The 256,939-nt window shown below is 37.7% G+C and overlaps 1 protein-coding gene across 1 annotated transcript; it reads right to left on the reverse strand.

Moving 5' to 3' along the window:
- Window positions 1-17,003: 17,003 nt before the first annotated feature.
- LOC131055195 (UDP-glucose:glycoprotein glucosyltransferase) lies at window positions 17,004-238,813 on the reverse strand. Its single transcript, XM_057989792.2, has 37 exons — window positions 238,401-238,813; window positions 232,041-232,466; window positions 231,704-231,857; window positions 196,872-197,043; window positions 196,629-196,702; window positions 196,424-196,520; window positions 196,076-196,188; window positions 195,791-195,906; window positions 178,897-178,954; window positions 158,367-158,519; window positions 158,062-158,160; window positions 157,703-157,879; window positions 142,880-142,948; window positions 112,864-112,943; window positions 102,641-102,803; window positions 102,153-102,293; window positions 101,893-101,998; window positions 101,668-101,762; window positions 101,408-101,532; window positions 101,015-101,231; window positions 74,808-74,876; window positions 74,322-74,464; window positions 66,853-66,954; window positions 64,593-64,740; window positions 63,839-63,895; window positions 63,604-63,734; window positions 63,380-63,468; window positions 62,890-63,251; window positions 62,597-62,689; window positions 56,555-56,619; window positions 54,881-54,983; window positions 54,535-54,693; window positions 45,355-45,495; window positions 45,110-45,153; window positions 44,886-45,000; window positions 18,870-19,022; window positions 17,004-17,446 (listed from the first exon to the last, which is right to left on the reverse strand). Exons 1-37 carry the CDS (start codon window positions 238,571-238,573, stop codon window positions 17,285-17,287), a joined length of 4,944 nt encoding a protein of 1,647 aa, XP_057845775.2. The 5' UTR covers window positions 238,574-238,813; the 3' UTR covers window positions 17,004-17,284.
- Window positions 238,814-256,939: the final 18,126 nt, after the last annotated feature.

A 256,939-nucleotide genomic window follows, 5' to 3' on the forward strand; every position in this document is an offset into this window, starting at 1 on the left:
TAAGCTATTTGTGAATGCAAATATTTATATCTACTGATAAAATCAATCACTTTTTCTTTAACTCCTTTCTTACAATGAATCAGATCAATCAAAGTAATTTTAGGACCAATGTTATTTTGAAATTGTTGAATAAAAGCATTAGCCAATTGTTGAAAATAAGTAATAGAATATGGAGACAAAGAACAATACCATTTCAAGGCTTTTGTCTCTAAGGTTCTAGTAAATATTTTAGCCAGAAGTCATTGGTCATGAGAAAAATCATTACACAAATTTTGAAATGCCTTTGCATAAGTCAAAAGGTCACCTTTTACATTGTACAACTCCAATCGAGGAATTTCCATATGATTAAGAGGAATCACAAGAACAATGTCATCGGATAGCAGGATCGCTACATCAAATGTGGGAACATTGAACTGGGATTGAGTTTTGGAAGCCAATTGATGTTGTAAACGTGTAATAGTTTGAGCTAGGTTATTAATAGTTGTTTTGGTGAATAAATTGAAATTGGACCTACTAGATTGTGATGGAGGAGTAATCTTGTTGTAAGTACTTGTGGAGGTTCAAAATAAGGAGGGTGAACATTGTGGCATGTTGGTATGGGAGATGGTTGTGAAATAAATGGAAGACTCGCAAAAGAAGGTATGTAAGAATATTGATTAATAGGATTGTCCCTATGACTAACATGTGTAGGATTAACATTTTGTATGGAAGTAGTCATGATGGAAGATGTAAATGTAGCCATACTAGGCAAGGTTGTAGGTATAGGAATGGAATGGTTAACTTGGCTAGTGGGTTGAGGATAACCAAGGTCTTCAACACAAATTTCAATTGGCATAATATTATTATCAACAATATGAGAAAGACCACACAACAAATCCATTTTCCACCATTCTTTTCAATCCTTCAATCAAGGGGATTGCTTCACTATCTAGTTATTGTTGACCCATCCATTGTTGAATATTCTCAAATTCATTATCAGTCTTCTCCAATTGGTCAATAGTAACCTTAGTTAGTGCTACCTCCACATCATGAGAAGTATGAGGAGAATGGGGATAAGTGATGTCATTTATTGGATTAGAGAAAGCACCAACATTCACATGGGACAAGCTATCCAAATAAGACCCCATATCCTTAGTGTTTAAACCTTCGGAAGCCTTAAGTCTGCAACTTCTTCTCACTGGAATATGGTATGTAGGACTAAGGGTAACAAAACTTGTGCAGAAAGGAAGAAAAATTGGATGCAAAGATTGGAAACTATGATTAAGCAATGCATTTTTTTAGAAAAATGATTGATTAACCAAGAAATTAAACAATGTGAATTATGATATTGGATATTAGATGCATCTAAATTTAAAAATAATGTGTCATAATAATCATTTCAAAAAACACAACTGAAAAATTATGCAACCCACAAATCAATTTTAGAATAATAAATTAGGTTTTTATGAAATTAACCACTAAATTTATGTAATTAAATTGGAAATATAATTTATTAGAGAAAAAAATTAATTTTAAAGTGCATACAAATCATATCTGAGAGAATAAATCAAAAACTAGCATGAAATAAGTCAATATCACCAAAATGTAATGGTGTAAAAATTAGTGTTTCACAAGTTATGCTTTATAAAATAAGAACTAGCCTAACTTTCACATGCAACACATTAAAAGGAGGATAAATACAATAGATCCAACCTCAATTCTATTAGGAAGAGGGTTGAATTCTTATTGAAGTCATATTCCCCTTTTGTTTAAGTTGAAAACGCAATTGAACTTGTAAAGTTGAATTTTGTGCAAGTATTTGATAATTTGAAGTAAATTAACAAAAAAAGAATGTTGCAAATATCCAACAAAGCCACAGATAGAGATTTGGGTAGAAGAAGAGAATCAAAACCTACTCCCAAAAGTTCGGCCTGATTTTTCAAGACCGGGTAGTAGAGATTTTCCCTGGTCCTCTAAATTTCACTCTATCAAAAGTTGAACATGTTCATCATCGTCAACTCTATCAGAATCTTTGAGTAAATCTCCTAAGTCAATTCCCAACACACAGAAAGAGAGGAAACATGTTGTGAATAAGGGTTTGCCCTGGGTCGAACCCTGGTTTAAGAATTAACCTTGAAATTGGAATGATAATTGTAATGAAGATTTGTAACAAAATGTTTTCCTTTTGAGGGAAAGGTTGGATTTGAAATGAAATTCTTGTAATTGAAATATATACCTCGATAAAGCTTGTTTGGATCCTCAAGAGAGGGTTTTAAGATGTCTTGTAGAATGCCTTCATAGAAAGTTGAACATGGATACCATCTTGAATGCTTGAACTTGAATTCACTTCTTCTCTAATGCTTGATTAATGTCTAATTGCTTGCGCACTTGAATTGAGTTTTCTATAGTGTAATAGAGATCATAGAATTCATTAGGTTAGGTTTCAAATGAGAGGAGTAGACCTCCTTTTATTCTTGACTGCCCAAAAATTATTTGAATTTCCAGAGTAGGTTGACACGAGATCCAGTTTCTCACTCACTTGAAGTGACCATTGTGAGGACCAAATTTTGGTCTTGATTGAGAGGATCAAGGCATCGGTTGCCTTGGTCTTGAGATAGGACTAGGGGGGCCAAAATCCCAGTCTTGAGAATCAGGACTCAAATTCAAGGAGAAGGCAGGGAAGGAGGTGAAATTGTAGGTTTGTAGGTGGTGTTGATAGAATCAAAAATCATCAAGCATTGAAAGACAAAGCACCAAGGTAAGGTCTAGGTGAGGACAAAATTGTATCCAAATATAATTTATGACTCTACAAATCAAAATAAGGGTTCCCAATTTGGGGAGGATTAGGATTATATTGTAACCTTGAACAACACATGCTCATCACATCTTAACACAAAAGGATAATATATTTTAGTCCAAACTCGATGATGATAAAACCTAGGAATCTTACACATAGGAAAAATTGTTTGTTTTTTCATCCAAACCTCCTATTTATACTTGTTGAACAAATGACAAAGAAGGCCAACAAAAAGTTGGATTAATGACAGTTAAGGAAATTCAAAATGTGACAATAATAAACTACAAATGTAATAAAAGACCAAACACCATTACACAAAAAATTTATTTTATTTCAAATTCAAATTTCTTATTTATAATTGTGTGTTACTTATTTGTAAACATTGAAAAACTTATTGGAATTAATAACATGTAGTTTAGATTGGAATTTATTATATTTCTCCATTTTCTAAAAAATTTGTTCTATCACATGATGTTTCTCAAGCTCTAAATATGATTTCTCTATATTTACACTTACACATTTAGTTCAATAGATGTTGATGAAACCTTGAAACATTTTATACCACTAACATTTGGATGATTGTGAAGTTTCTTCTGTAGCTAATTCAACACATTTATGCTCAAACTAATTATCATTTATATAAATTTCCCATTATAGACTACACCATGTCACTTTGGAATTCTACCAACAAATCCGATGAAAAGTGGTTATTGCCAAGATCATACATGCATTAAAGGATATGCAGGTAGAATAGACATTGAGTTCTAATTTTATTATATTTTTCTTTTATCCCTTCTCTTTCCCATTCCTTATTTTACATTTTTTTTCAATTTAATGGTTGGATTAGTTCTAATTTCAATTTTGATGATAATTCTTAATCATGCAAGATAAAAAAAAAGAATTGACTTCCAAGAGAAAAACTATGCAAATCTCAATATGTTTTCTTATTTTATTTTTTCAAAATTTAATTGTTTAAAAAAAAAATGTTCCAATGCATCAACAAATCAAATTTCATAATTGGTTTCTATTTTTTTGTATAAATTAGTCATCATTCTAATTTCTTTTCCTTTAATTAGTGAAATTTTGAGTTTACATATGGATTAAACAAAAAAAAGTAATGTTTACATTCTTCATTTTCATGTAACAATCATCAATTTTCATGTAAAAATTTAGTCTAAGTAAAGGTGAATGTAATGAGTTCAGAAGGGGAATGAGGAGGAAAAGTTAACTGTAATCAAAATTTTGGGGACTGATTTTTGGGTTAAAGGGCACATGCATGACAGAGTCATTTACGAGAGCCTATTTGCACAAATTGTGTAGGTCCTTGACTATGCTCTAAAGGCCTTTGGTACAGTCAATCAAATAATTTGGGAGGAGAATGCTACTATTCTTGGATTTGCTTTGGATCAGTTGGAAATCACTTCTAATTCCAAACTAATAATGGGTTTTCTTGATCTGAATGCAAACGGAAATAAGACTAAGATGAACAAAGATTGGAGTCTATGCAAGAATGGGGTAGAGAATAAGTACAACTTGGATGAGTTTTCCATCTTCATGTTAAATGAGAATAAGAATCTACTGCCAGAAGAAATAGAAGATAGGCTAAAGGAGATTGAGGCAGGGATTGGATATTTATATTACTAATTCCCCCATAGACTATGTAACTTCTTTTTTAGATAGTTAATATAAAGGGAGTTGCCCCTATATGGAAATACTTGCCTTAAAAAAAAGGTGAATGTATTAGTTTATTATTGTTTAAAAAAAATCAAATTAGTTTTAAAGTAAAGCTAATATTGGAAATCAATTTTAGGAAGTTAAACATAGCTATCAATAATGAAGTTGAAGAACACTCAAATATATTGAGAGACGAGGAGGGGTGTTGAATTAGTATAATAAGGAATTTCAATTTCTTTCACAGCTTAACAAATATAGAGCTTATTCGATGTATATACAAGATAGACAAATAAGAACACCAAGACATAAATTTTACGTGGAATCTTCGATGGGAAAAACCACTGCAATAAATGCTTATGGAATGTATATCTATTTTACAAAGTTCATAGGCATTAAGTCACACATTGTCTCATGCAATAAAATGGTAAAATATTTATATATATTAAATGATAAAAACACATAAACATGAACAAATGCAAAGAAAATATCTAACAAGTGAATTGCATTCACTCAACAATATCACCATGACCACTATCATGGGTTCTCATCCAAGAGTAGGACCAATCCAAAGATCTTTATTGGAAAACTATGTATACTCCATAGTCACTTAACCTTTGCTTACAATGTATCAATCTTCATCTTCTTCTAGATGGTTTGTGGACTATCTAGTTCTCAAGTTAAATGTGTCACAACAGCATCATTAGAGAATGTAGGATTCACTCTTTAGTAATCAAATTGTGTTACCTCTCCCTCAAGACAACCTCTCTTTATATGTATTATAAAGAACTATATATCACCATATCTACTCGTACACTAATGGCTTGCAAGTTGTATGATGCAGAGTCCCGGTATAGGTATAGGATAGGTTCCCCTAATCCAAGAACACACCAAGGACCCTAGAAATCACACAACACTCCCAAGGGTTTAGGAATATCAGTTTGACAAGTCTCACATCCCTTTCTTCCAAACAAAAGACTACTGGTACAAGATCTCTTTCATTGACCAGTACAAGGACCCTATGGTCAACAATGGTTTGGTCCCTTCTCCAATGAAAAAATGGCTATTTAAGGTTTGATTTGAAGTCCCCTAGGTCAGGGATACCTCCTTCAATCATTGAATTCAGGTTTTCTCTACCGGTTTGGGTAACTGCTGTAACAAGGCCTACAAAACCTAGTAGCTCTGCCAGACCAGTTTTCCACACTTAACTCTTTATTTCTGCAAAATCCCAGCCAAAAAATCTTGGATTTGGATACCCTTTTTGGAGTTACAAAATATATCCTAACGGCTCTTACTGGTAGGGAACACAAGAATCCAACCCTACTTTGGTTAGGAGACTGGTATAGCCCAATTAGGCCTAATTTACAAAGGAGTGTGTAGACACGGACCTTAACTAACCAAAACAACTCAAGGAATACTCTTAAGCCATTGAAAATACTCAAATTCCTAATTCTTAGGCCATGATTAGACCTTTAACCCCTGATGTGAGACATGTTTGCTTACACTTGCACGATGGCCACATGGCGTTGCCCACCTTAATGCATCAAACCCTCGCCTCCGACTGGTCCTAACCTACAAAAGGCCTTCAAATTCCTAAAATAAATTGGCCATACTTTCATCCCCTTCAAATTTGTGAACCACCAATGAAGGATCAGGAAGGTAAGGTCATTTCTTTGTAAAACCCTAGACAAAACTGTCAAATCTAGAACACTTCCAGAAATTTGTCGATTTCTTCCTTGTCTTGGTGAATTAGGACCTCAGACTTGATGCATTTGAAAGGTGACTGGCCACTCTAACACATCCCACTGGTTTCCTAATTCCAAAATGATCCTACAATACGGTACACCGCATAGAATAATGGAATTGCAGGAAATTCTCATAAATATATTACTTCAATGATGCCAAAAATGTTCACAAAGTCATTCTCTCCTCCCAATGATGATTGGGGATGAAATTTTATACCTTCCTCAATGGTTATCAACCACCTTTTGAACTGATGTGACCGTTGGAAGGAAGTTTCTATTTGCAACCAAAAGTTGTCATTAAAAGTTGTCAACAAAGTTGTCAAGTTTGAGCAACTTTTGACATATGTTAAATCCGCCTACCTAGAGGTGCTTCAACATGTCCTAAACCTTCCTAAGACATCTCCAACCCATAAACACCTAGAAAAATACTCAACCAAATACCCCTAGGCCCATACACCCATGGTGGCTTATCAATTTGCCAAATCCATGTCATTGGGTAACAAGGTGGGGTTTATTACAAACAAGACTATCCTATTATATTGATTGAAAGGTCACATTCTCATGTGTGTCCTTTAACCTTTATTTCTCTTATCATCTTAGTCGGGAGGTGCTCCTGCACCATACTCTCGGGGTGAATGAATCTCAAGTCTACTTGAGATGAGGTCATGTAATGTAGTGCCATTCTTCTTGATCTAGTCTTCATCCAACCAAATGGCTTCAGAGTTTGGTTTTCCTTTCCATTTGACCAAGTATTGTTTGTACTCATTGTTCTTGGTCTTCTTTATAATCTTGGTGTCCAAAACTTTTTCAAGTTTAGGTGGCTCATGTTTGGGGAGATCTATATCTGCTACTTCATCTAGGACCTGCTGTGAGTTACCTGCATTAGAGTCACCTTTAAAAGGAGTTAGATCACAAACATTAAAAATAGGAGATATGCCAAGGTCTGATGGTAATTGAATTTCATAAGCATTGGTGCCAAACTTCTTCAAGATTTGACATGGTTCTACTTTCCTTTGCATGAGCTTTGTGTGTTTGCCCTTGGGTAACCTTTCCTTCTTCAAATTTTCCCAAACCAAATCTCCAACCTGAAATTGTACCTCTCTCCTTTTCTGAACTGTATGTTCTTTGTATTTTTCTAATGATTTTTGAAGTTGTATTTTGACTTGCTCATGGAATTCCTTTATGGCCTCAGCAAACTTCTCACCATCTGCACTTATGGGATCTGTATGGGGCGGTTTTCTCAACTCCAATGCCCCTCTTGGATGTAACCCATACACAATCTGAAATGGTGACTTCCATGTGCTTTTATTTACGGTGTCATTGTAGGCAAAATCAGCCTAAGGTAAGATTGAATCCCACATTTCACCATGATGCCTTGTAAGACATCTCAACAAATTCCCTAATGACTGGTTTACTACTTTTGTCTGCCCATCCGTTTGTGGATGATGGGTTGATGAGAAGGAAAGATTGGTGCCAATTTTCCTCCATAGAGTTCTCCAAAAATGGCCAACAAATTTGACATCCCTATCAGACACTATGTTCAATGGAAGTCCATGAATCCTTGCTACTTCTCAGAAAAACAAATCTGCTATATAAGATGCATCACTAGTGGACTTACATGGCAAGAAATGTGCCATTTTACTAAACCTATCCACTATCACAAATACACTGACAAACCCCTTTTGGGTCCTAGGTAAACCCATTACAAAGTCCATTGACACACTTTCCCAAGGTCTTGAGGGAATGGGTAAGTGTTGATAGAGACCAGCATTGGTACTTCTTCCTTTTTCCTTTTGGCAAATGGTGCATGCATCTACAAATTTCCTTACATCAACTTGCAATTTGGGCCAAAAGTAGTGTGTTCTTACCAATTCAAGTGTCTTGTCCAAGCCAAAATGACCCGCCATAGCCCCATTATGCTTTTCCTTTATGGTATTAGTCCTCATTGAGCACTTTGGTATGCACAATTGCCCACCTTTGAAAAGAAGTCCATCTTGGATCAGAAAAATCAGAAAACTCCACATGATACCTTTCACCAAATTTAGGACATGCCTTGTAAATCTCCTTAAAGTCCTCATCTATAGCATACATATCTTTCATTGCATCAATCCCAATTCTTTCTAATTGGATTTCAGATATGGTTAGTACTCTCCTACTTAGTGTATCAACCACTTTGTTGGCTACTCCTTTCTTGTGTTTTATGGAAAAGGTATAGGCTTGTAGGGATTCTACCCACTTCATATGCATATGGCTTAGCTTTTCTTGGCTATTAATGAAACTCAAGGCTTGGTTGTCAATATAGACCAAAAATTCCTTTGGTAGTAGATAGTGTCTCCATTTTTTCAATGCCTAAACTAGTGCATACATTTCTAGGTCATAAGAAGAATATGTTCTCTTTGCCTCATTGAGTTTTTCACTAAAGAATGTTATAGGTATGCCTTCTTCGCTTATGATTGCTCCTATGGCCACATGACTAGCATCACATTCAATCTAAAACACTTTGTTAAAATCGAATAAAGCAAGTACCGGTTGTTGAGCTACCTTTTTCTTGAGAGTTTCAAATGCCTCATCCGCATCCTTTGTCCAAGAAAACCTACACTTTTGACCACCTTTTATGGTTTCCAACATTGGAGCACATATCTGACTGAAACCTCTTATGAACTTTCTATAAAATATGGCTAATCCATGGAAACTTCTAAATTCACCAATAGTTTTAGGAGTAGGCCAAGAAAGAATTACATTTACCTTATCCTGATCCATCTTCAAGTGACCTTTGGAGATCACAAATCCTAGGTAGATGAGCTCTTCCTGCATGAACAAACACTTCTCCATATTGATCATCAATTCCTCTTCACTCAACCTTTTCAAAACCATGTCTAGATGCCTCAAGTGTTCTTCCTGTGTCCCGTTGAATACTAGAATGTCATACAAATACACTATTACAAACTTCCCTATGAATTCTTTCAAAACTTCATTCATGAGTCTCATGAATGTACTTGGGGCGTTAGACAAACCAAATGGCATAACCTTCCACTCATACAACCCTTCATTTGTTTTGAAGGTTGCTTTCCACTCATCACCAAGCCTAATCCTAATTTGGTGGTATCCACTCTTTAAATCAATTTTAGAAAAATATTTTGCACCCCCCAAACAATCAACCAAATCTTCTATCCTAGGCATTGGAAATCTATACCTTATGGTGATTTTATTGAGAGCTCTTGAGTCGGTGCAAAGCCTCCATGTTCCATCCTTTTTGGGTGCCAAAACTCCAGGTACTGCACATGGGCTAAGACTCTTTCCAATGAAATCAGAATCTAGCAACTTTGAATCTTCCTTGCCATCTCCTCATTTTGATGTGGTGTGAGTTTGTATGCAGCCTTGTTAGGCAATGTAGCCCCTGGGATTAAGTCAATACAGTGACTGATCTCTCTCATTGGCGGAAAATTCTTTGGCACTCCATCTACAACTATGCCTTGGTACCTACCAATGATCTCCTTCACTTTCGAACTAAGATCCTTGTCCTTTCCTTCTACTCTATCATCTGTAGTAGGATTTTCCTTTGAGGTTGGTATTGGAAGCAATGCAAAGCATATTCCTTCTTCCATCTTTATCTCCTTGAGGAATGGTTTGCCCTCCATCATCATCACTTTGGACTCAGTTTTTCTCTGCTCTTCATTGTTTTCAGTTAGGGGCAATAGCTCTTTCACCTTGTCATTCTTTGTGATGGAACAGGTATTCCTAAAGCCATCATGGTGTGCTTTGAGGTCATATTGCCATGGTCTTTCAAACAAGAGGTAACAAGCATCCATGTTAGCAACATCAAATAAAATCTTATCTTTATATGCTCCCATCTGGAATTCCACCCATGACTGCTCTTGTACAAGAGTTTGTTGCCCTTTTGTGAACCAAGACACCTTATAGGGGTATGGATGGGGTATCCTCCTCAATTTCAACTTCTCTACCATTTCTATTGACACAAAATTCTTAGTAGACCCTGAGTCAACTAGAACTTTACATACGTTTCCTTCTGATTGGCAAGTGGTGCGGAAGATAGTCTTCCTCTAAGGTGGCTCCATAGTTATTGGTACCTTCAAGAGGGTTCGTCTCATCATTAAGGCCTCTCCGGTCTCTAGATAACCATATGAATCAGGTTTACTACTGCCTTGGTAATCTGATTCTTGGGTTAGATTGTCTCTCCTTTCTCCTTGGGAACTAGAACCCATCTTCTCTGGGCATCTGCTGGCAATGTGTCCCTCTTGGTTGTAGTTAAAACATTTTATTGGTCCTGCTCCTCTTCCTGGTGATCTACCTCTGAAATTAGGCCTTCTCCCTCTGAAGTTGCCTTTCTTGTTGTTGTCATTTCTTGAGGATTCTTGACTGCTCTCTCCTTGAAACTCAAAATTTGATCCTCTTCCTCTGAAGTTGCTCCTTCCTCTTGGCTGCTTACCCCTTCCTCTACTGCTTTGCTCTTGTCTTCTTTTGAGCTTCTCCTCTACTTTTAATGCTAATTGATAGCATTTATGAACAGTGTCACGGCACAAGAGGTTCAACTCTTCTTGTATGTTCCACCTTAGGCCGTTTAGATACCTTGCCACTCTTTCACTTTCATCTTCAACCTTCTTAGACTTTATACTCAATTTCTAAAATTCTTCAGTATAGACACACACATCCATCTCTTTATGTTTGAGATTTTGCCTTCTCTTGTGTAATTGGACTTAATAGTCTTCAGGCACATATACTCCCTTGATCTTTGTAATCATCTTCTTCCAAGAGGTGATCATTCCTCTTCCCTCTTTTACTCTTTCTCCTTGCACAAAGTTCCACCATGTCGGGGCTGCTCCCTGCATTTTTGAGTTGGCAATCTTCATCTTTTGATTGTCAGCAATGTTTTCACATTCAAAAAAATTGTCCAATGACTCTATCCAGTCCATCACTCCACCGGCATCCATCTTCCCACTGAAAATAGGAAGGTTTGATTTCTGGTCCATGGTTCTCCTCTCCACAGACTTCAAGGCATTGACCAGGTACATATGCTCTGCGGGAACTTCCTCTTCTTCCTACCCTTGTGGGTCCTCCTCTCCCAAGTCTGCCTTCCAAGTTCTCAATCAACTTTCTAAGCCGATCATTCTCTTCGTTGTTCTCTTGCACCATCCTGGCAAGTTCCACATTTGTCATCTTTGGAGGCATCTTCTAGCCTCACCCTCTGATTCTTCTACTGACATGTACTATTCTTCTTCCCAAAAGGATTCCTCCTATGCTTTGATACCAAATCTGATGCAGAGTCCCGGTATAGGTATAGGATAGGTTCCCCTAATCCAAGAACACACCAAGGACCCTATAAATCACACAAAACTCCTAGAGGTTAAGTAATATCAGTTTGACAAGTCCCACATCCCTTTCTTCCAAACAAAAGACTACTAGTACAAGGTCTCCTTCATTGACCGGTACAAGGACCCTATGGTCAACAATGGTTTGGTCCCTTCTGCAATGCAACAATGGATATTTAAGGTTTGATTTGAAGTTCCCTAGGTCAAGGAGACCTCCTTCAATCATTGAATTCAAGTTCCCTCTACCGATTTGGGTAACTGCTGCAACAAGGCCTACAAAACCTAGCAGCCTTGCTAGAACGGTTTTCCACACTTAACTCTTTATTTCTCCAAAAGACCAGACAACAAATCCTGGATTTGGATACCCTTTTGGGAGTTACAAAACATATCCTTGGGGTTCTTACGGGTAGGGAATACAAGAATCCAAACCCTACTTTGGTTAGGAGACCAGTATAGCCCAATTAGGCCTATTTTACAAAGGAGTGTATAGACACGGACCTTAACTCACCAAAAAAACTCAAGGAATACTCTTAAGCCATTCCAAATACACCAATTCCTAAGTCTTAGGCCATGATCAGACCTTTAACCCCTGATGTGAGACCTGTTTGCTTACACTTGCATAGTGGCCACATGGAGTTGCCCACCTTAATGCATCAAACCCTCGCCTCCAATTGGTCCTAACCTGCAAAAGGCCTTCAGAGCCTTAAAATACATTGGCCATACTTGCATCCCCTTCAAATTCGTGAACCACTAATGAAGGATCAACAAGGTAAGGTCATTTCTTTGCAAAACCCTAGACAAAACTGTCAAATCTAGAACACTTCCAGAAATTTGTCGATTTCTTCCTTGTCTTGGCGAATTAGGACCTCAGACTTGATGCATTTGAAAGGTGACTGGCCACTCTAACACATCCCACTAGTTTCCTAATTCCAAAATGATCGTACAGTACGGTACACCGCATAGAATAACGAAATTGCAGGAAATTCTCATAAATATATTACTTCAATGATGCCAAAAAGTTTACAAAGTCATTCTCTCCTCCCAATGATGATTGGGGATGACATTTTATACCTTCCTCAATGGTTATCCACCACCTTTTGAACCGAGGTGACCGTTGGAAGGAAGTTTCTATTTGCAACCAAATGGTTTCATTAAAAGTTGTCAACAAAGTTGTCAAGTTTGAGCAACTTTTGACATATGTTAAATCCGCCTACCTAGAGGTGCTTCAACATGTCCTAAACCTTCCTAAGACATCTCCAACACATAAACACCTAGAAAAATACTCAACCAAATACCCTCAGGCCCATACGCCCATGGTGGCTTATCAATTTGCCAAATCCATGTCATTGGGTAACAAGGTGGGGTTTATTACAAACAAATCAAACAAACAAGACTATCCTATTACATTGATTGAAAGGTCACATTCTCATGTGTGTCCTTTGACCTTTATTGCTCTTATCATCTTAGTCAAGAGGTTCCCTTGCACCATTGTATATCTCTCTTACTCTAGGGTTACTACATATGTTATCATTGTCTGACTAACAAGGGAATTATCATGCAAACCCATCTAGAATGTGTATGCTTTGCACTATTTTCTCTATTGAGACAACTAGTAGCCCTTGAGATAGATGCTCATAGACTCAAAATTTGTGTCATCGATGAACATGTGTAGATGAGCATATACCTTAGCTAGGTGGCACCAACCTCATGCAAATATTGTATGCTATTTATCAACCTCTGTATAGATCTACATGACGCCATATGCAATATGGGAACCCTCACTACCAAGTTGAATGAAACAATAAATAATAAATAATATTCACTTTTGCACTCAAGATGTGTTCCCCGTTATGATCTTAATGAATGATAAATTACCTTGTCAATAGCCTGCTTTTCTAATGTGCCACCAATATAGTTACCAATCCTCTTGGACGGTTGTTGTTTGAACCACTACACTCATCCCTTTAATAAGAATGTGTATAATCATTGACACATCCTCAAGTATGATTGAAATCTCACATGTAGACATGTGGTTGTGATGGTAATTAAGTGTCATTGATCAACAAGTGTAGTGAATATGTGTATATCAAAATGTAGAATGGGTAGTGTGTGGCCATATTCTAAGGTCTACACCCTCCAATAGTGTCGATTCTCTATCATCACACAACAATGTGCATGGATTGGTTACCTAGAGGTTTCACAAATGCTCGCAATTATATAGCTCTAACTACATTGACACTAGAAAAGAAAAATATCATCAAAATACACCAACATAAAAAATTAAAACAAAGTTGATAAATTTATTGCAAGTTGGTGTCAAGTGTGTAGGTCAAGACAAGCCCAAGGACTAATCTTTAGGACAAGTCCACACCTAGCAATAGAAGTCAATTTATCTCTAAAATCAATGACAATTTTATTATTCTCAAAAAATATAAAAAATTCTAAAAATATAAATAAAAATGATAAATTAGGGTTTCAATGTGACTCGCTATCTACAACATCTTTGTGTTCAATTTCAACTTCAACTTAATCACCCGTAGTAAGCACACTACCCTTATAGACCACCATCATGAAAAACACAAGTGCGCTTTGGAGCACTAATTGTACTAGCTTACCAAGAGCGAAACTTCAAATGAATATAATAACTTACCCTATATGACAATTACTATATTTTAACCTATAACCTCCATTTTTAAACCAATATAATCATATTGACGAGGACATACACCATTCACATCGATATGGCCTTTCACACCTACTTGTGGTGATCACATTTTTGACATATGATAGACACAAATGATGATATCTACATGACATATTCACTACAAGACACTCTTACCACATGCTAATTTCCACTAATTATTTTATTTATGCCACATGTAAAATGTATTTTTAACTATATTCCTCTATGCTCCTTCTCACATGAGCTTTCACGAGTAAAACTACTTAAATTATTATACCTTTTTAATAATTCTTATTTGGTCATTCAAGGCTGTCTATTTCATTATTAACATTGTTTATGGACTTGATTGATGCATCTTTTAGGCCACATTGCAAGATATTATGTTTCTTTATATCTCTTTAACCATCATTGCCACATATTCACACATCGAGGCATCATGTCTTCCCCTTGTTACTTGGTTTCATACACATGTATTTATATCTAGGAACCTTATGCTTCCCCTTTATATATTGTGCTTATTATTACCTTATCTTATACATAGAACTTGCCCCATAGTACCAACTTTGTGCCATAGTTCTAGCTTGATCTCATCATGTTCATTTTTATCACTAAAAACTTATCCTCACGTGTACTCATCTATGTCCTACTCTTGAATGCCATCTTGAAAGCATATGCCACTCTAGTGTCTTAAACATTTACATAATTGTACCTTTTCATTGAAGGATGCATCATCATTCTTTGCCCATACTAAGGCAACATTAATTGCTCCTTATACCATATATAGCCCATGTGCCTACCACACTCATCTTTCACGACATTTACACAATCATTTCATGATGCACTTTTTACAATCATTGCTTTACATACATATTGTTATTGTGGCTTCATACAAATATCTTTATTCTTGGGAACTGCATGATTCCTATTTACATGTTGTGCTTATTATTCCAATATTTCATACATAGAGACGACACCAATTCTAGCTTGATGTAGTCATTTTCATTTTCATCACCACAAGAGACATTGTCTTACATGCACGTATATGTGGCATGCTCCTTGATGCCACTCTAGTGCCTTAACTATTTACATAGTTGTACCTGGCCACTAAGGGATGCATCATTATTCTTTGCCCATACTGAAGCAACATTATTTTCTCCTTATACCTATTCACCTATATATCACCTACACACATATTTCCTTACACACAATACCCACTTTGATTAAGTCCATTTTGCGTTACAAGACAAATTGGCAACCACAAGGACATCCTCATGGTTATGGTCTCATCCTTCGTAGATTTGAATTTCAAAATTAAAATTTGGCCCAAGTTTGACTAAAACAACTATGTGATGTGTTGTGTCCTTGTAATTAAAGGCATTCAATGTATTTATTTTACATTATTGAATAATCAAGGAATCAAATACATTATAAATTCAACTGGAGCACTAATAAGAATCTAGATCTCCTTGAGCATTGCTAGAGGCTCGTATAATTGAATATTGTTGTTTTCTATATGTATGTATATTTTCATGCTCTCTAGGTATTTAGAAGAATCAAAACTTATAGACATACATCAAGCAAATTGAACAAACAAAAGTCTACAAACTTCACAATACAAGTTCCCAAATATGGGACAAATGTTCCCAATTCTCAACCATGACCCAACACAATGAATAGAAATCTTGTTTTCAAGGCAAACGTCAAACTATTACCTATTGTTTCTAGTCTAATACATTATAAATTGTTAGAGAATTCATTTGAAATATTCTTTTATAAATTGTAAAACTAATTTTCATTATTTCTATATATCAATCCTTACTAGATTTATTAATTAGTCAATTCTAACACTTATTAAGTAGTCAGTAGCAATTTTACTTGTGCATGCAATTTTATAAAAATAACCTAGACTAATCTTAAGGAAACTTTACTTCCTTTTACAAACATACACGTTTTTAAAAAGTATTGTTAGGTTGTTTTAGATTCTTAAAGATTTTTTTTAAATAAAAAATAAAAATAAAAAGATTTTGAATTATTCAAGACTAAAACCCCAATCTTGCCACCCTAAATTCCAAATGCAAGTACATTGGGATTTTTTTGCACTCATTGTATTGAGATTCTAAACCTCAAGTTCCCCACATGCAAGCAAGATTATAGGCTACTTTTTATTTAAATTGGACACATTTTTTAATTCGACTACAAGAGAGGTAATGAGACTAGTTTCTTTCATTGAACAAAAGTTTTCCATGTGACATTACCTTATCTCAATCACAATGTGACACCCATTCATGCAAAATTTTCAAATATTGTATAACACCCTTGATAGTAGGGGCAAAGTTACAATTGAATCTGGTCATCATCCATAGCAACAAAAAAAAAGTTTGCTTTTTCTTGTGTTAATCTCAAGGAGTGTCTCTTTGAGCCAAGGCAGGCATAATATCTAGAGTACATTTAGATTGCATTTGTGTATAAAAAGGAAGCAAACATTCACTTTTATTATATGATATTGGAACGTAAAATTATAAATATATATGTTCGACCATATTGGTATGCTTTGAAAAAACTATCATGCTTAGCCAAACCCTAGTCTATCCATATCAAATATACTCCATTCTCAAAGAGAATTTGTTAACAAATGCTACCTTTGATCAAAATGATGTCAGGTTTTTCTCTTGCAAAGCATATGAAGGCTTGGAAGGCCAAAAACAAGGTGCAGATGACAAGATGCATGAGCAATGGATGGCTAGATTATAAGATGCATATTGTGGATAACTACACAAAATTAAACTAATTATGAAGGGCACTTGTGTTTAATAGGCATTGAAATGAAATTATATTAACCTCCACTAGTGACCACACTAGGTCAGTGAGATGTAACAGTACATGGCCAGGAAACACAGCCAATTGACGCATCCAGTAAAGAGGACAAATCCGTAATAAATCATTGCCTTTAAAGTAAACTAATAAATAAATAAATCAAAGGGTAAACATTACACTGCTCTCTTCTTATTTGCAGAAGAGATTTGTACTCAAATAGTTCGCTACAAAAATTTCTTCCATCTGTAATCACTCAAAGAACATAGTTTTACAATTCATCATGGTCATCATCGCTGCTGGAATCTTGAGGAGGGCTGGCTGGTTGTGGTTCTTCTATTTGGGAGCCAATCTCTTCACCCAGTATTTTTGCTGTGAACTTTCTTGCCTCTTCATCAAGCGATGGCCATTCAGCAACTATACGCCTAGCACCCTGCAAGGCCACATCCATGAGATTTTATAATCTTAAGATATCAAAATTCTTGTTAATCAAGGATTTCAACATCAATACTTGAAATTAGAATCAAATATTGAGAAACAAGGAATATGGTAAGACTATTAAGTTTAAAGAAAATGCACATTGCATACACAACTACTAGATTTCATTTATTAACTTCACAGTTACATATAAAGTGCATGTTGATTTGAGCCGTATAAATTATTCAGCACTAGAAAGTCCCAAGCTATGCAAGACTATGAACCAATCTGTACAAGGATAGTTCAGAAGCAGTAGCCCTAAATTCTGGGAAAGGCATTTTCTTAGCTTTCTAGATCAAAGATACTGAACATTGGTGTTTTGTAAAGTTGCAGGGAGCAAGATGTCATAACCTCCTTCAACCAATCAATAATGTCAAATCATTCATCATGAACTCATCTTCTTGAATTGTGTGACAGACATTCTCTTTCCTTATAATACTACAAAATGGGCATAGCTTATCAAATGAACAGAAATACTGGCAGAGATTTTGTGTCTCCTGTAGAATGTTGTCACCACTGGAAAAAGTTGATTTTTTTTAAAATTTAAAGAAAAAGCACATCATAAAATGACACCACCAATAACACTAATAATATCTCTTACAAGTTATGACATACGTCAACTTTGGAGGCAACCTGACAAAATTTTCAAATGTAAGACATACATTTTTACAATATTTAAAATGGGATTTAAGTATTTAATAGGCGGACACAGAATTTTACAATATTTAACATGGGATTTAAGTATTTAATAGGCGGATAATGTTTTTTAGTTTGTATAATGTGATGCCTGATTTATTATTGAATTCAGAAGCATATTAAACACTATTAATGTACCATTAATTCATCCATTTACTAACTAAATATTGCCTAAAGAGAAATGCAATGCAAGAATTTTAAATCATTACGCTCAAATCCATAGAAAGCTATTTCAGATATCAAAGTGTCTACCTATTTAAAGGTCTTTCGGACATATCAGAATGATTGCTTGTATGATCCAGGCAAAGAGTTCATTAGGACATAACAAGAAATCCATTTACAACACGAGTTCCCAAAACGAAGGGTTCCTTTATGTGTTAAAGGGTCTGTGAAGAAATATTACACTACGGTACGGTAATATAATATAATATCTTATGTAAATATAATTAGCATTGGATCCCAAATTCCCGATTAAAATCGCTTGTTTCACTTGAAGATAATTACTCCAAGTATGAAAATAAGTTATAATAGTTTTATTTTTCCTTCTCTCTCAAAAAGATTACTACAACATAGTTGTATAAAAAGGGGCATACTAATGAATACTCATTGTCAAACTAATCATAACAAGAAACTATATTCGACAGATTCCATAGACCAAGGAACACGTGGAAAAGGGATCATACCTGGAGCTTAGGCTCCTTCGTCATTGGATTATTGCACAGATCAATTGTCTTGGATTTGGATTTTGTAGCGTTTCCACACCAAGATTCACACCATAGCCATTCCTGAGGCAGAGAGAATATCGGTACTGTCTGTTGGGCATAATTCGGAAGATCCTGTAAAAGGCAATCTAGCTGTTATGAGTGTTCCAAGCCAAAGAATGTTAAGATTTGCTTCTCTCTTTACAGGAAGATCTCAAGAACCACAACAATTCAAAATTGTACAGTTTTAGACATGCAATGTTAATAATTGACATACAGAAAAAATAAATCAAAATTGTAACTAGACCTGGCTATAATTGACCAATAACTCAATAATAAAGCACATAACTTAATCCCAAAGCATATTCATTTCATATAAACATTCACATGAAATTTAACTACCATGTAGCAAAGTAGAACACAGGATATATACGTGAAAACCCTTAAAAGATAAAACCACAGTAAAATACCTTATATATAGAAAACTACTTTTAGGTACCAACCACTAATTCTGTTTGTGAGACACTTTCCCACTAGAAGCACCAACCCCTCATTCAATCAGAGGCACCAACGCCTTACTCACTTAGAGGTACCAGCCTCTCATTCAAATAGTCTTCACAAGAGCTATAAATCTCTTCTTCAAATCTGCTATAATCCTGATCACAATTTTGTCACAAAGAGATCACAACCTCTCCTTCAAAATCTGCACATCAAGTCCTCCTTCAATCTATTACAAAACTGATCATAAATCTGCTCCAAAGTGATCTCAGTCTCGTCTTTATAATCTGCTTATGGACTTCTTATATACCCCAGAATTATACCGCTCTCTCTCTTGGTGTATGCACTTTATCCATCTTTTAATTCCACATACACTACACAAACTCTTCTCAATATGTTCTTATTATACTTCTCCAAATATCTCTTGTAAAAGATATGCCTTTTCAAATAGTCACAACCTTTGTCTTCGAAAACTTAAATTGCTGCCTTTAAGTTCTTTTCAAACTTTTCTTACAAATCTGTGCATCAAATAACATTGATATTTTCTTCATATATTCAGAATTAAATCTAAATTATACTTTATATTCTCTGCTCTTTCTCTTCCTTTATATCTGCTCTTTTACTCAGAAAATTTTCATTTTATTGCTTGCTCACACTTAGCACTCAATAGACAATTCTCAACATACTATTGTCTCATAAAATAAACTCTCAAATCTTTCATATGCAGATCTGTGCATGTTTTATTGGTATATTCCTTTTCTACACTAACGCGTCTCCACGCCACTTCTAGTCTCTATATATACCCTTACATCTAAGGGTCAAAACCTTTTGGATAGGTGCTTTATTGAAGAGTCGTATCTTTTCAAAATATAATCACACCTGTTTATTTGTTATGTGTTTGCTTCTTAATCAAACCATTTTGATGAAGTGTTAATAACACAAATTTGTCTTATATACTTTTTGTCTTTATTCACAAAAACAAAGAGATTGCAGCCTTTGAGTCTTTCCTTGAATCGCTGTTCTTTTAATTGCTGATTAAGTTAATTTTTACATATGCTACGATTTGTATGAGACATTTTTCTCTTATTCAATTTTTGTTTCATTCTAGTTTTGTCTTATTCATTTTTTGTTGTTATTCTAATTTTGTCTTATATGCTTGACTTTCATTTTAATGGTTTTATTCATTGCCTTTTGTTTACAATAATTACTGCCTTAGAATATGTTAATATCATACAACCAATTAACATGCAGATCACCAGTTTGTCTTCCATCGATGTTTTGTATTATACTTCCATCATATACTTTTCTGATTGATATTACTATTGATCACATAGACTCTTCTTTAAATTGCTAAACAGATTTCCATATTGCTGTAGACGACTTGTGTTAGGGGTCAATAACACATGTTAGTTTATAGTGGGGTCGGGTGTTTATGTTTGCTTATGCTTGAGTCGCCAAAAGGTTCCCGTGGGGTAGTTGGTAGTTAGTGACGGTTGGCAACTTGGCCAACTGTCGAGTGTATATATGGTATGGATGGAACTTGGGCAAGGATGGTATTGTACTAGCATCTTTTGAGAATTCAATAAAGATATCATTATTCTGTCAGAGTTGTTCTGTTATTGTTGTTCATGCTTTGATATATATTAATTTCCTGTTACATGAATTGTTGGTACGTGTGGGATATCTTTGTTTTATCCGTGAGTTTACCAACCTCACCTTAAGGACTAAACATTTTGGCACCATTGCCTGAACGAACCTGGAGATAACTATGGCTGCAGACAAAAGGAATTAATGGGCCAGCCATTCAACCAGCAATTAACTGTCGTAGACAGTGACACACACGAAGAAAGTACCGCGGAAGACGCAAGAGAGGATCAATTGACGACAGACTTGGTAGAGTTGTGGGACGTGTCGGTCACGCAGTACGTGCAGAGGGAGGCTCAAGAGAGAGCCGTCTTTGAAGGCATGGTACGTGGTGAACTCACCGTCAGCACTCCCGCCTTTGATATGCTCGGAAGTATTCCAAGGTTACTCACTAGAAATCTGATTGCACTCCAAGACCGGAGGGAAGAAACTGCACGGGAACTCCGTCGGCAACAAGTACTCCAAAGGTATGAAGAGCGGAACAGTAGGGAGGAAGAGGAAAGGGAGACAAGTCGACGCCGTACCCCTGGCACTTAATGCCCCTACGGCCAAACAAAGACAAACGTACCACTACCACCGAAGGAGTGGACGAGGGAACTGTACGAAGATCTCTCTGCATAAAAGAACAGGCCAAGCAGAGACGACGGTTAAGGGATGCTGCTGACTCAAAGAGCCCTGAGGAACATAGCAGAAGTCTCAGTGTGAGTTGGAGTCATAGTCGGGAGAGACAAAGGTCGTGTACGTGGAAGGAGTTGGAGGAGGTCGCCAGGAACCTGTCACTTCCAGACATAGCAGAGGAAGATCTCGCCGACCAAGCCCCACACTCGATGTCAATAGAAGAAGACTCCAAAGCCGAGTCGTAGAGCAACCCGTCAGAGTATTTTGAACAAGGAGACAAGGCGGTATTGGATCTTCACGAAGAGATCGCCAATATTTTTGAAACAACATTATCCAGCATCAAGAATTTGTTCTTGTCAGAGGGAACCAAAATAGAAGGGTCAGATCCAGAAACCCCGGGAAGGAGGGACTATAGGAGCAAGGGTGACCAAAGCCCTGCGAACAGGGGTCCAACCAGGTCAAGAGCGTACAGTACCTTCCAGACACATAATACCTTCCGGGCATATAGTAACTTCCAAGTGCTACATAAAACCTTCCAAACAAAAACAATGGCACACACTCTAGAGAAACAAAAGCTTCCAAAATTCATGGGCGATGGGTCGGAGGATCATGTACAACATTGTAAGATATGCGTGACCATTTGGGAGGCAAATGGCTAGGACAGCCAGGATTACTAGTTGAAGGCATTTCTAGCCACCCTGTGAGGAATAGCAATTGATTGGTATACGCAAAGTTCAAAAACTCGGACTCGGAAAACCAAAAATTTGGACTCAGACTTGGACGCGTCAAAGACTCGTGAAAGACTCGGAAAGCACTCGGCAAAAAAAAAACCGTAGTTTTACCAAAAAACATAAAGAAATTAATGCACTTAGAGAACATAAGAGCCATAATTGAAACATTACACATGTCATATGATCAACAAACGCGCAATATTTGAAATTTCATCATTCATACTCATAGTTTCAAACTTTCAACTCTAAAATGTATAATACCAAGATTTCTTCAATGCTAATTATGTTGTTATATGGAGCCTAATCAAACTCGGAGGTTAAATTTTCCCTACTTCCATCAGCGCAGTTTCCCCCTATATTTTTCTATTGGCCCACGTCCAATTAGGGTTACCCCTTAACCCCCAAAAAAGTCAAAAAGGGGGGAAGTTATGCCAAATGAAGGCAAAAAAAACGAAAAAAAAATCATTGCCTGATGGTTTTTCTGGGTCACGTGAGTCCATCTGAAAGACTCGCAAATCTGTGCAAAAGACTCGCGAGTCTTTCAAATGGACTCGCCTCGCGAGTCCTTGGCGAGTCGACTCATGGCTCGCATAGACTTGCAAGTCCGTGGCGAGTCCACGAGTTTTTAAACTATGGGTATACGGACCTGGATGCCCAGTATAAAACATCATGGAACAATCTGAAGAAGGCTTTCCAAGAGGATTTCAAACTCCTACGGGATGACAATGAAATAGTGGCGGAAATTTACAATACCAAGCAGGGAAAAAGTGAAAGTGTGCGGGCCTATAATAGAAGGCTGAGGGAACTGTTCAACAAAATGGAGAACCAGCCGGCTGATGGCTTGAAGAAGAGATGGTTTGTTGAAGGACTGGTACCATCTCTCAGACGGAAGATGAAGGTGGTCCCTCCGCCCTCGTATGACGAAGCATACAACCACGCGATGGATATTGAGAGTGAAAATAAGACATCCCGAGGGAAGCGTTGGGTGAGTGATGGTGACAGTACGGATGAAGACAACGATGGGGAGTACAAGACCATACAAGCACTATGAAGGGATATGATGAGGATGATGAAAGAACTAAAGGCTGACAAAGAAAGTGGCAAGGAAGGAAAGGAACTATGGTGCACAGACTGTAAGACAGAAGGGCACACTAAGGGGAGTTGCCCTTGAAAAGCCTTATGTGACATTTGCCAAGTAATGGGACATTCCATTAAGGAACACCCATACAACTTGAAAGCATGGAGCACACAAGTGCTCTACGCCCAACCTGACCAAGTCACACCGCCAGCAACACCTCTGAAGCCGGCAGCAAACTCTGACGCCTCTCTTGGAGGGTACTAAAACAATCGGCCAGGTAACAATAGGTCCAATAATAACACGCCGAGGAGTAGAATTCAATGCGACACAAAAGGGCAACCCATGATCCAATGCCGGAAATGCAACGAATGGGGTCACTTTGCACAGGAGTGTCAAAATGGAGATGACGCGGGAAGTTTACTGTGCAAATGGTGCGGTTCGGGGAATCATGAGGACACAGAGTGTCCAAAGCAAAAAGGGGTGAATATGCTGGAGGTAGAAGAACCGGAGGAAGGTGTACTAGCAATCACAAGATTGCAAAACAAGAAAGCCATGTATCCTGACCCTCGCACTGAGAAGGAAAGACTCCAAGAAGCTAGGGCAGACATTGAACAGGGGATGGCAGAAGAACAGAGGGCCTCACACCCGGCTGCCAGTAACCCACTCCGGTCAGGACCGGAAAAAACTATCATTAAGCAGATGTTACAGACCACTATACCCGTATGGTTATTTGACCTTCTATAGACCATGCCACAGTTGAGGATGGCCCTGACAAATGCAACCGATGACATCATCGTCAACCAGGAACACCAGACGATGACAAAACCACCTAGTGCGGCTCCGGTGAAGCAACTCGGTATGGATGCCATAGACCCTATGTTGCTCGCCGTAAATATTGGGCGGAAACCTGTCGTGGTGGAGATGGAGATAATGGGACAGAAGCTCACAAACACCATTGTGGATGGCGGGTTTGGAGTCAATGTGCTACCGGAAGAAACTTGGAGAGGTCTTGGCAAGCCTATCCTCTGGCCACCAACATTCCACCTCGTCAGTGCGGATCAGCACGGTATCAAACCCCTCAAGACTCTCATGGCACAAAAGGTGGTGATCGGAACACAACAATTCCTTCTGGACTTTGTAGTCATTCCACTGGAGAGAAAAGCATACGACGCCCTCTTGGGAAGGGGATGGTTGATCATGGCTAGAGCCAATCATAAGTGGAAGAAGAATACACTCTCACTCGAAAGTGAAGGTCATAAGTATGTGATTGACCTGAGGAATCCGTCCGTCAGTGAAGAGCTTGCGTCGTCTGACTCCGACTCGGAGGACTCAAATAGATGGGAGTGGGGTTCCGAAGGAGACAGAGGAGGGAGGGAACCCAACAAAGGAGTGTTGGAACTGGACGGATGCTTTGAAGATGGAACTAGTTCATTGGCCGGACTCTTCCATTGGCAGATGGAGGATTATGAGGTCTTCCACCCGGAGTGCCACATGCTGCAAATATGTGAGATTGGGGAATCAAGTGGCGATACAGAAGAGCAGTCATTTCCTCCGGAGCACGGTAGGTACTAGGAAGGGATGGCATGATTGGATGACACACCAACCCAACAGTTCAAATGAGAGAAACCCATCAAGTACGAGGAAAGGGATGTGAGAAAAGTCAATCTAGGCAAAGACGAGGACCCGCAGGTGATAATTGTAGGGGATGACTGGAACCCCGTACTGAAGGCGGCGACCTTCGGGATATTTCTGGAATACAAGGACATCTTTGCCTGGACCTACAAGGACTTGAAGGGGGTACCACCGGAATTGTGCGTACATTGCATATCCCTCATACCGGTAGCCCAACCCGTACGAAGGAGACCCTACAGGATGAACAAGAACTATGCGGCCAAGGTGAATGAGCAAATCAACAAAATGTTGGAGGCTGGGATCATATTCAAAGTGGAAACAAGTGACTGGGTTTCCCCAATAGTCATTTCTCTCAAGGAGGCTAATCAGATAAGGATATGCGTAGACTTCAGGTACCTAAACGCAGTAACAATCAAAGATCCATTCCCAATCCCATTCACTGATAGCATTCTGAAAGAAGTAGCTGGGCACAAGATATACACATTTCTAGATGGGCTCTAGGGATACAATCAGATAAGTATTGCGGAAGAGGATAAGCTAAAGACCACATTCGTGGTGGAAGAGGGGGTGTGCGCCTACAATCGCATGCCCTTCACGTTATGTAATGCACCGGCAACCTTCCAAAGAATAATTTTACACATCTTTGACAAAATGACTGTAGGAAACTTCAGGGCATTCTTGGATGACTGGTCGATTTTCAGTGATCAGGACACCCATCTAAAGGCGCTCGGAGAATGTATAGAGAGGTGTCGGAAAGCTAGGCTAGCTCTTAACCCGAGGAAGTGTAGGTTTATGGTACCGCAAGGAAAGCTCCTTGGCCACATTGTTTGTAAAGAAGGTTTGAAGACAGACCTAGATAAGATAGGAGTAATCGTCAACATGGAGAATCCGACGAATGTAACAGGGGTGAAGTCATTCTTAGGCCACGTTGGCTACTACCAGAGATTTATCAAAGGCTTTGCACAAGTCTCCTGGCCCCTAGACAAGCTGACAAGAAGGGAAAGTCGTTCATATGGGGTATGGAGCAGGAAGGAGCCTTCAAGGAATTGAAAGATCGGCTGGTGAGTGCACCAATACTGGTGTACCCGGATTGGAATAAAGAGTTTCATGTATACGCTGATGCCTCCAACTTTGTGATTGGCGCTACCCTTGAACAAGTAGGGCTGCAAGGCCTGGATCACTCCATTTTTTTCGCCAACCGACTTTTGTCAAGGGCTTAACGAAACTATAGCACAACGGAGAGGGAGGCACTCGGGATGGTGTATGCGGTACAAAAGTTTCGCCACCATCTATTGGCTACTCCGTTCACGTTTTACATGGACCATCAGGCACTAATGTACTTGGTCAATAAACCAATTATCCAAGGCCGGGTAAGTAGATGGCTACTACTCTTGCAAGAATTCACCTTCACCATTATTGTGCGACCAGGTAAGTCCCATGTGATAGTCAACCAACTATCAAGGATCCGGTCAGAAGAACCGGTCGAAGGGGTGAACGAGGACTTCCTAGATGCACACTTGTTCTAGATTGCAGTACTACCATCGTGGTACGAAAAGATCGGCCAGTACCTCTCTACTTCCACATTCCCAAAGGAGATGTCCCCGGGGGAACGGCGAAAGCTGGCACTGAAGAGTAAGACTTTCCAACTGATCAATGGCCTGTTGTATAAAATGGGCCCCGATCAAATCCTCAGGAGATGTGTTATGAAGGAGGAAATCCCCAGTGTCTTGAAGGAAGCACACGACGGATTAGCAGGCGGACGCATGGGACCAAATGCAACGGCGAGTAAAGTACTTCTGGCCGGTCTGTGGTGGCCAACTGTACACACTAACGCCAGGGAGTGGGTGGTCGGGTGCGACACTTGCCAACGTGCAGGAAAGTAGCTCAAGCGGGACTTCATGCCCCTCTTTCCCTCTCAGCCACAGGAGCTATTTGAACGGTGGGGTTTAGACTTTGTAGGACCCTTGAAGCCGAGTAGCATGCATAGGTGCAAATATATTGTAGTGGCTACGAAATACCTCACTAAGTGGGCAGAAGCCAGAGCCTTGCTAGATAACATGGCTCTGAGTATGACACGGTTCTTGTATGAATAGATCGTCACGAAGTATGGGATTCCCCTTCAAATCACCAGTGACAGGGGAGAGCACTTTGTCAACCAAGTAATCCGTACCATGACTGTAGAGTTCAAAATCTTTCACAATCTCTCTAGTCCATACTACCCCCGAGCTAACGGACAGGCAGAAGCAACCAAAAAGGTATTGGTGTCAATAATTTATAAGTCATATGGGGTGGAGTAGGAGGACTGGCAGGAAAGGCTACCAGTTGTACTGTGGGCTTACCGCACAACCTACAAGGTCATTACTGGGCATACCCCGTTCCAGCTCATGTATGGACAGGAGGCAGTGGTACCTGCCGAGTACACCATACCAAGTCTACAAGTGGCGGTGGAAAATAGACTCGGTGATGAAGAAAGCTTGAGTGCAAGGCTTGACAGCCTAGTGAAACTGGACGAACGAAGGGTGATGGCACAATGGGCAATGGAGGTAGCACAACGAAGGCGGAAGTGTTGGCATGACAAGCACCTACGGCAAGTCAACTTTCGGTCGTGCCAATTGGTTTTGAAGTATAACGGCCGGAACGAGCTCTGACCGAGGAAGTTTAAAGTTCGTTGGCTTCGACCCTATAAGATCAAAGAGGTCAACAAGAATGGGGCGGTGAAGCTATCCACTCTGGATAACAATCCAATCAGGGACCCAGTGAATGGTTTGAAACTGAAAATCTACAAAGAACGAAACAAACCTGTGATTGGGATTAACATGTTGGGATACGCTACAAAAGGGAACTAGACCATTGGCCAGAGCAAGGAAGTCGACGAAGACCTGGTGGTAGAAGCAGAGCCCTATCGGAGAGATGAAGATTGGGCAAAGCCTATTGCAGCCATGGAAGAACGGTTTGTGCCAAAGCGGGTGGAAGGTGTTGCGGTTCCCACGACCCACAAGCACCTGACAAACCCGTATTTTGGGGATCCAGCTGTATGGGTACGAATTTCAGGACATTGGAAGAAGTGGGCCCCATATGAAGGTCTTCGAGAAGGGTATGTAGCATACGATATCGATGAAGAGGGCGAAGCCCGAAGGAAAGCCGAGAATGCAAATAAAGAGGAGGAAACTGTAGACCTGGCAGAAGAACTTGACTTAGAAGAGTACGGGGCAACTCTAGGTCCCTGCTTAAAGATGGTGTTGAAAACAGAAGACCTATTCATCATTGACTCCCAGCCAGGCAAATTGGAAGCTGGACCAAATTCATTGTACCGGGTGATCCCTAACCCCGCAGGACCTCCGGAGGTTGACGAAGAAAAAGTAAAATTGTATCAACAGTACGGAGACCGCTACATTGACGGGCGGTATAAGGGGATGGGACCAGCTTTGTTAGTTGACAAGATATGGGACCTGAAGTACGTGGGGACGTGTTGTGCACAAGAATGCTATAGGAGGATGTCGCACGTATGTATGTGGTTGCACAATTCGGAGATAAGGGTAAGGTCACAAGGTGGTTCCTCAGGTGTAAAGAGGAACATAGGAAGCGAAGATGCTGACAAAGAGCTAAATAAAAGATGGAAGGAAAACAGAATGCATGGCAAGGGAATAACAAAGAGAAAATCAGGTATCCGTACAGCAAAGAGGAAACTGAGGGGGCGAAAAAAATTTAGTGGCATCTAAGAAGGCAACAAGCTATCCTAAGGATCAGAAAGGGCCGAATGCAAGACAGAAACGGACCCTGGGATACCTTAGTATATTGAAGGTATGGTAGGTTGAATTTAAAAAATATTATTGCCTGAAGACTTTAAAATAATTGTTAAAGAAGGGGGTACTGAAAATCAGAAATGAAAAGTACGTGGAAGAAATAAAAAGGCCAGGGTTTATAAGCATAAAAAAATTAAAGTGTAAGGCAAAGGTTATGGAAATAAGTAAGGGAAAAATACAATTAATAAAAACAAGCAATTATTTTATAAAAAGAATAAAATATTTGGGCTTAACCCTAACCCTGAAAAGGTCAAAAGATTATATAAAGCCCTACAAAGCCCATTTGTACACAGCACATAGGCAAAGTCAAGACAGTGGAAGCAGAATCGGCAAAGGAGAAAAGAAGAGTGCAGGAAGGGCCGTATGGCCAACACGCATAGCAAGCAAGTGGAGTCTGTACGGCATACGGATTGCATGTACGAACGAGCAGAGGACGCAGTGCACACATTTTGATCTGTACGACGTACGGATTGTGCATACGAAAGAGAAAGCACAGAGCAAACACACCATACAGCGGCCACAAAGTAAAACATCATACGACGACCACAGAGCGAGATACCGAGCAAAACACCGTACGACGATCATAGAGCAAAACATCGTACGGTGTACGGTGCACACACCAAAGTCGTACGGTTTGTGTTGACCCCCACCATACGGCATACGGTATCCATATCACAGCATACGGCGAGCACAAGGCAATTCGTATGGCATACATTGCAATCCGTACGAGGAGATTGGAAGTCCGTACGATAGCGTACAATTGTCAACGCAGGGGGGAAGAATATCGTACGAGCAGAAGAAAGGGGACCGTATGGTTTGCCGACGCCGAGAGGAATTGCATAAAAAGTTTTAAGGCATTAGTACAAAAATTTGTGCCATTTGTGCAGAGTTGAGTGCAGAGTTGGTGCAGGTTGAAGAGACCATACGATCAAAGAAGGTAAGTCTACGAACTAATCCGTACGGTGTAGAGGTAGTAGTTGGTCCAATGGTCCGTACAAATTAGCGAGTCACACTTGCAAACCGTTATAATAACGGTCAAGGACTGGACAAAAACAGGGAAACGGGGCAAAGCAGTAACAATGCAACCATGACCGCTACAAACCCATCCAGCAGCAGCAAGAAGGCCAAAATCAAGCCAAAAGTGCAGAAAGATCTGGAGGGAATCACTGCCGAGAATGTAGCCTTCGAGAGCATGACTGGCAGTGAGTGTCATACTTGGTGGGAGGAAACCCCTTCCGACCATGTGATAAAGGATTCCCTCAAGAAAGCACAGGTAGACCATGTCATTCAAATGCCGACATTCAACATCAAGGATTTTGAGTCAGTGTTGCGGACCATGGTGTCTGGATACAACCGCTAGGAAAGGGCTTCCATCAGTCAGTTCCAAAGCTGCACGGTACGGGTTTCCTTCAAGACGGACGACTTCAGGAAGGTATTTGGTATACCCGAGAAGGGAGCATCTGCAGCGAAGCCAACCCAGAAGCTCACCAAGGAGAAAAAGAAGTGGCTGTTGGACTTGGTATGCAGAGATGACTTGACAGAAGAGCAATGGAAGAGCGCCTGGTCTGACAGTAGGGGATTGAAGCGTTCTTTTATCGCACCAGGAGAATGGAGAATGTTGATGGACTTGGTAAAAAGTCGGTTCACAGGGGCCAGTCGTGCATCCGACATAGCCATCTGGATGATAGGGTTGATGAATGGCATTAAGTGTGGCAAAGTCTACAACTGGGGGCAGCTTTTAGCTGAGAGGATTCATGATTTCCTCAAGCTGGAACACAAGACATTTTACATGTGCCACCACGCCATCAACCTATTCCTGGATGTCGTACGCCTGCAAGTACCGCTAGAGATGTGGGGGACTTTCAAACCGCATGGAAGGGTGGAACCTAATAAGTCGTCCATGTACTATTATGCCCATTTGGACACGCTTGGTGACATCACACAGCCGGCAAAGAGGAGGAAACTGGACGTGTCCGTTGAAGTTGAAGATGACAGCAGTATCGAGGATTCTAAGGAGGAGACCGAAGAAACTAAGGAGCAGGAGAGTGGAGATGAGGGATTCCGTATGGCACCACATGCAACAGGAGAGAATGAAGGGGAAGCGGAATCACAACAACAGGAAGGGGAGGAGGAGGAAGAGCAGCATGGAGGGCTGCGAGCACAGTGGAAAAGCACGCGGGTGAAATTTACACCCCCAAAATTGTTCTCTTCAGCACACTTGGTACCACAGGAAGCACTTACAATGGCCAATCCCATAGGGGACGTAAGACCACTAGGGTGTTGTTCTGGAGAATTGATGAAGGAGAACCACCGGCACAACAACGAGTGTCACTGCCGCAGATCAGTCTGGCTGTACTCGAGTCACAAGTTGTACCGGCCACAGAATGTACCAATAGGCCTAACCGTACGAGTAGTGACCTAGGTGGCGGGAGAATGGCAGACCATACGGTGGCAGAGGAGGTCGTACAACATAGTCCAAATGGAATGGTCCAGGAGACAACCGTATCAGAGGAAGTAGTCGTACAAGAGATCGGTACTGGTACGGCGGGTACTGGTATTGGCATGGCAGATACTAGTACAACAGGTACTAGTACGGTACCAACAGGGAGAGATGAGTCGAGGGATGTACCGATGATGGGAGATGGTCTGGAGGAGTTGGCAATACTAGACACATTGACGGATGAGGATATAGATGCATCTCTGGATGGGTGGCTAGGGCAGTTTGCACTCACACCTCACCCTCTCCCCTCGCCTTCACCACACGCCATGGTAGTTGGACGGAGCCAGACACAACATAGGACCACCCCTATCACAGATCAGGATGAGAGGATGTTTGCTGAGGAGCAAAATAGAGCAATAGGAAGTGGTGGACAGGACCCAAAGATCATCGATGTTGAGGAGAGCAGGTTCGGAGGACTACTGGCAGGTCTTCACATCACTCTGCCAAACCCTAGCAATCCAGCAGGCTCGCTCCAGCGGTCCTTTGGGGAGCTACAGGGGATTTCAGATATGGCACGCAGAATGGCACAGTTGACTGGACAGATGGATGCCGGCAACTCTGCTAACGCTGAGAAGCTGTGCCACTTCATGACTTCCGGATGCGCGGACGAGTTTGCACGCCACTTTGAGCAGCAAGGGTGACCAGACAGTAGTACGTCGGAGATGGTACAAGAGTGGATGCGCATGCGATTAGTGGAGGGAGTGGGCACCTTAGGCGCCACCATGAGCAGTATGGAAGGATCCTTCCGGGATGTCTACCTGCAGATGCGACAGAGTCAGATAGAGCAGCAGACCTAGCGACCGTATGCAGCAAAACTGGAGAAGGAAGGGGAGAAGCGTGCAAAGTTAGGTAGAGAAGAACCTGAAGATTGAGCTAGAAACGAAGGTGACAACTTATGAGGCTCGTTGCAGCATGCAGAAGGAGGTACAGGTACTAGCAGCACAGGTGGTTGAGCTTACTCTACAGATGGAGCAGAAGGACAAAAAACTGTTGGAGGCCGCACATATCGTCAAGAAGGCACGGGAACAGCAGCTGATAGCAGAGAAGAACCTCAGACTCCACACAGGGCAACAACCTTCTTTGAGTACCACAGGGACACCTCCTCCCCCTTCTCAGTCTTAGTCTTTTGTTCGTTATTCCAGCTCTTGTTGTCTTGGTCGTCTGGAAGACGACTACTTTTTTGGGGGGGCTGATGTTAGGGGTCAATAACACATGTTAGTTTATAGTGGGGTCGGGTGTTTATGTTTGCTTATGCTTGAGTCGCCAAAAGGTTCCCGTGGGGTAGTTGGTAGTTAGTGACAGTTGGCAACTTGGCCAACCGTCGAGTCTATATATGGTATGGATGGAACTTGGGCAAGGATGGTATTGTACTCAGATACCGGTTCTTGGGGAAAAAGGCTGGGTCTGGGTCCTGGTTCTTGTCCGGTCCTGGTTCGAGCCTGGTTCTCCCTAGGTTCCACCCAGGTCCTGCCCAGCCACCTGTGCAGGACTACCAGTTCTTGGGGAAAAAGGCTGGGTCTAGGTCCTGGTTATTGTCCGGTCCTGGTTCTTGTCCGGTCCAGGTATATATTAAGTCACAAGGTTCGAATTCGACAGCCATGAAATTCGGATGAAATTCGACAAGGGAAAAATTCGAAAAAAAATTCGGATAAAACTCGCCTTCTATAATTTTGTTTATTTTTAAATATATGTATACTTCTAATAAATTATCAGAATAGCGACCCTTGTTGGAGAAAATCCGAGGGCGACCCAGCAGTTGCAGACACCCATGACCCAATAGATACAAAGCATATACAAAGAATACCCACGACCAGCTGAGTTGTGTTTAGAGGCGGATAGCAGTGCTTTATAGAGGAAATTCGATTAAATTCGAACCTCATCCATGAAAATCGCCGTATCCTGTGACTTAGTCTATATATATATATATATATATATATATATCTATGTATGTATGTATGTATGTATGTATGTATGTATGTATGTATGTGTATGTATGTATGTATGTATGTATATATATGTATGTATGTATGTATGTATGTATGTATGTACGGACGAACCCGAACCCGTACCCAAGAAAGAATTTTTTTTTGCCAAATCCGCGAATCCATACCCGAATCTGAACCCGAAGACAAAGGATCAAATAGAGCATTGAGGCAACGAGGGCATAGAAGAAGTTGACAAAGAGGAAGACTGAACAGCTGAGCGTGATTAAGAAACTCTGCTAGCAAAGAACCACATATTAATGTAGTTTTATCTGAAACAACTTCCCATCTAAGCATCAAGTTAACATCATGTATAAGAAATTAATGATTATTCATGTCCCTATTTACAAATACCCATCATCACTCTCACTCACCCTCACCTCAGTTCTTTGCATCCTTAATAAGTTTGCTTCAAAGATAACAATCTCCTAGAGAGGAATGCAGATAGCAGAAGCACTGTGTAATCCTATTTATTTCTTAGACAGATGGATTACTAGAGCAATTGGTTAAATCAGAAAGTATGGATTGGATTACCTTGAATTTTCCTACATAAAGTTAATGTGCAAATTTTGACAAAGCCATTTTACATAGGAACCTGTAATGAAGTTGTAGAAGACCCCAGTGCTTTGTAAAACCTGCAGAGCTGGAGACAATCCCAGAAGACTGCAGAGATAATCAAGGACAAGACTGCATCATGATGATGACTGTTAGAATATTTATTAAAGCCATGTCCAATCTTCGTCTACAGATTAAAGCATGCAATGTTATTCAATAAAACCCCAAGGTTATAAATGAATATTCTTCCATTCTACTCTATTGGATTCTATCAACCTGATGGTAAATGCATGGATACACCATAATAGAGGCCATATGTTCTATCCCATGCTCCAAGTTTATAAATGAATTCTATTCTACTCTACTCTATGTTGCCAGTTTGCTAGTATTTGCCCCTGTATTCGTTCAAGTTCAAACAAGATTCGTGATCCAGGTTGATACGTCTGCAAGATCACACAAGGTGCAGCTTAAGTATTTTGGGTTCATCCCAAATGAACCCAGGCTAGCCTAGAAGGAACCACAATGAACTGATCCGATTTTACATGTTTTTTACTCTTTTCTTTTTTAGAAAATTTTCACGTTTGACTTTCTATGAAACACCAAAATCATTCCTAACACTAAAAGTGTCATCTAAACTATTTGAAAAACTAAAACAAACTCACTTCACCCCATTTTTGCAAAATAGAAACTACTGATTTTTGTTAAACTTGTATTCTTTTTTGTCGTTACACAAAGAGAGCTGAAGCTTGATCATTGAAGATTCCAAAGCAATTGCATTGCTAATCCTAACTGTGTGCAAGAGACCATTTACTGCCAAGGAAATCATGGGACAGTTTTTTTGGAAAAGAGGAATGTTTTTTTAACATACTTGCTTGTTTTCTTTTCTTTTCACTCTTCTATGAAATATATCACCATGCTTATAAAAAAAAAGAAGTTATAGGTTATATACATATAGTTTTTATTTGTTTCAAAAGTATTGTTTATCAAACTTGATGTCATAAGAATTACAGTAGTAGCAAGTACTGGCTCAATGGGCCAATTCCACTTCAAAACAAATCCAAAATCTCTTCCATGAAAGTACATTGATATAATAGAATTGGTTTGAGGTCATGGGAGGTATATTAGGATTTGCAAAGAGTGTAGTGTCAAGTATTTGAGCTTATACAATCAAGCGAAAACCCATATATGTGGCATTCCTTAACAAGACATCAAAACTTGCCTTAAAAAAGATGGTGTACCCATAGATGACACACTCGCCGAAAACTCGGCGAGTGACAAAAACTCGCAGAGTTTTTGGACCTAGTGAGTAGTAATGACTTCAACTCGCCAGGAAAACTCGCCGAGTTTTTGGCAAAAACTAGCCGAGTTTTTGGCCTAGTTTTTGCCAAGTTTTTGCCAAAAACTCGCCCGCGTTCCCTTATCAACTGAAAAACGGCATAAAATGCATTCATTTTTTGTTTCTCAATATGGTTTTGGGCTGAGAAGGGGGAAACTCACTTGGAAGGGCTTGCAAGGTGATTTGGAGTGATTATTGAGTGATTCCAAGTGGATTTGAAGGGGATTTCAAGGGAAAATCAGATTCCAGGTAAGTTTTTTTTTTTTTTTCCTATGCTTTTTTAAAACAATTTGTTTATTTTTTGTTGCATTTAGATTGATTACAAATGATTCCTAGGTAGTCTAAATCATTTTTAAGTTATTTACACAAGATTTAACACAAGTTTTGTTGAATTTTCACAATTTTTTTTAAGAATCTAGTTTTCAAAAAAAAATTCAAACCCTACTTTTTTGTAAAAAAACTTCGAATGATGTCTAAATTTATTTAAACTAATGTAGATAGTTTGCTTAGTGCTAAATTGTTTAACTAAAATGTTAATTTTTTTTTTCACTTTGTATGTGTAGGTTAAGTAAGCATTAATCATGGCAAGGGATCAATGGCCACTAGATCCATGCCCATCTGGATATATAGGCACCCGTCCTAGAAGTGCTAGAGATGGGGCATGGAGGTATGCCTATGAGGGACCCGATCCCGGGTCAATTATATGCATAAAGTGTGAGAGAATACTTCATGGAGGCATCAACCGCCTCAAATACCACCTTGCAGGAACAGATAGGCATGATGCTAGGGCATGCCCTGGGACCAGTGAAGAAATAAAAAGACAAATGAATGCCCTACTTGCAGCTGGGGAAGAGAAGAAATTGCAAAGGGAGAGGGCAAAGCTAGCCATGAGATCAGCCATAGCTCAATCTCAAGGTGTTTCTATTGACCTTGAAGAGGAAGAAGAAGCACTTGAGGGCATAGTGGGCTCTCGGCATGGCCCACGTATCCACAAACCCACCATCACCTCGCCCATTGCTTTTGCTTCCTCTAGTAGAGTACCTGGCACTGTTCCACTTCCATCACGACGATCAAGGTCAATAGGTGATTATTTTGTGCCCAGGAACACACCTGGAGCACAACCATCATTAGAGGCCAATGGATGGAATAAGGAGGTACATGAGAAAACTGACATTGCAGTTGCTGATTTTTGGTACGTCAACAACATTGCATTCAATGTGGTGGAGAATGTTTATTGGCTGAATTTGGTGACTACTATGACAGTTTCAGGAAAGGAGTACAAGGCCCCTTCTCGCAGGGATTTGAGTGGGAGGTTAGTAAATTACTACAAAGTCCACTTGATTTCATTTTTAATTATTTTTTAGATTTCTTGTTTCTTAAATCAAAATTGTGTACTAAGACCTAATTTCACTTTGCACTTACAGGTTGCTCACAAATGCAATTGCTAGGGCAAGAGAAGTGATGGAGGATCAAAAAATTGAATGGGCAAATTATGGTTGCACCATTCTTTCTGATGGGTGGACAGATGGCAAGAACCGCACCATCATCAATTTTTTGGTCGCTTGCAAGGACAATGTAGTGTTCTTGAAATCTGTTGATGCCTCCAACAAGGTGAAAAATGCAAAAACATTAGCTGGAATGTTGGAGCATGTCATCATGGAGGTGGGGGTAGAGAATGTGGTGCAAATCATCACAGATAATGCAGCAGCATGTGTCAACAGGTAGAATCCTCTTGAATTATCACCTTTAGGCATTAGCAATATTCTCATTTGTTGTGGGCTTTGTTTTACTTGGTTGCATATTTCTTAAGAAAAAATTCTTCTTTTGCAGGAAGAATCCTCCAAGAGAGGCACCCACTCTTTTTTGGACACCTTGTGCAGCACATGTCCTTGACCTTCTTTTGGAGGACATAGGAAAACTTGAGTGGGTGACTCCAGTTGTGGAAGATGCAAGGAGGATCACCAAATATATTTACAATCACCCTTGGGTCCTAAATTTGATGAGACAACACACGCAAGGGAAAGATTTGGTGAGAGCTGGTGTCACAAGGTTTGCAACGATTTTCTTGACATTGCAAAGCATTCTTGCTGCATTGACTTCTTTGAAACAAATGTTTGTGAGTGGAGAATGGCTTAACTCACCTTATTCAAAGAAGCCTGAAGGAGAGGTTGTCGCATGCATAGTCTTCGACAGCCAATTTGCACAAAGGGCTGCAAAGATTGTGAAGGTTGTTACTAACTTACTTCAAAACTTTAATTTTTAAATTTTAATTATTCTTGATTCAAGTCTCTCATTACTAATTTGTAACTTCATTATTTAAATTTTGATCTTTTTGTAATTTGTATTTTTCAATTGTAGGTGTTAGAGCCCTTGGTTCGAGTTCTTCGCTTGGTGGATGGGGATAAAACCCCAATGGGATATCTTTATGAGGCCATGGATAGGGCCAAGGAGTCTATCAAAAATTACTACAAGGGGGATAGGCTCAACTTTGATCCCATTTGGGAAATTGTTGATAGGAGGTGGAACAATCAGCTCCACCAACCCATTCATGCAGCAGGGTACTTCCTCAACCCTCGTTTTAGGTTTGGGGGTTCTTACTCAGATTCTAATGGAGAAGTCATGGAGGGCCTCAGTACATGCATTGAGAGGATGGTACCTGATGTTGAGGAGAGAGACCTCATTGTGAGTGAGCTCCAAAATTATGAGGGAGGAAGGGGTAAGCTATTCTCTTCAGAGCTGGCTAGGAGAGGAAGAACCACTCAAACCCCAAGTATAACATTTGCCATTTGGATTTTGGGATCTAAAGACTAAAATGATTGATAAATTATGTTTTCTCTTTTCCCTTTGCTTTCTAACTTTTCCATTTTATTTATTTTGCAGATGCTTGGTGGCAAAATTGGGGTGGAAACACCCCACATCTCAAAAAAATTGCCCTCAGAGTCTTATGTCAGCCTTGCAGTTCATCCAATTGTGAGCGCAATTGGAGCTTGTTTGAAGCAATCCACACGAAGAAGAGGAGCAAGTTAGCGCAGAAACGGCTCAATGACCTTGTCTACGTGCAATATAATATTAAATTGCACATAAAGAAGGTAGAGGAACTAGAAGGTGGTCCAATTGACTTGGATGATATAGATCCTTACAGTGATTGGACATCACAGGAGCATCCTCCACTGTTTTCCGACACTGACATCACTGATTTGGAGAGGCAGGCTATGGAGGAGGGGGGTGGATTTGGTTTCAGGCTGGATGACATTGAGGAGGATGAGGATGAGGATGAGGATGAGGATGAGGATGAGGATTCATTGCCAGTGCCAAAGGCAGGTGGAGACATAGCTTCATCTAGGATGGAGGATGAGTCTCAATCAACCATACCAAGCGAGGAGGCACAATCACGCCCAGTCCCACAGCAGACTTATACGACTAGACAGTCTAGACCCTCTAGTTCTACCTCTCCCCATGTTTTTGCTAGAGCTGGGAAGAGGAAGTTGTAATTGTAATATGTAATGATGTATTTACTTTTGTTTTAACAAAAACTATTTAGTAATTTACTATTTTGCTTCCAGGCTTCCAGCCATCAACATTCCTCATGAGGATGCGATTTTGTAGACACTTTGCATTTAAATATATCTAGAATCAGCTTGTTTCTTTTGTGTTATCATTTATTGACTCATTGGATGCATCTTCTCATTAAATTTTGCAAAAAAAAAATGCATTTTTTACTAAGTTTAAGTGTGTTTTTAAGTTGCCGAGTTGTCGAGCCGAGTCGCGAGTAGTTCAACTATGGGTGTACCTATGCCAGTGCCAGTGCTGTTGTTGACCGTACAGGGAGGTTGTATGGCCGGGGTGCCATTGGGGACATTACAGTGCCTAAAAAAAAAAAAAAAAAACGACAACGGATTGAAAAATGATTCGATGACATCTGGAGCCTGGACACTGAAAATATTGGAGTGTAGAAGAAGGGTTTTGACATCATAAAATAACACAGAAATGATGCGGGCCATGGACTTTCGTGGGGTTCTGAAGGTTGTAAATTGGTGTTGGCGGCGGGGGCGCTGCCCCTCGACCTGGGGCGCTGCCCCAGGACCCCGCGAGGGGCGCTGCCCCTCGACCCCGCTGGGGCGCTGCCCCTCGACCCCGCTGGGGGCGTTGCCCCCAGACCCCCAGTTTTTTTTTGAGCTACAGAAGACCACGGGAAGTGTTGTGGTTGTCCGTCTTGTGAGAAAGAAGTCTGCAGCTAAGCATTGGCGGGGAAGCCATAAGCCGTAGAGGGAGACGGATTTGGAGGTTGGGAACAAACAGAGTTTGAGGGAAGGCATTGCAGGTCCGCACAATTGTATGACACCAGGGAGTTATTCAGTTCAGTTTTTAGCCTTTGGGGAGTGTGATGGAGGATTTGAGGTGTCTCCTAGCATTTGTGCCAGTGGATTGTGGCCACCTCTAGGCATGACTGGTACGCTTTGAGGAACTCGGAGGATGTCTCGGCGGGACGTGAGGTTGCCGTGGTGGATGCACAGGGGGGCTCGGGAGGAGCTAACCACCAGGTTGGAGGCACTAGTCGCATGAGACTTAGTTCAGCGTACCCTGGAGTTGGATGCCGGGAGAGTAGCACGGGTGGCTATCGAGGACAAATTGGCTAGGGAGACAGTATCAATTGCGTAGCAGTTGGTGGAAGCTGAGACTGAAAAACGTGTTTTGTAGACAAGTTTGGGTTAGGCACAGGAGGACTGTGATGGCCAAGGCAGCCATATTGGTGAAATCCGCACTTGAGCATCGGATGGTAGCAGAAAGGGGTTTCCAGGTGAGGACGCAACAAGTGTATAAGATCCGAGCCCAACATATCCTAACTCCCTTTACTCCCCAACATACAACCTCCCTGTACGGTCAACAACAGCACTGGCACCCCTTATACCTCCAACTCCCTTTACTCCCCAACATATCCTAACTCCTTTCATTACCGCTTATACCTCCGACATCTTGCATCTAACTTACCCCACGGTATGTCCTACCCTTCCCTACATCCCCCACATCCATATCCCTTATGTCTCCCTTTCCCCCAACATCCTCTCCTTCCCTTTCTCACGTGGCACCTTTCCTTACCACACACCTTCATCAATCCTTGCCACACATTGCTTGGGCCCCACCAAACTCTAAAGATGGAAGAAAAAGTTTTTAAGACACCAAAAGAAAAGGGAGGAAAGGAGTATCCACCTCACCCTTCCCTTTGACCTCTAATTATGGCACATGCCTAAGCCCCTTTAATCCACGATGAGACATGAGGCGAGGTGTGTCTTTAAGTAATAAGGAAGCTGGCCTTGGAAATAAAAGATGTGTCACATAAATAAAACACTGGAGATTTAAATTCACTTAAGGTCAAATCAGACATTAAAAGGGGTCTTATCAAGCATTGAAGCCAGTATTGCAGGCCTAAACAAAAACAAATTTCTGCCCTTCAAATCATAAAAAGAGAGAGTAGAAAGCAAAGATAAAGATTTGAGCAAGCATTAAGGTTATTTTTCAAGCAATACCAACAAATTTGATCAGCCACTAAGAGCAATATCAACCATATCAAATTCAAGCAAACAGAATTAAGGTGAATTTAAACCACCTCTTAGATTAAATTTCTGAGCAATCTCAGACCTGGAAACATCATTTACTGTGTTGAAATTCACTCGGAAGGGATCTGGTTGTTTTGCAATTTCTAAGATATTTTCATTAAATCTCAGACCTGATTTAGGTTAACATCTTTTAGTGTAGGTTTGGATCAGACATATGTAGAGTTTTGAACATTGTAGAGTTTTGAACATTATGATTGCCTTAGGATGATTCATTTCTAGGCTTTCAATTATCAAATCCTGTTTCTATAATTGTAGAAATTGGAAGAGATAGATGGCAGCCCCAAATCAAGAAGGATTCAAAAGGTGAAGGCAAGCAAAATTTGAAAAATCACATCATTCCATGCAAATGGAGCTCTCGTGACCGATTTAGCAATGAAGATTCTTGTTCACACAAAGATAAAAAAAAATTTCATCAAAAGACTTTGTGCAAATGAAGCCCAATAGTCTGATTTGCCTTAGTGCAATGAGGTAACCCAAACTTGATCAATTCAACCAACTAATACAAATCAAGTCAAAAGCACCGATCTGCCCAGGATCAAGAAGGAAATCAAAATCTGATCAAACCAGTTTGCTAGTACGAATGGAAGCCAAAAGACCGATTCACTTTGATGAGGTAAAGCAATCAGAAGTTGATCGACTCGATCATCTGCTATGAATGAACATGGAAATACCGATTTGCTTATACAAATGAGGCTCACAAAGCTGAAAATGAGGATGTGCAAATGACATGAAAAAGGCCGATCAAGTTTCTAAATGCAATTAAGGACCAATGAAGCTCATAATGCCGACAAGTGAACACCTAAAAGCCACCACATCAGGCTTGATATAGGCAAGGTAATTTTATGCAAATGGATATGTAAAAGCCAACATGTGATTGAGCGAATGCAAGCAAAAGGGCCACCTAAAAGAGATAATTGAAACAGAAAGGAAAAAACCGAAATTCTTGAGCAAACAAGGGCTTAATTATTGCCAATTTTGTACAAATGAAGGCAAAATCACCAATTGTCAATGTGAGAATTGATGCTAGAGAAGATAAGTGATATGTTCGTCAGATCTTGTTTTGTACAAACAAGGCTTAAAAGTCTGATTGATCTTGATAAGGTAAGGCAAGTAAAATTCAATTGTTGATAAGGTAAGGCAAGTAAAATTCAAGTAAAATTCAATTGATATGGTAATAATTTGAAAATCTATGAGATATACCTTAGATGATTGCACTAAGCTCGTGTCAAAATCTGTTCGACTTGATGGTGAGACGTAGCCTAGTTTGATTCCACTAAATTTGTTCATCATTTCCTACATTCCTAGGCATAGAAAAGATTTCCTAAACCCTATTCCCTTTTGCCATTTTTTAGAAATCTCCGTTAGAACTGAGTCAAGAGCTTCAGTGCAAAATCCTAACTCATCGGCATACCCATCCTAATCCATGATAAGATTGAGCAGTCATGTACAACGTAAGTCCCCTTTGTGATTCCAGCATTATCACATCAAACCATTGAACTTATCCACACGTCAAGACCTGACATTTTGTAACCTTGGAGTTGTCTCATTTGATCGCGAAGCATAGCATTTGAGAGACTTTGTTCAAGAGAGGATAAGATACCTTGGTATTTTATTCCGTGTTCGCATGTGCATAAAAAACACATCAACAAGACCCCAATGCTCTATGTGCCCCCCTTTATGATAACACTTTTCAGTAGTCACTTTATGGAGACTTAGAAGCATTACTCACCATAAGGTTATAAAGTCATTTCCCTAAGTATTATTTCCCTTAGCCTATAGGAAATGGAAACCGGGCTTCCAAATCATCACTGAAACTTATTAGAAAAGGGGACATGATAAATTTCTACCAATAAGGAGCACCAAGGTATTGCATCAGATAATGGATTATATTAGCCATAAGTTCATTGCACTTGTACATACCATAGTTGGCAAATTTTGTGAGTTCTCACTGAACTTCAGAGCACTCATCATTCATTCTTGTTCGTAGCAATTCACTAAAGTCCCACATGTCAATAATTGCTGGAAAAACCATGAGATTCTCAACGAGGCTTTCCTGGAACTCAATTTTTTTGCAAGTTTTCACTACAACTTGGCAACTGGAAAAGTTTGCATATCCTTGATAGTTGATAAGTCCTGATTTTGTGTTTTTTGTCAATTTTTGTCTTCAGCAATTAGGATCTCAGCGGCATAAATTGATTGTTTTGTGATTGGAAGGATTTATCAATGGTTGGTTAAAACAGATTAAATTATTAAGATAGCAAATTCTGGTCTTGAAAAGCAATACACATAAATACTTTGGATTGTGCTGGATGCAAAATTAGAGGTTTTCATTTATTTTGATTGAAATAACAAAAATAGAATTTTTCTCATATTTTTATGAAATTTTCAGCAAGTTTTAATCTCCCGATTAATTGTAATACAACTATACTAATGGTTGGTTGAGTCAAAACTTAATTTAGAGTAATGCTACTATTATCAAAGTATACTTATGTGTTCTCTAAATTCATGTTTTAAGCATCTGATGCATTATTTTAGTGTATTTTGTGTATTTATGTAAGTTTTTATTTATGGAATTTGTTCCAAGTCTTGAGTCCTAGTCAAATTATTGAACTGCGAAGATTTTGTCAAGTTTGAGCTTTCAAACTATGCTTGTAATACTAACCTTGTATTGCAAAGTTGATGAAATCTTGAAATTGAATGTTATAATATTTGTTTTCACAATTTTGGTTCAATCAATTGTCAAATAGTTTACATGAATAATAAACTGCAAGTTCTTCTTCCATTTTTTATGATTATTTTTTTAATATTATACATTATTTTAGGTTTTACATATCATACCCCAACCATTTCTCAAAATATGGTGAAAAATTTGCCATCACAAAAGCTCGTCCTCATCCTGGAGGCTACATGGAACATTGATACAGAATGGCTTATGTTGATCTGTCATGTGTCATTACTGTATGTAATTCAATTGGTCCATTCTATCAATAATTTTTAATTGTATTCCAGACTTGGTGATACAGCTTCAATGAAACCTTGATGCTGCAGAATTCTTTTCGAGTTCCTAGATTGTTTATGCTCTGCCAAACACTTTGAATGTATTAGGTATTACTGTAATTGTCACTATTTAAAACAGAGAACACTAATATTACAACACTACAAAAGAAAAATATTAATCATTAAATGTTTCAAGTAAGCCTTATCTGAGCTAAAATAAAATACAATATAAACTACAAAAATTTAAAAATGTTAACTTTAATAAATAAAATAATATTTTAAATGAATTCTATGCATTTTATCTGAAGCAATCACTTCCACTTCTCTGACCACTATATGCCTCAGTAAAACATCGTTAAAAACTTAGGAAACTAAGTACACGTAACTCAAAAGTACTTGTAAGTATTTTAGTACAGTGTTTGTGTGACAGTTTCAAGCTATTACTCTACCAAACTCGATCAACCTGAGAACTGATATGGACCACTTGAGGTACTTCCCTTAAGGTATAGTTTCCCTGCTCTAGAGAGTTCCCAAGACTAGAGCCAAGCATCTGTTTTGCATTTATAAAAGAATTTTCTAAACTTGAAATTTTTCAATATTCTTGAGCATGTCAAGTACAATAATGTTGTGCATGCATAATGTCCAGTAGCCTAAGTTGTGTTCCCTCAATAAGCATGAATTGAGTACACACTATAAGTATTTCAACTTGGTTCATGTGCATCCAATATATATTATGCCAGATATCTTTGTTACAAAAGCCAAGTATAAAATAAGTATTGGATGCACATTAAGCAAGTTGATATATTTATAAATGAATGACGACTTTGATATCAAGTTGTGCATCCAATACATTTATAAATGAACAAGGTGGTCACATAACATTAATACTAAAACAAAGTATCAGCGTGAGAGATTTACAAAGTCCGTAGTCCAGAGTTAACTTTTCATTTTAACACATTTTTATTCCTATTGTAAGGAAAAGAATAAGAACTTGGGATATACAGTGTACCTGGTCAAGGTTTGAGAGACTGTTGGGATCCTTACTGAGTGTTTCATAGAATACCCGCAATGTATCTCCAGAAGCAGTTTGACGAAATTTGGCCAAATCTACCACATATAAAGCACTGCTAACCAAAAAGTGAGGTGTCTTCTTAACCTCTCAAAGTAGTATAATATGCATTATGCATATTTATTATTTTTATTTCAACTTAGATAAAAAGTAAATTTGCATACCTAATATGATATGGCCTACCACGCAAGTGATCCTTCCAAAAACCCTTAACCATAAAACAAAAAAAATCACTTTGTCAATAAACTAGCATCCCCATATATAAATGCACAAACTTAAGAAAAGTTTAGAAAATGTTTCTATCACAAGCTTCTAAAATTTTTGCAAATCTTTGCTATAGACTAACAAAATCCGATGTCATAAAAAATAGGAATACCATTGAATATGTTAAAATAGGAATGGAGATAACCTGTCTCCAAAATCGATAGCCATCCATTTCCTTGTTGTTGTCACAAAAAGGCGTGTATGCAAGAGGCCTTCCTTTAATATCCATATCATATAGTTCACCCATATCAGCTCTAACAATTTGATCAGCATCTACAAAAATAACCTGCATTCAATTCCATAGTGCTTTGTAAAATGAAAAATCGCATTATGGTCAACTATTATTAAGATACAGAAACTTGAAAATATAAATGATAAAAAATCTAAAAGCTTTTTTTTTCAAATGTTCATCAATTGGTATAGTATAAATCCAAAGGTGCTTCTTCAAATCACTTTTTTTTTTGGAGGAACAGTAACAATGTTAAGTTTTATGATCAGATTAGATAGACAGTAAATCAAACACAAATGCACAGAATATATCCTGGGAAAACCTTCCTCTTGAAGGTGAAAAACCCAGCAATTAATCTCTTGTAATGTATTAGCAACTGTCTTTACAAAGGCTTCACACTTTGAAGCTATACAATAAGCAGATTCAATCTAGAATCAGCCAATACAATATCAATTCTATTTGCCTTGTATGAAGATCACGACTTGCTGACTAAGTTGACAATCTGCTGAACATCAACCACGATATGCAGAAAGAGATTCCGAACTGCTGGAGATGGAACACAAACTGCTACAGATGATATATACAATCTGCTGGTATGTGAGAGAGAGATACCGATCTGTTATATAATAACACGAACTGCTGAATGATAATGATATGTGAATCAAGGAATGCAATCTGCTGAAGAATGTTTATTCAATCTGCTGGGTAATACACAATATGCTGAAGTATATATTCTTCGATCTGCTGAATGAGTGTATGAAGTCGTGTCTTTGGAGAGGAATACAAACAACATATATGTACCCGATCAAGTGTGCCTTCAATCAACGCAACTCCTCCAAGGGTCAGCTTCTTATTAACCAACACATCTCTCGAATAGGAATCGGTTATAGCATAACTAATAGGTCTTTCACAAAAATGGTTACATTAACACATCTCTTCTAGATCGGACATATTAAATGTGTAAGGCTGAAAGGCCCTTCACACATTTGATGGCAAAATGTAATGGACACCCCGGAATGCCCAAAAACCACACCAATTGCTGCTAGGAATTTTATCAAATAGTTTGCATCCAACTCCTTATTTCTCCATTTAATGTTTTAAATTCCCTTATGGCTCCGGAAATGAAATGTTGGTTTGTTTTACATGGAATTGAAATCACAGAATATGGACAAGAACGGAACTACAATAATATGCAAACTGAAAATTGAACTACTGCTGATAAGATGTTATTTTCAGATTTTAATAAAATCAAATACATGGCAGATTATCAACTCACTAATTATTCCAGCATTATTGACATAATACTCCAGCAATTATTTTCAATCTTGCTGCTACAGTGACATGAATAGTACCCGCGTGAATAGTACCCGCATGAATAGTGTTGCAGCAATATTAATTTGTCTTCAACAAGTCCGATATCTTCATAAAATCATCTCCTCAAAATGGCATAAGCATCGGACAAGTAGGGAAGAAGATGTGAACAAACATTAAATCTGCCTGTAGCTGGAAATGCACCCAATCTGCCTGATAATGAAGCTGATAGCAATGGATTCCAAAGGCCAAACCCCAGGGGAATGACGTCTAGAATGTCACAAGAGAGGATAGACGTCCTCTAATGCCAAGAACGGATCTGCAACTCACACATACCAATTCTTCTCATATTCAACATATCTAATGAAGCCACAAATACTTTCTTTTATTCTTTTTCCAAGGGTCGACTCAACTCTCCTGGGCAATGTGGGATAAAAGATGAGCAATATAAAACATATATTAAAATATTCACTTATGTCTCCCTTGGGTACAGATCCCCATAAAATAAATATTAGAGTAACACTTTAATTTTTTACAAATTAAATTAAATGTTACTTTAATAAAACTTCAGGCATTAAAATGTATTAGCAATCGGACTACGAATAATGCGAGTGATAGCTCGTCGGAAAGCTCTCACCGAGGAGTATCAAATCCAAACACCAAAACTGGCCTCCACTATGTCCTGCTGACTTACTAAAAATAGTAAGTATGCCTGAAACTAAGTAAATCAACTTCGTTTTGGCCCAAACTAGAAATGACTACGCCAAAACACTCCAGGATCCCCTTAAACCCTTCGTTAGCCCTCGGGACCATGTAGAACAAGGCTAACGCACACACACTTGGTCAACTGCTAAAGTGGGGACATTACACAAAATCGGCCCTGTAGGATCCAACCGAAGCTATCCATCAACACTCCCTCTTAGCTAGGGAGGAATCCTTCTCGATATCTGAGTCACATAGTGACATCTACCATGGCTACTCCCAAAGGGTGAATGAGCAAAAATGCCAAGTCATGGAATCTCTCACATGACATCCACCATACCTACTCGCAGAGGGTGTAACAAGGGCTGGAACCTCAAACTTCTCTCACAGAGAGGAATGCACAACAAGGGTTGATACCTCAAACTTCTCTCACAGAGAAGAATGCATAACAAGGGTTGATACCTCAAACTTCTCTCACAGAGAAGAATGCATAACAAGGGCTTGCACCTCAAACTTCTCTCACATAGAAGAATGCATTATAATACATATCACGTAATTGTTGATGCTAAGACTCCTTCTCAGCAAGGGCTTTATTCTCCACAACTCCAAGCTTGTCTCGAAAATGCACAAACTTCACTTTCGCAAGAGGCTTGGTGAGAATGTCAATCGTATGTTCCTCAGTACAAATGTATCTCAACTGAACAACATTCCTCTGTACCATATCTCTGATATAGTGGTACTGAATCTCAACATGCTTTGTTCTGTCATGGAATATTGGATCGACTGAAAGCTTCACACAACTTTGGTTATCACAAAGAATGGTAGTAGGCTCCAATGATTGTCCAAACAATACTGCAAGGAGCTTACGGAGCCACATTGCTTCGCAAGTTGCCACACATGCTGCAATGTATTTTGCCTCTGCAGTGCTCAGAGCTACTGAAGGTTGCTTCCTGCTACACAAGGAAATCATAGCAGATCCCAAGCTGAAGCAACAAATAGAGGTGCTCTTCCGATCAATAACACTCCCTGCCCAATCAGAATCAGAATATCCTTCAAGTATCAGGTCCACACTGGAAGAGTATTTCAAGCCATATCCAATTGTGCCACACAAGTATCTCAAGATATGCTTGGCTGCAACTAAATGTATCTGTCTGGGTTCACTCATGAACTTACTAAGTGCACTCACTACATAGCAAATATCTGGTCTAGTGTTAACCAGATACATCAAGGACCCAATCAACTGCCTGTACATAGTAGGGTCCACAAGATCTGAACTAGTTGCAGCTTCCCTCAATTTCTTCAAGTTAGTTTCCATCGGTGTGGACAAAGATTTACAATCTGTCATTCCAAATCTCTTCAAGATATCGATGGTGTATCTTCCCTGACTTAGGATGATCTCATTGGGCCTCTGCCAAACTTACAACCCTAGAAATAAGTGCATGAGTCCTAAGTCCTTCATTTCGAATTCGGAAGTCAACTCCTTGCATCTATCAGTGAGATGATCTTCTCCTATGACAAATAGGTCATCAACATAAAGTACCAAGATCAACATATCACCATTGAATACCTTGAAGTAAAGGTTTGGATCAGCATCATTCTTGCAGAAACCCAAACCCACTAAATATCTGTCAATTCTTTCATACCAAGCCCTAGGAACCTGTTTAAGACCATGTAGGACTTTCTTCAATTTACACACATGGGACTCTTTCCCATGAATCACGAACCCCTCAAGTTGCTCGATGTAGACCTCTTCTTCAATCACACCATTGAGAAAAGTCGTCTTCACATCCATCTGATGTAACTTCCATCCCTTAGCTGTTGCAATGGCAATGATGGTTCTAATGGAAGTATAGCGGGCAACAAGAGCAAATGTCTCTTCATAGTCTATTCCCTCTTGTTGAGAGAAACCACGAGCCACAAATCTAGCCTTGTACTTTTCAATGCTACCATCAACTGCATGCTTAATCTTGTACAACCACTTGGAAGATACAACAAACTTCCCTTTCGGTCTAGGCACAATATCCCACACATCAATTTTGAGAATGGAATGATACTCCTCATCCATTGCATCTTTCCAAACCTATTGTTTTGAGGCTTCCTCTACACTGGAAGGTTCGGACTCAATAAGATTACACATCAATGCAACATAGCTAGAGAATCTCTGAGGTCTTTTACTTTCTCTGAACATGCCTCTAGGAGCGGCAAACTGTTCTACTTCCCGCATAGTGTTTCTTGCCCAAAGAGGTCTCTTTCAAGTCACAACAATATTTCTAGGCCCATCAATGGGATCCAAAGGTTCAATTGGATCATCATTCATATCAGGTTCTATAGACTCCCTCTGAATCTCAAGAGTATGATCAACATCCATGTCTTGAGGAGTCTCATGATTTTCATCATCCATCTCCATGCAAGAACCCTTAGATTTCCTGAATGCAACATCTTCCTCAAATGTGGCATCCCTGCTTACTTCTATTTGCTTCTGACCAAGAATGTAAATACGGTAGGCTTTGGAGGTTTCACTGTGGCCCACAAATATCCCTCTCTTGCCAGAGGGTTCCAACTTGGTCCTCTTGTCCTTGGGAATATGAACATACACAGGACAACCAAAGATTCTCAAGTGACTAATATCAGGTTTGATCCTTGAAAAGGCTTCTTCAGAAGTCATATTTTGTAATATCCGATGAGGACGTTTGTTCTGAACATACATTGTTGTTCTAGAGGCTTCTGCCCATAGAAAAGTCTGAAGGTCTTGATCATGAATCATAGCTTTTGCATCTTCAACAATAGATTCGTTCTTCCTTTCTGCAACCCCATTTTGTTTAGGGTTGTAAGGGACACAAAACTCCTTGATCCCTGCCTCAATGCAGAAATCACGAAAGCTACCCGAGGTGTACTCACCTCCATTTTAGACCTTAAAGTTTTAATTTTCTTCGCAGATAAATTTTCTACAAGAGCTTTAAACTCTTTAAACCTACCTAGGACTTCATCAGACTCTTTAGACCTTAAGAAATAAATCCAAGTCTTCCTAGAGTAGTCATCTATGAAAGTTACATAATACAAACATCCACTTAGGGATGGAATTGACATTGGACCACATAAATCTGAATGTACAAGATCTAGTATTTCTTTAGACCTCCTTTCACTGCTATGAAAAGGATTCTTAATATTTTTACCCATAGCACAACCTTTACAAGTACCATCATGTACATGATTAAGTTTAGGAATACCTTTTACCATCTTCTCCAATGATGGAAGAGCCCTGAAGTGAAGATGTCCAAGTCTTCTATGCCAAAGTTCCTTGGAACTGGAAGAATCATGAAGAAGAGCTTGCACTGGAGGAGTGGAGAGTTTATACAAACTCTCATGTCGATTTCCATAGATCACACAAGCAATCTTGATGCTGGAGTTCTTAAGCCAAGCAAGAACTCTTCCTTCAGAAAATGCAATTTGATATCCTTTATCCTCCAAGGCTGAAGTAGACACAAGGTTTCTCTTGATCCCCGGCACGAACAACACATCACTTAGATGTACAGAAACTCCAGATTCAAGGTTTAGAGATGTAGCACCAAATCCTCTTACTGAATAGCATGCATCATCTCCAATGATAACTTGAAGATTTGACTCCTCCACTAAATCAGAAAGGTGCTCCCGATAACCAATGATATGTCGAGAGGCTCCACTATCAATTAACCAGGTATCACTGTCCGTAGGAACATTGCTTAATAATGTCATATGAAAAGAAAACCATTGGAGTTATCTTCAACCTCCTTCTGAGATGAGACTTCATTGATGTTTGCACCTTGATGATTTGGTCTTGTCAAACAATCCTTTGCAAAGTGACCAAACTTGTCACACCTAAAACACTGGATGCGAGAGAGATCTTTCTTCTTCTTCCTAGAATTAGGTGCGGAATCTGATTTCAGATTTCTATTCCTTTTGAAGTTGCCCTTCTTCCACTTCTTACGTTTCTTGGTAGATTGAGTGGCAAGAACAGTGTATCTTCATTTTGAGAACTCTTGATAATTCCCCTAGCCGTCAATCTTGATTCTTCTTGAATACAATCCGCACGGAGTTGATCAAACTTAGGTAATTTGGATCTTCCACTTATGCTTTGGATAAATGGCTCCCATGAATGAGGAAGGCCATTCAAGGCTAGCATGACAAGGTCTTTATCAATCACTTGATCTCCGATTGCAATTAGTTGATCTCTCAATTCTGAAATTTTCATGAAGTAGGTGATGACAGAATCTCCCTTTGCCATCTTTACTTGGTGGATTTGTTGCCTCAAGGCAAGAGCCCTAATTACGTTGTTAATCTCATATAAATCTTCCAAGGTCTTGAACATATCTCTCCCAATTGTCATCTTGGATATGAGAGGCACCAAGTGATCCCTCACGGAGTCGATTAATATCTTCTTTGCTTTGATGGCATTTTTCTTAAATTGAAGCTTCTCCTCATGATCTTCAGGTTTGGATAAATCCTTTTCCTCCACAAATTGCAGAAGATCATTTTCTTCAAGTGCAATTAGCACTCTAAACTTCCATGAGGTGAAGTTAGATGCACCATCAAGCCTATCCTCTACTTTAAGACCGTTCACCATTTTCGAGACTTTAGTGGATACTAGTCGAAGGAGAGAGAGGAGAGAATGCTTAGAAGTTGTAGGAATCTAATCACGATCTTTCTTTCACCATGGCTCTGATACCATGTTAAGTTTTATGATCAGATTAGATAGACAATATATCAAACATAAATGCACAGAATATATCTTGGGAAAACCTTCCTCTTTAAGGTGAAAAACCCAGCAATTAATCTCTTGTAATGTATTAGCAAATGTCTTTGCAAAGGCTTCACAATTTGAAGTTATACAATAAGCAGATTCAATCTAGAATCAGCCAATACAATATCGATTCTATTCGCTTGTATGAAGATCACGACTTGCTGACTAAGTTGACAATTTGCTGAACATCAACCATGATATGCAGAAGGAGATTCTGAACTACCGGAGATAGAACACAAACTGCTACAAATGATATATACGATCTGCTGGTATGTGAGAGAGAGATACCGATCTGTTATATAATAACACGAACTACTGAATGATAATGATATGCGAATCAAGGAATGCAATCTGCTGAAGAATGTTTATTCGATCTGCTAGGTAATACACAATATGCTGAAGTATATATTCTTCAATCTGCTGGATGAGTGTATGAAGTCGTGTCTTTGGAGAGGAATACAAACAACATATATGTACCCGATCAAGTTTGCCTTCAATCAACGCAACTCCTCCAAGGGTCGGCTTCTTATTAACCAACACATCTCTTGAATAGGAATCGGTTATAGCATAACTAATACGTCTTTCACAAAAACGGTTACATTAACACGTCTCTTCTAGATCGGGCATATTAAATATGCAAGGCCGAAAGGCCCTTCACACATTTGATGGCAAAGTCGGCCCTGTAGGATCTGACCAAAGCTATCCATCAACAAACAAAACAAACTTTTGCAAGATTCAAATCTGAACAAACATTAAAAAAAAACAAATCTACCATTCTTAAAAATCATGTTAAAAAAAAATTCAGAATGCATAGCAGAGCATATAATTTTGTGAATCGGGAACTAGCAGTTAGCATGTAATTTCCCATTAATCAAAATCCAAATGAATATGATACATGCATCCAACCGCTCAAGTCAGCCAACAAATACAAGTCACTCGTGAATAGTACAATGATGATCTATATTTTCAACACAACTAAAAGTTAAATGTGTTCTATTGCTCAAATGGCATTTGAAATGGACCTTGATGGCATGCATGGGTTAAAATATCAATATAATTGTAAAAAATTGATTAAAAAATCCAAGAAATAGCTTAATAAACATTTAAAGCTGACCAAGAAAATAGCATCACCTATGTTTGAGAATGACAGAACAATCAATCACAGTATTATAAATAGAATTGATGAACTTGATACAGATTTTTTCCCCTAGTTAGGGCCCTTGGCCCCTTACCAAAGGGTGTCACTCGCTGTTTACTGAACATTAAATTATTTTCAAAATTCAGTGAACCGAATGGATGGAGATCAATAACTTTCATTCATAACAAACATGATTGCACAACTTGTTAATCTTCTATGAATTTTAAATAATAGTAAAACGATAAAAATTCCAAAACCAACAAAACAAATGAAACAACCACATGAACTCATGCTACAAAAATTCAACATTGCAGAAATAAGAGAGAAGTGCAGCATCAGAAGACTGTAAAATGCGTTGACATTGAACCTATGATCACAGATGAAGGATAGACTGACCCTAGTAGGAGGTAACAATCAGCATCAGACTTCGTAGTTTGGGACTTTACAATCCTTTAAGAATAATGGAAAGCAATTTTTTACAAATTGTGATTTACCTGGAAGTAACCTAGAATGAGTTGCTTCATTGTATCACCCTATCTCCAAATAATGAATATGACTATTATTTTTCTAAAGATTAATTTTCAAATTCACAGAACCTATTATAAGGCAATTTGAGTACTACAAGTCAGAATATAAAACTTTCATCATCGATCATTGTTATAGGTTTTAGTCCACCTCATTGGATGCAAGAAAGAAAGAATTTGAATTATATGAATTGAACTTCAGAGGCTTATAGGTAGAATATTTTTATCAAGTAGCATCAGAAGAAACATAATCAAAATAAACTCCTCAACTTCAGTGGTGAGACATAGAGGTGTGTTCCAGTTTAAACCTATGTTCCACAGTGCTTCCAGAATAAGGACTGCAGGATGTGTTTGTGGGACCACGGTCCAGGAGACCATTTTTTAGAGATGGCAGTATAAAATATATTTATATACTCAAATTTTTACAATGTTCAGTGGTACATATCAACAAGATTCAAGTATAGGCATTCAAATAATGCATCGAATTCAAGATTCAACATTTATAAATTCAAGTAAAGCAGAAATTTTTTAGCCACATGATATATATCATTCATAGAAACAATTTAATATGGAAAATATTTAACAATTCAACCCAATTAGCTGGTAACTAAATAGCCCTAATAGATGTTCATTTTAAAAAGTACCTTCTTCAATGAAAGTGGAAAAATGACATCCAGAAACAAAATCTTGTAAGCCCAAATGATTCGTTGCTTCTCCGTCTGCTTATGCAACCATGTAGGCCATTTGTATGTAATAAGCTCATATTCAAATCCATACTCATGTGCCATGTGTGGTATAACATCCTAACAAAAACAAACCAATATAAGTTCCATGTTTTCAAATCCACCATTTGATACAAATGATTACGTGTCAACAAAGAAGATTTGTTACCAAAAAAACCTTGTATTTAATCATATAACAAGCATAAAATGAGGCAGCACATCCAGATGATGAATGGTGACTTCTGCTGATACAAATGGAAATACTTGCCTTAAATTGTGGGGAGAGATAATTCTTGATGAACCAAAACTTCACCGGACGATTCGTGTTCTTAAGCACACTTAGAATCATTATTTTAAGAAAACGTTCATACCTGCAAATAATTAATATCATTTCAAAACCTTCCATTATAATTTTTAAACCATGCAACTTCATATTTATCAATTCAAAGTTCTTGCTTGTGTTTTCATTGGAAGCATCGTCACAGCAAAACAAATGCCGAATAAAAATAAGGCAACTAATATACAATTGAGCAAGTACATTGGTTAGCAGAAGATGTTGCTCCATGAAAGATTATATTGCCAGAAACCAAGAGAAGGCTTTAATACACCTACCAACTAAATATACTCAAGATTTCTGAGTGCACTAAAATTCTTTAGTGGAAAAGTTTATCAATGTTGTATTTATTGTCATTGATGTCAAGAGGCCAATCAGTAGCGAGTGGTTTACCATGTGCCTAATTTATAGCACAAAGATCGAGATTTGGTAAATCAAAGGAAAGGCAATTTATTTACTAAATTGCACAAATATTAAATTATGGCATCTATGATAAAGGTGACTTATTTAAGGCAAAATAATATTTTAGTTTTTGGACAAACTGCCTCTTGGACCTGCCCCTTTTCAAGGGTAGTTAAAATATTTTATAATTAATTTTAGGTGCCCCTCTTCAAGAGGGACAACCTCTGTGCGCCCGCATTGAAAAAGAGTTTTTAAAGGAAAAAAAAATTAAAAAAAAAACTACTTCCTGGCAGACATGGTTTATGGCTGATGACAGTTGGAATGAAGAGGTGTCTTGTGGGAGATATAAATGAGAGATGTTTGAAGGTTATTGTGCATCAATTCAAGTGTAATATCATTCTGATTTAGAGTAGATTTGCTGGTGTATGAAGGGCAGAAAGAAAGAGTCGTTACAAAAATTATTTATCAAATATTTGAGCAGATTTACAAGGCACATTTAATCTCATTTTGTGAAGTAATATTGGAGCAAACTCATGTTAGATTTGTGAAGAGACATCATTGAAGATAATAGTACAGATTCATGTAAAGATAATGCAGATTTGTGAGGATATTTTTAAGATCATATTGAAGATCTGAGTAGAGATTTGTGATCAGAGATTCAAGGCAGCTTTGTGAAGAAGTGGGCATATTTGTTGAAGTTGTTGAAGGGATCTAGGGCAGATGCAACACTATTATTACTTTGCATTTTGAAGGTTGATGCCTTCTACTTTGCACTCAAAGAAATTGGTGTCTCTTGCTGAGTTGGTGCTCAGTTGAGGGGATTGGTGACTCCAGTAGGTTGGTGCCTACAAGTCTTCTAGAGGGGATTAGTGTCTCCTGTGGGTGGTGCCTATGAAACTTGTAAGAATTTCTTGATACAAAAGCAATAGTTTGCTGTGGTTTTCTCTCACAAGGGTCTACATGTAAAACATGTGTTCTTACTAGCTAGATCTTGCATGTGTGGTTCATTAAGCTTATTGAAGCATTGATATTGCATCTAATCAAGTTTTGAAAAGTAAAAGTTTGTTATTATACTGATTCAACCCTCCCCCCCTCTCAGTATAATTGTGTGCTCTTCAATCAGTAAGCACTCTAAAAAACCTGTAAAATAATCTCGAACAGAGTTCAGAACGATGGATAGATTACAACATCCAACAGAAAACTTACAAATGCCCTGAAGCTACTGAGAAAATATTGATCGTATCACCATGCCTTCCAATTTCTCTATGCACCTGTAGTGAAACATTCTTCTACATCATCAAATTTTGAAGTTCTAAGAAATCAAGAAAAATATATTTAGAAAAAATAGACACAAAACTTTATTCATCTCCAAAGTAAATTCATTGTAAGTAGAATCATAAAAAAGGACAGAACTGCATGCATGTGACCTAATGTAGCCTTTATGCCAATATATTTGAATTAAACGCAAGAATCATCATAAGAAAATTGTTCTTAGAGTTTATGGGTGTTGACATGGTGTGCCAATTAACCAACAAATAAGTTGATAATATTTCTTGACAATCAAACCCTAAATATTTTGTTTGCATGTTGAATATTGGCAATGCCACAAAATCGCATCTCTTATTGGAGAAATGCTAGCATTATTTTTAAACTTTAACACAGATAGTGCAAATGAAATTAAGTACTTTAGACTGCTTTTAACCCAAAAGATAAACATGCAAAACATTAAGTGGCTATTGAATGACATAACAAGATACGTAGTTCTATTTTTGCCTAAAAATAGGTTGTATTATTTTATATGAAAAATCCAACCTGAAATTTTGAAGAGGTATAAAATTTTGTGCAGATTTATCAGTGTCATGGTTAATAAGCACTTATTATAGTATATTTTATGAGATAATTCTATTACATACTCCCTTCATAAAGACCTCATCTTAATCTTAGACTTTCAGCCTCATTTAAACTATCTAATACTAAGTTCAGGCTCATCTGTTGTACAAAGTTCTAAACGTGAGTTCTGCCCAACTAGATATTTTCCAATAGTTTATTTTTTTATCATCATCCTTGTGTAAGTTTATAAATAGTGAAGAAAATGTATGTATTCTAGATGATAACAATAGTAACAAGCCTGCACTGTTCTAAATTGTAAGCAACATTTTGTATGCCGATACCTTCCTTGAGTAGAAACACACCAGAATGCCAAAATTGATGATTTTAATCAAACCATTGCCTCTGCATATTCATCTCAAACTTCACCCTTGACCTTGTTGTGGGTGAAATTGGTTCTAAAATTTACCTGTTTCACATAGAATAAATCTTCAAATATCATAATGTGTTGATGCTCTGTTCACAAGCTTGCTTTCACACTTATCGGACCACCTCTATTTTCACTCTTGTACATGTATACATCCATAAATTTCTGAAGTAAGAGGAGCTGGACAGAAATTGGCATATTGAATATGCTGCACAGATAATCCATGCAACATGGCAAACTCAAGTTAATAAGTTAGCTTATCATATATTTGTTATCTTTTGATACCGAGAGAGGATTCTTAGAATGATATTCTTGTCTTTGGGGTTCTAATTCCAATTGTCTTTTCTGATAGTGGTTGAAACTTTGGGGATTACGGGGAATATGCTTACAAAGAATAGCCAGCATTCCAATTCATAGAGAACAAAATGTAACTGGCTTTGACATATAAAATTTACTATACTAATACCCAAAACTACTTAGATTGCTCATTCTACCGAAAGATGCCATTCAATACCTTGCAAGCACTCTACTCTCAATTTTCTATTTCATTTATATATTTAGGCATTTATAACAAAACCAGCAGCTCAGTAACCACTGAAAAAACTTGGCTCCAAGTTTTTATTGACAAATTGTGGCAATTTTTTCACTAAAAAAACACCAAAACTCAATGGTAATAGCCTAAAATCACAATTTCAGAGAACTCAGCTAGATGCTTAGATTAAGAAGTGCCACATTTTTCTCTTTTTTTAACAAAGCCTTCAACATAGACAGACAACTATGGCCACAACCAGGGCATGATTTCCAGCACTGTGTTTGTATTTTTGCGGTCTGTGTTTGGAGTGTTGTGGGTCTACAAACTTTCAAAGTTTCAGGTACATATCATTATCATCATTACTTCACAGTTCATCACTCCATTTGTTGTTTTGTGCAGATTCAAATTTATGATTTTTTTAATTTTATCTTTTAGATGTCACTATTTTAACTTCAAAATTTTAATGACTATCACCAGCCCATGACAGTCATTAAAATTTTTTAAAATGACTGTCATGGGCTATATAGCCAAGAAAAGTTAAAATTAAGCGACAACTTGAGTAAAACAAATAAAAAACATCAGAGTTTGTATAGCCTGTTAATGACGATTATTTTTTAGCTACAGTTAATATTTTATTTCTATTATTTCCCTTTTTGCCAAGCTTTATTTCCAATTTTCTTTTAAAAGAATATGGCATTCATGAGTACGAGTACGAAAATAGGCAAGCCTAAGGGCACGCACTTGAGAAATGGTACAGAAGGTCCTGAAAGGGAATGGTTATTGGCAACTATTGTGCTAAAATATATGAGAGAAAGTATAAATCACTTGAAGTATCCCCTTGCATGTGTCTCGAGATGTTCAGCCATGTACTGAAGCAAGCTTGGAAGTTAAAAATGAGGCAAAAGCTCTCATTTTAGCATTTGATCAAAAAAAAGCAAAGCAAAAGAGCACAATAAGGGTAATGGAAGCTTCACCCCCATTTCACAGTTCTACAAGGTCAAATTCTAAAGGAAATATGGGGGCTCTTCTACCATTAAACCACTTATATAGGATTAGGCAATGTGGGCAGCCACAATTCTTGTTCCTCTAACAATCTTGGTGTGCAACCTTCATCAGAAGGTACTACATGGAACAGGCAATGTGCCAAATGTTGGTATTACAATAACATCCCTTTTAATGTTACTATCAGACCTTATTGGAACCTACTGGTTACTACATTGACTGTGGCAAGTAAGAGGTTCAAGGCACCAAGAGATTATAAATTGAGTGGCCAATTCTTGGTGGATGAGGTCCAAAACACACATAAGATTGTCGACAAAAACAGTTTCGGAAAAGCAAAGGCTGCAACATTTTATTTGATAGGTGGATGGATGCTAGCAATAGGACAGTCATTAATTTTTTATCGGCTTCAAAAGAACAATTGATATTTTTTATGTAAGTTGATGCCTCCAATGAAGTAAAAAAAATGACAACTTTGTTGAGCGTATTGAATGAGATGGTGATGGAGGTGGGACAGATAATGTTATCCAAATATGACAAACAATGCATCTAGAGATGAGGCATTTGCATTATTTTGAATCCCTTGTGCCTTGACTCTCCTTGAAGACATGGGAAAATTAAGTTGGGTGAAGAATGTGCTGGAAAATGCAAGGGAATGTTACTAAATACATCTACAATCACACAGGTCATGAATCGATTGAGAGAGAACACTAATGGCAAAGAGATTGCACATACAAGGATCACATGCTTTGCCACTTTCCTCACCTTGTAGAATATTGCAATTGCATTACCCAACCTAAAACACATGTTTGTGAGAAAAAAGTGGTTGAAGAGACTTCCTCCTGGAAAGCTGAAGCAAACAGAGTTGCAAAGATTATTTTTTAAGATACATTTGCCAAGAACATGGAGGAGACCAGGGTTGAATGCTTCTAAGTTCTGTGTGTCTAATGTAATTTATTTTTCACAAATCAAAATGAATAAATGTGTCAAACTTCTGTGCATCTACAAGCTGATGAAACTAGCATTACATTGAAACATTACAACTTGTGTTAAAAATTAAAAAAATATAGCAAGATGTTGCCTAGCTGACATCATAAGAAGGTAGGTTGGTTCTAAACCAGCTAGTTTCTCTACACCAAACAAAGAGTAGCATTTTCTAAATCTCTTGAACTAAAATTAAAATAAGATTAAGTAGAGTCAAATATAGCATGCCCTGCAATTTCTACTCTATAAATTGCAAATGTTATATGATTCATTCCCTTAACATGTTTTAGTACTCATTCAGCCTATTTATTATGCCCTTTTTCCCTCACCAACTGCCAAATTTATATTAACTTTGTCATATCACCTTTTTTGTGTTTCCAGTAATCCATTTATGCCTAGACTTTAACAAAAGTGCAAAGATGTCCCTGCAAGGGCAGATTTGTCCCTGACATTTTAAATTTCTACAATCATTTAGGAACTTGCAGATTTGTCCCTGACATTTTAAATTTCTACAATTGTTTACGAACCCTTATTCCTAACTTCATTTTTAATGACTTTCATAACAGCTCTCTCCATGACCAGTTTCTGTGTTCCCAATAGTTCCTTCTATTATTAAGCCCCTATTGCAACGTTTTGTGGTTTTTTGGGTCGTTCTATTCTCTTAGTTTCTCTTCAAATCTCTTGGCTATCTTTTACTTCTTGTTGGCTATACATCATTATTCTCAAATTTCTATTTGGCTCTTGGCTGCAGACAATGTTTCTACTATACAAAAGCTTTCTTCTTGTGGTTCTCAAAGACATCCAGGATCTCTATGTTATTGCCCTCTCTATTTCTTGGAAAGGCAATAATCCTTTATTCTTGTTATTATCCCTCTAATATACTGTATTTGTCTTTCTCCTAAGAGAACAGTATTCCTTTCTTGCTTTATTTTAGGATTATTTTTATGATAACCTTTATAGTATTTATTTCCTTTGGCAATACTGGTGTTCTCATCACCTTGATTTCTCTGCACACCCACACAATAAAGATCCCCTTCAGATATAGTTATTGTTATTCATATTGCTCACATTGTTATTTAGCTCTTAGCACTTATATGTGCACAAACAAAATATATTCAACTGCCCGTTGAAGCCAAAAGGCTTAAATTAGAGTCTAACCCTTTGGCAGGGTCATATGCAATCACTCCTTTTCCCTTGTCCTAGATGCAGGATGCTTGTTAATTTGCTTCTCAAGATTCAATAGATTAGTCTGTAGCGTGTAATCCTAACACTCCATTGACATTTCTACTATTTCCTTTATTTATTTTGATGTCTATATATTTTGATATCTTGCTCCTTGCTATTTTGTGTCTATTTTGAAGGACTGTGTGCCATCATACAAATGGGTCTCAATTGTCCTGCACATAGGATGAATCTGCAGAAGGATGGACTCTAACACACCCCCAGTAGAGTCCCTGAACAGCAACAGTCCCTGTTCCCCTTTCTTGTAGTCAGTTTCCAACTTGGCATCCAAATCATCAACTAACAAATTAGGACTGCCCCTCTTAACCTTCTTTGTATTTTTAACACCTCTCTGTTCATAAACGTAATTGCCATCTTAATTTGTTTCCTTTTTACATTCACCCAGCTCTGGTCTTTAGTTAAATTAATCTAAGACTACTAGATTGTTAGTTTAGTTAGTAGACATAAAATAGTTAGTTTAATCTCCCTTTACATCAAGGTAGCTCTTAAATTTTATCTTTCAGTTTCTACAAATATGTTTATTGAGTATAGAACTATCTGTGTGTCACCATTATATAGAAACAACTGGAACAACTATCATTCTTGCTAGAACGAATAACTTGTTTCCTCTACAGAATTTCTTATGTGAATTCAACCACCTACCAATCATCCATATAAAAATAAATTTCATTAAATTATAACTGCAATATCTTTTCTTATTGGTCATTTCCCTTTTCAAGATAAGTTTCCTATAAAATGATATGACCAAGGGGTACCTCTTCCATCAAAGCCAACAGTTGGGATACAACACATCCCAAGTTGGATGCAGTATTTTACCCAATTTCAACACTTAATAATCCCTTGGAGATTTGAACTTAAGGCTCTTCTATAAAAGCACTAAAAATTTGGCATGTAAGCAAACCTGAATAATAGCTGCCACTGCATGTACATATGTAGTCTAGACTCTATATCACATAGAAATTACAGGATGACATGATTCCATAGGTTTAGTAAGATAGTCTCGAAGAGTATTGACTTTATAGTGGCTAGGAAGATATTGTAGAACACCATTGACGTTATATCAAACTTATGTACTCAATCAGTACTATGACCCAAAACACTGCAATACATTACTTTCATATTCTGTTGATAGACTCAGTGAGTGAAAATCTCCTTAACAATTCACATAAAAAAATCATTACACTTCTTTGCAACGATTAATTGGATGTCATGCGTTAAATAATTGCAAAGATCTTACATTAGAGTCCTTATCTCCCTTATCATTTCCTTCTCCACCGATTAAACCAGATGCCCATTTCAGTAGTCCTTTCTTCCATCCTTTACGCTTCATCTGAATCAAAGTATTCCATATAAACAACACTTTGTTACTCCATTTAACTTTGGTTTTATAAATAGGAACTTTTTTGCTATACATGAATTGAGATGACCCCAAAACATATTATATTCTAAAGATCCAAATAAAAATGAAATAATTTATAAAGTTTTCACAATTTTGGATTAAGTTTTTCATAAACAAAGAAAAGAGGGCACCTGCTCTCCTCCTTCTGAGTGACCATTATCGTCAATATCATCAGCAGCACTAAGTAAATTTTCCTTCTCTTTCCCCTTCTTTCTTACCACTTCAAGGCGAACTAACTGTGCACCTAAGTCATCAATTACTATAAGCTTTTTCATAGGACCTTCCTCAGTTCCTTCATGTGGTCCTTCTAAAGTGTAGAGGTCTGCAGATCTTCCAGGTGCAAGACTTAGGGTCCACACACCGGGAGCAGCTTTTAGTTGCCAATAGCCCAAATTAGCCATTACAATAGTGTCAACCATATGTTGTTTCTGCTTCGTTCCCAGAAGTAATTGAAGACCTCGAGGAGGGTCATGATCTTTTTCTGAGCAATGACCTGCTCAGGTAGAACAAGGTTGTTGAGATGCTAATTTCATGTCAATTAGCAATCAAACAGAAATAACCCTCACAAAAGACTTACCAAGCATATTAATCAAGTCATACTTCTATGACATCAAAACTTACCAGTTAAAACAATGGCCTCTAGCTCAAATACAGCCTGTAATGTCCTTGCATCTCCAAGATTCTCAAGAACAATATTATCCAGATCGTGACTGTACAATCAGAACACATTAAATTGGAAAATCACAATGCTCAAGACTGCAACTAAATTTTACAGAAATTACCATTTTCCAAATGCCCAGTTAACAAAAATACAAAAGCTACAAACAATCAAATTCTGCACATACATAGCAATTACAGGCTCAACAAGCCATGGCTCAGGAACATCCAAATTCATGGTCAGTGTTTTAGACAAGGGCATGTTTGAAAACCATGCAGTTGGACCATTTATCAAGGAACTTTCACCACTGAAATCATTCTGCATAAAAATTGAGAAAAGTCAGTTTAGATAAAAGGAAATTCTTATAATAGACCCTCTAATTGTACGCGGCCTTGATATGTTGCAATTACAGAATAGATCACCTTTGTTGGAGCAACGTATCTGTAGAAGTTCTTGAGTGGAAGATCAGCGAGAGAGCTCTGGAAAGATAAATGCAAATCAAACATTAAGAGGATACAAATTGAAACAAATAAACCTTTTTCATACCATGCATACTTCCTCAAGTACCCACCCTATCATCTACATTTATCCTAACTCCTAAGCATTCAAGAAATCAATTGTGAAATCAAATATGTAATGTAGCAGAAGAATAGAAAATTCAGTTCCAAGCACCCTATACATGTCTTTTCTAGGCACAGTAACCACTTCTCACTTGTAATGTATTAATTGCTAACTCAAGACAAAACCACCAACATGATGGCTTGAATCGTCATAATCTATCAGACCAAATTTTGCTAGTCTTTATTGCTGGTTAAGATCATTGATGTCTACACCCAAAGATATTCTTCCACTACTCTTAGGGAGCATTTTATTGATTCAAAAGAGATTCAAGCATTAATCAAGTCAAACTAAATGGATAAGAAAAGGTGTGTTTGGTGTGCAACGAAGCACTGTGCCATTCATAAAGAATTGATTTTATGATTTATCTCGAATCGCCTAGGCAATCCTTTTCCAAGTCCTTTTTTCTAATAGAACCTTACTATATACAATTCATTTCTCTTGCTTTCCTATGATTTGTTCACTTCCAGAAACCTCACTCTCTAAATCATAAATCCTTCCCATTACATATCCCAATGCATAAAAAAATGCATAATCAATTGACTACAAAGTTCTTACCATGGGATTCATGATAATCCGCAAGCTAGGTTGGAACCATTTCTCCAGTAGACGAAGAAGTGGAGCAATCTTCTGACCAGAAGAACTCAAAGGATCAATGACAGCATCTATGTGTACATTAGCATCCTCTCTCCCCTTGACGATAGCACTATCAACAAAAAAGAAAAGTGATTTATCAAAATCATTGCCATTACAATAAGAATAAGTGCATATGTGAAAAAACTTTTATGACCATTGCTAAATTCAATATAGTTTATAAATAGCTTTCAATATAACATAAATTAAACTAAATGATTCTTAGATAAAACTACAAAACATATGGAATCTTTTTTGAAAGATAATGATTATATCCCACTATATGAGTCAAGCAAATACAAAAAAATGAAGTACGCTATTATCTAAAGTTTGGATAGACTACTAAAAACACAGGCCAAAATGTTACATTTCCATTATATAGTATGCCAGGGATGTCTACTCCTGTGCCATCCCTATCTCCAACAGTTGTCACCAAAGTCCAAGCTATCAGGAGAGAACCTCCTAAACATTTGCTCCCCCTCACCGTGACTTCAAGCAACAAGTTGCACTTTAACTTAGCTGGATCAAGAACGATCTAGCTCTAAGTAATTCTTAAAATGGCCTGTAGGCTCATGTGAATTGCTCTCAAGCAGTTCATGAGTCTTTACATCCATTCAATTGCATGAGAGTTCATCAAGCTGATTCTGAAGAATCATGTATCACTCTTCCATGAGCTTTCACAAATATTTCTTCTATAAAAGGGATGTAATCTATAGTAAACAAAGATTGAAAAAAGCGGGATAGCAGAGTTCTATCAAGTTTGTAATAGGAAATATATTGTTTAAGTGTCTATACTAGTTTCTAATGTAATATGTTATTTATGGATGAAATTATATGAATGCATGCCATATGCTCGTCGTCCCCAGTTTTGTAATATAATATCTCTCTGAAAAGAATAATTAAAGATTACAATTTCTTCATGCACATTTGTTGTGTTGAATTATTTGTTTATGTTAGCTTTTGCTCAAAGAGTAATATAATTCTTTCATGGTAAATAATGGGAATGTTTACATTATAAGTGAATTATCAAGCAAAATATTGTCTGAAATATGTGTTAAGACTTTGTGCTCCCGATACATCTCTGTGCATTCTTCCCAGCCCAGACACATTTCTAAAATGACAAATCTAAAATAATTGTAATTTATTTCTAATTATTCTTCAACATTAGTGTCAAAATTACAAGGAAAATATCATCTACATTTGCATTTTTACTAATCTTGTCATAATGTTTAAAAATATGCATCTGTTGTGCACTGTGATGTGATTACTGCCAATAATCCACCAATGTCTCTTACAGGGTCACCCACCTTGGTTTTGCTGAGCCAAAATTGCCAGAGAGATTGATCCAGGGATCTCTCTCTCATTTGTTGGCCAACTTCTCAATGATTTTGAGCATAAGATCTAAGAAATTTAGGAACTGCTTAAGGCAGATTGAAGAACCAACAGAGCTATTATACTCTACTACTACTCAAGTGAGGTTATATATATATATATATATATATATATATATATATATATATATATATATATATATACATGTATGTATGTATATACATATACATATATGTATATGTATATACATATGTATATGTATATATACATATACATATCCATGTATGTACATATACATATTATACTCTACTACTACTCAAGTGAGGTTTTATAGCTGTTTGTCTGTCTGTCTGTCTGTCTGTCTGTCTGTCTGTATTTTATGCTTTCTATATCCAGCCATATCCATATAAGGGGGCCTTGAAAAATAGCTGTATCCATGTCCATGCAACTCTGAAAGAAACGAACATAAAATGTTATGGCTCCTTCATTTTAAAGAATATAAGACATGTTACAGGAGTTCAACTTTAGCTCAAGGCATACACAAAATAAAACCTATATTGATGGATAAATGACTTATTTTGACAATCTAAAGGATTAGAACCAAATCAATGATTCCTTTCAAAGAAAATTGATGCTCTCTATTAACTGCTGGAGATATTCATCACACAAAACAGATAATTTAAATTTCTTAATAATTTTAATAGTTTCCTAAACAATCAAGCTTTTCAACAGGGCTGATGGCAATGCAAATAACAAAATAAATGGGCTTCTCTAGAATCTACACACATACTTTCAACGGGAATGCTAGAGTCTTATGCCAAAGAAACAGCTCTTGTACATAGAAGAAAGTTACCTGTGCTCAGCACTTAGAATTTCAAAACGAGCTACATCAGAACTTCGCGAACGAGCAGCCATTGCAGATGATATTGCCATTATTCTGTCACTGATAAAATCACTGCTAGACAGAAGAGAAAACAAAATAAATCACACAATAGATACTTGAAAATATTTGTTTGAACATGAAAGAACAAAACATTTCATTAAATAAAAGCATCCTAACAATGCAATGGAAACTGCAAACAATAAAGCATTCTATGCTAAACAAGTGTTCATTCATTTTCAGGTTCTATTTGACAAACTAACAGTAATAAATAATAACTACAAGTGGTGCCCAATAACAATTTAAAGCAAATAGATATCAGATAAGCTTATCCACAGGCTGACTGACAATGGCAATGTTATGGTTGCATTGAAACTGGAAAATATTGATAACATCGTTTCATTATATATCATGAAAGATTCCATGCAACATTTGAAAAACTATACACAAAAGAAATAGCAATCCATCTATTATGCTGCAATAGGATTAAAAATCTCCTTCAATATTCAGGATGAAAATGAAAATTGAGACAATAATGAAATGATATTTGCACCAATGTAACTTATGGTCCAATATCTTCCACAACCAATGAGTTTTCTATGTCAATCAGATTGCAACATTGCAATGCGCTATTCAATCATTCCTTAGACTGGAATCCAACAAATGACCCAATACCATCTTCTGAAGGTTTGCATTTTGCAATGTCATCGTGAGTACTAATATAAGCCTTATCTACCAGAGTTGAAAAGCACAGATAAAAATTGACAAACATGCATCTGAATAAATAAGTATTCATCCGTATGTGTGTGTTAGCATCTATCAAGGTATAGATGCATGCATATCAGCTACATACACATATGCATACAAAAGTATCCTAAATGACACTTTACATTAAACCCAATACCATCTTATGAAGGTTTGCATTTTGCAATGTCATCGTGAGTGCTAATATAAGCCTTATCTACCAGAGTTGAAAAGCACAGATAAAAATTGACAAACATGCATCTGAATAAATAAGTATTCATCCGTATGTGTGTGTTAGCATCTATGAAGGTATAGATGCATGCATATCAGCTACCTACACATATGCATACAAAAGTATCCTAAATGACACTTTACATTAAACTTCTTGGCTACCTCTCCTATACTGAAGTTGTAAAACTAAAAGCAGAAAACAATGTCACATCAAGCACAAGAGATGATCAAGGTGCCTACGTTAGCAGCTTCAGACACTATGATATAGCAAATTAGTGATGGATAAATATGTATTTTGTAACAAAATATCTCAATTTCCTCACATGCCATTTGGTGTTCAACTACAAAGGATAGAGAGTACCAATCAATAATTCTGTTGATTCTCATGACTTATCACAATGAAGCAAATGCCGTAAGCACTTCATCTTGCTGCCCCATGCTGTTCTTACTAAAAGAAGATCTACTTTACAGAAATTGATATCTCCTACATAAAAACAAGAGATTATAAATTTTTGTGATAAACTAAATTTTCAAGTGAAGCAACGGCAGACTTGAGGTACTATAGTAGCCTAATACTTGAAAAGCTCATAATTAATCCCAAGTAATCATGGCCTTCCACATTTGCCATGTCATTCCCCAAGTTTTTCCCAAGTTATTTAGAAGGTTATTTGATATTCTTTCATACATGCTTATCTCTTTTTGGCTCATTTTTACACCTAGAAGTAGAAAAATATAGCACTTACCAAACAATTTTTTTGGCATTAGGGTATTTTGAAATTCTTTGAATTCTACATTGATATATATATATAGACTCAGACTCGGCAAGCTGAGTTTTGAATCAGACTCAGACTTGGCACCCGAACTCGGCAAATTGAAAAACCCAAGAAATTACTCAGCAACCTGAGTTTTGAATCGGACCCAAACTTGGCGCCCAAACTCGGCAAATTGAAAAACCCAAGTAATTAAGAGATTTTTAAGGATTTAAAACTTGTTTCATGAACCCTTTACTAAATAAACCTCAAAGACACAATAATCTCATCAAATAGAAGCTGCTTTGAACACATACACAAGTATACATCGCATAAGTATAAAAGAAAATTTTAGCTGAAGCAAATAACACATTAGATATATAAATAGTATCAAATGTCTACAAAACTCGTGAAGTATTAAATCCATGGCATCAAAAGTTTCAAACAAATATCAAAACAAAAGCTAGAAGTCTATTGCTCAAGCGTCAAAGAAGCCTATATCACTCGGCACCCTCCCACATGTGCATCTAAGATAGGTCCTAGATGATGTTGCAGCCATGATATATGCTTGTGTCTCAGTCTCAAGCTCAGTGACAAGATAATCCTCGATTGTGGCTTTGACCACGAAGATGTAGAGATTTGCAAACAAGGGATATGTACCTTGTAGATTTTAAGATCATGATTCGTCATTGGCCTATACATGCTTAGACTTATAGTTTGATGGGGGTTCAGGGCCAACACCAAAACGAGGTTGAGGGTAATACCCCTTGCGAGGGTTTGGGGGTGAGAGAGACGTAGAGAAATAGGCCTAAATCTTGGGGAGAGAGGAGAGAATGAGATAGAGAAAGGTACAAAGAGGGGATAGAGGAAGAGTGATAGGGAGAGAGATAGGTCTAGAGTTTAGGGGAGATAAAGATAGTAAGATAGAGAGAGTAAGAGAATGCTGATAGGAGTCTCTTGATTACTAAAATTCAACTAAGTCCGAAAATTTATAAAATCTTAAAAACCCAGAATTTGCATTAAAACTTCTAGAGATCTGAAACAACTCTCAAACAACCTGCCAATATATACAAGAAATATAACTTGAAGGATAAGTCATATACTTAAATGTTCCATTTCATGTATATATTCTGATGAAGAGAATGAAACTGACTTGAATACAAACATGGGGAAAATACTAAATGGGCATGTCATAAACCAAACAAGCATTGAAAGTTGTAAGTTTTTATAGAAAAAGAAACTAAAATGTCAAAAAAATGCTTTACAATTTTGTTTTGTTTTTTTTACTTTTTCCCCCCAGTCTTGGCCAGTCTAACATTTATGATTACATTTAAATTTGACAAACTAATATGGAAATAGTATATTGTATTTTGAATTTGTAATATTTATAGTCATTTTGTTCAATCTAGTATTGATAAGTAGTATCCTGAACTTAACTATTTTTTAAAGCTATATATAGGATTTAAATATGTTATTTGTACGGACGTAACCAAAGCATACCCAACCTCCCTAAAAAAAATTTGCCATACCCATGCACGTGGACCCAATTTGAGAACTTAGCTTTTATGGTCATGGATATGAAATTTGTACGCTTAAGATCGTGCATTGTCATACAACATCCCTAGTGTTCTTTGGTATAAACAAACTCTAACATGCAACTTGAGGATTTTCCATAAATTTATACATAACTTTGCCCGTTCTAGATTTGGGTAGACTTAAAATCATAGTAATGGCATATGCTTGCATGCACACATAAACAATCACATTAATTTTTCCCTGTTTCCTTTCTGCCATGAATGTACACATGCACAAGCTCTACAACTGTAACAATGGTACACAATCGAGTTAACCCTTCCATCCCAAAATACAAGAATATTAATATATAACCGTAGTAAATGTGAAGACCCTCCAAACTTGTATTTTGGCATAAGGTGAATGTCACGGCATAAGACAATTTAGCATATGCAAAGCCTGCACCTTCAAAATACTACTTTGTTATCTGATCTCTCGAACACACCAAATTCATTTCAAGTGCATCTTAAGTTTCCAAATTTGTCCAGATATACCGTATACTCCTCTATTTACAAACGAAGTTTCCAATCGAATTTAGCATATGCAAAGCCTACACCTTCAAAATACTACTTTCTTATCTGCTCTCTCGGACACACCAAATTCATTTCAAGTGCATCTTAAGTTTCCAAATTTGTCCAGATATACTGTATACTCCTCTATTTCCAAACGAAGTTTCCAAATTTGTCCAGATATACTGTATACTCCTCTATTTACATGAATATCACATATAAATTCAACATTCCTAGAGAAACTTATAACCCATTCATGTCAAACAGCTTAACTATATAAACCACCAAACACCTTATAAAAATGGCATCCAACAATGAAATGAAAAATTTGTCCAATACGAATACCTTCTTTTAAAATTTATGGATGTGTAAGCATGGAACATGAAAGTATATTCCCTTTATTTTCATGCAATCAATTTAGAAATTGAAATACATATTAAATCCTTTCACTCCTCGGTCTTCCAAGGTACACACTAATATTATTTTAGACCAAAACTCCAATAAACACTTGACTATTACTACTATAGATCATTATGGCATAACATACATAATGGACCTCAAAATCACTTGAATTATTGAATATGACTCTTGAATAGAAACAAATACATTCTCACACATTTCCGAATTTGTATCTATCATCAAATATATATAAGGAATCCAACCCATGACAATAGAAAATCCAATGTATGTAGCAATAGCATAGTTGAAAAACTCGAACTCGCCATGGACTCGGCAAACCAAAAATTTGGACTCGGGCTCGGACTCGTGAAAGACTCGCGAAAGACTTGGCAAGGACTTGGCAAAAAAAAACCATAGTTTTACAAAAAAACATAAAGAAATTAATGCATTTAGAGAACATAAGAGCCATAATTGAAACATTACACATGTCATATGATCAACAAACGCGCAATATTTGAAATTTCATCATTCATACTCATAGTTTCAAACTTTCAACTCTAAAATGTATAATACCAAGATTTCTTCAATGCTAATTATGTTGTTATATGGAGCCTAATCAAACTTGGAGGTTAAATTTTCCCTACTTCCATCAGCGCAGTTTCCCCCTATATTTTTTGATGGGGATTTGGGGGCAGTGCCCCCAAGTTGGGGTCAAGGGGCATCGCCCCTTGCGCGCTCCCTGTCGCGATACAGGGCGGGGTCGAGGGGCAGCACCCTGCAAGGCCAAAAATACTTTTATTATTTTATAAAGGCGTCGGGTGTTATTTTTCTATTGGCCCACGTCCAATTAGGGTTACCCCTTAACCCCCAAAAAAGTCAAAAAGGGGGGGAGTTATGCGAAATGAAGCAAAAGAAACGAAAAAAAAATCATTTTTAAAGCTTGTCTGATGGTTTTTCTTGGTCACGCGAGTCCATCTGAAAGACTCGCGAGTCCATGCAAAAGACTCGCATGAGTCCTTGCAAAAGACTTGCGAGTCTTCCAAATGGACTTGCCTCGCGAGTCCTTGGCGAGTCGACTCGTGGCTCCCACGGACTCGCGAGTCCGTGGTGAGTCCGTCGCGAGTCCACGAGTTTTTAAACTATGGACTATGTAGATTTCTAAATGAGCAAATATGTGTACATTCCAAGCTCATACCAATCTCCAAATCCACGAATGAAATATGTTATGTCAAAGCTATTAGGACTATCATGTAGAACATCATCTTTCTATACAATGAACATTCTATACAATATTTGGTTATTGATCACCCAAAGAAGCACCACTCAAAACCAATGGACAGTCTGATAAAACTAATTGTGAATAAATGAGTGCTACACTCTTGCTATGGTGTGCATGCAGATATGTGTATCCAACTTGTAGAAAGCATAGCCCTTAATTAAGTTTAGCATTTGTGTAGATAGTTAGGTCAGCAGTGATTAGTTTATTATCATCATATTTTGTATTCTATTCTTATTGAATATTATTGGAGGTGACTCTCTCCAAGTGGCTTACTTTTGGAGGTTACCCCCTCAAAGTGGCTTATCATTATCAGTTATTTGCAGCATATTTCCTATCATTTTCTTCTCTTGTGCAAGTAATTTCATTACATTAGTTTTAAATCTCATAGCTACTTTAAAGCATAGTTACCAAACTCGCCAAACTCGCAAAGACTCAGTGAGGCACCCTCGAAACTCGTCAAGTTTGGTGGACTCATAAGACTCGCCAAGTCTTGGCGAGTCCCAAGCCTAAGACTTGGCCACTTTAATTTTTTAATTCTTATAAAATTTCTATGCTTATTTGATTTATGACATGCGCATCTAGGATTTAAAAAATATATATGTGAAAATAATGTGCAACATGAAGGTCCATGTGGTTTTGAAGGTCTTCATTTGGGCTGCCACCAAACCCCCATGAGGGGTAGTACCCCTCAACACCATTTTGATGTTTCCCCCAAACCCCCATCAAATTATAAGTCTACTAAGCAAGTAATTGGCCAATGATGAATCATGTTCATAAAAATCTACAAAATGCGTATCCCTTGTTGCAAATTTCTGCATATTCACAGCCAAAGCCAAAATCAACGATTATCTTTTTTCATGCATTGGACAAATTGTTTAGTAAACAAGGCTGTCATAGGCAAAGTTGGCATGCTATAGTCCTTATTCTGTTGAATACAAGTTAAGTCATGGTTGACAAGAAATGCCATTTTCATAATGCAAAATGTATCAATCATGCCTTGCATAGGCAACTCATAGAAGAATCTCATCTATTAGCATCCTAGCTAAAGTCAAAATAGAACATAACCATTTATCGTTTTACCTAACCACTCCTCTTTGTTAATAAACTTGTCAACTAAACATGCAGTCTTGAAGGCTTCAAAAAAAATTAATAATAAATTTATCACATGAATATACACACCAGTCATTGAGACACAAGAAAATATCATGGCTACATCATCATCCAAGACCTATCTTAGATGCTAGCGCATGACTTGTCGTGATGTTGGGATGTGTAATGCAACCTCCTATGAGCCATAGACTTCAAATTTTCCATTTGATATGTGTTCTAATACCATAGGTCTCATATTCCATGACTTTTATATACATTTGAAAATATTTATATATCTATATGTGTTATTTCCTACGGCTAAAATTTGTGTTTATAGTTATTTGATCGTTGTATACTATTACTTGTATGTGTGATCAAAGTAGCTCCTATTTGATAAAATTATTGAGTCTTTAAGGTTTATTTGTTAAAAAGTTTTAAATCCTTAAACATCTCTGGATTTCTTGAGTTTTTCAATTTGCCAAGTCTGTGTCGAGTCTAGGCATCAAGTCCGAGTCTGAGTCCAAAATCAGCAGGTTGAGTCTTAGGCAAGTCCAAGTCTTGTAACACTGCTTTAAAGTCATAAGCAAATATTACAAACCGAGAAATCCTTACATTTCTCCTTACAAACTAGCCTGATTCATTTTGGCTTAGAATGGATACTAGCTTCCTTTTCAGAGGTATGTCAATCAGCGCAGAAGGGCTATAAAAGAGAAACCAAACATTCTAGATGCACATCCTAAAATAAACAAGCCTTCTAAATGTGTAATAAATACCAAAATTGCCCCCCATTCCTATAGTCATCATAATAAATAACCCTTACTAATGCAAATCTCAGGGACATTAGTAATACACGGTAGGGATAAATTATACCTTGTTATTTCATCAGGTTCCACTCCAACCCAGTCAACTTTCTCAATGATAGTTGCAATGTGTTTGATTCTTCTATCATATTCCACAGCTTCTAGCAGTTTCAAATCATCACTGAAGAAACTTTGTTCACCAAGAAGAACCACCTGCCACAATGGATTTGTTACTCTTAAAACAAACAAAAGCAGAAATGCTATTTCCAGAAGCATATACAAGTAATTAATCAGAGAGTCTAATCATTATATGAAATATTAAACAAATAAAAAATAGACAATAAGGACAAACAAAACTTTCAAGGAGATTAAATTTATATTTTTCTTCATATACTAATTTATTTAGATATCAACAGTAAACATGATTAGATTCTTTAATAAATCAGATTCAATTTCTAATTACTCCTTTTATTGCTAATTCCTAGTGATAATGAGTTTGATCAGACAATTCATGTAAAACATAAGTTTTCATCTTTATATATATACCAAATCTTACCCTTCCATTAGTAATGACAGCATTATCTCCTGGCTTCAGTCCAAACTCTAGTGATAGGAATCTTGACACCTGTATTTTATCAAAAGATGCATTTTTAGAATAATGCAAAGGTTTGCAACAATATGTCTCATAATTAATAATCCAAAACAGTTTATTGCATAGCCATGTCAATCAAACGAGAAAATATGAAGCCTATTAAACTCATTAAGCATTACAGGAATTTTACTAATTAATACTACTCAAGTACAACTCAGAATTGGTAAATCTACCAGATGAATAATCTTAACAAACAACACCTGGGGCTAAAACTGAAGAAAATTTTAGGGGTTTAAGAAGAATTCTTTTCAAACGGCCATTTCAAAAATGTAGAGAGAGAGAGAGAGAGAGAGAGAGAGAGAGAGAGAGAGAGAGAGATTGATTGACATTAGAAAACAGTGGTTATAATGTTTCCATTTCACTCTAAGACCAAAGCATCATTAAAAATATATGGGGTATGCTTGTCAGCTAGAAGCAAAGCTAAAGATAAAGATAACAATATTAAAACAACTCATACTTAAAGCTGAAACATGCCTGTTATGTCCCTTCTAGCCTAGCTTAGCAATTGACGAAAATAAATAATCATGCTAGCCTATTGAAGCATAGAATAAATAGTGGGATAAAGCAATAAATGAAGGAAATAAGATGAAAATTGAATAAGTAGAGCAAAAAGCTAAAGTCATGCATCATTTATATTTAATCATTAAAGAGGGGGCCAACTTAAGTGAGGATGTCAACCTTCCCTAGGCAAATTTAAATAATGTTAGGCAATTATTATTAATGCCTAAGTTGCATCATTAAAACAATTCAAGGAGGATCGATGGCTTTTCTTTGCGTTGAAGATTATAAATAAGGCATCATTGGGTTCGGAACAGAGTTACCCGGGGACGCGTCACCAACCTGAAAACCCCCGTCCCCGTCCCGGGGATGCATCCCCAACCTGAAAACCCCCATCCCGTCCCGGGGACTTTTCGGGGACTTGGGGATGGCTAGGGGACATTTCCCCCCGTCCCCAAATTGCCCTGTATTTTGAGGGGACGTCCCCGAAACGGGCGGACGCCTACCCTAGCTCTGGGGGACGTCCGTACGTCCCGGGGATGGCTAGGGATGGCTGGGACGTCCCAAATCTGTCCTGGGGACGGCCAAACATCCCCCATATCTAAGGTCATTAAAAAATATTAAAAAAATAAAAAAAATTGTATTTTCAATTTTTTATTTAAATTTTCTAACATAGGCTCCTTATTAATTCAAATTGTTATTAAAAATAAAAAAATAAAAGAAAACATTAATTAAATTTTAAATTTATTAATTTAATTCATAATTATTAATTTTATATCAAATGTTTAAAATTTTAATTAATTCATATTATAAATATAAATATTAAATTGACAAATTGTTAAACATTTAAAAATTTAAAATTAATAAAATTATATATTAAATAGTAATTTATAATTTATAAATTATAAAATTAATAATTATTATTTACTAATTATAATTTATAAATAACAAATCAAAATTGAAAATAATACAAGTTTTAAAAAATAAAATTAAAAACTTAAAAATTAAAACAAAGACGTAAGTTAAAAACTTAAAAATTAATATTGTTAATTATATCATATACGATATAAATAAAATCAAAAACTTAAAAATTTATTATATAATTTATTTCATATGAACATTTAGAATTTTGAAATTTTCCTATATATTTTAAATTTTTCCTATATTTTATATAGCCGTCCCCTTTGCCGTCCCCTGCCATCCCCAAATTTGGCAAAAAAAATTGCCGTCCCGGAAACGCGTCCCTTGCCGTCCCCATCTCGGAAACTCGGGGTAACTTTGGTTTGGAAGGATTCAATTCACAACTCATTTTGATTTTATTCTCTCTATCGAGCTATGAAGAAAGTCTTCTCCAAGACGAAACTCCTGATCCTGAGATGAGTGGGACAAAACCCCCAGATCATCTGATGATTGCAGCATTAAAATTGCAGAATACAGATTGAAGGAATCAGACGGATTTGGTCAAGGAAAATCGCAAAGATTACTAGGCAAGGCTGGCTTTATTAGCAGGCTTCTTTAATGGTTGAAGCGCACATTATACTAATGTCGTGCCTTCTACATACAAATCGCAAGCACTTATATGCAGCTGGTCCATTGAATTAAGAGCTGTACTGTCAAATTCATAGCCACCGCAAAGTCTGGAGAGGTGCCATACATGCAAGTCATGGGACTCTTCTAGGAGGGTTATCTGTTGTCAAAATCACAGCCAGTGCCAAATTTAATGGTTTAATATAACTGAATCTAGTATGTGGTCTACAGCATTATTGTATTCCTAAACTAATCACAGCATTACAGATGAAATTGTATTGAGAGTCAGATATCTGGTTTCAATAAATTATCTTATGTTCTACAGTTTCATCGGAAATATTGTTTCTGCAATTCATTATAAATCTATATTGTTGCATGCATTAAATTACCCATGCTCTGAAACAAACCTCATGAAGCGTTCAAACAACATGCTCTCATGCTAACATTCAAACAATATGCAATGAATACGAGCTAAGGATATTTCAGTGGTATCAGAGTTGGTGATCTTGCCAGCCTGTTAGGGGTTCAGCAGTGCATGTCAGATTTTGCAGTTGCATGTGTGTCAGATGTTATTACATGGCAACTTGGTGAATACCCGGATGATTGCATGTCAGTTTGAATTGATTCTATGCACCTTAGAGAGGTATGCCCACACAGATATTTCACCAGAAGCAGGTCAGGACAGCAAGAAGGAGCTGAAATTAACCCAACTGAAGCAGATATGCGTGAAAGAAGAGGTAAAATCCCGCCAGGGGATTTGAATAATCAGCTTAATGATTTCTTGACCACCTTTGCCCAACAGCAGCAGCAAATGCTACAGCAATTCCAGGATCGTATGATTACAGCGATGGTTTAAATGAGAGCGGATCATGCAAGATAAAGAAGATCAAGTAGTGATCACAGCAGAAGTGATGTTGGATGAGGAAATCATGATAGAACAGACTCTAATGCTGTTAGGATAGCGAGCACACGATCTGATCAACCTCTTCACCCTGTATTTTTGTCAAGACAAACTGAAGAAGAAGCAATTCCCAAGGTAGAGGAAGAGGAGACACACATCACTGATGATGTTATGGTGGCCTATGATGAATACAGAGCTCTTCCACCTGATGTAAGACAATTCATGAATCTGAATCAGTTTATGAATCAGCGGAAAGACAAGGCTAGATACCGTTTGGAGAGGCAAGAAAGAAGGTCTAGGGGGCAAATTAGACAGGGTACTCAACCTGTGGAGTATAAAGATGCATTAAATTAGATTCATCTACCAACCTTTGATGGAAGTGGAAAGATAAGTGCCAAGTCATGGGTACATAAATTAGATATATTCCTAGCACTCAAACCCATGGAAGAGGATAAGGCCATATGATTTGCCATGATGCATCTAGAGGGAGTAGCATATGATTGGTGGCACCGTGGATTAGTATCACAAGGTCATGCCATGATACATTCCTATGAAAAATTTATTAATAAGCTGATTGCTCACTTTGACCGAAAAGATGTAGAGGTGTATTACAGAGATTTGGCACAGCTGAAGCAGGTTGGACATGTAGAAGCATACATTAATGAATTCGAAAAAATTGCAGTCATGGTTCCCGATATTTGAAAGAAGGGTCACTATGTTGTTTGTGGAATGATTAACAGATTAAAGGGATTGATCAAGGCGCATAAGCCTAATACCTTACATGATGCCATTGGGTTAGCACTTGAGCTTGAGACTACACCTTCTTTTCAACCATAAAAGAAAAACTTCAGCTCTTTTGGCAACCAAATAAAAAGGGCTTTAATCAGCAGAAGAACACTTCACCAAAAACAAATCAAGAGTCTAGGAATGAGTTAAGGAGGAAGAAGCTATGCTTCTCATGTAAGGAACCATGGGAACCTGGACACCATTGCCTTGGAAAAGGCAAGGTTCATTTGATTGAGGTCATATCTGATGATGAAGAGCATGAGGAGCAAGATGCTAGTGTGGGAGACGATAGTGATCATGAGGATCAACCAGCACAAGTGGAATTGGAGGATACTACAGCAAAAGAAATTCCACGCAGTACTATTGCCACTCTATCTAGAGTTCCCAATAGTCGTCCTTTTCAGTTGAGAGCAAAGTTGCATGGACACGGATACGGATACGGCCATTTTTTAAGACCCCCAATATGGATACAGCTGGATACGTCATTCATAAAAAACACATACACATATATTTAATACAAATTTTCTAAGTTATTCAAGGAGATTTTCATTACTTAAAAGGCATTATAGACACAAATGCTACATAAATAATGATAAGTTGATTTAACATTTTACAATATGCAAAAATAGTAGAGTTGCTTTCGAGATTAACCCATAAAATGGGTCCCTGAAATAGAAAAACATTTCATTTGTCTTTCTCATTTAGTGTAGGTTTTGTTTATACCATTTTTTTTTTAAATGCATGAATGAAGTTTTTTAAAATTAACTTTAGGAAGATTTACGTTAAATTTTAAAAAAATCAAATTACATAGTATCTAGCATGGTTGGAAATCAAGGTTTTTTGGGCACACGTGGGTACATTATTCGACGTGTATTCGGGTTGTTTCAGATACAAGAACGGATACGGGGATACGCGTTCCTAGGGAGGGACAAAGGAGTTTCCGGCTACTCTGGCTGAGAGGTGTCTTTAAGGGACAACGGATGGTTTGTCTAATGGATAGTGGAGCCACACATAATTTTATTGATGAGAAACTCGTGGTGAAGCGTGGACTTTCCAGAATTCAATGTAATTGCTGCAAATGGATTTCAGTTGAGTTGCACCAGGGTGGTTCCCCAGCTTAGCATTCAGATTGGAGACTACACCTTAACAGATGATTTTTATGTGGTTGCACCTGGCAACATAGATGTTGTCTTGGGACTCCAGTGGTTAGAGTCACTTAGGAGGTACATACAGGACTTCAATCAAATGCAACTAGAATTTATGGATGATGGCAAGAAGACGGTGCTGAAGGCTATGTCAGATGGTGGTTCTCAAATGGTTTCAGCAAGGAGGATGGAGGCTCTACTTAGGCATGGAGATATGGATTGGGCAGTTCAGTGTTTTGTTTCCTCCAAGCCTACGTCCAGCAATGAGCCACAATATCATGTTGACATCCAGATAGTGTTGGATAAGCATAGTGTGATATTTGGAGACATCCCTCCAAGTCGTCCACCTAATCGTGGGTTTGAGCATGTCATAGAGCTTGAGGAGGGTGCTAAGCTAGTTATTACTACGCCCTACCGTCACCCGCGCCATTTTAAGAAAGAGATTGGAAAAACAATCAAGGAGTTGTTGAGTATGGGACATATCAAGCCTAGCTCCAATCCCTTTGCTTCGTCAATTGTTTTGGTGAAAAAGAAAGATGGAACCATGCATATGTGCATTGACTACAGAGCAAAAACAAGAAAACCATTAAAAATAGATATCCCGTCCCCAAGATCAATGAGCTTCTTGATGAGTTGCACGGAGCCATATACTTCTCTAAGATTGATCTTCGTTCAGGATACCACCAAATTTGTGTCCGAAAAGAAGATATACATAAGACTGTGTTTCGCTGCCATTACGGACACTTTGAGTTCCTTGTCATGCCATTCGGACTCACTAATGCACCAACAACATTCAAGTCTTGTATGAACCACACCTTTCGAGGACAGTAGTGTAAGTTTGTACTAGTCTTCTTTGATGATATACTAATATACAACAAGGCATGGAGTGAGCATCTACAGCATTTGGATACAGTTTTGAGTATCATGGCGGCTCAGTCACTATATGCTAAGGCTTGAAAATGTGAGTTCCGGATGACAAAAATTTTGTACCTTGGGCATGTAATTGGAGCCGATGGTGTTAAGGTACATCAGGAGAAGATATAGGCTATTCTGGACTAGCCACCTCCTAAGAACATTTCAGAGTTGAGAGACTTCTTGGGCCTATGTTGCTACTACAGGAGATTTGAGAAAGGCTTCTCACAGTTGGCATCACCTTTGACAAACCTTACTAAGAAGGGTGCAAATGAGGCACAGGTGACATTTGACAAGCTCAAGAAGGTCATGAGCTCATGTCGAGTGTTAGCATTACCTGACTTCACATAGCCTTTTGTTGTAGAGTGTGATGCATCGGGACAGGAAATTGGAGCAATCTTGATGCAGAACAGACATCTAATTACATTTGAAAGCCGAAAACTGAGGAATGCAAATAGATTGTACTGCACCTATGACAAAGAGATTCTAGCTATTATGCACATGCTGGCTAAATTTAGACAAAATCTGGTGGGAACAAAATTTATGGTCAGGACCAATCACAACAGCCTCAAGTATTTCCTAGAGCAAAAGGATCTTAATGAGCGGCAACAAAATTGGGTAAGTAAGATCCAAGCATATGATTTTGATGTAGAGTATGTTAAGGGGAAAAGAATATTGTTGTTGATACTCTCTCCAAGAAACTGACCCTCTACTCTCTTACTGATATTTTAGCTGATTGGAAATCTCAATTGTTGATCGACAAGTACAGGATGACAGATATTTTGTAATTGATGATATAATTTTGTACCAAGATCTAAACTGAAGGTCAAAATTATGAGGGCGGTGCATGATACACCTCTAGCAGGGCATTCAGGTTTCTTCAAGACATAACAGCAGATTCATGAGATATAAACTTGGAAGGGTTTGAAAGATGTGTTGCAGCATGTAAGAGAGTGTCTGACTTGCCAGCAGAACAAGTCAAAGCCTACCTTTCCTGCAAGCCTACTTCAATGATGTCAATCAAATGATAACATATGAAGCTTATTAAACTCATTAAGCATTACAGGAATTTTACTAATTAATACTAGTCAAATACAAATCAGAATTGGTAAATCTACCAAATGAATAATCTTAACAAACAACACCTGGGGCTAAAACTAAAGAAAAGTTTAGAGGTTTAAGAAGAATTATTTTCAAACGGCCATTTGAAAAACATAGAGAGAGAGAGAGAGAGAGAGAGAGGCATTAGAAAACAAACAGTGTTATAATGTTTCCATTTCACTCTAAGACCAAAGCATCATTAAATATTGTCAGCTAGAAGCAAGGTTAAAGATAACAATAGTAAAACAACTCATACTAAAGCTGAAACATGCCTGTGATATCCCTTCTTCCCTAACTGAGCAATTGATGAAAATAAATGTTTATGCTAGCCTATTTTATCCCCATAGGCTAAAGCGTAGAATAAATAATGAGATAAAGCAAATTCAACAGGGTGCAAAATTAAATAAGGTTAGGCAATTATTATTAATGCCTAAGTTGAATCATTAAAACAATTCAAGGCAGATCGATGGCTTTTCTTGGGGTTGAAGATTATAAATAAGGCATCATTGGGTTTGGAAGGATTCATTCACAACTCATTTTGATTTTATACTCTCTATCGAGCTATGAAGAAAGTCTTCTCCATGACAAAACCCCTAGTCTTGAGATGAGTTGGATGAAAACCCCAGATCATCTGATCATTGCAGAGTTCAAATTACAGAATACAGATTGAAGGAATCAGATGGATTCAGTCAAGGAAAATTGCAGAGATTACTAGGCAACGCTGGCTTTCTTAGCTGGCTTCTTTAATGGTTGAAGGGTGCAAGTTGTGCCTTCTACATACAAATCGCAGGCACTTATATGCAACCAGTCCATTGAATTAAGAGCTGTACTGTCAAATTCACAGCCACAGCAAAGTCAGGAGAGGTGCCATACAAGCAAGTCATGGGACCGTTCTAAGAGGGTGATCTGCTGTCAAAATTGCAGCCAGTGCTGAATTTAATGGTTTAATATAAGTGAATCTGGTATGTGGTCTACAGAATTATTGTATTCCTAAACTAATCAAAGCATTACATATGAACTTGTATTCAGAGTCAAATACGTGGTTTCAATAAATTATCTAAAGTTGTACAGTTTCATTGGAAATATTGTTTCTGCAATTCATTATAAATCTATATTGTTGCATGCATTAAATTACCTATTGTCATTTTATGACACCCTTGGTCCATCAGTGAGAACCAATCAGAGATATGTTCCATGAACCAGCGCGGCCCTAGTTGATCAGAGAGAGAAGAATCATGAGGTGTGAAGTGTTGCCTTGTCCGGAGGAAGTTCCTCCCTTGGCCTTTTCTTCTTCCCCGGAACTCCGGAACCCCGAGGTTCTGAAGTTCGTTGCCTTAGCCGCTTTTCTTTCCTTCTCCGGAACTCCGCAACCCCGAGGTTTCGAAGTTCCCTTCCTTCCCTTAGCTTTTCTCCCGTTTCTCTGGAACTCCGGAACCCCGAGGTTCCGAAGTTCCTAGCCTTCCTTTCCTTCGCCTCTTCTCTTAAGCTTCTCCTTTGCCCGGAACTCTGGAACCCCGAGGTTCCCAAGTTCCCTTCCTATCCATAGCCTTTCTTCTATCCTTGCTCGAAACTCTAAAACCCTGAGGTTCTGAAGTTCCCCTTCTCCCTTTAGCCCTTTCCCTCTCTCTCATGGAACTCCGGAACCCCGAGGTTCCGAAGCTCCTTTGAAGCGTTCCTTCCCCTTTTGCCTTCTCTCCCTAGTTCCTTTCCTTCTTCTCTTCGGAACCCCGAGGTTCCGAAGTTCCTTGCTGCCCTCCTTTCTCCTATCCCGGAACTCCAAGGTTCCGAAGTTCTTCCCTTGTCTTCCCACTTCGGGAGTCCGAGCTTCTGAAGTCTTCGGGCTTCCTTCCGACTAGCAACACTTCCGGATGGCGTGATTGACATTCAAGGTTTTTAATGCTCCGACAGCTTTGGTGACTTGTGCACTTTCTTTTGTGGAGCCACAAGGGTGCATTAAATGTTTTGGCAGGGTTTCCATTAGGGAGGTACGGGGCCATGCTTGGTGACTTATGTCATGACTGACTTTGGAGGGTTAGTCAATCCATCTTCTCAGGATTGCCTTTGGTGGTATGGCTAGGTTGCTTGCATGTACAAGCCAAGTGCATGCACTTCCGTGCACTCCCAGACTGACATGCAGGGGTCATGATCACCATTGTAACCCATTTTTCTATATAAGGTTGTTAAGCCTCATTGTAAAGGGTTCTCTCCCTGCTGCCTTGAACTTTCTTATGCTCTTCTCTTCTCTTGAAGACTTGTAATCTTTTTTGCATTTCTGCAACTGTAAGATTGACGTTTGACCTTGAACTAATTGAAGATCACCATTCTTGCTTTCTTTCAACTTATTCATGTTGTGTATGTGTTCTTACCTCCATTATAAGTGTATGTTTGTGATTTTCTTTCACATGTATGTTGTGTTAGCTTGTTTTCTGAGTGTGTCTTGTGGGAATCCTTCTCCCCTCTTGACACTTAGCAAATTCTAACCTCCACACACGTATTGGGATCACTTATACATTTGAAGTTTGTGCATTTCCTAGGTGTTCCAGTTAATTCTTTGTGTCATTTCGGGAGGGAGAGGAACAATCTCTTCTTGGTGCATCACTTCATTTTATTTCAAGCAATTCTCTCTTCCCTTTACCTCTACAAATTGTTAGGATAGGCTTAGGAGTTAGTTTTGAAGTGTTGAGTTGGTTCAACACCTGCACCTGGAGTGAGAAGGAAGTCGGCCTTCTCCGGAGATTCAACCCCCTCGCGCAAGGTCCCACACTTTGGGGTTGTTTCCATGTTTCACAAGGTTGATGAGTTGATAGCTTAGCAAGGGTGCAAACTTTTGTGATAACAGTTTTTGGCACGCCCGGTGGGACCTCATTCAATTCACATGCTAAGGATTCAGTGTTGTTCTTGGCATCTCAGCCTTTAGAGGCAGTCATCTTCAAGCACTTGGCGACTCTGCTCATAAGACCGGTCTCTTGCACGTGATTTTTTCCTCACTCCAGAACCCCGAGCCCCCCAGGTTCCAAAGTCAGTGAAGCCATCTAACCCCGGAAACCCCAAGTTCTGAGGTGCTTAGGCCCGAAAACTCAAAACCCCTAGGTTCCGAACTCCCGAACTTCCTCACTCAGGACGTCCGAGTTCCCGAGGTGCCGCATTGGTCATACTCCGCAACTCCGGACCTCCAAACTTCCAAGGTCAGTTGCGGATTTCATGCCCAGAATTCACACAAGGGCATCTTCTAGAGACAGTTTCCAATTCGTAGAGCTTCCATCTGCAAGTCCTAGATGGAGGAGAGGCAGATCTTCATTATCACCAGTCATGGGTGTCAAGGTTGTAAACACTCCATCTCCCAGGTCTCGTTCTACTCCTCCATTTGGAAGACCATTGTTGTCAAGGGCTCCCACCACTCATATCAACAGACCATTGTTCCACATGGCAAGAAATCAAGTCTTTGTTACCTTCAATGGGGGAAGTCCCCTCATTTTAACTCAATGGAATGATATACCAATGGCTGCATTGAAGAGTATACCATACTTCACTGGTGAAACGGCTACTACGCCCATTGAGCACATTCAAGACATTGCAAACATCTACTCCGTCCATACTATCACTCAGGATGATGTTGTTGTCAGACTCTTAGCCACATCTTTGAAAGGCAAAGCTTTGCAGTGGTATAGAGGGTTGTCATCTAGCTCCATTCACAACTGGGATGAATTGGGGGAGAGGTTGTGCAACCATTTCGAAGACAAAAGTGATCACCTATCACTTGTGGAGCAATTAACTACGATAAAGAGGGCACCCCACGAGTTCATGGGAGACTTCAACTTCAGATTCCACATGACATGGAATAGGATTCCTGCTCTAGTGAAGCCGTCTCCAAATCATGCCTTCTTGTATTATCTTAGAGCTCTCAACAGCAATATAGCTGTCATGATCCAATCAATGGGTGGAGCCTCTCTATCGGGCGCATATGACATAGCCATAAGAGCAGAAAATTGTTTGATTCAGGCTGGGAAGATAGCTCCAAGGCCTCCAATGCCTCTCTTCCCAGAGGCTCCCACTCAACAACCGGCCTTGGCTCCTATCCCCATGGCTCCCGCAGGACAATCATCCACGCCCTCTACATCTTCCAATGAGCTCCATGAGGTCAAGGCTCTATTAAAAAACTTTGGCAATGAAATGGTGGCACTAAAAAGACAACAAACTCAGTATAGCAGACCTTACCAAGCACAAGGTCAGAATTATCAGCAAAATAGGCCACCCTTTCAAGGGCAAAACCAATGGAGCAATGCCAGGCCCTTGAATAGTGTGAACCCCACAACCGCAAGCAGCTCAAAAGCGATAGTTCCAATGCAAAATAACCTCGCCCAAGAACAAGATTGGTGTCAACCATGCAATCAGCCACACAACCAAGGTATATGCCAAAAAGGAGGGTTTGTCCAAACCTTAGTGGTGCAAGATGAGCCAAGCACTTCTGGCCAGCAATATGACCCAAATCAGACTAGCGTTGGCACTCAGGCTCACTTACAAGGGGATTCTACCTTTGTCAATTAGCAGGAGGCGGAATTTTGTGGTTTGAACCAAACAAATGGTGAGTCCATGCTGCGATATGCAAGGTCAAAAGAGAGCCATGGAGGCTGCCTCACCTTCAACATCAACCCAAGCTCCAACACCCAATGCAGCCGCCCATGATACAAGCCAGAGTACCATGCAAGGGAGCAAGAGGCAAGAGGAGGTCCAAGTCGTCCAAAGAGCAAAGGCAGACCTTGTAGCCTCAAAGGGGCCTCTAAAGTCAGCTGGTGCTCCTTTCAATATAGTTGATCAGATGAAGAAGGCCAACCTCAACGTCACTATGTGGGAGGCCCTTTCAATCCCATCTCAAAGGGATTTGCTTAAGGAGGCACTGAAGGATGTCAATCCGTCAGGTAATGAGGCAGTAGTCAACGGAAAGGCAGTCTCCACCAGTTTGGTGCAACCCAAGGAGGAGGAAGATTCAAGCAAGACCAGCAAGCCTCCCCCTTTCTATCTCTCCTTGATCATAGGCGACAACTTGGTTTACAACTGCATGATATATTTAGGAGCTAGTAGCTCAGTCATGCCTAAGAAGGTAGCTGATCTTCTTGGCATAGAATACGAACCTGTGACCAAAGGGGTGGTCCAATTAGATGGCACTTCTATTAAGACAGTAGGGGTGGTAAAAAATTTGAAGTTAACCTTGCATGCATGCCTTGGTTGCACTGTCTTGCAAGACGTATCAATCATCGACCTCCCTGCCTTCTTTGCCATCTACCTGTCTAGAGACTTCACAGCCAAGATAGGTGGGTATGTGTCTTCTGACTAGTCCCATATGCTATTTCGAACAAGGTATGGTACCAAGGTCACCATAAGGGCAGAGCCCATTGCCCAAAACCACATTGAGTCCTACACCCCTAGCCCTATAAACATGAATTGCACTTTACATGAAGAGGGGGAGGAGTGTACTGTCCGTGAGCCTGCTACTCTTTTGCAGGAGGTCCCTGATTGCTTGCTAGACGAATGGGCCAATGCTTTTTAGTTTGATCCATTAGCTGAGATTAGGCTTGGCACCTATTGTATCCATGAAGAGGATACTCCTATCCCTAACCTCATCAAGACACAAGGAGATTCAGAGGGGTTATGGAACATGTTTTTTGATGGTTCAAGAAACAAGAATGGTGTCAGTGTCGGGGTGATGCTTGTTTCTCCTGAGTAGGAGAAATATTTCTTCTCCTTTAGACTTCAATTTGGTTGCACCAACAATGTCATTGAGTATGAAGCCTTGATCCAGGGTCTCCAACTTGCACAAAGAAGAAAGATCAGATCTCTACAAGTATTTGGAGACAGTGAGTTGGTTGTTAATCACATCTGAGCGCAGAGTGTAGCAAAGAACAACCTACTCAAATCATACAAACACAGGGTTTGAGATTTGATTGAAGGATTTGAGGCCTTCAATATCCAGAGCATTCCTAGGGGTCTGAACAAGCATGTTGATAGGCTTGTAGCGGTTGGTGCTTAGTTCAACATACAAGCGCATGTTGCAAGTGAGAAGGAGCAACACATCAAGCTTATTGTGAGGCCTGCTATCCCAAACAATCAAGTGAATTGGCAACTATTCGAAAGCGATCAGCAGATCGTCAACTTCTTGCAAAATGAAACAGAATTTTCTGCCAAAAATTAGTCTAAGTTGCAAGACCAGTATGGAGATCAAATCATGCAACTCAACTCCAACAAACTGCCTAAAGGTCTAGTTACCTTGGAAGGCATTTTCAACTCGGATGATCAGTTGAAGAAGAAAATGAACTTGGCTGCGAAGAGGGGTGATTACAAGCTAGTTGTTGTTGCTGAGGGTAGGTCCTTGAACTTGGGCAAGGTGTGTTCCTCAACCGAGCAAGAGGCCTTTGTTGAGCTTTGCCAACAATGTGATGACATAATTGCTTGGACCTATGAAGACTTGAAGGGTTTTGACCCTAGCTTAACCCAGCATACCATAGAGCTAAACCCGAATGCAACGCCAGTTAGATAAACCCCAAAATTGAGCCACTAATGAGGAAGGAGTTGACCAACTTCATAGAAGCCAATATCATCTTCCCCATCAAGCACTCCTCCTGGGTGGCCAACCTTGTCCCTGTAAGGAAGAAGAATGGGGAAATCATGCTATGTGTAGACTTTAGGGATCTCAATAGATCCTCCCTCAAGGATCATTATCCCCTTCCCTCCATGAAGCAGATTCTCCAAAAGGTCAGTGGCTCAGAAAGATTTTCATTCTTGGATGAGTATTCAGGCTACAATCAGATCTTGGTCCAAGAAACAGACCAATACAAGACTATATTTACTACTAAGTGGGGTACCTATGCTTATTGTAAAATGCCCTTTGGGCTAACCAATGCAGGTGCCACATTCCAAAGAGCAATGGACATGGCCTTCAAGGGTGTATTAGCAAAGTTTGTGCTTGTATACCTTGATGACATAATTGTTTATTCGAAGCATTACGCTAACCATCTTGGTCATCTTGACCAGGTGTTCATGAAATGCAGGGAGTATGGTGTGTCTTTGAACCCTAGCAAGTGTGTATTTGCTACTGATCAAGGAAGATTGCTAGGACACATCGTATCCAAGGAGGGTTTGACCATCGATCTAGAGCGAGTGGAGGCTATTCTTTCTCTTTCACTCCCCAGTCACAAGAAAGGATTGCAAAGTTTCCTTGGTAGCATCAACTTTGTGAGGAGGTTCATTCCCAACCTTGCCACCGAGGTAAAACCCCTCACTTCCATGTTGAAGAAAAACTTGGCTTTCAGTTGGACCAAGGAGGGAAGGGCCGGTTTCGAAGAGATCAAACAAGCAATCGCTCAGGCCCCTAACCTCGTCAATCCTAATTATGAAAGGGATTTTATCCTCTATACCTTCAGAGGAGAATCCAGCATCTCAGCTGTCCTAACACAGCTGAACGACGACAAGTTGGAGCAACCTATCGCTTTCTTTAGTGAGGGGCTAAAGGACTATGAGCTTAAGTATAGCTATGTAGAGAAGCAAGTCCTCACTATTGTAAGGGCATTAAAAAAGTTCAGACACATGTTGTCCAACAACAGGATCCAGTTCTTAGTTCCGCATGCAAGTGTCAAAGATTTCCTTCTAAACAAGGACATCAGTGAGAAGAGGGTTGGGCGGATAATCAAGGTCATGGAGTATGACATCAACATCAAGATCACTAAGCTTGTAAGAGGTAGGGGCCTATGTGAACAGCTTGTCTCATCTTCTGAGACTACTTCAGAGGTCGCCCTCGTGTTACAAGAGGATCAACCAACTAGCAACAACACTCAATTCAGTTGGGTAGTGTTCACGTGTTTTTTGTACACAGCCAAACACAGAATAAAATACCTAAAGGGTACCTTATCCTCTCTTGAATAAAGCCTCCGAATGTTGAAGATGTCGCGAAAAGGATCAATCGGGATGACTTCAAGGTTCTTTGCTATAGGATCTCTACATGTGGATAAGCTCTCTGCGGTATGATGTGATTTGCTGGAATCACAAGGGGACTTACACTTGATGACCTTAATGTCTGATTTACTTTGAATATTGCTGGAACACAGGATTTTACTAACTAACTGGAAGACAAACAAATGGCAAAAGATGCAAGGTTCAGGAAGTCTACTCTACTACCTAGAATGCGAGAAGATGGATGAATGACTAGGTGGATTCCTACTGGGCTGGGTATCACCATCAGGCTGAACAATTCAACACCAACTCAGTGCGATCTTGTAAGGGATGCTTCCAATATGTTTAAATCGTACACCATCTGACAATGATCACCATTCAAGAAAATGCATGAAACAATAGACGTGTAACGACTTATGATTAAGCTCATTTCATTCCAGTTGACCACACAAGGCGTCCTTACAATCAGTAAGAGGCTAGTGGCATGGATTAAACGGATTCCACACAGGTGCATTCAACAATTTCCTTCATTCAATCTAATCATCTACCATCTAAAATTGAAGATTCAACAAGAAACCATGCATATTGCAAGAAACGACACACTTCACCATTACTTCAATGAAAATGGAGTTTGTTTACAATCAATGGCAACAATTTCTCGCCTTGTCCTCCTATTCTACTCTAATTGCTATTCTATCAACTGACTATTCACCTTCTAACTACTCTCTATCTATCTCCTATTATTGCCTTCCTAACTGCCTTTACAAAATGAAGAGTCGGGGCTTATATAGTGCCCTTAATACAATTTGATGGCTCAGATGAATTTGAGATCAATGGCCAAGATTCAACAATGAAAACCCTAATTAGGGTTTGTTACAACCATTACATAACATTTAATGCTTGACCAATGATAAAATTACATTTTAAGGACACATGTCTTCTCTGGAAAATTCGACCAATGGATAGCTGGGGTAGGTACATCGAAGTTTGTGCCACCTTCCATGAGTTAGGTACATTGAATCTAGACATGCTGAGGTGGACCAACCCGGCTGGAGGAGTGATGACTGGGATGCCAACTCGTCTGATACTTGGTTGATGCCAATTTGATGTTCCTGAGAAGCTAGCTTTAATTAACTCTTCTGAAACTATCTGTTCCTTCAACGAACACTTGCTCTGACTTCTTTTGTCTTTGATGTGCAGGATGATGATGTACCTCGCCTTGGAATGCTGGATTGGAAGAATTTATTCCTGATGATGCTTGACCGAAGAAGGCCGTCCTTGTTGATGCTAGACTGGAGGAGGTTGCCCTTATCCTTGCTTGATCTTCCTTGATGATACTGAGCTGGAGGAGATCATCCTTGTCCTGGACCGGATCTTCTTTGATGAGAGTCTGCCGACTTGTAGATACTCCAACTTTAGGAGTCGCCATCTTGATACCTACACAACATTTCAAAATTAGTTCTCAAGCATTATATCTTGAAGTGTAGAAATCTAGACTTAAAAGGAAGATTTAAGATTTTAATTAGGAACTTCATGATAAATCTTGAGTTATCATTTCCTAATTAACCATGCAATACTTAGACTTTTCTAAAAAAAAGATCTAAAAATCAAACCTTGAACAAGGGTGCTAGGATAGTTTCGCCATACCTCCTCCTGAGTATTAAACTCTAAGAAATGATGTAAAAAAAAAAGATTTTGCTAGGCAAAATTTAAATCAAAATTCTCCCTTGGATGAATTGCGCCTCCTCTAGCTTCAAAAAGAATAGACTCCACCCTCTTTGATCTTCAACACCTAGTAGAAATTCACTCCACTCTAGCTAGATTTCGCTCCTCCAAATTGTACTTCAACCTTTGGATTTCGCTCCTCAAATAGCTCTCCAATTTCGCACTTAGGAAAGGATGAATGAATGATTAAACTTGAACAAAGCATCACCCATATATAGAGTGCTCACCTTGATTCCTGTTGAGGCCGACTTGACAAAAAGAAATGAAAATGAAATAAAATCCCCCTCAAAAGAAGGCCGACTTGCTTGTAAAAGCAAATAAATGTATTTGAGCGCTCACCTTCATTTAAAATTTGAAAATTAATTTTAATGCCTCCAAAGTGGATTTTTGATTATTTCAAGGCCTAAAAATTAGTTTATTAAAATGCCTTTAATTTAATGCGAATTTGATTTAGCCCTTCCAAAGGCCTCACAGTTAGCAACTTGGTGAATTTTAAGGAATATCAACGCTCAACAAAAAATGAAGGATATCACCAATTTCGCCCTGGACCTTCAATGAAGGTCAAGAGCGATTTTTCAATCTTGCTCTTAATCCTTCATCTTTTGGATTCCAAATTGCTTCCAAGACATAAAATATCATCTCTTCTTCCTATCCACACAAGATTTGGTCTCAATTCCTCAAACAAAGGAGAGGATCCTGAAAAATCGCTATGGGCCCTCTCTGAGGGTCCGGAGCGATTTTTTGATTTTAAGCTTGATTATCCACCATTTTTCATTGAAACTTCATTCGTCATTAAGCAACATCCTTCCTTTATCCACTCCATCCAAATTCGCTTTGTTGTTGCAAGGTAAAATGAGGATTTTCAACAATATCGCTATGGGCCCTTTCTGAGGGTCGGGAGCGATTTTTCGCTGTGGGCCCTATCTGAGGGTCAGGAGCGATTTTTCATTTTCTGACCAAAATCATCAAGTTTCAAAGGCAAAACAATATTCATCATGTTCTTGGAGGTCTCTTCTCTTTGTCCTAACCTTGCCTTAACACCATTTTGAAGAAAACATGCATTTTTTGAAAATCTCGCTGTGGGCCTTCAGTGAGGGTCCGAAGCGATTTTTTGGTTCTAGGCAAATTCCTTTATCTTTTAATCTTCAAATCACCTCCAAGGCATAACACATCACGTTCTCCTCCTGTCCAAGCAAGATTTTGTCTCAATTCTTCAAACAAAGGAGAGAAAACTAGAAAATCGCTATGGGCCCTCTCTGAGGGTCCAGAGCGATTTTTGTAATTGCCTTCAAAATTTTGATTCTCAACGATTTCTTTTCACTTCAAGGCTTTTCAAACATCGTTTCAAACCCATGCCTAACCTTAGCCTTCCTCAAACTTGGATGAAAAATTCCCATTTTAGGTTTCTCGCTGTGGGCCCTCTTTGAGGGTCCGGAGCGATTTTTCGCTGTGGGCCTTCAGTGAGGGTCAAGAGCGATTTTTTCATTTTGGGTTGATTTCCTCTTGTGTTGATCCTCCAAATTATATTCAACGGATAGAACATGCTTTCCTTCATCCCTTCCAATCATAAAATCACTTTGGTCTTACAAGAATAATGCATATTTGAAAATCTCGCTATGGACCCTCTCTGAGGGTCAGGAGCGATTTTTGCTACCTGGAGCAAAATGTTTCACTTTTCATCTAAAAATCACTTTGCCAAGGGAGATATCGTTTTGTTCTTTGCTATGAATAAAAATTCATGTCCAAGAAAGGTCCAAAAATGTGCACACAAAGAAAATCGTTGTGGCCCTCTCTGAGGGTCAGGAGCGATTTTACCTTTCCTGGGCAAAACTCCTTCAATTTATCATCTTTGATCAAGTCTGGATACCTCATTATGTTCATTCTATCCTTCACCATGCTTTTGACATCTTAAATCGCCCAAATAAGGCTAGCAATGACCCTTATAAGATTTCTCGCTGTGGGCCCTCTCTGAGGGTCCGGAGCGATTTTTCTGTTTTCAACAAGGTCCTTCATCATTTCAAGTCAAAACTTCTTCAGGCGGGTGGAGAAAGTCATTCATTTCCCTTTCATGCTCAAAACTTAGTCCTTTTCATTGCAAAATGAAGGAAATCAAAATCTCGCTGTGGGCCCTCTCTGAGGGTCAGGAGCGAAATTTGACTTTTTGAACTCTCTGTCAGGATAATTTTATGGAATATAACATTTAAGTATAAGAATACTTTAAGTTATATTCCATATATACTTTCAGGATGTTTGAGAGTGGTTTCAGACCTCCAGGAGTTATATTGCAAAATCTAGTTTTTGGAGGTTTTTCAGTTTCCAAACTTAGACAAATTTCAGGATTAGGACTTTCAAACTTAGCCAAATTTCAAGATCAGGACTTCACTCAAGAAGGACCTACTATCCAGGTGACCCCCTTGGCGACACTCAAAATGCAAAGGCTAACTGACAAAACCCTAAAAGACCTAAAAACAAACCCTAAAAAGCAAAAAGTAGGGGTCCCCATTTGCAATGGGGCGATGTGTGAAATCGTCACAACACATAGGTGACATGACCACCTTCTTAATGGAAGGGAGATACCCCCAAGGTCTAGACCGGACCAAAAAAAAGCATTTCAGGTTGCAATCCATTCCCTATGTCTTAGTGAATGGCACTCTTTTCTGAAAAGACTCCAATGGAGTCTTACTAAGATGCATCGAGCAAAACCAAGTCAGCAGACTGTTAGAGGAATTTCATGATGGCTCTTCAAGGGGGCACTTCTCTGCAAGGACTACGGCTATTAAAATAATAAGGGCTGGTTATTACTAGCCATCCTTATTTAGTGACTCACATAGATGGGTGAAGAATTGCAAGAAATGTGCTCTCTTCTCTGGGAAGCAAAGATTAGCTGCCCTACCTCTTCATCCCATCCAAGCAGATCAACCATTCGCCCAATGGGGTTTAGACTTCATTGGCATGATAAACCCACCTTCTAGTGCTGGTCATAAGTGGATCTTGGCTGCAACAGATTACTTCACTAGGTGGACAGAGGCAGTTGCATTGAGGAATGCCACTGAGGCCTCAGTGGCACAATTCCTTGAGGGAATTATGACAAGATTCGATGCCCCCTCCACCATCATATCAGACAATGCCAAGGCATTTGTTGGAACCCAAATCAGTTCTTGGGCAGTTAAGCATGGTGTATACTTGAAGACATCATCCAACTATTACCCTTAGGGTAACGGCTTAGTTGAATCCTCCAACAAGAACCTCATCAGAATAGTTAAAAGGACAATTGAAGACAATCAGAGGGCATGGCATATTAAGTTGAAGACAGCCTTATGGGCTGACAGTATCACACCCAAGAGGGCAATTGGTAACTCCCCTTTCATGCTAATACATGGGAAGGAAGCAAGACTCCCAACTTCCCTGGAGCTACCCTCTCTTGAACTAGCACATCAGCTGGAATTAACAGAGAATGATGCCATGACAAAAAGGCTAGCAAAGCTGATGGAGCTAGACGAGGTTAGAAGTCAGCCTATGCATACACTTGAGACTCATCAAGGGCAGGTCAAGCAAGTTTTTGACAAAAAGGCGACTAATAGAGTCTTCAAAGAAGGAGATCTAGTTCTCAAGTGGGATGCAGACAGAGTCAAAGTTGGGCGACACTCTAAGTTTGATGCTATCTGGAGTGGCCCATATGTCATCACTAGTTGCAAGGAGACCAATGCATTTCATCTCTCCATGCTTGATGGCGAAGTTCTTCCAATCCCAGTGAATGGGATTCATCTCAAGCCCTGCTTCTGAAGAAGGTGTTGATGACTATGTAAATATTAGGCTAAAAGTTGTTTTGCTTTCAAAAGTGCTTATGCACATGCCGAATTCTCCTTAAGAGGGTGTGCGCTCTAGCTTTCAATTTTCCTCCAAGTGATGGCACATGCATGGTTTGGGTCTTTTCAATGACTCAGTGCCCAATGGATGCTTAAGGCTCCTGGACTTCATGCTTACCAGGCAAGCATCCCAGAAAAATCACCAAAAATGTTGTCATTTTATGACACCCTTGGTCCATCAGTGAGAACCGATCAGAGATATGTTCCATGGACCAGCGCGGCCCCAGTTGATCAGGGAGAGAAGAATCATGAGGTGTAAAGTGTTGCCTTGTCCGGAGGAAGTTCCTCCCTTGGCCTTTTCTTCTTCCCCGAAACTCCGGAACCCTGAGGTTCCGAAGTTCCCTTCCTGGCCTTGGCTTTTCTCCAGTTTCTCCGGAACTCCAAAACCCCGAGGTCTTGAAGTTCCTTGTCTCTTTTCTCTTTCCCTCTTCAGAACTCCAGAACCCCAAGGTTCCGAAGTTCCTAGCCTTCCTTTCCTTCGCCTCTTCTCTTAAGCTTCTCCTTTGCCCGGAACTCCGAAACCCCGAGGTTCTGAAGTTCCCTTCCTCTCCATAGCCTTTCTTCTATCCTTCCTCGGAACTCCGAAACCCCGAGGTTCTGAAGTTCCCCTTCTCTCTTTAGCCATTTCCCTCTCTCTCCCGAAACTCCAAAACCCCGAGGTTCCAAAGCTACTTTGAAGCAGTTCCCTGGAACTCCGAAACCCCAAGGTTCTGAAGTTCCTTGCTACCCTCCTTTCTCCTATCCCGGAACTCTGGAACTCCGAGGTTCCGAAGTTCTTCCCATGACTTCCCACTTCGGGAGTCTGAGCTTCCCAAGTCTCTGGGCTTCCTTCCAACTGGCAACACTTCCGGATGGTGTGATCAACACTCAAGGTTTTTAATGCTCCAACAGCTTTGGTGACTTGTGCACTTTCTTTTGTGGAGCCACAAGGGTGCATTAAATGTTTTGGCAGGGTTTCCATCGGGGAGGTACGGGGCCATGCTTGGTGACTTATGTCATGACTGACTTTGGAGGGTTAGTCAATCCATCTTCTCAGGATTGCCTTTGGTGGTATGGCTAGGTTGCTTGCATGTACAAGCCAAGTGCATGCACTTCCCTGCACTCCCGGACTGACATGCAAGGGTCATGATCACCATTGTAACCCATTTTTCTATATAAGGTTGTTAAGCCTCATTGTAAAGGGTTCTCTCCCTGCTGCCTTGAGCTTTCTTATTCTCTTCTCTTCTCTGGAAGACTTGTAATCTATTTTGCATTTCTGCAACTGTAAGATTGGCTTTTGACCTCAAATTAATTGAAGATCACCATTCTTGCCTTCTTTCAACTTATCCATGTTGTGTATGTGTTCTTACCTCCATTATAAGTGTATGTTTGTGATTTTCTTTCACATGTATGCTACGTTAGCTTGTTTTCTGAGTGTGTCTTGTGGGAATCCTTCTCCCCTCTTGACACTTAGCAAATTCTAACCTCCACACACGTATTGGGATCACTTATACATTTGAAGTTTGTGCATTTCATGGGTGTTCCAATTAATTCTTTGTGTCATTTCGGGAGGGAGAGGAACAATCTCTTCTTGGTGCATCACCTCCTTTTATTTCAAGCAATTCTCTCTTCCCTTTACCTCTGCAAATTGATAGGATAGGCTTAGGAGTTAGTTTTGAAGTGTTGAGTTGGTTCGACACCTGCACTTGGAGTGAGAAGGAAGTCGGTCTTCTCCGGAGATTCAACCCCCTCGCGCAAGGTCTCACATTTCAGGGTTGTTCCCATGTTTCACAAGTGTGCTGAGTTGATAGCTGAGCAAGGGTGCAAGCTTTTGTGATAACATTACCCATGCTCAGAAATAAACCTCATGAAACGTTCAAACAACGTGCTCTCATGCTAGCATTCAAACTATATGCAGTGAATACAAGCTAAGATATTTCAATGCCAAATAACTAGCATAGACATCTTAAATATCTATCTCAATAGAGATCAATATAATATAATTATCAATAAATTATTAATTATGAATAAGTACAATTAAATTAATATTATTATTAGCATAGAAGCAAAAATAATTTGGGAAATAAATTGGTAAACCAAAACTATAAGATTTTTTGAAAAAATTGGGAGAAAAACATATTTATAAATAAATGTAAAAAAATTGTAGAAGAATAGTCAAAAACTACTTTTATTTTAAAAATAAGGGCATTTGCATAGCATAGAGATATTGAGAGCAAATAAAATAGCGAGTTTAACCCATTAAGTGTAGAAAAAACAATTCTGTTTTTTATATTCATACGCTGATTACATTGCACAAAACATACCACAACAGCATAAATAATAGCTAGATGGTGGCAGTTATCAAAATGTCAACTACAATATAGCTTGTGACTTTGTACAAAGTCGACCTATAAACTAAATACAAAGTTCCAAAAAATCAAATGTAGCCCATGACATGACATAGGGAAGGAGATCCTGATGATAAAGCTCGTGGGTAAGAGCCTATCCTAGATCGTTGAACAACATGAGGATCCACGTTGGCCTCCATCAGGATCTCAAAATCATAAGGCTCAAGAAAATCATGATCACCAACAATCCACTCAAACTCTAGATTAATCTCGTCAATGTCAGTTGTCTCGTCTTCCTCAATAGTTCCTACTTTTGTTCATGTAGAAAATAGTCTTTGCCTTACAAGTAAAAATCACAATGAATACAATTTCAACTAACTGTAAGTATATCAAAAGTATTACCTTGAGCTTCCTCTAGCTTTAAGAAGAGGTTGTGGTGAACAAACACCAAGTCATTCAACACATATGTTCAAATTGGCTAAATGGACAGTGGAGGGTGCTTACAAGTGCATCTTTTGGACCCCATGTTGTGTTTATAAATTGAACAGTGCATTAAAAAACAAAGAAAAAATAGATTGGGTGAAGCAAGTAGTGGCATTCGCTAGAGATATTCAAATGTTCATTTGCAACTACCATACCTCGCTCTATTCAAGACATTTTCAAAAAAAAAAAAAAAAAGTTCCTCCATCCTATGGAGACAAGAAATTTTCATTTTGTTAGATAGGATGCTTAAGATGTATGAGCCTCTACAGTAGATAATGGTGAATTTAGAGTGGAGTAGATGACCTAAACCAAGCTTTATTGAAGAAAAAGTCATGAAACAAAGGATCCTTGATGACGATTGGTGGTCCACTAGGAGGTAAGACATTGCCACTTTTATTAATGCATTGTTGATTTTATTAAATATTAAATATTAAATTGCTGATTTTTTATTCAATTTATGATTTCCATATTTAAGTTTTACTATTCAACGTTTCAACTTTTAGAGTCACTAACTTGTCAATTGATTCTTTTGAAATTTTTGTCTGCATTTTGCAAATATGTTTGCTCCTTCATCTCACCTGGTATATATGTCTTTACATATATTAATACTGACTCTCCTAGTTTTGGAGAGATATAAAAAATTAAACAGCATTCTTGGAAAGATAAAGCAAACAACTTTGGCTAAGGATCCTACTTTGGTATTATATGAGCAACATATTCAGCCCACTGTGATGCGGAGGTGGAACAGAATGAACACCATGCTTCATATGGCAGCCTTTGCTCTAAATCCCTAATGGTATGCAGCAAAGGTTGAAAGGCTGCCTTCTTGTGATGACGATGAGATGAAAGAAGGGCTAATAAAGGCCTTTTGAAGATGTATCTGATTGAGGAGTCTACAATACTTCGCACACATTGGCTTGCCTTCACAAATCTTTATAGTCCAACATTCCACAAATAAGAAACAAAGATAGATAGTGCTCCATTAGCTCAAACTAACCCTATTGGATGGTGGAAATGGCATAGAAAGGACACATCATGTGTGAGGATGCTTTCCATTCACCTCCTTTCCTAGGTTCTCAGTTCCTCTACTACAAAGAGAATTAGTCCACATACGGATTTATCCACTCTAAGAAAAGGAATAGGCTTATCTCTCATACTGCACTCCAAATTAGGATTGTCAGGCTCCAAATTATCAACAGACTCTCGCTTTATGGTGGGATGTTGATCCCAAAGACACCACCTAGGTTGATGACGAGGCACAAGAGGGATTAGTTGGGATTCCATAGAATGAGGCAGACTCCAATTGTGGCAACGACTCAAAGGAGGATTCTGATTTTAATGCAATGTTGGGCGATGCACATTAGTGGCAGCAGTTTACTTTCTTTCTTTATATTCCATATTGTAAATGAAAGTGGAACTTGCAGCCTTTGGGCATTTTGTTGTAATTTGCATATTATTTTTTAATATCACAAGCATATTGGCAATGAATCATGAAAGCAATTAAGTGACAAAGAACACTGAGAGAAGGGATTGGAAAAATGAAGATGTGGTTAGAAATAATGACTTGGTGTTAGAGAAAAGTTGAAATTAAAATTATGAATGATGGTGAGTGCCATGAAGGTCCATGTGGTCTCAAATGCCTTAATTTGGTCTTGGTGGAAGGGGCTCTGCCCCTCAACCCCACCCTAAACCACAACATGTAATGTGTCAAGGGCACTGTCTCTCAACCCCTGACTGTGATTATTCCATTTGTCGTCATTTGAGGGTTATATGACATATGTAATATTTAAATTATGACAAATTGATGATCAAAATAGACATTTATGTTCTCTGAATGCATTAATTTCCATATTTTTATGTAATTATGTTCTTTTGTCAAGTCCTGGGCCCAAGTCAAAAAATTTGGGTTTCCAAGTCTCCGCTGAATCTGAAATTTCAAACTATGACAGCTGCTCTAGACTTTGCTCCTGTGAAAAAGCTTCTCTATACGTTAACAGGTTTTAATTGAGAAGACATTATAAAGCTTTAACAGTAGTTTCTAAGACAAACTTATTACCATTTTGCAGATTTAACAATTTTTATTTTTATTTTTTTCAACTTAGGATATTTTGCAGGTTTCCAGGACATCTAGGAGTCTCCCCACTGTTCCCCCCGGATAGAACAATCTCTCTGCAGGTAACAGGAGGAGGGAGGGGGAACCAAGCAGGCATTTCCCCCATCCCCATGTCTCAAGGTGAGACATCCCTGTCTCTGAAACTTGGGTTGTTCGAGCAGGGGGGCATATCCCTATGATGCACTGTAAAGGTGAAATCATGCATATGCTAAATAAGAGCATACAGTACTAAGATATGTATGTTGTCATTACACGTCCATTTATAATTTTATATCCTTTGGGTCTTTTTTTAATAATGAAAGACTGAACACTGAAACCAGAAATTCTGGCTGCTGTACTTGAATCAATAAATGCTACCTTGTCTAATGTCTAAACTTGAATTTTGATTCCATAAATAGCTAATAAATGCCCCCCTTCAACTACCATCCACAAAACTGATTCCACCATCCCCATCTCACCATCGCCATCCCCAAAACATCAAGCAACATAGACATTTTTATACTAATTATTAATAATAATATTAATTTTGAAGGACATTTGGGTGTAACGAGGGTTTGACATCTAAATACTAAATAGCCATCAAAGTTATTTTAAGGGTTATTTATTATCCCCCCACTCCATTATAACCCCTTTTCTGCCATTGTAGTTACACCTCTCTTCATAACTATAAGAGATAAATTACCAGTTGTAATCCATAAACATTCATGCAATCAAATAATATAACAACTGTATTAAGTGACCCAGAAAGAATATTTTCCACCTGAAAGGTTCAAGCAGTCAGCATACCTTTTGCAAATAGTATTTGCAACTTAAAAGATCCCAAGTGCCTGCTGATAGTTCAGATCTCAGGTTTTCAAACTTCAAGTCACTAGATTCAGCCAGCTTAGAAACTTCTTCAATAAAGGTACCGATACTGGGATCACTTTCTTCTGAAGAAGATATATGTTGAGACTCATACCAAATGATTAACTGATTTAAGAAGTGCAAGGCCTTTGCGCGATCCCTGTCATTCAAAGTAACATGCATTACTGAGCAAATCAGTTAACCATAAGAGTGCATGCCAGCCCATTACACAAACTTTTCATTTTGTACTAGAATTATGCAAAGCATTAAGGATTCAAATCTAACAAATTATTCTGACACAAGAAAGAATGAAATGCCACATAGCTCACAACTAACCTGACAGAGAATACAGAAAAATCAATAACCTTCATAAGAAGCAAAGGAGGAGATTGCTCAGAAAAAGAATCTAAATTGTCCATATTATATAGTACGCCAACACGTGCCCTCTTCGAACCATCCAACTGCAATCAAATTAAACATTTAGTCAAACTCATCTTATCCTATATTGCATGAGAACCAGAAATTAGAAATTTAGCAGTGATACAGACTGCATCATATCTGAAATTTAATGTATAGCTTGCCTTGTACAAGCTTACCAAATAGCGAATCCCATTGCGAAGAAACTTCAGCCCTCTCTTTGAAGTAAGGTCAACAGCAAGAAGATGAGTGATAGGCTTCACATCATTTTCAGCTATTTCAGATAGGCAGACAGACAGAGAATTAATTAATCACTATTTCCATGTGCATTTTGTCAAACAGGCATAAATAACCTTTTGAGAACATCCAACATCTTTCAATTAAAGTATACAGCTTTGGCTTACTTTCTGGAGAATGTAGATATTGAAGTTTCATTATCACAGAATCCTTCTTTGCAACTGATGCAGAAAGTGACACAAATTTCTGATGTCCCTTCCCACTGTGAATGATCTACACACATGATTGTGAGTACAATAAAATCATTCCGAATGCATGACATTATCTTCAGAAGCCTACGTTAAATAAAACTTGCCAATATTTAAACCACATCCTTATACTGCCTCTGCATTCTTCAAATATGCAACTGTTCGTTATCCTTGCTTACCTGTGGATTGTATCGAGGATGACCACTCTCCAAAAGGAATTTTTCCAAAATATCTGTATTGGAACCAATTTGTCCATAGTAGATCCCTTCTTGAATTTTGACAAGCTCCTCATTCATAGCCTGAATGGCTGAATCTGGTTCCTATTTGATGGAATATTTAACTCTTTAAGATGTGCATGAGTAACATAAGTATTAACATATCAAACACATACACAGCAAATACAAAATTATGTAAACACAAAGTATAAACAGCATTTAACCAGAAAACATGCATTCCACAGAAGCATTCATACACAGTACCTTGTAAAGAAGCACACACACATACACCATCAAAATCACATAAATATAAAATAGAAAAAAAAAATGACACTGGAAGTATAACATAATAAATATAGAACTTGAGCATACTTATACAATGTTTTGTTCCTATATAAAGTTCCCATTTAACTCGCCAATACATAAGGTATGACTTCAAGAAAATGAAATACCTGACTGGATGGATAAACAAGACCATTCATCAGGAGACAGGATTGGATTTTTGACAATCCCAGCTTGAACACAAATAAGGTACTTTGATAAGCCAGGCTTTTAAATTTCACTTCATTTTCCAAACTCAACAAGATATTTTGTGGTGGTGAATCAGCTTTCGATCTACATGGAAACACAGAAGACACCATAAGGGAAAAAACACTAGTCAGAATATCAAATGACATATAAGCCTCCACACATTTTTTTTCACAAACCTTAAAGATTGGAAGCAACTTAAATAGATAGTAAGCTTCTTGCATCCACAAAAGTCAAACTTCTCAATTAAACATACTAAAATATTAATCAATGTAAACTCTAATTTTTCTGTTCCAAGGAAAATGAAACAAATTTCTACAGGCAAGTTAAGACAAACAAGCACAAGAGAATATGTAATAAAGTATTTTCCAGCTTTTAATACTGCTAGAGCAGACTACTGGATGAAGCAAAAGGCCATGCAAAAGAGTGTGTGTTATATTTACGATAAACAAAAAATTTGCAATTTATATGCACTAAAAGCTAATTCAAAAAGCTATCATTGACAAAAATAATGATTTCCACTGAAACTCAAAAAGGCTTTGAAATTTATAGGTAAAACCTGCATATGCATTACAGTATCTTCTGAACAAACCTCTAGACTCTGGATTATTTTCCTGGCAGCAAACTTAAAATATATTGAACTTGTGCACCATCAAAAGCAATATATGCAGCAGACTCCAGAATTATTATCTTCCACTTTACTCATGCCCAGATCAGAGATAATTGTCCTCATGTCCAAAGGAATTATTACAACAAAATTACCATTTAAACCCTACGCCTAGAGCATAATCATAAATCATTACATTAGTAGACAAGCTTCAACAATGACTTTGAATGTCTCAATCTGGAAGACCCACACACCCCAATAAAAAAAGTTTTAGTTCATTCAGCTCCGCAAAATGGCCACGTAGAAATGAAGAAAATAATTCTGCACCTTGGCAAAGATAAGCTTGCAATGCCTCCATGATAATCAACTCACCCAACACATGAAATCTGATATTGGCATCTTGCGAACCCTTATTTCATAACATGGCATCCAGAGATATCTTTCCTAGCAAACCTTACAAAATCTTTTAAACACTGAAATTTGTCTCTACAAGAGACTTCAAAAATTTGAAAACCAGCTAGGGAGGAATCATTCAATGCCGAAATTGATCTTCCCGAGGGGGTTTTTGTCCTCTAAAGGTTGACATGAACCAAGTTTAATATCCAGTACCACACGGGTCTCCATCAATAAAATAGAATAAGCTACATAATAACAGATGAGCTCTCAAACCCCTTTTAATAAGCTTTTCTGGGAACTTTTCGAAAACTCCATTATAAAATCACATTATTAATTTTAACATGACTTTTAACTCCAAAAGTGATTTAGTTTACTTTTAAAACAATTCTGACACTTTAAGTCACTCTTCAGCATCCCAGCATTTAAAACTTTTCATTCTCTCACCAACAAGCTATAATACTAAGGTACCCAATAAAATAATTTAATTAAAATGGCAACCTTAGTGAAATTAATTAATATAGCCCTAAAATACACCCAAATGGTGACAATGGCCGAAAAGCATCGGAATCAAAAAACGACAATACAAGAGTGATGTTGATGATGAAAGATGCTAATCAAACCTGACCGGGTGACTTACTAAACATAGGCACTCCCTCCAAGAATCTCAAAGAACAAACAAAAAGTCAAAAGTAACATCTAAAAGTGTCATATAACTCCACTAAACCATCTGAGCTCACTTATAACATTAAATTACCCCTCTGATCAAGCTGACATAAACCGAGAAAGTCAACACCAACTACAAAGTGAAACTATTATGGGGACATTACATGGATTAGTGAACAAGTATATTATATGGAATGTAAAACATTATTATTAGCCAAGTGCCAATAAACTGCTCAAACCAACTAAGCCCGAGAGCGCGTAGCATCCAACTATGACAACTCACCCCTTGGACCACAAGCGGCAAGAACGTCCCACTATGCCAAGTTCCATCAGTTGGGGTGGTCTACTTAGTTTGACGGAACCAGTAAGCTGCATCTCCCTAGCTTATTTCCTCCAACTTTAAATATGATTGATTATAGGATAATCTATTCATGTAAAGAAACATAATTTAAGTATTAATCTTATTAGAATCAATGTCTATGAATATATAAGAAGACTGATGCATAGAACACTTCGATCTCATACCAATTATTTGTATAATGCACAGTGGCTGTATGCCTGAAAGTATTTAAATAATATCAAATCTCCACTAGATCGATGCCTTTCCTTGAATGCTGGATTGGTCCTTTATGTTAGGGTTTCAAGCATATCCGAAGCAAATATGAACTAACAATTATATGCAGATTTAAATACAAAAGATAAAGAAATAAAACAGGACACAGATAACACAGAGATTTAACGTGGTTCACCCAGAATGGGTTACGTCCACCATACACAGCCGTCCAATCTTTCTTATTATCCAGCAAAAACAATACATCAACCTTACAATGCCTTAAGCATCCCAGTCGCTTATAACATGCATTTTTAGGGCAAAAACAAAGTCAGCCTTTTTAGGGTTTTATTATAATGTCGGTTTTCATCAACAAAAAAAATACCCAAAAAAAAAAATTTCCCGGCGAGGATACGTGCTGAGTGTACAGTACTTTGTTGATCAATCACCACATATCAACAATCTCCCACTTGGAGACTGATCAGGCTCCACACCGAACAATTTCCCACTTGGAGACTGATACTACACAACACCACTGTACATGCAGAATCCGCTGGATAAAACACTAGGACTCGACTGGTATAAATTCCACAATTATCAATCAAGAAGACCAATAGAAACTGATGAAGAAATCAGCTTCTCCTGTGGAACTACCTTCGTGAACATATCGGCAGGATTCTCACTTATGTGAATCTTCTCAAGCCATAACTGACCCTCCTCCAAAACAGTCCGGATGAAGTGGTACCTGAGCTGAATGTGCTTTGTCCTTGAATGAAAAGCAGAGTTCTTCGCAAGATGAATGGCACTCTGGCTATCAGTATACAATGGGCTATCCTCCTGTGTCTGACCCAATTCCTCCAGAAAACATTGTAACCAAATCATCTCCTTGCTGGCTTTTGTAGCAGCAACATCCTCAGCTTCAGTGGTTGAAAGTGCAACAACCTTTTGCAGCCTAGAAATCCAACTGACTGCAGTTCCCCCTATAGTAAAAACATACCCTATAGTACTCCTCTGTGAATCAATATCACCTGCCAGATTAGAGTCAACAAATCCACTAAGAGCAGCATTAGATCCTTTGAAACATAATGCATTTGTAGTAGTTCCTTTCAAATACCGAAGAATCCATTTCACAGCATTCCAATGTTCCATACCCGGATTACTCATAAACCTGCTCACAACTCCCACTGCATGTGCAATATCTGGCCTTGTGCATACCATTGCATACATCATACTGCCAACAACTGATGAATACGGGATGTTAGACATTTTATTAACCTCTTCCTGTGCCTTTGGGCACATCTCCTTAGTCAATTTGAAATGACTAGCCAAAAGTGTACTAACTGCTTTTGCATCCTGCATGTTAAATCTTTTCAACACCTTCTTTATATACTCACTTTGGGACAAATTCAAGGTTCTATTTTTCCTGTCTCGTGTAATTCTCATACCGAGAATTTGCTTAGCTGCACCCAAATCCTTCATAGCAAATGACCTGGCTAATTTATGTTTAAGATCATTTATATGTTGCATGTTAGACCCAGCAACAAGCATGTCATCAACATAAAGCAACAGGATAATATAACTGTCATTATCCAATCTCTTAAAATATACACAATGATCAAAATGACATCTATGATAACCGTGTTCAGCTATGAAACTATCAAATTTTAAATACCATTGTCGAGGTGCTTGCTTTAGGCCATACAAACTTTTCTTCAATCTGCACACCAAGTTCTCCTTACCTTTGACCTCATATCCCTGTGGTTGCAACATGTAAATTTCCTCCTCCAAATCTCCATGGAGAAAAGTTGTTTTGACATCTAATTGTTCAAGATGTAAATCATCTGCAACCACAAGACTAAGTAGAGTTCTAATTGAAGTCATTTTTACAACTGGAGAAAATATTTCATCATAATCTATACCCTTTTTCTGTGCAAAACCTTTTACCACAAGTCTGGCCTTATATCTTTTCTGACCTCCTTCCTCCTCCTTCAGCCTATAAACCCATTTGTTAGGCAACGCTCTTTTTTCACAGGTAAAGGGACTAAGTCCCAAGTCTTATTTTTCATCAAGGAGTCCATCTCCTCTTTCATGCCTAGCTCCCACTGTTGTTTGGCATCTACCTACATTGCTTCTTCATATTCTTCTGGTTCACCAAAATCCGTTAATAAAATAGAATACAAAGAAGGAGAAAATCTTTCAGGGGGTCTACTTGACCTTGTAGAACATCTAACACGTGCAAGAGTTTGTGGGACAATCTGTTATTGCTGAGCATCAGGTACCTATGGCATTTCATTTTCAGGAATCTCATCCAACACCACATATTCTTGTTTGTCTTGTTCATGCTTCTTTTCCTGCATCTGTTCTTTATACATGACCTTCTCATTGAATATAACATCTCTACTTCTAATTATTTTCTTATTTTCAAAATCCCATAACCGATAGCCATATTCATCTATCCCATGTCCAATGAAGGTACATTTCTGATATTTAGCATCAAGCTTGGTTCTGTTTTCTTTATCAACATGGACAAAAGCTTCACAACCAAAGGTTTTCAAAAAAGAATAATTTACCTTTTTACCAGTCCATGCCTCCTCTGGAATACCACCATCCAAAGGGGTTGAAGGTCCTCTATTTATCAAATAGACAGCAGTATGTACAGCATCTGCCCAAAAATGTAAGGGCAATCCAGCATGCAATCTCATGCTCCTTGCGCGTTCCATGATAGTCCTATTCATTCTCTCTGACACACCATTTTCTTGTGGAGTTCCTGGAACTGTCTTCTTCTTTCGAATCCCATTTAAGGAGCAGTAATCTTCAAATGTTTTGCTGCAATACTCACCTCCATTATCCGATCTGAGACACTTCAACTTTTTCTCTGTCTCATTCTCAACCAAAGCTTTCCATTTCTTAAAAGTTTCAAAAACATCTGATTTTTGTTTTAGGAAATATACCCATGTTTTTCTGGTTGAGTCATCAATAAAAATAACATAATAACAAGAGCCACCAAGAGATGATACCTGAGCCGATCCCCATACATCTGAATGTACAAGCTCTAACTTCTCACTCTTCTTCTCTTTCCCAACCTTGAGAAATCTAACTCTTTTCTATTTACCATAAACACAGTTTTCACAGAACTCTAAATCAATCTTCTTTAGTCCTGGCAATAGATTTTTGGAGTGAAGGGTTTTCATCCCTTTCTCACTCATGTGCCCAAGCCTATGGTGCCACATTATCGAATCTGTTCTTGCAACATCTATTGTTGTTGTCCCTGCAGTAACTTTATTTGTAGCAGCTAGGCTAGAGTAAGTGTTACCTGTACACAGATATAATGTGCCTACCTTCGCACCTTTAGCTATTACTAATGATCCTTTACTGACCTTCCACATACTGTCTAAGAGGATAACTATGCAACCTTCACTACCTAGTTGCCCAGCAGAAATTAAATTTCTTCTTAAATTAGGAACATGTCTTACCTCCTGCAGAAAGCAGTCATTTTCATTCTGCAACTTGATCTTTATCTTTCCTTTTCCAACAATTTGACAGGGCTCATCATCACCCAAATATACCTGTCCAAAATCACCTTGAACATAATCTAGAAAATATTTTCTATGGGGTGTAGCATGAAATGAAGCCCCAGAATCTATTACCCAGGAATCATTAACATTATCCAAACATAAGATTAAAGCATCTTGTAAAGTATTACTTGCAATATTAGCTTCCTTACTGTCATTTTCATTTTTGTCTCCTTTTTTGTTTTTCCGAGACCAATAGTCTTTCTTTAGATGACCAGGCTTTCCGCAGTACCAGTAATCTTTCTTTCCTCTAGATTGAGAGTGTCCTTTCTTTGACTTCCCTCGTGACTTCTCATTCCCAGCGCCTTTTCCTCTTTCCTTTGATCTTCCTCTATTCTCCACATTCAAAACACTACCCGATGATGTTGGAGTCTCACCTGTTCTTTTCCTTCGCATTTCCTCGCTTAGGATAACACCAACAATATCATCAAATACCAAAGTATTTTTACCAGAGACAGAGTTACTTACAGCCATAACTAAGCTATTCCAACTTTTTGGCAAAGAACATAAAATCAAGAGAACCCTAACCTCTTCTGCAAAGGTAATTTTTACCGAAGACAGTTGACTGGTAATTGTATTAAATTCATTTAAGCGCTCTGCTACAGATCCTCCCTCACTCATTTTCAAATTAAACAAACGCTTCATAAGAAATACCTTATTAGAAGCCGAGGGTTTCTCATACAACTTTGCCAATGTCGCCATCAAATCTACAGTCGTTTTTGCTTCTGTTATATTGAATGCTACAGACGGTGCAAGGCACAATCGAATGGATCCCAATGCCTTTCTATCTAAAATGTCCCACTCTTCATCTGACATTGTGGTCGCTTTCTTTGCCTTTCCTTCCAATGGCCGCCACAAATCCTTTTGATACAGGTAATCCTCCATCTACATTTTCCATAACTGATAGTTCTGGCTGTTAAACTTTTCGACCTTGAATTTGGAATCCTCCATTGCTCCCACTCAAATATAAGAGTCCTGCCAATTTACAGAAAACCTCGCTCTGATACCAATTGTTAGGGTTTCAAGAAGATCCGAAGCAAATATGAACTAACAATTATATGCAGATTTAAATACAAAAGATAAAGAAATAAAACAGGACACAGATAACATAGAGATTTAACGTGGTTCACCTAGAATGGGTTACGTCCACCATACACAGTCGTCCAATCTTTCTTATTATCCAACAAAAACAGTACATCAACCTTACAATGCCTTAAGCATCCCAACCGCTTATAACATGCGTTTTTAGGGCAAAAACAAAGTCGGCTTTTTTAGGGTTTTATTACAATGTCGGTTTTCATCAACAAAAAAAATAAGGATACGTGCTGAGTGTACAGTACTTTGCTGATCAGTCACCACATATCAACACTTTATACCCCTCCATCGATGGTGGAGGGTCATGATCCTTCCTACAGATGTGACTGTTTGTAGGAGAGGCCTCCCTTCTCTGTTTGACTGCTGCCTCTTCATAACTAATCCCTTGCTTTTAAGACGTTTTGTTCTATCTTAATGAACCACACACCTCTCAACACCATTCCTTATTCTAAAGAATCATTACTAATTAGATGAGATTGCTGCCATAAAGTGGGAGGAAACGATCCATAGAGGTAAGTATTATTCTATACATATAGTAATTTCCATTCTACATGGCCTGCTGTAGTAATGCAGATAGAATTACGATTTATGCTGCAGGGAAATTGTGAAGTCTTACTTATTGTAAGACAATTTCCAAATTACTAATAAACCTCTATTCGTTGTTTGGTTTAATTTCATAGCGGATGCATGACATTGTGATACTAGGTATTTATGTAGTTGACCTTACGATCATAGTTGAAAATCTCGGACTCGCCTCGGACTCGGCAAACCAAAAATTTGGACTCGGACTCGGACTTGTGAAAGACTCGGCAAGGACTCAGCAAAAAAAAAAAACCGTAGTTTTACAAAAAAACTTAAAGAAATTAATGCATTTAGAGAGCATAAGAGCCATAATTGAAACATTACACATGTCACATACTCATAGTTTCAAACTTTCAATTCTAAAATGTATAATACCAAGATTTCTTCAATGCTAATTATGCTGTTATATGGAGCCTAATCAGACTCGGAGGTCAAATTTTCCCTACTTCCATCGGCGCAGTTTCCCCCTATATTTTTCGACGGGGGTTTGGGGGCAGCGCCCCTTGCGCGCTCCCTGTCGCGATACAGGGCGGGGTCGAGGGGCAGCGCCCCGCGAGGCCAAAAATACTTTTATTATTTTATAAAGGCGTCGGGTGTTATTTTTCACTCCCTCAGTTATGCCAAATGAAGGCAAAAAAATATTTTAAAAACTCAATTTTAAAGCTTGCATGACTTTTTTTCTGGGTCGCGTGAGTCCATCTGAAAGACTCGCGAGTCCATGCAAAAGACTCGCGAGTCTTTCAGATGGACTTGCCTCGCGAGTCCTTGGCGAGTCGACTCGTGGCTCCCATAGACTCGCGAGTCCGTGGTGAGTCCGTAGCGAGTCCACGAGTTTTAAAACTATGCTTACGATCACCGATAGTGGATCTAAGGCAATTCAAAAGATAAAATCTGACTCTATGATGGAAATGACTGATCTCGAGATCCCGCATTATTGTTAAGGTGTAAAATTATGGCAACTTAAAAAAACTACAATTCTATTACAAACTAAGAATGCCAAAGATATTTTAGAAAGGTTCGATGTTATCCATCATCTACACCTTTAGAAGTTGTGTTGTCCAAATTACCCCAAGGAAAGAAGCCCATTGGTTGCAAATGGGTGTCTAAGGTCAAACATGAATCAAAATCCATATAAATAGCTAGTTGATGACTTTGTGATACTATGTATTTATGTTGTTGATCTTATGATCACCGATAGTGGAGCCAAGGCAATTCAAATGATATAATCTGACCTTTGTTCTATGATGGAAATGACTGATCTCGAGATCCTGCATTATTGTTAAGGTGTAAAATTCTGGCAACTTAAAAATACTATATTTCTATTACAAACTAAGAATGCCAAAGATATTCTAGAAAGGTTCGATGTAATCCATCATCTAAACCTTTAAAAGTTAGGATAAAACTCTCAACTAACACTGAGCTGCAAACAGTCAATGTGTCAATGTATGGTCAACTAGTGGGTGATTTAATTTAGCTTACTACTACTTGGCTGGACTTATGTTTTACAATAAGTTGTCTTTCCAGATTCATGTTCAGCCTCACGAAGAACATTGGCAAGCTGCAAAACATGCTCTTCAATATGTAAAAGGAACAAAGAACTTTGACATTCTTTCTTAGCACTCCACCAAATTCATATTATCTGGATCTATAAGAAGTAATTTCATGGCAAAGCAAATTACAACATAAAGTTGCCTTATCTTCCACTAAAGAAGAATTTAAGGCAGTTATTAGTACAGGGGGTGAGGTGATGTGGTTGCACAAACGTTGGACAAATTCAACTTGATCCCACTATGCCGACTTCAGCATTTTTGACAATCAAGAATTCCTCAAGATGTTAAGAAGACTGTCTATCATGTAAGAACATATGAATTGAATCCAGTTTAGTCATTAAGGGTGTGTTAGAAATATTATAGATTGATAGGATATATAAATTTGTAATGGTTACATGTTGGCAAATTGGTGGTTTCAAGTAGCACATAAATTAGGAGATTTGTTTCCTTTGTTGAGATTTCACTCAAGCTTGCTTCTATAGGTTGTTTCATGGATAGCTAAATAGGCTTTCTATTTTAAGACTATTTAATAGGCAAAATTACAATGCAATTGTACCACTTGTTTTGTGGATATTGTTTCTGGTAAAATAATTTTGCTAATTAATAAAAATGAATCTCCAAAAACAGCATGGGTAAGGACATTTCGTGGATGTTTAGATTGTTTCAACATTAAAAGGAAGCAAAAAGTAGACTCATAGGTATACCAGCATAAAAAACTTCATACAAGACCAACATGTATTAGACTCTCGCCAATCAACTTAAATGATGGAAGAATGCTTCTCACTCAAACTGAACAATTCTTCTTGCTCAGGTGCAATATATATAAAACGTGTGAACCTCAAAAAAATGTTTCTAGTGCATGTATCTAGAACTAGCTATCATTGGTACTTGAAGCACAACTTTTTCTCCAAATAAATCCCAAAAACTTGCACAACTTGATAAAATCAGTTCCTAGATTACACCTCCATAGATTTCATATTTATATCATATCAAAATATTAGCTAAGCTGAAGATCTCAGTCACAATTGCATGTGAATGGATGAAGCAACCAGCAACCATAGATGTGAAAAAGCAAGGATGAGAAAATAGTAAACAAACAAATTTTGAAAAACAATTGTCTGTGTTTTCTTACTGAATAGTCTCTACAAAAGCCTGTTCCACATCGCCTATTTCGACAACCTCATCATCATTGGCATCCCAAAGATTGTTCACCTGCCATACAGTTTCACATAAGTTAAAAAATCAAAAAAAACCTTAACTAAAGATGCTCCACCTAGTTAACATGATCATTAAAAACTTCTATTAAAACAATAAATATAGTACTGAGATTCAGATATAAGACTAATATTTTTCCTTTCATCTGATTTCTTAAGCTGGTATCATGCGAACCAAAAGTTCTAGTAATTGGTTTGATATCATTAATGTCAGTAAAGTGGCCTAGATTCCAGAGTTCCAGAATAAATGCAAGCCCTTCATCAGAGAGTTCATTGGTCCAAGATAGTTGTATGAATGGTCAAAACAAAATGTAAGCCCTTACTCGGATTGTTCATGGGACCAAGATAGTTGTTTGAAAGGTCTAGACAGACGACAAACTTGATACATTATGTTTAAAAATCCATAAACTAAATTTTTAGAGCTCAGAGACAATAGGTATTATGATGTTCTTTAATGCTTAAATGTTGTTAAGGTAAAATAAACATGGGAAGCTTTTCTTTGGGCTTAAAATGAACATAATTGCATTTTGGTTGAGTCTTGGATGGTGTTGTGAATCTATCATGTGTTCATCTTGTCTGTAGATGTTTGTGCCTAGAGTGTTGGGTCATTTTGGGCAAATCAGACCCTCTTGTTAATATTTTGTAAGTCTTTAAAGTGTTGTATCTTTTTGCCCTCTAGCAAGACTTAGATCCTATCCCTAAACCTTGTCGAATTGTTTAATTTTGGAAAAAATTCCTAAATGTTTTGAGCTTCACTTGACAGGCCTTCGCCTTAAGGGGATCTTTAAATTGGTGAATGGGGCAAGGCTTATTGTCAAACCCCAATCACCAATGTTTCCCCTTGGTGGCATACTTCCATAGTGGGTAAGGCTTATCGTCGAGCCCCTATCCCCAAAGAGTTCCATAAACCCTTTTCACTTTAAGTTTATTAGGCCTCAAACATCACACTTCCACTTTACAACTAAAACGACTTAGTGAACTTGGTAAGCCAAAACCTTGACACCCAATTTGTCGAAAGGTTCTCTTTGGAACTTTGAAGTTCTCTAAGTTTGTCAGGCTTCGTACCTCAAGTTTTAACCTTAATGGTTACATCCTTGGGGTAACAAGGTAGCCACAAAACCTTATTCCTATGTCATGTTGGGGGAAAGGCCAAAGGCCTACCCCCAATACCTCGTAGCATCGAGGGTAAAGATGAAAGCCTACCCTTGACACCTAATCATCAATGGCACATTGGAGGTGGAAAGTCAAGCTTTCAGCCCAAATCTTGCCATCCTTGGGGAAAGTGTTAAGTCGAACCCTTGACCACCAAGGACTAATGAGGTTGAGGGGGGTTAAGGCCTCCTAGTTAGGCAGCCACTTGTGTAGGTTGGCATTTTTTTTAGAATCATCTTTGGTCCAGCTAAGTATATTGGAGAAAAATATGCCCTCATCCTACTTGTCTTAGAAATCGACAATGTCGTCATCTAGTCAAGTGCTGTGAAATATGGATCGAAGAATAATGACAACGATTCTGGAAGACTGATTGCCGTGAGTTATTGATCGTCTCCATCATTGAATCCAGTTTAAATACAAGAGGAAAGGTTGCCTACGTAGGGACATGTCCATACGTGGCAGTTGCCACGTATGGACATGCCCCTACAGAGGCAACCGTTCATAACAATTAGTTTGTTTATGTTTAATTTCCAAACTGTATGCTCTGTTAATATATCACTCTCCAGATAATAACCGATTTACCATCAGTTAGATTCACGAGGGCTATATCTTAACACTCCCTCTTAGCAGGAGTGGATCTAAGTAATTTTCTTGGGAGCATATTCTGTCATGACTTTCGACACAATTCGGGACAACATTTAATATAGTCTTGTCATGACAATAAACTCAATATCATGATATCCGGCTCAGTCCAGGACAATCACTTAAGAAGTCAATCATGAGATGATCACATACTTTAAGATCAAGATATCTGGCATAGTCCGGGACAACAACTTAATGTAGTCAATCTTGACACTTGGTCAACTATTGTCAAGATCGTCACCTTGAAATAGTAACCTTAAACATAAGAAGATCGTCATCTTCTTGAACATAGTTAGAATATTGCGATATACATTTTATTTATTTATTCATGAAAAAATTACACATGGTAGGAATTTCATCCTAATAATCTCAATTATAATCTAGTCATACCAAGTTGACTTCTGAAGTATTCTATCTTCAATCTTGCAAGTGGCTTGGTGAAGATATCAGCATTTTGTTCTTCAATATTGATGTACACTAGTTTTATGACGTTTCGATCTACCATATCTCTTATGTAGTGATAAGGGATCTCAATATGTTTGGATCGATTGTGAAAAACTGAATTTACTGAGAGCTTGATACAGCTCTGATTATCACAGTGAATTATTGTTGAATTCAGAGTTTTTCCAAATAATCCAAATAATAACTTTCTTAGCCATACCGCTTCACGAGCTCCCATGGAGGCTGCCATATATTCTGCTTCGGTGGACCTTTGTGCAACTGTTGACTATTTTCTGCTGAACCAAGATATCATAGCAGAACCAAGACTGAAGCAACACCCTGTAGTACTTTTACGGTCAGTGGTACTTCCAGCCCAATCAGAATCAGAATATCCTTCAAGTTGAATCTCAACATTTTCATACTTTAAGCCAAGTCCGATTTTGCCTCGTAAATATCTTAGAATGTGTTTAGCAGCCATTAGATGTATTTTCTTAGGTTCACACATGAAGTGATTTAATACATTTGTAGCATAGCAGATATCAGGACGAGTATTTACCAAATACATGAGTGAACCGACGATTTGTCTGTAGAGTGTGGGATTTGTAGGTTCTGAATCTTTTGCCTCAATTTTCAGCTTGTGCAAATTAGTTTCCATTGGTGTAGCTAATGGCTTACACTCCATCATCCCAAATCTAGTTAGAATATCTGTGGTGTACTTTCCTTGATTTAGGAAGATGTAGTTTTTCTTCTGCCATACTTCTAATCCCAGAAAATAATGTAGAAGCCCTAGATCTTTCATATCGAATCCTGCTGCCAAATCTTGCTTACATTTCTCGATGAGATTATCCTCTCCTGTTATCAAAAGATCATCCACGTAAAGGACCAATATAATCATATTGCCATTTGAAGCCTTGAAGTAGATGTTGGGATCTGCTAGGTTCTTGGAGTACCCTAGTTTGGAGAGATAGTTGTCTATCCTTGCATACCAGGCCCTAGGTGCTTGTTTTAACCCATAGAGAGCTTTCTTTAGTTTACAAACATAGCAATTTTTATCACGTATGGTGAATCCTTCTGGTTGTTCTATATATACTTCTTCTTCAATTGGACCATTTAGGAAGGCAGTCTTTATGTCCATTTGGTGAATTTTCCATCCTTTGGATGTTGCAATTGCAATGATTGTTCTTACTGACGTATACCGGGCAACTGGGGCAAATGTCTCTTCATAATCAATTCCTGCTTTCTGAGAGAATCCCCTAGCCACAAAGCAAGCTTTATGTTTTTCAATGCTGCCATCAGATGCATATTTGATCTTGAATAACCACTTGGATGAGACAACTGATTTGTCTTTTGGTCTAGGCACTATATCCCAAACATCATTCTTTAGTATAGATTGATATTCTTCAACCATAGCATCTTTCCAAGCCTGTTTTGATAAGGCTTCTCTGACATTTGTTGGTTCAGAATTTGTGAGTTTTGTTAGAAGTGCAGCATAACATTTTAGAGTTCTTGTTCTCTTATTTTCTTTGGAAATTTCATTTGGTTCTACATTATTCTCTTCAATTATTTTCCTTGCCCATAGAGGTCTTTTCTTGTTATTGAGTGTTTCAATATTTTCATCAACAAGAGGTTCAAAAACTCTTATGATGTCCTCCCTCTCAGTGTTTGAAGGTTCGGAATTTTCTATGATATTCTCCCTCTCAATCTCAGTTATGTGATCTTCTTCTTTAGTAATGTTATCATCCTTAGGTTCTTTGAGTGTAGTGTTTTCTTCAAACTTTACATCTCTACTTATGTCAACAGATTTTTTCCCTGGAATGTAAATGCGATATCCTTTAGTATTTTCACTATAGCCAATGAAGATACCTCTTTTTCCGGATGGTTCTAGTTTTGTCCTCTTTTCTTTAGGAACATGTACATATACGGGACAGCCAAATATCCTTAAATGACTTAAGTCTGGTTTGTTCCATGTAAAAGCTTCTTCAGGAGTCATGTTTTCTAGAACTGAGTGCGGACATTTGTTTTGAATGTAAACTGCTATATTTGAAGCTTCTGCCCAGAATGAAGTGTGTAAGTTTTGGTCATGCATCATGGATTTTGCTGCTTCAATTATGGTTCTGTTCTTTCTTTCTGCTACTCCATTCTGTTGTGGATTATATGGTACAGTATACTCCCTCTTAATCCCAACAAAATTACAAAAGTCTTTGAAGTTGTCAGATGTATATTCTCCCCCATTGTCGGATCTTAACACCTTAATTTTCTTCCCTGACTGGTTTTCTACTAGTGCCTTGAATTCTTTGAACTTAGATAGTACTTCATTTCAGTCTTTGCACTTTAGAAAATATATCCATGTTTTTCGAGAGTAGTCGTCAACAAAGATTATGTAGTATAAGGATCCAATTAGGGATGGTGTTGACATGGGACCGCATAGGTCTGAGTGAATTAGTTCTAAAATAACTTTTGATTTGTGCTCGCTTGAGGGAAAAGAAACTTTCACATTCTTTCCCAAGGCACATCCTTTGCAAATGCCTGTGTGTTCAGATTTTAGTTGGGGCAGTCCTGAAGTAATCTTCTTTATGTTGGATAGAGCACTATATCTTAGGTGTCCTAATCTTTTGTGCCATAATTCATTATTATTTGAAACTTCAAGACTTAGTGCTTCCTTTCGATCACTGCATAGTTTGTATAGGCTACCATCTCTTGAACCTACTGTTATGGCATTTTTTATATTTGTATTTTTAGGCCAGAGTAGAACTTTATCTTCATTGAAGGTAACCCGATATCCTTGATCAGCTAGGCCTGAGACTGAGACTAGATTTCTTTTTATTCCATGTACAAACAGAACATCCTTTAATTGTAGAGATACTCCATTTCTTAGTTTGATAGTACAGGTCCCAATTCCTTTCACAGGATATGTGGAGTTATCTCCAATAGTAACCTCTTCACTTGAGTGCCCGTTAAGTGTTTCAAACTGATTTCTGAATCCAGTTATATGCCTTGATGCTCCACTGTCTACGATCCAAGTGTTTTTATTTGTATTTATTTCGCTTGATAGGGCTAAGAAGAAAAGTGAGTTTTCTCCTTTGACTTCGGCTAGAGTAGCTTGTGTTTTCTTCCTTTCTGGACAATTCCTGTGAGTGTGCCCATATTTGTCACATTTGTAACACTGAATTTTAGACATATCTCTTTTCTGATGGTTTTTATTTCCTCTCTTCCGTTTGGAGAACTTTTTCTTTTTGTTGAAGGTATTTGTATTAAGTGCTTGGATTTCTCCTTCTTTATTTGGCCCTAATCCTCTTGAGATTAGTCGAGATTCCTCTTGAATGCACTCATTCTTAAGTTGTTCAAATTTGGGTAAGGGGGTGTTCTACTAATACATTGTATGTAGGATTCCCATGAAATTGGTAATCCTCTTATGGCTATGAGAGAGATTTCTTGATCATCTACCTCATTTCCAATAGTTTGTAATTGGTCTTTTACTTCAGATATCCTTGAAAAGTATGTAGATATTGTATCATCTTTATTCATCTTTATGTTTAAAAGTTGTTGTTTCAAGGTTAACATTCTGCTCGCATTGTTAACTTCATATGTATTTTTAATGGTTTTAAATACTTCATATGCTTTAGGCAGTCTAGCTATAGATGGAAGAATATGATCTTTGACTGAGTCAATAATTATTTTCTTTGCTTTATTATTACGCCTTTTCCAGGTAGATTTCTCTGGTTCATCATTTGGCATGTCTAGATTTTCTTCTATGTAAGACTCTAATTCTAGTTCTTCAAGAATGGCAATGATTCGTATCTTCCAGGAAACGAAGTTGGAGGCTCCTTCGAGTCTATCTTCCACTCTCATATTACTTGACATTTTGAATATTTTCTTAGTCGGATATATCCTCTGCGTATATAGCCTCTGCGTCGATTTGTTATTTACTTCCGATAAATGCTTATGAGTAATATGGCTGTCTAATTTATTCTCTTAATAACCTGGCTCTGATACCATGTTGTGAAATATGGATCGAAGAATAATGACAACAATTCTGGAAGACTGATTGTCGTGAGTTATTGATCGTCTCCATCATTGAATCCGGTTTAAATACAAGAGGAAAGGTTGCCTACGTAGGGACATGTCCATACGTGGCAGTTGCCACGTATGGACATGCCCCTACGGAGGCAACCGTTCATAAAAATTAGTTTGTTTATGTTTAATTTCCGAACTGTATGCTCTGTTAATATATCATTCTCCAGATAATAACCGATTTACCATCAGTTAGATTCACGAGGGCTATATCTTAACATCAAGCAGTGTTGGCTCCTAGTAGTTCCATCATTAGCGTTGGTATATGAGTATGTTGTCAATGTTTTAAAGTGTGGTTTGGTATGGATTGGAGGTCGATGATTGCCTCCTATCATTGTTTAGTGTTACAAAAGAACACGATCATGGGTTAGTACTCGATCATTATTGGATGTTATCCCCTCTCTCATTGGATCATCATGGTAGATTTGTCCCACAATTGTTTAGTCTTCTCCTAGTACCTCCTTGCTTATACAATGGTGAAGTTGTTCTTGTTGCCATTGCCATTGTCTCGTTATGTTCCACATAACACTTGTGTGCGCATTGTCCTGCAAGTACAACATGCTATGCCACATCTCTGGTGTTTTGGTTGGTTGTTTCAAAAAAAAAAAGTTGTTCTGTCAAGTTTTTCCTTGTGCACATTGTCCTGCAAGTACAACATGTTAAGCCGCATCTTTGGTGTTTTGGTTGGTTGTTTCAAAAAAAAAAAAAAGTTGTTCTATCAAGTTTTGCCTTGGTCCTTCAAACAGGGAATTACACGTATGGTACTAAGTCTCACCACTTTGTTAGCACCCTTCGTGATATCCTTGACAAGGAACCTCAACAAGATCCTTCAAACACATTTCCCCCTTTTAGAACTTCGACTTCTCTTGATCTACATGACTATTCTAGTGTCACTCCTTTATGGTCCTCATCTGAGCAAGAGGCTTTTTCAAAACACAAATCCTCAAGAAAAGGACAAGATTCTAGGAAATAAGTGAAATTGAAAGCAAAGCTAGTTTCAAAAATGGAAACATAGAGAAGCAAAGTGAAAAGCCCAAGGAAAGATGTAAAGCATATGACTTTGGTGAAGTCTAAATTATAAACAAAGCCATCATATATTTATGATTGGACTAAGGTAAAAAATGAAAAAGGATCCTTCTCTAAGAAACAATAAGCATTAGATGTCTTTAAAGATTGTCCAGGGACAAAATTTAAAAGTCTTAGCTAGAACTATAAGTTCATACTCCACAAAGATTTAGGTCAAGTTTGCACCCCTATTGATAGAGTCAATGTCAGATAAAATGTTCATTTTTTATTGCTATTATAAAAGGTAGTGGACCACAACTCCACAACTTACCTATCAAAAAATAAATAAATATTATTAAGAATAAAATATAAACATGATAGCTATGTGTTGTGCATTGCACACACTCCCTGTCGCCGACAGGGTCCCCCTAGTTTCTTTTCCGGTCTTCGTCTTTCCTGGTTTAGGATTTTGTTTTTTATCCGCCATTTTGAGTGTCAGCGGGTAGTAGTGAAGCAGTGAGCTATGTAACCATCAAGAGATGATTGCATCCGTTAGTTTTAAGTTGCAAGGCCCGGGGGTCATGTTACAGAGAGTCTCGCAATCTGAAATATTCAAAATCAATCCAAGGAAGACTTGTTTTAGAGTAAACCTGAAAATCGACTCAATAGGCATGAATGTCAGTTGTCATTGAGCATGTACTAGCCAGCTGAAATGTGGGATTAAAACAAAACCCACTGCTATGTCTGCAACAAGCACAACCTGTCCAGCAAAAAATCTTAAAAAATTTGGCATATGCTCCATCTTCCAACACTAGGATTTACTGCAGCTCCCCATCCAATAATTTTCACAACCTCTATTGCATTGGAGTTTTGACCTCTTCCTCACTCATAGGAGGATCGAGTGACATGAAGAGAAGACATCGAAGGTTCTTTTATGCTGCTGAGACCTATGCACTTTATCTTTTTAAAAAATGGGAATTGTATGGTTACTGGAAACTTGAAGATGACCATTGTTGTGGGTCACCATGAGACCCACCAATACCTTATGGACTTCATCATAGTAAGCCCTAACCACCAGTTCCTGTCTCATCCTCATTACTTCCTCACCATCCACAAAATAAACCCACTAGGAGCTCTTCTTTTTTATTAGGTGAGAGAACCTTCACCTACATACTTGACTTTTCCCTTAGCTTCCACCTCCACTCTGGAATTCAAATCAGACATGCAACCTAAATGCCAAGCAACAATAGATGGAGTAACCAAATCCTTTGAGATGCATGAGGAATATGAAGCACTGGTTTAGAGATGAAGTAAGTCCTAATGGAGTCTTTAGTGTCTGATGTTCCCAGCATCCCCAAAACATTATCACCAAGAACAAACTTAAACATGCTGAGTTGCTACAATTAAAATTGAATGCAACCAAATATAAGAGACTGTAATGTCCTTGGAATCCCCCTAATTTAGGCCCTAGAATAGCAATTCAGCTCGAGTCTAAGAGGGTAACTTATTTTTAACTTTAAATTTTTTTATCAAATGTAATACATGAATTAAAGTAATCCTAGTTTTAGATCCTACTATAATAACAATAATCATTAAGAAGGTTAGAAATTACAAGTAAACTTACAAGTATTGACATTGAACCCCCAATTTTCATGATTCCATATAGTGATGTAATGTCCCCAACAAATGAATACCTAAACTATGCCTTAAAAAAGTAGAAAGAGATTTGGAGATACCTGGTATTCCAAATGAAAACTTTCAAACAGGTTAGGAGATATAAAATTATAATATATATGATTTTAACAGATCTTGGTTTATTCTTTGATTTATTAGTTTAGTTTGTGGGAGTTGGTTGAGTTTTCTCATACACAACTTTGTGAGGGGATTTTACATTATTGGAGGTATTGTTTTGGGGGAGAGGAGGCTAGTCATTATGGGTGTTTTTTGCTGGAGTTTGAGAGGAATTTTATTTTATTTTGGTACATGAGGAGAGGATTTTGTTGGAGTTTGCTTTCAATTTTTGGTGCAATTGGTGAGAGATTCTTGTTGGAGATTTCTTGAGATTTATTAGGGAAGGATTGTTGATTGATTTGCTACTACTTCTGCTTGGTTATTGATTGAGAGGAGTGCTAGTTGTGCGTGGAGTGTTCTCATTATTTGATCTTCCTCTTTCTCCATTACTTGGTTTCTTCGTAGGACTCGAGGTAGGGTTTGAAAGCCCAATTGTTCATTCTTGTTTCTCTCTAGCTTGGAAATGGAAAGGAATTTATTTTTTGTGGTTTCTTGTTGTTGGAATGTGGTTCAATTTATAGACTTCATTATTGGTTTCAAATGAAAAGGCTTTTCTCTCTCTCTTTTGTATTTTATGGAAATAAATTAGGGTTTTGTGGCTTTCTTATTAAATAGAGATGTAACTTGGTTTTATAATTATTTGCAAGATGACCTTTTAGGCCGAATTTGGCGTTGAACTCAAACTTTGCGAAAATTGCCTTCTAGCCCGAAATATCAAATGAAGAAAAGCGTTTTGGTCATAAAACACACCTTTTGCAAAAATCGCCTTCTCGCCGAAAAAACACCAGTCAAGTGAAAGTGTGCAAAGCAAAAGAAGCATAATTTAAATACAAGTTTGCAAAAGGTCGTTCTAGCCCGAAATTGAGCAAGTTAGGCGAAAATGCAAATGCATCATGAAGGCGTTAACTTAGACAAAACTTTTCAAAAGGCCTCTTTAGGCCGAGTTTCGATATAAGAGAAAAGCGTTTAAGTTTGAAAACTTTTCAAAAGGCCCATTTTGGCTGAAAATCACAAGTTAGGCGTGAAAAACTTAACATTGAAAACTTTTCAAAAGGCCTCCCTTGGCCGAGAATCGTGAGCTAAGTAATAGGGTGTTTTTTTAAATTTGCATTTTGTCTCTCTTAGCCGAAAATCGAAAAGTAAAGGAGTAAGGCATTCAACTTAAAAAGCTTTTCAAAAATGTCTTTTGGCCCGAAAATCGGCAAAACAACTGGGAATGCCAATGTGAAAAGGCGTTATAACTCGACTTTTTTTTTAAATCGACTTTCAACTTGAAATAACAAGTGAAAAGCGTAACTTTGCAAAAGGCCTCTCTTGGTCGAATTTCGCAAGTTAGAAGAAGGGCGTTGAAAATCGTAAAGTTTGCAAAAGTTGCCCTCAGCCCGAAAATGGGCAAATCCCTAAAGCGCGGAGTTAAGTAAAGTCATAAAGTTTGTAAAAATGGCCTTTACCCCGAAAAAGTTGAGAGGAATAGTTTCTTTGAAAATTTGCAGAATGCTTCCTTCACCGGAGCATCGCGCGAGTTAAAGGGGCGCCTTTTACCAAGTTTGCAAAGTGGAGGTTTGAATTTCATCCTTTTAGCCTGAAATGGTCAGGCAAAGTTAAATCGCAGAGCTTTAAAGAGCTTTTCAAACCTCCATTTTGTCCCGAAAATCGCCGAACTAAGTAAAATTGCGAGCTAAATGAAATAGGTGTTAAGTTTTCAAAGTTTACAAAAGGGCCTTTTAGCCCGAAATTTGGCAAAAGCCTTCCTCAGCCCGAAAGTCGCATGATAGGGCGTTTTCATATTCTCGCAAAAAACCTTTTAAGGCCGAAACAAGCAAAAAGGGAGAGAAAGTAAGGCGTTAAGTCTCTAAGTTTGCAGAGTCCTCCTTTGGCGCAAAGTTCGCGGAAGGTAGGGCATTTTCGTTAAACCCTTCATTCTTGCAAAGCCTTTCACAACCCTCCGCTGTTGAAAAATCGCGAGATGCTAGTCGGACGAAAAAGTTTTTAAAGGTTACAAAAGGGCCTTGCAAGCCGAACTTGCACAAAGCTTTTCTAACCCGAAGTTTGGAGAAATCACGGGATAGCCACCTTATTCGCCAGGTAAGTTCGTTTTTTCTCCTTTAAAGTCATTAAATGAATGCAAACTAGTCACTGTGCTTAAACAAATGATGGAAAATTAATTAGATGGTGAAATTTTGTAGATCACAATTTTCTTTTTGAAAGGTGTCAAGCAAAGCATTAAACATAGCGCAAAGGCAGAGCTAGCTAGGGAAAATTAACCTTGAAATATAAAATTCAGACTTAGGGAAATTTTGAACATTTTGAAAAAACTGAACTTAAGCAAGTCTCTTCTCCGAGTGCGAAAATTGGCAATCATTAAGCACCCGAGCCCTGAACTGCAACCAAGTGGCAAATTTTAAAATAGAGCTAGCTTAATTTCTTGTTTCAAATAAGCGGTTGACTTCCAATTAATCAGCCTCTTTTATTGAAGCGTCATGCTTTTTCTGAATTTGGTGTTCCTATTGATCTTTGGTTTTATGCGCTAACATCATCCTCTGTTTTGGCTAACCTGTTCGCTTCCTTCATCTCGTCTCGTAATCCATGTCCGGTTGTGCAAGATAAATGCCTAAATCGGCGGTAGAATCCTCAAAGACACCTGGTGCAACCGGAACATCTCGGGTCTCTGAATTTGACATTCCCCGCAGAGGCGAGAGAATGAAGTACTAATACCAAAAGGGAGGAGTTAGGGAGTCGAAAGTCCAAAGCATATGCGAGAACGTAGGTGATACTGATTTGGGCCACATAGACATTCAGGATTTTAGAAACAGGGTATATTCTCCTAACGCCTATGGCAAGCCCAAGCGGATGATGGAGAGTGGTATCGCTCAGGCAGCAGGTTTCCCTCCATCTGTGCAAAATTATGAACTAGTAATTGAGGCTGCCAGACATTATCAGCCAGAGACCAGATTAGTGGTCGTGGAAAATATGGTGCTAGCTGATTTCACACCTAAGGCCATTGGGGAAGCATTTGACATCCCATTTCCAGATAATCATGTTGCTACAACTATAGATGAGGCACGGGTTGCTTACGACATGAATCCTGCTAAATGCAAGACATTGATAAACGAAGAATGGTACAAGGAAAGAAGGCCCCCCAAGCATTAGGATCAGTAAAAAGACCCCCAGAAGTGATTTTTATAATGAGTATGGCGACATGGTCACCTTACTCAGCAGGGTTATGGGACTCCCTCAATCCAATTTTTTTGAGGAATGGATGTTCTACTTTACTGAGCAGGTCTTTGTCGGGAAGTCCAAGTTCGACTTGGCTCAGATCATCAGCAATAATATCCATACACAGCTGGTCAAGCTTGAGGAAAAGAAGTACTTCGCCATGACTTCCTACCTGGTTTACATGTTTGCCCGACACCAGCCACTAACAGGGTTAATCAAGAAAGGTGAGATCGGGAACAACCCAAATCAGTCAAGGTGTATGAATGCTACCCTCAACTACATTACTATGACATAGCTCAAAGAGAAAAGAACAACATTGCTTACGTCATTGGTCAGTATGAGTGTGTCAATGATGCCTTTACAATGCGCCTAGTCAGGTTAATGCAAGGAGGATTGCACATAAGGCTTTCATAGCAGGCTACCATTTTGATACAAAAGTATGGCGCATGGTTTATCCAATTCCCTAGGTTCACCTATATCAGGATACCAGGGTTTGAGGGAGCTCCATTCTGACTTCCACGCTATCTGACAGACAAAATAGTCCTTATGGAAGTCGCAAGACAAGTGCACCCAGCAAGCAGCTTACTCAAAGATAAGAAACAGTCAGGATTCACCTTCCGCATGATCTTGGGTGACCTCGATGTGCATTTCAAGAATTCAATGCAAGCTGATAAGTCATTTGATGAATTAGCATCCTATGGCCTACAGGAACATTTCCCAAGAAAGTGTTTCGATCATGACAATTTGGGAAAGAGGGCCTATGGCAGGCGCTACAGAGCGAAGGCATCAATTGAGGATTATTGGAGCAACTGTTCCAATGACTATGAGGTCCGACGGCGTGAGTATTCTAGGCTAAGTGTCCAGCAAATGCGGCTTTATGAGTACCATCGGATCCCAGATCAGGTAACAGATTATGGCAATTGCTTGCAAGTCCAAGAGTTTGAGGCAGTTAAATACCTCTTGCCAAGCATTGATTGGACTCAGGATCCAATTACTGATTTTGAGGCGGTCATGGAGGCTCCAGGAAGGTATAACGATCTCTGGTTGTCCCAACAAATCAAGAAACTGACCCATGAAGGGATTAAATTTACATACAATTTGATGGGCAATCTCAATTCTCAATCTTCGGAAGATGAGGGAACCTCAAGCGCACCAAAGGAAGAGGTTGAGAAACCCAGAAAGAAGAGGAAGAAAGCCAGAGCCAATAGAGGGACTCAAACATCAAAAAGACCTAGAAGGAAAAGATCCCTATTAGGAGGCCAGAAGTCAGTTCGTCATCCAAAGACCCCAGTTCGGGGGATGATGTAGTTGAACTTGACTATATACCTGCTCCGCCTTCCCAAAGTGATGTTGATGCGGTCGAGGCTAATAATCCTCAGGCACAAGGGGAGCCAGATGCATAGATAAGGGTCATTGGCTCCAATGAACCTAGAAATTAAGTTGAGGAGGGAGAAATTCCGCCTAATCAAGGGGCTAGTAAGCGTGAGCTCACACAAGGGAGTCAACATGAATTACAATTGAATAGCGCCGGCATAGATGACACCACTGTTGAGGGAGAGCAAAAGGAAGATGAGACCCAGGAGCCCAATAAAACTGAAGAGCAACCATCACAAGGGGATACCCAACAGTTGTTCAGTGAGGTAGGGGAGAACTCAGTTATGAGTAAGGGATTGGATACTGCATCCGTTCCTTCTATGACAGATCAATTGCAGATAGGCAGTGAGCCAGCTGAAACCTCCAAGGAACAAAGTGGGAATTTGGCAATAACATCCGGACAGACCATCCCTCAAGACTAGTTAATTGCTCGTGCACAGCGGAAAGCAATTGTCAAGCCACCTATCAACTTGGAAGATATCTTCTCTCGCATAGGAGAGATAAAATCCAAAGGTACGAAAAAGCCCAAGACCTACTACCGGATCACTAAGGATGAGCAGAGGAACCGCACCATTCATATCGCTACCCCGCCTACAGATAAGCTAGCCGATCAGATTGCATTGGCTGATTATAGCATTACAACCATCCCGATAGGGCGAGCCACCAAAGAGCAAGAAAGGGAAGAGTTCAAGGATTCCGTGCAGAATATGCTCAGACAACTCGACAAAATGACTGTTGAGAGAGACATGTACCAAGTTCGTGCTGAGCAAGCTGAGGGATACATTGATCACCTGTTGAAACTATTGCAACAAGCCCCTAAATCCCATGTTCCACCATTGGCATTAGCACAAAGGACTACAACCGAGTTTGAAGGAGCATGTGATACCGCCAAGGTCGTTAGGGAATGGATTTGGGACATTAAGGAAAAGGGAGAGAGGATCATTGAAGACGTAAAGGAAATGGCCCACCACCGAGAGACCATTCTTGTCAAATCGTTTGAAGTAAAGAGGGAGTGTTTCAAGGTTCATGAGGTGGTCGGTACAATTCTTCACCTCATAAGGGCTCTTTTCTGGACCCACACACAGATTCCCACATTGTCCACTATCCTGGATCCCTATGACATCAGCGTTTTTAAAGAATGGTACTGGACTGCCAACATGAAGAATGCCACAAAAGATACCATTAATAAAGAGCAGAAGGAATGCGAGGAAATTTTGAAAAACATGAGGGATCTTGGTGGAAAGATTCAGATCAATGGTTCTAGGCTAGAAAAATAGTTTGTCTGACGATCAAGTACAACCAGACTAGGAGGATAGATTGAGAATTGATAAGGTCGCATACTCCATGGAGGACCTAGAATTTGCCAATGGGTTGCATTCAGACATATTAAGTTTTGAGGCTCATCGGTTCGACTGGAAGGATGGGTTAAAGCATGTAGATCGCCACTTGGAGGGTATGCAATATAAAATACGCCATCCTCCTATGCCCCAAAGCATGGTGTTGTTCCAGCTATGCATCAAATTTCAGGAATATGTTCGGGCAGAACGTACAGCAGGTCAGGACATCTAGAAGGAATATTTGCACAGTGAGGATGAATTTTTAAAAAAAGGGGTCCACAGCAGAAAAGGAGAAAGTGCTTTCCTAAAATACAAGTTTCTTTTTAAATCTTATAAAAGCACTTTTCAAATATAAAGTTCATTTCTAACTACCAAAACAGTTGTAAATCTTGAGTTCCGTGCATGTGCACTTTTTGGAGTACCTTTTTGGGTAGTTATTGATTACCTTTTTGGTAGTTATTGTTTCTCCTTTTGTTGTTGCTGATATTTTGCCTCCCATTTATGGGTATGGGCAATTTTGATAAATGGATGAATCTGGCCCCCTTGTTTAAGTTTAAATCTTGGCCATTCATCCATTTCTGGGAATTCTATATAAAGGAGTTTGTTCCTCCTTTGTTGTAGGCAGAAAACAAAGATTGTTGCAAAAACTCTGGCGAAATATATACAGGATTTGATGGATGTTAAAGCTGTGTTTGTTTTACTGTGAGTGCATGGTCCTCTTCTCCATTTATTTCATATTTCTGCAATTGTATTTACTTTCAGACAGTTATTTATGCATGCATTTGATGGAAAATCTTGGTTCATAACATTAGGAAATAGTTGATTATTGTTTCCTTTGCATGGTTAGTCTAAGCCCCCCACCTTTTGTGCTAAGTTCGGTTATTAGATTTGGATGAATGGGTGTAAGAGTCTATTGTTCAAATCTAATAAACTTGAAAATTCAAAAATCCTTAGATGATTGCACTGGTTTTTACCTAGTTGTGCTAATTGGCTGGCAAGTAATTTCTAGTTATTTTAAGACTTCCGTCCATGTGTTGAAATATGTTGTCTTAGTTAAAATTAGTTAGCTGTTCTTATTCACTCTTTATCCTTATCCCTCCTTTTTTTCCTTTTTTCATTAAAGAAACCCTCTAGTCGAGCTGAAATAACATCAATTATGAGCAAATCAGATGATATAGGACTGTAAAACTTTAGGGAACCTGTACGAAACCAATTCCGTCTAACCGTAAGTCCCCTTTGTGTTTCTAGCAAAACACATCAACTACTAAGCTATCCTACAGTCAAGACCTGACAACCGAAACATTGAGGTCATCCCCATTGATCAAATTAACACAGCATTAGGGATTTCCTTATCTCAAGAGAGGATAGGATTCTTAGCATTTCTATTCTGCATTGGCCGGATGGAGTCGTAGTTCTGCGACTTTAGACACGTCAACACTATGTTACCGGCCAAGTCTTGGTCTAGTTCAGACCAAGTTTGGATCCTAATTCAACTCACCTGTGACTATGGATAGGGTTCTGCATAATGACTGCGGGTCCACCCCGAGTGAACCTAAGATGAATCTAAAGTACCCATGCCAAACAGTCAAGTGAAAATCCATTTGTGCAACATCCCTACACAAGGATTCAAATTTTGTCCAAGGGAAGATGGTAATGGCATTCAAAAAACAAGTCTTGGCATGTATTGAAAAGCAAGAAAAAGTAGATCAAGGAGCAAGTCATAAATCAAATCATCTTTTGTTAAATAAAGGATCTCAAGGGATGAAGGCCCCTCCACCACCTTATCTTTCTACCTACAAATACCATCCATTTTTGTCTACACCTAACCTACTGCCTCTACACATAAGAAATTTAAGGGAACATTAGAAATGGCATTTCACAGCAAGTCTAGAGAAATTGTCAATCAACAAATAGTGAGATGTGTCTATGCAAATCAATTGGCATTCAAAAATAGTGAAAGCAATTAACGTGGCTCTAACAGGGTACAAGGTCTCAAGTTTTGAGGTGTGTAGCACCTTATTGGAAAAAGAGGTGAAATTTGTAGAGGACTCCTTGAAGCCCATAAGGGAGTCAAGGGTAGAAACAAGGGTATCCATCATTTATGATGAAGAAAAGGCCATTGATCAATGTTATTGTAGTGACCCCCAAAAGGCAGTGTTTTTGAGATTAGTGAATTGTGAGGGGGAGATCAAGGATGGTGCATTTATTGCTAACATTTTTTCTCAAGCCATTCAGGAAGTGACCCTTGAAATGTTGTTCAAGTTATAACAGAGAATGCCAAAAAATGTAAAGCTTACTAGTTTAGGAGTGTTATTCACACATTTTTCGAACACCTTGTGTTGTCCACTTCCTCAACCTAATGCTACAAAAAATTAACACCAAAATTGATTGGATCAAACAAGTGTATATAGGCCAAAGAGATCCAAATGTTCATCACCAACCACCATATCTCACAACGCATATTTAGAACATTCTCGAAATTGGAGAAATTGAAGGTAAGTTAAATAATAAATATTTTTCTCTTCAGTAAACTTTTTTATTTTATTTTTATTTTTATTTAATTTTTTGTTATTATTTTGATATTGATTTTTAAACAAGTTGTTGTGACCCATTTTTCCTTCAACAAAATTGTGTTGAGACGACGTGTGAAGATTCTTTAAGCACTTTCTAACATGGTCATCAGCACAAATTGGACCATATGGAGGCAATCTAGCACTACAAGGGCAGCAAAGGTTAAGCAAATGATTCTAAACAACATTTGGTGGGATCATAATATCTCCTCAATTTCATGATCCCATATTGAGCATGATCCGATATACCATATGGGTAGCCCTTGTTTGGGTGAGATATATGATGGCATTAACTCAATGATTAAGAAGATAAAAGTAATCATAAATGCAAAAGAGCAAGATCCTAAAGAAAAAGCCTTCAAACTACACAAAATCATTGAAGAGAGAAGGAACAAAATGAACATTCATCTACATCTTCTTGCCTTTGCATTAAGTCCTAAATATTATAGTGTTCAGCTCCTCTCTATGGCAACAAAAGTTGCCCCATATAGAGATGTTGAGGTTAGTCAAGAGTACAAGGCAGAACTTTGCAAACTCTTCATTGATCATGACATATGGGATGCAATGAGGATCGAATTCATGGATTTTGCATGCTCCAATGATTGTGGTATCGATGCTCTTGGGGACAAATATATGGGCAATGCTCATAGTTGGTGGTACTTCCATGGCTAATCATTCACACACCTACAGTCTATTGCAATTAAAATGTTATCATAAGTTTAATAAAACAAATCTTTTAAGTTTTATTTTTATTTTTGTAACACAACTCTCTAATTTTGTCTTAATAGGTCGCTAGTTCATCTACATCTGAGACAAATTGGAGCATATACTCCATCCACTCAATAAAATGCAATCCACTACACTCAAAAAAGGCGAAGAACTTGGTGTATGTGCATTCAAACTTGCAGCTCCTTGCACACAAACAAAGTGGCTACAAAAAAGGGGGCACAATGAAGTGGGATATCAAACCAAAACTTATTGACTTGGATGCTTCCACTACCCACTTTGCTGCACTTGATGTTGACAATGACAATGAGCCAACTACTTAACATGCTAGTGCCAATGCTCCTATTTGTGGTTCGCCTAATTTACCACTACCTACATCATCTATTATGGATGGTGATGATATTTTTAAAGACCAATATGATATTTGATCAATGATGGTTGATTGTTAACACTTGACATTATAACTTCAAAATATATCATGACATTTGAGTATAACTAATATTTGACTATTAATATAATAGCATATTTTGCAACGTTATTTGACTATTAATATGGTGGGGTATTTTGAACTTAATTACTATTGCAAATGTTTATATATTTTTTACTTTTATATGATTTTCTATGTGCGAACCCAAAACGAACCCAACTCCAAAAAAATTTAACCAAACCCGTGAATCAAACATACCAAGACTAGTAACTTAGCATGATAATAATCAATAACAAATAATTAAAAAATTAATTATGAATTGTTAAATTAATAAGTAAATTAACTAAATGTCAAAAATTAACACTTCACTGATAGAGTATGCATGCATTCAAATACATCAACTTTATAGGGTACTCATCTTTCCAATTAGGTAACTAACAACTAGGAGACCAACATTGTAATTGTACCAACATATAGACAACATAGACTACGTAATTTTATTTTATTTTGATAAAAAAAGAGTCTCAATGTTAGATAAAAACCAAAGTGCACATATTTGACTATATCAGGCCGAAAACTATCAGTCCAAGCCTAGGTAAAATAGAGAGGATACATATTAGAGTTCATTGGAACAAATCAAAGTCTAAAATCTTTCTTAGATCCTCTTGAAGATTGATCAGCCACCAATGAGGAGGTGAACCATAACAAATGACATTGTGGTTGTCAATAGCCCAATTGGCTAGCCCATCCGCTACTCTAGTGCATTCTCTAGGAACATGGCTCAATTGAACCTTGTGAAATTTATCCTACAAGCTGTGAAATCTTCTACAACTCTCTTTCTATTTGCAAATTTTTGCTATGGAATTTCTAAGGATCAAATAGCAAGCTGATAATGACCTTTGAATCAGATTTAATTCGGAGTTCCACCACCCAAGTTTGAGACACTCTTGCATCCCTTTATAAACAGCCTTGATCTCTGCTAGATTATTAGTTGTATGTCCCAATTTTCAGGAAAGAAGAAAGTTACATATTTTGTCTGAATAGCTGCCAATGCCTCTCATATTGGCTTGACCTAGATTGCCCCGTGAAGCACCATTTGTATTCAACTTATCATACCCAAAGGGAGGAGCTATCCAAGGTCTCTTGAACTTATATTTCTTTTGAGGTTGAAAAGCAAGCATTGTTAAAATCTTAGGTTGCAATGAGAATTGTTTACATAAACACTTTCATTCCAAAGTGAGAATATGAGGAAGGCATATCTTATTCTTGATAGATTCGGCTATATTCATTTTGATTTTCTCCCAAGATAACCGATATCCCTGCAATCCTGCGGGAAAATTCTGCCATTTCTAAACATAGACTATGTAATTGAGGGAAACTATTATTCATCTAGTTTTATCTAGGTATTTGTTGACACTTGATACTAGCTTTGTGGTATCATGTATGCCTACTCATGCTTCCATAGATTGTTAAGTGTCTACCTATTGCACTAATTTAACTAAACATGTGCTTCAAGTATAATAAGGATCAATTGAGCTACATATGAACTTAACTATTTTGTTCCTCTTTAAGGATGTAATACTATTTATGCAACGTATTTGTAAATCAATACAAACATTTCACAAGAGTTACATGGTTTTTTCTTAAATTTAGAGTAGGTGAAACAAGCACATATAGCCATTCTGTCACTTTATAAGTATTCAGAAAAATTATTTTTAATTAGGATTATGCAATCCAGAATATGCCTTAACAAAATCTACAAATGCCTTCAAATAGAACATTATTTGATTCTTTTTCCATTAGGTTATATCGTCAAGATAAGCTTCGATGCAATAGATCATTCTAAATACAAAAGCAAAATATCAATTGGAAAAACATGGGTACACTATTTATACAGATAACAACTTGCTAACCAAAACAATAATCATTTTGAACTAAATTACCATTCAATCAACTCATTAGATTCCAGTTAATAGCATGAAATATTTGGCCAACAGAAAATGTCTTCAAACTATTTGCAATAACGCATTGGCTCAAACCTCAAAAAATGATCTTCATAACTTTTGCACTCGATTTGCCAAGACCATTGATATTTACATGCCCAAAGACAAGAAAACCTTGAATCTCAAATGTTATGCTCTCATTTGCTATCAGCAAAACACGGGGATGCGTCTCCCCCTTTTTCCCACCGTTTTCGGGATGGGGACGTTCCCAAAACATGGGAATGGGGCGAGCATGTCCCCTTGTCGCACCGCCACCGCTGTCGGTTTGCAAGGGACAGCTTGGAGACAACAGAGATGTCGGGTCGGCCAGGCATCTCCCATCCATGGGCCAACAATCAAAGTTAAAAATTAAAAATTTCATTTTTTTTCTTGATTATAGAGCCAAAAACGTCGAAACCTAATGGCAAGTGGGCCCCCTCCATGCCCTCTAAACTCTATTAAACCCTCAAAAATCCTCACATTCACTCACATTTCCATTTCATCAGCTAGGTTGAAGAGGAGTTGCAAGTGGAAGCGAGGTGAGGAGTGTGATTCAGGTGAAGAAAGTGTAAGAGGGGTGAGAAGCAGCAAGAAGAAGAGGAAGAAGAAGATTCTACACCAAGTTGGAAGGATTTTTCAAGCACAAGGTAGGATTCTATGACTGATTTTTCATTCTTTTTCTAATTTTTTTTAAGTTTCAACTTTCTTTTTCAAAATTTATTTTTTTATAATAAATTAATAATTCCATACACATGGCTGCAAATGAATTTTCAAAAGATTCAATGCAAAGTTGATTGTTCATTGTTCATTGTTCATATTGTCATCAAAATTCAACATTGAAATTTAAATTTTATTTTCAAATTTGTCAAACTAGGTTGAAACTTATAAAATTTGAATTTATATTGTTTATTGCGGTGTCACAATGAGCTCTCATGACATGAGTGACGATGAAGTAGAGGTTCGTAGTGCTCCTCCGCATTACTAGTAGAGTATGCTAGGGGTCATTTTGATCATAAGTCTCCTCACAGACAATTTGCAACAAAATTACCATGTAGACCAAGGACATCTGGTGGCACAAGGAAGTGGAAGTGACACTTTCGTGATTTAGAATTTTATGGCAGCATTACTCGAGTTAATGCACACCTTCATTTTATTCAAGGAAAAGGTGTGGATACATGTTCTTTTTTGGCGCAAGTACCAAACCTCAAATATAGAGTTTAGATAAAAAAGCTATGGGGTGTTCCTGATGACACTATAGCTTCATTTGTGCCTACTACTTTGTCTCAAAGGATGCAAGTTCAGCAAAACCAGCCACAAAGTTCTAGTCATACTTTGCGAATGAGAGGAGTGATGCCATGTTCTTCCTCCAATGCCCATGCAGGAGAGGGTAGTGGGAAACGCAAATTGCAAAGGAACCCCATAGCTGATTTGTTTCATGTCCAGCTGAAATTTGATATAGATGATGCAATTAGCAAGTTTTTTCTTTGCCAATTGCATCCCATTTCATATAGCTCGATCTCCTTATTATAAGGAGATGATGTCGATGGTACCAAGGGGAGGACCATCATATGTGCCACTAAGTGATACAAATTGAGGACCACTATCTTGGATAATAACTATTCCAAGATCAATGTATTGATGAAGAAAATAAAGAAATGTTGAGGGAAGAGTGGATGCAGTGTAGTCATTGATGGTGGACAGACATTAGGCATCATCCACTCATCAATATCATGTTTACATGTAAAAGCGCCCATATTTTCTTAAGGCAATTGATACTTTAGAAAATCACAAAGATGATGATATTCAGTTTCAGGTCCTCAAGGATACCATTGAGGAGGTTGGACCACAAAATGTGGTCCAAGTAGTGACAGATGTGGCACATGTGCGCAAAGCTTCAGGGAAACTTGTTGAGGCAGCTTATAAACATATTTGGTGGGCTCCATGTCGTGTGCATGCCATGAACAATGGACTCAAGGACATGGGGAAAATTGAGTAGATCAAAGTAGTCGTCACTGACGCTAGAGATGTGCAAATGTTTATCTGCAATCGCCACATTTCACATGCACTCTTCAGTTGCTTCTTTAAGGAGCTCTTGAAACCTATTGGGACTAGATATGCATCCTATTTGATTTTCTTGGAGAGAATGATAGAGGTGCAAGAGTCACTACAACTCATGGTTATGGCAACAAATTGGAATTGGTGGACCAAGTCCAAGAAAGAGGAGGGGAGGAGTGTGAAGGATATACTGAAGAGTGAGGTGTTTCGGAGTGATGCAAAATATATAGTCTCCATCATTGCTCCAATTGTCCAAGTCATCAAATATGGGAATGTGGATGCACCTAATCCTAGAGGTGTATGAGTGAATTAATTTTATGCTTGACTAGATGAGGGTTGTTGTGTGAGAGGACCCCACATTAGCATTCTACAATAAGCACATTCAGCCAATCATTCATCAGAGATGGGAGAGGCTCAACACTCCCTTGCACATGGTTGCCTATGCATTGAATCCTAACTGGTACAAGACTACACCTTGTAGAGTTAACCCATACAAGATGCTGAGGTAAAGGCAACATTCTTTGGTGCCACTAAGAAAATGTATGATCCTATAGATGCCAGCACAATTCACACTGAGTGGACCAAATTTGCCACTCTACGAGGTTTTTGAGGAGGCCAAGATGGATATGGCAACTACTATACAAGAGGACCTAATTTATGGTGGAATTGCCATGGACCGAAATCTTTGACTACCACTCTAGCCATTTGATTGATATCTCCAGTTTCTAGCTCTTCAACTATTGAGAGGATCTAGTCACCTATAGCTTCATCCACTCTCTTAGAAGGAACACTCTTTCCTGTAGGAGAGCACATAAGCTTGTGGTTATACATAGTACATTGTGTCTCATTGACCGCAAGAATATTTGTGTACAAAGAGAGTTCAGCAACACGATGGGATGTAGAGCTAGAGGTGCCAGCACAGATTGATGAGGATGCAATGATTCTATATGTAGGGCTGGTTAGTATTAGTTTGGCAGAGCTTGACCATGAGGATTTCAATAGTTCTAGTGATGAGTTTGGGGATGATTAAAAGCCTCCCTTCATTATATTTTGTACTTATTTTGATATCATGCTACTCATTGTAATCATCTTTATGATATTTTGGATAGAATAGAAATCTCCAATTTAAAATTTTCGTTTGCCAAATTTTATTTAGTATTCAAGTATTTAAAATTTTAGTATTCAATATTTGCAATTTTGCTAATTTACTAATTTGCCAAAGTTTCATTTGAAATGTTATTCTGATACATCTTTTTTTAACTAGTTTTTCAAGTACTATATGTATATCAGTGTCGCCCCTATCCCCAAACTTAGGGCCTTGGTCCCCCCGTCCCTGCATCCCCACATCAAGAAGCTCCGTAGAACAATGTTTTCTATAGAAAGGAAAAGGGGGCAAATAAAGCCACTATGAATCTAAATGGAGCAATGTAAAAAGGTAGGTGTTGACAGGTGTTTTATGACCACACCAACATAGAATAAAGTTTCCAAATAGTCACTCTATCCTCTCTTTATCAAATCCAATGTATGCTAAGATTGCAGGAAGATCATACAATGATTCCAAGGTTCCAACTACATACTTGCAACTTTATGATGGATATAGGCTCGTTTGGTTTGATGTTGCTAGTAATCCAAGGGGACTTACGTGCAGTGAAGAAGACAAACAAATTTTGAAATTTCAAGGAGGTTTTGCAAATGATTTATCAATGGATAGCTTTTTTTTGGAACTTTTCAATGAAATGTGCGGAAAGTAAATAGGGGAAGGGTTTAGAAAGATTTTAACCTAATCTAGGAATTCAATAGACAACAAAGACTTAGGCAACATCGAACACACTTTGCTTCGCCACTTGCAAACAACTACACAAAGAGGGTACAATCTTCAAAAGTTGTGCTTGTAAGATTTTAAATCATCAATGAATACCATCAAAGAACAATGCTCATCTAACAATCTAAGTTAAGAACGCACATGTAAAAGCTCAATCCAACCTTGCCCTGCAGATAGAAATCATCTATCTGCAAAAAGTATGAGCGAATGATCTCACCATAAAGTAATATTATCTATTTCATTCATCTAAGTACTTGAAGCAAATCTAATCTAAGTGAGGAAGATGAAACCATGCAAACTTTAAAACAACCAAAAGCCAATGTATCACTCTTATTATCTCAATAACTTATAGCAACAATCTCATACAATTCTCCCTCCCTTACAAATGAGGGGGTGAACCCCTTTTATAGATCCCAAAAAGAAAATGGAGGACCTAGATTACATTCAAATCAACGACTAAGATTCAACCATGCAAAACCCTAATTAGGGTTTGACATAAGATTCCCAAAATGTGTCACCAAGTAGTGGAGATAACCATTACTGAAGAATCCCGCCCACTACATATTAATTGTTCTTTGTTCCCAAAAGGGCATCCATGATGCATTAAATGACCATTACTTTTCAAATCACCCACCATGCATTAATGATTCACTAACTCCTTAAACATGGCAGCCATCATGCAATGAATGAGCCACCACCTAGTCAAAACGTCCACCAACAATTAATGACCCACTATGCCATCATGAATTCAATAGATTCTCGTCCAAAATAGAATGACCATTATCCCTTTCATTGATGGTGAATGCAACGAATTTGGTCACGAAGGCTTCCAGCTCTCCTACGAAGACACTTGGCATAGTCTCTAATTTGAATTCCAGCATAGAAGTGTCCTCTTCACACTTGGAGAAAAACTTCTCCCATCTTGGCGCAGATTCTTGAGTCATGTGCATTGTGTTGGAGAACAAGGAAACATTTTCCAAATGTTCCTTCGAGAAGGATTCCACAAAGAGGAATTCATGTAGCCTATCCTTCAAGTGGACCATTGCCAACTCCTCATCAATCAACCTTCTTGCAAACAATGCCTCCACTGCATTGAGGGTTTCTTCCTGAACCTTTTTAACTGATGTCCTCAACAATACTGACTCCTTGTTGTACCTCTCAAAGAATTCCTTTCCAGTGCTGACTACATAAAACCATCGAGGGAAATCATATACCTCGTTTTCCTTGATGACCTTGCCATCATCTTTGAGTTCAAAAATAGGAACTTCTATAATTTTCCGAGTTGTGCTTCATTAATATGGAATATTCCTTTTGCATGTCACCAACTCATTCTTTACAAGTTTCTTTCTATCTTGGACATACAAAGAAGATTTTGAAAGATTTTCTTGCCTTGAAGGAATTTTAACAATATTTTCACTTCTGAAAGATTCCCGAATGCCTATTAATCTTGGAGAGAGAAAATTCTTTCCTAGAGAGATTTTGTTTAAGGGAATTTTTTAGATGCTCGCGTATATTTTGTCCTGAGGGGAGATTTTATTCTATTATCTAACCATTTTTTCATGTCCAAGGAATTTTATTTTGTCTGGAATTTTATATGCAGTTTTGATGTAATGGAGGACTTTTGTCTTAGAAGGAAAAAATCCTCAATGCATTGATTTTAGCGCCCATCCCTTGTCCTAGAGCGCATTTGAGCACTGGCGGAGGAATTTTGAGGAAATGGAAAATTCCTCCATGTATTGATTTTGGCACCCATCTTTGTCTTCAAGCGCATTTTTGCTATAGGGAAGGAATTTGGTGAGAATTGAAGAATCCTCCCTAACCTTGGTCTTGCACCCACCAACCTTCATGGAGCGCATTTGATTTTAGCGCCCATCCCTTGTCCTAGAGCGCATTTGAGCACTGGCGGAGGAATTTTGAGGAAATGGAAAATTCCTCCATGTATTGATTTTGGCACCCATCTTTGTCTTCAAGCGCATTTTTGCTATAGGGAAGGAATTTGGTGAGAATTGAAGAATCCTCCCTAACCTTGGTCTTGCACCCACCAACCTTCATGGAGCGCATTTCAGGAGTGGAGGAATTTCCTCTAAGAGGAAAATTCCTCCTTGGCCATGCTTTGGCACCGACACATTCTTCTTGAGCGTATTTGGTCTATGGGGTAGAATTTTGGTGGAAGATGCAAATTCCTCCATGTCTTGATATTTGCGCTCCCCTTCTATCCTCGGGCGCAATTTGGAGGTGGAGAAATTTCCTAGGAGAGGAAAATCCCTCCCTCACATGGTTTTGGCACCTAGACTTCTTTGAGCACACTTAGAAGATGGTGAAGGATTTGAGTGTTGGGAGGAAATTCCTCCTAGTCTTGATTCTAGCAACCACTTTCCAGTCTTGAGTGCCATTTTGGGATAGAGGAAGATTCCTCAATGAAGGAAAATTCTTTCATGCCTTAGAATAAATTTTCATGCCCTTGCCATTTCAAGAAAGAATTCCAGACTTCGCCAAATTTCTGATCAATTGCCTTCTTTTTCAACTTTTCTGAATTTAGAACTTGGATTTTTAGTAATGTTCTACCATCAATGTCCTGCCAACTGCCAAAGATAGACCTGGCAAAAATAGACTTACTAAATATACTAAGTTCTTCCAACATCAATTAAGAACAAATCAGGGCACAACGACACTTACTAAAAATAGTAAATGCTGAAAATTTGTTCAAATTTCACTAGTAGCTTCCTTGAAGGGTTCTTACTTTATTGCTTCATTCAGATTTATTAAAACCTTGAACTACTGACCTCAATTCTAAGTCTGAAGGGTAAAAGCCCTAAAATAGACAAAACAAGCTCCAGACTTAGCTAAATTTACTCAAAACACTTGCAAGTTTGACCAAATTTGCCACAATACTTGGGGACCTGGGGAGATTGAAGAAACTACTGCCAAACAACCCAAAAGATCACAACCAGAAGACCAAGTGGACCAAAAATGTAGGGAGTCCCCATTTGGAATGGGGTGATGTGTGATTAGGTCACAACAGTAGGGAGATTTCAATATGTCATGCTTCCTCTTTCATGGTACACTCTTTCCCTAATAATTCTACGTCACAATCTCTTCATTTCATTAGCCCTTCTCTTATTATAAATTTACTGTAATCTAGGCCATTCCTAAAAAGATGTCAATGTACAATGGGTAGAGGTCAACTTGCTCAAATGACTCCACTTCCAATGATCAATGCATACCTACTTAATTATGGTTACTAATGTGCTATATTCTACCCCTCATATTGGGCCCATGTTAGATTGGGCAGAATTGATGGTTTCACTCAATTGTGATGCCTCACCTAGGTGCACTTCTATTTTGACAAAGTATAGTGAGAATTCTAGCCACAAATCCTAGTTGGAAGCTCTTTTGAGCTTTGACAATGGCAATGGGCTCACAATTAGAGCATCTTTCGAACCAAATTCTCTCTCTAGCTATGTCAATAAGTTTTAGAAGGAATCGCATTGGTTGATTTACACATAATCAGCAAGGGTTCCTCTTGCTGCCCAAAAATCCAATAGGCTACTCAAAATTTATCATGGACATTGAGGTAACCAAGAGTGAGGAGTATTTACCCAAAATGCGCTGATTTGAAAATTCAGTAAGTTCCAACTAAAAGTAGGCAGTCTTCACGAGTGGAGCAATGGACTTGGAAGTACTTCTTGGAAAATGAGCTCTTCATTGACCTAATTTAATCCTCAAAGTCACTCTTTCCCTACTACCTTTATTTGGGTCAGGCTACACCTTACAATTATTTCAAAATTGGTGGACTACAAGGTTGATTGTCACTACTAACACCTTGACAAAGTTTGTTTGTTTGGCCAATGAAACTATCAACATAATTTGCACTATCTTTGCCTACATATGCGTAGAGATGGATCTTTCTAAAGAGCTCCCTAAAGAAATTACCCTAAAGCTATGTGAAAAAAATTGGAGACAATCAATGGATTATGAGAAGCTTAATTTTAGGTTGTAGTTGGCATACAATGACTATTATTATGTTCCAATAATATAGGTTACAGACCACGTACTAATTGTTTGTTGGCTTTGAGTAGTAATAAGTGTCAGTTGGTTGACATTTGTGTTCCTCTTGTCAACTGTCAGGTCCTTTAAATAGATTGTGTATCATCAAAGAAAGAAGTATAACCTAGTCAGATTGTCTTTGATCCTTGGCTAAACATCTCTGGTCTTCTTTTGTAATAATTTCATACAAATAAAGATATTCTTAACTCTTATATCTAGTAAGCATTGTCATATATATTATCATTATTTCATTTATTCATGTCATCAGATAGAGCACTAAACATAGGTGTGAATGTTGCTTTGTCCACAGGCATTCTGCCTACTAGTGCAATAAGAACGATTTTAAATAAATTAGGGTTGAGGGCTTATAGGGCTCTCTCAAACCCACTTGGTAGGATGGTGCAAAACCTCATCACCATCTCATTGTTCCAAATAACACGAGCAGGGATGAATCTGGTTCTGGTCCTCCAAAAGATGTGGCAGATAATAAGGCTCCTCCCTCTCCTCTAGTTATGCAGCACCTCTTGTAACTAACTCAAAACCCTAAAAAGATCTCATGTTAGGCTAAGATAGATAGGTCACCTTGTAATTCAACATCATGAAGCATTGGGATTATGCCTAATGTAATGATGGATACTTGTAAAGGGACTCAAAACTGCCCAAAACTCATATAGCACCATTAGCTTCAGCTTTGCAGAAACAAGATTGGAGTGAGTTAAAGGAGGTAAGGAATGCTGTAAATTTTTGTCAGTTTCAGATTGGGATTTGTATGTCTTCTAGTACAAGCTAATGATAGGCTTGATGTATAAATCATTGTATATTTTAGATTTGGTGAATCATTGGTTCCCAGAATCCCCACGCTTTGATGCTATTTTTTGCAGCCCTTGATTCCCTAACCAAGATTATTTAGCAAAATAAGATTCTAAATATTACATTCATAAAAATGTAAAGAATTTATAGAAAATAATAGGAGGAGAGGATGAAACCCCCAAAGAATTGTAACTTCCAAGGAATGAGGCAACACCCTACTCTCAAAAAAAGGAAGGTGTAATTCCTAAGGAAGACGGTGACACCAAGCACTCAAAACAACACATTCTCAACATCAGTAAGCTTAATTTCTGCTGTAATTTATGCATAATTACAATACAAACACTTTTTTATTGTTGTAAGATCTTGAAATCTACAAAATTGTTCTAATGTGCCTATATACATAATAGTAAAATTTATTCTAATTCATAACAGATGCTTGGTGAGGAAGCATGTCTAGGGAACATACGCTGCTTAAAAACTGAAATGCCATTTTTATCCCATAGTTCTCCTTGATGTAAAGGAACAAAGAAATCATCTGCAATGTAAAGCAAAAGAATAAAGTTTTGGTGAGTAATGCACCCATAAAATAAGACAGCATATGGAAAAATATCGCTAAATGTTGTATTACATTATTTACTATGAAATCATAAGTGCAGCACATCCATGTTGATCTTCATAGAAGTAAAGTGAAAATCAATTTGCAACATTACAATAATTTTAAGACTACTAAATTTAGCACTTGCACAATTCATGATACCGATACAAATTACATTAATAGGCAAAGAAAATTCTGAACAGGAGCCATAGAGAATTGTATTCTGAACATTGAGATATATCAAGTTTCAATATTCAAAAATAACAGCTTCCAAGGATTGTATTCAAAACATAAACATCACATTCCAAAGGTAGATTGATGGTGAAAGCATTACCAATAATAATGAATACAAATTGGGAATCATGGTTCCTGATAACATGCAAAATTGTCGACTAGTAAAAACTCCTTTGCTGTCATCAAAAGAGTCTATTTGTGATTTTGGTGAAAATGAAATCTATACAAATCAGTATTCACCTTTCATATGACGCCAGCAACAAATCCAACACAAAATATTGATGGTTTCTTCTTCAAGTTGCTCTCTATATACGAAGAATTATTTAATATGTCATGAGTGAAATTTTCTATTGCTTTAAATCATCATAAAGTGTGTTCAATTCTAAAACAGGTATCTTCTTTGTAGGATTAAACAGCATGTGGTGCATGACTCTTTGGAAAGATCTTAGATGTAATATCAGACCATCTCAAGTATTCACAAACTATTTTCTACCTCCTCAAAGAGCACCAGCTCGAGGCAAAGTTTAGTATAAAATTGTTCAGAAAAACATTTAAGCCTTTTCCTGGTTATGTTCTACATACCATTGGAATTGATTTTGATCTTCAGAAAGTTTACATTTTTAAATAAAAATAGCACCTCCCAAATAAAGTTGAGGCATCTCAGTTATCATGCACTTCCACACCCTTTAAGTAAATTTACAAATGGTTTTTTTCCCCAAAATGTGTCACATCATATTACTTGCCACAGGTGAAAAAAGATGTTTAGGGGATTTCTAAGCAAGCAATAAATGTAAGTTAACAAAAGGCTTGACGGAGCCACAAATAATATCCTTTTATTTGATCACTTAGTTGCTGAATTGAAATCGGGTATAAATACATCCACATGGGTACGGCACACCTGTTGGTATTTGTGTTAGCAATATTGCATCATAGGATGCATAAAAATTTAATTTGGTACGTTTGTATTAGTGGTACGAATGTGTTGAGTTGTTAAAACAACTCAATATATTTGGGAAAGTTGTTTCAGTAGGTTCATATAATATAGGAGATTAAACTCCTATATAAGTTGTTGAAGTTGTTTCAGTTGTTTTCAGTGTTCCACGGGCATTGGGGACAGGGGGACCGGGGGGCGCGGGGACGCGTCTCCGGGACGAGGGGACCATGGGCCTAAGTTTGGGGACGGCGGCGGGAGGCGGCGGGGGGACGGCAGCGGGGGGGTGGCGGGGTGGTGGTGCTGATATAGTTATACATATACATATAGTACTTGAAAAACTAGTTTTGAAAAGATGTATGGCAGTATTACAGTATAAGAATTACATTTCAAATGAGACTAGGAAATTTAAAATACTAAATCTAAATACCAAGATTTCTAAGTTGTGTTGTTATATGGAGCCTAATCAGACTCAGAGGTTAGATTTTCCCTACTTCTATCGGTGCGGTTTCCCCCTATATTTTTCAACGGGGGTTTGGGGGCAGCGCCCCCAAGTTGGGGTCAAGGGGCATCACCAATTAGAGTTACCCCTTAACCCTCAAAAAACCTAAAAAGTCACCTTTTTTTTTAAATTTTAATTTTAAACATTGCATATACGTGGGGGCGAAAGGAGACGTTTGGGCGTCTCCTCGTCCCTGGAGAGACATCTGCACGTCTCTCAAAGGAAGGGGAGATGCCCAAACGTCTCCCAAGGAGACGTGGAGGCGTCTCCATGTCTCTCTGGGAGACGCCCAAACATCTCCCAAGGAGACGTCTCCACATCTCCCTGGGAGACGCGGAGACGTCTCCGCGTCCCGGCAGCGCTTGGGTGGCGGTGGCGGGACGGCGAGGGACGTCGCGTCCCCGTCCCCCTATCCCCGAGACGTTTCTGACGGGGGGACGCGCCCAAAAAGGGGGGGGACGCGTCCCCATGGAACACTGGTTGTTTTCAGTATTTGAATGAAAAATATAAAGCACAAATTATTTGTATTTAATTATTGTAGATTCTGTTTCCCTGTGCTCATATTTTCTTATATGATATCAAAGTAGGATGGCTTGTGTTTGAGTCGAGTTAATTAATAATTATTTATATGGTTGTCATATCTTCTACAAGATGCCAAGGAAGTACCATGCTGATGTTGAAGGATCTCATGTCCGTGTCTGATCCATGAATTGTGGGTCACACAAGAAAATTACAAGCATTTTCATGGGCATGAAGATAAGAAAAAGCGGAATAGGAAAGAGTCCTAAAAAATGCACAGAAAGGCATCATCAAGAGCAAGATCTTGCAAAGAATATTGACCGAGGAAAATGAAAAAGAGCTTCAAATATTAATTTTGAGTCTCATTTTCTCATATAATTTCTAGATCTTTGGTGTGGATGCTAAATCAAATTATTTGTAGATCTTTTAGGCACATTTCAAGCATATATATAAGTGGACGATTAATGATAAAACTCAATGACAAGGTAGATTCTTCTTTTGCATTCTAATAATTATTTTCCTTTTCATCCGCAAACAATGACGTCAGTGTTTGCATGATCAGCATCACGAGTTCCAATTCTTAGAGCTTCCCAATCATCAATTGCTCAACTCCCATATTTCCACGAGCTCACTATGAACACTTTCTAGACAAAAATTTAGGCTGAATAGAATAGAAGAGTTTGGCTTAGAGGCGGAGGAGTCCCATCAGTTCTTCACCAAGCATAGTCTATATTTTCATGTGGCAAGAATCATTGTAGACGACACCATATATATATTAGCATGGTCTATATTTTCAAGCATATATATAAGTGGACGATTAATGATAAAACTCGATGACAAGGTAGATTCTTCTTTTGCATTCTAATAATTATTTTCCTTTTCATCTGCAAACAATGACGACAGTGTTTGCATGATCAGCATCAAGAATTCCAATTCTTAGAGCTTCCCAATCACCAATTGCTCAACTCCCATATTTCCACGAGCTCACTATGAACACTTTCTAGACAAAAATTTAGGCTGAATAGAATAGAAGAGTTTGGCTTAGAGGCGGAGGAGTCCCATCAGTTCTTCACCAAGCATGGTCTATATTTTCATGTGGCAAGAATCCTTGTAGACGACACCATGCAGGCACTCGATAGAAATGTAGCTAAATTAGAATTTTATGGGCCTACACCAAACACAACCCAGAAATCTGCTCACGCTTGAAGATTTGAAGGAAAAGGACTGTTGAATTTCTCAGAGTAAGCCACGCACTAATCTATTTTCGTCACTAGGCAATGATGATATCTTGCCTTGGAGCCCTAGTGGAGTGTTTGGCTGTGAAAATTCAGAGACCAACAATTTATATGATCAGCAAAATTTATCAAAAATAAAAAAATTCTAAATTGTAATTGGAGTGTATAATTGATGGTACCCAACACTCCTTGTAAAAAGTTCACAACAAGGAGGGAGGATATATTCTTTCTTCACAACTGATGAAATGTGTCTGACTTAGACTTGAAGAATGGTGGGGAACATCCAAGCTCTGTTGCTACCGGAGTTACAAAAACTGTCTCATACAAACTACAATATTTGGAGTCACAAGAATCTGATAATTTGCGAGTACAAGAAACTCACAAAGATTCTACTCAGGAAGGAGGACAAACCAAAGACCAATGTTGAAGATTATGACAGGAACCATAATAAATCCTTGCTGATACTGAAGTTTTCTGTTGAAGATGACCTGATTCCTGAAGTTTGTAATGAAGAATCTATTGCGGATTTATGGACCAAGTTGTGTGATAAGTACCAGACTTCAGAAGCAAGCAGATCATTGTTTTTTGAGAATCAACTATACTCTTCTAACTTGCAGGAATGTAATGTCCCCACTTTGAAATAGGATTTAATAATAAATTATAATAAAAAATTTAAATATTAAAAATTAAATATAAAAGAATATAATTATAAATAATTAAAATTTAATTAAGTTAATGAACAATCAAAAGACATGAAAAGAAAAGTTTCGACTCCCTCAAACATGAGATATAAAAGGGAGAAGAGAACCTCATTTGAAGGGGATAATTTGGGAATCAGATGTGCAGATCTGGTTGTGAAAGGTTGAGTCCCTTTCAAAGGGCAGTTCAGAAGGAGAATGGAAGGTTGGGAATAGTATCTCAGGAAATTGAATTACATCTTGGGAATAATATATATATCACTGCAGATCGGTGTGCTATATTTCTACATCTGCATATTGTCAGATTATTAATAAATGAATTTTACAATATATTATTATAAATTAATATGCCTATGTTAAGTTGTGCATTATGTTAAATAATCAAAATATATGAATACACAAACACAGATAACATACATTTATTAATAATTTGATATAAAGTGAATCTAAGGAATTATGTAATAAATTAATATATTCTGTCATAATAGGAATATCAAATGAATATTGAATTTTTTAATATATATGTGTCATTGTGTATTCATAACACTTGACATATTATTATGTTAGTGACCAAATCTTAATTCAACCACTATGCCCTATGAGTGGATAGGTTGGTGTGTGTAGGGAAAGGTGAGTAAACCCAATGACAAGTGATGGTAAGACCAAAACGGTCAGGGACGTAGTCCTGGGCCTTGAGGGAGCCTCCTTGTAGGTGGTGTCAACACCCTATGACAATAAATCACCATCCCTCATAAGAATTAAAGAAGAAGTTAAGATAGGTCTTAATGTAATGAATGTTAATCTGATATGAATACTAATTCATTTAATATTATTTAGAATTATAAAATAGAAACAGAATATTGTATAGTAAGGTATGTTATTCATTTGGAAAATGGCAGCCTCCTCAATTGATATCAGAGATTTGATCCTGCCATTTTGCAGGGTAAACACGAATCAATGAATCATTCTAGTGTTTGCATATATCCATGTGTATGTTTTGTGTTTTTATGTCTATGCTCCATGTTGGTTCATGACTGATATGTTTCCGGCATGTTTATTCCATGTGTGTTTCCAAAGCCATTTCATATTGGAAGTCATTTTGAACACTCCATGATCATTGCTTGAGGACAAGCAATCTTGGGTGGGGCAGCTGATAATGTCCGCACTTTCAAATAGAATTTAATAATAAATAATAATAATAAAATTAATATATTAAAAAAAAAGAATATAATTAAATTTAATTAAAATTTAATTAAGTTAATGAACGGTCAAAAGACATGAAAAGAAAAGTTGTGACTCCTATTGTGCCCCATTGCAAATGGGGACCCCCTCTTTTTGTTGAATAAACCAAGTCTTTTGTGGTCACGGTCATCTCCCGACCCTAAGGAATGAGTTATAAAGTCTTGTTGGTATGGATTCTGGCCTTTGGAGGTGATGGAATGCCTAAGTATGGAATGGATTCTTAAGGAATATACAGCCTAGACAAGATATAGTCCTAATATTGTCATCAAGTCAAGAATTAGGGTTTTGATGTATTGAGAAATGCATTATACTTATTGCTTTAACCTTCGAACATTGCATTTTGCTAAATATGAACTTGATTGATACTTGTACTTCACGACATTTCCTTGTCTTTTTCAGGTACATTGCGGGGAGCAAGACTTTGGATGTTGAGAAGAGGACATCGTTGAGTGGATGCTATCATCATCCAAGGAAGAGATTGAAATGATAGAACAAGGAATTCACTAGCAGAAGGATGAGTCGATGCATATTTGACTAAGTATTGAAACGTCTACATGAAGAAATGAAAGAGAAACAACCATAATTTGGCTAAGTCTGAAAAATTCCTCCCCGGGGGTGAAAATGCACTCCAGATCAAGGAATTCAGTGTTTAGATGGATGAAGATGATTGATGCCAAGTCTAGAAGCAAGCATTGTCTATTTTTAGGGTTTGTATCCTGCAAACTTGAAAAATAGGTCAGTAACCTTGGGCATAGAGAAATTTTGGCTAAGTGTTGTAAAGAGTCCTTCAAAGGACCTAACAATGAAATTTGAGCATTTTCCGAAAACTTACTATTTTTAGTAAATTTCGTTGTGGCCCTGATTGGCCAAATTTTGACTTTGGACAAACTTACAATTTTTAGCAGTGTCTATTTTTAGTAAGTTTCACTATGTCCTTGTTTGCCTTGTTTTGGTGTTTGGAAGAACTTGCTGTTTTTAGTAAGTCTATTTTTGGAAGGTCTATTCTTGGCAACAACTGAAGCACTGACTGCAAAAAGATCCTGAGCATCTAGTTCTAAATCCGAAAAAGAAAATGAGCAAGCAAGTGATCAAATTCTGACTGTCTGGAAATCCTCCTCGATAAGACTAAGCATGCCAAAATCTATTTTTGGGCGCAATTCCCAAGAAGAGGAGGAATTTTCCAAAAATCCTTCTCTGAGGAATTTTCCAATAATCCAAAAATCCTTCTCTGAGGAATTTTCCACAAGTCCAAAAATCCTTCTCTAAGGAATTTTCTAAAAGTCCAAAAATCCTTCTCTGAGGAATTTTCCAAAAATCCAAAAAAATCCTTCTCCAGAATTTTTCAAAAATCTAAAAATCCTTCTTTGAGGAATTTTCCAGAAATCCAAAAAACCTCCACTAGGCCCAAAATGTGCCCAGACAGACTCTTGGGGCGCAAATCCCAGGGCAGGGAGGATTTTTCCATGAGGAAATTCCTCCCTGACCCCACAAATGTGCCAAGGCAAGCTCCTAGGGCACAAATCTATAGAGGAGGATTATTCCTCGTGCGCAAAATTCCTTCGCTAGAGCCAAAATGTGCCCATGTATGCAAACAGTCTTGGAAATTGTTAAAAAATGGCTGTGTTGGAAATGTTTCTCCTCTGGACCCCATGCATGCCAGGATTCTTGGAAAGTGAAAAAATGATTAAGTATCAAAGAATTCCTCCTTCAAGTCTAGAATGTGCCCAGCACTCTCATAGCATGGAAATGATAAAATTTCAGCAAGTGAGGAAAATCCTTCAGGTCATCCAGAATGCGCCTAAGACAGGAGAATTCTTCCACCAGCATAGAATTGGCGCCCAAGCACTCAAAATTCCTCCTATATGTTGATGTTATTGTAGCAACGGGAGATTCTTTCTCCTATCAAATTCAAGATCAGCAAGGTACAAGACCCAATTTGGTCATAAGTGTGGACATATTAACCAACAGCAATTGACAAACGGATATAAGCAATAGCAATTAGTTAACAATAACCAATCAACATTAAGAATCACGATTTACATAACAAACCCACGTATGAAGAGGTGTGTTTATGAAGAGATACAACCCTCTTATGTTGCAAGATTATATATATTCAGGAAATCACAATGCAAGGGACGGACGACACACACACACGATATATCGAGCAAACATTCATATATAGATATTGAGGGTCTTATTAAACCAATCCACATCCGACTGCACATCTGAACTATCATTAACAGAAACTGCCGATTGCTATCTTCATTATACAAGCATTAAGATTGCCATAGGCGACTTCATCTCTTTATCTATTGCAAGAAGCAAATTGCCACCTCTGGAACAGCGTTAGGGAAGTAGAGGAATCGTTGTGAAGTCAGATCATTAAATCACACAACACATTGAAGACAAACTAGTGCTTTAGGGAGGAGATTGATATCTTCAGCATATTGACATATTGCTTCAGATCGATAACTATTAAGGAGATATTATTTCACTTGTAAATTCACGCCCAGTGAGGTGCCTTCACTTCATAATTGTATTGGCCTTGAGATTGGCCAAGTTGTAAAGGCAAATTCTGTATTATTCAATAATATAAGAGATTATTGGCTGGGTTTTTTCTCCCTCAAGAAGGAGGGTTTTCCCATGGTATTAAATGTGTTCGAGTGTTTATTATTTCTGTACTTCTGCTTATTTTATTTCTGATCCTAAAACTAACACTATACCTCAGGAATGCGTCCACCTCCAAGAAGGAAAGAAATGATAAATTTTGCTTAGTGTTGACAAGTCCTCCAAGAATGATATGCACTCAAGGATTCCTCAGAAATGTGGAAACTCAAAATTTGACTAAGTATGGAGAAATTCCTTCTCCAAGCTCCAAATGCACCCATCTCTAAAATGGCACGAAATGAAGAACTTTGACTAAGTATGGAGAAATTACTTCTCCAAGCTCCAAGTGCGCCCAACCATTCCTGAAGGCATGGAAATTGAAATTTAACTAAGTGGAGAAATTCCTTCTCCAAGCTTCAAGTGTGTCCAACTTCATGAAGTCATGGAATGAACAAAAAATTGCCTAAGCATGAAAAATTTCCTCCTATCCTTCTAGGATGCGCTCAAGTACTCAAGACATGGAAATTTGGCTAAGGCATTGAAAATTTCTTCCACATGTCTCATGTGTGCCCAAGGTGGAGAAATGACATGAGGCATGGAATTTAATGCTTAAGGAGGCATTTGGCAAATCAAAGGACAAAAAGGGAGCATCAAAAACTCATCCCTCCAATTCTAGAGCATCATTCCAAGGAAGTTCGAAAAGCATAAATGAATTCCAATTCTAGAGAATGCCAGTTCAAAGACCTCAAAATTCAAGCAAGTACAAATGAGAAGAATTTACAACTATCTTCAGTTTCTTCCGGAAATCTAGGATCCCAACCAGGAAAGAACAAGGAGGAATTCCAATTCCAAACGTCGAGGAAGACATTCAAACTCCAAACATCCAGTTCAAGGCATTCAAGGTTCAAGACCTCAAAGATTAAAGTTCAAGTGCAAATGTAGAAGGAAAAATTTCCTCCAAAAATCCAAAATCAAAAGTTGGAAGGAAACGACTCAAGGGAATGATAGTCGTCGACAAGGAAAGATATTCCAAGAAGGTGAATTCCTGAACCCAAGTACATGGAAAGAAGAAAATGATCAAGGAAGGATAATTTTAAAAGAGTTGATCAAAGTTAGAACCTTGGTCCAGATGATGCAATTCGGGAATATACTTCATCACAATCAATCAAACTGGAATATTCTTCGCGATGAGTTACTAGGTCCACATGGCACCCAACATGCTAAGGTGGCGCCCTATCACCTTCTTCGACCAATCATGTGTTTCCAAACCGTCATTACCCGATTCATTGCATTTGTTGCCAAGGAGAGGGATAGTGGGTGTGCTATTTTGGGCGATGAGCTATTAAATGCTTAGTGTGCATGCTATTCTAAGTGATGGACTATTAAATGCTTAGTGGGCGAGTTGCCTCATTAATTGCCAGACCCATTACCTTGCGCCTCAAGGAATTTCTTGGTCAAACCCTAATTAGGGTTCGCATGTTGTAATCTTAGCCCTTGATTTCAAATCAATCTTGGTCCTTCATTTGTGGGAGGATCTCTATAAAAGGCCCTGCCTTCTCATCTGTAATTCATTAGATAGTTATCTCATTAGAAGAGTAGAAGTAGAGTAAGAGAAGGAGAAGACATTATTGTAAGCCTTGGAGAAATAAAATTTGATTTCATTGAAGATATGGTGGATTCATGTTTATTTCAACTTGTTGCATGTTGTTCCTTCGATTTTTCAGATTGTTAGAAGTGCATTGATGTTAATAGAGAATGTGACAAAGTTTAATGAATTTCAATGGTTCATACTTTTTGCACTTAGATGATTTCTATTTGCAGTGTAAAGTTAGACTGAACCCTTTTTATATGGATGCTTATCTTTGATCATTGAATGTACGTTGTTCGTTATGATGGTGTTCATATGATATGAAAATTCTTTGCATAACCCTTGGAATATCGCACCAGTCCTATGAAGTTGTTGCTGAACTTGGCAAAGCAGAACTTGGTTTATTTGGAATTCATCCATTGGAGCACTATCCATTGATACCATTGTCCTTAGGATTAAAATAAGGTTTCTCTAACCCTTTCCCCTTTTAATTTCAGTTCATTCCAGTTCAATTCATTCGAAGCTGAAGCATCACAGATTTGCTACATCTGATGATGAAGTTCCAGCCACAGCAAAGAAGTGAAAGAATGATCCAAACGTAAGTCCCTCTATGTTACCAGCATTTCACAACAGCCATCGACCTTATCCACACGTTAGGACCTGATAGAGAAGAACATTGGAGTCAGCTATACGATCTTTCGCAATCTTAGCATACACCGGATTTTTCTCAAGAGAGGATAAGATACCTTGGTATTTTATTCTGTGTTGGTGTAGTCATAAAACAGCCATCGACAACTCCCTCAAACATGAGATATAAAAGGGAGAAGGGAACCTCATTTGAAGGGGTATAATTTGGGAATCAGAAGTGCAGATCTGATTTAAATAAGAAATGCAGATCTGATTTAAATAAGAAGTGCAGATCTGATTGTGAAAGGTTGCGTCCCTTTCAAAGGGCGGTTCAAAATATATGAATACACTAACACAAATAACATACATATATTAATAATTTCATATAAAGTAAATCTAAGGAATTATGTATTAAATTTATATATTCCATCATAATAGGAATATCAAATGAATATTTAATTATTAAGATATGTGTATTCATAACACTTGACATACTATTATGTCAGTGACCAAATTTTAATTCTACCACTATGCCCTATGAGTGGATAGGTTGGTGTGTGCAGGGAAAGGCGAGTAAACCCAATCACAAGAGATGGTAAGCCCAAAACGGGTAGGAACGTAGTCCTGGGCCTTGAGGGAGCCTCCTTGTAGGTGGTGTCAGCGCCCTATGACAGTATATCCCCATCCCTCAATAGGTTTTGGGAAGAAGCTAAGATAGGCCTTAATGTAATGAATGTTAATGTGATATGAATACTAGTTCATGTATAATTACTTAGAGTTATAAAATAGAAACATAATACTGTATAGTAAGGTATGTTATTCATTTTGGAAAATGGCAGCCTCCTAGTAGGGGACATTACAAGGAAGGAGGTTCAATTTCAGACTATATCATGCATCTTAAGAATGTGCATGATCAATTAGTGTCCATGAAGAAAAAGATAGACGATGAAGATATGGTCAGCATAGTACTAAGAGGTTTGCCAGCATCTTATGGAGCTTTTGTTGAATCACTGTACTTGATCTTGAATTTGACAAAGTGTCATCTTTATTTCTGCAAAAGGAAAGAAGACAGATGCAAGTTGAAAGTTTTCATTCACAAGACACAGAAAGCGCTTTTACAGCTCAATTCAAGGGACACATTCAACAAAAAGCCGTCAACATATCAATAGTAAAGGTAGAATCCTCATCCAAAAATCATCATACATGTTACTAATGTAACAAAAATGGTCATCATGAAATCAATTGTTTTCAAAATGCTAAGTTCTTGTTGAACAGGAAGCTCAAACCGGAAGCATTGATCACATCTGAAAACAATGAAGAGTGTGACACTGATGGAGGTGGTGATGATGTCCTCAAACATTTGATGAGGAATTTGCATTTTAAAATGTTATTGTTGAGTGTGACTGTTATTACTTATTTGTGAAAGTTGTTTTCAAAATGTGTCAGTCAAAGTCTATTGTTAAGTCATCCACTAGTCTCGATGGACAATGTAGGACAAAAGAGGTGTTGTACCAAATCTCAGTCCATACATCAAGTGTGGAATAAACCACTAGGAAGGTACAAGGGTGGCAGGTGTACTCGTATTTTAGCTTGATGTTGAGATAGCACTGTGTAGTTTGACAGATAATGAGTTACCTTGATTTGACGTGAAGGTTAAGGGAGTCCTGATGAACTCAATAGATTTCAGTATGGATCTATTATAAAGCTCTTTGACACATGATGCAACTTGTTGATTTCAGGAGAGGTCCATAAGAAGAGGTTGCTTGGTAAATTGTCTATAGTTTCAGAGGATGGATCTATAAAGGCAAACTATCTATGGGTTTTGGGATGGATTCATAGAAGTGAACTATTTGTATGTCCACATCAAAGAAGTGACTGTGTGTTCAAAATGATGTAATGACAAAACCTATTAGGTTTGTCATTAAGGGGGGATTTTGGTATTTGTGTTAGGAATATTGCATCATAGGATGCATAAAATAATAATTTGGTAGTTTTGTTATATTCGTTATACAGGTTACTGTATTAGTGGTACAGATGTGTTGAGTTGTTAAAAGTTAAAACTACTCATTATATTTGGCAAAATTGTTTCAGGAGTTTCCAATAATGTAGGAGATTAAACTCCTATATAAGTGTTATATATTTGAATGAAAAATATAAAGCACAAATTATTTTGTATTTAATTATGGTAGCTTCTATTTTCCTGTGCTCATATTTTCTTATAACACCAATACGGAACAAAAATTTGTGTAAGGTTGGGTACATTTGGGACACCTGTACAAAAAACTTGTGTTACCGGGTCCCTCCCTGAGATCCCCCCAGGTCCCGGTCCTGTTTGAACCGTCCATATCTGCATATGGTTCGCAAGGGATTCGAACCAGGTCCGGCAATCTCTCTGTGATTTCGTACGGAATGAACCATGGCGAATTTTAGACGAATTTCTCTATTACGGCAACGAATTTCTGCAAATTTGTTGTTCATGAGGTTTGTCCAAGAAATGTTTGACCAAAACATTAGTCGAACATAATTATTTTGTTATTAATTATATTAATTTTTATATTATATTATAACATAAACACCAAGTTATATTGTATTATAACATTATTAGTTATATTTTTTTTTCTTTTTGGTAATGGGCTGAAGCCGAATTGCTTTTGACTGGAGCTATGAACCAGTGAGAGCACATTTTTTAGGAGCCTCATCCTCATATTTGTTCGGCATTAACACCCTTATATCTCCTTGTGCTGTCCTGTCTTCCACGCCCAGGCATCACCTTATCTCTCCATTGCCTGTGTGTGGGACACATGGGGCTTGAGCAGACTCGAACCCAAGACCTCCCATGTAGGAGGCTTGCAGTTAACCGCTGCATTGTGGGGTCATCCCCTACATTATTAGTTATATTATTATGCTATAACATTATATATTAATTTTATAATGTTATTAGCTATATTTATTTTTAAAATTAATTATATATTAATATTTATCATTACTAATATTATTCGTTTATAATTTTATTATTATACCATATCATTATAAAATTAATTTTATAATGATATTTAACTAATATTAATATTAACTTTCTTTTATATCTGTTATTTTAGGTTATATATAAATACCTGAACCGGGACTGGCAATGTAGCAAAAAAAAATATAAAAAATCATAAATATATACACTAATAATTAAATATTTTAATTAAAGATAAAATGATTAATAATTTTAAAATGATGTATAACTTATACAAGTTCTAATTTATAATTTTTAAATTTTTAAATTTCATTTCTTTATATTTATATTATAAAATTATTAATATATAATTTATTTATTTTGCTATAAAACCTGGTTTAGGATCCAAGAACCCAAAAATTAAAGAACTCTTGGTGGAACATTGATTCTAGAATCTAGTCCCCTGGTACCCACCCTTCCAAAGATCCGTAGAACATTGATTCTAAACAACTAATAATCATCCCCTTTCATATTAAATTACAGTTAACATGTGTTGGTCCTATTCCATATTGAATGACACTTCATGTATTTCATAATAAAAGGACAGATAATCCCGCAATATACAAATGAAATGATGTATTCAGTATCTGAATGGTAAATTGCCCCATATTTGTTTTCACTCACAATAAAAAAAACTAAGTTAATGATTTTGCTAGAAAACCTTCCCAGATCTGGGTCCAGTTTGTATCCAGTCCATGTATACAAACAGGACAGTGGGTGCAGGCAGGCCTCTGCAAAATGGACCTGGGTTCAGCTGGGTATGCCCTGCAATGTGCCTAAGTGAACAAGAACGTTTTTCAGCAACCAGAGCAAACCCACATTGAACCAGGTGGATTGTGGATGAATTTGACACTTTTAGTTCACAGTTAGACTACAGGCTTATCCCTGTAATAATGGTCTGGGTAAGATGGGCAAAAAAGTGTGCAATGGCATGTGAGCTATAAAAAAAATGTTGATAAAATGTTGCAAAGATTCAGCATGCTCAGGTACAACCTAGTAACAAAACACCCAACATGGCATGGTACTCAATATTTTTCCAATTTTAGTAATTTTAGGAGTCATAAGCTTTGATGGTCAATCTACTTCAGGAAAATCTCACAATTTGCATGCATTTTAGTTTCAGTTTTACTGCTTCTATTACACAATGCAGAATTGTTTGATATCTTTTTCCATTCTGCTAAAGGCCGAGCACATATTGCTTAAATGACTAGATGCAAAAAACCACAGCTAATAAAAACAAAATTCATCGTCAGTTGTATCCCTATATTTGCATAATATAAACCATGGGACTGACCTCATACCTAATTTTCACACCATAAACTAGCTACTATGTTGTACTTCAAAAAGTCAATAGATATAAAAGGTTATGGTCCTAGAATGTTTCTCAGTAAAACAAAAAGATAACAAACACATCTATTTCTATATAAACTACAACACGAACCACATCTATACTACGAAACTACATGGTTGCTTTAGCTACACAGGTACAAAAACAAGCAGCTGCACTTACAAAACTAGAAGTATCATCACCGTCATTCATGTGTCCAATCCTCTGCTCCTTGTCAAAATATTCAGGGATTTCACCATCATTTTCTTCAATTGTTGCAGCTAGTTTTGATGAAAACAAGATAATTCCAAACCTCATAGGTACATTATTCTCGAACATATACAGGATACTGTTGACAACCTACAGGAAATAAATAAACAAAATCAAAATGTGAATATCATAACACATAATGCATTTGGAAATATCTATAGTAAAAAAAACAGAATACACCATAACAGACCACATTGTGTATCTTATGTAAGGATCAAACAGCAAAATAAAAATATATAATCCATAAAACCAGTCAAATAAGGGGGGCTTGCCTTCAGCCCAGCTCCAGTAGAAGGATCAATGACATAAACAGCATGATACAGATTTTTGCGAATATAATGAAGTTGGCCGGGGAAGACTGGCATGAGCAGCTGAATCATTTAGAGAAATGAATTAGAGTAAAAACATAAGAAATGAATAAAATGGTAAACCATTACTTCTGCAAACAGTAATGTCAAGTACAAATTGTGTTAGAAAATAAACCAAAGGATGAACAGAAATGCAAATTAAACTATTGCACACTACTTCTAAAATAAAATGTGATGAACCTCAGAGGTAAAGGCAATAGCTCTCAAACCTCATTCAGATTGCTCCTCCACCGTCTATACATTGAATCCTCCTCAATGTTGTTCAGGTAGTGTACATGTATGGATCGGAAATCTACACGCAAAGAACTCTGTTCTGGCGGTGCATGTGTATGCAATAAACTTTTTATAGCTGTTTGGGGAACCTACAATGAACAAATCATAGCCATGCCACTTTCCCATTAATCCCATAAGCAATATGTGAGATCTCTGCAAGGACTCTTAAACTATATTCAATAATGAATAAATTCATTTGGATAGGAATTTAATAGAAATAAAATAATAACCTTAATGGTAAACTTCAAAACTGAAGTCATCACTTTCTCTAACTGATTGCAGTTCTTCATATTTGACAATTTAAAAAGCACTAATGAAGCACATTAAACCATTTTAGAATTTATCAAAAATTTGGGTTATTTTTCAAGTTTAATAGAGAAAACATGAAAAGCAAAAGTGATAATTTTCTGTAATTCCTTCCTGACCTACTACTTTATATTGAACTTGCTGCTCATCAACTAACATTGACTGCCTTCGGTCAATCGCAGACTTCACTATTATTTCTTTATTTTCTTTCCTTGCTTTTTACAATATGCTTTAAAATTTAAACAAATTGGATAAGCTGCAAAGGAAAGAAATCTCTGAAGATGATAACATTTTAGAAATTGCAAAGTTGATATAGAAAGTATAAACATGGATGGGCCAATTTAGGGACTGAAATCATGGAATCAAAAAGGTAGGAACATCATCCATTATGAGCATAGTTTCCAAGTCACACTCAACCAGCAACATCATCCATTACCCTGATGAATACCTTCCCTAGAAACTATCCATCTGTTATGGCTTGCTAGTAGCTTTTGAGAATTTGCATAGTTCACATTCTAATCAAAACTGTTCATATTTTATGGAAAAGCATAATGATAAATTTGAATAAAAGATTCTTAGTTCCCAGAGAACTTCTCCATTTTATTTCCTCCTTTCCTTCTTACTCCTCTCCTCCCATGTTGTCAGTTATGAAAAGCCCCACCACATAAAGTGGAAGAACTCTCAACAAATTCTACAAGTCAAGTTTTATCCATACAAGAACTATGATATCATTTTTCGTGAAAGATATCTCCCATAGAGCTTCAAATTCAAATCTTTTCAAAAAGGTAACACATGTTATATACCTTACTTAGTTAATACACTATCTTTTTAATACCAATTGTCCGTTATACCCAACAAGCATGATGAATAATCATTTGTATATATCTGAAAAGTGTAAAAGATATTCTTAAATTGTATTACTATTAACCATTAATTCTAAATATATCAAATATGAAATCCTCCAATGTGGATATCAGGTATTAAATTTATGTACACTAACATTCAACACATGCAGTTCTTATGACTTTAGAATTTCATCAATGCAATTTACAGTAGTTCTCAAATTATCTGATAGCATACTCTCAAAGTTTACATTCCAAAAGAGCACTTTTTGGATTGTTATTTGACATTTCATTGCCTTCTTTTAGCTTCAAGATTCCTTCTCCATCCAATGGCTTCTTTGACTTTTTTAAATCCCTAAATGTGATAAGGTGATACGCTGTATTCTCTCTTATGAGCCCCAATTTTTTCTATAGTAATCAATTGAAATATAAAGGTAATATAGTAGTATAGTATCTTAAATAAATCTATCAAAAAACTGCCAAGAGATGTCAATTTTGTCATGGCCCTAAACCAGATCGCAACCACTATTAATAGAAAACTGAGGGATTAATAACATAGACAGCCAACTAGGACAAATACTAATAATTCCTAAGCAGCAAATTCCCAAAAGGGGCCAACTCAAAATAAATATGAATAAAATCAGACTAATCTGTATTACGGCCAACCTGTTTGAACTAATTTAAATTTATATATATTACTTCAAGGCTGACTCCCTTGTGAATAATGACAAAAGACATGTATTTAAGAGGTAGAAAGGTGTGATTACCTTCAAGGGCAGCGATCAGCTTAAATAAAGGCAGCCAGTTAACTTATGCAGTGATTGAATAAGGTTGTTAATGAGAAGTAATGATCACTTAAATGACAGCAATTATTGTTAAGGAGCAGCAATATATTATAAGCAGTGATTCTATCATCTTAGAAGGCAACTAGTATAAACAGCAGCAATGATCACTCATATCATGTTCTAAGCTAGCGATTAAATATTCGAAGGCACCTGAAGCAGGGATTAATAAATACACAAGCCAGCAATTGGTTTTGAAGAGAAACCGTTTAAGAGATTGGTTTTGAAGAGACATCATTAAGAAGGGTTATGACCATTCTTAAAGGACAGCATCTTCCAAGGGTTTTCTCTCTTCATAGAGACACAAAGGTATAAAATGTAGAAGACTTCATTGGAGGAGGGCAAAAAGGAATGTTGAATCAGTAAGAGGAAGATCGAACCAATCAGCATCAGCACTCATCATACACCCTGCAATAGTCTTAAATTCTACAAGTATAGTGGTAAGAAACGAAATAGTAGAATCGATACTCCACTGATATAACTGTTTGTGTGATAATATGAAATGCATACTCTATATTATTAATCTATTTATAACCCGTTGGGCAACAATGTAGAGAAGAGAAGGAAATGCAAGAGAGGGATAACTGATACAAGATCGCCATCTAAGTAGGCCACCCCATGATGGATGACTGATATGTCTGCCATATGTCAGACAAGGGGGTACAAAGTCCACTCTTGGGCTTACATAGGGGGATTTGTAGACAAATTATTGTGATTTCCTCTCCAACCTCTACGATGATTGATTGCTGGAGAAGTCATACTCATAAGCGGGTGAATAAGGTGACATGAATAGGGAAGGCAAGGACGAGCATTTTCACTAGGTAGGCCACCCCATGATGGATGACTGACGTGTCTGCCACGTGGGCCAAAAGGGTATAAAGTCTGCTCTTGGGCTTAGTGTGAGGATCGCTTTGGGCCAGCCTATCATGCTCCCTCATCCAAACCCTGATATGGTTGAATACCAATATGAAGATGGTTGTGACATGACTTATCTAATGAATTATGGTGCTTATTAATATACACATATTTGTACTCATATGTTTGATTCCTAAGCCTTGTAGAAATAATTGGTTTTATGAATTACATATATCCAATATTGTTTAATATGATTGCGGGATCTAAAGCAAAATTTATATTGCTTGAATTATTATTTGTAAATTTACAACTCTAACTATTTTATATTTCTTATTTTAAATGAAATTGTGATTCTAGGGCAAGATTCAGGGCAATCCCAAAAAGAGAACATTACAAAGTTAAAGCTATTTTATTTATATTAAAGTTATTTTATTTTACTTTGAAATTTGGCTTGGCCATTATATTATATTAATATTATAAAGAAGTATTACAAAAAGGCCGGATAGAGCAAGGCCACAGATATACAAACTGGACATCAGACTGACTATAAACAGAGAAACCAAACCCAAAAGCTGGCCCAAAAATACATCCAAAAACCCCAAGGAGAACGAAGACAAAGCAGACCAAAAACGTGGGGATATATCAAAGATATGTCAATCAGAGGTACTTTCACATGAAGATGCCAAATCTGAAGACCCCTGGAAGACAAGACACCAATCATATTTTGCATGATAGAAAAAGAAATAGATGCTATTGAAAACCCTGAACACATTCGAGTAGAGAGGCTCAACAATTTGAACGTTGGTGAAGAGTAGACCTCGTCAATCCAAGCTTCCTAGCCGACTTCACAAAATTGACTTCAAAGAGGAGTTTGGAAACTTTATCATGCTTCTTAGCCGAGTCTTTGGGATCCCACAGGCATTTCAGTTTGAACGTTGGATGTTCTACTTCATGGACATAGTGTCAATGGGAAAAGAAAGACTCCATTGGGTGAGGATCATTAGCAGCAACATTGATGTGCAAATCAAAAGAATGGAGAGGACAAAGACATTCTACATGGGATCATACATCATATACTCATATATACTCTCTAGCTTGGGCATATGAGTATACAGTTTAATGTATAGAGGACCAGTTAGTATGAGAACAAAACAGTTGAGAGCATGCGAGGCTTATCCATAGTTGCATTATCTTAACAAGCCTCATTATAAAAGAGCAAATGATGCTTTCACTGTGCATATCACGAGGACATTACAAGGTGGCATTCACAAAAGACTATCTCCAGAAGCGAAAGAATTGATAGAAAAACATGGTGCATGGTTCATTCAGTTTCCGAAGTTCATTTACATAAGAGTTCAGGGATGTTCTTGCCCACCTCTCATGCTACCACGGTATCCCACTAACAAACTAATATTGCTTGAAATAGTAAGAAAGTTGATGACATATGACAAGGTCCAGAAGAACAAAACAAAGGCAAAGATTTATTTTCCTATTTCATTAGGAAAATCTTTGGAGGTATGCCCATCCCTACAAGCAGCAGAAAAGATAGGTGACGAATTGAAGTCCTTCCTCCTCCAACCATATGTTACTACAGACAACTTTGATCCCTATGGTAACGTCAGAAAGACTAGTGGAAGGAAACACAGACATAAGCTACACCTAGAGGATCACTTCATGAATGCACCAGATGATTTTGAGATAAGAAAGATGTATTCAAGGCTACCTATTGATATTATCAGAGCAACTAAGGTCTTTGATGTTGCTGATCAAGCACATGATAGTGGAAGACACCTCTTGCCAGATTACAAAAAAGAAAAGAAAAAAGAACTGAAGGTTAATTAGGTTCAGGATAAGCTTACAGATTTGAGAGAACTCATGAGGCCAGTACTGATTTACACCAAGCGATGGGTAGAAGCACAAACCCATATATCGCAAGATAAAGGCATCCAGGTGACATTTCAAAGGATGGGAGAAGTTGAATCTTCTGAGGAAGAAGCAGATAGTGAAAGTCAACATGCCAGTGCTACTCAATCAGCTCATTCAAGGGACTCTAGACAAAAGGAAGATAATGCTGAAGAACAACCGAAGAAGAGACTCAAGTCCAGTCAAGCACCTCATCTTTCTTCTAGTACTTCATCTATACATCAAAAGGAAGCAAATCAAGCAGTTAGAACAGATATTGATCATGGAACGAGTAGTAAAGGAAAGCAACAGGTGGTCAATGACAAGGTAGCTTCACCCAAGCTAGTCAACAACAAAGCAAGCAGTGATAACTATGAGAACATTGAAGATGATGATGAATAGGAAGTCACCTCCCCTCCACAAGAAGAGCAACACTTGAAAGAGATACAAGTTGAAGAGGAGAGATCAATTATACCTGCTTGGCTAAAGGAGAGATTGTCAAAGAAGGTGGTTATAGAAGAAGAACAAGATCCATTTGATATACGTAGCTACTTAGATAAAGATTATGAACATGAGAAGAGGGCAGCCACTAGAATGTCCAAGGTGACGAGAGATGAGGATGGATCTAAGATCATACAGATTGCAATTCCTAGAGTAGACAAGCCAGAGGATGAGATCACAGCAGATGAGTTTGATTTTGAGACCACTAATCTAGGTCCTCCCACCACCAACCAAGCATTGGTGGATATGAATGATATAGTGAAAACAGCCAATGATATGCTCAAGCTGGAAATTGAGAAGCATAGCAAGTTAGAGAAAGAGAACATCATATTAAGAGGCTACCTCCAACAACTCAAGGTTCCATTAAGGCAACGTGATCCGTCAGCTTCATCACTAACTCCTCTAGATACAGTTGAAGATTTTGAAAGGATGGTGGTCTCAACACAATTGTTGATGCTTGGATCACCAAGGCATTTAAGAAGGCAAAAGCATTTGAAAGAGAGATAGCAAGGATATTTGATAAGGCTATGATGATTCTTGAGAGGACTCAAAGACTCAAGGTAGCATATGATGATTTTGTACACAAGAGATTTCACTATCCCTATATTGCAAGTAATGAATACTACACCAAAGCAAACATTGATAAGTGAAGGGATATTGAAAGATGAGCAATTGCCTAATCTCCAAAATTGGTGTAACTTACTTCGCATGAGGAGACTTATATTTGAAGACATCAATCTTGGATGCACCCAAATTGATCAGGCAATCAATGCAATACATGATAAGATCCTAGAAGTTGTTGAGACTATTCTTGAGAAGAACAAGAATGAAGGAGTTGATACTGTTGCACAGGACTTGGTGGATAGAGTGAAAAATCTCTTCTTTAAGCCAAATGGAATGCCTTTTGAGAAGCAACTGGATGCTATCCATGCATTCACTTTACTTGCCAGCAAAACTAAAGATTTTGGACCTGATTGGGAAAAGACCTTCGCCACCAACTTGGATGAAATCAGCCACCTAGATGCACAATTCGAGAATCTTCCTACAGTTCCAATAACCGAGATAGAATCTATGACGTCTAGATTTATTGAATTTGCAAAAAGAGAAAAGGATTAGGGCAACTTGATTCTAGAAGAAAGTTTGTTATGATCCTATGTGGCATCATTTTTTCTATTGGAGGATTTTTCCTCGTATTTTGTACCAAATGGATGTCACATTCCCATTTGTTAGACATTTAATGCTTTGCAATAAATTAGGTATTTTGTAATAACAAACCCTAATTAGGGTTTAGGTGGCAAGATCTGGGCCTTTGATTTTGTTTCAATCTTGGCCATCCATTGTAATAAGGAGCCCTATATAAAGCCCAAGCTCATTTCATTTGCATCATTAGAAATTAGAAATAAGAAGATTTGAGAATAGAGATTAAAAAGCAGAATTTCAGCATTAGGAGATCAATCAAGAGACTTTTGAAGAATTGTTGTTCGATGTTTTCAGAATTAATAAAATCATTGAAGCATTGGTGACTTATTCAATTTTGAAGCATTTGCTTGGTTCTTCATATCTTTTGTGAGAGCTTAGTATTGAAAAGACAAAAAATTAGAATAGAATTTGATTTCAAGTTTTAGATTAGTGAAAGATGCATAGGCATGATTAAAAGTGAAGCTCCATAATCCATACTACTAGCAGTTTGTTGATTGCAAACTTGCCTTGTGTGGTCAACTGGAATCATTTAGCTAAAAGCTTAACTTCAATTGCTATTTCATCATTGATATGCTTCATTTTGAAGGTGTCTATGTTTGAAGTTAGTGATTTGAAAATCATTAAGCACTCCTTAGAAGATTGCAATAGCATTGTGAAGATGTTCAAAGATGTCGAAGCAAAGCTTAGTTGAGCTCACTTAAGATCGCCCTTGTCTTGCACTGTTGGTTTAGAATAGAATTCCTACACCCTATTCCTTTTTCACTTTTTATCAACAATCAGTAGAGATAGGAAAAGAGCGATATTGCAGCATCATTTGAAGAACATCATAACCATTAAAGTTAAAACAAGAAAGTACGTAAGTCCCCTCGTCGGTTCAGCAAATCACATCAACACCATTGAAGCTATAACACGTTAAGACTTAACATTAGAGAACCTTGGAGTCATCTCAAGTGATCCTCACAAATCTTTAGCATTTGAGAGTCTTTTTATCAATAGAGGATAGAGGGTTGTTGGTATTTTATTCTGAGTTGTAGAGTGCATCAAAACACCATCAACAAAGAGCAAAGGACTTCCATCAGAAGCTTCCATTTCACCTTATCATAAGCCTTCATCATATATAGTTTGAGGACCATGGAAGGAATGTTTTCTTTAAATATAGAATGCAATACCTCATGAGCCACAATTGCTCCGTCTAGAGTTTCCCTCCCCAAAACAAATCCTGCATGTTCGTCTAAGATGACCAAAGGGATCTCAATCCAAGTCCATGTATATAACCATTGTTACCAAGTTCAACCCAAACCCATCTTGTATTCAAACCAATTTGTATTGCTTTGGTAAACAATTTATAAATAGTATGGCATAAGACAATAGGTCTGAAATCTACAAAAGAAACTAGATTTGATTTTTTGTAATCGGAGCCACAAATGTAGGATTCATTTTTTTCTCACTTCACATGCTAAGAACATATCTCTACCCACTATATTCGAACATTTTTGAAACAACTGAGCCATATATCCATCTGGACCCGAGTGTTTGTTGAGAGACATGATGAAGACAACTTTTCTGACTTCTTCATGTTGGTGTAAATAATTATTCATCTTGGATATTATTACACCTTACTTAAGTTTACTTAGGAAATGCATTTCATAGTAGTTTGGGTATGAGACACTTGGGTGTTTGTGCCACATTGGGATAGTGTGTGTAGGAGAATTTCCACCTTTTATGGTGTTGATCTTGTTGTTACACTCCACATTCAGTGGGTGATCCACCTCATATGGACTATTATATTGTTTCTCCTATCTACCCACACCTATTTCCTACCTACCCTTGTTTCTTATTGAGCCACATGTCATGTTTGTGTGCTCATATATCTATATAGCCTTGCCTATATAAGCAGGCTCATATTCATTGTATGTAACGATTGATGATCCAGTTGATCAATATTTTCATCTTGATAGAATACAGTCTATTTCTATCATCTATTTTGTTCTCTCTTATTTGTGCTTTCCATTGCCTCTTGATCTTGGCAAAATCTCACATGGTATCAGAGCCATTAGAGTGTCATTGGTTTGCCAATTGAGAGAAATTTGATGTTATTTGGGGTTTGCATTTTGGAACTTTCTATTGCAGGTTATTATTGAAGCTTGATGGGTCAAATCTGAGATCACCATTGGATTGAGAAGGTCCAAGAAAGTCAGTTTTGTCTTTTGTTTCATCCAAATTGGACTTCACAGGCCAAATCTAGAGGCATTTGAAGTTTGAAGCTGCGGCGGAAATTTTCCAGAAATTATAATTTTGCAGGCAATTTTCAAATAGCGATATCTCACTCATCCGGACTTGTTTTTTCGAGCAATTTTTTTTGTTTTGGGGTAGAATTTCGTGACAATGGTGCAGGATTTTTCTAATTTTCGGATACAGGGTTTTCGGAAATCATGAAATCCCGATTTTTACAACTTTGGAGGCTTCATTTGGGCTCATATGGACTCTTTTTCCGGTGCCGTTTTTTTCGAAAGTGCATATTTTTTCATCTACTTTCATAATCTGTCATCTGTTTGCAGTAATTTTGAGTAGAAATTGTACTTTCAATATTTGGCCATTTTTGGCATATTTGGTACTTGCATTTTGCTAGGATCTCAGTTTAGATCACTAGCAGTATTTGTTGAAGTCTCTTATATCTCATTTTGAGAAGTTGTAAAGTGAAATCAGAAGTCCACTTTGCCTTGTTTTGCAAGTGGCCCATTGTATACGCACTAAGTATAAAGTGCCAAATCACCTTTTTTTTTTTTTTTGTGGGGGGGGTTCTTGATTGAGTATTTTGGGGGTATCTTGTGTGATTGTGCCTCTCTCTATCTTCTGTTTTTTCATTTTGGTGCGATGGGTTCTCCTAAATTTCCACTTTTAACTCCTCATAATTATGCATCATGGAAGATTAAGGCATGGAGTAAACTAATGGAAAAAGGACTCATTCATTATGTAAATGAAACTATAACAACACCACTTGATCCTAAGGCTGATCCTAATGCTCAAATTGAATGGCTTACTAAGAATGCTATGGCACTTGGAACTCTTAGAAAGTATGTATCAGATGACCTCATTTTTCACATTGATAAGTGTACAACAATTAAAGAGGCTTGGGATATTTTTCAGAAATTGTATGGTCAAGTTGATGAGATTAAGGGCTACAAGCTTGATAGTGAACTCACAACTTTGGATCCCAAGGATTTTGATACAATCCAAGATTATGTCACAAAAGCAACTGAGTTAAGAGCAAAGTTAAAGGATTGTGGAATTGACAAAAAGGATACTCAATTGGTTTATAACTTGTTGGACAAGCTTCCTTCAGAGTATGCAGCCTTTGTATCTAGCTTTCACACCCATAGGTTAGCTCAAGGTTCCTTATACACTTCTCCCTCATTTGATTCTCTCACGGAGATGTTGATACTTGAGCAATCTAAGTTGACCACGATGGGGATTCTCAAATCTTCAAAGTCACAAGCTTTGGTGGCTAACAAAGGGAATCAAAGAAATCAAGGAAAAGGAAAGAATCAAAAGTAACCTAAGTCAAAACCACAACAAGATGGAGCACAATCTTCCTCTCCACAACAAGATGATTCACCATTCCCACCTAAGAGGAAATCACATAAGGATATTGATGAGTTGAAGAATCTTCTTGAGAATAATAGAATCAACCTACCTTCTAGAATGTCTATATCGGCTTCTTCTTCCAAGGATAAAGGAAAGGATCACTCTTTTGGGACAAATAAAGGAAAGGGACAAGCTCTTTGTGCTACTACAAGTCATGATTCAAGGAGATGGCTTCTAGATTCAGGGACTTCTCATCATATGGCATCTTCGCAGTCTATGTTTTCTACATTTGAGCCTTGCCACATGCCACAGATTTTGATGGGCAATCATACATACATGGATGTGATTGGGAAAGGATCTATTGCCATTGGGGATAACTCCTTCAATGATGTGTTGTGTGTACCCCACTTGACAAATAATCTTCTTTCCATCTATCAAATCACACATGGGGCAACTAAGAAAACTGTGGAGTTCACACCTGATTCAGTTATCATTAGAGACTTGGAGAGTGGAGCTATCATTGCGACTAGGGTGGTTGATCATTCATCTCGATTGTACTCTTTTTCAGATTTTGGTCCTATTGATGAGGTTGATTCTACCTATGTTGATGATTCAGATTTTGAGGAGAACTTTGGGCATTTGAACTTGGGGATTCTCACATGTGACCCCGTTCTTGAGCCTTGCATTTCATCTCCTTCTATTGATATCACACCACCTATTGCACCCGATGATGCAGCTAGTGCGACAGTTTTGCCTTCTTATGATTCAGTGCAGCAGGATATTTCATGTCTTCCAGCTTCAGTTGATTGGGATGCCTACTTGACAGACATTGCAGGTTTGTTTGTGGACTCCTACATTGCAGATTTGGCAGACACCATTGATGGCATTCATCTTCTCTTTGATGAAGATGATCCTTCTTTGATTGTTGCAAGGCATCACTCTGACCCTCTTGTGCATTCTCTACATGATCAATCTTTAGAGGTTGACATGATTGTGGATACTTTTGTACAACACTTGGAGGAGGTCTCTTTATCTTTTGAGGAGACATATGAGTCTTTGGATATCGTTCTACATTCATCTCCACTAGATCTTGGAGTGCCTTTTTCAGCAGTGTGGCACAGTTTACCACCTTTGGAGGGGGTAACCTTCAGCATCGACATGGGGACACTTGAGCAGTTTTCAGAGATTCCTTTCATCATGAGTATTTTTGCTTCATCTTCCCTTCATGGTTGGGGAGACTTTTTGGATCCACCTTTGGTTTTGTTTCTTCCTAAAGGGAGGAACGTGGTTCGACATTCGTGGAGCAATTTCTTCATTCATCATCGAGCTTCTATCATTGGTGTAGATTCCACATTGAGGGGGGGCTTCCTAGTCTCTCTTCTTCTTCTCGCATATGGGGAGGACTTTTCCTCACATGGGGTTTTGTTCCTCACACACTTCTATGAGAGTTCTTTGTATCTAGTTTTTGTTGTTTGTAATTAGGGATGGCGGATTCCAATTGCCTTAGGCAACATTGGAATCCACCTAAGGGTCTGGTCCCTCCTCTAGCGTGTAGGGTTGGGCCCTATACTTCATGGCACATCCTTAAGAACCCCCACGCTACTCCACGCCACATGCAAAGGTCCAACCCCATAATCGATGCATTTCGGATTAAAGGAAAACAATGTAAATTAAAGGATAAAGCCGACTCAAGTATTAGCCGACATATAGGAACAATGCACCATATAAATAAAGATGCTTCCCACCTGATCATACATATTGATTATTCATTTGATCCTATGCAAAATATATGTCTGCCATTTGCGAGTTAAGGAGAAATAAATATATATCTACCATTGCGAGTTAAGGAGGAATAAACATATGTCTACCATTGCGAGCTAAAGGAAGTATATTAGATCTGCCATCACAGCGAAATACCTCAGTTACATCAGCAAACTACTTCTGCCAATTAAAGTGTGAAATTCATTCATGTGAAGAGCGAACTGGTGTGAAGGAGAGCAAACTGAAGTTGCAATCAATCAAAGAACACACTTCATACATTACCAACCTAGGGTTTGGACCTGATTGTTGTTGGAAGGGTTAAAGGTGCAGATGTGACTACTTGATGCTTGTGAAAGTGCAGTCTTGTGGAAGACACTATCAAACACTTTCAAGTACTTGAGATAAGTGTTGTAACCCTCATATGAACATAATTCATAATCAGATCTGAGGATCTTTTGGCTGGGTTTTTCCTCCTAGGAGGTTTTCCCAGGGTAACCTTGTCTTGTGCTTATTTTGTTCCTTTCCTTGTTATGCTTAAATCTGGAAAATAACAAACCCTTCATCTAATCAATTTAATTAGTAATTAAATTCTGATTTTCTGAGCTTAGATTAATCTAAAAGTGCTAAAATTAACATGGTATCAGAGCTAGGTTGTAATCAGATCTAGCATCCTGTAGGCTAGATCTTGCACCTTCTTGCTGTCGTATAATGATGACAGGTTCCAAGATTGAGGAAAGATTGAAAAGGTTTTGTGATCAAAGGTTTAGCATGGTCACATCTTGGTCCAGCATGCTTGAAGATCTGACTCTTCAACGTCATTCAAGCTAAGTATTTTTAAGTCATTGCATTCTTGATTGCAAGATATATTATACTCAGCTTATCCAAAGGATTGAAGTATTATCGTTTGGCTGACCTAGTTCTAGGTCGTATTGATTTTATGATTCTAATTGCCTTAGTTGGTAGACTTATCTAATATAGAACATTATTTATTTTTATTTTTATTTTGAACTTAGAAGGTATTCTAAATTTCTGTTTGACTATTGCAAGGTATTATAGATCGACTCTTCGTTTATACCTTGATTGGAATCAGAAATGTCTTGGATTCATCATCCACAGTTGTCATCTATATAACTATTATCTAAATACTTGTTATGTTCTCTACACATGTAATTTAGATATTGTTATTATGTTAAATAACATGGACTGGTTCTATTATTGACTTTTGATCTAAAAGTTCTAAGTATCCTTGTGATGAATACTTATATGCATTCTAAGTGAGTAGTTATGCTTGGTTGAGTTATGTTTTTTTTAAATGATCTTCTTATTGACTTGAATTTCTACTCGACATGAACAACTTATGGAGATGTGTACAGTCATGAGGAGCTAATGATTGTTTGCCTTGGCATCATTGATATAAGTATACCGACTGAGGTGTAGGAATTTTATGTTCTATTAATTATGGAGATGAACTCTTAATGAACAGATCAAGATCACTTTGACTCAATATTTTGGCCTATGTGTAATTTTACTAATAGGTGTTCCTGATAGAAAAGTTTAGTTGAAAGATGATCTACAATCATGTTCGTAGTATGCAAGGGTTAATGTTAGACAAAGAAACTTATTTCTTCTGTCTATTACACAGCCTTGTAGCTCGTATAATATAGATCTTCTTCATGTGCCTTTTTGACGTATGGGATTCTTCTACTATCATAAACTACCTTGAGATCTGTTTGGTTTTGATCAAGAATAAAATTGTGCTTGATGGTTAACAAAGAGTATAACTAATGAGTATTTTATTAATATCATTTTGCAGAATGATGTTGTTATTAGATCAATTTTATCAATGCTCACTTGTTTTGATTTACTTCTGATTAATTCCTCTGACTGAACTGCAAAAAGATGAACTAATGGATATTATGGCTGCATTCGGTCTTTGGTCTTTTCTATGTTCTTTCTTCTGATTTAAGTGAACTATTACTTTCGTTTATTGTTACACCAATAAGTTGTTCTAGTGGTTTTGTAATACCAAAGATAATGATCAACTATGGACCTTAATGAAATCTTGAGTTCTGATGATTGTAGATTCATCACTTCTCCTATAAAGAGGTTGATGGGGCATGGTTGGATGATTTGTGAGGTTTTTGTGCTTACTCCGTTGTCTGTTCCAAGAGATTGAATTTATATCTTGTCTTACTAACGTTGCATAATGTTGCTATTCATTGGCTGAAACTATTTTTACAAATCTATGATTCTATTTGTGATTCCTCTTTGAAAGACTTTGCAATTGATTTCTTAGGATTTTCGTTTTCTATTGATGACATTTATTGGCAATCTTGTTGTGTAATCTCTTGATGAAATTTATCCTCATCTTATCTCAACAATTGTGCTATGGGTCCACCTTATTGAAAGATAGATGGACAGGATCCTTGAGATTAACATAAAATATTGATTGTGCAGAAGTTAAGGGGGAGCACCTCCTTCTGAGTTGGTATACTCTAACTTATGTTGGTTGATTACCTTTTATTATGAGTATTAGCATGTAATTCTTTTCTTGGGTCAAGCATTTTCAATTTCATTATGATTGAACTAACTTGATACTTAAGTGTATGATTTCCTATCCTGGAGTACAGGAAATTGATTGGATCCTTCAGTGGCTTGGAATGCTTCTGAAACAGGGCATACTAATTCTTCAAGAGAAATTATTGGGATGGGCATACACTCAAAGGAAGTTCAAGTGCTTTGGAAGCTGTGATTGGACACAGCTGCTGCTGAGAGGGAGTTCCAGCTATTTTGGTATATCTTAAAGGGTTGTGAGATTCAGGTGTGCAGATTGAAGAAAGCCCTGTATGGCCTCAAACAAGCCTCTCGTGCTTGGTATGAAAGAATTGATAAATACTTGTTAAGTTTAGAATTTTGTAAAATGATAGTGACTCTAATATCTACTTTAAGTCATCCAATGATGAAACGCTAATTATAGTTCGATATGTGGATGATTTATTTCTTACTAGTAAAGATGAACTTATCATTAGATGTAAGAAAGAACTAGCTTCAGAATTTGAAATGAAGGACTTAGGTTTAATGCATTATTTCCTAGGTCTAGAAGTATGGCAAAGGTCTAATGAATTTTTTCTAAGTCAAGGAAAGTATACTATTGATATTTTGAAAAGATTTAGAATGATGGATTGTAAACCTATGTCTACTCCTATGGAATCTAACTTAAAGAAGTTAACTGTTGCTGCAGCTAATTCTAATTTTGCAGATCCATCATAGTATAGGCAGTTGATTGAATCACTGATGTATCTAGTTAACACTAGACCAGACATATGCTTTGCAGTGAATGCTCTCAGCCAGTTCATGAGCTTGCCCAAACATGTTCATCGTGTTGCAGCCAAGCACATCCTAAGATACTTGCGAGCCACAGTTGATTATGGGCTGAAGCTACAGGTTCAAATTGGTCAAGAAGTGTTACGGACAAGGAAAACACTTCAAGCATTCACCCACTGCAATCTCTTGGACCTACAGGGGCAGTCCTCAGTTGCATTAAGTATTATTGTAGCTAAATACATTGTTGCAAGTGTTGCATCAAGAGAAGCAGTGTGGTTTCTCAAAATTCTTGTTATGTTGTTTTTATTTATTATCAGGGTTGTATATTGATGCCTGACAATTCAGTGTTTTATGGCAGGACAATCCTGTGTTGCAGATGTTCTCACCAAGTCTCTTGAAGCTTGAGATAGACTTGGAGCTATGGAGAACCCCGCCTTGGTTGAGAGGGAGTCTCAACCTCTGTGATACATTGTGTTGTATCAACCACCCTCTGCAAGCAATGTAAGGTGGTAGTGTAATCTTCTTAAGGAGAAGTGTAATTGTTAACCATCCTCTGCGGGCAATGTAAGATGGTATTGTAATCTTCTCAGGGAGAAGTGTAATTGGTAACCATCCTCTGCGAGCAATGCAAGATGGTATTGTAATCTTCTCAAGGAGAAGTGTAATTGTTAACCATCCTCTGCGGGCAATGTAAGATGGTAGAAAAGATCCTCTGCACCCTCTGCGAGCAATGTAAGGTGGATCCAGTCTATGCTTGTGTGCGAGCTGGAAGACTATGTTATGTAGTTCCATTCTATGCTTGCGTGCAAGATGGAAGACTGCAATATTCTAATTATGTCTATTCCATTTCTTGCTTGTGTGCAAGATGGAGGATTATGTTTATTAGACTCCATTTTATGCTTGTGTGCAAGATGGAGGACTATGTTTTCATTCTATGCTAATGGAGAGCAATGATTATGTATCTCCACCCTATGCTTGGGTGCAAGATGGAAGATTATGATGTTACATTCTTCTTTGGGAGAAGACTGAGGTAAAGACAATGAATGATGGATATGTGTGATCGATGGCATGGAAAGACTCCATGATGTGCATGAATAATTGTGTATGTATTCATGACTTGCAAGTGTGCATGTTAAAGTTTGAAGTCATCCTCCACAGGCAGTACAAGATGGATACTATGGGCTACTTGTTGTGATACTTTCTCAGGAGTATTTGAAGTTGACAGCTAAGTTCGGATTACAATTTAAACATTGTATGTATTACTTAGGGCTGGGCCCTAATCTTGTAACCTGGTTGTAAGATTATCTTTCTCCCTAATTAAGAGGGAGTGTTGTTTGTAATTAGGGATGGCGGATTCCAATTGCCTTAGGCAACATTGGAATCCGCCTAAGGGTCTAGTCCCGCCTCTAGCGTGTAGGGCTGGGCCCTATACTTCACAGCACATCCTTAAGAACCCCCACGCTACTCCACGCCACATGCAAAGGTCCAACCCCATAATCGATGCATTTCAGATTAAACGAAAACAATGTAAATTAAAGGATAAAGCCGACTCAAGTATTAGCCGACATATATGACCAATGCACCATATAAATAAAGATGCTTCCCACCTGATCATACATATTGATTATTCATTTGATCCTATGCAAAATATATGTCTGCCATTTGCGAGTTAAGGAGGAATAAATATATATCTACCATTGCGAGTTAAGGAGGAATAAACATATGTCTACCATTGCGAGCTAAAGGAAGTATATTAGATCTGCCATCACAGCGAAATACCTCAGTTACATCAGCGAACTACTTCTGCCAATTAAAGTGTGAAATTCATTCATGTGAAGAGCGAACTGGTGTGAAGGAGAGCAAACTGAAGTTGCAGTCAATCAAAGAACACACTTCATACATTACCAACCTAGGGTTTGGACCTGATTGTTGTTGGAAGGGTTAAAGGTGCAGATGTGACTACTTGATGCTTGTGAAAGTGCAGTCTTGTGGAAGACATTATCAAACACTTTCAAGTTCTTGAGATAAGTGTTGTAACCCTCATATGAACATAATTCATAATCAGATCTGAGGATCTTTTGGCTGGGTTTTTCCTCCTAGGAGGTTTTCCCAGGGTAACCTTGTCTTGTGCTTATTTTGCTCCTTTCCTTGTTATGCTTAAATCTGGAAAATAACAAACCCTTCATCTAATCAATTTAATTAGTAATTAGATTCTGATTTTCTGGGCTTAGATTAATCTGAAAATGCTAAAATTAACAGTTTTCATCTCTCTTTTGGGGGAGGGTTTTTTCTCATTGGGTTTTTCTCTCTTTCTCCGTTTGTGGGAGATTGCATTTGCATTTGTTCATGGGTACCTATCATGGCCTAGTAGCCAGGACCCATCTTGCATTACTTATTTGCATTGTAGACTTTAGTGCATTCCCCTAAGTTGCACTTAAGGGGGGGTGTTGGTGTAAATAATTATTCATCTTGGATATTATTACACTTTACTTAAGTTTACTTAGGAAATGCATTTCATAGTAGTTTGGGTATGAGACACTTGGGTGTTTGTGCCACATTGGGATGGTGTGTGTAGGAGAATTTCCACCTTTTATGGTGTTGATCTTGTTGTTACACTCCACATTCAGTGGGTGATCCACCTCATGTGGACTATTATATTGTTTCTCCTACCTACCCACACCTATTTCCTACCTACCCTTGTTTCTTATTGAGCCATATGTCATGTTTGTGTGCTCACATATCTATATAGCCTTGCCTATATAAGAAGGCTCATATTCATTGTATGTAACGATTGATGATCCAGTTGATCAGTATTTTCATCTTGATAGAATACAGTTTATTTCTATCATCTATTTTGTTCTCTCTTATTTGTGCTTTCCATTGCCTCTTGATCTTGGCAAAATCTCACACTTCCAAAGAGAAAGGAGCCATCAACATCTCATTTTCTGTCTCTGGGATTAAAGATGGGATAACCCACTAAACCCTGGCTAGGAAGAGGAGAGAGGAGACTTTTGAAAAGATTCACTGCTTATGGTTCAATATCTTTCTTATCTGTGAGAAGAGGACCCACTGCGGAGCTGATCAAGTCAATTATATTAAATTGCCTCCTTGTTTTTGTAGAAGCATGAAAAAATTGGTACTCTCATCCTCATCTCTAAGGCAAACCTCTCTACATTTCTGCTTCCAGTACTCTTCTTTCCTCAATAAATTTCTTCCAATTACTGTTTCGACCGCTTTTCAGTTTCAAATAAAGTCGTATCCATCCCCTTTTTTACCACTTCTTCAATTAAAGCTGAGAGATAAGATTCTATTTTAGATTTTTCTTGAAAAAAAATTTAAAACTCAAACTTGTTCCAAACCTTTAATTTCCCTTTTACGAATTTTAAATTTTAATTTTTGTATGAGCTGATACATTCTTGACCTTGCAAAATAAGGAAAATTGTTCCAGCCAAACCCAATTGTGGGAATGAAAGTTTTTTCACTGAACCACATGGCTTCCAATTTAAAAGGAATCTTCCTTGAAGAGTTGTCTTCATAAAGATGAAGATGGATTGCAAAATGATCAGAACCTGGCAAAGTGAGGATGGAAGCAAAAAAAACAAGAGAAGATTGAATCCAGTTATCTAAATCAAGAAGCGATCTAATATCTCTGCAGTGTGTGAGAAATCCCTTCAGTTGTTGGTCCAAGTAAAGAAGCCATTTTTTGGAACACAATCAAAAAGATTGTTTTTTAAAATAAATCCTTAAAATCCTCCAAAACCTTTTTGGGTGGAATTATACCTCCTGTTCTTTTCCTGTTCATCTACCAAAGCATTAAAATCCCCACCAAATAAAGTGAACTAATCTTTTAAATGAAGGTAAACAGAGGACAATTGATTCCATAGTAGTCTCTTATATAGAGTGCCCACAGGGCCATAGCCATTGAAGATCGCACACAGTAGAGGCAATCAACTCAATTGATACAGCAGAAGGTTGCCACAAAATAGCCAGTCCACCTGAAGCTGCAACCTCTACATGTTTCCACTGAACCCAAGAGTCAAAATACTTTTTGCCATGTGATCTGAGAGCTTTGTTTCCTGAAGAAGGACAATATATGAATTTTCTAGATCTATTTGACACTAAATTAAGCACCGTTTGTTAGGGACATTTAAGCCCCTGAAATTCCATGAAAAGATCCTCATTGTTTCTGAGGAGAGCATCCCACTCTCCAAGATCTGACATTTTTCCCAGGACCATCATGGGTTCCAACAGTAACCTCGGACTGTGGTAACTTATCTTAAAATTGAGTTTCTTGACAATTCCTGATTTAGGTTCAACTAATTGAATTTGTAGCTATGATGCTTATTAGAAGCAAGAACATTGCTTGCTGCAAGTAGTTTCTCTTTCGACATGGACTTATGATTCTTAAATTCCACTATTTTTAGGACTCTGTGCAAGAGTTTGCTCAATACCTGCAGCAATGTCGAATTGATTTTTTTATTATTTGGTAGTTTGCCTCTTTTCAATCTTGATGGGGTAAATTGGTAACAATCATAGACATCTTGAGAAATGGGGAGTAGGTCCAGTTGCAAGGTCATCATCCGGTTTTACTAATATTTCATCAGCATTTTTGTCTGTTAACACAGGTTGCATGTATTCAAACATCTTACCCACACTCTCTGCTAGGATCACTGACATTTGAGAGTCAACAAGGGTTTCCTGATTCAGCATGCTTGTAAACTGGTCCTAATGCAAATCAGGATTTGCTTCTTCCCGGGAAAGATCCATATGTTGAGCTTTATCAAGGATATTCCTGTGTTCAACAGAAACTTGCTTTATTACTAGCATTGTCACCATCTATATTCTCAGCCTGTTGAAAATTATTTGGTTTAGAACTAGGGTTTGAGCTCTCCAAACCAGCCTCAGACACAGAAATTCTGGAATCTATGATCATCTTGCCCCTTTCATTTTGCAAGGATTTTTTATGGTTTTGATGATATTCAGAAGAAATACCAATACAATACAATTTTGTGGACAATTTTCAATGAATTTTTATTAATCCAAATTTTGCAATGGAATTCAGCAACCTTTGTGTCTTAGGTTCTGATTCAAAATTCGCATGTTTGCTTTTCTGCTTGTGTGCAAAGAAAGGATGTATAAATTCTCAGATTATCTATTTATTTATACCATAAAGGATGAAAATAATAAATCAAGGCATTATAATGACTAATGCATATATAAACAAATTCTTCATATTTTTGGTTAAAAATAATGCTTAACTTATTTATTACAGGGAAAGTATTGCAGAATGTGTCATCCCAATAATGCAATAATACCTTCCAGATAAAGTAAGAACGCAAGAAACTTACCGTAACATTAGCCATCCGATCAGCCAAGGATAATTCTCCATGAATCAATTCCAACAAACTAAATGTAGTGACAGCACAAATAGAAAAAAATCAATAAATTAATTAATGAATAAAAACAACTAAATGACATTAAATTGAATTAATAACTTGTGACTCTTCATATGGAAAATAAAATTAAAGCACATTTAAGAAGAGAAACATTATTTGAGATATACACCAACTTAGGAAGGCAATTATAAACTAGATTTTAAACATAAAATACCAAAATACATACAAACTGATTACAAGAAATAATCATTTGAATATATGAATTGACCAACTAACAAGAACCTAATTATTACTTGAGAACAATATATTATGATGATACCTGAAAAGCATTGCTGTTATCGCAGATAAGGCAATCCCAACTTAACTTAGTTAGGTCATAATTTTAGCTGGATGTGATGTGCAGCTATAGCAGATAAGCAAAGCACGAGATATTTCTATCTCTGTTTCTATACGCAAAAACAAAACTTGTATGTACGATCTACTAGGTCAGGAATTTTGTTTTCAGTTAGATTTTACTTTGTTGGATTTTACCTGTGTTTACTTTTAAGTCATCTCAAGGTGATCTCCATGGGAAGCATTACACAAATGAAACTTCTCATGTCTGTTGGTAATGACTATAAGGTAAGGAGACTCATGTAGCACACAAGCACCTTCAAGCGTTTACTGGTAAGAAGAGAAATAGTGAATGTGATCCACAATTTTATATTTTCACCCTCAAATCCATTGACAAAGCATTTGGCACATATAATGGATTATAAATCACGCTTGTCTCACAATACTTGCCAATATCATATTAACCCAATAACAACCTAATCATGTAGCTATGGTCAATAATTGAAGGCTTCCACAAGCATTTTTTGTTGTATTTGTTGGGAATTACTTTTGTTACTGTTCCATGAGGACATTTCCCCTTCCCCCACAAAAAAAACCCCAAGTTTCTGAGCCAAGGATGTCGGGACTTGGCAGGGACATATTCCTGCCGTCCCACAACCACCACCAAGGTTTCATAGATATTTCCTAGGATGTTCCCCTTTTTGGGGGCTCTACGAGATGTTGTGACGTCCTTGAGAGTCCCTTAAACATCCAAAAGGCACCCAAGCATTTAAAATAATTTCTTTTTTTTAAATCAAAAGGTTTGTGGAAGTGTGTGCCCTACGCCCTATTGGCCTATGCACCCCACCAAAACCCCAAACACTCACAACAAAACTTACAAATGGGCATCTAAGCCTCATTCCAACTCACCCAAACTTTCAATAGCAAAGTTGAAAGTTGCAACAAGCAATAAAAGTAAGAGCAAAGGCATTGGGATTGAGGAAGAGTGAATTAAGCCTCCAAATAGGTTTCCTTCATAATTGTTTTTTTCGCTATTCAATTTAAATTTTAGCAATTAGTAAACTACTACTATTAGTTGACAGATTTAGTAATTAACTTAGAGGTTTAGAATGTACATCGTTGCAAAATTCAAATTAAATTTTTTAAATTATTCATTATTTTAGTTTTCAAATGAATAATGATCAAATTTACAATTTTATGATTTTATAACAGCAAGCTACAATTTTATTCATTTTTTCAAACTAGATTATAAAATTTGTGTATCCTCTACTCTTATGCTTTGTGCAACCTAAAGTAAGAAAAATCAAAGTGAAATCTTTGTTTGAGAAAGGTTTAAGAACAAGGATTCCTTTTTGTGTATCCTTTACTTCTACGCTTAAATCTTTGTGTCTTAATTCCTTACAAAATTCATAGTTTGAGTTTAATTTAAAAATTATAAACTAACAAATTTTATATAATTTATTGCAATGTCACTATGAGTATGATTTCTCACCCCATGAGTGAGGATGAGGTTGGGCCTCAAGAGGTTGAAGAAGTATAAATTGAATCCAAAAGCACAGAGTGTTGAAGCCACTAGTTCCATTGAGAGAGCAAATGTCCGTTGCCCTTCCAAAATACTACAAAAACATGCTAAGGGTCCCTTTGATCTTAAGTCCCCTCTAAAACGATTTGCAACAAAGTTACAAACAAAGCTTGGGGCAATTGGGGGCACAAAGTTGTGGAAGTACCACTTTTATAAGCTTGAATTTCGAGGAAGCATTACTAGAGTTAATGCTCACCTCCCTCATATCCAAGGTAAAGTTGTAGAAGTATGTGAGAAATTGGCACAAAAACTCAAATATAGGGCTCTAAAAAGTAAATTCTAGGGTGGAAGTGAAGAAAATGCACCTGCATCTACTTCTTTGCTACTAAGGGTGAGGGATCATCAGAAAGAGGATTCTACTTCTAATATTTTGTAAAGGCCATTTGCACTTATTCTAGTTTCTTATAATTCAAGGGCAGTAAATGCTAAGAGAAAACATAGGATGACAAGTGATACTCCAAACCCACTGGCAAACTTATTCAGTGTGTAATCAAAGGATGCAATTGGCAAATTCTTCTTTGCCAATGGCATTCCATTTCATATAGCTCACTCTCCTTATTATAAGGAGGTTGTGGCAAATATAGCAAGGGTTGGACCATCATATATGCCACCAACAGAAACTAAAAACTATTCCAAGATTAATTAATGTTTTTATGAAAAAACTGAAGGAATCTTGGGTCACAAGTGAATGCAGCATAGTCATGAATGGGTAAATGCCCATTAGACATCATACACTCATCAATATCATGGTTACATTTATAGAGAGCCCTTATTTTCTTAGAGTTGTTGATTGTTCAGGGCATCACAACAATGGTGATTTTGAGTTGTAAATCCTCATAAATGATATATCAAGTTGGACGATAAAATGTGGTTCAAGTAGCGACAAATGCAGCCCATGTGTCTAACACTACACAAAAGTTAATTGAGGCAGCTTATAGACACATTTGATGCACTCCATGTTGTGTGCATGTGATGAGCAATGCACTCAAGGACATGGGAAAAATCGATTAGATCAAAACAATTGTTAATAATGCTAGAGATGCGAAAGTTTATCTGCAACCACCACACTTGACATGCACTTTTTATTGTATTAGCTGGAGCTATGTCAACCTTTGTGATCTGGTTGACTGAAAGTTTTGTCAGCTATTTGGTTGCTTCTCCTCACGTGGAGTTTTTGTCTGTATTAGCCATTTGTTTTGGTTCTGGTTCTGTGTGGTGCCTTGACTCGGTATTAGCATGGTTTGAAAAAGGCGTTTTATTTTTAACACATGCTTCTCTTGTATGGTATATGGAGTTCGTTGTGATTGTTACTTCAGCAAGCACCTTGTAGCTGTTTTGGTACACTTCGATTCTTTTGCAGTCTGGATATCCTATTGTTTCAGAGCAATAACATCCCGGTAGCTGAGTGTGTGGCAGTTAAAAAACGCCTGGGTGGCAGTATGTTTGGTAGCTGTACGTTTGACAGTAAAAAAAAATATTGTGTGACTCTGTGTCTTCCATCCTGTGATGGTTGATGTGGCATTTGTTTAAATAATATCCAAGAACATTTTTTGTCGTATTTCATTCTGGGAATTTTGTTTTTACAGAATACATGGTTTTTTTGTTGTTGCAGTTGAACGCGTAAGGATGAGTTCGAGTGTAGAAGAACTTCTCTAAAAGGAGTTTTTTTATGTATCACATTTTTTTTTTAAATTTGCGCGAAGAGATGCCTGCTTTTAATAATGTTTTGGACTGTACAAAGGTTGAACGTTTTTCTTTCAGGGAGGATATGAAATCAGAGGTAACGGTTTGGATGAAAAAACGATTACAGGTGGACCATTGCATGACGATGTGTGTATGTGCTTGAATACCTTCAATCAGAGTAGATTTTTAGGGTACCGAATTCTTCTAACGTTATGGACAGAGCAGTTACTGTTTGTGTTATCATGTAATGATGGTTTGAATATGGCAAAAAAAAAAGTTTGATATTTCGACTATTGGTATTGAGTTTTGTGTGGGTTTTGGAGACAGAAAGTCATGTGAGCTGTTGGGTTGAAGAAAAGACACGAACTGGAAAGAGCTGTGTGCATTTTGTTTCCAGTAATGATATTAATTCTGAGCTGTTTTTTATTGGGTGTTGCTGTATAATCTAAAAGTGTGTGAGAAGAGAAGTGTGGGTGGTTCTTATGCGATGGTATTTTTTCAATCAACAATTTTTGAAAAAGTTCTTTTCAGGAAATGAGCAAAGAAGTTCATTTTTTAACTCAGGAGAATGACCGTATATTGGTGTGTGCTGGTACTGGTTAACATGGAGTTTATCATTATAGCTGCATAATTTCTATCTGTTAGAAGATGAATTCAATATGGTCTGTGAACAGTGAGAATGTTCTTGAATAACAATTAAGTATGTAGTATATTGCTGCAAATGTAATCAAGCTGTGTATATCATTATGGATGTAAAAGAGTATTCTTTCCGTAAAAAAATTTATTAGTCTAATCAGAGATGGTGCTCATACTGAAGTTGGTGCCTCAGCTAGTCTGAGTTGGTGCTCTTGGTGTGAGTTGTAGCTCACTTTTGTAATAGGGGTTCGTGCCAATTGGGTTCGTGCCCATTTGTTTTAATGAAAGCTCTTGATGCTGTGGTTTTTTACCCAAAAGGGTATTCCACGAGATAATTTCTGTGTCCTCTTTGTAATTATTTGTTCAGCTCTTTTCAATTGGCTAGTTTTGAATAAAAAGTTTTTGAAATTCTGTTCACCCCCACTCTAAGTATTTCCGAATTGGTTTTCAACTGGTAGTGTTGTGACCATTTCACACATCGCCCCATCACAAATGGGGACCCCCTCTTTTTCTTTTACTTTTACGTTTTTTTAGTTAGGTTAGATTGCTAGAAGCGATCCTTTAGGATGAATAAATTTTAGTTGATCTCATGCTCAGCATGTTGGGAGTGAATGATTCATGATAATCATCATCTTTGCTTGCTTAAATGGAAATGAAAGGCTAATTTGACTAAGGCAAACTTGTTTTAGAGAGTTAAAATTTTAGGGAGAGAAGGGCTATAGTTCAAATTATCATCATGAGGATTGGAACAAAGGTATCAAGGTAGCGAAGTTGTCATTTTGGGAAGACTTCCGATGAAGCCCCAAAAGCACAAACTAAGCCTTAACTCTTCCAATGAGGCTCCACATCAGCGAACTAAGCCTTGTCTATTTTATTGCTTAAAAGGAGATCATGATCTTACCAAGTGCACTGTCAAAGAGATGTTGCAAGCATAATCGATAGCAAGGGAGAGGAATGTCGACTTCCAATTAAGGCCCAATGCACAATCTAGGCATTTTCAATTCCAATGAGGCTTCAAAAGAGCTAACTAAGGATTTTGATTTCCAGTGACGCCTCCAATCAGCAAACTAACATTTCCTTTGATGCCTCAAACCCGCAAACTAAGAAATGGGACTTCCTTTGATGCCTCAAATCCACAAACTAAGGAATTGATCACTTCCGATGAGGCCCTTAAAACACAAACTAAGGATTTCCACCCCCTGTGAACCCTCAAAGCCACGACCTAAGGGTTTCAACTTCCTATGACTCCCCAAATGTGCGAACTAAGGATAAGTATCTCCGCCACCCAAGAGGAAATGCAATTTGCATTCAAGGCAAGGGGAGACGTTTAAACAATTGTGCCACCTTGAGAAATGGCCCCACAAAGAAGAGAAAACATTTATTTTTTCAAAATTCAAATTTCGTGAAGCAAGTCGGCTTTTTAACTTTAAATTGTAAATCATTAGATGAAATGCAAAGTCGGCCTAATGCAATCAATGAACATACCCCTTCATCATTCCATTCGATCAATCCATGATTTTATGCTTTATCATCAGCAACTTTACTCTTGCTGGGCGATTTTTCTTCAGCTGGTGACAGCGATTTTGATCAAGGCAAGGCGAAGTCATTCAAGGTATATCGAATTTGTCACAATCAACAGCAATTGACTTCCCAAATCAACGAATTTGCCATTGATAGCAGTGACATTGTATCTATTAGGTATCAGCAAATTGGAGACAGCGAATTTATCACTGAGCTTCAGCGAATTCAATAGAGAGAACAGTGATTGTACATCAGAAATTGGACAAACTCCAACATTTGATACCAAGAACGTTTTGATGTAAAGGGCAATTTTGCCAAAAGAGCGATCAATTTGAAAATACCAGTCCATTTGGAATTATTTACCGGCCTGAACAAGTTTGTTTGGTCATTTTCCTTAAAATCGGACCTTGATTTGGTGCTGGTACAGCTTCTTGTTCATTGCTTTTATGTGATTCTAATCATAGGATGCTTTGTTCGCTGCATTTTGATCATCTAGACATACTTCAAAGCGTAAATTCATTAACTTAGATGGCGATTTCAGATTTTAGACAAGTTTAGGGTTTTGCAAAAGCCTAGGGTTTTAGTAATTCATCAAAGTTCCAACGATCTTATATATTCCTAAGGAAGAATTACTAACCTAGATGCATTTTAGATGTTATAAGCATTGAGTCATATCACTGCCCTGACTTGGGCAACTCTCACAAGTAGAGTATGGTAGGTGCACGACAAGCTCTCACCAAGGAAGACTCAAAGGGAGAGGCGATGGAGTCCACGATTACATCATTTTGGTCCAATGTTGGAGATACCAACATCGACCAAATCAACATGAAGAAGTTTCAAGGACCTTTGTATACCACCAAGCCTTTTGAATTCTCAAGGATGATGATCGAGAGTGGGATAGTGAAAGCAGCAGGCTTCCCTCCAACGTGCAGTGCAATGAATTGATCATTGAATGTGCCAAGCACTATGATGCGAGCAAAAGGACAATAGTGGCACCTGATGGCAAAGAACTTGCCTATCTATCTGAGAGAGCTATCAGTGAAGCTTTCCATATACTTGAATTCAATGGCATGATCTACAAAAGCAAGGAAGCAGCACAGGCATTCTAAGACGATGATCCCGACAAATGCCTTCGCAAAATCAACAAGTATTGGTTATTGACAAGCAGGATCGGCATATCTAAGCTACCCAGCAAGCTCCACAAGATTGATTTCAAGGAGGAATTCAGTGACTTGACCACCTTGCTCAACCAAATCATGGGAACCCTTCAAGCTTCCCAGTTCGAGAATTGGATGTTCTACTTCATGGAGAACATATTGATTGGAAAGGAGAGGATCAACTAGGCAAGGATTATAAACAATAACATTGATATACAGCTCAAGAGACTTGCATGAACCAAAACATTCTACATGAGTTCATACATCATAGATTCACTTGCCAAGGCTCATGAATACGCAGGATTAATTTATAGAGGTCCCGTTGGTATGAGAGCTAGAGAATTGAGAGGATGCGAATCATACACACAACTACATTACCCTAGAGTGAATGATGCTTCACTATGCATATAACAAGAACTTTACAACGTGGTATTCATCAAAGATTATCCCAATAGGCAAAAAAGCTAATAGAGAAGTTTGGTGCTTGGTTTAGCCAATTTCCCAAGTTCACCTACATTAGGATACAAGGATGCTCTTGTCCGCCCTACATGCTACCGAGATACCCTACCGACAGGATAGTATTGCTTGAGTTGGTGAAGCAATTGAAGGCATAGAACAAAGTGCAAAAGAATAGGCACAAGACTAGAATTCCATTTCCCATTTCAGTAGGACAATCATTAGAAGTGTGTCCATCCTTACAAGAGGCGGAGAAGATAAAAGAAGAGCTGAAACCTATCCTTATTCCATACTTTTCCAAAGACAGCTTTGATCCCTATGACAGCATCAAAAGATCTAGTGGAAGAAGGCACAAACATAAGTTACAATTGGAAGATCATTTCATGAATGCTCAAGATGATCTAGACATAAGAAGAAGAATGTGCTCAAGGCTACCTATCGACATCGTTAGGGTATGCAAGGTCTTCAACATTCCAAATCAAGCGCAAGATAGTGCAAGACGCCTCCAACCAATATATGAACAAGATAAAGACAAGGAGGTGAAAGTCAATTGGATCGATGTGGAGATCACAAACTTGAAAGATTTGATGAAGCCAATCTTTGCATATACAAAACGATGGGTAGACATCAAAATCCAGAAATTGAAGAGTCAAGACACCCAGCTAACTTTTGAATTGATGGGAGAGGTTGAGTCTTTCGATGATGATACAGGAAGTGAAAGTGTCAGTGGAAGTGCCACCCAGTTGGCTCATTTCAAGGGATCGAAAAGAAAAGAAAGTCATAAGGAGGAGTCCCCAAACAAGAAGCACAAGTCAAGTTCAAGTCACCCTTACACTAGTACTTCTTATGTGCACAAAATAGAGATGAATCAAGCAGCCGGCCAGGAAAATCATCCACCCAAGGAGCATTGATCATGGAGTGAATGAGTCCATGGAATCTACAGTTTACAACAGCAAGTGCAAAAAGATAGACAAGGGTAGGCAGCCATTGGGCCAAGACAATTCAATCCCACCTAAGCTAATTAACGATGAAGTAGGCAATGATGTACACGTGGATATTGAGAATGAAGATCAAGAAGTAACATCTCCACCCCAAGAAGATCAGCAGCCAAATGAAGTGCAAGTAGGAGAAGAGAAATTTGCTATCCCAGCATGGCTTAGGGAGAGAGATTAACAAAGGATGTAATAGTAGCAAAAGAAGATCCTATTAATTTGGACAACTTCCTGAATGAAACCCAAGAGCTCATTGAGAAGAAGAAAGCAGAAATCTCAAAGATGACAAGAGATGGTATAGGATCTCGAATAATATAGATTGCCACTCCAAGAGTAGATAAGCCCAAAGGCGAGATCACAGCAAAAGAATATGATTTGGAGACTATTGATTTAGGTCCTACCACGGATCAAGCATTGAAGACATGAACGACACAATGAAGATGATCCATGACATGTTGAAATTGGAAGTAGAGAAGAATAAGAAATTGGAAAGAGAAATAAGTGTATCAAGAAGCCACTTCCAGCAGTTCAAGCAACCATTGAGGCAGCATGATCCTTTAGTTACGCCATTACCATTGCTTCCTCTCGACTCAGTTGACAATTTTGAAAAGATGAGAACTTCGGCACACCTGATGGATACTTGGATAAACAAAACTTTCGAAAGGGTGAATGCATTTATAAAATAACTAGTGAAGATATTTGATAGAACTATAAGTGTTCTTGAAAGAACTCAAGTCCTCATGGCAGCATATGATACTTTCATTTACACCAGAGACTATAACATGCCTAGATTGCAAGCAATGAGGAAACTGTCAAAGCAAATTTTGGTGCACGGAGGAATATTGAGAGATGGGCAATCCCCTGATTTCCAGAAGTGGTGTAACTTGCTTCACATGAGGAAGGTCATTTTTCAACATATCAGCAATGGATGGACCAAGTTGATGGAGCAATAAACTTGATACATGACAAGATTGTAGAGGTAGCTGAGATCATTCTTGAGAAGGAGATGAATGAAGGAATTAACATAGATGCCGATCGGCTGGCCAAACGAGTGAAGTTCATATTCTTCGGAAGAGATGGATCACCTTTTGAGAAACAGATGGACGATATACACTCATTCACAGTACTTGCCAGCAAGACTAGAGATTTTGGGCCAAGATGGGAGACAACTTTTGCCTTAGCTTTAGAAGAAATCAGTTTCTTGGAAGAACAATTGAAGAACTTGCCTGCAATTCCAATAACTGAGATTGAGTTCATGACGTCCAGATTCGATGAATTCGCAATAAAAGAAAAGGATAAGGGCAACAAGATTCTAGAAGATAGTTTGTTATGATCCCATGTAGCGTCAATTTTCCTATTGGAGGATTTTTCCTCATATTTTGTGCCAAATGGATGTCACATTCCCATTGGCTGATATTTAATAATTTGCAATAAGATTAGGTTTTTGTTGTAACAAACCCTAATCAGGGTTTGGATCAGGATGGCAAAATCTTGGCCCTTGATTTTGATTTAATCTTGGCCATTCATTGTATTTGAGAGCTCTATATAAGCTCAACTCGTTTCATTTGTAAAGGATCGATTAGAAGAATTTTGAAGAATTGTTGCTCGATGTTGCAAAATTAATAAAATCATTGAAATGTTGGTGACTTATTGAGTTTTGGAGCATTTGATTGTTTCTTCATCCTTTTATGAGTGAAGTTAATATTGAAAAGACAATAAAATTAGAATAGAATTTACTTTAAGTGTTTTAGATGAATGAAAGATGCATATGCATGATTGATAGTGAAGCTCGTTGTTCATACTACTAGTACTCCATCGATGGTGAAGTATCCCGCATAGTCAACTGAACTCATTTTAGCAAAAGCTTAACTTCAATTATTATTCCATCATTGATATGCTTCATCTTGAGGTATCTATGCTTGTTGTGATGATTTGAAAATCATCAAGCTATCCTTAGAAGATTACACTAGCGTTGTGGAGATGTTCATGGCATGTCGAAGCAAAGCTTAGTTGAGCTCACTTGAAGTTGTCCATTGTCTTGCATTCTTAGTATTAGCATAGCATTCCTAAAATTTTGCTCCTTTTTTCATTTTTTTATCAAAGATCATTAGTAGGAAAGAGTGATATTGCAACATCATTCGAAGAATAGCCTTCATGAGCTTGAATTGATGAAGAACAATCACGTAAGTCCCCTCACAGGTACAACAAACACATCACACTACTAAAGCTATCTAACACGTCAAGACCTGACATTGTAAACCTTGGAGTCGTCTAAAGTGATCCTTTGCTAATCTTCAGCATTTGAAAAGTCTTTGTTCAAGAGACAATAGAGTATTCAATACTTTATTTTGTGTTTGATTGGGCATAAAAACACCATCAACAGGTAGAAACCAAATATGCATCGTATTTCATTCGCTTGGAGAGGATGCTTGAGTTGCAAAAGGCATTGCAATTAATGGATATGATAACACAAAGGAATCGATGGCTTGAGTCCAAGACAAAGCAAGGTAAGAGGGTGAAGGATGTGGTTTAGAGAGGATTTTTTAGGGTGATGAAAATATATTGTCTGCATCACTACTCTTGTCTTCAAAGTGATTAGATATGGGGATGACAATGCATGCATTGATACTATACTTGACCAAATGAAGATTGTTGTGTGACAAGACCCACATCACAATTCTACAATAAACATATCCAACTAATCATTCATCATAGATGGGAGAAGATCAACACTCCATCACACATGGCTACCTATATATTGAGCCTCAAGTGATACGTGCAAAGGCCTAGTAGAATTATACCTATACTGAATACTGAGGTGAAAGCAAGGTTCATGAGGGTTATCCAAAAGAAGTATGATTGTATAAAAGCCACCATAATTTACACTAAGTGGACAAAATTTGCAACTCTTAGGGGCTAGAGGCCAAGATAGATAGAGAGACTATGGCACAAGAGGACCCAATTTTGTGGTGGACTATTTATGGGCCTACTTTTTTTGACTACTTCTCTATCTATTCCTTTGCTATCCCAAGATTCTAGTTCTTCTATTGTTGAGAGGAACTAGTCTACTTATACCTTCATATTAAAAGGAATAGGCTTACCTCTATGAGGGTAGAGAAGGATGTGGTTATACGTAGTGCCTAGCATCTCATTGACCACACATACATACAAGGATAGTCCAACATCACAATGGGATATAGAGCCTAAGGAGCTAGCACAAGTTGATGATGGTGCTACACAATCAAGACCGGTTGGTATTGGTTTGGAGGAACTCAAGCATGTGGTATTCTAATTAGTAAAGGCTCAATTCTCACCAGCTTTGCAAAGCTTTCCATTATTTGCAATAGCCAATAAAATATCCTAGTACTCCATTGTTGGCAATACAATTCTTTTTGGCAACTTTAACGCACGTATGGATACTTAATAGACACCTCTTCATGGTCATGCATAGGATGACTTATGCTTTCATGAGATGGATCTTGAATAGTATGGTTTACAAAGAGTATCTATTAACAATTATTGCAATCATAACCTATGGAAGGCATCTTTTATTGGGGAAATCTTTGAGGCCCCATATTCTCGATGAGCTACCTTGCCTCCCCAGCTCTACTAGGTTCACATACTTTCCCCATAGCTCCCACTTAATTTTCAGCCTCCTTGCTAACGTTTACCACTTTCACGGTTCACCCAAGCCTTCCAACCAGCCTCCTCCTCATCACTAGACACACCACACTTTGTTGTGATGATGATTACAACATTAACTATTCTTCCCATCTTACCCATCTCCAGTTTGAATTCTACTACCTCCCTCATCCCATCATAAATTCCTTGTATGAATTCTTACATCAATCCCTTTTGGATGCCATCTTAAACTTTGGTCCCCTCACCATACATTACTCCAACTCATCCTATACCCCAACAGGTCCTACCTATGAACTATTGGTATAACGATGAGTGTAAATCCCTTCATCAAAGACTTTGCCTTTCCCTCACCCATGAACCTCCCTCTACACCTTCCATCCATAGACAATATTGTCTACTCCAATGCAAGAAAGGAGAGTTTCTTGCATCTAGACAATTCGCCCTCTTCGATGATCTTCCAGGACCTTCTAGCACACTCTTCTCTTAAGAAAAATCACTAGCTCCAACATCAAACTCGAGACATAAGTTTCCTATGCTAATTCTCTTTACAATGTACCCAACCAACCTAATGTCCCACCACCATCCTATACTATTTTGTCCACTTGTACCACCAAGACGGCTATTTTGAGGTTGTGTATCAACAAAGTAGTAGATTGTGAAGGCCTCCAAGCCATGTTCCTTAAATATGGTGTGGAATCCTTTGCCTTATCTTGGGGAAAAAAATTAATGAGATTTATTTTTCCTTAATCCTAACCCCAGCAGATAATTCATCCAATACATACTCTGGAGACCTAAGCAACCTTGGTAACTACAAGACCATTATGATTGAGGATAAATTTGACAAACTTTATGCCACAATGTTAGACATCCAACTTTCAAAACACTTGGATAGAGGTAATCTCAACATTAGGGTGCAAGCTAAATTCAAGAGAGACTACCAAACTATTGATCGCATATTTACACTCTAGACCATAGATGAAAAACTTGGACTCGGCAATGACTCAATTGACCTAAAAAATTTAAAACTCGGAACTTGCCAAAAAACTTGAGGAAAAACTGGTAATAACTTGACAAATTTATAAAACAGTTTAAAATACATAAAATTTTTAAAATATTCTTCAAAAACACACATTACTAAATTTTTAAGCATATTACTAATTTCCATCATATAAAAATCAAAATTAGGGTTTAATGCATATCATAGACCAAAAAACAAGTTCAACCCTAAATGAGTTATAATGCCACTTCCACTAGCCATGTCATATGTAGAAGTTGTCCCATCTAAAGATATTTTTGGCAAGTTGTGCAATAATAACATAGGATGGGGGTTGGAGGGCAACACCAAAATGAGGTTGAGGGTAACACTTCATGGGGGTCTAAGGATGAGAGAGATAGAGAGGTAGAGAAATAGGTCTAGATCTTGGGGGAGAGAGGAGAGTGTGAGAGAGAGAGAGAGCTAGAAAGCTAGAGAGAGGCAATAGAGGAAGAGTGATAGGGAGAGAGATAGGTCTAGACTTCAAGGGAGATAAAGAGAGTGAGATAGAGAGAGAGAGAGAGAGAGAGAGAGAGAGAGAGAGAGAGAATGTTGATAGGAGCCTATTCATTACTGAATTTGACTGTCTAAAAATTTATAAGATCTTCATAAACATAGAATTTGCATTATAACTCCTAGAGGTCTAAAACCACTCTCAAACACCCTGTCAATATATACATGAACATCTCCACAACGCTAGTGTAATCTTCTAAGGATAGCTTGATGGGAGATTGAGTTTGACTTGAAGACAAATATGGGGAGTTTGAAACATTTCTATTTCACCACCAATGAAAAACATATTTTTTAACTATAAGTATGAAAACTAAATCACATGAATTTGGACGAGTTTTTCAATGAAAAGTCTCAATTTTTTGCATTTACTCGCGAGCTTCTCAAGTAAAAATTGCTGCGAGTTTTACAAAAACACGTGGGCAAGTTATTGGACAAGTGACTCACCTGGCAAATTGGATCGCGAGTTTTGCGAGTTTTTGGCGAGTTTTGCAACCTTGCTCTAGACCATTATTGAGGAGGCTTCTCACCAATCTTCCAAAGTATTTTGCTGTTTTATAGACCTCAAGAAAGCCTTTGAAATAATTCCAAGACATTTTCTTTCCCAAAACTATGTAGTGTCAACATTCCAGATTCTCTCATCACCACAAATTGGAGGCTTTATGAGATAGTCATTAGACAATTATGTACTTCTCATAGTGTTTCTTAGCGAAAGGTATCATTGAGATCAAGCAAGGATGTCCTCTCTCAACGACATTCTTAAGCATTTACATTGATGAGTTTGAGGAGTTTATTTGACAAGATACCAACATTGATGACTATCTCTTGCATAGGGTTGTTCTAATCATACTACTTTTTCTCAATAATGTCTCCTCTCTATTTTGTCAAGGGTCTTTTTGTTCGACAACATACCAACATTGATGATGACTATCTCTTGCATAGGGTTGTTCTAGTCATACTACTTTTTGTCAATGATGTTCTTGGATAGGACCAAAGAGGCCATCCAAAACTATTACAAGGGGGATGCAAGAAGGTTTGCCCCCTATTTGGGAGATCACTGATCGGAGGTGGAACAATCAACTCTACCAACACATTCATCCAGCAGGTTACCATTTCAATCCCAAGTTTTTCATCTCTAAGAGCTTCACAAATGCTAATCAAGAGGTTATGGAGGGCCTATCCATATGCATTTTGAGAATGGCACCCAAGGTTGAGGTGAGAGACCTCATCATTTCTAAGTTGAAGAATTATTAGTAAACTAGGCGGAGGCTCTTTTCTTCACCATTAGCTAGCGAAAAAGATCCATATAGACAACAATTAAGAAAAATTGAAGTCTTATATCTAGAAAGTTACAAATTACAATTATTAAGAGAATATTGTTTATTAATGGACTGTTGAATTCCTTATTTGTAGGTTCTTGGTGGAAAGATTGGGGTGGACATACCACAAATCTGCAAAACCTAGCCTTCTAAATTTTGTTTCAACCTTGTAGTGCTTCTAGTTGTGAAGCACACTTGGAATTCATATGATGTCATTCACACTAAGAAGCATAATAAATTGACTCAACAATGCCTCAAAGATATAGTCTTTGTGCAATACAAACTTCAACTTCGCACAAGAAGGGTGTTGGACAACCAAAGCAGCCTATTGATTTCAATCAAAATCGATTCCTACAATGACTAGTACTATGCAAAATGATTAGCCCTCAATGGTTATAGAGAATGAAATTGCTGATTTCAAAAGGCACGTTATGGAAGATGTGATTTCAAAAGAAGCAAGGGAGATTGGATTGTCATTTTATGACATTGATATGGCAAAAAAGGGATTATTGCCATATAGTAGCAAGGTGGAGCCACATCCACAATCTTCTAGGCCAAGTAGGAAGCAACAACCATAACCTCTACTGCTGAATTTTTCACTAGAATGAGGAAGAGGAAATCATAAAAACTTATAATTTTTAACTTGAATATATATTCAATTTGTGATGATGACTTTCAAAGACAATCATCATAAATTCATAGTAGTTATCAGTTAACAACTAGCTATTGTATCCGGTTATACAAGATGATGAGATTTTGTATTCCATATGTATTCAAGAATCAAACCTAAGAGAAAATGCTTCCTAATGTTTTTTTCTACTCATTTGCTATATTTTGTAATTGAATTTTACAAAACAAAAATGTACTTTTTAGTAAATTTGTATTTTTTTTTAGTTGTTGAGATTTTGCTAATTTTTTGCCAATTCATATATTTTGGGCTTGCTGAGAACTCTCCGAGTCGTTGTCTGAGAATGACATCACCAATACAAGTATTCTCACCATTGACTTGTTATTGTTCCGCAGCAATACATAGGAGTCAAACAAATACTTTTCTTTCTCACAGACTTTAGCATTGCACAAGGGTGAACTTGAAAAACAGATGGCCGAAGGAGCACCCTTTAAGGCAAAAACATGATGGTGTGAATGGCATACAAGGTGGCTGCTGAGGTTGTGAGAAACAATGCCATGAAGACAGTGGGATATATTTGACAGATATTTGAGACATTTAGAAGGAAGGTATAAAACATGAATTGAATTGAGTGCTTCAAATATAACTGATGGATTCAAAATTTATGAAAGAAATTTTCTACGAATTTATTTGTTGTGAATGGAAATTGGCAGTAACTATAAATGAAAGATTTGAAATATGAATCAAAAAGAAAGCAAATAAACTTTAATGCAAATGTATTTGCTTTGTATGGCTATTTTCCTTGGCACTCTTATACCACTGTCAAGTGGGAAATGGACTGTGAATACACATTTGAAAATGAAAAAGTGAAACCCAATTCTTATTCGCTTGGAAATGTTATACAAACTACACATTTAACAACATGAAATGACAATTTGGTTCATCTTCAAAATAACTGTTCACTTTCTAATGCATCTAGATAAGAATCATATAAAATATTATTATATTAGGATTATGTATTATAAAATTACAACATATTCCATTCCTCTTCTACATAGCTATAAGGTCTTTTATACTAATGTGCTGTATATGAAAGTATGTTCATTGCTAAGTCCTTATGTCCTCTACATAGTTGGATGGGTTTCTTTTATATATGTCTGTTGTCTATAACAGGCCACACATCAAAGAAATTCTCAATGCGATCCTAAGGACTAAATATGTTAATTTAAACTCTACATCACAAAACTACCTTTCAAAATTCATGGGTGCTGCATATGACAGTAAAGCATAATATCATCTGCTGTTAGAATCTTTAAGAAAATCTAAAAATAACCAAGTAAGCTATGAACATTACGAGAAAAGATCAATGCTATCAGTGCTTATCAATGCTCCATTTATGGCCATCAAACATTTTCCTGGAGGCACCATCCGCTGATTGGCAGCGATTTCATCTTTGATAGATTGATTAAGCTGAAAAACACAAAAAACATTATTTTTTTTCTTAAAGTTCCCTTACTATATTTCCTTAAAATTCCAACACAAAATAAAATAATTCTCAAAACATATGAAAAAAGATATCATTCTTTTTAAAGGACTCCATCGACATTATATGGTGCACTTTTCTCAAATCAAAGCAAACCTTCATGCGTGACAAAGAAGAAACAAGATTTGGAAAGTTTTGGTTGATTTCTTGCATGGTATGTAATGGATCTGAAGCCTGAACAATTCTCTGTGCTGATTGATATCCTAGATCTGCAAAAGGGAACAGACACATCCAAAGTGAAGTGAAATTATATCAATGCCCTGAAAAACCATTATAGGTCAATTTACACCCACCTAAGATACTAGGAACAATGCCAAAAGCACCCATAATGAAAGAGAAGGAAAAAAAACTCAACAGGACTCGACTGTTGAATAAGTCTAATGTACCTGATGCCTCAAAATTTATTCCATATAAACAGTATTGTAATTCATATAAGATTGTTACCTTTCAGTTCCCATACTTCAAGGGTATCCGACACTGAGGATGAGAGCAGATAATCACGAAAGGCCATCACATCTGATGCTAGCTCAGGTTTGCGTTCCTGCAAAATGTCCAGTGAAATCAATTATGTGTGTAGGGATTAAAACTAAAGATCACATACAATAAAGCTTTACAGTGACCAGATCATATAAACCTACAAAATACACACCAAAAGCTTGGAAAATATAAACCCTCTAACTTCTTGGCTGAGTTCTTCCGTTTTAGGATCTTCCAAGATTACTCCTATGCGACAAAGATGTATATTAGCAATGATTTTTACCAGGATCATATTATCAGAATACTGAACAATTCTCCACAAAACTAAATTTTGTATACATTTGCAACTTTATCTAACATTAATATCCAAATACTATGCTTCTGAAGTTTATAAACTCATAAATCATATATAGACCTTTCTTCACTTCACTATCATCAATGGCTTTGTATTCCATGTTCTTCAAAGCAAGTTCCACACCATAGCCACCCAGATTCACTATGTTCCCTGTTCCTACAGCAGAGCAGTACTCAGCTTTTGATTCACATCCAGAAGGTATCACAGGTCGAACAATATATTGCACTTCACCCTGCAGTGTAAACAACACAAACACTAGAGGTCAAAAAAGATAGTTCAATAGGATTTTAGAAATCGGCTAAAAAGCTCAAGAATGTTGAAAAAAAGGTGAAACTCCTGCAATAAAATACTTCTGAAAGTTTATGCAAATATGAAATTTGTTTACTTATCAAAGATTACCAAATTTGATTGTAATGTGATTGCACAAAATCGGCAATAGAAAAAAAAAAATAACAATAGGTCTCACAGGATTTACCTGGAGATACCCTTTCAAGAAAAAACTATACACAACAAAGAGGGCAAGTACGTTATTAATTTTCAAGAAGAGATGTACATCAATACACCAATTCTCTGATCTCTGATATTATTCCAGCAGCACCTGAACGCCTGTAAAACAACCTAACATCTACTAACCAATGGTTATAATTTATAGAAGTCATGGGATGAGAATACCACTATGGTGTCTCAAAACAAGAGGCATAAAACCACCTGCAAAAAACCATACACCCCGACTCATGGACAACCTGTAAACTTGGTAAATAATAATAAATGCACATGGGTGCCCCAAACCCAATAAGGAAAATGTAACTCCCAAGGCATCTTACACATCATTACTTCTGATGGCTGAACATGCATAACATGGCACTCCATTTTGGTTAGCATAGAATAAAAATGAACCCTTTTTCAATGATGACTCTTCATCTCCCATCTAGACACCAAAGATGAGAATTCTGTCATTATTAGTTGTAACTGCCACTGTTAACTTTATCCTTCATTTATTGATGCACTTACAATATGTCATAGACATGGTTGCCAGGGGGCCAGTACTCCTACTGGTACAGGAGAATGGTACCAGTACCAGTACATCTATTTTTAAAAAGAAGATGGGAATACTTGGAGATGCCATTTTTCTAAAAATTAAATAATTTGTTAATTTGCTAAATTAAAACTGAAAATATCATGACGTTTTCATCAGCAAGACATCTGTTGCAAGCGAGGACATCTCCAAAGGCATTCCCAATACTAGAAAAGTGTCCCAATCCCCGAGTCGGAGACACATGTCCCTGCAACTATGGTCATAGATATATTTTATATTTAATATTCTAGGTACACCTTCCAAGGATCATGGAGACACATTAAAATGATTTAGAATTGCAAGGTTAATGTCACCTTATCCTAACAACGAATTGCTGCCAAAACAAAAAGATCCATCAATAACTCAAAAGGCCAAATATATAATTACTTGTCAAACAATTGAACACAATGCTAACCAAAAAACTAACAAAATGAGTAAAAATTAAATACAAATATTTTCTTAAGGGATTATGGCGCTGGCTATTAATATTGATACTTTAGGGTTTATGCATGGAACTTCCTATACTGAGCAACCACCTCCTATCTCCAAGCTTTTGCTATGTCGAATTGTTGTGAATTATTGTCTTCTTTGAATTGGTTGATGCTTTTGGTACTATGTAGGATTGGTTAAAGGAGTTCTCAATTGACTTGCCCTAAAGCGGATGAAATGTAGGGAGTTTGGAAACCTATGGGCACCACTCCACAAAGTAACTGTAATGTCCCCTTTCTAAACAGTTAATTTGTGATTCATCGTTAGCCTATTTCTCCATGGTCTCATGGGCTAACTTGGACATTGAAGGGATCCAGAGGATATTTGGCCTAGGCATTTCCAGTTTCAGGCCAGTCTGAGTTGATTTGATGCACTTCTGGGGGGCTTACTATTTTTAGTAAGTCAGCTGGCTAGGGCAGTGACTCAGCATTTTCAGTGCATTCTTGAATGTCAACAATGCCAATGATGATAGTTGAATATCGACTGGGTAATTTACTTCTAATCGGAAATATTTATTATTTAACGAAAAAGTTTAAGTTATAAAGTTAAATTAAAATATTTAACTTTAAGTGTTAAACAAATTAAATGTCTCCTTTCTTTAAAAAGGTACACGGGCGCCCTGATGAGGAGATTATCATATTAAAATAAAAAGTGATTTCTATTATCCCACATTGCCTGAGTTGGGTCGACTTCCTTGGAGAGTGAATAAATAGAAGTGTTGAGAGCTCTTTCAGCATGCTTGGTTGGAGAATTTGTAAGTATATTGCTGGGGTAATTTCTCAAGGGTTTATAAGAACGAAATCCCTCATGAACGACATTCTCTTCACTGTTGCAAGATACAGTCAGGAGGATTATTGAGTGATTTCATTCAGGAAACACAGTTGGGCTTCATCATTGGGTTGATATCAGTCTGATTTCTGAGCACTAAGGGCAAATTTTGGAGAAGATTGTTAGAGCAGATTTGAGGACATTAGTGGCAGCCAAAAATTTTAAAAAAAACATTATTTGCTACAATACCTCTGCTACAGTACCGCCGCTATAGTAACGTTGCTACAGTGTCACTGCTATAGTTTTGCTACAGTGATTTGCAGATTTTCAGTCAATTAGAGTGTTGTTTAGATTGATTTTGTGAGCAGCTCAAACCAAAGTATTGTTGCATTTTCTGGGTATGTTGAATTTAGATGATAGGGGTTATTTTATGAACTGGGTTGTCAGTATTTGATTGAAAAATTGAATATTTAAGCTTGCAGGAAAATCTGGAATTTTCAGCAGTGTATTTCCTTTGTACTGTTCAAATTTTGCTGAGTTTAAAATTAATGCAATATATTCTATTTTGCTGCAATCTATTGGTATGAAAAAACATTGAAATTCATCATCAAAAACATTTGCAAAAAACACAATTCAAACATTATATACAAACCCAAAAAAAGGAGGTATAAGGGTGTATGTTACAGTAACCATGTGTCTACTGTTGTGGGTTCCTCAAAGGATCTCCAATCTTTGAGTTGTCCTTTGTCAAGTATTGAAATGAGGAGGCCTATTGGGAAACAAGAGCATCACTTATCTCCATGGATAACATGTAAATAAGATATTATCTTGTTATTCCTACATCCAGATGTGGAAGAAAAGGTTGAATAACATTAGAGGTTAGGTTTAGTAGGTCACTTCTAGCATCTCTAGCCAAGCCTCACTCAACTACATGTCCAGTCTTCCAATTCTTATCAAATCATGTTGTGTGAAGACCCAATTCTAGCCATACTCTCAAGAACTTTTGTTGCAATTTGTCACTCTTAGTTATAGCCAAGTTCTTTTAGAAGTAGATCCATGGCATTGGGGATCAGCCCTACTATGTATGAAACCACGGCTTCCAGAATTTGTTCTTTCTTCTAAGACATTTGCTCTAGCCCTTATTTGGATTAGAATGTTGAATCTTCCACTTCAGTTGTGGCATTCATGTAGCTTGATTGCTATTGGAAATGATTTACAAAGTTAAATTCCTATTGCCCTAGAAACTAATTCACATTTCCATTCAACCTTTTATCAGATGCTTGTTGAATTTGAACTTGACCTATTTAGTGGTCTTAAGAAGGGATCAAAATACATGTTGGGGACCACATATGGCAGCAACCTCTGGACTAGGAAAAGATTGTTTTTCACTCTAGATCGTGCTTCACCTACAATAATTTAGGTTTAAATAACTCTCCTTTGTTGAAGCCCCCTCACCTAGAGGTTCTTGCTAATGTTCACTCATCTACAAAGATTGTTTCATGGCTTCTACCTAGTTTTTTCAATGTTGTGCACTCTAGACCTCCTGTTCTCATCTCTTCTCCTGTGGAGATAGTTCCTCCTTTTCAATCCCTTCCTCAACTTAAGGTTGCATGTGGTGCTGGCTTTGCCCTTTTGGATAATCCGCAGTTTTGGGGGTTGGCTCAAATTGCACAAGCTCCCCTTGTTCCTCCTCACTTGCCCTATGGTCTTCTGAATCTCAAGATGCAACCCTGTCCCCTTCCTCTAAGAAATCACTCTCACCACTGTCAGTTTTATTGGAACACATTGTTGAAGACTGCTTAGATGGGGATGTACTCCTGCTTCTAACGGGAAATCTGCTTAAAGGAAAAATTCCTTGCAAATGATCTTCCAGTCTCATTGGAAAAGGGGATTGGCTTGGTTGCCTAGAGCAGGGTTTTACTTAGTGCCCTTGTTGATCAAGTTCTCCTACCTAGTTGTCTTTTATGGTTGAAATGTTATTTGTTTGGAAGGCAGGTGCCCTTCTGTTAGATCTTACATACTCAGTTTGTGTTTCCTTGGGTGAGGGCCCCAATAGAATCCCTCTGTAAATTATAAAAAAAAAGAAATACAACTATTTTTCCCTGCTGAAGGTATTGTTGCTAAGAATCCAAGACAAGTGACAGTTAAGTGAGTACATACAATTTGAGGGTGCATTAAAATTACTTTGATGGGCACCTCCAATTTGAGGATGAATTAAACTTGACTTTGATGGAACAACCAAAGAAAAGCATGATATTTGTGCCTCTGTACTATTATTATGAACATCACCATTACAAATTGATTTACCCCGTTTCAGATGGCTTCATATTGGAAGAGGTAACAGGTCAGTAAACCACTTGGTACATACTAAGAGAACTGATGACAAACAGTGGGTGTCTGGACAGGTGCACAAGAGCTATATAGAGGACCCCATTCTCTTAAAATTATAAAAGAAGAAAATGATTTTTAAGTCCATAAGTCTAATGTCTTGGATTATAATTATTGAGTATACAGGCACTTGGTGATCTAGCTTTTCGGGATAAGCATTACTTTTATAGATAAGGTGGGAAAGAAAGCACAATACTGCCCCATTCAAGAGAATAGAAGCATCAAGGGCAACTCAAAGTATGGAAAGCAATAGCAGAAAGAGACTCAAAATAATACACACAACTCAGGAGTACCAAATAACAAAGTAAAAATAAGCAGTATTGAGCTACTCCACAATGCTCGACATCTAAATTAGACTGCTAATAGAAAACCAGAAAGTAATTAATAATTAATTTATATTATAATAAGCATATCTATATTATATAAGTATTGTAATCACCTAAAATGCATTCCCACATTTCCGATTGTCCTCACACCAGATCTGTTCCAAATGTCCACTTCTAACATTAATTAGATAAATTATATTTAATTAATCAATTCGATCATTCTTGTAATATTAATCAAATAAATCTCAATTATTTAATTAATAAATGTAACCATTCTTCCAACATTTATTTATGTAATATCCCCTGCTTATATAAGACTAGAAATGCAAGGAATATTGGCAAACAATTGGCTGACAACCTCTTGTTCTGGTTTTCTATCTGTATAACCTGCGTGTTATGCAGTCTGGACAACTAGTATAACTTGCATGTTATGCAGTTTTTACTTGACAAATGACTCATAAAAAACTTCAGACTTCTTTAAGACTTAAGAGTATTAACTTGTATTATTCTTCGCTAATATAGGTGTGAAAATGATGGAATCCAACTCAAGAAATAATGTCAAACACTTCACATACAAACACTCAGTTTGCTGGTCTGAGTTTTAGTCTCATATAATATTGTTTTGGTGACAGCATCAAAATTAACTGAAAATGATCCCCGTGATGTCTAGGCTTGAAGTATAATGCATGAATAACTTCCATTTAACCCTTCCAATGCATATACATTACTTTCAAAGGTGAAATGTACAGTTACAGCCAACAGACATAAAGACAAACACTTGGCATGCATATTGTTATCATTAGAGACATACCATCAAAAATGATCTGCAACTTATTTCTTCTTTATTATATGCACTCATCAAATAAAATGGAACATAAAGATGCCTTGACTAATCATAATTTAATTGCATAGATAGGTTTGATTGGTTTGATTAAAGACATCTGCAACAGCAATTTTCCTATGGCTGACATACCATCAATGCACTACAAATACATAAAAAGAACCTGGTAGGAGATCGCCCAATGCTGAAAGTGAAGAAGCAAGCAATGCCCAGATACTGTAGCAGCACTGTTCACGACCACTGTAGCGAAGGCACTGTTCACGACCACTGTTCATGTCACCTTCAAACTTAGGAAAGCCTTCAAAACATGCTAGAAATGATGGTCTAGTCTGAGGAAAATGATTGGTCAAATACCTAGAATGATTTGCCCCTCATATCAAATGCCATGAACATAAATGTGAGTCTCATGTGGTCTGATCAACCTTCATGGCAGACCTGTATGTGACTGAAATCTCCTCCAAATCTTCTCAAAATCACCTCCAATAGCTCCTCAAGTGTTTGCCTATCTTCTCCAAAAAGAGCAAATATAAAAATGGGATCAATAGATCATAAGTTGGAGTCTTCTTCCCAAAATCGTTGAAGACACCTGATGCCAAAATGTCTTCAATATGAACCCAAACGAAACTGGCCCCTTGGCCACCAATGAATCTCAAACGAGATGAGTGAAGTATCACCTCCTCAATACAACCCCTCGAGAGATCTGTCACTCCCTCAGTTATGCTATCAATGGGAATTTTCGTTCCCAAAGACAAAGATCTACAGAAACCCCTTGGCTCCACAAAACCAATCAATACAAATATCAAACCACCAATGCCTAACAATGAGGCTGCCTCCTCTATTTATTCTTTTCCCTCAAGAGGTCGGCCTCCTTCTAGAAGAAATAAAATAATATTTAATTGAACTTCTAGAAGATTCCCCTTAAATAATAATATTAATATTATTTAAGTGACTTTATTATTTAATTTGCACTTTAGATAATTAAAATATCTTTATGAATATAAAGTGCAACACACGTGACATCATACGTGAGAATTTATTATCTCACGAAAAATCATATAAAATTAAAATGTGAAGCCATGAGTAACTGCCCAAGCGCCCCTCTTATCAACTCCTTGGCCTACGAGGGTCAAGTAATAGGCCAAACCCCTCTGCAGACTAATCCTCATGAAAATGGGGACATTACAATTTATTTCATTAATTAATACAGCCCTTCTTCTAAAGTTCCAGCTTTAATTGAATAATTCACATTTATTTAATTAAACCGATCATTCAGTTGACATTCCCTCGTAAATCAAATATCACATAATATTTATTTAATTCATCCAAAATCCTCGTCATCATTAATTGAATAAATAAATCAGGTTTAATCAACTGACTAATCATTTGCACATTCCTCCACTTTCAACCACTTTGTTTAAAATAAACAAAGCTAACTTTGCACAAGGCTCCACAAGATACCCTTTTCAATCCTCACCCTCCATCAAAAATACCTCCATCCTTTTTCAATCTTTGCCCTAATCATGTGCACCAATCACAAGATGTCACTTGTAGGCTTCTCATTGTCTCTTGCAAATGGATCAAATCCCTCCTCCATTGCATAAGATCAAATAATGTCCATCCATCATCCTCAGCTCAAACCCATGAATCTCCCATTCCTCAAGCCATTTCTAAGAATTGGAATTGGATGCAAAGCAAGGTCATGCTGCCAGAATGAGCAATTACATCAACTCTCAACAACAGCAATCAACTTAAGCATATCCTTTAGACATCAAGGTTTGTATTGGTGAGAATCTTGATTCCCTTTCACCATTTGTACGTATTTCTTAGCTCAATCAAAGGTGCTCTAAGCTTGGAATTAGGTTTTTTAGTTTGCATTGCATTAGATTCTTTTTGTTCCCAACCTTGGGATAGACAAGTACAAGAAGTTGTAAGATTTGGTAAAAGCTGCAGATAGACACATTTTTGGAGAGATGACTTTCTTTATTTACTATTTTCTTAGACTTCTTTGGCAGACCCCTATCCTCACCCATTGAGAACCACCGGGGCCTACCTATTCATTCTACTCAATATGGATACTTCAACTCATCAAGGGAGGAGAGGTGCAGGAATAGAGATAGGGTTGGGGGGAGGGGCGGAGTATTTTAGTCTTCGCATCATAGAGTTGTGGTTCTCTACGAACCTCTTATAGACCCTCCAAAATAATTCATCAACATCCCATTTTCTATTCGACAAAATCTTGGGTTGGACTAGGGCATACATATTTTAGGCTTTACATCATAGAATTGTGGTGCCACTAAATCTCTTATAAACCCTCCAAAATACTTCAATACTATCCCAAGTTCTATTCAATAATCCAATCATATAGCTTACCTATAGAATTCAATATAGTCCCTCAAAAAATTGTTTTAACTCCATCCAAAACCATTACCACCTCATGAACTGGTCTTCTAAATTGTTAATACTCGATTAGATAGACTTGTGAGCACTCATTCATTCATCATCAGCTTCTTACACATCCTCGAGGAATCTACACCACCACTCCACCATGTCAAGGTGTAGTTATCAAATTAAACATCATAGGGTTATATTTCCAAACAAAATCACCTTGACGAGCAGACATGGTGTTGCCCTATTTTAATCCCCTTCTTTGGTTGGCTCCAAGAACTCTTCTTATGTTCTTTTCCCTCCAACTCCATACAACATCAAATAGTCATTTCAACAATCATGCCTACCACCGATTGAGTAATGGAATTTGCGAGAATATCATGCAATTGTACCAAATCACTAATATTAATTTCTAACCTTGAAAAGTGTGTGAAGCACATCTCCATGTACTTCCATAATTGAAACCATGTTGTTCACTTCCTTGCTAAAATCTTTGTTTCATAAGACTTAACCTTCACCTCAAGCTTTCCTCTAACAAGTAAACAATAAACATGTTTCAAGCTCTCACAAACCATGACACCTTCCTCTAAATTAGATGCAACTATTCACAAAGATGCTTCCACTTGTTCATAGCTGAATTTATTATCTAAAAAGTGAAATCAAAATGAATTACACAAATATTCATGTGTTAATGGAACTAAATCGTACAACCACCTGACTTGTAGAATATTCAACAAAATTTGGAAGCAAGTAAATACATACAAAGGGCAGCATATTGGTGTTAGGATTGTGTCATATACCTTGTAAATCCTAATTTTAAAATATTTATTTTTTTATATTTATTAATTATTTTGTCCTCGTTAGAGGAATTGGGCATATCCCGATTTGAAGTGGTCCTTTGGGCCACAAGTCAATTATCTTGGAATGTGTAAAAGAATTTGTAGGAGCACATAATGTCAAGGTGATGTTTAAAACCATCTTATGACATTGTAAGATATGGGAGTTACTTATGATGGACTTTATGGTGCATGTAAGTGCATGACTATAAGGAGTTCCAAAGTGGACTAGGAATATTGACCAACATTATGATATGTATGAAGCATTTATGACATTGTACTCCTAAAAAAGCATCTATGACAATGTGTAAGAAGTTGGTTGTCTTTTTGGCCTTATTTAGTTGTTATTTTGTACTCTAGTTGGTTATTTTTGTCCTCTAGTGACATACCAAGTCCATGAGAAAGGCCTTGCAGCTTCTACAAAGATGTTTGTAACTCTTAGATGCATGTCATGAGGCCTCCTTTGCAAGTTGACTACTTGGGCCATGGTATTTATACTTGGTTTTCCATACCAATTATGGTGTCTTGTATTGTATTTGCCTATATATTGAGGGCTTCGGATAGAGTTTCCTTGAACCAAGGAGGTGCCATAGGAATGTCATTGGATCTCCACCAAGGATGAGGGATGGTATAATCTTGTTAATGTTTGTTCTTCATTGTACTATGTGTTGTGACCATTTCACACATCACCCCATCATAGATGAGGACCCCCCCATTTTTTGGCTTTCCAGCAGCATAGGTCAGTTGATTAAGGTGGCTAGCAGTCTGAGTTAAGCTCCAAAATAGATATTTTACCCTAGGATATGATCAAAATCTCATGTGCAAGCAACAAGGTCTTAGGGTTTGAGATAGTGAGAGTTAGGGTTTTAGGGTGGCATAGGTTAGATTGAGAAAATGGTCACCAAAAGTTGCTTGCAGTGATAAGCAAATGGTAAAGCATAATAGCTTTGGGCACATAAAGGTTTTGAGATGAAAATTTGACTAAGGCATGAGTTTGCTCAAAATATGGTCTTGGCTAGGGTTTGCCCCCTATGAGGTAATTAAACGGATGGAAGATGAAATGAGCCTAAGTTAAAAATGATTGAGGCAAAGATGCACCAAATTGACTATTTCAGTCAACGAGCTTTCTATGGCAAAAATGGTATGCAAGTTTGTCTTTACAAATAGAGCCCTAAATACTACCTACGCAAGAAGATGCTTGTGCAAATGAAAGACTCTAAACCGACTTGATCATGCAAACAAAGCATAAATTCCCACCTAAGACAAAGTTAGCCTTGTGCAAACAAATGCAAGCCAGCATGAAATTTCCATCAAATGTGTGCAAATGAGGCAATAGACACCGCTCAAGGCAAAGTGCAAATGAAAGGTTTAAGAGGCAATCACTTGTGCAATTGAGAAGGAAAAGGTTGCCCAAAGACTTGTTATGCAAATAAACCTACAAATGCCACCACCCTAAGATAGATTTTAGGCAAGTTTAAGTTTTGCAAGTGAAGAGTTCAATACCACCAAAGTTGTGCGAATGAGGTCTCAAGGGCCGATTTGCTTAATTGCAATAAGGTGATAAAAAAATCAATCAAACACGCTTCTTATGTGAAAGAGACTCAATTCAATACCAACCTTGTACGAATGAGGCATCAAAGGCCGATTTAGCAAAGAGAGTTTTGTTCATACAAAGGATAAGCAGTATCTTCATCAAGATTGCTTATGCGAATAACGCCCTAAGGACCGATTTGCTTAGTGTCAATGTGGCGACCAAAAGTTGATCAAACCAATGTGCTTTTACAAACGAACCCTCAAAGGCTGCCACCATAGGGTGAACAAAAGGCAAGATTAAGATACATCTAAAGAGAACTTTTGCAAATGAAGCCCTAAAGGCCGATTCACCTTGGAGCAATAAAATGATCAATAATTCATCAAACAAATGTGTTGTGCAAATGAAGCCCTAAAGGCCAATTTGCCTTAGTACAATAAAATCATCAAAAGTTGATCAAACAAAGGTGCTTATGCAAATGAAGCCAAAAAGGCCGATTTGCTTAGTTGAAATGAGACCATCAAAAGTCGATCAAACCAACTTGAGTTTACAAATGAAGAGCAAAACACCAATTTGCTTAGGCATAATAAAGCAATCAACAATTGATCAAGTAAATTCACTGATGCAAATGAGCGAGAGAAGACCGAAAGTCTTGTGCAATTGAAAGGTAAAGGGCTGAAACGATTATGCAAATGAAGTTCATAATGCCGAAATGCTTATGCAAACGAAGCCCTTGATGCTGCCTAAATTATAATGCAAATGAGAATCAAGGTATCGAATTGATTGGGTAATTGAAGGATGAAATGTTGCTCAGCTAGCAAACTTGTGCAAATGAAGCACAAAAGCATTGTCTTGTCTTGGTGCAATGAATTAATCAAAAAATCGATCAAACAAATTTGCTCGAGCAAATGGGTGATCAAAGACCAAAGCATAGTATGCAAACAAGAAGGAAAGGATCGCCAAAGTTCATGTTGAGCAAATGACCAAGTTAATGCTGCCTCATCTTGGTGGAATCAGGCAATCAAAGCAAATCAAAGGGTTAAGACCAGAATCATTGTTCAGTGCAAGAGGAAAATGTCGATCAAGTAAAAGAAATTCTTGCACAATGCAAATGACTAAGTAAATACCGCTCCCATTGTTTGTGCATGTAAAGGTCAAGAGGACACCTTCCCTAGTTTGGGCAAGCAATATCAAATCAGTTCAGCGATCATGAGGAGATCAGGTAGAACCCAGACCATGAAGGAGACATGTCTTAAAAGCATGAAAATCAGACATGAAACACGTGTAAATCATACCTGTGGTAAACACAAAGTCAGACATGACGTAAGCAGAATCAAACCCAAAGGGGTAAAAGCAGACCTAAAAATCAAGCAAATCAGGGCATACATGGAGAAAGGTAGGTAAAATTAAGTATAAATTATGTGTTTGATGCCTTATTGTTTGTTTTGCAGGTGACAAAGGAGGCAATCAAAAGGGCAGGCCTGATTGTTGACATCAGAGCAGCACTCCAAGGAGGGAATCAAAATGGCAGGCCTGATTGTTGACATTAGAGCAGCACTCCAAGGAGGGTAGTTCAACATCAAGACCAAGTTCAAGTCATGCAAAGCAGAGATTAAAGCAAGCACAAGGATACCAAGGAAGGTGACTATGTTAGAATAATATTTAATATTATTACTGTTAATTGTCAATAATGTAACTGGCCGTTAGACATCTTAAATGTCTACAGTAACAGGTAGTTAGAAGTAGGTGTCTTCATTAATATCTACAACATTTTGTAATCTCTATATATTGTAACCTTTTCTCAGTTAATAGTAACTAAATTTTTACCAGTGAATCTGTTATTCACATGGTATCAGATCCTTAGGGTTGTAACGCGAATTTTTTTCGTGTTTTCTGTCCAAAATATCGCAGGTCAGTTTGAGGCCATTTTTGCCCTACCTGTGTCTGTCATTTTTTCCTTTAGCTGCATTTTTTTTTGGGTCTGTTTTTAATCATTTCCGGCGGCAGGCGGCGCCTTCTCTAATTTTTCGTGGGTCAAAACCCGTGATTTTTTTCACGATTTTTTGGAGATTTCCGTGCGAAAGGTTTGTTGTCTGCAATGTGCATTTTTCGCGGGGTTTTTTTTGCTGACTTTTGCGTTTTCTCTGCAGAATCGCGATTTTCAAACGCGTTTTTGCTCAAACATGATTTTTTGCGCCTCTGTGTCTGCACACGATGGGTTTTGAGTTCTCAAAAAACTATCACCTAGGTTTTTTTTGGTTTTTCGTAAGCTTTTCTGGGTACTTGTCCATTTTTTTTGGGTCTTTTTTTCGCGCCTAGGGTTTTTGCATTTTCGGCTAGGGTTTTGACCCTCTATTTCAAGTCAAAAAAGATTTCAATTGCAGATTCTTGGTGGGTTTTTTGAAACCTCAGCTAGGTCACCATCAGATTTTTCTAGGTGTGCAGATTTTTTTTCTGCCTAGGGTCCCTATGCATAGAAACGAAAATCGCCATGAATCGCCTAAACTCGGCGAGTCCGAGTCCGAGTCATGCTCACCGAGTCTCTCAGACTCGAACTCGTCCGAGTCTGGCGAGCAAAATCGCCAAACTCGCCGAGTTGGCAAGTTTGGCTCAAACTCGCCAAACTCGGCGAGTCCTGAGCCCCAAACTTGGCTACTAGCTGGGTTAGTAAAATGACAAAAAAAAACATTTTAAAAAATTTTTTTTAAAATGGATGGTATCATCTTTGTTCACTACAACCTCCGCCTGAGAATGAGAAAAATTAGGGTTACAAAATGCTAGCCAATAGAAAAATAACACCCGACGGCTTTATTAAATAATAAGTTTTTTTGGCCTTGGGGGCGCTGCCCCCAAACCCCCATTGAAAAATATGGGGGGAAACTGGTTGATAGAAGTAGGGAAAATTTAACCTCTAAGTCTGACACTGATTGGATCGACCAGGTAGATATAGAGGCTGAGACTGTAGCCATGCCAGAGGAGGAGCGGAGAGCACGAGCACAGACAAGAGATTCAGAGGCAGATAGTGACACGGATGTTCCTGATGTTGGTGAGCATGGCATGGTGTCACGGGGAGCGGCTATGGCTATCGAATCATCCAGGACCTACCTTAGACACCTTCGCAGGGGGTCGGGGCCGAAGGGTGCAAGCTCCTCTAAGCCATAGGCTTGTAGTTGTATTTACCATTGGTATTTGTATGAAACATTTGATGATGATCATATGATGACATGGATTTTTTATTCCATGAGTTTTATAATATTGTATACATTAGACAATATTTATATATCTATGTTTGTTATTTCCTTCAGCTACAATTTGCGTTTATGCTTATGTGATTGATGTATACTTGTGTATGTAATCAAATGAACCGAGTTTGATGATGTTATTGTGTCTTTAAGGTGTATTCAATAAAGGGTGCCTGAAACAAGTTTTAAATCTTTAAAAATCTCTAAATTTCTCGAGTTTTTCACTTTCCCAAGTCCAGCCGAGTCTGACGGCGAGTCCCGAGTCCGAGTCTGAGTCGGCCTTGCCGAATCCGAGCCGAGTCTGAGTCCCATTTCAATGGTCTTGACCCTCTGTTTCAAGGCGAAATTTCCAGTTGCAGAATCGTTGTGGGTTTTTCGAGATCTGATCTCAGTTGCCTTCGGATTTTTTTGGGTGCATCGTTTTTTGTGTCTTGGTTTTTGAACCCGCAGATTTGACCCTTCAATCGAAAAAATTATTCTAATTACAAATTCCTTGTGGGTTTTTCGAGAGCTTTTCTAGGTATTTGTCAAATTTTTCTAGGTCTTCCGAAAAAAATTGCCTCGAAAACTGTGCTAGGGTTTCAATTTCTGCCTTCGAAGCCAACTTGCATAATTTTTAAAACCCTTTGTTTTCATCTGCTGGTTTTTGTGCCTTGAAATGTGTGCCTTCACCAGTTCGACCTCGAGGTACGTGATGGCATCTCTGATGAATATAATGCTCAAAAGCAACCAGAAATTCAACGGCCGCAACTACAACACTTGGAAGTAGCGTATGTTAACAATTTTTTAGTACCGATGTCTTGATGCAGTTGTTCTAGGCACGTCTCAACGTCCAACCACTGTCAGAAAAGATCACGGCAAATGGGATGAGCGCAACCATGAAGCTGTCATGCTCATTAAACTCTCTGTCACCGACGAGCAGATACCTCATAGTGAAGGAGATATGCGATCAGCGATCATCTAAAGAGTCTTCATGAAACCTCTGACAACAGTCGAGCATTCTTTCTGAAGAACATGCTCTTTTCGATTATGATGGACGAGAGGACACCTCTGTAGGATCACTTGACCAAGATCAAGGACATCCATGACCAACTTGAGGCGATTGGTCATACAATGGAGGAAGAGGACATAGTCATCATCACACTAAAAAGTTTGCCCAAATCTTATGAGCATTTTATTGAACCGCTGAATATCACTTCCACTGACGTCGATTTGAAGTTTTCCGATCTTTGTAACAAGCTTTTACAGCAAGATCGGTGGCGCCAGCAGTTTGGAAGCAATACCAATTCCACCTCCACCGAGCAAGCATTCTCTGCCAAATCTTCTGCTAAGAACAAAGGGAAGGCTCAATCTTCTCAACTGAAAGGCTCTGGTTCTTCTCAAGACAGCAAGAAGAAGAAGAAAGTTTAGTGCAATTATTGTCATAAGCTTGGTCACATGAAGGTCGAGTGTCGAATTCATTTGGCTTCTTAACAGAAGAAGCAAGGAGGGTCTCAACAGAAGGCAAATGTCGCAGAACACTCTGAGCAAAAAGAGTTTGCATTTTATGCTTTTATGGCCAAGAGAACAACAGATCCAGTCCACTCTTCTGCCTGGTATATTGATTCAAGCGCTTCGCAGCATTTTACTCATCGTCGGGATTGGTTCACGAAATTTGAACCATTCTCAGATTCAGTAATTTTCGGAGGAGGAGAAGAGTACACAGTTGCTGGTAAGGGCACTGTCCAGATTCACTCAGGAGGTAGAAATTTAATTTTTCTTGATGTCTACTATGTTCCAAGTATGGAACATAATCTCCTCTCCGTCAGTCAAATCATGAGGCATTCTCCTCAATTAGATGTTATCTTCAGTTCGTCCATCTGCAGCATTGTTGATAAGGAGACTCATACTAGAATCACTATGGGACTTGAGGATAATGGTTTGTATAGACTTGTTGATTCCATCGATTCTCAGGAGCATGCTTTGGTTGCTAGGAGTACATCCATCAAAACACTTTGGCATCAGCGTTATGGGCACTTAAACATGCACTATCTCTCAGTTATATCGGGAGGGTTTGGTTGCTGGTCTACCTGAGATCCAACCTCAAAATCATGGAGTTTGTGTCAGCCTGTCAAGTTGGTTCACGCTAATGTATGTGGGCCAATGAACACTCCATTTGTTACTGGTTGCAGGTACTTCTTGTTATTTGTTGATGATTTCAGTCGTAAAATGTGGGTGTATTTTCTGAAAAATAAATCATGTGTTCAGTACATTTCAGCAGTTCAAGGCCTTAGTTGAGAAAGAATCTGGTTTTCAGATTGTCACTCTAAGGTCAGATAACGGGGGAGAGTTTTGTTCCAATGACTTCTCTACATTTTATGCTACACATGGCATTAAGCGCCAACTCACCACACCATACACCCCTCAGTAGAATGGTGTCGTTGAACGTAAGAATCGCACCATTACTGAAATGGCTCGTTCTATTATAGAGCAAGAAATGTTCCTAAGAAATATTGGGCTGAAGCAGTTTACACTGTAGTCTACCTTCTGAACCGGTCACCTACACATGCCGTTAAGAAGATGACTCCTGAAGAAGCCTGGTCAGGACGCAAGCCTAAAGTGGTCAGGACGCAAGCCTAAAGATGATTCCAGACGCCAAACATGCTAAGCTAGATTCAAAGAGCCAAACACTTATTGTTTACTGGTTACAGCGACAACCACAAGGCCTACAGGTTGATTGATGTGGAGACAGATCGTCTCATTTTCAGTCATGATATTGTGGTTGATGAGACTACTCATCCATTTATGCCTTCTACTACTCCTAGTCCTGCGACTCTGTCTATGAAGACTCCTGATGTTGGTGTTCGTCTTCCTCTTGGTTCCTATGATGGGAGGGCTTCAGAGCATTCTGACTATGAAGATGAGGAATCTACCAATCTAGCACCACCTAATTTTTCACAGGATTTGCATCCAAATGACTTTGTTCCATAAACTCCAAGGGATGTTGTTGCTACAATGCCAGATGTTGGTACTTCTACCCTCGGGCCTAAATGGTGGGCCAAGACAATAGGAGATCTTCGTGATGATGAGCTTCTTGAGGATAGATCAATTCGCCGCAAGAGAAAGCAGCAGAATACAGTCAACTTTGTACTTATGGCCAACATCCACAGCATCCATGAGCCCCAAACATATTCTGAGGCTAAAGGCATTCCTGAGTGGGAAAAGGCTATGGAGACAGAATATCATAGTCTTCTAAAGAATAACACTTGGGTTCTTTCTAATTTGCCTCCTGGGAAGAAACCTATCAGCTGTAAATGGGTTTACAAAGTCAAGTATCATGCAGATGGTACTTTGGATAAGTACAAGGCCAGATTGGTTGCTCGGGGTTTTACACAGCGGGAGGGCATTGACTATGAGGAGACTTTTGCCCCTACTGCCAAGATGAGTACAATTCGTCTTCTTCTCACCATTACAGCTCAGTTTGGATGGAAATTTCACCAGATGGACGTTAAAAGTGCATTTCTCAACGGTGAGTTGCAAGAAGAAGTTTATATGACTCAACCTCCTGGTTTCAAGGTTCCTGGTAAGAAACATCAGGTTTGCAGATTGGTAAAAGCCCTATATGGCCTGAAGCAAGCCCCTCGAGCTTGGTACTTCAAGATTGATCAGTATTTGGTTGAACATGGTTTACAGCACAGTCCCTCTAACACTAATCTGTATGTCGAACTCTCCAGTGGTGATATCCTCTTTCTTGTTGTCTACGTGGATGACTAGATCATCACTGGTAGTTCAACACATTTGATTACAGCCATCAAACAGGACTTGTGCCAAGCTTTTGACATGACAGATTTGGGGATTCTCCATTATTGTTTGGGTGTCTAAGTGTGGCAGACTGATGACAGTATCTTTATTTCACAATCCAAGTATGCCCGCAGTTTGCTTGACAAGTTTCGAATGCAAGACTGTAAATCTGCTTCCACGCCTATGGAGAAAGGGTTGAAGTTATCAACCAAGTCTGATTCACCTGCAGTAGATGAAACCAAACTCAGGCAACTAGTAGGCAGCCTCATCTATCTCACTGCCACTAGACCTGACATCAGTTTTGTTGTCAGCTACATATCTCGCTTCATGACAACCCCAGAAGTTGATCATTGGATTGCAACGAAGTGGGTGTTGCGATATGTGAAAGGCACTTCCAACTATGGCATTCTGTATAGCAGGTGCAACGATCCAAAGCTGATTGGTTATACTGACTCAGATTGAGCAGGATCAGTAGATGACAGAAAATCCACTTCTAGGTACGTATTCAGTTTGGGTACTAGTGTCGTCACTTGGAGCAACAAGAAGCAACATACCTACTTCATTCATATTAATTGAGAACTAATTACAATATATAGAAGTTCAAAAAATACTGTAGATATTAATTATGATACCTACTTCTATCTACCTATTATTGTAGACACATTAAATACAATATTGACTATTAAAAATATAAAGAATTATTATTCTAACACCCTCCCTTAATGGTCAATCTATCAAAACCACCAAGTTGCCCCCTGAATTTTACAAATTTATCCGGGCTCAGAGACTTGGTGAGAATATCAACAGTCTGATCCGTTGTCGGAACATACTGCAACTGAACTGATCTGTCTTCTACCAGCTTGCGGATGTAGTGACAATGAAGCTCAACGCGCTTCGTACGTTCATGGAAGACTGGATTTTTGGCGAGTTTGAGCACCCCTTGATTATTAGTATACAAGGGAGAAGGACCTGCTTGTGGCATTTGCATGTCGGAAAACATCCTTCGGAGCCAAGCTGCCTCACATGCGGCCTTGACTGTTCCTTGGTATTCGGCTTCGGTCGAGGAAAGAGCCATAGCATATTGCTTCTTGCTGCTCCAAGTGACGACACCAGTACCCAAACTGAATACATACCCAGAAGTGGATTTTTTGTCATCCACTGATCCTGCTCAATCTGAGTCAGTATAACCAATCAGCTTTGGATCGTTGCACCTACCATACAGAATGCCATAGTTAAAAGTGTCTTTCACATATCGCAGCACTCGCTTCGCTGCAATCCAATCATCATCTTTTGGGGCTGTCATGAAGCAAGAGATGTGGCTGACAGCAAAACTGATGTCAGGTCTAGTGTCAGTGAGATAGATGAGGCTGCCTACTAGTTACCTGAATTTGGTTTCATCTACTGCAGGTGAATTAGACCTGGCTAATAACTTCAGCCCTTTCTCCATAGGTGTGGAAGCAAGTTTACAATCCTGCATTCAAAACTTGTCAAGCAAACTGTGGGCATACTTGGACTATGAAATAAAGATACTGTCATCAGTCTGCCACACTTCGACACCTAAACAATAATGGAGAAGCCCCAAATTTGTCATGTCAAAAGCTTGGCACAACTCCTGTTTGATGGCTGTAATCAAATGTGTTGAATTACCAGTGATGATCAAGTCATCCATGTAGACAACAAGAAAGAGGATATCACCACCAGAGAGTTTGACATACAAATTAGTGTCAAAGGGACTGCACTAAAAACCATGTTCAACCAAATACTGATCAATCTTGACGAACCAAGCATGTCGAGCTTCATTGTCAAGATCCGCAAGCTGGTAGAAGACGGATCAGTTCAGTTGCAGTATGTTCCGACAGCAGATCAGACTGCGGATATTCTCACCAAGTCTCTGAGCCCGGATAAGTTAGTAAAATTTAGGGGGCAACTTGGTGTTTTTGATAGATTGACCATTAAGGGAGGGTGTTAGAATAATATTTGATATTATTATTGTTAATGGTCAATAATGTAACTGGCAGTTAGACATCTTAAATGTCTACAGTAATAGGTAGTTAGAAGTAGGTGTCTTCATTAATATCTACAGCATTTTGTAATCTCTATATATTGTAACCTTTTCTCAGTTAATAGTAACTAAATTTTTACCAATGAATTTGTTATTCACAAACTACACAAGAAAGACTTCAGGATATTCAAAAGCTTTCGTTACATCATGGCGACATGATGAGCTCAAGACACCAAAATGTAAAGGAGAGATCATACAATCATCTCAAGGCAAGATAAGCAAGCAAAGATAGAGGATTGACTTGACCATAACGATGCTTCCCATCATCATCACCACATTGAGCGAGCTTGAGATGTTGAGTTTCAAGAAATATTACCCAAGGCATCAACACTCATTCATGATAAAGTATCAAGTCCACAATGCAAGTTGAGGTGGCATTCTAGTCATCACTCCACCAATCAAAAGGTTCCATATCAGCATGTCCAGATGCAATGTATCTGACTCATTGAAAAGGGCCACAAACTTCGAGATACCTAACCTCATATTTCATTGGTTCACATTCAATATGGAACACATGTCAAATTAACTATAATTTTCTCATTGGTCAAAGGGAGTTGTTGTAACAAACCCTAATTAGGTTTTTAATCTTGTAATCTTGGCCATTGATTGTGAATCAATCTTAGCCATTTGTTCTAATGAGACCTCTATATAAGGCTCAAATCTCTCATTTGTAAAGGGTTAAGACAAGAGTAGATTAATAGTTAATAGATGAATAGCAGATTAAAAAGCATTAGATACCAAGTAAATAGTTAGCAATTAGAATAGAAGTTAGATTAGGAGAAGGCAAAGATTGTTGCCAAGACTTTGTTGTAAAGAGCATATGATTTCATTGAAGCTATGGTGAATTTGATGTATTATTTCAACAAGTTGCATGGTCCCTACTTCTCAATTCATTTTCATGTTGTTTAGATGAATGAAAGAACTGTGTTTTAATCAATGGTGAAAGTCATATATCCGTACCACTAGCAAGTTGCTGATTGTAAGTTTGCCTTGTGTGGTCAACTGGAATCCTTAAATGAGCTTAAGTTCAATTGCTATTCACACTTTAATATGCATTGGCTTGATGGTATCCTTATTGTTGATAGTGATTTGAACATCATGTACTTACCTTAGAAGATCGCACTAAGCTTTGTGGAGTTGCTGCTTTGCATGTCAAAGCAAAGCTTAGTTGAATTTCACCAAAGGTTGTCCATTGCTCTTGCGTTCTTAGGATTAGGTTAGAATCTCTAAACCCTATCTCTTTTGCCATTCTATTTTCCAAGCAAGTAGTTAGAATCTAAGTTACAGCAACATCCAAACGTTCAACATTCAAGTACTCAACGTAAGTCCCCTTGAATTACCAGCAATCACATCAACCAATTGAGCTATCTACACGTCAAGCCCTGACTATATAAACCTTGGAGTCGTCTTGGTTGATCATTTAATTTAGCATGCAGGAAGATTTTGATCAAGAGACGATAGAATACTTTTTGGTATTTTATTTTGTGTTTGAGGTGTCTAAAAAACACATCAACACTATGAAATATAGCTATGGATGTGTAGTTGCATGTGTAAAATGTGAGGTTTCCGAAATTGAATAATTTGCATGAGTTACAAGATGGAGGACAAATATTACAGATTGGTGTTGGTCTCCATATTAAACCAGTGTCCTGTATTATAAATCTTTATTTGCTGAATAATACAAAGTTTTCATGGTGTTTGGTGGGTGGGGCTTTTTATAGGAAAGAATTTTCCCCATGTACATCTCGTGTTCTTTCTCTCTATGGTGGTTGATCTTTCTTCTCCCTCTATTCTTCTCTTTTCTTCTTTTTTCTCAGGAGTGGATTTTACAAGCCATAATGCTGCCCAAATTTTAATAAATTTGTAATTTACACAACCTTCCTAGAAGGATTAATGGTGGAATGAAATTTATTTTCCCAACATTTTGTTTCAGACCTACACAGTTCCCTGGTTTTGCATGTTGTTGCATGTAATGGTTCCATGTTGTTTTGGGTTATAGGTATTCTTTCTTTAGATTTGTGTATCCTGGCAAGCTCATGGGAATCTGTGGGAAGGAATGGGCATTTTATTAATCCTTAATGGATAAGAAGTTTTGTTGTAGTTGATCTTGTTTTTCAGGGAATAGTAGTTTGCACTTCTGGGATGGAAACACAAAAATTTGAAGAATGTTTATCACTATAACTGGAAAAATACAGATCACTTGTTGTGGGATTTTTGAGTGATAAAGTTAATCTATCTATTTGTGATAGTGTTGTGACCTTTTTCACACATTGCCCCATTGCAAATGGGGACCCCTTGTTTTTGCTTTTTAGGGTTTTGCCTTGGCGTAGCAGCAGCTAATCATCAATCTCTTTGCAATGAGTTAGAGTTTTTAGAGTGGTCATCCAAGTCAAATGGAGAAATCATGCTCAGAATAGTGTTTGGACGTCACGGAAGTGCTTAGAAGGCCCAAAGGATGAAAATTGCAATTGCTTAGGGTCAATTCTGACACCTTCCTATTTTTGTGGGATTTTGCTTTTTGCTTTTTTGCTTTTTCTATTTTTGGCACTTTGGGACCAATCCGGGAAGCAGCTTTCTTTGGCCTGCTTTTTGCTTTTTGTTTTTTTGCTTTTTTTAGGTTTTTTGAAAGTTGACCTAGGATTGGGTCCCTCAGGTCATGGCAACAGCATTCCTACCTTCAGAATCAAAAATTTGTGTCTCCAAGTACAAAAAGCAAGGGAAAATCTCCAAGCGAGGTTTTGTTCCAGATGTTCCAGACAAACATGAATTGTTGATCAAGAAAATTCATCCAAGTGTTCAGGGCGAAAATAGAGAAGACCATATCTCAGGCCGGTTCAAAGTTTCCTATCAATGGAGTTGGCCATGTCCAAGAAAATGTCCGACCTATGAGCAAGTCCGCTCAAGATAGGAGTTTCCAACATCCAAGCCATCATAAAGTCCGCTCAAGGTAGGAGTTTCCAACATCCAAGCCATCATGAAGTCCGCTAAGGTAGGAGTTTCCAACATCCAAGCCATCATGAAGTCCACTCAAGAGAATGTCCAAGAAAACATCCAAACAAGGCTCAAATCTCCCCAAGGAAAAAGTTCAAAAAACTGGCTAAGTGTTGATACCTTGGGGAGAAAAATTAAAAAAATTGGCTAAGTGTTGATACCTTGGAGAATAAAATTTTGAAATTTGGTTAAGTGTCAAGGAGATTCCCTAAGCAATGAGCAGCTTCGCCCAACCTTGGCGTGCTGATCTCAAATTCCACCCAAGCAATGGGCAAGCATGGCCTAAAATTCATAAAGTCCGCCTTGGAGGAATGAGAGAAATGTCTTGCTAAACATGAAGTCCGCCCACCCAAACAAGGATTGTCCAAGGCAAACTGAACTACGCCCTAGCATGAAAGGTGAAATGGCAAAGGTATCTTCAAGTCCACCAAGGAATAGCAAGGTTGGAGAAGGCAATATCTAAGTTATCCTCAAGTCCACTATGCACAGTACCCAAGCAGATCGCAAAGAAGATGGCCAAACACTTATAAAGTTCGCCTTGTCACAAGACCAACTATACACCAAGTCCGCCAAGAAAAGAATAGAGGGGAGATGGCATGCCAAGTGCCAAGTCTGCCCAGCACTTGGCTTACAAATGTTAAAAGTCTGCCAAGGAGAGATGAAGAATGTCTTGCCAACAATGAAATCCGCCATGGCAAGATGACAATGTCTTTGACCACTCAAAGTCTGACCTAGACATAAAGGAGAATGGCATGGAAAATATGAAGTCCGCCATGGTTTATGGCCAAACAATGATGAAGTCTGCCATGCCATGGCTTAAGTAAAGTGAAGTCTGCCTTGACATGTCCAAGAAAATGTCCAACCAAGGTTGAAGTCCACCTTGGTCAAAGTGGCATGAATATGATGAACTCCGCCCAAGGAGAAAACAAGAGCAACGTTCAAGACAAGTTGAAATCCGCCATGAGGGAGATGTCCAACCAAAGCTAAACTTCGCCCAGCATAAGGCACAATTTTTCCTAGCATATGATCAAATTTGCCAAGAGGAAACAAAAAATGCGTGTGTGGAGTTTTCCACAACAAAAGAGTCTAAAGGATGTTGTTTGTAACTAGGTCAATATATGGGTTCGGATTGCCTTAAGGCAACATCCGAACCCATTTAGGACTGGGCCCTATCCTAAAGGGTAACGTGCCCCCAAGATTAAGCCCAGCCCTATGCTTGCACGCCATCCTAAAACCCCATGCCACAATAACTATATTGGCGCCAAAAGGAAAGGAGGCCGACTTGCATCAATAAAGGCTAAGACACATATAAATAAAGATATCTTGCAAAGACAATTCAATCAAGCATTCAGCGAATCAGCTCTGCATGAAAAGTGCGAATTTACACTAGGAGGGTGCGAACTTGTGCGAACTTGTCTAGACTTATGCGAACTTGTCCAAGAGGACAAAGGCAATCTTTGGTGCAGACTTGAAGAGCTTAGAAGTGCAGATATGTCATACAAGAAGGGATCAGATCTGACAAGGAAGCTAAGTATTGTACTTGTGATATTAAGGGAGAATATATAATCTGACCTGTGGGTCTTTAATGCTGGGTTTTTCCTCCTTGGAGGTTTTCCCAGGGTATTTGTGTTTGTCTCTTGTTTACTTCCTTCATTTCTAAGTTTACTAAATTATGATTTACTAAAATGTTGCAAATCTAATTAACAAACTAGGGCATAATTAAAGGACATATATCTGATTACTAATCTAGGGCACAAAATTACATGGTATCAGAGCTAAGGTTATACTAACATTCAAATTTCAGTAAGCTTTTACTTTTGGTTGCTGTTCGTTTTTCAGATTAAGATAATGGCAGGGTTGAAGATAGAGGATAGAGTTGATGGGGCACTCAATTTTGCCTCCTGGAAAGTTTGTACCCTTTGAGGGGAATGACTTACTAAATGTTTGGGAATCAGATTGAAGAATAAGGACATTGACGGGTCCACATCAAAGGTATGAAGGATTCAATCAAATAAGTGTCTTCATTCCCCTGCTCTCAAGAAGGGTTCACTTCTCTTGAGCATTTGCATCGGTGTGCCTTGCTGTTATAACCCTAGTTGGGGTCTTATCTAAAAGCTAAGGATGTTCTAACTTATTTTCTATCACATCAAGAGTATTATCGAGGGTTTGCATATTTTCTAGGTTTTGTAATTACTTAAATTTCTTTGCGTCAAGTATTTTGCTCTAAACCCTACATTGATATATATTTCATGATTCTTAACCCTTGATGTGATCTGATCCAATATTAATGATGATTGAAGTTTTTTTTATTGAATGGTAGATTTATTTTGCTACTAGACATGCAACACTCTATTATTGGACCTAGGTGTTGTTGCTAAGCATGAAATGCCAATCTTCCCTTGTCCCATTGTTGTTGTTTTGTGTTACTTGATGGCACAAAAAGTACCTCTTCCGATTGGCTGTGATCATTCCATCACCCTGGCAAGGAATGTCTCTTATTGCTGGATGATTGGATCTATTTCTTCATAGGGCTTCTCTAGACAATGATACATCATTGTTAATTGGTTATGATGATGCTTTGATGCTCTGTCCTACATAGTAGAGGTTAGTATGTGCTGCAGTAAATAGCATATGTAGGAAGAGTGAAAGATGAATGATTCAATAAGACAGTGGCTTCCTCCTGTGATAAGCATTGAGGTTACTACAGGTTGAGGTAAGCATTTCACTTGTTAGTTTATTCTACTTCCATCAAAGCTGAATAAAATTGGGATCTTGTTCAGCTAAGTATGAAGATTCCGTTCCATTTGATATTTATCAATCATATGTATGTGGTCAACTATATATTGTGATTGAGTCACTAAGGTTTATCAATTACATTTGTTCTTCTGATCGGTATATAAGGTTCCTTTCAGGCATGGCTATTCAGATGTTGACTAGTTTGTACATCAGCCTCTCATTTAACTCTTAGGGTCAAAAGTGAAGGGTAAGGTTGGCCTCTCAGCCTTCAGAGATTCTTGGGCTTGAATAGCTTAAGGATGCTGGAGGATTACCAGCCAATGAAAGAGATAAGCCTTCTTTTATGATTAATTATATTTGAATTTAATTTGATTGTTCTCTTCAAGTTAATATTTGATTCAAGTTTCAGAGGGAGCTTGAAATAGGTATGAAATCCTATACAAACCTTCAGCTCATCTCCTTACTGAAAAGATGACTAAAGGTACGTCATAGGGACCTTTCACAAAAAGTGAAAATAAGGGAAATGAAAATTTAGTATCTTCAGATTTATATGATGAGTGCTTTCTTTATTGATTCTTATATTTGATTGTCAAATGTTAAGGATTAAGAGGGAGTCCTATAATGATTACTTGGTATGAAAGAATTGACAATCATTTGACAAGCCTAGGGTTTTGTAAAGGTCTAACATTTTTCTCTAAAGTATTTGAAATGATAATTCTGCTTTCATATATGGATGAGTGTACTCTAACTGATGTCAACAGTCTAAACATTGGACATAAGTTAGAATTATGTCAAGGATCCAACGAAATCATTCTAAGTCAATTATATCTTGAGACTTAGAATGATAGATTGCAAACTTATATGGAAACTAACTTGAAGAAGTTGAGGATGTCTGTAGCTAAAGCTGATTTTGCAGATTCATCTGAAGACAGGCTGTTGATTGGCGAGTGCTTCATGAACAAGGCTAAGCATGCCCCGAAATACTTTTCAAAGCACAGATGATTGTGAGTTGAAGCTATAATCACCTTAGAAGATTATCTCAGGTTCTGATTGAACAAGAAATGCTACAGATAAGGAAGACAGTTCAAGCATTTCCTTCAACTTGGATACTCTATGATCCATTGGGCCTACAGTGAACAGTCCTCAGTTGCATTGAGTACTGCTGAAGCTAATTCACTGTTGCAAGTGTTGCCTCAAGAGAAGCAGTGTGGCTTCTCAAGATTCTTGTTAAAGTTATTTGATTTATTATCAAAATTGTATATAAATATTTGACAATTCAATGTTTTATGGCAGGACAATCCTGTGTTGCAAATGTTCTCACCAAGTCTCTTGAAGCTTGAGATAGACTTGGAGCTGTGAAGAACACCGCCTTGGTGGAGAGGGAGTCTCAACCTCAGTGATACATTGTGTTGTATCAAACCACCCTCTGCGAGCAATGTAAGGTGTTATTGTAATCTTCTCAAGGAGAAGAGTAATTGTTAACCATCCTCTGCGGGCAATGTAAGATGGTATTGTAATCTTCTCAGGGAGAAGAGTAATTGTTAACCATCCTTTGCGGGCAATGTAAGATGGTAGAAAAGATCCTCTGTTGGCAATATAAGGTGGATCCAGTCTATGCTTGTGTGCGAGCTGGAAGATTATATTATGTAGTTCCATTGTATGCATGTGTGCAAGAAGGAAGACTACAATATTCTAATTATGTTTATTCCATTCTTTGCTTGTGTGCAAGATGGAGATTATGTTTATTCCATTCTTTGCTTGTGTGCAAGATGGAAGATTATGATGTTACATTCTTCTCTGGGAGAAGATTGAGGTAAAGGTATTGCATTCCTCTCTGAGAGAAGATTAAGGAGGATACTTATGTGCAAAATGGAAATAAAGATGGTGTTGCAATCTTCTCTGAGAGAAGATTAAAATTGAAAGTTCTCCTTCATCCTTAGCAGGCAATGAATGATGGATATCATGGAAAGAGTCCACGATGTACATGAATATACTTATGTATGAATTCATGACTTGCAGGCGTGCATGTTAAAGTTTGGATTCATCCTCTACAGGGAATGCAAGATGGATACTATGGGCTATTATTATGTGATGTTATTACAAGCTACTTATTGTGATCCTCTCTAAGGAGTATTGAAGTTGATAGCCAAGTTCGGATTACAAATTGAACATTGAATGTATTACTTAGGTTTGGGCACTAATCACGTAACTTGGTTGTAAGATTATTTTTCTCCCTAGTTAAGAGGGAGTGTTGATTCGGGACATGATGCAAAGAGGAGCCATTCATCTAAAGTACATTAGCATGGATGAACAGATTGCGGACATCCTTACCAAACATTTATCCAGAGTGAAGTTCGAATACTTCAAAGACAGACCTGGTATTGTGGAAAACGAAACCCTGATTGAGAGGGAGCTCCAATCTCAGTGACTCTATCTGCAGCACTTTGAATCATTCTTTGCTTGTGTGCAAGAATGAATTGTGTCCAATCTATGCTTGTGTGCTAGATGGATAATTGTAATTATGTAAAGACCCACTTGTGTATTACGCTTTCTATGCTTGTGTGCTAGAACCATCCTATGCTTGTGTGCTAGGTGGAAGATGTAATTCTATGCTTGTGTGCTAGATCCATTCTATGCTTGTGTGCTAGATGGAACTCTAAAGGTTCAGATTATGTATTCTCTTCTTCCCTAGTTAAGAGGGAGTGTTGTTTGTAACTAGGTCAATATATGGGTTCGGATTGCCTTAAGGCAACATCCGAACCCATTTAGGACTGGGCCCTATCCTAAAGGGTAACGTGCCCCCAAGATTAAGCCCAGCCCTATGCTTGCACGCCATCCTAAAACCCCACGCCACAATAACTATATTGGCGCCAAAAGGAAAGGAGGCCGACTTGCATCAATAAAGGCTAAGACACATATAAATAAAGATATCTTGCAGAGACAATTCAATCAAGCATTCAGCGAATCAGCTCTGCATGAAAAGTGCGAATTTACACTAGGAGGGTGCAAACTTGTGCGAACTTGTCTAGACTTATGCGAACTTGTCCAAGAGGACAAAGGCAATCTTTGGTGCAGACTTGAAGAGCTTAGAAGTGCAGATCTGTCATACAAGAAGGGATCAAATCTGACAAGGAAGCTAAGTATTGTACTTGTGATATTAAGGGAGAATATATAATCTGACCTGTGGGTCTTTAATGCTGGGTTTTTCCTCCTTGGAGGTTTTCCCGGGGTATTTGTGTTTGTCTCTTGTTTACTTCCTTCATTTCTGAGTTTACTGAATTATGATTTACTAAAATGTTACAAATCTGATTAACAAACTAGGGCATAATTAAAGGACATAAATCTGATTACTAATCTAGGGCACAAAATTACAAAGGAAACAGGAAGAATGAAGAAGAATAAAGAGGAAAAGTAAAGAGGAAATGAATAAAATCCTTGTTCAAGGATGGAGTTTGTCCTACCTAGCACAAGCCAAATTCAGAATTGAAGGCAAATCCACAGTCAAAGTTTGTCCGAGCATGGAGATGGCCAAAATTTGGCACTGTGTTGAAAGGTCCACATGAAGGTGTTACAAAATTGAATAGACAGAATTTGGCTAAGTATGGGAAATACTTCACAGAGAAAGTTCCAATTTCCTCCATTGTGGCAAAGGCATAGGGGAGTTCTTCTCCAAATTCAAGGCGCTTGAAAGAATTTCGAGGTATCGAGAAAGAAAAGTCCTCAGACTTAGTGAAAATATAAAAAAAAATTCAGACTTCTTGGGGGATTTTCATCTACAATCCCATACCTATTGAAGCAATCAGGGCAACTTCTTGCAGGATTTTATCTCTAGAAGAATTGAAGACAAGCTCCCAATCATATTTAGATAGTGAAAAGAAGAGTATTCCGAGCAAATTTTCATACTTAAACAATTTCTTGACACATTGGAGAATTTAGAGGAATAACGTCAATCCAGTTCAAGCAGGAAATTTCAAAGCAATCAGGAAAGATAAGTTTAATAACTTGAAGTCCAGACATCTGCTCCAAGGGGAGAGTTCCAAACCTCAAAGATTCAAATGCAAGTGAGAAGAAGAGATCAAAATCTCGAAAGGAATCCAAGATCAAGAAGCAAGCATTGGCAAGGAAAGATATTCTAAGGCAAGTACATGGAAAAAGAACAAAGTGACCAAGGAGGACATCCAACACGCTGAGATGGCACCTCGTCATCTTACAATCAATCAAATTGTTCCAAGTCAACATGTCCAGGTTCAATGAACCTGACTTGTCCTCGAAAGCTTCTAGAAGGCACACTCCACAATGCAACAACTTTCTATTTTATTCTTGGTTTATATTTAACAGAAGGACAAGTGTCCCCAAATGTAATTTTCTCATTGGTCGAGGGGTAGTTAGTTGTAACAAACCCTAATTAGGGTTTTATTTTGTAATCTCAGTCGTTGATTCGAAATCAATCCTGGCAATTGAATCGTAATTGAAGAGCCTATAAATTGAGCTTGCCCCTCATTTGTAAAGCATGGGAGCATGTTGCAAAACATGTTGAGATAAGCAAATTGTTGTTACGACTACCAAAGTAATAAGTAATGCATTGTTCAAATTGATGGTGATTACTTATCTTATTTTGGAGTTTGCATGGTACTTATCCCTCATCATAGTTCAGATTTTATTTCATGTATGTTAGACAAATGCAAGATCTGATAAGTATTGACTTATGATGAATCTTCCGCTCATAATTTTGATGAACAGATGATTTTTGTTCATTGTATAAAGTTAGTCTGAGCCTACTTTGTGGATGCTTAACTTCTGTCTGGATGAATATTGTTCGATTTGATGGTAGTTATTTATGACGTGAAAATCATAAGCACACCCCCTTGAAGATTGCACCCACTTTGTGTAGTTGTCCTAGCGTGGCGAAGCAAAGCATGGTTATTAGGTTCACCTAGTCAATACCGTCTCTTGAATTCTTAGGAATAGATTAGAACTTCTAAACCCTTATCTCCTTTTCAATTTTCTTGAAGTCCATGATCCAAGACCCAAATGATAGACCTTCATTGTCTAGACCTTCATTGTGAATTGAACGAGCCAAGTGTAAGTCCCCCTTGTATTTCAGCATACATTGTTAATGCATGATAGCCTCGGTAAGATAAATGATTGAATGAGAGATAAATGAAGTCTCTCATTCAAACATTTATTATCGTGAGGGGGCACGATCAAGTGATGTCTTGATCGGCCATGTCCAAAAGACATGGCCAATCAAGGCATCGCTTGAAGCTCTCATTCAAACATTTATTATCGTGAGGGGGCACGGTCAAGGTCTACATTTTCTTGCATTTACTCACCGAATCTTGCGGAGCTGGATTTTGCTTGTGGACATGATTATCTTCCTTATCCTAATTCCACGGGACGCTTGGACCTATTTCCAAAAAGTTATTGATTCTGGAATCTAAGACAGTTTTTGGCTTAGAACACCAAAACCGTTTGGACGTATTTTGCCTTTGGCAAATCTTGCGGATCCTTTCCGTAGTTTGCGGAGCTTCAGTTCATTGTTTCCAACGTTCCTTGGCGTGTGGCCGACCTTCCATTTGGTCCGCACTTCATCCTTTGGATTTTCCGGAGGATTCTCTATGGCAAAGGCCGACCTGGTGGTTTTACACGTTTCATCTTGTTCATCGGCATTTGATTCATCTTGGACCAACGCGGATCCCTCTTGATCATATAAATCAATGTAATTGAGCATGTAGAAATCAGTTTTTGGAACATAGAAGATGTATCTTGAGAATTAGTGGTCCGGAGTTGACCGATAAGGTATTAGAGCATGTATGTTTCAGACCTGTGAGCCGAATCTGGTAGCCCGCATGTTAGCGGCAGATTGTAAATGATTTTCATGATATAAATAAGTCTTTTCTGCGTTGCCTCTGTCATATTGTGTTGCTTCTATTGTGTTTACTCTTGTTGCATGGTCCGGATTGATCTCCTTGAGGTCCCTCCTAAGAAAGTTTTTCAAGTCAAGGGATGAGTGGGAGATTGTGGAGGCAATTGCCAAGTGGTTGGTATGGCTGAATGGAATGCGGGACATATCCATGATGGAAGAGTCTATGATGCTTTTTGAACCATTGTGGTGCAGATTTTTGGACACCTTACTTGGGGAAGCATTTATGCCCACTACCTGGTTTCTGATGAGAATGAAATGGTGGTAAAGTTTGTTTGGCCTACCATACTTAAACATCTTGAAAGAAGCCTAATTGTTGACATCTTTAAAGCTGAAGTAGTAAACAAAAAGATCACTTAGTAGGCATTGGTGATGTATAGGGTTAAAAATGAGGAAAGATCTCTAGAGCAGCTTAGTAGGTTCATTAGTGTCCATTGGGATCTTTTCTCCCCTCATCAACTTGAGAGGATCTATGAGTGTGTTGAGGGCTTAATGTTCATCATGCACCAAGTGTTGTAATTTTTTGTTGGATTAATATAGTGGGAGTTGTCCCCCTAGCAGCACTTACCCAAAAAAAAAATCGATGAATAGTAAACCTCAGCTATTATATATTTTAAACCTAAAGCTAATTTTAAATTCATTTCATTGGTTTTACTTAGTCTTTTATGGTTTACCGTTAATAATGTTTATATAATATAATTAGTTAAAAAAACTATACATGAGTAAATATGAATATTTATAGTTTATTTATATTATTTATTCATTAAATTACAATCTACATTATATATCATTTTTTAAAATATAGTATATTATTATTAAATTATATATTATAATATATTTAAATATCAAGACTAAATATATAAGGTTTAGAATTTTAGATGTTATGTAGATTATTTAAGTTTAATTAATTGATTTATTTTCCAAACTTCTCTTTACAAATTGCAAGTTTGTTACATATAGAGAAACTGTTTCATTTTTACCAATGGCAACTAGTTGTAATTTTGTCAACAAGCCCTCATTTAGAATTGACTCGGATCCACTGCTATGGAGACATGTAGAAATGGTAGAGAAATGTCCACGTGGGGGGGCATATGTTTGGACATGTCCAAGTGTGATAAGCAATATACAATTTCCTACAGTACAGTGAAAGGCCATTTGTGTGCAGTTCAGAGATTGCAAATCAGAGCTTGTCCAGGGAAAAATGGTGTGCCTATACCACTTTCTAAAATTGAAGAATATATTAAGGAGAGTGAGGAAGCAAATCCAAGGGTTGAAAATAGAACAAGGCATCCACTGAGTTGATAAAGGATCTTACAGAGGCCACCTACTTCTTCATCTCATACACATAGTGTGATCCCTAATATTGTAGTAGAAAGCCATCCATTTTTTAGTAGGGATGAACATGAGGCTAGTATTCTAAAGACGGAAAAGGGACCATTTGAGGGGCATTTAATAAAATTGCTAAAGATATTGCTAACCAAACCATTGCCTATGCAAATGGTTTGTCTTCCAATGTTGTTCGATCACCCTATAGGCAAGACATGGTAAAAAAATGACGATTCAAAGAGGTACACAAGCCCAAGTTATGAGAAGATGTGTAGCACTTTATTGTCAAAGAGGTTGAACATATAAAAACTTCATTAGCTTTCATTAAGGAATCATAGAAAGAAACAGATGTGTATTATTTTCGATGGATTGAAGGATGCAAAAATCAAACCATTAGTTAATGTGATTGCAGTGTGCCCTAAAGAGGCAATGTTTCTAAAAATTGTGGATTGTGAGGAGCAGGTGAAGGATGCACAATTTAGTGCTAACATCCTTATACAATGTATTAACAAAGTCATCCATCATCCCTGTCTCCGAAACACCATAGAACATAGAAAAAAATTAAAATTGTTTTTTTCATTTTCATGGGTTGGACGCTACTGGGGACGCCTACTATCCCTTAATCAATCAAGGATACATAAACATCCCCCAAGCAATCTCATGGATGACTGAGCATCAGAAAAAAAAAATTGGGGTGCCAAACTATCTGAGGAGGTGTCTTGCATCTCCAAGTCTGTTTAGGGAAAGCAAGGCATCACTTTTCCTTATCCTTAAATACAAGATTTTCAGGGCACATCTCAAGGATTCCAGGGTTTTGGGCCCAAAGTGTCTGGGACAGCTTGACATCATGCATCCCCAAGGTCCCAAAGTGGCAGAAATGTGGCACCTCCCATATATCTGGAGATGCATCCACCATGTTCCACTAGTATCTTGCTTTCAGAATAAAATTAGGCCAATGAAAACTGCATTGATCCTTGGTTATTTTTCCCTACACATTTATATTATTCTCTCTATATGTATATTTTTATAACCAAAGCTTAATAAATATTATATTCCACACATCTTAGATTTGTTGGAAAACTTTATGCATTACATTTCTTAAGTTATTTGCAAAGGCTCCCATTAATGAAGTATATTGAGAGAAGGATGATATGTTTCATTTGCAGTGCTTTTTGAAGAGTAAACTTTCCTCGTACATTTTAAGACAAATTTTCTTTTATCTTTTGTATTGTCTCCATAGTAATTTTCCATGACATTATTCCTTCAGATGGCATACCTAAAGAAGAAGATGAGCAGGAGAGAGATGAATATCCTGAATGAGATGTACTGAATTATTGGTGGAGGATTGAGAAGTAAATTTTATGAAAATTCAATTTTGTTTATTTACCTTTGGAAACGCTGCAGCTACACTTCCATGACACATTTGTATTTTTAAAATCTACGCTTGAAATTCCAATTCTAACTATCACTTGCTTCTGGAAGTTATTCCCAGTCATTATGCAAAGAATAGCCGCACTTCATTCTAACTTTGAGTATTATATAGTATAGATTTCAACTAATCTTTGACAGCATACATGAAATTCAAAAGCTTAAATTGGCTAATCTTTGTAGAGTTCGCCATATGGCCACAGATATAAGAGACTTCTGGGATGAACCTGAAAATAAGTCTTCTAGCAAAAGACTCTGATTTTGTCTGTCTTCTGGTGTTTCCTAGAATAAATGGAAAATTTATGAATATTTTTAGAAAGGGTTTGACCTGATAAAATTGTTGCCGCACAATTAAAGTAGTTTAATTCTTCTTAACCTAAAAGCTGTTTCTAGTGGCTTCTGATCATAAGTACAATCTACACTTTGCTTCAACCATACTAGCCTGCGTCAGAGAGGAAAACAATGTATTATCCAAGCACATCACTAGCAGATGATAGAATGTTTGTTTCACCAGCAATTTAGTCTTATATCATAAATTCTAATAACTGAAACATATGGTTTAGCTATCAGTGTTTAAAGCATCATATGCTACTCCTCTAAAACAATCATAAAAACTAATAGGTATTACCCACAAATGTACATGGATTGAAATCAATTTTTTGTAACAGCAAACCCAACTCGAGACCCCAAAACCCTTCCTTGAGGTTATAACTAAAAATGCAGCATAAATCACATACTGTATGATTTCTAAATTGAAAAATCAACCTTTCTTGATGCCTCAGCTAAGATCCGGTGAAAATTTAGGAAGCAACTCGACCCAAGAGCTCCATACAAGATTGCTATAGGACTCCTCTTGTTTGATTCCGGGTAAATATGATCGAAATCAAAAATTTCAGGCTCTTCTGTTAAATCTTCCAAACTGCCATTAAAAAAAATTATTTTCAATCGACTTTTTAAGATGACATATGGAATCTCGGACTCATGATATCCTGAAAAGGTGCTATATACAGTTCAGCTCAACAGCTATAAAGTTCTGGCATTTATTGCATTGAGCAAGCATTTAATTTTCAAATTATGTAGAACATATAGGCACATGACTTACGTCTTTGGAATGCTAAGCCAGGCAGATAACTCAGAAACATCAAACAAAATAGTTGATCCAAGATCGACCCAGCAGCATTTTCCATCAGGAGCATTTGGATTCCTGTTCAATTCCCATCTATCAAACTCTTTTTCCATGTCAGAGTAAGAAATATTTTTGTTGCCTTCCTTTTCCTGTGACAGGAAAAATGATGATATTGATTCCTGCGCTAACTGCCGGTAAAGCACTAATTTTGGAGAAGCTGATCGAAGAATGAGAGCGAATTCAAAAAAAGATCCCAATGCCCTGCTTAGAAGGAAGCTTCCATGTTTCAGGATCTCTTGGAAGCAATCTTTTGCATTTGTCGCTGCTAGATGATGATCAGATTCAAGCCAGAATCTCACAAATTCCCAGTAGAGGTCCTTTCGTTCATTTGCCAGCAATTCACTGTAAACAACAACACAAGGTATCGGATCATCAATAATGTATATACTGCAACACAAGGTACTGAATCATCAATAATGTCGATAAACAAAAAAGAAGCAATTAAAAAAAAGTAAGAGCTACAAACATAATGGAGACTCCAAAATGAAAAAAAATCTGTCAAGAAGATTCATATGAACAAATCTGTTAGTGATCTATTCAAAAAGCCATTTCTTGAATATGTAGCCTTCTGTAAAATATCTTTTCAATTCTTTAACTATTTATGTTAAAAAATTAAAGATGAAGTCCAAGGGGTTGAGCTTAGTTGGTTAAAGCATTGAGTTCTCAATGTGGAGACCCAAGTTCAACTGCCATGAGGGACACCTTTGTGTAGAATTCTAAGTTGTGACTCTTGGTCTTCCATTGGTTGTTTAAAGTGGATTTCTAAGTTGTGACCCTTGGTCTTCCAAATGTTGTTTCTAGTTTGGTGCTCGAAAAGAGCTAGTATGTAATAAGTTTGTAACGTGGATGCTCGAATGAGCAAAAATGAACTTTGTGATTCTATGATACTTAATACAAAAAAAATTAAAGATGAAAGATATGCATTCTGAGATTGGGAAGCCAATTGCAGCAAACATCCATCAAATATACAAGTGTTTACTCCTCAGGAACTACAATCAAACACCAGAAAATCTTATGCTAACAAGGTCTAACAATCCATCATTAATGTAGAAAAAAAAGAGTTTGTTAACAAAATGGGGATTCCACGAAGCAAGTATTTGGTACGTAGTCCCAAATGGTTAACACCTCTTCCAGTTCAGTGGAAATTCAAAAAATAGCTCTGGACAATTCTGCCTTCCAACTTAGTTTTTATTATTTCATAGTTTCAGGGTATAAAGAGAAGGATCCTCTGGAAACAACAAAATAATCCCAGCATTGACATACTACACTGGCCAAAACTCAGGTTAAAACTTAAAATAGTTATAAACGTTAAAAAATTAATCAAATGTTTGGTTGATTCTTTATACAACCACTCAATGACTTTGACTGCGCCTAGATTACAATGCGAATCTTGATATAGTTTTTTGGCTTTCATTAGACTCATACGATATTTTTTAAAGCCTCTTAGATCTTCTTGCATTTCTATTAACCTTTGCAGGTTAAGTCTTGCTTACACTGAATATTTGAAAGACAAAGACTGATGTAAAATGAGTGTATAATAGTAGAAGGACTGCGATGCCACTCCGTTTGGCTCCACACACTAGGTTTTCGGCAAGAGGGCATTCCTCCGCCATTTACCCTCCTGGTCGAGGTGCTACCAACTAGGCCTCTGTGGCGAAGGGGGGAAGCATTAGTTTTTGGAATGTTGATGTGACAAAACGATACAGGTATGGCGGTGCTGAGACTCTTCGAAACCGGGAGGTTTTTGATGTATGTGGTGATGGTGAGTCCAGCCAGCGTCAAATGGGGGTTCATCCCCGTTTTCGGCCCTTTGTAGAGTATGATCAGTCAATGGGTGTAAGGAATAGGGGTGGATTGGATCAGAGAAACCGGGATTTGTTGCCATGTGGTGAGTCGCAGCCTCATGATATGGAAAATCAGGTTTCCCCTGCTAAGGCTTTGGTCTCTGCAGCCAAGCCAATTATTGTCAATTTGACAGAGGAGATGGAAAAGGAGGTTGAGCATAATGAAATGCTTTTTGCTGGTTTAGGGCTTATTGGGCGTCTTAGAAGACTTTGGCCAAGCCTTGGTGACCTCCATAAATGGATTTCAGATCATTGGGAACCCATTGTGGATGGCTATGTGCAAATTTACCCACATGCTTGAGGGTTCTTTGCTGTGGTTTTTCAAAATGAGGTGGATTGAAGAAAGTTCTTGGGGCTATAATTGTTGCTGGGAGGACAATCACCCGTTGATGTTGAAACCTTGGCATCCGGCTTTCAACCCTGAGTCGGAATCCTTTGATTGCACCCCTCTTTGGATCAGGCTTCCAAACCTTCCAATGCAGTTTTGGTTTGATTCCTGTTTTGAAGCTATTGGGAACTCCTTAGGTAAGTTTTTAATGACTGATGAAGGCTCTCTCAATTTGTTGCATACTAGGTTTGCTCATGTTTTGGTTGAGATGGATGTTTCCAAGGATCTTCCTTCAGAGATTTCTATTTCGACTTTGAAAGGTAGCTGGCTTCAATCTGTGGACTATGAAGGGATTCCTTTTAGGTGTAGGCAATGTTTTAAGACTGGACATAATGCTGATTCATGTGCCAAGCATAGGGTGAAGCGACCAGCGTCATGGTGGAAAGAGGTCACCCCCCAATTTTACATGGTGAATAAGGAGGAGGCGATTCCAATTACCCCCCAAGTGTTGGGAGTTTTGCTCAACGATACCACTAAAAAGGTTCCAGAACCAACAATTGTTGAGTATGGTTTGGTTTGTGGCTCGGATGGTGTGGCAGAAGGCGGTTTTCCTTTGGGTGGTAGCTCCACTCAGGCTGTTAGTAGGGCCACACAGAAGATGGAGGTTGGTTATGGCTCTCAGGGGGGTTATGTGGCAGGGTTGGTTGATGGGTCTCCTTCTGAGCAGCATTCTGGGGTTTGTAAGGGGTTGGAGGATGTGGGGGTTCAAAATTTGAAATTATTGGAGAGTGCCCGAGCGGATGGTTGGGTAGAGGTGAAATGGAAAAAGGGTAACAGGGGAAAGGGGGGGAGTATTTGTTGTGTCCCTTTCATTGAAGGGGGAGATATACCTGGGGAGGTAGCTCCCTAATTGTAGCCCCACCTGGTTCGGGCCAGTTCAAATCCCGGCTTACTAATAAAATAATCGCTATTACAGATCAAAAAAAAAAATGAGTGTATAATAATCATACCATTCTGAATGGTAAATAGAAATTGTTTAGTGGGTGTTCTTCTGACAAATCCAACAAAAGGTAAACTTTCTTCTAGGAAAGATCCTCTGCAGCTAACATGTGATCATAAAATATCACCAATCATTTGGATTGATCTCCATTCTCCAACTGTCCATTTAGTTTACCTTCATAGAATGTTCCCCACTGCTTAAATACAAAAAAGTATGAATCTATTAGATTCACTTTCAGGACCTCTTTTGTTTATGGATTTAATAAAGGAAATATTTTATCAAGCTCTGCTTCAAGAATATGCTCACACCAGAGGTGAAGGTGTCTTGGGTGTTAAAAGTAAGTCCTGATGCACTGAGGTCTCAATGCCAGAAGCATCCCAAATATTTGTGTGGCCAATGTCGTGGATTTTGGCACCATTAAAGACTTAGCCAACCTTCGCACTTAAACACCAAATACTTGTCCTCCAAAAAATCATCATGGACATGTCCTACTTTGGCAATGCACGTAACAACAGAGACCTGTTGATAAGTGCATCAGAATGTACACAAAAATCTGATCTTACATGTTGGGAACCTTACAACCCAGATCAAACTTGTCAGATGCTCAGAAGAGAGAAATATAAGGCCAAAGTAAATTGACATAGAAGACGAACTGGAATACAAAATAAAGCAGACGATCAAACTAAGAAGCATTATCTCTGACCTAATCAAGGTTAGTCTAAGAAACATATTGGAAAGGTCTGAGTTTCTTCTGAAATCTTTTGAAACGATCCTTTTCAATATGCAACTAAACTTTATCACCTATTTCAAACTCATGTGCACCACACTGCTAGTCGTGGCACTGCTTATACTCTCAAAAGTTTGATCAAACATATCATGAACTTGGTGTTGAAAGTTTTGTGTCTGCACAACAAACTTGCCAGCAAAGTCAGCATCTTTCTCCACATAAACAGTGTTTGAAATTAGCAAAAGAGGGCAAAACCCTAAAAGTGCATATAAACTAAGTTGGTAAAGTTGTGTCAAGCCAAATTTGAATTTGGCAGAACCAGGTGAGCTGCAGCAATCGGCACAAGAGGACAAGATCCTGGACAAACTCCATATGGACTGAGGTAAGACTTCATCCCAAGTGCACAGAAGCTTAATGCCGTAACATACAGGAATTGTGTAGGATTGACAAATTTTGTCCAGCCAGTGGTATGTGGATGGAAAGTTGTAGGCATAATCCACATTGTATCCATGAAGGACAAATATGCCTTCAAAAAAAGAAAGCACATATCTTAAATGACTGGCTCCAAGAAGGCTGTAATGAATTTGGACATGCAAAAAGAAAAGATTAATGGTATCCTGTGCTCAAAGATTCTTCAGGTACAGAACTATGATAATCATCTTGGGAAGCAATTGCCCATAATATGCAGTCATGGTTCTGCTTGGTAACAGAAAGCAGACATTATTACAGTGTGGGAAAATACTCAAGGTCGTCATAAAGCAGGAAAAGATATATACATGCATTGCTTCCTGTTTGGCAGTTTTGCAATGGCACATGCTGTACAGAAGCAAACGTATTGTGTAGCCACAACATGTATAATTGACCAGTAAAAGTTAAATTAACACTGCTATACTTTTGTCAGTGCCCAATAAGCTCCCCAAGGAGCTTTTGGTGTTTGTCCTGCGAAACATGAAGGTGTTCAAGGCGATAAATGAGACTATCCTGGAGATTGTGATTGGCAATGGATTTGCCTGTATATAAAGCATCCCAAGGCAAGTTGCAACAAATATTTCTCTCTTCAGAAACCAATGACATCCCCTAGCCATGGAACTATTGGCTTTTTCTTTGCTAGATACAAGTCATGTTAACTAGAATTACATATTCTAGGCAAAAAGAAAATATAACAGGTTTTGGGAATTGAGCAAAACTTCAAAAACATTTTTAGATCATCTCTTATGTTTGCAAGGTTAACACATTCTTAGAACAAATATCCAGGAATTGTGCACTGCAAATCTAATTAACCTTAAATTTCTAGTCTCTATGTACACCTTGGCAAGGCCCAGTTTACCACCAAACTCACCCATGAGGTTGAAACCCATGTGGCAAAAATTTGGGTAAGTCGAAGCTTGCTGTACAGTGTAAAGAGCAATGGAATCTTGATTCATCAATTAGTTCAAGCAACATTCATTTTAAAAATGTCTTGTCAAGATAAGTGTTTTCCAACAAAATCATTTGTATGGAATTTGAGTTTCCAAAATATATATATGATTAGAAAGGCATTTTCAGGAATGAAATATTAGAACGGCAATTTAGATAGGTATTTCGGGCCACTCTTTGTGACCTGCGTGCAGGATGAGTGACAATTAGCTTACAATCAGAATTCCTTACACTCATTGTTCTCAAATGCTGGCACGCAAAGGAAGGCCCCAAATATAAATTCACTCTATCTTTCTTGTCTAATTTTCATCCTGAATCAATTTGACTAATTACAATAAATTGTCAAACAGGAAAAATTTACGTAGTGATGTTTTTAGTTCATCGATCAAATGCTAAGAAAATCTTCTAAGTTTGAAAATCTAAGAAATGTACGTCATGTAGACGACTTCAATAAAAACCATGTACATTTTCACAAATCCAACAACTTTATACACATCTTAGAAGAAAATACGGTAATGTCTTTTCATAACTTTTCTGATTGGCTAAACTAGTTCCTGCGAATTTTATGAAAAATTTAACTATCGTCGAAAACTAGCCCCTCAGAATATCCACATAGTAACTTCCAGAAAACTCTCACGTGATAGAAAACTGTAAATCGTCAAGCAAAGACGTAAAAAGGAATAGCATGGTGCAAAAGTTTAAAAAGTCTCTAAATATTTGTGTCAACTAAATATTTATTACAAATTTTACGCATCTGCGATCCATAAATTAAAGGGAAAGACTTCGCAGAAACTGCAATATTCCTTTTTCCAAAACTTATCCAGGAATCTTTTTCTTCAAATCATTGTTATTAAATACATTTGCTCGTATGCCTGAATCACACTAAAAGACTGTCGATACGCTTCACTCTACGCTAAGGATCATTTGAACATATGATAAATATTATGAAAATGATACATACCCTGCCTCCAAAAGTAGCGGAGTGCCTGACCATTTTGCCCGCAGAGACACCTGCACATTCTTCGGCTGTGGATGCCTGGACTCCGCCACACCGCAAATTCCAATGACGATCGCTAGAATAATCAGAAATCCAGAGACGTTAGATTGCCCCATCCTTTTCATGAAGCCCTGCATTTTGCCTAAACCTTAAGCTTTCCTGGGGCAAACTGTCGGCCCTGTCAGTGTCCTAGATCGTGCAGGGCAGCATTGAAGGATCATCGAACAATCAAATTAGGGTTTAGAGCATGCTAAACTGTGAGGATCCAGAAGAGCAGAAGTTTTTATTAGTCCACTGAACATCAAGGCTGATCAGAAATAGAAGAGACTTTTCAGCTTGACCGGACGACTTTTCCTAGCGGAGCACACAAGTCATTAGTACCAGCCAAATTGCATAGGTAGTTGCTGTTAACCAATGAATTGTGAGAATTTTTCATTCGGAAACAAATATTTAGTACATGTAATATATATTGATTAAAAAGTAAACTTTTCAATTAATTATGTGAGAATTTTTCTCATTAAAAAAAAAAAATTGATTTAAAATGTAAATGAAATATAAAAAAGATATCATATTTATCTATTATTTAATTTATTTAATTATTATATTGTAATCAATATTAAATTATTATTTTTATTATATTATGATATTGTAATTAATATTAAAATATTATATTTCATTGAACTCTTAATAAAAGCAAAAAAAAAGCTTATAGTATCAAATTAATATTATTATTATTATTACCATAAACCCTTCTGAAAAAAAAAATGGCGGATCGACCCTAGCAGGGCTTCAGACGCCATGAGGGTTTCAGATACAGTGGAGGCTTCAATGGAAAATGGCCGAGGAATAGGAATGGAAACCATGGCCAATTCAGAGATACCCGCGCAATATTATGAGACCAGTCTTGGTCATGGAAGGGTCCGGAGAATGTGCAACAAAGGAGGACGACAGCGGGTGGTTTTAAGCGTAACAATAGGCGTATGATCACCGACAGTTTCGAAGGATATGATGCCCTAAACAACCGTCAGAAGGTGGATTTCAAGAAGGTGCAGAAGGAATTTTGGAAGCAGAAGCCTTCGAGGGAAGCTCCAAAAGTGTTAGAGGTATGCCCTAGCTCTACCTATAATAGAGTCTTGAACATTGAAATCTTGAATGGTGAATGGGGTGACAACATCAGTTTTCTTAATGCACATGCTCTCTTCCTAAAATGGGGGGCTCGTGGTCGTCTCTATCAAAAATTAGGGCATGGTGTGACGCTATTTGGGGGGAGGGTGTAGAACTAAAAACAATAGAAAATGGCTTTTTCCTGGTTATATGCCCTACTAATATGGATAGGGATTGGATACTTGACAATGGACCTTTCTTTATGGATGGAAAAGGCTTTAGCATTCTCAAATGGAAGCCAAATTTCAATCCAAACACAGAAACCATCAATAGGGTGCCAATATGGATTAAATTTCCAGGATTGCCCTGGGAATACAAGAACACAAAAACCTTAAAAAAAAGAGGAGAAAACCTAGGCTTTTTCAGAAAAGCTAAGGAATTTGTTGACCCTATGGATTTCAGTATGGTCTCACGGATATGCATTGATTGGGACTCAGTGCATAACTTATCGAACACAATAGAAATCAAAACTAGTTCGAGGATCTGGGCGCAGAAGGTGGTCCTGGAAGAAAGGATGGCAACATGCTCGGATCACAACTCTTTTGCCCATGCTAAAGGGGACTGCAAAATCGGAGACAAAGGAAAGTCTAAAGTCCAAGATGAACTAGCAGAGGATATAATCAGACTCTCGGAACAAAAGGACTGGGAACATCATTGGGAAACATTGGATTGGAATATTTTGCAACATTCTAGGATGTGTTATGAGCCGGATGTGAACACAATAACATCTCTTTGTTCTAGTAAAGGTCTGATTGATGATCTGTTTGCATCGGAGGCATCTGCAAAGGACCGGGTAACAATAACAAACATTGATGGATCAGATTCAGTAACAATCCAGAACCAATATAGTGATCCTCAATTGCAGAGTAAGGGGATGGATGCAGTGGGAAACTTTTGGGCCCCGGGCACTGGATTAAGTGCTATGGATCTAATTTATTCAGAGAATCATAAGAAAAATGTTGAAGAGGAAAACAATGTGTCCCCACAAATTTTTCAAGTTGGTTACATGGCAGAAGAGGAAGAGACTTTAGTCCCTGAGACTCAAATGGAGGATATGCCTAAAGAACATAATGAGGTGTCGTAAGAAAGGACACACTTACGAGAGGACAAACTCCCATCTACACCTCTAAGAATTGAACAGGTTGTGGAGGAAATAGTCTTGAAGGATATCCAAATTTCTCCCATTAGAAACCTAGATGCATCCTTTGAAGGGGTGAAAGATAGTGGAGGTGACCTGATTTTGTCAGAATCCGAGGGAGAACTATTTGATAATCTAGTGGGAGAGGATGACATGGGACTTCTTTCCATAGGAGGGGTTTCAGATAAGAGAACCCTGGAAATGACTTTGGCTCAAAATGCTAAGGTAAAGATAGGTGAGAGTAAGAAAAGAGGACCTAAATCCAATAGAGTTAGATTGGAGATTGCAGGTAATGTTGTTGGCCAAAGCAAACTCAAACTTAGATCGGGAAGGGATGTGGTCTCTTCCCGGAAGCAATGAGGTTCCTTTCGTGGAATGTCAGGGGTTGTAATGCCCCTAACAAGGTCAGACTGATTAAGAGATGCCTTGATCAGTTTCGCCCGGATCTTGTTTGCCTACAGGAAACCAAAATTAAGTCTGAAGATTTTGAAACCTTTTATAGTATATTTAAAAAATGGAAATGTGTCTTAGTTGAGGCTCAAGGAGCCTCGAGTGGCTTAGCCATCTTATGGAATGAGTCCCTAGTGGATGTCAGCATTATTAACCAGGGACACTGGTGGCAATGGGTACGAATTTACTCGAATCAATTTCAGTTGCAACTATTCTTAATTAATGTCTATGGCCCAAATAGCCCCTTTTAAAAAAATAGTTGTGGAATGATATCTCAGGATGTCTAAGATAGGACACTGTAACTCCTTTTCTAATAGGGGGTGACTTCAATGCCTTGATTCGACCATCAGACAAAATGGGTGGTAATGGTTGGATGAGGCAGAGTAACTTAGATTTCGGCTCTTTCATCACAGAGTCAGGATTAATTGAAATCCCCTTCAAAACTGGGGAATTCACTTGGACAAACCAGAAGAAGTGGTGTTTTAAACATAGCAGAAAGACTGGACATATTCTTTGTAGTTGGTGACTGGTCCTCTCATCAATGGACATGTAGTGATGATGTTTTACTTTTCACGGGTTCATACCATTACCCCATTGGGGTCCGAATTCAGGACGAAAGAGCCCCTGATAGATGCCCTTTCAAATTTGAAGCTATGTGGCTAAGGGATAACAATTTAAGATCTTTGGTGGAGACATGGTGGAATCTGCCCCCCGACAAACCAGGTAATAAGGCTTTTATGTTCTTAAAAAAACTTCAATTTGTAAAAGAATAACTCAAAAAGTGGAATAGAGAGTTCTTCAAAAACATCTTTAATGAGAAACTGGGTCTAGAGGAAGAATTAAAAACTTAACATGAACAAATTATTCTTCAAGGCATGGATGAATTGGCATTCTTGAGAGAGAAATAACTTAATAAGGTGTACTCAGAAGTCCTAGCAAGAGAAGAAACCTTCTAGAGATAGAAATCTCGTGAGACATGGCTGAAGGAAGGTGACAAAAATACTAAATTCTTCCACACCTCTACAAAGGTCAGGAGGAACTATAACAAGATTTTCTCTATACATAATATGGTGGGGGAGTTGTTAACCGATCAGGATTCCATCAACAATGAGGCGGTGAACTTCTTCTCGAGTGATTTCAATGGGGAGGCAAGGGTAGACCAAGAATTGCAATCTATTATGGATATCTTACCCTCTCGTGTGAAGGAGCAACACAACAAGATGTTACTTAGGGCTGTGTCGATGGAGGAAGTAAAGACTGCAGTTTTTGACATGGGAGCTGACAAAGCTCCTGGATTGGATGGGTTCCCAGCTCTTTTCTTTCAACATTTATGCGATATTCTAGCAAATGGTTTATGGGCAGTAGTGGAGGAATCTAAAATGGGTGGTTTCATTCTTATGGATTTTAACAATACTTTCATAGAATTGATCCCAAAAAAGGAAAACATATCTACCTTCCATGACTTCAGACCCATTTCTTTGTGCAGCACAATCTATAAAGTGATATCTAAAGTGATAGCCAATAGGCTAAAAGGTATTCTGAAAGAAGTTATTTCCTTGGAACAGAGTGGTTTTGCCCCCCGTAGATCGATTTATGAAGGTATTATCTTGGCACATGAGGCAATTCATTCCATCCATCTTTCTAAAAAGGAGAATATGATGATACAAGTGGATATCAGGAAACCCTATGATGAGGTTTATAGAGATTTCCTATTAAAAGTTCTTGCGAAATTTGGCTTTGACTCGGTTTGGATAGCCTGGATAGAAAGTTGTATTAAAACCCCTAGGTTCTCAATCCTTATCAATGGGAGCCCTCAGGGTTTCTTCTCTTCCAACAAGGGTTTAAGACAGGGGGACCCACTGTCCCCTTTTCTTTTCATTATTATGGCAGAAGTGTTGGGGCGCTTGATTTTGAAAGAATGTAGAGTTGGCCGTTGGAAGGGTATAAGGATTGTTGCAGGGGTGGATCCTCTAACTCATCTGCAATTCGTTGATGATACTTTCCTAGCTGGAGAGGCCTCAGCAAGGGAAGCTTGAGCTGTAAAATTGGTGTTTGATACTTATGAACAAGTGTCAGGACAAAAAGTGAACTGGCTCAAATCTGAGATCTTTTTTTTCTACACTCCACCTCCTAAACAGAGGGAAATTAGCAACATTCATGGCATGAAGCTGGGAACTCTACCAAGTAAGTTTTTAGGTGTTCCCTTATTTGGAGGCACTAATAAGTCAACAATTTGGAAAAAGTTGGTAGAAAGCTGCTTCAACAGATTGGGGGGATGGAAAAGTAAATGGCTGACTTTGGCAGGCAGGATTCTGATGTTAAAAACAGTTGTCTCAGTCATCCCCATCTTCTCAATGACATGCCTAAAAATTCCCAGCAAAATCATCAATGCAATTACACAGAAAATGAGAAAATTCTTTTGGAATGGAGCTAATGAACAAGATAAAATCCCTCTATTGGCTTGGGAAAAAGTTTGCAGTTCGAAAGTGAAGGGTGGTGTTGGGCTTAGGAATTGGCAAATTTTGAATGAAGTTGTGGGAGCTAAACCCTCTTGGAGCATTTATAATAAACCAAATCAATTATGGGTAAAGGTAATGAGGGCTAAATACCTAGACACAATGGAGAATCACATAATTTTCACAATAAAAAACCCACCTAGAGGATCTGCAATTTGGAACTTCATAGTGAGCAGTAGGAAAGTACTCACGGATCATCTATCATGGCATATTGGTAATGAAAAGTCTGCTAAATTCTGGGATGATTCTTGGGGGGCGTACCTAGTCATAAAACACATGGCAGATTTTTTCGAAGCAAAATCTCTTTTATGTAGGATTTGGGGTGACAAGGTCAATGACTATTTAGTTTGCAAACAAAACCACTTGGGAGAGGTTTGGTGCTGGAAAGACCTATCAGAAGTAGGGCTATCAAATCAACAACAAAGGTTGTTAAAACAAGTCTTGAATCAAAGAAAGATTTACCTCGCAAAAGGCCAGGACAAAGTAATTTGGTGTGGTTCAAAAGATGGGAACTGCTCGGTTAAATTAGGTTATAGGCTTCTGGAAGGCTTGGTAGGGGACTGCAAGATAGCTAATGACTTAATATGGCATAAACATTGTCTACCCAAAGCAGGGGCGTTTGCATGGTTGTCCCTGAAAGGGAGAATTCTAACTGGGGAGAGGAGGAAAAGGCTTGGATTGGCAGGACCGACCAAGTGCTTTATGTGTGGGGAAGCTGAAGAGGATCTTGACCACCTCCTACTACAATGCAAGACAACGCAAAAATGTTAGGACTGGGTAAAAGGTAAATTGCAATGGCAAAGCCCATTGCCAAATATGCTCAAAGATGTGTTTGATAGTTGGCCAAGGCAAAACAAGAAATCAACTTTCTCAAGCATATGGAATATATGCCCATCACTTGTAATATGGGAAATATGGAAGGAAAGAAATCGTAGGATTTTCCAAGACAAGGCTGAGGATGGTAGAAGGCTATGTAGCAGAATTGATCAAGCAGTGGAGGAAACTTTAGGGGCTGCAGCTTCTCAGATGGATTCAACGAAAAACCCTTTTACCATAGAGGACATGAAAATACAAAAAGCCTGGCCTAACATCAAAATAAGGCATGGGCCTGGCTTTCTAGGCAAATGAGTAAAAAATGTAACTCACCCACAGTATGGACTCCACCCCAGCCGGGGTGGATCAAAGCCAATTTTGATGGAGTAGCTCAGCGAGGAGGGGGTCTATCAGGGGTGGGAGTGGTTTTTTGCGATCATAGTGGCAACATTATAAAATTGGGTGCACAACGTATCAAACAGGGCACCAACAATGAGGCGAAAGTTTATGCAGTGTGGCTGGCAATAAGATGTTCTAGGAATATGGGGATTAAAAAACTACATCTGGAAGGGGACTCATTGATCATAATCCAGGACATAAAAAATGGCCAAATCAAAGCATGGCACCTACAAAACTTCATCTCACTAATTTTAGAGGATTTGAAACTCTTTGAAGAAGTCATGATTACCCACATCAAACGGGAGGGCAACACAGATGTAGATAAATTGTCTAAATGGGCACTGTCCTTTAATCAGATTGAGGATTCCGTTTTTGAAGTCTTTGACGACAATTTGGACTTAGTATAAGATGGGCTAAAACTCGAACTCTAAATGATGACATGACAGGGTCGTATCATGCGCTCAGACAACATATGATTATTTCTATCTACCAAAGTACATATATGATGTGTGTGAATCACAACTTAGGTGGTCATTAACTCTTGCTTTGTAATGATTAGCAGCTCAAGCGTGTTACTCTTCGACTCTTTTGTTTTGTGCACTTGAACGATAGCAATGAAGGCAGTGATGTGAACTGTTATATGTGCTTCTTCACACCAAGCTTCAATCTATAATGTTTCCATCTATGCAGAGGGGTGATGACGTGATACTCATAGCGTCAAGTATTAATTATCAAAGGTCGTGGCAGCAATGTGATTAACTACTCGCACGAGCCGACTTCCTTTTTAAAGAAGCCAAACTTATTGCATTTTATCTTTTCTTCTGCTAGCTGGTGTATATGCTCTTTTTTGTGCAGGTTTGTTTGGCGATGGGATGGAGGCTACATTCACCTTCCAAACAAAAAAGCGGTAGAAAGCTCTTTACAAACCAGTGGAAAATCAAAGATTGAGACTACTACTCAAATGCCCTTCAGAGGAAGTTATAAAAGCGGTGCAGGGGACGTCGGGCTTTTTCTTCCAGCAAGCCACACACCGATGGAAATGCAATGTAGATATAGCTGCCATGATTTTGGCATGGGGCCTGGAATTGGGGATTGCCGAGGAGGATCTCCGTTGGTTCATGAACTCTCTTTTTGAATAGGAACTAATAAATGGGATGGATTCTATTCTTGAATGGGCACACTCGGGATACAACTTTAATTTCAGTGAGTGCTTCGAGAGTCAAATCATAGTGGAAGCGTTAGGGTTTGTGCCTTTTGTTTGATGGCCGAATATGATGAACCAAAGACTTTATCTAAGTCATATAAGGGCGGAGTGGAACTCTTTAATGGAAGCAATCGGAATTTATCAGAATGCATAGGAGAGGCGGAGGCCATGGTTTTTTAGTGCCATTCCGAGGAAACGACGAAGTGCAAGACGTCGACCACCCCAGTGAACCGATTTTAACCCACCTGCAAGTTTTGTGTCTACGAAGTGAACCGGTTTTTGCAATTTCTAGTTTTGATGAAGGGAACTGGTTTTAACCCACCGACAAGTTTTTGTGTCTACGAAGTGAACCGGTTTTTGCAATTTCCAGTTTTTGATGAAGGGAACCAGTTTTTGCCGGTCTGAACTCGATATGAAGTGAACTGGTTTTTGCTATCGATGAAATGAACCGGTTTTGGCCAGTTTTTGTAACTTTGGATGGGGACACATTGTTTTTGTATGACGCAAGCCCGCATAGGGGTTAAAATTTCAGCCCTATTTGCAGTATTGTTGTAATGTTTAGGGATAGGCTGATAAATTTATAGGTTACATGTTATACTCTGGGCATATGATAGGCCCCTCTTGGATTATAATCAAATACTTTCATATATTAATCAATAAAAAATCAATATTACCAACCCCCCCAAAAAATACTATTATTATTATTATTTCTATTAAACTCTTGATTGAAGCAATAAATATATTAGGACTATGTTTTTTGTAAAACTAAATTTAGTTAACTAATTGCATGAATAATCTAAGTGCTCCATGAGATAGTGTACTTATTGTATGGAATGAGATGAAGATTATTATATTATTATATTTCTATTAAACTATTAACCAAAGCAAACAAATCTATTAAGACTATTTTATTATGTTGAAAGGTGTATTAATATTCACATAATGGATTGATAGATATGCAGATTAAAAACCCCCTATGATTAAAATTGACACCCATCATATTGTATGAAACCCGCCATAATTACAATTAATTTTACTATTACTTAAATAAAAATAATTTAAATAACTTTAAATAACCTAAATTAAAATAAATGCATCAAAAACCCAACAAAAAAATTATTTATTTTCTCCTGTCAACTACCACTCACTAGTTTAACTATTAATCAATTATATTTATCTCCACCATACTAATAGTTAACTTCGTCAAAATAATATTATAATAATAATATAAAGATATGATAATATAATAATAATAATAATAATTAGTCTTAATAGATTTTTTTGAAGTTTAATAGAAATATTAAAATATTTTAATATAGTAATATCTTAATAATAATATAATGTTGATTACAATATCATAATATAATAATAAATTAATATCAATTATAATATAATAATATAATTATTTTTTAAGTGGAATGATAAATAAATATGATATCGTTGGGTGTACTTTACCTATATTTCTCTAAAGATAGGTATACTAGTTAATATTATTATATTATCACCTATCAATTTTTTTTTTATTATATTATCATATCATTATATTTTTATTTTATATTCATTCTTACCCTTATCCTTGAGAAAAAAATGGATTTTATGCAGGGACACTTTCAATCCCTCATAATTAATAATATTATTTCTAATCTATTGATATACCACTATTTATTGGATTCGATGAGATGAATTGATTGAGATAATTATGAAGTTAACTAATTGTATGATGGAGATAGACAAAATCAGTTAAACTCAAAGTGAGTGAGAGTTGAGAGATGGAAGTGAATATAAAATAATATAAAATTAAAAAATTATAATAAACTCATTTTTTTATTTTTCATGCATTTAAGTGTCACAAACACATCAAATTAAATGCATTTAGTTTTTATTGATGGACTTTTTTGTATCCATATGTGAGTATAATACGCCTTCAGCATAAAGATTTATTATAGATAAAAATGGAGTTTGTTTGTTGGTACCGGTGATGATTATTAATTTGAGTTATGTCAAGGTCCATTTATAAAGTTGGTATGTGGAAAAATATCGCAGTGTTGCAATTTAAAAGTGGAACTATGTTGACAAGCTAAGTTTCTGATAGAAAGGCCTTTCATAATGCAATTAGAAGTCGACAAGTAGCAAAAATTCAAACTAAATGTATAGGTTATAACATTAGGCTTTGTGAAAGTTGAGAGTAAATGCAATGACAATGTATACGTATCATAAAACCACAAGCCCACACCATGCATTAGGTGTGTCATTTCTGACACCACAAGCTTGCACTTGAGGGCCAAGTGAATGAATGAATGAATGGATGTATTTTAATAATGTCCACGAGACCAAGCGGCCTAAGGGACCAAGAGCTCCAAAAAATAATAGTAATTCAGGTTTCTCTCCAGATGAACTCTCCTTTTATGCATCTTGACTAAGAAATTCACATCTTTGTGAAGCCTAGTTTCCTCAAATAGCTTACTCAAATTGTCCACCTTCAAATCATTTTCAAACTACTTACAAATATCCTTGTACACCATGCACACCATGATGAAATGCCACTCAGTTTCAATGGCCCCATTATTGCAAAAGGTTTACGATCTTTTTTCCCACAAGATTTGAACGAACACTTGAAGGCTCTAGAATAATTTTGCCAAGAGGCGGGGATGTGAGTGAACACTAGCAAAACCAAGGTCATGATCTTTACCCTGATTTGAAAGAACACTTGAAGGCTCTAGAATAATTTTTCCAAGAGGCGGGGATGCAGGTGAACACTAGCAAAACCAAGGTCATGATCTTTACCCCAAAAAGAAAGAAGGTCCATAGAAAATTTATCTTTGAGGGAAACACCTTACAAGTGGTCAATGAATATAAGTACCTTGGCCTAGATTTCCACAATAAACTTAGTTGGGAAACATGTAAAACCAAAAGGATCCAAGGATGATGGAAAGCCTTATACTCACTCCAAAATAGATGCAGAAGAGAAGAACTATGGGATTGGAAAACTAAGAAAACTCTTTTTGGGCTTCTTGTAGTTTCGGTGGTATTGTACGGATGTGAGGTATGGGGAAGCAGCACTTTAGCAAGGAAATGGAGGCAAATGGAGAGATTGCAAAAGCATTTAATTACAACTAGTCTCAAGATTAAATCATCTATCCCATATGAGATTGTCCTAGCGGAGGCGGGGGCTTTACCTATTGAGGCATTAGCTATGTTCTGATTGCTAAGCTACTTAAGGAGGTTAGAAAACATGGAGATACATCACTGGCCAAAAATGGTAGCAGGGGAGAAGTTAGACAGAAGGAAGAGAACATGGATGAAACAAAACATTAAATGGATGAATAAATGGAGTATTAACCTACAAGACTGCCCGCATAAAAATGGAGAAATTAAAAAATATGTACAAGAAAAATTCAAAGAAAACATGTGGGCAGGTCAGTTGGGGAGGAAAAAAGAATACTATATCAAACACTTAAATCCTACACATGGCCATACACAAAAGAACTACATAGGAATGGACATAAAGTGGAAGGCAAAAATGCTAATTGCTCAAATAAGGACCAACTCACGTCAACTTAGATGCGAAACTGGGAGATGGATGATACCCAAAGAGGAATGGGAAGATAGAAGGTGTAGATATTGCACGCAAGGGGTGGTGGAGACAGAATAGCATTACATCATGGAGTGCCTAGCCTACAGTGACATCTAGAATAAGTATGTTGAGACACTAAATGTGAACACCTTAAGTAGTCTATTTGACGAAGAAAAGATACCAAGAGTTGTAGATTTCCTAATCAAGTTACACAGCAGAAGATCCAAGATGCAGAAGGAGAAGGAGAAAGAGGTTTAACAGTTTGGATTTGTTCGAGCTTTGCATGCCTTCTTTGCTAGCTATCTGTGGGTCCCATAGGCTACTTGGCCTCGTGGACGTTGTTAAAAACATTCATTCACTCTTCTTTGGGAGTTGACCATCTACCCATTTCACATTGAAGACACGTGGCAGAAAAGAAAAATTGGAGTAGTGTAATGCACTAAATACTAAATACTTGTTTACTAAGCTACCTGATGGGCAAGTAGACACGTGGTGGAAAAAATGGAGTGGCGCAGTAGCTAGTAAGTTATTACATTTTGATGTTGGCATACGGATGCCACCAATGAGGTGGTGGTGTGTCGAACGATCTTCTCACATGCCTATGCAAAAGACCAAGGCCAAGTAGACAAGTGGCAACACAACGCAGCAACGCAAGTGTGGCAGTGAACAAACATGTCAAGTATGTGGGCATGTGCAAGGCTGCAAAATGATAATTTGAGTTATGTCAGTGTTTATTCATATAGTTGGTACATGAAATAATATCGCAACATCACAATTTTAAGGTGGTATTGTGTTCAAAAGTTTGTGATAGAAAGGTCTTTTGTGATGTAGTGGGATGTCGACAAGCGGAAAAAGTTTACACTAAACACATGGGTTATAACATTAGGCTTGATGAAAGTTGAGATTGAATGCAATGACAATATGTGTGTGTGTGTGTGTGTGTGTGTGTGTGTGTGTGTGTGTGTGTGTGTGTGTGTGTGTGTGTGTGTGTGTGTGTGTGTGTGTGTGTGTTGTGAGCTCACACCATCTAATGGGTCCCCCATTTCTAACATGATAAGCTTGCACTTGGCAACTAGGGAAAGGGTACCAGTAGTGGGCGAGAAGACACATGACAAAATACTAGATCAATGCAACGACTAGTAAGTTGCGGTGTTGGACAAAGGTATGACCAATGAAGAGTTTCTTTGGTGGACAGTTTGTTGGCATGGTTATGCAAAAGACTGGGGCCAAATAGACAAGTGGAAACATTCGACAACGTATTATTAATAAATTGATTTTTTACCAATTACAAAATTAAATTTATTTAATTTTCAATAATAAATGAATTTTATAAAGTTAACATGTGAGATTTTCAACTTTATAATTTATAAAAATTATTAAAGCACCAATTACAAGATTTTAATTTATTTAATTTTCAATAAAAAATAAATGTTTATTTTAATTTTTTTCAATTCTTTATTTTTTAAAGTATAGTTAATAAAATCAACTAGCAATTTTATAGATATTTTTATTTATGAGCTATTAAAATGACAATAAAATAAAACTTAAAATTAAATCACATATTTTGTCGATAGGCAATTCCCTGTGGGGTTGCACCCCCACCGGAATTGTCTCACGCTGCGAAATCGTCACTTCTCGTCGCCGCCAAATTTTTGCCGATAGGTTTTTGTGACAGCTCTTATGACGCGTGGCATGGACATTGTTGTGCTTGCCTGCATGCAGATTGTGTATCCATTCAGAGGTGTATTGTTGGCGTTTCATTCAATGGGAAGTTATTCCTCTTCCACATCTACGCAGGGCGAGAGTAGGCAAGAAAGCGGTTCTATTGATGTTTTAGGTTTGGACTTTTACTGCAATTTCTTTTCTTCTATCAGCTAAAGCTGTGACTTTTAGGGTTTTGCAGGTCAAATTTTAACCATATAGATTTTAGAATTTGCATGATGATGTTTTAGGTTTTTAACCCTATATTTAGGGGCAAAGGGTAAATTTGAATCGCCTAGAAATGCATCGATGATGTGTTTCCAATTTAATTGCACTGATGATTTTATAGACTTTATGCTCTGAAAACAAAATTGATGTGAATGTAAGATCAGACAAGATTTGATGCATCATACGAATAATATTGTGGTTGCAATTTCTTGGGAATCTGATTACGAAATGCTTTGGCAAAGCTGTCGTGCTTAATTTCCCATCGTCCTGTCTTCATTATATATTCATACCTCGATTTACTCGGGCATGCCCTAATAGAATCGAAACAATTTAAAATTCAACAAAGTTTCATTTACAAAGGATTTGCTCTTAATGTAGAAAAGTAGTGGGGAAAATGGAGATTGGCAAGAGAGAAACACTTTTATTTTGGTTCATCATAGGAATTCAACTTCATGCCTCTCTGCAATTCAAGCTGGACAGGATCAACAGAGATGATTTTCCCAAAAGTTTTATATTTGGGGCAAGCACTTCTGCTTACCAGGTACCATCAGTTCCCTATTTCTTTTATCTTTTCTATTATTTCTTGTACTAGTAGAATAATTTTTATTTGTCTCTGGTATGGCTGTGTACAGGTTGAAGGCATAGCACAACTTGATGGTCGTAAGCCTTGCATTTGGGATACTTATACACATTCGAGTTAGTTACTTTTTGGGGGAGAAAAGGAATATAGAATTTGGATGGGCGCATTGATCATTTTGACACATAAAAGGGCTAAGTTAAAAGTGCATGTATAGGGAAAATGTTTGATGGAAGCACAGGGGATGTTACTGTAGATCAATACCACCATTATAAAGTAATCTTGATTACTACACTATGCTTAATTGGTTCTGGACCGCCAGTAATTTTAAATAAACTATATTCATCAGCTTTAAGTTTGCTTACATGACTGCTGCAAACATATTTTCAGGAGGACGTCCATCTGATGTTTAAAATGGGATTGGATGCATATAGATTTTCCATCTCATGGTTTGACTAATACCTGGTATTGCCAGAGAATATTTTCTTTCAACAACAAAAATAGGAATAGTAGTGTATGCTTATTTTTTCTTGATGGTCTTGTCTACAGTACAAAATTCTAAAGGATTAAAACTATAAAAATATTAAACCCTATTTTTCAATTACATATTATGTTAACTTGTTGTCCCCTGTAGATGGAAGGGGTGCCATCAATAAAAAGTGATTGGAATACTACAATAATCTCATCAATGGACTCATTCTCCATGGTAATTGTCACATGAAAAGAGCCCAAGCTTACTCATTCATTGTAAACCCAATATTTTATGTTCCCAATCAAATTAATTTATGTTATACAGCTATGAGTAAAAGAAATCTTGGAACTCTATACAGGATAAAGAAACTAAATTGAAAATTGGTGTAAGTTAACCCAAAAACATATGATTGAAGACATTTGTAAGATTTGCAGGTAAACAACCGCATGTTACCTTATTCCACTTCGATTTGCCCCAGAGCTTGGAAGATGCCTATGGAGGATGGCTCAGTCCCAGAATAGTGTAATGTTTCGATCTATAATTCATATGGAACTTGGTATTGTATTGTAACTTGTAAGTTGTACTTAATAAAAATGTTCAGAAGCCGGTATCTTAAGAAGTGGCTATGGTTATTCACAAAGCTAATCTTTACTCTTTATCAGATGCCTAATAGTTTTTGATTTGTTGTTGTTAAACAGAGAAGATTTCAGAGCCTTTGCAAAAGTTTGCTTCAGAGAATTTGGGGACAGAGTGAAGTACTGGACAACTTTCAACGAGCCAAATGCATTTCCCCCTTTAAGTTATGGCATTGGTTGGTGGCCTCTGCAGCACTATTCTTATCCATTTGGATTTGGAAACTGTAGTGCAGGAGATTCTACGGAGGAACCATATATTTTTGCTCATCATGTTTTGTTATCGCATGTTGAAGCAGTTGAACTCTATTGAGAAAATTTTCAGGTTGTAATTTTGAACACTTAAATAGGGCAATAGTTATTCTTATGAGTGATTTTCTCATGCTCGCTTCTAAAAAGGCTAAAGTACTCTCCCTTTGGTTTAGCCCTAAACTAAGAAAATAGAAAATCCCTTGAGGGCTATCAAACCAGGGCTTGAAATTTGGAGTGAAGGACTTTAGCTTTTAATAGGCCTATAAAGTTATGGTTTAACAGCTGGATAATTCTGTTTTTCCTGCAGGCCAAACAAAAGGGTTTTATCAACTTGGTCATTCTGGTGATGTGGTATGTCCCAATGACAAACTCTTCCAAGGAAATAGTTGCAACTCAGAGGGCTCTTGATTTTCACAATGGGTGGTAAGTGTTTACTGAATTGAAATGGGTATAATAGTGGTTTATTAATGGGAATCATGAAGACAAAATTATCCAAACAATGTTTGTGAGAGGGGTTAGGTTTGCTAAGATATGGCAAAAGGGGCATAAAGTTGGCTCAAGATTGGTGTAGGGGAACATTTTGATGTGCCAAATGATCATCATCCTCTAAAAATGGTTTCTTTCCCCTTCTTTGTAGCTGTTTATACCCACTAACTTGGCATCTCTTTCTTCCTATTTGTATTGCCCACCTTAGCCTATTTATCTTCGTGGTTTTCCTTGTATAGACCTTCTTGAATGGTTGTAAGGTACAGGGGGAGAGGGGGGACAGAGCAGGAGGGCTTGTTTGATCATATTTGGTCAGGAATTTAAGGATTAACCTAGGAATCTTCCTAAGCTTGACTTCATTTTGTATTGTATACTCTGGGTAAATGAATTGGGCTGAGAGAGAATGCTTAAATACGCTCAGAATGTTGTCAAGTTGATGAGTGGTGATGTCAATAGGAGGCAAGTGAAAGTTACTAATTTTGCCAGGGCGGAAGATGAGGGCGGAGGGTAGAAAGGCTGAATGTTAGAATTAAACATAAGTTAGGCCGAGAGTGTAGACATATACATATAAAAAAGTTTTGAGTCCTCAATCCATTGTAATATTTTTGCAACCCAAGTTTGAAAAGCAAGTGAAAAGTAAATGCTCAATCGTTGGAATCTTTTGTATTTGAGAATGACTGTTCTGTCTGTCTAATTATATTGTAATGTATCTTTGAAAGCCCAAACTCCTTTTATAGTTTAAGTGATTGTAAATTTCCTTTTTAACATACTGGTTCTGCAATAAAACATTGAATTTGTGTTGACCACTTCCATTATGCTTAGAACTTGTGTGATTGTGAACGATTATCATTGTACTCCCTCCTACATATTTCACAATAATCCTGATAAGCCTAACTCAAAGCATTAGATTAGATACCAGAAATACACATGAATAGTTTGGGTTTCCCTCATTACTCAATAGAGATCACAAAAGACCACTTGCTTGTGCATTTTTCTCGCTTGTGACTTGTCATTTGATGATTCTATTTTGTTGGTATGGGATCTTGACATGATGTTATATTATTGAATATTTTAGGTTGTAAAAGCTTATCATGTTAGAGATTGAAGTTACTGTTTGATGTGACTGAGTCAGCAAGAGTTACTCACTATAAAGTAACTCATTATGAAACTTCCCCAATTGTCAATATTAGATTATTTAGGGACATTCATTGAGTTCTAAAAGTGGGTGAGGTCTTGGGTGCAACCCTCTGTAACCTGGAAGACCACATTGTTGAGTGCATAATTCCATCAACATCACTAGTTAAAAAGAGGTCACCAATATTGCTTAGGAACTACTGGAGATTGGAGATGTTCTTGGAGTTAATAATTTGCTGATGTAAGGAAATTTGTAGGGCATGACTATTGCATTGGGGATTAAGTCCAATCCTAATGTGACGAACCCAACAACTGGATATACCATCTTCTTCACAGATAGAACACTCAAAATTGAACGTAATCAAGTATTAGATCTCACCCATTACCATCAACTCAGTTGGATATTGCATATATTGATTAAAATAGGATCAAGATTATTGCTCGATAGATTATTGGCTTTCTTAAGTCAGTGAAGTATGTCGGATGCCTACATATTAATGGAGCTATAATTGGAAGGTATTACAACATCTTGCTGCCTTAACTACAGAGCAAGGCCGCGTGCCCTTGGTTAGGCTGTAGCTAGCAAGCAATTCATCTTGTCTAGAGTTTTCCTAATAAGGCTTATATTTAACTTGAACTGCAAGGAGCCCATGCTTTAGTCAAAGAAAACATACATTGATGTATCCAAGTAATAGCAGAGGAGGAATGTGCTATCTCCTTCACATTGTTGGAGGTAAGAAGGATCCTTGGTCTGTTTGTAGCCAACAGGGAGATCTATTTTTGTAGCAAAAGTGCATTGTGGATTTTAAAAAACTAACTCGATTTGAGTATACTAAGTTGTCAAAGTGCTATACAATTTGGGCCCCTACTTCCCTTGCTTATCGATGCCCTGGATTGGGTGCGACTTTCTCACAATAATCCTACCAATGTTTAAGCGATCTAATGCACTTATTTTTAATGGTAGATAAATCCTGTTTGAAATATCATGAATTGTGGTTCTTTTAATGTTGCTTTTTGGTTTCGTCTATGTTTTCATCTTGACAATATTAAAGGCATCCCTGTCTCACAAGTATGCAGAGTAAAGAAAGGAACTATAAAAAGAAGGGTGCAACTGCAAACACAAAGCAATCATATCATCTAAGCTACATGCCCAAAATCAAGACTGAAGCCAATGCATGCAGCCTTAAATTTTTCCATCTTTGCAGGAAGTAGAAGGTAGCTAAAAGTGCCCCAGCATAAATTCAACAATGTTGAATCTGAATTCGCACTTGACAGGTAAAGAGAATCAGCAACCTGAAACCATCACCATCAAAGACATAGAACCTCCCAATTAGTTAGACAATTTAAACACATGCTATCGACAATACAAATTGGACCTTCCTTAGGTCCAATCACTAGTTAAATTAGCATGGTACAAATAATCTTTTCTACTTTATAGGGATTTGATTTTACATAATTAAAATAAAAAATTAATATAAAAATAAATTAAGGTATTTCAATATAAACATTAAACAAAAATATTTCTATTATTTTGATAGGATTGGCCACTACGTGATGGTTGTTATTATGTCTATTAATAAATAGAATTGTAGTACAATACATAAAATATTTAAATGTTCAATATTTTATTAGTTGAGAAGCAACAGTTTATTTTTTACCCTGCTTTGGGACCTCCTTGTTTTGAGATGAATGATATTTTTATATTATAAGATGAAACAAAACTTGCCTTTAAGGTGGTCACTATTGTGAAGAATGAAGAAATG

Source organism: Cryptomeria japonica, chromosome 3 (assembly GCF_030272615.1).
Source record: "Cryptomeria japonica chromosome 3, Sugi_1.0, whole genome shotgun sequence".
Classification (NCBI taxonomy): Eukaryota; Viridiplantae; Streptophyta; class Pinopsida; order Cupressales; family Cupressaceae; genus Cryptomeria; species Cryptomeria japonica.

Bases quoted from the DNA above. Each gene is read 5' to 3' on its own strand.
- LOC131055195 (XM_057989792.2), bottom strand. From the start codon at position 238,573: ATGCAGGGCTTCATGAAAAGGATGGGGCAATCTAACGTCTCTGGATTT. The intron at 102,294-102,640 runs GTATTTCATTTT...TCCATCAAATAG, and splicing joins TTGTTTATCCATCCAGTCAG to GAACCAGATTCAGCCATTCA. The intron at 101,999-102,152 runs GTAAGCAAGGAT...TCATGTGTGTAG, and splicing joins ATCCTCGATACAATCCACAG to ATCATTCACAGTGGGAAGGG.